This window comes from Chiloscyllium punctatum, chromosome 2 (genome assembly GCF_047496795.1).
Source record: "Chiloscyllium punctatum isolate Juve2018m chromosome 2, sChiPun1.3, whole genome shotgun sequence".
Lineage (NCBI taxonomy): Eukaryota > Metazoa > Chordata > Chondrichthyes > Orectolobiformes > Hemiscylliidae > Chiloscyllium > Chiloscyllium punctatum.
In genome coordinates, this window is record NC_092740.1 from 90,364,138 (window position 1) to 90,652,495 (window position 288,358).

At 40.9% G+C, this 288,358-nt stretch overlaps 1 protein-coding gene across 3 annotated transcripts; it reads right to left on the reverse strand.

The window, feature by feature from the left end:
• Nucleotides 1-6,119: 6,119 nt before the first annotated feature.
• On the reverse strand, nucleotides 6,120-124,044 carry LOC140486385 (transducin-like enhancer protein 1). 3 transcript variants are annotated; one of them, XM_072585447.1, is made up of 21 exons: nucleotides 123,557-124,044; nucleotides 122,986-123,086; nucleotides 122,310-122,373; nucleotides 122,116-122,160; nucleotides 97,226-97,288; nucleotides 96,179-96,253; nucleotides 80,615-80,647; nucleotides 79,920-80,124; nucleotides 76,048-76,064; nucleotides 44,799-44,918; nucleotides 39,233-39,286; nucleotides 36,294-36,446; nucleotides 29,293-29,425; nucleotides 28,442-28,626; nucleotides 18,731-18,807; nucleotides 17,820-18,069; nucleotides 15,498-15,745; nucleotides 14,507-14,654; nucleotides 9,281-9,431; nucleotides 8,410-8,486; nucleotides 6,120-6,758 (listed from the first exon to the last, which is right to left on the reverse strand). In XM_072585447.1, exons 1-21 carry the CDS (start codon nucleotides 123,578-123,580, stop codon nucleotides 6,651-6,653), a joined length of 2,331 nt encoding a protein of 776 aa, XP_072441548.1. In that variant the 5' UTR covers nucleotides 123,581-124,044; the 3' UTR covers nucleotides 6,120-6,650. The 3 variants fall into 3 exon arrangements, with proteins under 3 accessions (XP_072441548.1, XP_072441558.1, XP_072441567.1); XM_072585457.1 differs by lacking the exon at nucleotides 80,615-80,647 and having other exon boundaries at nucleotides 6,127-6,758; nucleotides 96,149-96,253; XM_072585466.1 differs by lacking the exon at nucleotides 80,615-80,647 and having other exon boundaries at nucleotides 6,128-6,758.
• Nucleotides 124,045-288,358: the final 164,314 nt, after the last annotated feature.

Consider the following 288,358-nt stretch of genomic DNA (forward strand, 5'->3'; position numbering starts at 1 on the left):
CTCCTTATCACATGATTTTCTGCTACTGAATGTTGCTCTCAAAGGAATGTTGTCCAAATTTGGAAACTGTGTTGTTTCAATTTATGTATTGAGACAATCGTTGATTGAGAAATGCCAGGATGCAGTACAGAGATAAATCTGGTAGATTTCTTGAGACTTCAAGGTGAAGTACGACTGAAGCTATTTTACTGTTTATATCAGAGTGGTGCTGGAAAACCACAGCAGGTCAGGCAGCATCCGAGGAGCAGGAAAATCAATGTTTCGGGCAAAAGCCCTTCATCAGGAATGGAGGCAGGGTGCCTGCAGAGTGGAGAGATAAATAAAAAATTGCCTGAAGCTATTTTACTGTCAGCTGAAAACCTGGAAAAAAGCTGATAATATTATAAATATATTTTAAGTCCTCAACAGTATAAAAGGACATATTGGGTGTCAGAAGTAAATTGCATTAACACAAGTACATTACTGAGGAAGGAACAACAGATATTTCAATCACACAGTGTTATAGGATTAAGCTGAAAATGTGTTGCTGGAAAAGCACAGCAGGTCAGGCAGCATCCAAGGAACAGGAGAACCGACGTTTCGGGCATAAACCCTTCTTCAGGAATCATGTTATAGGATTAAACCTGTTTAAAACATTCAGACTTAGCTAAGTGGTAGCAGCTTCACCGAGTTAGGTTTAGCAATTAATCCAGGCGAACATGTTATTGCAGGTCGGAGGACATACAGCATTTACTGGTGTAATTTATTTTGAACAGACATTGAACAATTTAGTCATAGTCATGATCAACATTTATTGATAAAACTGGTTACCTGCTCGATATTTCATTGATGTCTTTGGGATCTTGCTGAGGCATAAGTTTGCTGTCATATTTCAAAAACAACTGCATTTCAAATGAGTTTCCTCACTTAGAAATTGCTTTCAACTGTTCAATATTGGGATCCCTCAAAGACTGAACTTTCCTCGTATTTACCACATAACATAAGATTTCATTTTACAGCAATTATAAGAGTAATTAACCTTTCAAAATTCTAAGCATATGAAAACAAAGGGAAGAATTATGAAAAAGGTCACAATGCCCTTTGAACTAACATCAACAACTTACCTGATGCCAAACAGATTTTTGTTGTGTTGTTTTTGAAAATAAGAAATGTTTTCTTTCAAAAGAAAGGTAAACTAACCCTCAGAAGAAGGCAGGCAATGGACAAGGATTATCCAACATCATGAGTGGCTGTCTCATGACGATTGGCCCAAAATGTTCAGACAATTGGTTGATACAGAGAGTAAAACCTGCCCCTAGAAATACGATATAACAATAAGTGGTTGGGGCTGAGGGGAATTCTGTTCTTGGGGAGTTCTTACTAAGCAGACCTTGCAGGTTACAGTTCTCACTGCTCTCTAGACACTGTCCAATCATCATCAAGCAGTCTTCTCAATGTCAGCAAAATTAAAGAACTGACCATTGATGTCAGAAAGAAAGGAGGAGAACATCTATGTCAACTGTGCTAGGGTTGAGAGTGTCAAGTTCCTATGAGTGACAATAACCGATAACCTGTCCTGGACTTCCCACGTAGATGCAACAATGCCCCTTCTTCCACAGGTGGAAATTTGGCAAGTCCATAAGGACCCTCACCATAAAAAACATACTGTCTGGGTGCATATAGCCTGGTATAGCAACTGCTGTGCCCAGGACCGCAAGAAACTACAGATGTTTGTGTACACAGCTGAAACCATCACGGAAGCTGATTTTCTCTCACTGAACTCCACTTATATCTCTCGTTGTTGCAGAACGGCTGTCAACATCTTCAAAGACCCATCCCACCCTGGTAATGCTCTCCTACAACCTCTTCCATCAGGCAGAAGATACAGAAGCTTAAACACAAGCATCTACAAGTTCAACAACACCTTCTTCTCATTCGTTATTAGAGTGATGAGTGGACTCTCTAACCTCAAATAATACTGAGCTTGTTAATGTGATCTTGCCTAGTCCGAAGTGTAACCTGTATGCCTTACTCTGTCCAAATGCTTTTTTCACCCTATGATATTATGACCTTGCTTACTATGATCTACCTGTAGTGCTCACAAAAAAGCTTTTCACTGTACTTTGGTACATGTAACAATAAATCAAATCAAATCAAATCAAATAAATCATAAGGCAGATCGAAACTGGACCAGAAGGAGAAGAGGAAGACATGGGGAAGAGTTCTGTAATATCCCGGCTAGAGAGCAGGATGTTGTCCCCAACACTTTAACAAGACCAAAACTTTCCTTGCCAAGTCTATTTGTCCTCTGGTATCCTCACTATCCTCAATTGCCTCAGTTGTATACTACCTTTACCTAATTAACTAGTGTGACAGATCTACACTGTTGCTTCTTAACAAACTATCAAAATAATTGCTTACAAGTTGTAAACTGCCTGCATTAGGTAGCTGATCATGAACCCCAAATATCAACAAAGGAATCCTGAAGTCATGAATAGCATTATGTTGCTATGGGCTCTTACTTTCTCATTTGAAAAACAGCAATCACCATATGTGTGACAAGCCCATCTCAGTGAGGCAATGAAAGATATTTGAAAAGTAAGAGTGTGATAATACCCAAGCTGATGAAGCAGCTTTAGAAATTAAAATAAAAGGCAAACAAAATTAGAAATGAAAATCCACAAGTGCATTCAGGCACAAATCAAGCCACCTTTTACCTCATTGGGGTGATCACTTATATTGGTTAATTCTATTCTGCTTTTCTATCAAGCAGTTCACACTGCTTCAGCCCATTGATCATTAGAGTGCATGTTGATTCTTTTCTCATTACTCCCACATACATTTTTGCATTTGGACAATGAATATTAAATTTTATCTATACAGAGAAAAGTTTTGTTTGGACATGTGATTGAGATTGGATTGCCTTAGTGTCATTAACAAACAACAGAACAAATATTCAGTGCCTCATGTTTAGGAACCTAACAAATTTGGTTTATAATAAAAGCAACTCGGTAATATTGGCTAACAAACACACTATACCTTGGTGCTGCCGACAATTACAAATGCCCTGATGCTCACCAGGGTATGGAACATGCATTTCCCAAAACCATCCAATTCAGACTACAGAAGAAATAGGCTGCCAAAGGGACCGTTCTCACTGGTCATGCTAATTCTGCAGGAATTCCTGATGTCAAAGACTGGCGGATGCTCGATCAAGAAGTATATTCAAAGGAGCTTTTGAACTTTTTTTGGGCACAAAGTGAATAAATGAGGGCCAGTAAAGTAGGAGAGGGTGGGGTCAGATAGGAAATGGGTTCTGGTATTTCTCCATGTTGGAGCAGCCGGAATAGTCTATCCTAATAGCCTACTCCAGCTCCTCTTCCTTATGTTCTTCAAGTTAAACTTAACAGGGACTACAATCTTTAACAATTCATTTAGGCAGGAAACATAGTTTCAACAAGGCTGATAAAGCAGTAAACTGTTGAGTAGCTTTAAAAAAAATCTCTTGCATCTATATATTTACAATATTCTCTCGTTTCGGAAATCTCAAATATTACTGCGATGGATTTAGACAACATGAGAATATTTCAATCACAAAAGGGAGTGTGGGAACTCCATGACTTGCAAGTTTTTGTCGAAGCTACACACCATCCCAGCTTGGAACTCTTCCTCATTGGCATTCCCTCAGGATTGAAGACGATGGAGGCAACGAAACAATCCAAAGCTGGAGCTGTACTCCCAGACTCAGATAGTTTTTGATGTGGTGGGACAGTGGGATGTTTGGGTTTCCACTTGCTCCTTTCTCTGTTTTCACTTGGGCCTGTTGGAAATACTCAAAGTGAATTGTACTACTGTAGATACTTCATCTCCAATTCTGACAGTCTTGTACTACACATACCTTGTCAGTGAGAATACTGCAGTTTTTTGCAGGGAGACAGTAATGATATTCCTAAAGTGTTTCCTCTGCCCTCGTGTTCACTGCTTGCTGAGATGAAGCTCAGAGTAAAGTTGGTTTTGGAAGTCTTGTGACTGCGTGCAAATGTTGTGCACTGCCAACACAATTGATTGACTGTGACCAGTGCCATAATACTGGAGATATTGGCCTCAGAGAGCACATTAACATTGAAGTTCCTATCTTGCCAGTTAATTTGTAGGATTTTGTGGGGGCATAGCTTGTGATCTTTCTCCAGGATTTGAAGATTGGTAACACTGCTTCCCTTTAGACCATTAACTTTGTGTCAGGCTCATGGTCTTGGTCATCAACCATTATCTTTCTCAGATTAGCCAAATTTTGCAGACTTGAGGCAATGATGAATTTTACCATCGACCTCTGCCCTCATTGAGAGGAGGCTCCTAAACTATGAGAATTAATGCACATTGTCCAGTGGCTCATTGTGGATGTTGACAGTCAGTGTTGCATGACAAGAGCAAGACTGCAGAAGAACGTGGTCTTCCACTTGTCTAGCTTAAGCCCTATTCTTTTATATTCCTCTGTAAATATAATGGAAGAGGTTTGGAGCTCGGAGTATGAATATACGCAGGCACCATCTACATATTGCAGCTTGATGACAGAGGCTGGGGTGGTCTTGTTTCTAGACATTTCTCTCATATTGCACAGAAGGTTGACACCACTGTGAAGCTTCGTGGAGGTGGGGTGGACAGTTGTGGCAAGGAAGATGGAGAAGAGCATTGGTGGAATGACACAACCTTGCTTGATCCCAGTTTGCACATGTGCTGGGTCGGTGGCGTATTTGCTGCTGATGATCATGGTTTGTATGTCGTACTCGCAGGAGGCGGATGAGGATGATACATGTTTTTGGGTAACCAAATCTAAGAAGGAAGCTCCATAATTCCGCTCGTTTGACAGTCTTAGTCCTGTCTGTGGTTAAAAGTGGCCATGAATGTAGCCTGTCTGCCATAGGGAAGGCCATTGCAAAAACTCCCCCAGAACGATTTCACTATTCCTTCACATTGCTGTGTCAAAAAAACCTGGGAATCCGTCCCTGGCAGCAATGTGGGTATAGCTATACAACTCCCTCAATACTTTGAACTAACCATAGATGAATTATTGATAAACAAGGGATCAATGCCTGTCAGGTCAAGGCAGAAGACTGGAATAATGTTATTGAATGTCTAAGAAGGTTCAAGGAGTTGTTCATATGTTTGGATGTAAATATGAGAATGGTAGCAGTTCAACAATGCAGTTCTTTATCAAATTCTCAAGGACAGTTAGGGTTGGGTAATAAATGCTGGCAAGTGATGACTACTTCCCATGAACAAAATAAAAAACATCACTGATTAGGATATTTATACAGAATATTAAAAAGCTGGAAAATAACATTGCTGAAGAACAACACTGTACTTTGCACAAAACTAGTCAGCTATAATTTGTCAATGATTTTTATTTTCAAAATGTTGTCTCTTCTGTCTCTGATAAGAACCTCAAACTTACTGCACAGTTTTCAGTCTGCCAATGTTTCAAAACAATCGAGAATCTTATGAAAATAAATGAGTTGAATTTGCTTAAAATCCTAACTAAGTATGCTAAGTTGCAGTAAGAGCCAAATCAGTTTTGAAGGCTTCTAGGGCACTGTGTTGAGTACAGATGGTTCTTAGCAAACCCATTTTCAAAAGGAGCTCAGGGGAGGATGTTAAGAAGCCACTCACTGATTTTGGTAAAAATCCAAGAAAGCATTACAAAAAAGTTACAAAACGGTAACTAATCAGTGTTGAAGGAAATGAAGTTCATGGGAATGCCATCAAGCGCAGATGGCTCTCAGCACGTCTACTTTCAAAGGGAACTCAAAAACAGAAGATAGGATGACAGGAAGATAGGAAGTCAATTCTAAAATTTGGTCAAAATCCAGTATGTACTTTAAACAAATGATGTGCAAAGTTCTACTGGTGTGTAATAGTTAGACAAAAAAAAAATGCATTAAAGGAAGTGAATTCCAAAATTGAGTGACACAGTGATTACAGTACATTTTAAATTTTGCAAATTTAACATATAATTTCTTTTATAAAATTACTTCTGCTTGCAAATTGTTCTGAACTAATTTTATTCCACTTGCTTGAAATGCTGATACATAACTGAATGATGACGTTGTTCTTACTAGTTTGGATCCTTGTTTGAACCCTCTTTAGCTTGCAGCAAATTTTTAAAAAAGTTACAAAACCACTTTTTTCAATACTTTCTTTACTGTATTAAACTGAATATTTACAATTTGTACAAACATCTGAGCTCCATCGAGATACAAAATACAGTTCACAAGATGCAATAACCCAGGGTCCAATTTCACCTGGAATACCATTGCACTACAAAGGACAGAAAGTCTTTCAAAGAACAAATGAACATCTGGTTAGGCAACTCCACAAACGCAGCAATTCAGGCAATAACAAAAATACAACGTGAGGTCAGAGAGGATTCAAATGCTCTTCTAATAATCCAGGGTTCTACAAAGCAGGGTCCTGGAATTTTTTGGGGACTACCAAAAACAGCTAATTGCGCCTAGGTCGATGGAGTTTTCTTTGATCCAGTCAATCATTGGTGCACTGACGATCAGTCCTTAAGTATAGGCATTCAGAAAAGCATCTTTTAATTCTGAAGCCCAGGAGGGTGTATTTGTTTATGAAGAAAAACTGTTCTAGACATATTTTCTCAGTTGCAGATGTTAGTAAATAACTTCATAGACCGATGCTTTCTTATCTCCTGAGCCAGTGACTATATATTTATCATCCACTGAGATATCACAGCTCAACACTGATGATGACTCTTTAGACTGTAAAAGGAGGGGAAAAGAAAATCAGTAAATCTGAACTAACCAGAATTAATTCACAGACCTATCTCTACATGGAGGAAAATTTCATAACAAAGTTTACATCATCTACTCCTACATGCTTTCAAATTCTTCTTTTAAGTTTCCCTATTCCAGCTTCTCCAGTATCTTCACACATCTAAAACCACCCTGCTATTATGCTGGTAAATTTCCTTGGCAGCTTCTCCAAAACCTTGACATCCTCATGCATGCAGAAATGTCAGTGAAGATAATGAAGTGTTGAAAATCACTTAAATCATGTCAACTTTTTAAGGCAAACTTCCTCTGGTGTATTGACTTCTTAAAAGTCCTTTCAAGCTTCATGATTGCTTGATATTACTAAAACATTCTTGGGATCAGTAGATCAGTCGTGACCTGTCCAGAATTACTTTTCAGAGTGGGGTAGCTCAGAGGTTAGTACTGCTGCCTCACAGCACCAGGGATCTGGGTTCAATTCCAGCCTTGGGTAACTTGTGTGGAGTTTGCATATTCTCCCTGTGCCTGTGGGGATTTCCTCCAGGTGCTCCGGTTTCCTCCCACAGTCTAAAGATGTGCAGGTTAGGTGGACTGGCTATTTTAAATCACCCATAGCATCCAGAGATGTGCTGGCTAGGTGGATTAGCCATGGAAAATGCAGGGTTACAGGGATACTTTAGAGGATGGGTCTGGGTGCGATCATCTTTGGAGGGTCGGTGTGGACTCGATAGACCGAATGGTCGGCTTCCACACTGTAGGGATTCTATGATTCAGAAGGTGTTGAAACCTTTTACTGAAATGCTAAAGTTAATTTAATGTAGCTCCTAGGTTATTTCAGAGGGTACTTCTAGGGTCACTATGTTGGTCACAGAGTCATACAGCACGGAAACAGACCCTTAGGTCCAGCCAGTCCATGTCGAACATAATCCCAAACTAAGCTATTCACACCTGCCTGCTCCAGGCCCATATCCCTCCAAGCCTTTCCTATCACATATCTATCTAAATATCTTTCAAACAATGTAATTGTACCCATAACCACCACTTTCTCAGGAAGTTCATTCCATATACGCGAACCACTGTCTGTGTAAAACGTTTGCCTCAAGTCTTTTTAAAATTTCTCTCAAAAATGTGCCCCTCATCTTGAAATCCCCTATCTTAGGGAAAAGATAACTACTACTAACTCTTATCCATACATCTCATTATTTTATTAACTTCTATCAGATTTCCTCTCACCCTCCTATGCTCCAGTGAGAAAGGTCTCAGCCTATCCAGCCCTTCTTTATAACTCAAACCTTCTACACCTAGCAACATCTTGGTAAATCTCTTCTAAACCCTCTCTGGCTTGACAATATCCTGCCTATCATAAAATGGCTAAGTTAGATATGGATGGCACTTATCCCCACCCCGCTCTTTGGGCATCGGTGAACTGAGACTTCATGAAAATCCAACAGTTTCATAGTCTATTAAACCTGCCCCAGTACAAACTTTTCAAAGTTATAACATTTACAGTTAACAGCGAACTATACTTAGTATATTTAACAGTTGCCACAGTATTCTTGATCTGGTTGAGTTTGCTTAACATGTTTCTCAGTAAATTATAGAAATGAAGGTTTGGCTGGATATTTTGCCTTAAAATTACCTGGAATATGCTGGCTCCATAAGGCGTCCTCCATGCATTTAGAAGATTATCTTTTCCAGTGCTTACAAACCATTTACCTGTGTCAACATACCAAAAAATCAGTTAAGTTCACTGTCCACTGTCTGGTCAAAATTTAGTGCTAATCAACAGCCTAAAACCAATGGCCTCCTTCCTTTATCTTATCCTTTACTTCATCTTTTGGTCAATAAACTCAAATAACTTAGGTCCTTGCATACTCGCATTACAGATTCCTTTAACTGGGTCAACAGGTTCATACCAAACCATGGTATATATACCCAGTTATGACATGCTTAAGAGTGTGTTGTGATTTTCTTTGGCAAATCTCTTTCAGAAACTGCACCATAGGCTTCAAAACATCCTAAACTTGGGAAACTAAGATTACTTCCACTAAAATTTTGGAAAAAAAAAAGAGAGGGATCTGTCAGCTGCAGCATGACAGCTGTAGTACAGATATCCTTTAACCACAACCACAACCACGCTATTGTTTACATTGATTGAACTAATCCAGTAATGATTCACTAAAATTAAGGTATAAACAGCAAATTTCATTTACCAAATTTTAAATTTTGTTTTCTTCAACCAGCAACTGTTGCTTACAACATGTTTATATCTGCTGGAATCAAAGAGGAATGATGTGAAACCCAAAAAAAAAGACAGGTTTCTTATTCCTAATCAAAATCCAACAGCAATTACAGATGAAAGGTAGGGCAGACAAACATCTGGGTGAATAATCTGCTAAATGTAAGGGTATTTGGGAAAGTTATCACAGGATTAGAGATGTCCCAAGAACTGTATCACATCATAGAGTCAGTAACTTTAGGATAATGGAATCAAAGCTGACAATCCTTACCACAATAAGCAAATTTAAGGGACAGAACACAACTTTCATGGAGGTGCAGTTGATATTTGTCTGGTTTTGTTACATGCAGCACTTCGACATTACTGCTCTCCATCCCCACAGCCAGCCATTCGCCAGTAGGACAGTAACCAAGAGAGAAAATCTTTTTTCAAAAGAAATGAGATTTAGTTAGAAATTATGCTTTAAAATTCTAGATTTTACAAAAGTCTATTTTGACTCCAAGCCTTTTCTCCCCATGTCAACCATGTCTTGTTTGTGCCTTATTGGCTTTGTTATCAGCAGAGGATCCATTTTCTCTTCTTCATACCTAACATGTAATAACACCTACTTTACCAATCTATCTCCCCTTTAACCACATTAGCATTCTTTTTTTTTGCTCATCACCCTCACCATCTGTTCCACTACCCCCCGTCAACAGTAGTCATATTAGATTCAAAACATTAACTCTGTTTCTCTCATCACAGATGTGGCCAGACCTGCAACTTTCTCTATAATTTTCTCTATTTATTCCACATATCCATTACTTGTGACCAAAGAAACCTGTTTGAGGTGGGTGGTGAGGTGGGTTACAGGGGCAGGAAATGTGCTTCCAGATTTGCATCAACACTCTAAACCAGTACCAAAATATGCGTTAATCATCAGTCTAGGGAGAACTTTACAAATTAATTTCCAGCTCTCGTTAGGAGTTGCGCAGCCCCACTGCTTGGTGCTTTCTTGCACCAGAGATTGGGATTTGGTCCTGAGAACCTTAACAGAAGCTGAAAAAGAAAGCAAACTACCTGCTGCAAATAAATTAGCTACTCTTGAACTGGTTTAGAACAAGCTGTCATTCTAATTGCATCTTCCTTACACACTTTCTCACTTTTGCGATGTTGCACAGTAGACATTATAGTATGTCATTTTCAAATGTTACTTTGAATCACCACCAGCTATAGCAACTACCACTTGGGCTAGAATAAACATATTTTTTATAGTTCAGACTAATCTACTGATGGATTGTTCCAAAAATGTATTCCGTTTGGATTGCTGTAAAATCTGGGGAAGTGGTGATGTAGTGGTAATGTCACTGGACTAGCAATCTGCAGGGCAGGGTTTTGGGTACATTGGGTTTAAATCCAATTGGGAAATCTGAAATCTGAAGCTTGTCTGATGGTGACCAAGAGACCATTGTTTTGTTACAAACCATCCGATTCACTAATGTCTGTTAGGGAAGAAAATCTATTGTCTTTATCTGGCATGGTCTACATTCAGTTCAGACCCACAGCAATGTGGCTAGCTCTTAAAATGCCCTCTGAAACAGCCTGGCATAACACTCATTTATATGTAACCGCTACAATATCTTTAAAAACAAAAGCCAAAAAGTTACCGATCATTGACATAAGCAGCAGAATGTATACTGATAAAACTAGCCCAGTTGAGTCTGAAAAGTTGCCCTTACTGAAATCTGGATGCTCCTGCCAAAATTTGGAAAGTTTCTCATGGACCGGTCAAGCAGGAGACAATGTCCCAAACACTATCTTTACCTTCCCTGATTGTATCCTGCCCAGCTGGTAGGACAGGCACAGTAGAGTTAGCAGCAGAGTGGTACACGTTGAGAGGGAGTTGTCCTGGAAGCCCTCCAGACTGGCTCATGCCTTCAGTATAAGGAAGTCCCCAACCCTCCCACCCACACATGAATTGCTACAGCTCCCTGTTGAACACCAATCAGAGGAAATAATGAGGCATGCAAATGCACCCTGGGCCAGGAACTTCAATGCCTATCACCAAGAGGACCACTATTGAGCAGGCTGCCAGGTCCTGAAGGATATAGGTGCTAGACTGGGTACATGGCAATGGAAGAGAGAACAAAGCGCCAGGGACCCGGGTTCAATTCCTGCCTCAGGCAACTGTCTGTGTGGAGTTTGCACGTTCTCCCAATGTCTGCGCGAGTTTCCTCCCACATTCCAAAAATGTGCAGGTTAGGTGAATTGGCCATGCTAAATTGCCTGTAGTGTTAGGTGAAGGGGTAAATGTAGGGGAAGGAGTCTGGGTGGGCTGCTCTTCAGAGGGTTGGTGTGGACTTGTTGGGCCGAAGGGCCTGTTTCCACACTGTAGGGAATCTAATCTAAACAAGAGGGGAAAAATGTATTTGATCTTGTCCTGACTAATCTACTTGTTGCAGATGCATCTGTGCATCACAATTTTGGCGGATAGGGCTACTACAGAGTCGCACACAGCGACTCACACGTATGGCAGCGGTGGGATTCAAACCCATGCCTCCCTAGAGACTGGAGCCTTAATCCAGCACCTTAGACCACTCGGCCACACCACCAGACTTCAACCCCAGGGCATCAATGTGGACTTCAACAGTTTCTTCATTTCCCCTTCCCCCACCTCACCCCAGTTCCAAACTTCCAGCTCAGCACTGTCCCCATGACTTGTTCTACCTGCCTATTTTCTTTTCCACCTATCCACCCCACCCCCTCCCTCTCCTGACCTATCATCTTCATCCCCTCCCCCACTCACCTATTGTACTCCATGCTACTTTCTCCCCACACCCCCTCCCCCCCTCATTTATCTCTCCACCCTTCAGGCTCTCTGCCTGTATTCCTGATGAAAGATTTTACTGCTTCTCGGATGCTGCCTGAACTGCTGTGCTTTTCCAGCACCACTCTAATCTAGACTCTGGTTTCCAGCATCTGCAGTCATTGTTTTTACCTACTAGAGTCTACATGGATATGGTTAACTGATGAAGGAGCAGCACTCCGAAAGCTAGTGTGCTTCCAATTAAACCTGTTGGATTATTACCTGGTGTGTTTGGTCTTTAACTTTGTACACCCCAGTCCAACACCGGCATCTCCAAATACATGGATATGAAGTCTCAACTTCACATGAAGGATAGTTTCCAAGACTCCCACTGTGCTAAAGTAAATAGGTTTCAAACAAATCTAGCAAATCAAGACTGGGCTTCCACAAAGCACTGTGGGTCATCAGCAACAACAGAATTGCATTCAACCACAAGTCTGTAACCTCATGGTATGACAGTGTTGAAGTGTGGTTGGATGCAGCCATTGTGAGCTGTGTTCCCTAGCATCACTTGCCAGTTTCAAAAAGCAAGTTGTAACTAGAAGATGCCTGTGATGTGGAGCCAGTATCAGTTTAATAAGCAAGAGTGCAGGCTCCACTCCTTCTGGACAGGAGAACATTTAGGGACAAAAGATTCAATCATGCCTGATTGAATAGTGCACATAAACATCATACAGAATCACGTCATCAAACATGTGCAATGCATTCAATCTGGAAATATTGGGATTGAGATGTTTGCTACAGATGATGTACATCGTGCTACTGGCCCTTGCAAATTGCATGTAGAGAAGTAGATGTCATTACCACTGACTCTTAAACAGGTATATACAGGCTACAATCAACACTGTACCTGTGAGAATTTCAACAGAATTGAGAATAGAATGACAGATGTTACTGCTTGCAAGAAGAACTTCCATGATCGATTTGGAGTTGAAATGAGAATGGTTCAAAGCACATGGAACAATCCCATGTGTTTGTCAATCTGTTGGTGCATCAGTTCTACCAAATTCTGTGCTTCAGGAGGAAACCATTAACTAAATGATTACAAAAATGATCAAGAACCTCAGCAGTGTGCTTTCCTTAACAGATCAATCTGAAGATTTATACTCTTGAAACTGTTTTTTGTAACGATTAAGAACTATGGGCAGAATCTTCCCAGCCACTGAACGATGTGGGCAAGTGAGTCAGTTAGAAAACATAGTGAGATCGGTAGAATGAAATTCTCTATGTTGAGAAAAAAAGTCTAACTTTCCATCCAATGTTTTAACAGTGACACGAGAATCTTGCTAATGAGCATCAAGGAGCCTATTTGTTTATTAACATCTCAATATCCGTTAATCTTCCTCATTTATATGCAGCTTGCAATTTTATCAGGCAGTGGAGGATAATGCATTCGCAACAAATCTCGATTTGAAGGTCTAAGTGGGCACCTGACAGCTTCAGCCTCATTGCTTGCTTCTTCAGGCTCCATCTTGTTCAGCATTCTTCAACAACACAGGGCTTGCTCTATGGGCATTAACCTCCTGCAACCTTTGTCGATATAGTTTGGCATCAACAAAACACCAACATTACATCTTCAGGGCACAATTGGGACTCACTTCAAGACTGCACTTTGGAGTTCACTGACTCCTTTCAATACAATGCTGCTACCAGACACCCTTGTGCGTAAGGACAAGCAGCTATCTCATGCATCGGAGTAGGACATATCTCAGGGCTCTTACCCTGCTTTTTTCATGCTTACTCATTTTGTGACCATGTGAATGCTCACAGCATTTCTGCTTGTCTTGCCTTTTAGCACAGGCATGTAGCCAGGCACCTTGTCATGATTGGCAACAAGGAATAATCAAGGGGAACTATGGTCAGTGATGGGTCTGGTCCTTCATCAGTTAAGAAAGGTAGTGAGGTGTCACAACTGATCAAATGGGAAGCACAGAGAGCAGGTAAGGTTAATAATTCAAGTGGATGGGTGGATTTAGGCAAGATACTGCATGCAATTTTGAGAATGCTAGGCCAAGCACTTTGGTGGGACATGGATGCAATGGTACAGTTGTAGCAAGTGCGAAGTAGCAGATAGAATTGAGTGCTGCAGACCTGTGAAGATCGTCAAGCTTCTTGCAGCACTGCCGTGCATTCCTCCAGACAATCCACAGCACACTGACCTGGGTGGCTAATACAGGCCAGGTAACAGCATTTGAAATGGTGTACAGCTGTGGTTTAAATATGGCACTTGCAGCATGAGACCATAAGGTTTACCAGGAGTTAGGACATGTTGCTGCTGAGTGCAAGGAAGTACGAGAATGATGCCATGGAGTCGTGGTGCATACTTTAATGATGTACGCAATGAAAAATTGTGCAGGGTAACTCCCTCTAGAGTGTTTAGACAAAAACATACAATGAAACTTCCCAAAAGTGACATATGGCCAATTATAGGTAAAAATCAACCCATCACATTATTTTGTTCATGCTTTAAAAAGTCAGTAAAGTTAATTTGAGTGTGTAATTATCTGCTGTCAAATGCTAATGATTCTTAGCTGCTGACAGTTATGAAGGAGAAACTCCAGTTTTCTCACAGTTGATTTTTTTAAAAATTGTAATTGTAGTGCAGCTCCAGGCATACAAAGAAATTAGTATTAGTGTTAGATCTCCAAATACCTGAGATGTGAAGTCATGCTGTTGCAGTTGCCTTCCTTCCCGGAGATCCCAGGATCTTACAGTGTTGTCTAAACCTCCCGTCCAAAGTTTGGTACCATCATTTGAAATGTCAATACAGCTGGCTCCATCTGTGTGACCCTGGAACTGCCTGATTAAACAAACAAAATAGAATAAAGACTTCCTCTGCAAGCCTTAGGCAAACACAATTGCGTTGTTAGTTTTGGACCTCAGATCAACATGTTTCTTCACTGTCTGGTATTGCATTTGGTTAAACAAACCACAGCAGGACATAACATTAGTTCATGATCTACGAATTGCAAATATTACCCAGGTGCAACAAGCCCAAAGCAAAATTTCTCTTCTTTGTAAAATAACATCAGCAAATCTGCAGCTGTGAAGAAAATACATTGTTTCCCCTTTAATCAAAGTTAATGCCAAACTCATTTATTATTAAACTCCGACTATGCTTAGAGTACTTAAAGAAAGTATCCACATAATTACATACAAGGACTAACTCCTCCTCATTGAATTGAGATGACTAGCATCTAATGCCACTTTTAGATTACAAAAGTGGTCACTGGGGAGCAGTGCTCAAACAAAACATATGCCCTTTACCTACTCCTTTTCATTATTACTTATCCCAGTCAAAACCTTTAATTTTGATAGTTAAAAAGATAGGGGTGCAACTTGATTATACTGTACTTTTGATGAGATATCTAATAGCAGTTCAAGGTCTATAAAAAGGCACATCCTTGAAGAAAGAGGTGCTATATGCCTGATATTCATTTAACTAACAATATAAAATAGGCAAAACATAGCGTGCAGCAATCTGATTAAATTTAACTTTTAAAACTTGACTTGATTACTATTAAGAAATGAAAGGACTTTCCTTTTGCAAAATATTAATTTCTAAGCAGATATCTATCATATTTTCACCAACCTTAAAATGTAGCTAACTGCAGAACAACAATTTCTGCAATTAAACACATACCTGACTAATGTCTGATTGTGCAGATCCCAGACAGCAATATTACCATCGCTACAGCAGGAGAAACAGACTTTGGAGTCAGGACTGATCGCCAGAGCATAGCAGGCAGGAGCAGAGGATGTCAACTCTGCCTTTATACGAGGAGTTGGAGCTGCCAGGTCCCAGATAGATAACGTGCTGGCTTCCCCACCAACAATCAGGGTACAACCATCAGGTAATAACTTGCATGATCGAATGTAGTTGTCTCTGTTCTGTGGATTAAGAAATAGAGCTTTTGTATTAACTGTTAATAAATATATTTCAGATTTTCATTTAGCAAAATGTAGTAAAAAATTCAGCAACCTGGAAAACAACTCAAAGTCAGCTGTAAAACTGAATGTTTAGATAGAGATGAACGTTCAAAATTGGCATGCTCCAGGCACCAGTGTGTTTTGCATATATGCTGTATAACATTTATGTTTAAGGGAAATTGGGAGCTTTCTGCTGCGTATGGATTTACATTGTTCCCCATATGGTAAAGAGCCAAATACCTCTTATCATCAGCTTGGGTTAAGGAAGGTTTTCTTTAAACAACATCCTCTTTTATCCATTCATTCACCCATAAATTTACCTCAAATTTCAAAAGATCCATAAAAATGCCTTCAGACCAGTTCAGCCATCCACTCACAAATAGGAAACATTTTTAAAAGTGTAAAAATTATTTGACTTCTTAAGCCAAGTGTGGTGGACTCTTTGGATTTTCTTTACATACTTTGTGGTCAGCCACACACAATTATAATAAATTCTTTCTCTGTACAAATGGTTTCAATGACCACTGCTGAAATCTGATTGACTAAACATGCAAGCAGTCTGTGTTCATATCATTTTTGTACCATTACCATCAGTGCTACAGTTCTGAGAAACTCCTTCAAACAAAGCAGATACTGAGATTTATCAGCTAGCAATTTGGTTAACTTTTTCCTCAAAACTTCTAAAGCTAAATACAAAGGATCAGATTTGTTTATAAACTGCTTTTGAGCATGTAAAAACAAAAACATTTTTAATATCAAAGCTTCTAAACAATTCTTTACCCACTGTTAGTTTAAAATGCCAGAGGATGCTGAAATGTGTAGAAATCCACCATTACACAATAACATTTCACATCATCATCAATAAGATGACAGCACATCATCAGCAGAACTGCAAAATGATTGAATATCCTTTGCTAACTAATAAAACAACCTGAATGTAAAATACTTTGCTATTTGTATATTTCCACACAAATCCATTTGTATTCATCAGTTTATCACTAAGTCTTTCAGGCGTTTCTTTAGGTTTCCTCAAGTCCGGTATTTTCAGCTCGGCTTTTGAGAAAGCCCAGTTTTTCAGCAAATGATTTGAAACTTAAAACAAGAAAGTAGAATCAAAAAGCCACTTCGTTATTTGTCTTGCAATTTGGAGACATTACTCAGATCAACGTTTTGAGAGTTTTCACCCTCTGCAAATAATGGAGTTAAAGCCAGATCCCATCATGAGCCTATTATTAGATTAGATTAGATTAGATTCCCTACAGGATGGAAACAGGCCCTTTGGCCCAACAAGTCCACACTGATCCTCCAAAGAGTAAGCCACCTAGACCCATTTCCCCTACCCTATACTTACCACTGGCTAATGCACCTAACACAATGGGCAATTTAGCATGGCCAATTCACCTAACCTGCAAATCTTTAGATTGTGGGAGGAAACCCATGCAAACACGGGGAGAATGTGCAAACTTCACACAATCACTCGAGGCAAGAATCGAGCCCAGGTCCCTGGTGCTGTGAAGCAGCAGTGCTAACCACTGAGCCACCATGCCGCCCCAACACAACAGTGTTTAACACAGAACTTTAACAAGCTGCAGTATAACAGGCATCGCGCACAAATGGCAGCAGTGGGATTATGAACCTATTGCTAATGCTGTTTTGAATTTGAGATCAAGTGGAAACTGTAAAATTATATGGAAATACAATTTGAAATTTTCTCACCAGGTCCACCTCCTCATCAGTGAACTTGTAAAACTAACAATTCTTTATTATGAGACCCAGTTTCTAAAGGAATTACAGATGTACACTAATATTAGTGTCCAACTGAACTTTTCAATTTCCCAGGTGAATCTGGTTCAGTTAGGTCTGATGGAAATAAGAATATTTCAAAATTGGCATTAAATATGCACATCAGGGAAAAAAACCTCACTGTTATTTCCTTATCTGTGAACAAACAGCTACCTAGAATTGTTACAATTGTTTCAGATTTTCCTGATTAAATACCAAAAAAAAAGGAACTGAATTGCAGTAATTCACTTACCAAGCAGTCCAGCTGTGAAACTGGGCTTTTGCTGCCAGACTGGCTGATATCCCAGACCTTGACACAACCCTTCCCACCAGTGTACACATGCCTTGTGGGATTGCTGATGGTCACTGCGCACACAACTTCACCATGGCTCAGTGTGTTGATTTGCCGAGCATGTCTTGGGATTCCTGGTCCAATCAGGGCATCAGGTGGAAAAGGCACAGGCTGCATTTGTCCATCCGCGGTGACATGAAATGAATAGGCTCTATTTAGCAAAAGTTGAAAATAAACAAAACTGAAGGATTTGGGCTAACGTCTACTGAATACCAACCATGCTTTAATTTTGCTTGTAATTGCAAGTGACCACATCCAGCTTACATGTCTTAAGTTAACATTTCACAAACTAGTATATTAAACAGAACTCTCGAAATACTGTTGCTTTGCTTTACATTACAGTGGTGCACATGCAAAGGTTTGATTAACTCAAAAGTTAGCGTACCTGAAAACGCAAGGTCATTGCAAATCGCAGAAATGACAGATTTTGAAATCGGATTAAAATTTAATGTGTACTTAAACCTGTTCATTTAACAACTCTTTAGTTCTATAAGCCTTTACTAATTCAATAATGTTAATTAAGCAATTTTCATATCACAGCAACATGGGAAAACAAAACTAAAATGAATTGCCAGCATACTGTACATCCTTCATCTGTAGACAATGCAAGTACTGCATCAACTTACTCATTTGAATAAAAATCATTATAAATGTTTGAAACAGTTAACATTCATGATTTTAAGGTCATGAAGATGGAATCAGAACTGACTTCCTTTGTTAATGCTCAGAAAAAAAAACACAGGGCCAGATGAAGTTCTAATATAAACTATACAGATATATATGAAGCAGAAGAATTTTCTTTGGTCACTTACGGTTTTCCACCAGGGATCCCAGTCAAATTTGGAGGCATTCCAGGTACACGCATATGAGGATGAGGGTCAAACCCAACCTGTAATTAAAATGCAGTGGATAACCCAAATTGGTTGGCATTGATCCATAAATTCTAAATAAAACTGTTCCAACCGTGTGATTTCCTACTTGATGAGTTGTATCTTGCTGCTCATTTGATCTTTGGCTTTAGAGGTGAACAAAAAAGACCTAGGCCTAGTGATGCAAATGTGTGGATTCAGAACATCAACACTGCTCTCCAACAATCCAAACTGCAGAACAGAGGTATATAAAAGTTTTTTTTTGAAAGGAATAATGAAAGTAATATTGCAACTTTTCTATTTACAACCATAACACACTTTCAAAATGACTCCATTTGCAGCAAAATAATCTGGAGTGTTTGGAGTTCATGACAGATGTTATTTGAGTTCAAGAGCATTCTTTAACATGAATAGAAAGCATTTAGATGGTATTTTTAGCAAAAAAATAAATCCCCATGTACTCCTCGATGAAAACCAATGCTGAGGAAATGACAGCCTTGAATGCTGGTCAAGGACATTAGTTGTAAGGGTTCTGAAAGGAGAAGAGAGGGGTGGGGGTTTCAGTCTCAATTTCCAGAGATTGGGATGAACTAGTTGAAAACACAGCCTCAAATGATAAGGTAGATGCATAACAGACAATTCACAATTAGGTTTGGACAAGGCAACTCAAGTATTTAATAGCAATGGTGTGAACTGGATGTAACTATCAGAGTTTCAGGTAATCTGATGCCTAAAGTAAATGCAGGATGGTAGGAATACCTGTAAGGAGGCAGACAGGTTGGGGTTAAAAGACAAGAGTTGACATAAGCGAAAAAGGTATGGAAGAAGATGAGGGGATCAGTATAACAAAGTTAATCAGAGAAAGGAAAATAATTTTATGCATTTGACATGACTCCAAAAGTATAATTTTTTCATAATTATTAAACTACTTAATCTAATTAATAACATTTTACCTGTTAATTTCTATGTTTTTTAATATATTTAACATAACTTATTCTAAAGGGGTTAGACAGGGTAAATACTGAAAGGATGTTTCCACTCATGGGAGAGTCTAGGACCAGAGGGCAGAGTTTCAGAATTAAGGGGCACTAATTTAAGACCAAGTAATGTCTTCTCTCAGATGGTTCAGTGTTTTTGAAACTCCTTGTCACAGAGAGCATTGGGGGCAGATTCCTTGCACATATTTAAGGCGGAGATAGTTAGATTCTTAATCATTGGGGGAAATCAAGGTTTATGGAGAAAGCGCAGCAGAGTGGATATGAGGAGTATCAGATCAGCAATGATTCTACTGAATGGCAAAGCAGGTTCAAAGGGACAAATAGCCTACTCCCGTTCCTATTTCTTATGGTCTAACTTGGTTGCATTCAACAGGTCCAATACATCTGTTTCCCTTCCAACTGTTTCCTGAATGGCAGCTTTTGCTCAGGCATGCCTTCATTATAATAGCTTCCTGGCATCTTCCCAAAATGGTTATGTTTCATGCCTGAGCACATCACAAAGTCTTTACACCTCAAAATAGGATGTGCAATAAATGATCTCCCAATTACTGACACCTACATTCCCCTGTGATGATGCTGCTCCTTTAACAAGGTTAGGTTGCCCTTGGTTTTTTTTTCAGGAGGTCGGAAAGACACAGGCTCTGAAATGTCTGGGGTTGATCTATTTGAGGAAGCTTTTAAGTTTTAAAAACAACACTTGTTCAATGAAAAGGGAGTGGCCAATTCTCCCAAATCAGCTTTTCTCTGGTTTGGTTGGGTTTGGGTTTTGGTTTTAGCAGTCTAACTGTTGAGAGCCACTAGCTTTTTATTTGAGGCTGATAGTCAAAGGAACAGTTATATGGAAGAAGGTGTTCCATGCTGAATGTCTCTGCCATTTCTCTCTCTCTCTTCCCCTGTAAAACCTTGGTTTGATTTTTCCTTTTTTGTCAAGGGGTGTTTATGGGGATTGTTGCAAGTATTTGGAACAGCATCATTAAGTTGCGTTTTTGCATAGGTGAAGTTATTCTATATTCTGTTCCCTTTTGTTTGTGATTCATTTGCTAATCTTGCAAATAAATTCACTTTTGTTTAAAGCTAAGTGGTTGGACCAGCTGCATCACCCCTGGAACACCTGCTTAAAACAACCAGCAGCATTAGGGTCTGGGCTACTTCCTTGAAATGTTTGAAGGGGTCTGGCCTGGTCCCTAACACCCCAAAGAACAAAAAAAACCAACAAAGTTCATTCTTAGTTGCGTTCTGCATCCATAAGCAAGGTTCTTTCCATCAAATGTAAAAAAACAATGTTTCCGTCAACAGTAGCAAGAATTGAAACACACTTGTCTCCCCTCACCCAATCCAATCTGGGAAACAATAACAAAAATGACTCTTACGTTTTTGTTACCTGCCTTATCATCATGTCAGTCTCAGCATCTTTACTTTCAGGGATAGAAGCGGTAAGGTTTGCTACTATTAATGATTAGCCACTACATCCCGTTCGAAAATAAGGACACATGAAAATTCAGGTGAACTTTGATTAACCTCAGCGGTAGTGCCTGTTGTGAGAGGATTAGATTACTTTACAGTGTGGAAACAGGCCCTTCGGCCCAACAAGTCCACACCACCCCGCCGAAGCGCAAACCACCCATACCCCTACATTTACCCCTTACCTAACACTATGGACAATTTAGCATGGCCAATTCACCTGACTTGCACATCTTTGGACTGTGGGAGGAAACCGGAGCACCCAGAGGAAACCCACGCAGACACGGGGAGAAAGTGCAAACTCCACACAGTCAGTCACCTGAGGCAGGAAATGAACCCGGGTCTCTGGCACTGTGAGGCAGCAATGCTAACCACTGTGCCACCATGCCGCCCACTACCAATTATGCCAATTTATGTTACATAGGGTCCTGAAGAGCAGCCATTTGAGAAGGCACCAGTTTGTTATGAGAAACTATGGAACGGTGTTGCAGCATTTGCCACCATGTTTGAAGAGGAGAGAGAAGTTTTGCAAGAAATGTAAATTCATCTCAAAAGAATTTATGGCATTACCAAAAAACTGAAGCACTAGTCTAATACAATTTCAAATATCAAGACCAAAGTTTATTTAAGACCACATGATATATAACTTCAATTTGATGTTACACAGCAAGTTATTTCTTGTGAAATAATTGCATGATTTAAAAACTGTGAAAACAATTATCACCTCAAGAGAAAATAAGATTAGATTACAAACACTGTCACCTCTAGCTTTATTTTCAAATTGGTGTACTAATTATACCCACAAAGAGAAATCATAAAGATACGTTTAAATCTAGCTCGTCACAAAAAATCAGAAATTTTTAAAAGTCTTATTGAAGGAAACCAATAAGGGGCGCATAAAGTGGACAAAGGTTGTTGCTTATTGTCTTTGCATAATGTACTGAGAATACAAGTGGAGAATATTATTAAAGCCAAACATTGTTCCTATTGGACGTCTGAATTAAAAACTGGAAATGACCAGACAGCATGTATAGGGAGAGAAATAAAAAGTTAATACTTTGGGGTCAATCGTCTTCTTCCTGTTCTAATGAACCGAGACAGTTCAAATTATTGATTTTCTCCGAAATGATTCTCTCTTAAGTACATAAGGAGGAGTCAGATAAACCCTGAGGAAGTTCATTCCCTGCTTTTTATTGATTGAAGAGTTAATCTTTGCAAGCAATATTTCATTTGCGTTGAGCCTGTCACCTTGAATAGTCTAGCCTCAAGTGAAAATATTTCATTATTTTTAAATTGCTCTGTAATTTATTTCATGATTACTGTTACAAAAAAAAACCACAGCAAATTGTTAAAGATGCTTAATACTGTGCTGCATTATCACCAACATATTTGATGTTTTTTTAAGAACTTGTGTGTCTGGTACTTTGTTACTCAGTTTACCAACTAGCAAGTTTTCTGTTTATTACAATCAAAACCTCGAGCCAAAAAGTCTTAGAACTAGAACATTAAACTTGTCAGGTAGTCATGGGGGATTCGGAGATTTTGCTTTATAGATATTTTCAAAAACAGTCAAAACAATACATTAAACCTTAAACATTAACTGATTATGCAATTTTCAAAGGAATCTGCAGTCCCTTTTCCTCCTCTCATCTTTCTCACTCATCTCAAATCCTTTCATTTATAGTGTATTACAGGTTACGACGCCTGTCTGGAATTCTAATGTTTCTTCCTAAGCAAGGATTGAATGTAAACATGTAAACATATGCGCTCCTCTCACCACAATGTTAAGCTGATTTACTTAGCTAATGCAATGTCCATGCTGTCAACTTTTAAATCATCTGTAGACAAATTTACAAAAGTGGCATTTTCTATAACTGTTCAGACATTAAACTAGAGTTAACTCCAACAGTGAAACAGGTACAAGAGTATGCCTTCAAGACTCTTTTACTCTTTGTACTGCACATGGTTGTGATTTCAATTATAGTGCAACTTTGGTACGCCACCTCTTCATAGCGATGTTAAAATTTGTGTGTGTTCTAGTAAGAAATTTACAATTTCATTATGAATTATGACCAAAACAAATCATCCATTATTCATATTGGAACTACTTAGCTCATTTATGTAGAAATGATTCTTAAATTTAGACTTTAACAAGCGGGAATGCATGAAATCAAATCTAATCATGGCAGCTGGGGACTTTGCACTCAGCTGATTGAATAAATCTGGGTTAAAAGCTAGTGTGGTTAGTAGTGGTTACTTTGAAATAATCAGATTGTTGTAAAGCCCACTTGGTTGGCAAGTATCCTTCAGAGATGAAAGTCTGCTGACCTTGCACAGTTTAGCATAAACAACTCCAGATCTAGAGTAATGTGAATATGGCCTAGTAAGACACTTAGTTGTAGTTAGCCATTAGGAAAACACCTAAGAATGAATTTGGATGGACCAGTGGCATCAACCTGGCACTGGACATGACAAAAGCACAACCAACCCAATCAACTCTGAAAAGTTCTCACTAACTTGTTGGGGCCTGTGCCTAAATATTGATACTCTCAGAATTAAGCCTTTGAACCAATGTCCCAGACATCTCCATCAGCATACCTGGATCTATTCCGGTCCACTGGGAGAATAGTCCCATCAGAGATTATGTTTCAATGATAATCAGCTTAGGAGCTCAAAAACCCAAGAAGTCTCAAAGCATTAAGAGTCATAGAGATATACAGCATAGAAACAGACCCTTCGGTCCAACTCATCCATGCTGACCAGATATCCCAACCCAATCTAGTCTCAACTGCCAGAACCTGGCTCATATCCCTCCAAACCATATACCCATCCAGATGCCTTTTAAATATTGCAATTGTACTAGCCCCTACCACTACCAGCCCATTCCATACACACACCACCCTCTCCGTGAAGAAGTTGCCCCTTAGGTCTCTTTTATATCTTTCCCCTGTCACCCTAAGACTATGCTCTGTAGTTCTGGACTCCCCCACCCCAGGGAAAACCCCTTGAATATTTACCCTATCCATGCCTCTCATGATTTTATAAACCTCTATAAGGTCACCCCTCAGCCTCCGATGCTCCAAGGAAAACAGTCCTAACATATTCAACCACTCCCTATAGCTCAAATCCTTGTAAATCTTTTCTGAACCCTTTCAGGTTTCACAACATCTTTCAGATAGGAAGGAGACTAGAATTAGATGCAAAATATTCCAAAAGTGGCCTAACCAATGTCCTGTACAGCTGCAACATGACTTCCCGACTCCTGTACTCAATACTCTGACCAATAAAGGAAAGCATACCAAACACCTTCTTCACTATCCTATCTACCTGCAACTCTATTTTCAGAGAGCTATGAACCTGTACTCCAAGGTCTTTTGATCAGCAACACTCCCTAGGACCATACCATTAAGGGCATAAGTCCTGCTAAGATTTGCTTTCCCAAAATGCAGCACCTTACATTTATCTAAACTAAACTCCATCTGCTACTCTTCAGCCCATTGGTCCATCTGACCAAGATCCCGTTGTTATCCAGGGTAACCTTTTTTGCTGTCCACTATACCTCCAATTTTGATGTCATCTGCAAATTTACTAACTATACCTCTTATGCTTACATCCAAATCATTTATATAAATGATGAAAAGTAGTGGACCCAGCAATGATCCTTGTGGCACTCCACTGGTCACTGACCTCCAATCTGAAAAATGACCCTCCACCACCTCCCTCTGGCTTCTACTTTTGAGCTAGTTCTGTATCCACATGGCTAGTTCTCCCTGAATGTCATGAGATCTAACCTTGCTAATCAGTCTCCCATGGGGAACCTTGTTGAATGCCTTACTGAAGTCCATATAGATCACATCTACCGCTCTGCCCTCATCAATCCTCGATGTTACTTTTTCAAAAACTCAATCAAGTTTGTGAGACATGACTGCCCAAGCACAAAGCCATGTTGACTATCCTTAATCAGTTCTTGCTGTTCCAAATACAAGTACATCCTGTCCCTCAGGATTCCCTCCAACAACTTGCTCACCACCAAAGATGTTAAGCTCACTGGTCTATAGTGCCCTGAATCGTCCTTACCACCCTTCTTAAACAATGGCACCACGTTAGCCAACCTCCAATCTTCTGGCATCTCACTTGTGACTATCGGTGATACAAATATCTCAGCAAGGGACCCAGCAATCACTTCTCTGGCTTCCCACAGAGTTCTAGGGTACACCTGATCAGGTCCTGGGGATTTATCCACTTTTATGCATTTCAAGACATCCAGCACTTTCTCCTTTGTAACATGGACCTTTTTCAAGATGTCACCATCTAATTCCCTACATTCTATGTCTTCCCTGGAAAGTTTGCATATAGACAGGAAACTTGCTTATTATCACCGACACTGTATGGCAGCTTGTAAATCAAATACCACACCAGTTAAGAAACATTAAGCGTAGCAAGAAGCAGAATGCAGTTGGGACTATTGATGCTCTCCACTTAAAAGTGACACAGTAGCTCTGTTGTTGACTGAGCTGGCCAGGTTTTGACTGCTGTGGCTGCTGGATAGGGCTTGTACAGAGAACCAACAGAAAAAAAAGCTATTTGATTTAATTCCCACCAAATTACCGGTCACTCAGGCTTTTTTCTTGACAGTATTGGTAGGAATGATCACAACATATTTGCAAGAGTACTGTGCCTTTAAAAGAGGTTTATTCTGTGTTATTTCTCTTGCAGAGATGTACTGCCACAGTGGTGCCATAATGTCGGTGTCAAAAGCAGTGGATAAACAGCTTTGAGCTCCTTGAGTCTCTCTTTAAAATTAGACAAAAGAGACATGGGTGGATAGAGTCAGGCTGTCACAGAGCCAGGGTTAGTTTAAGTTTTGCTTCCAGTTGGGGCTTTTAGAGCTGATACAGTGCTCTCTCCATTGTAGTAAAAAGCTTGAGTTCTCTCTCTTTTGCTGGATTATTTTTCTTTTGGTGTTCCTTTGTCCTGGACTGTACAGGAGATGGCACCTGAGAAAATCTGTTTTGCTGAATTAGCTTTTGCTAATGGTGCGTTTATGTGATGCTGCTATATTGGAACAGTTAATGATTAATAGTTAAATAAGATATTATTTTATTAATTATTTCAATAAAGGTAGGCCAATTCTTGTTTGTTTACTTGTATTTAACTGTGCTGTAAGAATCGAATCACATCTGGAATACAGCACTTTACATTTGTCTTAAATTAGATATAAAATTAGGATCTGGGAACCTCCTTGTTAGATTTTTAGAACACAGGACAATACAGCACAGAACAGGCCCTTTGGCCCTCTATGTTGCGCCGATCTGTGAACTAACATAAGCCCACCCCTCCTACACTATCCCATCATCATCCATGTGCTTATTCAAGGATTGTTTAAATGCCCCTGATATGGCTGACTTAACTACATCGGCAGGCAGGGCACTCCATGCCCTTATCACTCTGAGTAAAAGAACTTGCCTCTGACATCTGCCATAAATCTATCACCCCTCAATTTGTAGCTATGCCCCCTCATACAAGCTGATGTCATCATCCTAGGAAAAAGACTTCCACTGTCTATCCTATCTAATCTTCTGATCATCTTGTATGTCTCTATCAAATCCCCTCTTAGCCTTCTTCTTTCCAACGAGAACATACCCAAGTCTCTCAGCCTTTCCTCACAAGACCTTCTCTCCAGATGGGAATTAAGGGGATTTGGTCTGGTCCTCAACATAGCCCTTTAGAAACAAAATCATGCCTTCATACCATGAACTCCTGTCATTTTCTGGGATACTAACATGGTGTTAAGTGGCAAAGATTCAGAACAGATATAGCAAAATAAAACTGAGCACCCATGAGTTGGAGTGGCCCATCAACAGACAAAATAAATTGGTAACAATCTACAGTCTCTGGCAAATCTCTCACTTTGCCATTACCATTAAGCTAGAGATCAACAAGAAATGTAGAATAGTTTGCCAAAGCAGCACCACACATACCTAAAGAAAAGAAATACCAATCTGGTAAAGCTACAACACAAGCCTCAATGCATGTTAAACAGTGAAACCACAAGCAATAGATTAATTCAAACTTTTCCTCCCATATCCAATCATAATTTATTTGTCTATTTATTCATTCATGCATTCCTTAATTCATTTCATTCATGGGATGTATGCATCGTTTTTGCCCTAATCCAACTGGCTTCGAGAAGGCGATGGAAACTTATTACCCAGTGGAGACATAACTTACCAGGGGACACAGATTTAAGTGTTTGGCAAAAGGATGGGAGTGGACATGAGGAAAGATTCTTTTACCCAGAGGTGTCTGGAAATCACTTCCAGTTTGCTAGTTGAGGAAGAAACTCAATTCATTTAAAAGGAATCTGAATCTGCACTTGAAGTGCTGAAACCTGTAAGGCTAGGGAAACAAGTGTTGTTAAGTGGGATTAAAATGGGCTTCCAGTTTATTCAGCTAGTGCAGACACAATGGGCTAAATGTGTTCTCTGTGTTGCAAGTGTTTTGCGCTTCTATGGTTTCTATGTGATTCGTGAACTGCTGTGATCTATGTAACGTAGGTATGTCTAAAGTTAGATTAGAAATAGGAGAGAATTAAACAACATGCTGGAGCAGAAAGAGTCATGAAAATTCCCATCCTAAATGATGGGCAGCCTGGCACTTCATTGAAAAAAAAAACAAGGCGGAAGTGTTTACAGAAATCCTCAGCCATAATTGCTGAATGGATGATTCATCTTGGTCTCTTCCGAAAGTCTCCAAGCATTAGCCTTCTGCCAACTTAGCTCTTCTTAAAATAAACCTTAGCTCCACGTCTTTGGGTTATTCTTATTTAATATCTTTCATTGGTTTAGCAACATTTTTGTCTCTTTATACTTCCAAATTGCTTCTTTTCTTGTTAATGATGCCATTAAATTTAAAATCTCGTTTAGTGAGTTTTAAGTGTGTGTTCATTTTGTAAAAGAAATGATTGCTAATATCCTCAACATTTCCTCATAATTAAAGTTCATGTCACACAAAACCACCTTGAAAATGAAATAATTTATTTAATCAAAACTGTAGTTTTTAAAGGGATCTGATAAACATCTTATATAGCAAGAACACAACCTACAGATTTGCAGTCAATCTTCTACTATTGCTATCTTTTCATTTACTTAATGAAGTCAACTAACTTTATGATTGTGTGTGATCCATGACTTACCATAGGGGGTCGTGCATAAGCGACAACTGCTGCTGCTGCTGCAGCACTCATCTGAGGTGAGATATTGTGCAAGCCTGGATATCCTCCTGGGCTATTCAGATCTCCATTGATACCGGAATGAGGCACTATCCCAAAAGGTGAAGGATAAGGTCCTGGTACTGCCAAGGGCGGCCTTAATGCTGAGGCTATAAAGTAATTGTGAAAAAGGGTTACTTTTTTAAAAAAAATTTTCCCAATGTGGATTATGGTTAAGATTCAAAGATAAACCTACACCTTACATTGCTAAAATTTTTATTCTTGCAGGACAGTTTACAACTAATCATAAATACAGAAACACTTTCAAAATATAGATCTGCTAAATTGGCTCAAAGTGTTGGCAATTTAAATTAATGTGATATGCTGCTTTACAGCATTCCCTTCTTAAATTAGACTTTGAATATGAACAAGACTACTCTAAAGATGAAAAAAGGAACATTTTAGATTAGATTAGATTAGATTACTTACAGTGTGGAAACAGGCCCTTCGGCCCAACAAGTCCACACCGCCCCGCCGAAGCGCAACCCACCCATACCCCTACATTTACTCCTTACCTAACACTACGGGCAATTTAGCATGGCCAATTCACCTGACCTGCACATCTTTGTGACTGTGGGAGGAAACCGGAGCACCCGGAGGAAACCCACGCAGACACGGGGAGAACGTGCAAACTCCATACAGTCAGTCGCCTGAGGTGGGAATTGAACCCGGGTCTCTGGCGCTGTGAGGCAGCTGTGCTAACCACTGTGCCACCATGCCACCCACAAACACTTCACCATTTGTAAACAAAGATAGATAGATTATAGACAATTTACGTAATGAGTCCATTCCTGGAGGTTTGCAGAGGCCCGGACGTGGTCCTGAAGATGCACTTGTGCCCGGAGTTGGCACATCACCTCGCGGAGTTGGGGTACTGGATTTCATCACTGGGGTGCTGGTCTTTTCATGCTACAAAGTCAGGTTTCAAAGTGTATAAGTTATTCCAAATGATTATAATATTAATTCAATTTTAAAACATACATTGGCCGCATGCTTCGTAAAAAAGAACAAAGTTTTTCTTTGAAAAGTTGAGTAGGACAGCTATTGCCCTCAACATTCCTTGACTCGAGTGGATACAGCAAGTCAGGAAAGCTCTGAGCTTAGAAATGCTACAAAGATCTTTTTTCAAAAGGGTGAACTGGACACAATTAATGATTTCTAGTTTTACCTAAAACTACTACCAATGTAATACCCTTATTTAAAAAGGTAGGAGACAAAAAAACAGATAAATGAAAGGCCAATTAGTTTAACATTAAGAATCTATTGTAAGAGATATAATAGTGGAGCGTTTTGAAAACATAAAACGATCAAGCTCAATCAGCAAGATTCATAAAGGAGAAATCAAGTCTGACAAATTGATTAGAGTTCTTTGAGGAGGTAACAAGTGAGGTAGATAAAGATGAAGCAATGGATGCAAAATATTTGATTTCCAGAAGACATTTGATAAACATGCTAGGCTACTTAAAAAGATGTTGGGTTTTGGAGGTACTACGTTGACAAGGATAGACGATTAGCTACAAATAGAAGACAGAGAGTTGGGATAAAAGGGCTTCTTTAGGATGGCAATCCATAACGAGTGGAGTGTCACAGGAATCAGTGCTGAAACAACAGCTATTAACAATATATAAATGACTTGGATGAGGAAAGTCAACGTAGAGCAATTGAATCAGAGATGTACAGTACAGAAACAGACCTTTCGGTCTAACTCATCCATGCCAACATGATATCCCAACCCAATCTAGTTCAACCTGCCAGCACTTGGCCCAGATCCCTCCAAACCCTTCCTATTCATAGACCCATCCAGATGTCTTTTAAATGTTGCAATTGTACTAGCCTCCACCACTTTCTCTGGCAGCTCATTCCATGCATGTATCACCCTCTGAGTGAAAAAGTTGCCCCTTAGGTCTCTTTTATATCTTTCCCCTCTCACTAAACCTATGCCTTCTAGTTCTGGACTTAGCCCTCCCAGGGAAAAGACTTTGTCTATTTATCATATCCCTCATGCCCCTCAGGATTTTATAAATCTCTATAAGGTCACCACTCAATCTCAGATGCTCCAGGGAAAACAGCCCCAGCCTGTTCAACTTCTCCCTTTGGATCAAATCTTCCAACTCTTGAAACATCCTTGTAAATCTTTTCTGAACACTATCAAGTTTCACAACATCCTTCCAATAGGAAGGAGACCAGAATTGCACGCAATATTCCAAAAGTGGCCTAACCAATGTCCTGTACCGCCGCAACATAACTTCCCAACTCATGTACTCAATACTCTGACCTGTAAAGGAAAACGTACCAAATGCCTTCTTCACTATCCTACCTACTTGCGACCCTACTTCAAGAAGCTATGAACCTGCACTCCAAGGTCTCTTTGTTCAGCAACACACCCTAGGACTTAAGTGCATAAGTCCTGCTAAGATTTGCTTTCCCAAAATGGAGAACCTTGCATTGATCTAAATTAAACACCATCTGCCTCTCCTCAGCCCATTAACACATCTGATCTGCTGTACTCTGTGGTAACTTTTTTCTCTGTCCGCTACACCTCCAATTTTGGTGTCATCTGCAAACTTACTAACTATACCTCTTATGCTCACATTCAAATCATTTATATAAATAACGAAAAATATTAGAACCAACACTGGTCCTTGTGGCGTACTTCTGTCAAATTTGCAGAGAACAGAAAAATAGGTGGGAAGGCATGAGGTAAAGATAGTACAGAGTCTGCAGAGTGATAAAGAAAGGCTGAATGAGTGAACAAGAATTTGGCAGATGAAACTAATGTTCAAAAATATAAAGGGATGCACTTTGGCAGGTAAAAGAATGGTTTATTATTTAAAAGGAGTTACTACAGAACTGAAGGATTTGAGAGTCTTCATGCATAAATCACAAAATGCTAGCACACAAGTTCAGCAGGTAATAGGGAGAGCAAATGAAATGTTGACATTTATTTCAAAGGGAAGTACGTCTGAAAATTGGGAAATCTTGCCAACACTAAAGGCAATGGTCAGACCACAGCTGGGAATACTGTGAACAGTTTCAAGCCCCTTATCTAAGGAAAGATATACTGACATTAGAGACAGTCCAGAGAATATTCACCAGGCTGATCTCAGCTATGAGGGACTGTCTTGTGAGGAGATGTTAAGTAGTTTGGGCCTGTACTCATTCATGTTTAGAAGAATGAGAAGTGATGTTACTGACATGTATGAGCTTCTTAGGTGACTTGACAGGGTGGATGCTGAAAGGTTATTTCTCCTTGTGGAAGAGTCTGAGACCAGATGCCTAATCTCCCAGAATAAGGGAGAGTAAAAGAATGTCCATTTATGTTAGAGATGAGAAGGAAATTATTCTTTCAGACAGAAGTGTATTTGGAAATTTCTTTATTGCAGAGGATTACAGAGGCTGAGATAGGCATACATCACTAAGAGGAATTAAGTGTTGTGGGGCAAAGGTAGGAAAATGGAGTTGTGGATTATCAGAGCAACCATGATCTCATTGAATGGTAGAGCAGACTTCATGGTCTGAATCGCCTTTGTCTGTTCATTTGTCTTATGGCCTTGTGTTCTAGGAACAGAACAAGACTTTTTGAGAGTGGAAATTCATGATCTCTGTACTGAGCGATCAGAAAACCCAGCTTGGATTGTCACTTTCCCATAACAGCACCAGGTAAGAGCCAAAGTGGCTAACTGGTTTTGATCTCTCAAGGGGGTTAGTGAAGGGAAAGACCAATGCCTAGAAAAAGTGTTGGGGGAGGCAATAGTGACCCCATGAACTGAGGGGAAAGGGCAAATGAATCAACACCAATTTTTAAGATAAATTTGATTCAACAAACATGTTTGTATGCAATCACAGTAGCCTGTCAGGAATAAAAAAAGTCTCTAAAATAGTCATGCCAAATTGGAAGACAAATTAGGGCATGTGTAGTCACATTGGGGGCAAAGTGGTATTTTTGGGTTTCATGGTGGAGGTTACAAGGACATAGGAACATAAGAAACAGGAGCAGGCATAGGCCATTCAGCTCCTCAAACCTGCCCTATAATTCTGATCAGATCAATCCTGATTCCTCCAGGTCTCAACTCCTCTTTCAGGCCAGCTCCTTAAAGTCCTTAACAACATGATACTTTGAAAACCGATCTACTGCTTCTTGAAATACTTTCAGTGATCTAGTGTCCACACTATCTGGGGTACAGAATTCCAGACTTTCACTAGCTTCTACTTTTCTTTCACATCTTAATTTTAAATGAGTGCTTTCTTATTTTGTAACTGCATCTCATAGTTAAAGATTCCCCACTAGTGTAAACACTAGATCACTGAAAGTATTTCAAGAAGCGGCAGATCGGTTTTCAAAGTATCATGTTGTTAAGGATTTTAAGGAGCTGGCCTGACAAAGGAGTTGAGACCTGGAGGAATCAGGATTGATCTGGGTGAATTACAGGGGAGGTTCCAGGAGCCGAATGGCCTATGCCTGCTCCTGTTTCTTATGTTCATATGTCCTTGTAACCTCCACCATGAAACCCGAAAATACCACTTTGCCCCCAATGTGACGACACATGCCCTAATTTGTCTTCCAATTTGGCATGACTATTTTAAGAGACTTTTTTTTTCCCTGTGAGGTACCCTCAGAGTCTTATGCTTCAATACGATCACCTTTCAGTCATCTAACCTCTCAAGGCTAAAGGCTCAAATTGTTTAGCCAGTATTGATACTTCAGACCTTTCATCCTAGAACCAGTCTCACAAATCTGTTTTGAATTTCCTCCGATGCTAGTATATCCTCTTTTAAATATGGTAACCAAAACTATACACAGCACTCCAGGTGCAGCCTCAGAAACAGCCTGCTGTGGTGTTAGAAAAGTTGTCACAAGGGTTTTCTGTTTTTAATCTCCAACCCCTTCGCAATAAGGGGCAAAATTCTATTATACTTCTAAATTACTTGCACGCTATCTCATCACATTTCATGCACAAAGACCCAAATTCCTCTGTGCTGTATCTTCTTGGATTGTCTCTCCGTTTAAATAACATTCTGCCTTTCGATTCTGCCTACTGAAGTGCATAACCTCACATTTTCTTAAATAAATTTCATCTGTCAGGCTTTGCCTATTTGTTCAACCTATCTATATCCGATTGCAAATTCTTTACAACCTCATCGAAACATGTCCTCCGATCACTTTTTGTATCATCAGCAAATCTGGATACATTGCATTCGGTCTCCTCCACTAAGTACAATGCACAAGTCAGGAGTGTAATGGAATATTCCCACTTGCCTGGATGCAGCTCCTTCTAGACTTAAGAAACTTGGAACCATCTAGGACCAAGAAGCCTGTTTGATTGGCACCACATTCACAATGTCCACACCCTCCACCATTGATGTTCAGTAGCAGCAGTGTGCACTACAAGATGCACTGCAGAAATTCACCAAAGATCCTTAAGCAGCGCCTTTCAAATTGACAATCTTCCAACTAAAAAAAACACAAGGGAAGCAAATATATGGGAACACCACCACCAGCAAGTTCCCCTCCAAGCTATTCATCATTCTGACTTGGAAAATACCACTGTTCCTTCAATGTCATTGGATTGAATGGAATGAAACTTGTCTCTAACAGCAGGTGAACTGCTGTGGTTTGAAAGGCAACTCATAACTACCTGCTCAAGTGCAAGGTGAGACAGACAATAAATGCAAGCCCAGACAGCAATGCCCATGTCTCAAAGATGAATGCAAAAAAAATTTACTAAAGCTGGTAGTTCCAATTAAGTGCAAAGTGAATTAATGCTACAAAATGTAGCTATGAACTCTAAGATGAATCACATGTAGTTGCAGGAGATGGTTATGTATCCTTGTTCACAAAGCAATTCACCACAAACATGCATGTCAAAGGTTCCCTGAGCTCCAAAACGAAAATCTTAAATTACTTCTAAGTTGACTGAAAATCGGCCATGATAATGTGGTGAGACTGGTGGTTTGTCACTGTTGACTTAGGTAGATGAGGATACTGTCTATGGAGCATTCATAGACATGTTAGGGAGGTGATTTTAAAATGAAGGCCAAGATAAGAAGCAGAGTGCTGCATCTGCCAGCTAACTTTGACCTTCAATTCAGAATTATCACTGTCTAACTACTCAGGAAAGGAGGAGGGACCTGCAAGCTGTACATACATGGAACAGTTTGTTATTAATGAGATGCATATACATGAAAATGAGGCAGTTACCATTTATCTGCAAGATTCTAATCTCACCATGGAAACCTCAAAGAAAAAATGGGAAATTTGTTTTTTTGATGGCACGAATCAGATTGTTTCATTCTTGCCTATGTTCCCACATTTCTCACCAATGCCCACATCAGTCTGGGCATGGGAAAATTCCACTCCAGGAATTGAATGTAAACATTCAGCCTATTACTACATGACTGATCTATGTACATCTCTGAATGAATACTTTCCAGCTATTTTGAGATTTCAGATTAAATTGCAAATGGAAACTATAAGGTTAGCTTCTTTTGAAATATATAAAATGACATTACTTGGGTAAAACTTCTGGTTGCAAAATAAAATAGTAATTATTGCACTGCTGCATGTTGCACTTACATGCTTTTAGGCCACACAAACAATAATGATTCAGATCACAGCTGCCTTCTTTCAGTCAAGCTTATACGTCATAAAATCCTGCATTTATATACAGTGTGTAAATCATACTTTACAATGCACACTGTCAATAGCATAAAAGATCAATTTTGCACTGGCAACTCAGGTAACAGACACTAACAAACACTTAAAAACCCAAACCTAACCTAAACTAATTAAGAGACAACATCAGCATGTGGAGTTATATCTGAATTTGATGCTGTGTCATGATAATAATCAATCACTTATCAGGGATTAATTAACTTGATAGGTTAGCTTACTCAAAACACTTAACAAATTAACCCCTGAAAACCCATCAAAAAGACCTAACACCTCACTCTGTACTGGTAAACTTTACATACCAAAATTGGTTGTTTTGTTGCTCTAATGTCTGCTCTGTAACACATTAAACACATTATAAGTTATAAGGTAGACAATAGAGACCAAAAAAACTGATTATCTGTATGTCTAGCTTGGAGACACAAAGCAGCAAGAAATGAGAGGTTAAATCACTTTACAGGATTTTAAGGACTCCAATCACTACATGTAGATAATATTATGACTCTGTCTGCAAGTTTTTTCTCTCACCAGTATGCTGTTTTTCAAAAATGTCAACCATGTAAATTTCACCTGTAAATTATCTGCTTGTTAACTGTTCAAGAGCAGGAGGTGTCATCAGCACAATGTTATCTTATTATATGCCACCATAAAAGGCATCTGGATGGGTAAATGAATAGGAAGGGTTTAGAGGGATATGGGTCAAGTGCTGGCAAATGGGACTAGATTAGTTTAGGATATCTGGTTGGCATGGACGGGTTGGAACAAAGGGTCTGTTTCCGTGCGGTACATCTCTATAACTCTATATGCATACAATTTAACATGCATAGTTTTAATAGTCTTCTGCAAGACTCGTTCTTAAATCTTTATAGGACTTAGTTCAAATATTTCCTGAGCCAAATATCAAGACAGCATTTACATAATGCTTTACTCGCTATTCTAAACAAAACATGTGCAAACTTATTGCATAGCCACAATTATGGATGCGTCTAATCTTATTATACAAAAGTCATGTAGTTTCTGCTCTAAAGCATTTTAAGGTAATAACCAAATTTGATTTCTGTAATTTCTGGCATAATTTAAATGAAAATACTTCCACCTGATACTCACATGGCCTAGCTCTTTGGATTTGAGAGATGAGGAGCTGCCAGAAGACGCTGTGGAAGCTGGGCTACTGGAAGCATCCTTCTTGAGTAAGCGTGATTTATCCAAACCATTTTCACGAGGCGAGTGTGCAGGACTGCCTCGTGGTGATGACGGATCCTACACATATAGATAGAACATATTCCTGTCATTCTTACATTCACAAATTAACAACTTTGCAGATAAAAGGCAGGTTAACAAAATTCAGACTCATGAAATAATACCATCAGAGGGCTTTGATAAAAAGTTGGCTGTAAGATCGAAACAGCATGCTATGGTGAATAGCTGTTGTTCAGATAGGTAGGTGATAGACAGTGGTATTCTGCAAGTTTCAATACTTGGATAACTGCTTTCTTTGATAGATATTAACTAATACAACTTTGGAATACAAAATAAAATTTCAAAATTTGTCAAAGAGGAGATGTGACTAACATTAAGGATGATTTCAATTGACTGCAACGTTTGATACCTAATTTAGTAGAATCGGTAGATAAACGATAGAAATTAATCAGTGAAGCTTGAGGCAGTACATTTTAACGGAAAGAATAGTGAAAGGTAATATTGATTAAATAGCACAGTTCTAAAGAGTAAACAAAGACATGGGGACTTGGTGACTCGTGAGCATAGATCCTTGAAGGTAATAGGACACATTGGAGAGCAATTAGCAAAGTACGTGGGCCTCACAATTAGTAAGGGATAAACAGAAGTCTTACTGAAAGTTTATCGAGCTCTGGTTAGGCCACAATTGGAGTATTGCATCAAGTCCTGGTCATTACAATTTAGGAAGGTCCTTGAGAGGTTGCAGAGGAAATGTACAAAAATGGCTCCAGAGCTGAGGGAATTTAGCTACAACTGTAGGTGGGGTAGGTGGGCTGTCCTCCTTGGCAAGAGATTGAGAGGAAATTTTATCGCAGTATTCAATGTAATAATCTGGAACTTGCTGGATAGGAAGGTAGCGAAAGCAGAGATGGTAAATGATTTTGGAAGGAAATTGGAGAAGCAATTGAGGGAAGTGAACTTACAGAGCTGTGGGATTGAATTGTGTAATGTGTCTGATTGGTGAGGTCCAGAAAATGAGCATGGGTTTGAAGGGTTGATTGGCCTCCTTCGGTGATCATGATTCTATGTTACAATAGGAGCCTGAGATGTTGTAGTCAAAAATGGTATGTTCCTTATTTTAAAAGCTTGGAGGGAAACTTTAGTAATGGCCCAAACTCAGATCGACCTGCATCAACAATCACTCTTGGCACAAAGTAAATGTCAGGACCTGGATGAAAAGTCAATATTCCACAAAGGAATTTGAGAATTGAATCCTAACTTCCAAAGATTGATGGTTGAAATCTAAGCTATCTGAACCTGCTACAAATGGAAGTTGGATAAGGGGTGATAAGCAGGCAGCTTCCCTTCATTTCAACTATTATTCTATTTCCTCTCACAGATAGCAGGTCTCCCAGACCTCGGGAAACCTGGCAACTTAAAGATCGGGTGAACAGGTGAATCTGCAAGGTAAGCACCTTTATAGCATTGTTCCCACCTCATCACCTGTGATTGGAACCTGCCAAACCAGCATCTGAGAAAACCAAACTTATGGACCACCACACGATTCCCCAATCACTTCGTGTATGCAATCCCCTTTATCTGCCTCTGGTAAACTTTATCTTGTGGCTTGGAGGCTGTTCAGGCAAGAAGTTTGCTTTACAAGATTAGTTAAATTCTATAGGACATACGGGAAAACTATTTCTTTGACCTTATGTCATCACCTCCAGAATAAAATTCAGATCTAACTTTCCTTTCTAACAGACATAAAGGGGCCATTTGGATTTAAGTGCAATGCTTTCATCTATTCAATGAAAACCTAGCTGCAATGTGGGCACTAATTAGGAATCCATCTCAATGATGTTAAGTAATACCTGACAGCAGAAAAGGGAAATAAATCAACGGTGCAGTTGAAAGGAAGAACGAAAGGGGTGTCCTGTGTTGGGGTTAAAAGAGGTGAAAGAAAGGACTAGACTTTGACACCAATATCTAAAATTGGAAAATATTCCAACTGTTAGCATAGATATCCTCAACACCAGAGAGCATAAAGGAGGATGAAACAAGACTTTAAAATAAATCAAATCACAGCATGATATTTTCTCTTCCCATCCTTCAGCAAAATGAATCCTCCAAAAATCAGACTTGCAATGAAAGGTACAGATGAAGGAAGTCTGAGGAAACTATTTAACTATTCATCCTTCTAAAGAAGGCTATGATTCTTTGTCCACGCCTAATGCTCTATCCAAAATAGCAAAAATAGAGATAAGACATTGAAATGATTTACAGAGGACACCAAGATTTATAAACTGGCACATGGAATGAGAACAATGCACCTTTTCATCAAATAATATTTTTATGTCAGCAAGAGAATCAAAACCACTATAAATAAGCTGATAAAGGCTTGACCAGAGTTTCTCAGCGTTCGGTGATGGTGGTAAATTTCAATCGGGGTTCCTGCTCATGTTGCTATTTTAAGTGCGGTTATGTCCTTGTGGGTTGACAGCAACTAAGAGGAGGATCAAATCATCTGTAAAGCCTATTATAACAAAATGCCCTTTGAACTTGTAAGTGGCCTTGGTACTTGGGTTTCCAGCCCCATTGAACCATTGCTCAATATAAACAAACATCTTTAAAAGATTGGAATGGGAAGACAGAAAAAAAAACACGTTGAAATTACACTGTGTGAAGATAACGTAAAATGCTTACCACATTGAATTAAGCTTCATTTTCCATTATTTCAAGGGAAATGTTAAATAACATTTAATTTTGTGTCGAGCATCCATTCAAAACACAAAAATGTTAAACATTGCTGCAAAGTCATTAATAAAGTATGAGACAGCATGACACACAAAATGAAAAAAAGTACAAACCTCATTAGAAACATCCACTACTAAATTGTCATCACTTTTATCTCCGTCGCTGTCCTTTAAAACAAGATAAATATTTTCAGATGAACTGAAATATTAAAATTTGTTAGGACTAATGGCTTGATCAGCTAGCTACTACACTATGAATATAACATGCTTTCAGCAGGTACAAAGTCTACTGTAGTAGACTATCAGCAGTCACTGGACATAAGGAGGAAATAGCTGGCAAGTTTTAATATGAATAAATATAAACGATTGGGGTAGAGTCAGGCAAAATTCTGAGCATTTTATGAAGTCACCTCCAAACTGGAACTAACCCATTTACAGCAGGCATGTAACAATTATAATACTTAATAAAATTGGTAACTTCCAATTCAGTCTGCTCTGCAGGTTTTGCAAGTGTGTTCCCGAGATTCACAAATCCTGGTAAATCTAGCATTTGATGTGAAACAACTTTAGCTTAAGGGAGAAGAGAAGCACCAAAACAGGATTTATGGAGCTATAAGCAGCAGATTTTCCTGTAGAGAAAGGGATTAACAACAGAAGTATACCTGATAACAATGTCATTGCATCATCAGCATCAAAGTCACAAAATCAACTGCAGAGTGTTGGAAAGGAGAAGTTCTAAGTTTTGTGAAAATAATGTAAGTCTCAATCATGCTGCAATTAACAAGTTTTTGCAGGAAATTGCATGGACTTTAGCAGCATTTCTTTGGGAGACTAGACAGAGCTGGACCTCAAACACAAGATAGCAGGAAAGGCAGAAAATGCATCAAACTGAATGCTTCAGCAACTGAAGGGTGTCTCACGGTCAAGAAAAACATAAAAAGTGCTTTCAAAGGCTCATCAGGACATTGGAGGACTGGTGGGAAAGTTGAAGGCTGGAAAATAATATGCAATACCCCAATTAATAAACTGCAAGACATTGTAGCAACTGCAGGAACAGCAGTTGTGAAATCCAGCCTACCACTCACCAAAACATTCAAGAGACCATGCCCAGCTCCAGGAATGGGAAGTGGAAGAAAAGATGGACCAGGCAGCAAACTGTTTCAGGATTAGTTAAGGCAAACCAGAAGGGTCAGTGCATTATCCTGTGGGAACCATTGCTACCAACATATTAGCAATACAAGGCATTGACTGTGCAGCTTCACATGAAAGCATATTATTGGTATTCAATGCAATTTTAGTGTTGGATTAAATTTAATTCCTGAACAGACAAAATTCAATAGAAAGAACAGAGGCCAGAAGAAGGCATGGATTAATTCATTCATTAATAATCTTGATGGTTGACAGAGAATTGCCTATGAAGAATCTAAGATAGAAGGACCAAACAACAGAAGGTACAAATTCAAGGATATCGAATGGAATAGAACAAGATGACGTAGAATTCATGAAGTTGAAGCCTACAAATCAGAAACTTCTAAATAACTTACCAGCTACTTAAAGGAATTTAGAACAAGTCCAAAAACAAGTTGAAGAATACATCCAAGCCCAGAAATACTGTCTGAAGGATGGGGAGACTATATATAGAACAAGTAAATACTGGCCCAGTATTGTGGGCAGTACAAACACCTCATCATCATTGGTTAATATTTTGAGTTGTAGTCTTTCAGATTTAGTAGAACAAAACTGAAGCAGTTCTTAGGAAGGGTCACAGGAGTCAAAATGTTAACCCTACTTTCTCTCTACAGATGCTATCTGATCTGCAGAGTTTCTGCAGCAATTTTGGTTTATGCATGTTACAGATCTTCAGCATCTACAGTTCTTTGTTTTATTACATCACTAACCTTCTACCATAGCTTAGTAAATAATAAGAAATTTTCAGTTTGAGATTCTTCAAAAAATCCATCAAAGACACTTAGGAATTACAAAGTATCATTCAAGACAAAGAAGGACACCACTTTGACTGGGACAACACACACATCCTATGACAGGCAAAACAAAGACATGCACAAGAATTCTTAGGGGCATGGCATTCTAATCAGAATTCCATCAATAAACACAGAGGATTTTAATCAATCTACCTCCCCTTGAAAAAAAGCAGAAATGACATAACCCACCTTAAGAAACCAAGACCTGTAATTAGAGAGGTGGGACATACTACCAGCACTTCACTGAACACTCTCTCTGATGATGAAATGTCTGAAAACAAACTTTCAAGCTCAGCGAGCTCACTTACATACTTACCCTGATATATCCCTCAACCTTCACTGTAACACACGGATTTGATGGAAGCACAGGTATGTGAAAGTTATACTGCAGTTATACAAAGCCCTGATTAGACCCTACATGCAGATTGTGAGCAGATCTGGGCACCAGAATTTAGGAAGGAGACTGGCCTTGGAGCGAGTACAATATAGATCTACAAGAATGATACTGGACATCACGAATTTTGTTATGAAGGGAGTTTATACAAATAAGGCCTAATTTCTCTAGAATCTAGAATGTTAAGGTGTGAATTCTCTGAAATATTAACAGGAAAATCCAGGGTAGATAAAGATAAATGGTTTCCACTGGTTGGGGATTCTACAACCAAAGGGCACAGTCTGAGAATTAGGGGCATAATCTGAGAATTACGGCCAGACCATTCAGGAGAGATGTTAGGAAACACTTTGACAGGTTCACAGTTTCTTGAAAGTGGAGTTGCAGGTAGATAGGATAGTGAAGGCAGCGCTTGGTACACTTGCCTTTATTGGTCAGTGCACTGAGTGCATGAGTGGGAGGTCAGTTTTCGGCTGTACAGAACGTTGGTTAGGGCCACTTTTGGAATTTTGTGTGCAAATCTGGTCTTCCTGTTATAGAAAAGGATGTTGTGAAACTTTTAAGGGTTCAGATAAATTTACTAGAGTGTTGCCAGGGTTGGAGGGTTTGAGCTATAGGGAGAGGCTGAAAGGCTGGGGCTGGGGCTATTTTCCCTGGAGTATAGGAACCTGAGGGGCAACCTTACAGAGGTTTATAAAATCATGAGGGATATGGATAGGGTGAAAATCCAAGGTCTTTTCTGCGGGATGGGGGTGTCCAAAACCAGAGAGCATAGGCTTAAGGTGAGAGGGAAATATTTGAAAGGGACCTAAGGGACAACTTTGTAATGCAGAGGGTGGAGTGTGTTTAGAATGAGCTGCCAGAAGATTTGGTGGAGGCTGCTACAACATTTAAAAGGCACCTTGATGGATATATGAATAGGAAGGGTTTAGAGTGATACAGGCCAAATGTTGGTAAATGGGACTCGATTAATTTAGAATATCTGGTCGGCATGGACAAGTTACACAGAAGGGTCTGTTTCCGTGCTGAACATATCTATGACTCTATGATTGTTAACGAAAAACAAAGATTTCAATCTTGCTCTAAGTTACCAATCTAAACTACTACAAAATTAGTTATTACTATCAAGAATTACTGATGAACAAGAGATTGAGAGTACAACTTGCTGCCAGAGGAAGTGCCAGAGATTGCAATAATTACAACATTCAAAAGGCATCTGGATGGGTTTATAAATAAGAAAGGAATAGGTTAATTTAGGATATCTGGTCAACATTGGCAAGTTGGACCAAAGGGTCTGTTTCCATGCTGTAGATGTTGAGAATGATCATAAAGTGAACAATTGTGAGGAAAAGCATAGAAACCGTTACCAGAGCTGTAACCCAGAGAGACAGCATGTGTAAGAGATCAGCAGAGAAGGGATGATCATAATAAAAACACCACAACTGAGATCACGTAAACTTGAAACAGATCACAAGATTATACAGAGAAGTCAAAAGCATTGATATAATTAAACAAGAAATTAATTCAAATTTCGAAATATTTCTCGGAAGAAGAGAATGCAGGAAAGTCTACAACTACCTTGGGAGAGACACGCACATAACTGACAGAAGGGCAAGTGCAGAACATCCTCAACCTCAGAATGATATCAGAATTAGACCAGGGAGATTGGTCAAAGCATCAGAAACTAACTCTGTGAATTAGAGACTTTAGACGAGATGTTTAGAAAGAAAGTTTAATGGGGATAAAGACTTGGTAGGAGATCTAAAGAAACAGATTTAAAGCATGATAATGATGATGATGATGCAAATTACATAATCAGAGTTAATGATTAAGTAAAGCTAGCTGGAAGTGAACAGATTCTTTAAGATAATTTGTGAGCAGATCAAACTGAAAATAAAGAGTTCTTGCAGAAAGTTTCATGAACATTATTTTGCATATATTTATATCCAAACCACACAACAAACACTTCCTGCTGGCACCTGTACATGCCCTAGATAATATTTGGCCAGTGTTTCTTCTGCTCACAATTTTTTTTAAACACTTGAGCTATAGGCAGAGATTGAACAGGCTGGGGCTGTTTTCCCTGAAGCATCAGAGGCTGAGGGGTGACCTTATAGAGGTTTATATAATCATGAGAGGTTTATATAATCATAGACAAAGTCTTTTCCCTGGGGTGGGGGAGTCCAAAACTAGAATGCGTAGGTTTAGGGTGAGAGGGGAAAGATATAAAAGAGACCTAAGGGGCAACTTTTTCACGCAGAAGGTGGTACGTGTATGGAATGAGCTGCCAGAGGAAGTGGTGGAGGCTGGTACAATTGCAACATATAAAAGGCATTTGAATGAGTATATGACTAGGAAGGGTTCAGAGTGATATGGGCCGGGTGCTGGCAAATGGGATTAGATTATGATTTGGAGATGCCAGTGTTGGACTGGGGTGTACAAAGTTAAAAATCACACAACACCAGGTTATAGTCCAACAGGTTTAATTGGAAGCACACTAGCTTTTGGGGCGCCGCTCCTTCATCAAGTGGATTAGCTTAGATTAGATTAGGATATCTGGTTGGCATGGACAAATTGGACCTAAGCGTCCGTTTCTGTGCTGGACATCTCTATGATTCAGTGACTCTTCTTGCTTGCTCCCACTTGCTCAGCTGAAGTTGTGCAATGGCATCAGATTTTCTCCCTCAAGCAGGCCTGAAGATGTGGTTGCGCTTTTACTTAAATCTTAAGATTTTCTAAAACTTATCCTGTACACAGATTTCATTCAAGTGTGCAAACATTGTTTGCAAATACAAAGAATCTGTTATCACTGGCACGAAAGTTGGAAATTCAAGTATCAAAGATAATAGGCAACAGACCTAGCAGGGAGGTGGGAAGATTATTTTCTTGAATGCAGCAAATTGCTATGATCTAGAATATCCAATCTGAAAGGCTGGTTGAAGCCAATTCAATGGTAACTTTTGAAACAGAATAATATATATGTTTGAAAGGAAGATACTTGTAGGGCTTTTGAGAAGAGCTGGGGAGTGGAACTTACTCCTTAGCCATTTCTACCATCCAATGCAGACACATTGGCGAAATGGCCTCCTTCATTGTTGAACAGCTATACAATTCTAGAAAATTCACAAGTAACTAAGCAAGTATCTCACTTTTAACACTTAAATCATGCTTGTTTTAATTTTTTTATTTCATTCATAGACATTATGTTAAATAGTAGCAAGGTTTCATATTTTGTACCAAAAATGGCAAGATTCTACATTTGAAGGTAAGTTTGCATTCTTCTGAAGCCTTCACTGCTTGCACTTACATAGTGGCTTATGGAGTCCTTATCATCAACCTTCCTCTTTTTCACATCATTAGAATAATCAGGTCCGTTCCTGCGCTTATCAGTGCCTCGCAGACTGTCGGGTACCAACAGGGAATTGCTCTGTGAAGACATAATAGCTGCTTTCAAACTAAAATTCCTTTCAATTTCCCTGTACAATTCTATGAATGTTTATGATACTAAACACAAATATATAGTATTTACAAAGTATCCAGTGACCTTAGCAATTTACCAATTGAATGTATTAAAGAAGGATGTTTGTTTAAAAATGGAGATATTTCCTCCTCCTATTGAACCACCAAGACCACATTTTAAAATGTTTAAACTGCAACGCATACTGCTCATGACAAAATACTCATGGGTAACAAGCATTTAACATTACTCATTAATTAAGATTTTACTACCTAAGCCCATAAAGTCTGACAGCTTATTTGCAGTAGCTTCTTGCCAAACACCAACTATTTAGGGGATTTTTCCATTTAAGTCTGTAGTTATATTGCCACTTTCCACTTCATAATAATGCAAACGTGGCGGTACAAGTCGGGAACCAGATGACTAATTAAAGTAGAAGTGATAGTCCCAGCGGTGGGATTTCAAATTAGACTTTCAATTTGCAGGTGTACAGCAAGGCATCAAATTGATGTACATAATGATGCAATGCCAACAGGACTGGAAGAACCAAATCTAAGTGGAAACATAACTTCAATCTGTTCACTTGGTGAGCATAAAAAAAATATACTGAATCTCTGAACAGTGCATGTAATAATAACTGTAGCCAAAATGTCTTCCCTACAATAACTAAACACAATGTAAAAACTGCTTTATTAATGATCTGGTATTAATTCAAAGTCCTGCTGTCTTCCAAGTGTGAGAAACTCCAAGTTTACAGAATGAAATCTAGCCCCTTTGCCCTGGCAGCATACTCAAACTTAAAACAAAACTGGGTTTATTAGTCAGCTCTAGAATAAGTAAGCCAAGTTTAGCTATATAAGCATCCCATGCTGCAGTCAGTCAGTCATTCAGCTTGAATTGAAGCATATCTAAAAACTAGTTTGGAGAATATAAAGATAGTGAAGAGAACTGTTTATATTAAAAACATCAAATTTTAATTTCATTTTGTCTATATTGGTCAAAGACATTTTACATCTCTCCGTTGACATGGCAATTTGAATGGTTACATGCTTCAATTTAACACACCCAGTTCCCATCTGCACTCCATGCAACAATGAGCCATTTGAAGTAGTTGGTTGGATTAGCACATTCAAGGGGCAATTTACTCAGTGATGTGTTAAAGGGTGTGACCAATGTAGAATAAAACATGTGAAAACCACCCTAAATGCTCAGATAGCTGTTATTTCAGGAAATGAAAACAAAAGCATAATGTGGAGTCACGTGACATTTACTCTATTTGAAATGCACGGAGTTCTTATTTCCCCTTTTGTTCCTTGACTTTACTGAGTCAGTAAATGTAATAGAAATTCATTAGTTGAAAAGAACAAGGTTCTCACGAACATGTGTGATACAAATTTTTAACTGCCAGACTCATGAAAGGCAATTAAAGCTTTCCCTTAACATATAAAGCTACCAGTACAATTTTCCAGCATAGCTAAAGATGATATAGAGTTACAAGCACAAGAAACAAGATTGCCCAACACCTCAAGCCCCATTTTGTCAACTTCAAAAACCTTCCGCTTGCTTCAGCAAATCCTTCTCCGAGGCTAATGCTAAGCTGTCTATTATTGCTGGTCAGTCAAGCTAAAGAACAGTCAGAGGTCTCGCGTAAATTGTACAAAACCCCAATGAAATTTAATCCAGTGTAACCTCCCGTGTAACCTTTACTACTGGTTTCCAGCCAAAAGGCACAGTCTTCTGGAATCTTGACAACATTTCATTTCCACTGCTCAGTCTTCATATTGTGCCTTTAAAACTTAACTAGGCAATCAGTATGATATTGGTCATGAATTTCAACAGCCCAGAAAAATGTCTGTCCACCCTCCACACATAAACAAAAGGACAACTCATTTGAATTTAAACAATGCAAGTACTGGCCTTTGTAGATTTCATGGAATTTATAGAGAATAATTGATGACTGGGAGCAATTACGTTGTACTAATCTAATTGAGGGGTTATAACTCTGCCCTTAACCACAAGGTTGAAGCTTTAATGGTTTTGAACTGTCATCTGAATCAAATGATTACATTTCTGCTTTGAAATCATTCCAGGGCTTTTATTAAAAAAAAATACAGGGAGGTTTTGTTCAGTTTTTATTGTGTTGACAGCATCTGACTTGGTTGGCAGATATTGATTGCCAAAACATTCACCCTCACTGAAGCCTGATGATGCTTACTGAAAGATTAATATTTGTGACAATACGCTAGTGTGGAATAATATGCTGTTAAGAAGTGGCAAGTTCTATGGCCAGTATTTATAGTTTACCAACTGGAGCTAAAAGAACCCTTTGGTAATAAACCCCGATGATAAAATTCTATAGACCATCTCAAGGGGCAATGGAAGAGGAAGTGTTGTGCCTAAATGCACACTACAATTATCCTAACCCCCAAAGACCGCCCCTCCATTCCCAACATATTATAGGTTTTGAGCCTCAAAAAGTAGCAAAATAATTCATCTAGGGCAAACCTAAAGTGTGCTTTTGATGCAGCCCACAGATGCACCTTTTAACCATTTTTGTATATAGTTTATTAAGTGCTCTGGCATTTTATAGCACATTATGGCTCAGTATTTTATGAAGGATGCTTTAGGCCTATTTTGTTAATGTAACAACTTTGACCTTAGGATTAACAAGATTTAAAGACCAGTTTGTAAAATTCCCTCCAGTCTATCAAAATCATGCAGCTGTGACAGGTTTTGACTGCAACATCAACTTAATCTCCACGACCAGACATCTTCTCATTTCATGCTAGGTCAGAGTATTTTGGGGTAGGTCGAGCAATAATCCGATGGCATTAATTCCATTCATGATGTTAAATAGGCATAACTTCAAAATAATCACATAGCTCAGTGTCATTGAGCAAAGTACCACATAAAAGCCAGGCCATTATATTATATCACTAATAACCTGACCAAAGTACTTAACTTGTTTGATTACTGAAAAGTGAGAAATGTTGCAGAAACTTTGCTTTGCACTCATCCGAACGAATACAACAAAGTCCAATTTCAAATGTTTCTTCAACGTATCAAAAACATACATTGGGCAGGAAGTTAAGGCTCATTCCATGAAAACAAGTTTCTTGTTGAAACCTCTGAAAATATTAATGCAGTAAATGCTATCCTCTGGCTTATTTTTTTAATGGCAATGTGCAAGAACCCATTTGCTGCAAACAGAAGGAACACATTTGAACCTTTTTTAAAAAAATCAGAAGCATGACAGACCTATAGTTCCCCATTGCTTTCTCTACTCTCCATTCAGAGTCAATTTACCTAAGAATCAACATTTTTCTCCTGTGCTGTAATTTGCTGTGATTGCTAGAAACTTGGTATTTGTCCTGACAAATCAGTATGAAAAGATTCACCAACATGTCTCTTTTCAAAAATATTCATATTTTTAACGTATAATTAAAATCTTGCGCTGTTATGAAAGACAATGAATATGTAAATTGTCTCCCTTTTTTCAGCATGTTATGGAAAGAAACTTCAGAGTGGTTTGGTGCAAAGGGATCCGGGGGTTCTTGTGCGTTTATCACAAAAAACCAATACGCAGGTACAGCAATTAATATGGAAGGCAAATGGAATTTTGGCATTTATACTCTATTCCTTTAGCAATAAAAATAGGGAAGTGTTGCTGCAACTATACAAAGCATTCGTGAGGTCACATACAGGTTTGGTCCCCTTACTTGAGAAAGGATGTAGTTGTATTGCAGGCAGTTCAAAGGAGATTCACTAGATTGATTCCAGAGATATGGGACTTGTCTTATGAAGAGAGATTCAGCAGCTTAGGCCTATACTCTCTGGAGTTTACAGGAAGGAGAATAAATTCAGTTGAAGTATATAAGATGCTAAAGGGGATTGACAAAATAGATGTGGAAAGGATGTTTCCTCATGTGGGACAATGTAAACGGAGAAGTCAAAGTTTTAGAATAACGGGCAGCAGATTTAAAACAGATGAGAAAAATAATTTATTTCAAAGGGTTGTGAACCTGTGGAATTCACTTCCCAAGAGTGCGGTAGATGCTGGAACACTGAATAAATTTGAGGAGATAGACAATTTTAAATTAGTATTGGGTTGAGAAACAAGGACAGTGGGCAGTAGAATTGAGGATGAGAAGTGATCAGCCATAATCATATTGAATGGCAGAACAGATTTAAAGGGCTGAATTTCCTACTCCTGCTCCTAGTTCTTATGCTCTAATGCTGTATTCTCTAATGGCATCATTACTGCTCAGTCTCTACATGGCCTCTAATTTGTCATGATGCACGTTAATATTGGATGAGCAGAAATTTTCTTCAGTTAGAATAGGAGGAAAATAAAGGCTGTAATTTTCAGTCCCCAGCACAAACACAAACCCAGTCTCTTCTTGATTATTGTCAGAGACCAAAACTGAAGTGGGAGCCCCAATCCAAACCCATTTCCCTTCTTCATGAAGACAGCCTCCTTTCACTTCTAAGATTGCCCATTTCTGGTCCTGTGTCAGCTCATCTCAAGCTAATACTCTACTCCATGTCACTGTTACCTTCAAACTCAACTATTAAATGCTGTCATGGCCAGTCTTCCACTGTTCACTCTTCAATGAGGTTGAGCTCATCCAAGATAATGCTGTCCACAGTCTAACCTGCATCAAGTCACGTTCAACTATCAGTCTTGTTGCTTGCTAACCTACATTGGCTCCTACAATTTTCATCCTCAAGTTCCCATCAGCGCCTCTCCCTTCTCTCAACAATTCCCACAACTCTCCTAGATCCATATACCCTTCCAGATCACGTATGTGTACCCCAGTGTTCACTCTCCACCTTTGCTGACTAAACCTCCACTGTTTATGCATCTAACCTTGGGATTGTCTTATTACACCTCTCCACTTTGAAGTTGTTCACAAAAAAATCCCTCTGTCTTTGACCTGGCCTTTGGCACTTGTCTTAATATTTCTTTGTGGTTCACTGTAAAATTTCAATCACATTCCTGCAAACAGCTTGGAATGTCTTCTTTTGCTAAATTTGCTACTTAAATGCAGATTGTTTTTGATAATCTAGATTTCCAACCTGGGTTTTAAATTAAATTTTTTTCTCTCAGCAGTACAAGATGCTTTTACTGTTCAAAAGATTTACTATGTCAATAGTTTGCACCAGAACAAACATATAGGACAATGAAGCTGATCTGGTTTATCACAATATATGGGGGGAACAAAATGTACATTCTTCTGAATAGCTCACATAATTGACTGGAACACCTATCCTGCTGCTCAAATACAAAACACAAGCATGTTTTTATAGCTCTGCATAACTCCAATGCAAAAACTAACTGTACCCACCTCATCCACAGTGTTTGCTCATATTTTCTTGAAGGCACAGATTCACACTAGGACTAGGACTATACAGGCACCAGCTATCATTGAGGGCTTGCCCTCAAGTAAGGCAGTGGAGTATCAATAAGCTTTCCCATGGGAAGTATCACACTGAATCTGATGTTTCTGTCAAATAAGCTACAAATGCACCTTGTCATCACATGCCTTATCAGATAGCCAACTATTAATTTAGTACTTCTGTAATTTGAGAAATTCCCGAGACTATATTCCAGCTTCCATTGTTTACACTGTTAAGACAGGTCTCCCAATCTCAATGTACAACTCTGGTACATAAATATGGGAAGTCAGTGCAGAAGTATCAGTCCCTGAAACCCAGCCACAAAAACCCTAAACGCAGACACCATAAATGAACTAGCCTGTGATTTTTGTCCTGTTTTCCCACCTCTCCTATTGGCCAAAGGCCAGTAGTGAATGCTTCTATATTTCTACCAACTGACATAAGCTCACATGGAACTGACCAAGGATCAAACTGTCAACCATTCCCATGCACACCCAAGTAAGTCAGTTTTGTCAGCTCGACCCAATGGATAATATTATTTCCCCAAACGCAAGTGAGAAGGTGGAGGTTCAGCATTATAACCCAAGTAGACATTTCAATGTTGTAGATTCAGAACGGTACTTTGTAAAGAGTGAATCAACTGAAGCTTCATCTGCAGATCCATGGCACCAAGTTTAGCCAATTCTCCTAGTACTCTGATCAACAATTCCCACTCAACCAGTTATTACTACTACTCCAGTGTTAACTGTTCCAAATGTGCTAAGGGCTCTCCTCTTTCTCCCTCTTTAGCCAAACCAATGTCGGGATCAATATTCTTGCAAAGCTGCTGGCTTTGCAGCGCTGTCTAGGTTCTACACAATGATTGTACAAAAAAAATCTTGTGCTTGTTCACCTTTCCAGCATCTCAGTGAGGAGAACATAAAACTTTGCTGCACTGAGATCTCAGTAGCAGATGTACATAAGCAACAACAGCTAAATTTCACAATTTGTAGTTAAACCCATGTAACTGTCCTTTGGTCTCTATGAAGAATGAGGTATTACATTTGTATTAGTTAATAACTTTTATTTTGTACACCTTGGTCAGTGTATGCCTCTCTCAAGTAAGATCCTAGAAAACAGAACCTAAATTTCTACACAACATTTGATTGCCGAAAATAAGAGGTTAGGGGTAGAGTGTAATAGATGGATGATGAAAGAAGATTCGCCAGTTAACATGAGACAGAGAGTAGGATCATTTTCTGGTTGACATGATGTAATGTAGCATACCACAGGGATCAATGCTAGAGCCTCAATGTTTTACAATTTATACGAATGAATTTGGTAAAGAGACCGAACGTTTGGTAGCTACATTTGCTCAGAACACAAAGAGAGGTAGGGAAATAAGTTGTAAAGAGGACATAAGGGGCCAACAAATGGATATAGCTAAGTTTAATAAGTGGATAAATATCTAGCAACTGTAATATGTGGGAGAATTTGTTAGTTTGACTGGGAAGAATAAAATTAAAGGATATTATCTAAATGAAGAGAGATTGCAGAGCTCTAAAATATAGAGGGATCTGTACATCCAAGTGCATGAATTGTAAAAGCTTAGTATGCAGATAAAGCAAGTAATTAGGAAAAGTAATAGAATATGATTGATTATGGAAAGGGAAACTGAACATAAAATTAATACGGTAAAAACAATGACTGCAGATGCTGGAAACCAGATTTTGGATTAGTGGTGCTGGAAGAGCACAGCAGTTCAGGCAGCATCCGAGGAGCAGCAAAAGTGACGTTTCAGGCAAAAGCCCTTCATCAGGAATAAAGGCAGAGAGCCTGAAGCGTGGAGAGATAAGCTAGAGAAGGGTGGGGGTGGGGAGAAAGTAGCATGGAGTACAATAGGTGAGTGGGGGAGGGGATGAAGGTGATAGGTCAGGGAGGAGGGTGGAGTGGATAGGTGGAAAAGAAGATAGGCAGGTAGGACAAGACAGTGCTGAGCTGGAAGTTTGGAACTAGGGTGAGGTGGGGGGAGGGAAATGAGGAAACTGTTGAAATCCACATTGATGCCCTGGGATTGAAGTATTCCGAGGCAGAAGATGAGGCATTCTTCCTCCAGGCGTCTGGTGGTGAGGGAGCAGCGGTGAAGGAGGCCCAGGACCTCCGTGTCCTCGGCAGAGTGGGAGGGGGAGTTGAAATGTTGGGCCGATTTTGCTGCTCCTCAGATGCTGCCTGAACTGCTGTGCTCTTCCAGCACCACTAATCCAAAAATAAAATTAATAAGTTTGTGTTTCAGCTGGACAGGATACTGGTTAGATGGGATCTTAAATACTTTGAACTGGATTATTCTCCTTAAAATAATAGATGTAAATCTTATGAAAGCAGTTCAGAGAAGGTGTAGTAGACTAATATCTGGAATGGAGGAAGTGAGGACTGCAGATGCTAGAGATCAGAGCTGAAAATGTGTTGCTGGAAAAGCGCAGCAGGTCAGGCAGCATCCAAGGAACAGAAGAATCGATGTTTCAGGCATAAGCCCTTCTTCCTGAAGAAGGGCTTATGCCCAAAATGTCGATTCTCCTGTTCCTTGGATGTTGCCTGACCTGCTGCGCTTTTTCAGCAACACATTTTCAGCTCTAATACCTGGAATGGACAGGTTGCTTTAAGAGAAAAGGGTTTGACAGCTTGGCTTGTATCCACTGGAGTTTAGAAGTGCAAAAGGTGACTCACCTGAATCATGTAAGGTTCTGTGGCATCTTCACAGGGTTGATGCGGAAAAGATATTTCCTTTTGTGGAAGATTCGAAAACTAGAAGCTACTGTTTAAAAATAAGGGGTCACCCTTAACCTACTGCAATTAGAGATTGGGTTAAACGCTTCTCTCAGAGGATCATGAGTCTTTAGAACCCTCTTCCTGATAAGGCAATGGAAGAAGTCTTTTAATCTTTTTAAAATAGTTGGAGGTCGATTTTTATAAACGATGGGGTGAATGGCAATTGTGGGTAAGTGGAAATTGGAGTCATCAGATCACCCACACTTTATTGAATAACAGAACTGACTGGAATGGCCAAGTAGCCTACTCCTGCTCTGTACGTTCAAAGATAGGTGGCCTGCTTTATCAGCAGATCGGCTTATGAAATTATGATCAATAGTGCACAACAGTGCCATGTGAGATGACCGACACGGATCAATTTAGTTTAATTTTTGAGCTTGACACCAACTCCCAATTATATTCACGAGATATCTTAGAGACAGCAGAAAAGAATTTTTTTTCACAGCATCAGTTGGATTGGTTTCAAACACAGGCCTCAAGTGAACTATTCAAATTATCACTGTTCTACACAATTCCAATGGTGAAAGATTGACTTGAAACTGAAGTGAAACCAGTTACTTAGTTACAGCTAAAGCAAACTTCTGAACCAAATCCCCAAAATACACGCATCCTTCGTCACTCCATGCAGTGAGTATTCACAATATGCACATTTTAAAATAACATCTAGTTTCCAGTAAGTCAATGCATTGACACTGAACAATAACTTTGCTGGGGCATGATATCTAATGGTAATTATATGAACTGGATCTGCTGTTACAAGTTACTGAAAGCAACTTGTAACTGAAAGCAACTGAGTGGCCTAGGAACCCTCCAACCACATGGGATGAATGTAGATTTCTCCAGTTTCCTCATTTCCCCTCTCCCCACCTTATCTCAGTCCCAACCCCGGATTCAGCACCGCCCTCTTGACCTGCAATCTTCTTCATGACCTCTCCGGCCTATCACCCTCACCTCCTTGCACCTATCATATTCCCAGCGCCCCTTCCCCAAATTCCCTCCCCCCTACCTTTTATCTCAGCCCGCTTGGCACACCAGCCTCATTCCTGAAGAAAGGCTTATGCCCGAAACGTCGATTCTCCTGCTCCTCGGATGCTGCCTGACCTGCTGTGTTTTTCCAGCATCATATTTTTACAACTCTGGTCTCCAGCATCTGCAGTCCTCACTTTCTCCTAATCTGGTCCCATATCCCTCTAAACCCTTCCTATTCATATACCCATCCAGATGCCTTTTAAAACCAGTCTCCACCATTTCTTCTGGCAGCTCATTCCACACACGCACCATTTTCTCCATGAAAATGTTGGGTCCCTTTTATACCTTTCCCCTCTCACTGTAAACCTATGCTCTCTAGTTCTGGATTCACCCACCCCAGGAAAAGACTTTGTCTATTTATCCTATCCATGCCCCTCATGATTTTACAAACCTCTATGAAGGTCACCCCTCAAGTTCAGTCGCTCCAGGGAAAACAGCCCCAGCCTATTCAACCTCTCCTTATAGCTCAAACCCTCCAATCCTGGCCACATCCTTGTAAATCTTTTCCGAACCCTTTCAAGTTTCACAACATTCTTCCAATAGAAGGGACACCAGAATTGCACACAATATTCCAAAAGTGGCTAGAATGAGAGAAAACCATGAAAAGAACAAATTGATAAATGACATGTTAAACATAAAATAAACATAAATATTTGATTTTAAAAATCTCTGATGCTTAAACTTGAAGGAACGAGTCTCTACATTTGCAAATGGCTAACTCTTAGTGCCAGAGGAGTTTTAATTACTTCCAGTTAAGCTGCCATTTATTTGCAAGTGTACTTGGACTGGAATAAATGAAGCTTAATAATATTCTGTGGTGAATAGTTCATATGCAACTTCAAAAAACAGTAACCTCAAATTATTCAGTATGTTTCAAAAGTGAGACAGAGAACATAACACTACTTCCAAAAAGCTAATGCAGCTCAGTACATCTGGGACATCACCTTTTGAATCTAACTGTACATCTGAGTGGCTATACCATTTGTACATAAATGAAGCCTCACAATCAGTTTGACAGCAAATTATGCTTCAATAAATAGCATACTGGTTTTGATAAATAAATTAATTTGCTAAATACTCCAACATAAAACCATCACTGCATCAGCCATAACCTAACGGAATAATCTAATTGAATACCAAACACTAACCAAGAGAAGATTGAATAGAGCATATCTTACATTCCCCTGACTGGACCTAGATAAGCACACTCCTCTAATTTAGATAGTCTGAAAAAAAAATACGAGAATTGACCTTCTAAATCCTTCATTTTTTCTCATAAATTGCATGCTGCTTCAAGAAGCAACTGACTCCAAAAAAACCTGGTTTTTGGCTTATTCTACTCTTTTTTAAAAAAATGGTAGTTCTACCATTTACGAGGAGAAAGTGAGGACTGCAGATGCTGGAGATCAGAGCTGAAAATGTGTTGCTGGAAAAGTGCAGCAGGTCAGGTAGCATCCAAGGAACAGGAGAATCGACGTTTCGGGCATAAGCCCTTCCTCCTGAAGAAGGGCTTATGCCCGAAACGTCGATTGTCCTGTTCCTTGGATGCTACCTGACCTGCTGCGCTTTTCCAGCAACACATTTTCAGTTCTACCATTTACGCTGAGCTTTCTCAATGGATGGCCCTTTGAGGCAAATACATCAAAATTGTAATCTATCTTTCTTTTTACATTTTACTTGTGCATTATTTATGATCATATAAAGTTTGAAAGAAATAAATGTCAAAAATTATTCCAAAAATTGATTCTGTTATGATGTGCCATCTGAAATGCCAAATGAATTAAATTAGGAACAAAATTTGAAGATTTTTCAATTTTCTCCTGTTTGGTTTCTATTACTTTTTTAAAAAAATGAATGCTTATGGCTGCAAAATTTCTCCCTTCAAAGCTTAAAACCTCTACTGTATTACAAAATGCATAATCCTTATCCACACAATTGCAGAATCTAAAAGGCATTGCATATTGAAGTTCCAATCTTAGCCTTGCCTCAAAATGGTTAATGTACCATTTAGTTATTTCAAAAGCTCAACTTTTCTCAAACTGAGGGAACTGAGGAAGGGAGCCTTTTGCTGGATGCCTCAAAATGCAGCAAGTTACACTGGTTCTATAATGTTGGGTCTTGCTATACCATGCATACAACTCTGCACCATACAAGGAATTGCTGTTTTGTAGCACATACCCACAATAAAAATAACAGAATACAACAAGGACAATGTTATCAGATCAGGAGCACCAGCATTTGCACGTTTCCTCCAAGTCATACACCATCCTGATACGGAATCATATTATCATTGCTTCGCTGTCATTAGTTCAAAATGCTGGAACTCCCTCCCTAACAGCACTGTGGGTCGACACACACTGCAAGGATTGCAGTGATTCATGTGCACCTTCTCAAGAACAATACATCTTGCCTGGTCAGTAATGCCCACATCCCATAAATGATATGAAAAAAATGCCACGTGCCTCCAGGAATGGTGCAGGAGGGAGGATTTTGGTCACCTGGATAATTGGGCCTTATTCTGTGGTAAATGGGACCTCTCCAAACAGGATGGTCTACACCTGAACCAGAGGAGTACCAATATCCTTTGGGGGGGGGGGGGGGGAATATTTACTAATGATCTTCGGGAGGGTTTAAACTAATTCAGCAGGGGGATGGGAACCTAAATTGTAGTTCCAGTGTCCAGGAGGTTGAGAGTAGGGAGGTCAGAAAGTCACAACAGTTCATCAGCAGGCAGGAAGGTGGTTTGAAGTGTCAACTTCAACACTAGGAGCATCCAAAATAAGGTGGGTGAACTTGCAGTATGGGTTGGTAGCTGGAACTTAGATGCTGTTGCCATTTCAGAGACATGGATAGAGCAAGGACTAGAATGGTTGTTGCAAGTTCTGGGATTTAGATGTTTCAGTAAGAACAGAGAAAATGGTAAAAGAGGGGGTGGTGTGGCATTGTTAATCAAGCACAGTATTACAGTAGCAGAAAGCACATTTGATGACTCACCCACTGAGGTAGTACGGGTTGAGGTTAGAAACAGGAAAGGAGGGGTCACCCTGTTGGGAGTTTTCTCTAGGCCTCCAAATAGTTCCAGAGATGTAGGGGAAAAGATAGCAAAGATATTTCTGGAAAGGAGCAAGGTTAACAGGGTAGTTGTTATGGTGGACTTTAACTTTCCAAATATTGACTGGAAATACTATAGTTTGAGTACTTTAGATGAGTCAGTTTTTGTCCTGTGTGTGGGGGGAGGGTTTCCTGACATAGTATTTAGATAGGTCAACAAGGGGGAAAGCCACATTGGATTTGGTATTGGGTAATGAACCTGGCCAGGTGTTAGATTTGGAGGTAGGTAAGCACTTTGGTCATAGTGACCACAATTCGATTATGTTTACTTTAGTGATGGAATGGGATAGTATATAACACAGGGCAAGAGTTATTGCTGGGCAAGAGGCAATTATGATGCAAACAGGCAAGATTTTGGATGCATAGGATAAGGAAGGAAACTGCAATGGATGGGCACAATTGAAATATGGAGCTTATTCAAGGAACAGCTAGTGCGTGGCCTTGATAAATATGTACCTGTCAAGCAAGAAGGAAGTAGTCAAGTGAAGGAGCTGTGGTTTATAAAGAGGTCGAATCTCTTCTCAAGAGGACGACGAAGGCTTCTGTTAGGATGACACGTGAAGGCTCAGTTAAGGCACTTGAGTTACAAGTTAGCCAAGAAAGACCCGAAGGGAGAGCTAAGAGGAGTCAGGAGGGGACGTGAGAAATCATTGGTAGGTAGGATCAAGGAAAACCCTAAAGCTTACTATAGATATATCAGGGATAAAAGAACAACTAGAGAAAGATTAGGTCCAATCAAGGATAATGGTGGGAAGCTGTGCGTGGAGTCCAAGGAGTTAGAGGAAGCGCTAGAATTTTTTTTGTCAGTATTCACACTAGAAAAAGATAACATTGTCGAGGAGAATACAGAGTTACAGACTACTAGAATAGATGGGACTGAGGTTTACAAAGAGGTGATGTTAGCAATTCTGAAAAGTATGAAAATAGTTAAGTCCCCTGGGATGGATGGAATTTATCCTAGGATTCTCTGGAAACCCAGGGAGAAGATTGTAGAGTCTTTGGCTTTGATCTTTATATTGTCATTGTCTACAGGAATAGTGCCAGAAGACTGGAGGATAGCAAATGTTGTCCGTTTGTTCAAGAAGGGTAATTATAGACCAGTGAGCCTTACTTCAGTTATGGGTAAAGAGTTGGAAAAGGTTACAAGAGCTAGGATTTACAATCATCTAGAGAGGAATAAGTTGATCGGGGATAGGCAATACGGTTGTGAGAAGGGTAGGTCGTGCCTCACAAACCTTATGAGTTCTTTGAAATGGTGACCAAACAAGAGGATGAGGGTAAAGCGGTTGATGTGGTGTATATGGATTTCAGTAAGGTGTTTGATAAGGTTCCCCATGGTAGACTATTGCACAAAATACAAAGGCATGGGATTGAGGGTGATTTAGCTAGGATCAGAAATTGGCTAGTTGAAAGAAGACAGAGGATAGTGGGTGATAGGAAATGTTCATCCTGGAGTTGTTACTAGTGGTATATCGCAAGGATCTGTTTTGGGTGCACTGTTGTTTGTCATTGTAATAAATGACCTAGATGAGGCTGTAGAAGGATGTGTTAGTAAGTATGTGGATGACACTAAGGTCAGTGGAGTTGTAGATAGTGCTGAAGGATATTGCAGATTACAGAGGGATGTACATAAGGTGCACAGCTGAGCTGAGAGGTGGCAAAATGGAATTTTAAAGCAGAACATTCACTTTGGAAGGAGCAACAGTACTGGGCTAATAGTAAGATTCTTGGTAGTGTAGATGAGCAGAGAGATCTCGATGTCCATGTACAAAGATCCCTGAAAGTTGCCACCCACATTGATAAGAGTTGTTAAGAAGGCACACAGTAGGTTAGTTTTTATTGGTAGAGGGATTGGGTTTCAGAGCCACAAGATCATGCTGCAGTTGTACAAAACTCTAGTGCTGCTGCACTCAAGAGTATTGTGTACAGTTCTGCACACTGCATTATAGGAAGGATGTGGAAGCTTTAGAAAGGGTTCAGAGATTTACTAGGATGTTGCCTGGTATGGGGGGGGGGGGGGGGGGGGGAGAAGGTCTTATGAGGAAAGGCCGAGCGGCTTGAGGCTGTTTTCTTTGGAGAGAAGGTTGAGAGGTGAATTAATTGAGACATGCAAGATAATCAGAGGGTTGGATAGGGTGGACAGCAAGAGCCTTTTTCCACAGATGGTGATGGCGAGCAGGAGGGAACATAGCTTTAAATTGAGGGGTGATAGATATAGGACAGATGTCAGAAGTAGTTTCTTTACTCAGGAGAGTAGTAAGGGTGGGGAATGCACTGCCTGCAACAGTAGTAGACTCACCAACTTTAAGGGCATTTAAATGGTTATTGGATAAACATATAGATGAAAATGGAAGAGTATAGGATAGATGGGCTTCTGATTGTTGCATTGACCTGTGGAACCATTGAGGGCCGAATGGCCTGAACTGAGCTGTAATGTTCTATGTTTGATGTTCTGTGTCATATCACCGAAATACTTCTGCATATACACATGCCTTATTTAAAAGATTATTGCAAGCAAGTATATAATTTTTTTTGGACAGTACCTTCTGATCTTAAGGTAAAAGAAGAAAGAAAAGTCAAGGTAAGCCTTAGCTAATATGGAAACACCTCTACAGAGGATTTGAAATGTCTAGTAACCTGAGCCATTTGATCCAACTGGCTGGATAGAGGCAAAAAGAGGAGAAAAGAAAGAGAACATGCATTCTGGGGACAATGTCTCAAAATATTCAGTCCAAAGAACAAGAGATGTCAAGCAATTGTAAGATCATTAAGTTCATTTACAGATAAGAGTCAATGAATATAACTTCATTATTTAGCAATGACAAGATATTTTGCTGTGTAATGCAGACAGCAGACTTTTGCCAAACACCGCTACATGTTGCATTAACAGAATCAAAGCAATATTTAAAGTTTCCATAATGCAATTCTTCAAAAGTAACTCAATGCTTCTATTATTAAATTACTCAAGCAAACTAAGCTTATTTTTTCATAACTATTACTTAAAAAGGATTTTAATGCTTAACATGGCATTACTTCCTGTCATTGTGAATTGTGTGATGTGAAGCCTACATAATGGCTAATCTGGACCCTCAAGCTGACTCTCCTGCCAACAGAATTCAAAAGAAAAACCTCAAGTGGCAAACGCAAATCATCTTTTGAAAAGAAAACCCAATCGTGCATCACAATCAAGATGGCAGGCTCCCTAATGTGAATATAATGCCTATTATTCAGATATGTTTCCTCAGCTGCCACACCGATTCTCCTGGGACCAATACTTTCCAGGCTGTAAGAAATAAAGGAAGCATGTCTGAAAAACAGACCTGAAGCCCATGACAACTCATTTATCCTCACTAGCCTAACCCAAGCATAATGTGGGTAATGCACGAATAAGCTCATAGTGTTGATAAATAACTTGGTGTGCTGCACATTTAAACAATTAGATAGTCATTAAGCTCCAAATAATATTATGTGATAATTCTATGCTGCACCTGGTGCAAATTATGACATTTTAATTCACCTACACACTCATTATGACACGCTTTATGCATGTGTGGCTAACTGCATCTTAATGAAAGAAACATAATATGGGAAAGAACAAAATATGTTCAAGCGTTAAAAGCATGTCATTTTCAAAGATGATCTTGATACACATGAGAGTAATTAGGACAGTACAAAGCAAGCTAAGGCTTTTCAGTGGCGGATCATGCCCATATTACAGTATGAAGCTGTGAAAATTTGCCAGAGATTTTTTTTAAGAGTAGCTTCTGTGAAATGCCATGGATAATTTGTTATACTGGCACAAAACAATAGAGCGTAAAAACCAGTGTAAAATAAATTTATTTTAGTACACAGCACGTCAAAGCCATTTTCTATTATTTTCTGAAATACAATGGACTATCCATTGGGCAGAAAAGTGATTCACACCATCAAGACACACTAGGGTAAAATTGCCTCAGGCACTTGTTCAGGCACAAATGATTTACGTGCTTGAAGTGTGAAACTTATTATTTATGGTATAATTAAGGCCCCAAATTGGTCCCGGTGTCATATTTGACTTGAATAGGTGAGCAGTGAACACAGTACATGCTAAAAAGTGGGATCTGGCTTAATTGGATTGGGGCAGAATGGATGTTCCTGTCACCATCAAAACAGAGGCTCCTGATTACAGGCATCTAGAACTCAAGACCTGAGAAAACAGCAGAAAAAGGAGAAGCTCTCCAGTTTCTCTCACTTTTGGATGCTTCCTTGAAGTTATATTTGGAGGAGCTTGGCAGTAATAAGGAAGACCTCATTCAAATCAGCATTAGAGCAATCTGTAGTCACAACCTTAAGGATAGCATCCTTAGCCTAACGCTATCAATAGGAGTGGCACGGTGGCTCAGTGGTTAGCACTGCAGCCTCAGTGCAAGGAACCCAGATGCGGTTCCACCCTTAGTCAATTGCTTGTGCGGAGTTTGCACGTTCTGAGGGTTTCCTTTGGGTGCTCCAGTTTCTTTCCATAAACCAAGAATGTGGACTGGCCATGCCAAATTGTCCATAGTGTCCAGGAGTGTGATGGGGTATGTGGGTTAGCCATGGGAAATGCAGGGTTACAGAGTGGGGAGTGGGTTTAGATGAGATACTCTGTGCAGGGTCGATGAGGACTTGATTGGTCAAATGACCTGCTTTCATACCATAGGAATTCCTTGATTCTATGACCTTCCCTATGTTAGATGGGCAAAATTGGGCTCTTTTACCGATTGAGAAAGTGAGGACTGCAGTTGCTGGAGAGTCAGAGTCAAAACATGTGGCACCGGGAAAACACAACAGGTCAGGCAACATCTGAGGAGCAGGGTAGTCGATGTTTCAGGCATACGCTCTTTATCAGGAAGGGGGGGTGGATAAAGAGGGTGGAGTGAGGTAGCTGGGAAGGTGAAAGGTAGATGCAGCTGGGCGGTGATGGCGATAGGTCAGAGGGGGAAGGTGGAGTGGATAGGTGGGAAGGAAGGTGGTTAGGTAGGATAGCTCAAGTGGACAGTGCTAAGTTGGACGGTTGAATCTGGGAGGAGATGGGGGAAGGGGAGATGAGGAACCCGGTGAAGTCAATGTTGATGCCGTGTGGTTGGAGTGTCCGAAGGACTTGCATGTCTTTGGTGGAGTGGGAGGGGGAGTTGAAGTGATTGGCCACAGGGCAGTGGGGTTGTTTGGTGCAGATGTCCCAGAGGTGTTCCCTGAAATGTTCCAACACCCCAACCCTCCTATTTATCTCTGAGCTCCCTTCCACCCCTCCTTTTCAAAGTTGTTGTTGATTCTGCTTTAAATATATTGAACTCTAGATACTATCAACAGCCTGCATAAAACACTTCACTGAACTGCATTCCACTAATCATAATGATCTTAATGTTATGTGGTGGCACGGTGGCTCAGTAGTTAGCACTGCTGCTTCAATTCCAGCCTCGGGCAATTGTCTATGTGGAGTTTGCACATTCTCCCCGTGCCTATATGGGTTTCTTCCGGGTGCTCCGGTTTCCTCCCACAGTCCAAAGATGTGCAGGTGAGGTGAATTGGCTATTCTAAATTGCCCATAGTATTAGATGCATTAGTCAGAGGGAAATGGGTCTGGGTGGGTTACTCTTCGGAGGGTTGGTGTGGACTGATTGGGCCAAAGGGCCTGTTCCCACACTGTAGGGAATCTAATCTTAATATTACTGAGCAAGCTCTGACTGTGGACTGCAGAAATCTAGGAAGTCAACTCGCCATCACTTTCTCAAGGGCAATAAGGTATGGACAAAGTATTGACCTTGCTATCTAACCGCAAATCCTACGAACAAATAAAACTGGGAACAGAGGAAACACAGGAGGACTGTGTGTGTTAATCCATATCATAATTTTGAAGACAGTTTAATGGACATCTGAGGCATTGGTCACCTTAAGGAAAACATGAAAGGTTATGTCTCACAAGGATTTTGGTCAGCCAATCATATTTCTTACTTCACTCAAATGTCATTCTCCATCACTATGCAGGCTCCATCAGTTACAATGGCATCCCAGAACCCCAAGCTAATGCTGTGTGACATTGATTTGAAACCTACCAAAGCAGATGGTAAAGTTCAAATTCAATTAAATCTAGTATTAAAAGCTAGCCTCATGTAACCATCGTTGATCATAAGCAGAACGTATCTGGTGCACTAGCCCCTTTAGAGGAGGGGATCTGTTGTCATTATCCTGTTTAAGCTAGTACTGCTAATCCTGTAAAGTCCTCTTTACCAACATCTATGGGACTATGCCAAAATTGGGAGAGCTGCCTCACCAACTAGTCAAGTTCATGGAATCATACATCGTAGGCAATGTCCCAGATACAACCATCTCTGGGCTGCCCACCCACATTATAATCAAGCTGGGAGATCAGCCCCAATTCAATGGAGAGTGCAGGAGGGCATGCCAGAAGAAGCACCAGACATTCTTTAAAGTGAAGTGTCAATCTTGCGAGGCTACAATATAAGAGAACCAGGATGCCAAGTGGGGGAAAGAAAATGTGATAAGCAATCCCCCAACCAACAGATCAATCTAAACTGTGCAATCTGGCCACAGCCAGCTGCGAATAGTGTGGGCATTTAAACAGTTAGAAAGAGGAGGCTCCACAGCATTCCATCCTCAATGTTCTGAGAGGCGAGGTTGTGTCGGTGTGGATGGGGTGAGGGGTAGGTGAAGAAGAAAAGCCCACACATCAGTGAAAAAGGCAAGGCTGAAGTATTTACATCCACCTTCAGCCATCACCCCCATCTCGACTTCCTCTCAGTTTTCAGCATCACAGATGTCAATCTCCAGCCAATTCAATTCACTCCACATGATATTAAGAGACAGCTGAAGCAACTGCACAGACTATTAGTCCTGACAGCTTTCCTGCAAATCTGTCAAATACTTGAGCTCCCGAATTAGCCCTGTTCTAAGCCAAGCTGTTTCAGTATATTTACAATACTGGCATCTAACCAACAAAATGAAAAAATGTCCAGCTAAGTCCTATCCACAAAAAAAAAGGATAAATTCAACACAAACTCTCAATCATCAGCAAAGTGAGGTGAGGACTTGTGGACAATGTTATCAGACAGCACTCCCAAAAGGAATAACCGCTTACGAATACACTGTTTGGGTTCAACAGGGAGGATTCAGCTCCTGACCATATCACAAATTAGTCTAAAACCAGACAAAGGAGCTGAACTACAGAGATGAGGTGAGAGTGACTGCTGTCTACATTAAGGTAGCACCTAACTGATGATGACATCAGGGGGTCCTAGTGAAATTGAAAATCAGTGGGAATGTAGGGGAAGGGTCTCCATTGGTTGAAGGCATACCTGGTACAAATAAATGGTTGTAATTGCTGCAGGGCAACTTTTTCAGCTCCAGGGTCCAAATGAGTTAAACTACTTGATTAGCATCCCAACCACAACTCAACATTTACCTCCTATAGGACAGACTTACAATAGCAGCTTTACTTGCTATACAAAATGCACTGCACCTTCTTATTCTCCTTCAATTGCAGTTTGTTAACCCATGGCATTTGGAAGAACAAGAGCAACCGACGCACAGGAACACCACCTGCAAGTTCCCGTCCAAGTCACTTATCATCCAAACTTACAACTATGTCACCATTACTTCACTGCCACTGGGGCAAAATCCTGGAACTCCCTTCCTAACAGCAGTGTGTGCGCTTCTACACACCAAGACAGCAGCAATTCATCAAGGCACCTCACCATGCATGAGCGATAAATACTAGCCTAGCCCGTAACAATCATAGCCCATGAATGAATAAAAAAAAATTTTTGGAGTACCCTTGATCTTAAGACATTTCTTTAACCTTGGGATGTCAGCATTACTGGTAAGATAGATATATATTTATCAAATTTCCCTTGTGCAGATAGCGTGGATTACTTTCTTGAACTACTAGCATTCATATGAAGTAGGTACACTCATAGCGCAGAGGTAGGGAGTTCAGAACTTTAGTCGAGGAACAATGAAGAAACAATAAAATTGCTCCAAGTCAGAGTGGTTTGTGGCTCGGAATAGAACTTGCAGGTGATGCTGTCCCAAGCGCCTGCTGCTTTTGTTCTTCAAGGTGGTGTATGTGACAGATTTGAAGGGAACTGTTAAAACAGTCTTGGTGAATTGCTGCATTATATTTTGTAGATGGCACTCAATGCTGCTACTTTGCACTAGTCATGGAGACAGTGAATGCATAAGAAACAAAGAGTACGTGGCCTTGGGTGTTGCCAAATTTTGATTGTTTTTGGATCTGCAGTCATCCACCCAAATGGAGAGTATTATCCCACATTCTTGACTTATTGCAAGTCAGATGGCAAGTCAGGTCTTGCGTAATTCCTGGTCTCCAACCTGGATATTTTCTAATCAACCAGTTCAGAGATGGTATTACATACCTCTGGAGCAGATAGGGCTTAAACTAGGTCACCTGGTCCAGAGATAGGCACACCTCCACTGCATAATAACAACTCTTCCAGTCTCTGATCGGATTTTCCTCTTGTTATTGATATTTCGTGTCAAGTTTCTGAACAATGATCAATAGGGGGCTTATGATAATCCCTTGATTTTCAGGTCAACCACCTGAAAACATTCTAGGGAGGACAGGGTACAGAATTTGTGATGAGCGACGAAGACTATCTTGAGCAGATTGAAGACAGGACCATGGAAGAATTGCAGATTTGGGCCAGTTTAAAATCAGCCCAATCTCTAGGTCCAAATGAGTTGTATCTCAGCCTGCTGTGGAAGACGGGAGGAACTTACAGGGGTGTGGAGCTAAATATTTAATTTCCCCTTCGGCCACGGAGAGGTGCTGGAAGACTGGAGGGCAGCTCACGTGGGTCCACCTTTCAAGAAGGCTGGTAGAGGTAAACCAGAGAATTATAGATCACTAAGTCTTGCATCAGTGGTGGTGAAACAATTGGAGAAAATTCTGAAGGTGGTGAGAATTATTCTTCACTTGTAGGGGTAAGGTTTGATCAGGGATAGTTAACATGTCTTTGTCAAGAGGGAGGTCATCCCCAATAAATCTGACTGAATTTCTCAAGAACGTGACCAGGTGTGTAGATTAGGGTGGTGCAGTAGCTATAGTTTTTATGGATTTCAGCAAAACCTTTGACAAGATCCCACATGGGAGACTAATAAAAATATAAGGGATCCAGGGTAACTTGGTGAGTTGGATTCAAAACTAGCAGCAGTAGGAGACAGAGGGTGGAAGCAGAAAGCTTTTTGTGTCATTGAAAAGTCACTAGAAATGGCTTCCAAAGTGATCAGTATCAGATTCTTTATTGTTTGCGATATAGTTAAACAATATAGGAGAGAAAGTGGGAGGGATCATAGCAAGTTTTGTGGATGACACAAAGATTGGCAAGGTAGCTGACAACGAGGAAAAAGTTCTTTGGTTACAGGAGGATGTAGTCAAAAAGTCAGGTCAGGCAGCGTCCAAGGACTGGGAGAGTCGACTCTCCTATTCTTCAGATGCTGCATGATCTGCAGAGCTTTTCCAGTGCCAGCCTTTTTGATTCTTATCTCTAGCTTCTGCAGTCCTCACTTTCTCTAATGGAGTATGTAGACAGGTTGGTCAGATGGATATGTCAACTGGAATTTAACTCCAATAACTGAGATTATCTTTGGAAGAAGTAACAAGACAAGGGAAAACTCATTGAATGCCAGGACACACAAAAGCTCAAAGGAATTAAAGGATCTTGGGCTGCTTATCCACAAATCTCTGAAGATGGAAGGATAGGTTAATATAGTAGTTAAGGAAGCATACAGATGCGTGCCATTATTAGTCATGGCAGAGAATAGAAGACCAGGGAGGTCAAGTTGGAGCTGTGCAGAACTTTGATTAGGCCTTAGCTGGAATACTGAATGTATTTATGGTCACCACTATAAAATGGATGTGATTGCATTGGAGAGGGGGCAGAGAAGATTCACCCAGGAGGTTATCTGGACTGAAGCACTTTTGCTATGAAAGGAGGTTGGATAAGCTTGGATTGTTTTTTTGGAGCAGAGAAGGCTAAGAGGTAACTGGATTAACGTGTATAAGATTATGAGGGGCATGGACAGGGTGGAAAGGGAGCAGTTCTTCCCCTCAGTTGAAGGATTGATAACAAATCGGCACAATTTGAAGATGAAAAATAGGAGGCTTTGAGGAAAAATATTTTCTCCCAAAGAGTGATGAGAATTTGGAATGGACTACCTGATAGGGTAGTTCAGGAGGTAAGCCTCAACCTTTAAGAACATACTTGGATGAGCACTTGAAATGTCATAACATTAATGGTTATTAATCAGTGGGAATAGTGTAGAGTCATAGCTTTGTCAGTGCAGATTTGATGAGCCAAAGTGCCTCTGCTGTTTGGTAAGATTTATGAAGTCTCATTCAACACAAGTTGCTCACCAATGGTTACCTGTGTATTTTTAGAGAGTTACTTAAAGGAGTCTGCACTTGGAGTTGCATCAGGCACCAAGGAGCAATATCAGAGGAAAGGATGGTGTAAGAAGTTATTGACTGGAGGAAGAGTGCATACCCTAAACCTGCCCATTAAAGTACAAATCCAGATTTCCAGGGTCCAGCCAATAAAGGCTGATAGTTAGATGCAATGAACCTTTTAAGTACACCACATATCCAGCTAGCCAGCTTATTAGGAGTCCAGCTCCAATTTACATATCACGTTTTCCATAACATCAAGGTAAATTTAGTCAATCATGGAACAAATAATAAGACTTGACTCTCAGTAGCATTCCTCCCTTATCTTTATTATCTGAAAAAAAAAGCTTGAAGAACATTCCAAACAATCTATTTCAATGTTCCTATGATTTTTCTCCATGGGTGCACACAGCAGTACCCTGAGGATTGATGTTCAATTCATGGAGACTTTAGGCCAATCCCAAGAGAACTATCATCCCCAGCAGGGCCATACGGCCACAACTCACACCAAGAAACTGTAGTCATCAGCCAGATCCACAGACAGAATGGCCTGTAATTGTGAATCTCGAATATCTACAATGGAAGCAGTCTTCCAACGCCAATCAGATTGCTTGAATTTTATATGTTTAAAAAACCAGTTAGGTAATTTGAGAAAGATGCTTCTTGGAGGAGTAAACTTCTTTTGGATTGCTGTCAGTCTTTCTGGGATTAGCAAAATAATAGCACCACCCATTAAGTTGCATGGCATAACAGCATTTAGATGGACTGAGTGAGGACAGGATGCGATCTGAAAAGGGACTATTAGTGCAAGGCAGGCATGGATTTCTTTACTAATTTGCTCTGGAGGTCACAGTACTGCTGAACATTATATGTCCACTATACCCACCATTTGCTCATCCTCTTCTTGGTGCCAAGTAAATGATCCTGCTCGGCATCATCCTGGAAGGTCCCAGCATCACAAGTGCCAGTTTTCAGCCATTTGATTCACTACACAGAGTCAGAGATGTACAGCATGGAAACAGATCCTTCGGTCCAACCTGTCCATGCCGACCAAATATCCCAACCCAATCTAGTCCCACCTGCCAGTACCCTGCCCATATCCCTCCAAACCCTTCCTATTCATGTACCCATCCAAATACCTCTTAAATGTTCCAATTGTACCAGCCTCCACCACTTCCTGTGGCAGCTCATTCCATACACGTACCACCCTCTGAAAACATTGCCCCTTAGGCCTCTTTTATATCTTTCCCCTCTCATCCTAAACCTATGCCCTCTAGTTCTGGACTTCCCGATCCCAGCGAAAAGACTGTCTTTTTATCCTATCTGTGCCCCTCATGATTTCATAAACCTCTATAAAGGTCACGCCTCAACCTCCACGCTCCAGAGAAAACAGCCCCAAGCCTGTTCAGCCTCTCCCAATAGCTCAAATCCTCCAACCCTTCCAACATCCTTGTAAACCTTTTCTGAATCCTTTCAAGTTTCACAACATCTTTCCAATAGGAAGGAGACCAGAATTGCACACAATATTCCAACAGTGGGCTAATCAATGTTCTGTACAGCCGCAACCTGACCTCCCAACCCCTGTACTCAACACTCTGACCAATAAAGGAAAGCATACAAAACGCTTTCTTCACTACTCTATCTACCTGCGACTCCACTTTCAAGGAGCTATGAATCTGCACTCCAAGGTCTCTCTGTTCAGCAACACTCCCCAGGACCTTACCATTAAGTGTATACGTCCTGCTAAGATTTGCTTTCACAAAATGCAGCACCTTGCATTTATCGGAATTAAACTCCATCTACCACTCCTCAGCCCATTGGCCCATCTGGTCAAGATTCTGTTGTAACCAGAGGTAACCCTCTTCACTGTCCACTATATCTCCTATTTTGGCGTCATCTGCAAACTTACCAATTGTACCACTTATGCTCACATCCAATGACAAAACTCCGTGGACCCAGCACCAGTCTTTGTGGCACTCCATTGGTCACAGGCCTCCAGTCTGAAAAACAACACACCACCACCACCCTCTGCTACCACCTCTGAGCTAGTTCTGCATCCACATGGCTAATTCTCCCTGTATTCAGTGAGATCTAACCTTGCTAACCAGTCTCCCATGGGTAACCTCGTCGAACACCTTACTGAAGTCCATATAGATCACATCTACCACTCTGCCCTCAATCCTCTTTATTACTTCTTCAAAAAACTCAGTCAAGTTTGAGAGACATGATTTCCCACGCACAAAGCCATGTTGACTATTCCTAATCAGTCCTTGCCTTTCCAAATACATATACATCCTGTCCCTCAGGATTCCCTCCAACAACTTGCCCACCACCGACGTCAGGCTCACTGGTCTATAGTTTCCTGGCTTATCCTTAAAAGCCTTCTTAAAACAGTAGCACCATGTTAGCCAACCTCCAGTCTTCCAGCACCTCACCTGTGACTATCGATGATACAAATATCTCAGCAAGGGGCCCCAGCAATAACTTCTCTAGCTTCCCACAGAGTTCTAGGGTACACCTGATCAGGCCCTGGGGATTTATCCAACTTTTTGTTTCAAGACATCCAGCAATTCCCCCTCTGTAATATGGATATTTTACAAGGTGTCACCATCTATTTCCCTACATTCTATACCTTCCATATCATTTTCCGCAGTAAATACCGATGCAAAATATCTCATTTAGTATCTCCCCAATTTTCTGCGGTTCCACACAAAGACCGCCTTGCGGATCTTTGAGGGGCACTATTTTCTCCCTAGTTACCCTTTTATCCTTAATATATTTGTAAAAACCCTTTGGATTCTCCTTAACCCTTTTTGCCAAAGCTATCTCATGTCCCCATTTTGCCCTCCTGATTTCTCTCTTAAGTATACTCCTACTGCCTTTATAATCTAAGGATTCACTCGATCCATCTTGTCTATGCCTTACATATGCTTCCTTCTTTTACTTAACCAAACCCTCAATTTCTTTCGTCATCCAGCACTCCCTAAACCTACCAGCCTTCCCTTTCACCCTGACAGGAATATACTTCCTCTGGATTCTCGTTATCTCATTCCTGAAGTCTTCCCATTTTCCAGCCGTCCCTTTACCTGCAAACATCTGCCCCCAGTCAGCTTTTGAAAGTTCTGTCTAATGCCGTCAAAATTAGCCTTTCTCTAGTTTAGAAATTCAACTTTTGGATCTGGTCTATCCTTTTCCATCACTATTTTAAATCTAATGGAATTATGGTCGCTGGCCCCAAAGTGCTCCCCCACTGATACCTCAGTCACCTGCCCTGCCTTATTTCCCAAACGTAGGTCAAGTTTTGCACCTTCTCTAGCAGGTACATCCACATACTGAATCAGAAAATTTTCTTGTACACACAAATTCCTCTCCATCTACACCCTTGACACTATGGCAGTGCCAGTTTATGTTTAGAAAGTTAAAATCCCCTTTTCATAACCATTCCATTATTCTTACAGAAAGCTGAAATCTCCTTACAAGTTTGTTTCTCAATTTCCTCTGACTATAATACAATCCCAAAAAGGTGATCATCCCTTTCTTATTTCTCAGTTCCACCCAAATAACTTCCCTTGATGTATTTCCAGGAATATCTTCCCTCAGCACAGCTGTAATGCTATCCCTTATCAAAAACGCCACTCCCCCTCCTCTTTTGCCTCCCTTTCTATCCTTGGATAAAGAAATTGTACAAGACATTGAATCTCATGAGAGCAACAACATCCTGGCAGTAATACTGAAGTCATGTACTCCAGAACTAGCTGTGCCATTTCATTTTGGCTACAACATATAAAATTGTGCAGTTATGCTATGCACAAGGAGGACAACAAATTCAATCCAGCCAATTATCCACTCACCCATCCTCAATTATCAGCAAAGTGATACAAGTGTTAGTGACAACATTATCAAGCTGCACATTCACAGTACTAACCTGCTAAGTGAGGATCGCCAGGGCTGCTGGGTCCTGATCTTACTCCAACCTTGGTCCAAACATGGTCAAAGAGGTGAATGCAAGAGGTGAGGTGAGATGAGATTATGATTGCCCTTGACTTTAAGACTGTATTTGACAGAATGTGACATCAAGCAGTCCCAGTAACACTGAAGTCAATGCAAATCAGGAGATGATTTGGAGATGCCGACATTGGACTGGGGTGAACAAAAAGTTAAAAATCACACAACACCAGGTTATAGTCCAACAGGTTTAATTGGAAGCATTAGCTTTCAGCGCAGCACTCCAAAAGCTAGTGCTTCCAATTAAACCTGTTGTACTATAACCTGGTGTTGTGTGATTTTTAACCAAATCAGGAGAGACTGTCTACTGGTTGGAGGCGTACCTGGCAGAGAGGAAGATGCTTGTGGTGGTTGAGGTCAAGCATTTCAGCTGCCAAACATTTACGCATGAATTCCTGTGGAATTAGTCCTCAGTCCAACTACTGCCAACTAGTTCATTAATGACTTCCCACAGCATAAAAATATAGAAATATAGAAACATAGAAAAGAGTAGGAGTAGGCCATTTGGTCCTTCTAGCCTGCTGACCATTCAATATAAAGACGGCTGATTATTTAACTTAATGCCCAGCTCCTGCTTTCGCCCCCAGACCTTTTGACCCCTTTCACCCCAAGAACTAGGCAGATTGCACTGATGACTGCACTGTTCAAATACCATTCACAGCTCTTTAGATAATGAAGCAGGCAGCAACATTCAGACTTGGGTGAAATTCCGAGTAACATCCACACCGCATAAATGCCCGGCAATGGTCACTTCCAACCAGTGAGTCTAACCATCTCTGCTTGACATTACCAATATGAAAACCTCAACTGTGAGCGTGCTAGGGGTTATAATTCACAGCCTATTAAATGCTGTAGTCACAAGATTATATCAGAGACAAGGAAATGATTATGGGTAACTTATGTCCATATCCCCCAAACACTGTCCATGAGCCACAAGGTAAAGTCAGGATGTCATGCAATACTTCCACATTCCTGTATGTGTGACTCAACCAACAATCAAGAAATTTGACACAATCGACAACTTAAAAGATGAACTGACAGCAACTTTCAAACCTGCAAGCTTGACCACGGAGAAGGGCTGCAGGCCCATGGGATCAGCATCTCTTCCAAGTTTCTCTCTAAGCCACAAGCTATCTTAAAGTAGAAATATAAACACTGCCCTTCACTGCCGCTAGGTCAAAATCTTGGACCTCCTATGTGACCACACTGTACATGTAGCTATACCAGATGGAATGCAGTGGTCAGGAAGGTGCTTTCCCCTGCACCTCAACATTCTCAAGGGCAATTAGAGAAAGCTACAAACATCAGCCTTGTAATTGGCACCTTCATCACATCGGAGGATAAAAATGTAGCCGCCAAGAAAATGAGAAGTATGATGATGGAAGTGGGGTTAGACTAGGTTGTTCATATACAGGCCAACAGGACAAAAATACATTTGGATTTATAATCTTACAACGAGCAATATTATGTCACTTTGCCAATTTCTCAATTCTATAAAGTTCTTTCATAATATTGTCATTTATTACACCATACTTCAAACAAAATGCTTTCCAAGTTCTCTTCATAACTCTACAAAATGCAATCATACAAAATAGGAGAAGTCAACCATTTGGTCCTCAGCCTGTACTGCCATTTAAATTAGATTAGATTCCCTACAGCATGGAAACGGGCCCTTCGGCGCAACAAGTCCACACCGAACCTCCGAAGGAGTATCCCACCCAGACCCATTCCCCTCCCTATATTTACACCCCCGACTAATGCACCTAATACTATGGCAATTTAGCATGACCAATTCACCTGACTTGCACATCTTTGGATTGTGGGAGGAAACCGAAGCACCCGGAGGAAATCCACCCAGACACGGGGAGAATGTGCAAACTCCACGCAGACAGTTGCCAGAGGTTGGAATCGAACCCGGGTCCCTGGCGCTGTGAGGCAGCAGTGCTAACCACTGGGCCACCATGCCATGATTTAATAAGATCTTGGCTGATCAGTTTGTGTTTCTACATTCCTAGTATATTTGTAAACTTAATTCTTATTTGTCTCCTGAATCAAAGGTTAAGAGGAACTTTAATAATTTAACTTCTTGATCTTCCTAAAGTTGTCATTGAAGCACAGTTTAATTTAAAGCCCGGTAATGTCATTTTTATTTGACGTTAATTTGGACTAAGTGATGCTTGGGTGATTTTCTTCACTTGTTATACGCTAAACAGCATTACCACAATTGCATATCCTTTGCAAAAAAAATATATGTTTGCAAAGGATATAAAATTAGCTGCTGGAGAAATAAACACACACAGCTAGCATTACTTCAAAGTAAAGTAAATATTTTACTGATCCATGACAGGATATTTTCCTACAGGTTTTGCAGAGTACCAATGCTGCTGAAATTTCTCTTGCATATAATTTGACGTGGGGTCAGGCACTGCAGACAGTGTTACATTGCTTTCACAACATGATCTCTAAACAGTAGGAAAGCAAATGATAAATGAATACCTGAGGTATGACAAATGCACTAGTTCATTCATTAATCTCGCTAGAGGTAAACATAGACATCAAGTGCTTTGTTAAATGTAGCCACCCAAACCTGTGCCAGGTTCAAGCAACTCAAGCTTCATGCATCATTTTAAATTTAATTAAATTCACTAGGCAGTTATACCCATAATAATAGACAGCTAATCAAATTCCAAGCTCAAGGGAGATTTGGTCACAAAAGGAAATCAGATGGTCATGGACTTGTGTGAATTCCATAAAAACCACAGTTGTTACTCGATTTCATATATCAGGCTGAGCAGTCAATATTTCGCCTGTTAGAAAACTAATGAGAAGTGGCAGGACTGGAGCAATACTTAGAAAGTTTTGGTCAGTTTATAATAAAACACATTCAAATTCAGGATTGTCAAAAGGAAATGCCTGGCATATAATTTCATGATGATAAGAAGCACTTCAGGAAGACATCTGAATGCAAAGGTATATTTCTTTTAAAAACAATTGTCTGGTGTAATTTTTTCACTGTTACAACATTTGCCACTTTTAACTCTACCAATCTGTTAAACTATTTAAACAGTAATAATCAAACACACATAGTTCTGCATTCAGGTGACAATGTATAGCTCCTCTACACCATTGCTAGCCATAGGAGGTGAATGAGACTGTGCTGCCACTACTGGACTACATTTAAAGGATCCATTTTTCTAATCATTTTAGTTTGGATTATAGATGTATGCTGTCAGTCAATGCAGTGAGACAAACAACATAATTTCCCCATGAATAGTATGTGTAGATCTTTGCCAATCTCAGAGAAAAAGTGAAGAAAGCTCACAAAAATATACAATATTAACTTCATAATGGTTATTTGCTTAGTGTTGTGGATTCTTGTTCATAATGCAAATGGCACAAGCTGTCTTAAATAGTACAATTTCAACTAAGTATTAACGGAACATCAAACAAAAATCATTCGGCATAAAAACAAGACGAAGCACAAATTGCATCACAATTAATCTCACATATGTGACAAGGAGAACACCTCCTAAATTGTGCTCACAACTATAAGTTGTTGATTGGAATATTAGGATACTTAAGTATAACTGATTTGTCTTATTCACGTAATTCAATTTAATTAACCATACCCTGAAAGGCCAGCAATAGCAGACTGACAAGAAAACTAAACCGTATTTGGATTCACAAACTGTGGAATGTTCATCATCTTATTTTTGCCAGTTACATTAAGCTTCAGAAACTGGCACTTACAGTAAAACGTTCTTGAAACGTTCCAGTACTGGAAAACAGGAACTGAAATCTCAATTCGCTCTTGTAGTTCTGACCTTACTTGCTTACAAAAGTTGAACAGATTTGTAATTAACCTGCCAATGAACACTGACGTTTTAAACCAACTACAAGTTTATAAATTTCAAAAGCTCAATATAATAATTATGGGAAACATACCAAGTGAATTTTTCTTCCAAATAGCTTTTAACCGTTACAAGAAGTGATGGTATATATTGCTCACATAACTTTTTTGATGCATTGCAGTAATCTGGTATAACTAAGAGAGGAAAGGATATAAAATGAAGATAGGGACATCAAACCTTTACCCAGTTTGTGCCACTTAATATCCAAAGTAAATTCGATTCCAGTAATTTAAAGAGCTTTTGAAGATAGCTTTAGTTATTTGATAGGAGGAGAGAAATTGGCAGATAGTATAGTGAGATAGTTTTTGTTTTAAAATCTGCTTTGAGATTTGCCTTACTGCCTGGTCACTGAAAAAAAGTTAATGAGAGTGGAAGTGGGATATTCAGAAGTACTTACAGTGCCTGGGTCCCTCTCTGTTTCCACAGTAACCACAAAATGCATAGACATGGTGGGTCAGATACAAAGGCAAAAAAAGAAACAAAGAAAAAAGAAAATTAGAACGCAAGCCGACAGATGCTTTCACAACAGCTTTATTCATTCAATTCATTGCACATTTCTAATACATTTCTCTTAGAAGTTCCACATGTACTTTAACATTATAGGTACATCAGTTCTTTGCATACAACCCCTGGCCTTGGAACCAATGACAGAATAAATTACTGCTGGGTTATTAAATTAAAATGGCAACGAAAGTTATTCAGCAAGTGCAAGTCTTATTCATTAAATTAAATTGATTCACAGCACATCGATCTTAATACAAGACTTTTTTTTAAATATGAAAAGCGAAAACTGTTCAATTTAACTGAGCAGGATGATTTAACATGACTACAGCTAAAACCTAGCAACATCAAATTTATTTTCCCTCTCCTGATACACATTTCAGAAAGATAAAACAGTATGGATGGTTTTCTGGTGATGTCATTGTCCATCAAACACTCCTGTTATCAGTAGTTGTAAAAATGCTGAGAGTACTAAAAAGATGAATAAACTGTAGCAGAATTACAGCATCTCCCATTTGTCTCTGGCTAGTGCAACCATCTCCTGTGCATGGTTAGTGAAGCTAGAACTATTGTAATATGATCCAATTCGGTTCAAGCCAAGTCTGTTTAGATTCAGAAGTTTTTCTTTGACAAAAACGCCTACCAATATCATTCCAAACTTAGCATCATTGTGTGATTAGGTCTTATAGTTGTTGAATTTTTAATTAAAAAGGTGGAGAGATAAAAATGAGCAATGGAAAACAAAGAGACGTAAAATCAAAGCTGGCCTTTGTGTTTGTTTTAGTTTACATTAGAGGAGGTGACTAATATTATATTTGGTCCAATGCACATGTTGTGCTTTTTCTCAACCTTTCCAAAATTTCTTCAATACACAATGCAGAAATGTCAGTTTCATGCTTTAAAAAAAACACCATTTACATCATTCCATTCATCATCAAGACAGCATAACTTTAGATTACAAAATTTGAAAGCCTAAGCCAACAATTCACAACAGTATTAACTGAGGAAAAAGATTTCAGAGAGGTGTGTCTTCTAATTTCTTACTGGGGAGCAGTGGAGCTAGAAGATAAAGGATCAGGTTAAGACCATAGGGTTTCAGGCAGCTACACTGAATATTCATGACAAAGAGGACCAAACATGCTGCAAGGAAGGCCATGTGGCAAACAGTGACAAAACCACAAGACATGTTGTACAACGAGTATCTCTTTATAATAACCATCTTGATCATCTTAAAAGTGATTGACCTATTTAGTTTATTTTCGTCACTACTTTTGATCTCGTCAGAACAGGAAAAATGTCTCTGTTTGCATGTGGCTATATTGTTCAAGAAATCTAAAGCTTTGTGTTTATCCTCCAGATCGACACATCTGGCATCAAATGGAGGACAGATAAACAATTTATCGCTGTTTGCCTTTATTTGCATTAAAATCACAGAATCTATCTTGTAAATCAAAATTTTGATGGGAATAACTTTCTATTAAATTTCAAGTATTAAGACTATTCCCAATTAATGAATAAATTCTATTCGTAAACACTTGCACATTGACATTATTTTAATTAGATTTTCAAAAAAATATTTGTTAGGTAATTATCACCACTGTTTGCGAAAATTCTCTTAAAAAGACAGAATCATATTGCACAGCAAATTGCAAAGTTCACTTTTTGGAACAGTTTATTGGTTCTGGAAAGTTTGCATAGATATATGGTAAAAAAAGCTGCACTGCATTTTACTGTACTCACAGGAGCATGCATTTATGCATCATGTTGAGTATGTAGATATATAGAAACTACATCAAGAGGAGAAAGGCAGTCTGGTAGCAGATGGCTTTTTTGAAACAAGAAACCAATACGCAAACAACTTGGTTTGTATTTGTTTGAACAAATAATTATCCTTGAAGCGGTTTGGAATATCATCACTATTCTGTCCCTCTACTGTTCCACTAGTTTTACCCTCCTGGTGGGGTGGATGGGAGAGTGGTGGGAGTACAAAATAAAAAGCAAGGAGAGAAGATGTAATATTCCTCAGCCTGCGGTGAGAATGCACATAACTCAGGCTTCCAAAACACCCTACACAGTTGTTTTCTTCACCATTATATCACATTGTTCTGCTGCTGTCCAGAAGAATCATGCTTGCTTACAATGTTAGAGAGGCTTGCTAATCTTGTATGAGGCTTAGCAGGGAGTTGGATCCAAAAGATCACAAGATTCTTCTTTAGCGATTATTTCCAAGGCATGTGAACATGGGGTTGAGGGCATTGTGGTGGGCAAATAAGGGAAACTGAACATTTGCAATGCATGATGCCAATTAGAAATCATAAACATATTACTTAAGGCAAAATGTTCTAAATATTACCTGACAAAGCATTTAGATTAAGACACTTGAAGTAAATTCAACATTTGTAAATATTTCTTTTAAGACAAAGGTTCCTCTGCCTCACCCGTTTTAACTTGCAAATTTAACATTTAAAAGGTAGAGTGTTGGAGAATGGAAATGAAGAAGTAGAAGAAAAAGGTATGCTAACAGTGAAAACGGAGTAGCTGCTAATACTAACATGCATGCATGCAACATGAGAATGGACTTTTTATCCCAATCAAACTGGTCAAAGCAATTAAAAAATGAAGGTGACACAACAACTAGCTTCCATCACATCAATACATCCATTACAGAAAGTAAATCAGAGCTAATTTTAAGAATTAAGATCTACTTATTCCAAAAGGAATTATCAGTTAAACAAAAATAGGCAGCGAATAATATGGCAGAGGAATAAGCAACACTGTATTACTTCTATCTAATTACTTGTTGTTGCCTTGATTCTCAAAGACTACAAACAAAAAGCCTTCCCCCATCTCTCCACCAGTGAATCGATTTAAATGGAGCTATAAGCACTGTAATGATGTGATAAAAAGGAATTAATCTCTTTCAGGTATTACCACTTTATGTGCTATGTCTGCTTATTTACTTGTGGACTTGGACCTTTATTCATTTGCTGAGCATTTGCTATCATTAACAAGCACTCAGGAGTAATCAGCAAAGAAACCGAAGATCAGTCTACAGATAGTAAAGATTATAATTGCCATGAATGTTGTGGAATATAATACCTTTACTTCATGTAATTATAAAACATTTGTGACATGAAACTGGGATGGCAGAAATGAGATTAAGAAGCAAGTTTGGAGAAAAGCCCAAAAAATGTCGTAACTGTGCCTTCATCTCCCACGAAAGGAGGAAGTCTTCTTCCATTTTCTTTAAACGTGGATAATGCTCCACAAGGTAATGCTTCAATACTGTTCATTTTAATGTAGACTGCCAACAAAATAGTCACATTTGTATCAGTGCTGGATAAAACTGAGTAGGTCTGGCCCCATCTGTGGAGAAAGAAATAAGCAGTTAACATTTCAAATCCAATATGATTCTTCTTCAACAGTGATTTGAAGAGTCATTGGACTCAAAAAGTTAACAGTTTCGCCACAGATGCTGCCAGACCTCCTGAGGTTTTCCAGCCCTCTGCTTCTATTTCAGATCACTAGCATCTGCAGTGTCTTGTTATAATAGCTTTTTCACCATAACATATCACAGAAAACCATAAAATTCAGAAGATGACAAAATTAAGTTTAAATCTTGGATATAAACAAAAACTGATTGTTTCAGCAATTGGTTAACTATACATTTTTTTGCATCTGTGTCGATTTTGAAACCAAAAAGAAAATGTAGCGGTGATGGACTGAAATTCACAAAAAGTTTCTAATCAGGCCTGCCTTGCTTCTCACCTCTGTGATGGTCCGATTCATGGTGCTTCTTATCATCTTTCATAGAAAGGTGGGGCTGTCCACCCAAAACACTTGATAGAGTCAAAAGGCCTGCACTGCTACCAAGTGAGGGGATTGATGGAGGCTGAAGTCCTGAAGGGTGAGGAGTGAGAGGCACAGGAGGTCCATGACCATGAGAAAGATGTTGAGCTTGAAGTTGCTGTTGCTGTCCATATTAAGACCACCACGGATTTGCCAGGAAATCAAGATGGAGGGAAGAAATGAAACAAAGCATGGTTAATTTCAGCGAGGAGCTCTTTACACAAAGTTCAGCAACAAAAGACAAGTAACATTTGCAGTAAAAAAATACTATAGCAACTAATAGTTAACAGAAACGGTACCATTCTATGTGCTTAGCCATGATAGCTTAACATTTACATATAACCATTGTCCATTTTGATTGTATCTGTGCAAGATTACAACTCAAACACACACAAGCGATAAACAACCACACAGATTAGATGCAAAGATTGCACCAGGCCTTTTAAGTCTATATTAGATATACTTTACTCTTGAAGTGGCCAAACATTTACTCTCACTAATTCTATTCTGATTACAAACTTCAAACTCTGAATTAAACATTACACTTGAAATGGTATCTATAAATCATCCTCATCTCAAATTCCATATTAATATAACAAATAAAATTTACTAACATAAATGTTTGTATGTGGCTTGCTGATGATAGTCTGCAAAATAAGAGATGCAACAGAAGTAGTTTTAGAGTGCAATTTTTAAAAAGTGAATCTCCAATGCAATGTAAAGTGTCTGGTTAGGTAATGTGGAAAGTGTAAAACTGTAGTCAGTGCAGTAACATGAGACAAATGATCTTTTGATACATGTATCTGATCTAATAATCAATTTTTAACTTGCAAATGAAAACCTATGTTTCAAAAATGCCTGGCTAGGTGGTAATGGTTGAGTAGGGAATATGCCAGTCCATGAGGTTGCAGATTGCGAAGTACAATTCTGCTGCAGATGGCCCACAGTGCCGAATGGTTGCTAGATCTATTAAAAGCCTCCCCAACTAGCATGGTAATAGTGCCACATAACACATCAATGTATATTCTCAATATGAAGGCAGATCTTTGTCTGTATAAGAACTGTATGGTGGTCATTCTTACTGATATTATCATGGACAAATGCATTTGCAGCCAGCACACTGGTAAGGAAGAGATCAAGTATGTATTGCCCTCTTCCCTCACCACCTGCTGCAGACCCAGTCTCGCAGCTACATCCTTTAGGACCCGACTAACTTGATCAGTAGTGCTGTCGCTGAGCCACACTCGATGGTGGACATGGAGATCCCCTACCCAGAGTACATTTTATGCCCTTGCCACCCTCAGTGCTTCCTCCAACTGTTGTTCAACATGGAGGTGTACTAACTTATCTGACAAGGGAATACAGTATATGGTAATCAGCAGAAGGTTTCCTTGCAGCAGAAGGTTTCCTTGCCCATGTTTACCTTGATGCTATAAAACATCATGAAGTCCACAGTCAATGTTGAGGACTCTAAGGGCAACTCCCTCCTAACTGTAAGGGCAACTCCCACTTTGCTGAGTCTGTCCTGCCATTGGTACAGGACATATCCAAGAATGGTGATTGCGCTGTCTGAGATATAGTCATACCCACAGACTCTCAGACAATTGTCAGGCCGCTGTTTGACTAGTCTGTGAGACAGCTCTCCCAATTTTGGCACAGCCCCGAGATATTAAGGAGGCGGCTTTTCAGGAATAACATGTCGTTTCCATGTTGTATCAATGCCAGTTCACTTATTAGGATTAGGATTCCCAAAGCTTCTCAAAGGTTTTCCAGCACTCTGCTGACCATACCACCATTGCTTGTTTCCATATCAAATCTGTTAAGATCCAGCTATTGTGCTAAAGTTAGACACAAATTTCTGATACGACCTACACATTCCCAGAAATATCATGATTTTCTATTTAAATTTTAGGAATGGGGAATTCCATCAAAGCTTTCAATACTTATCTCAGGCACAGGCATGTTTAGGAAAATTAACCTCAATTTTGTGAATTCACTTGGTGCGATTTATTACACAGCCAGCTAAGTTTAATTACATATAAGTTTTCTAGTTGCTTTGCTTCTTGCCCCAGGTGTTAAGTGTTTTTTTTTAAATTGTTATTTATTCATCAGGCATGGATGTTGCTTGCTGGGTCAGCTTTTATTGCCCATCCCTAGTTGCCCTTTAGAATGTGCTGCAGTTAATTCAGTGCAAGTGTACCCACAGTGCCGTTAGTGAGAAAGTTCTGATTACAATATCATCTAAATAAACTATATAGCTAGGTACTTTAGCTACAACCTAATTCACAAGTCTTTGAAACATAGCTGGAGATTGTTAGACCCAAACACATCACTCAAAATTGGTTAAACAAATGGATTATATCAAAGTTTGAAATCTTTTTAGCATTTGAAGTTATTGATACCTGTCAGTACCCTTTACATCGATTAATCTTAGAAAGGAATGAAGCAGTGCCAACCTTATCAATATAACCTTCTCACTGAGGAATTGGGAATTAATTTGATTTGGTTACTGCATTTACTTTTCTCCAATCTCTAGTACTTAATATCTAGTGAACACATCCAGTTTAGGAACCAATAACAGTGATCTTCAACAAAGGATTTTCCAGCACATATTGAATCTCTATTTTCATTCAAAAATAATAGAGAAATTTTATCAGTACTGCTTTGTCAACATTCACATCACATCTGGCCAATACAGTATATCCAGCATAACTACACAGGTTTTCTTGAATTTCATAAGTAACCTTACTGAGTCTTCCTGTTGTCTTTTCTCCATATATATTATCTAATTGTCCCACTATTTCAACATTAAGTAGTCAAATTTTTGGAAGTTTGTATTGTGAATGGTTTACCTCTCCTCCAACCTTATTCTTTGTGAATCTGCCGTAGTCCTGTACTCTTACCACCTGGCATACTTGCTCTCTCATCTTTCTCCCTGTAAGGAGATCATTTTAACATGTTCACCATGACATAAGTTTTTTCTTCCTGCTATCATGAATATTTACTAGGTAAGTCATTGGTGTAATTCTCCTAATCAACTTGCATGTAGCACTGAATTTCATCTTCAGAGACTAACCTTATTAAAAGGTAACAATACTAACACTTTTTCTCCTATTTGAAATTCTATATATGCAGGTTTGTCTGCCCATTCTTGCAGTCTGTTTGTGACTTTTCCAAATGCTCTTGTGCCATTTTCGATGCTCCTGCCAATCTCTCTAGAAACACAGACATGTAATCCAACAGTCAGAATTTCTCTTATTGCCTTAAAAAGTCTTCTTAAACAGCTTTAATGGATACAGATCAATTCAAATGGGCCAAACCCAGAAAATTCATTTGGGTATCTCTGGTAACAATGAGTAAGAAATCTAGCCCTTTGTCCTAATCCTGTCGGCATTCATGACAATATACTTTAATCATGATTTTTGAGAGCGGATGGTATCTTTCCAAAGCACATGTTTGTAAATGATAGACAGTAGACTTCAACAGTTTTATAACCAAACTTGCTCATTCATTACTGAAAGAATTGAAGGCATAAACTCAGAACCTTGGTATGAGATTACACTGTTAATTGGAAGTTTAAGTTGGCCAGGTAAAATGCCCGTTTATCAATGCTTGGGTTTTCCATATTCTAATATACTCTGTATAGGATTTTCATGCACTACTTGCGGTAACTCTTACAGTATTTGGGTGGTATCTCTCTGATGGGTAAGTGTTGTTTCCTCAAACAGGTACTTGAGGGTGTGTCCATTTCCTCAGAGTATTAACTTATTTAACTCTGGATCCATTTTCTATGCTATTAAGCACTTCCTTTGAATTATCCACATTCTTTAAGAAAGTTTTAGCTCCTCTATTTTTGGTATAACTTTAATCTCTATAAATGAATGATGGTTAGGGTTGGTTTGGTCACCATGTGATCAAGTAGTACCAAGAACCTATTCCTGTAATTGTTCTGTCACTTTAACCCCATTTGGGCTTTCATGATTACAGTTGAACTATCACCAAATCATTACAGAGATTAACTCAACTCCATCCCTAAGTTATTTGATTAGATTAGATTCCCTACACAGTGTGGAAACAGGCCCTTCAGCCCAACAAGTCTGCACCGACCCTCCGAAAAGTAAGCTGCCCCCCCTCCGACTAATGCACCTACACTATGGACAATTTAGTATGGCCAATTCACCCAAGCTGCACATCTTTGGATTGTGGGAGGAAACCGGAGCACCCGGAGGAAACCCACGCAGACAAAGGGAGAACGTGCAAACGCCACACAGACAGTTGCCGGAGGCTGGAACCGAACCTGGGACCCTGTGAGGCAGCAGTGCTAACCATTAAGCCACTGCGCCGCCCATAACAACTCCTCCTTTCATTGTTCTGGACAACAAGCTACACTTCAATTGTTTTTTATTTTACAATGGAACAGGGCATCTCTCCACTTACCCAGTTTATTAAATCTCCGCCAATGAATGCCATTCTCTGGAAGGAAAATATATCCCTCTCCAGCAAGAGAGCTTGAGAATCTCTAAATAGAGTTATGGTTTGACTGTATCATTTAAAGAAAAAAGGCCTCTCTCTCCTTCTTTAACTCTTTCATCTAACTTATTAACCTCTCCTGCACTCATGGCAATACTTACCTCTAATTTTCTGTCTGTAATTAAAGCTACAATTTGATTGATGGTATTTCCTCGAGTTTATTATTAGGACTAAGGGAAGTGACAACCTCATCTTATTGCTGGACAGTTAACCCAGACTGAGGTAACATTCTGGGGACCTGGGTTCAAATCCTGCCTCAGCAGATGGTGAAATTTGAATTCAATAAAAATCTGAATAAAAAGAGTCTAATGATGATCATGAATCCATTGTCGATTGTTGGGGAAAACAAAACAGTTCACTAATGCCCTTGAGGAAAGGGAACTGTTATTCTTACCCAGTCTATACTACATGTGACTCCAGAGCCACAGCAATGTAGTTAACTCTTAACTGTTGTCTGGGGTGGACAATAAATGCTGGCTTAGCCAGTGATGCCCTCATCCCCTGAATGAGTTAAAAAAAGCTCACTAACAACTGCAAAACAACCCACAGAATTCCCACTCAACACCTAGCATTCTATGTGAAGGTGCCTGACAATATCACAACAGAAATCTTTAGGCATTCACCTCCACTCTCAGCACCTATTTTCACCTCCACTCTCAGCACCTATTTTCACCTCCACTCTCAGCACCTATTCTTCTGAGCTGAGGGGATTTTGGGCATTCAGACTAGTCTTTCTTATCCTGGCCACTAGTCTTCATTTCATTCTCGCATCCTTTATCCTTCAAATTTATGAGGACAACTGAAAAGCAGTTTAGTTTTATGTCAGCCATTTATTTAGTTGCTGCTTATTTAGCAGTTGCAACCCTTAGTCCTCAATGTGTTCTAACTGCAAAAATAGGTGAGATTTTAATGTCTGAGAGCTTCAAAATTACTTTGGTTTGCTGTTTTAAATTTGATATATGTTCATTCAGCTTTCTTCCTCAGACTTCTAACCTTTTACTTGTGCACTTCAGGAACCAACTCATACAAACCGAGTTGCCTTTCTACAGTGTCATCGTCCATAGCAATCTTTTCGGACAGTGATGCATAGACTTCATGTGCTTTACCTGAAAAATAGCTTTGCACTGGGCACCATCCAGCTTTCCTTTAGCCACTTCATTTCTTTTGCTATTTTCACAAATGACAGGCAGAATGCTTCGACATCCTGTCCCTCTATTGGACTTTGTATTATGACTAAAAAGTCTTCATCATTACAGCCTTTGTAAGAATCTAGCATCTTTTTCGTTAGAATTGAAAGATGATATTCATCATTTGCCTCTTATTCCTTTTCTCTCTGAAACTCAGTTTTACATTTTCTCATATCTTGCTTTTATAGTTTCCTTTTCCGTTATTTTATTCAAAAGCTTGTTCCTTTTCTATTTTGAACTGCTTTCTCTTTTTCTCTGCTTTAATTTAATTGAATCATTTCCATCACGAGTGAATCTAGTCCCTCCTGGTTTTCCAACAATCCCATAAAATTTGCCAATACTTCAATTCTCTTTCCCTTCTGAACTTTGGCAGACAATTCTATTTTGAATTCATTTGCCAATTCCAGCAGTCTAGCTTTTGTTACTTCCTCTAAATCCATCAGGGATGTCTATTCCAACAGCAGGATGGTTTTAGCGGTTTCCATCTTATTTTCTGATGTGGAGGTGCCAGTGACGAACTGGGGTGGACAAAGTCAGAAGTCGCAATACACCAGATTATAGTCCAACAGGTTTATTTGAATGCAAGCTTTCATAGCACTGCTCCTTCACTCGACGAATAAGACTTGAGAATTCAAATAAACGTGCTGGACTATAAACTAGTGTTGTGGAATTTCTGACTTCATCTTATCTTAGATAGAGGAACCTGGTATCTAACCTTGTTCAAGCTTTACCATATGCAGTGACTGCACATCCATTCATACATTATCCCCTTGCAAAAGATCCCAGCAGCAAAACGTTTATTATGACTTTCCGTAAACTGATCATTGTATCCCACTGTCCCATAAGTCAGCACAAAATATATAAATGTATAGAATCCCAATGAGACCAATGACCAAATTTCCTGACTGACTACTATTCAGGACAGAAATAATTCACACCAGGTTTTGACATTAACACTACACACTCATTTGCAAGCTTTCACTAAAGCTCCAAAACGAAAATGGACACAACTGCACCAACAGGTCAGGTTTGGAAGTTTTTTTGTTTGATTTGTTAAAGAACTCCCCAACATATCACAGTCCAACCAGAAAACACTTTTTACTTTTTTGTTTTCAATTATTTCAAATAAGATTACCCAGGCAATGCTTAGATACAGCTTAAAATGTTTATTTTGTTCATTTTAAATCCATTGCCAGCCATTATCAAATTTTTCCAAGTTACCATTTTAAAAAAAGAATATTTTATGTCTGGTTTTTGCAGGGTCATGGCAGATATTATGATTGCTCATTTGCAAATGTGAGAGTGGAAGGCAGGTACACTTTTCGAAACAGGTACAATTTGGTCCCAAGTCACTGACTGTGCCTGCAACAGAAACTATATCCTATTACATGCAGGGCTCAGTACAAGAACAGGCCACAACAGGTAATTAAATGTGAAGTTGAGAGATTTCCTCAGATAAACAATTTAGCTATACAAAGTAATGCATAGTACATGATAGTAACACAGTCCATTAATGCAGACTGGTGAAAGATTGAGAAGCATCCTAACTAAGTCTTTAAATTTTATTGCAATGTTTATGACTTCCAAAATACAGCTGAATTTAAGGCAATATCTAAATGAGTTAATTAACAAAAAAGCTATACTAGAACATCAAACACCACTCCACAGTAACAGGTTTCCTTAAACAAGTTAATATAAATTTGCTTCGTGCCCAAAATAATTGAGAACTTTAACGCTAGGCTGCAAGCCAGGAAAGAAAATAAACAAAGCAAGTCGATGTATGCACTATGGTCCACCAAGCATGCTTATTAGCACTTAATTAAAAACTGGACATATGCCATTTAGAACTATGTTCACTACAACCCAAGTAACAACTTTGTCCTCTTACCAATTACTACTACTGCTCACTACTCAAGTGTTGTGTCCAATTTCTTTGAAAGAAGCAGTGATGCATGTACAGCAAGCTGAACTGACAGCAATTAACAACAGGCTTTATAAAAATAGCTAGAACGTGGACATATAACTCCTCAGTACTAGAACTCAGGAAAGAAAATAGAACTTTACATTGCAAACAGCAAGTGCATCAGGCTGATCTGTCTCCCCAATAGAATTGTGGATAATAGGATTAATTCTGTCCAACCAGCATTCAAGTTTTGAGGGATGCAGAATTAAATATCGGTTCACACTAATTAGATTTCAAATATTCAAGAGAGCTAGCAAGTTTCTGTTTACATTTCCAAATAGCACAAGATTAGGATGCATTGAATTTCCTATCACAGTCTGCCGTAAACAACTGGTTGGAGGTTAATAATAAAAAAAAGACTATTGTTGTTTGTCCTGGGGAAGCATTTAGGAAGTGATTTTGCAACACCAACTCAAAATGACAGTTTATTCTCAGTTTTATTTCACACTCAAGGCATTAGAGTTGTTAGATGCCAAGATGGAAATATCTCATAGCTGATGGCAACTCGAGAGTAAGTTGAATGAAATTTATTTTGTCGAGAGTGGTTCAAAGGTACAATTTTTGGAGAAGAAATTCAAATATTAAATTTTGAATTAAATGGGCTTTCAATTCTTTGAGGAAACTTTTTTTCTCCACCTAATGCACTACAGATTTGGCAATAAAATGACTAGGTTGCTCAATAACAATCCAGATTGTCTGAATCCAATTTCTGTGTTATCAATTGTAAAACTCAATTATATCTGGTAAATTGTAGCCTGTTTACAGAAAATTGCTATGAAACTACCGAATTGTAGAAGCCATTTTTAAATAAATTAATAGGTCAGCAATTATTGCATGGCTAAAATTGTACCTAAGAAGGTGGAGGTGAGCTGCCTTCTTGAACCAATGCATTTTGTGCAGGGAGACCCACAGTGCTATTAGGGAGGGAGATCTAGGATATTGACCCAGCAACGCTGAAGGAACAGACTACAGTTCCTAGCTAGGATCATGTGTGACTTGAAGGAGAATTTGCAAATGGAGATGTTCCCATGTATCAGCTGGTCTTGTCCTTCTAGGTCATGCAGGTTGCACGTTTGGAAGGATCTGTCTAAGAAGCTTAATTGACTCCTAAAGGAGTCACTGGAAAAAAGAAAATCTGCTTTGCTGACTGCAGTACTTGATTTTAGGTTACTAAATCAACACTGGCAACTTGTGTTTGGGTAGTTTGCTGCCACCAACTTATTTTTAACAAGACACACTGACCTTAAATAAAGATAGAGCTTATGTAGTTTATTGCATCATACAGTCCTCTACAAGTCGCATTAGTGAAGTAAAGATTGCTGCTAACGATACGGAGAAACAGGTGGTTATAGGTCTTTACTCAATGAGATACCAAGATGACGACTTTATCTTTAATTAAGCCGGAATGACTAGATTGATTGGAGCTTAATAACACTTTCAGAACCATGATCTTTTATAAAAACTACACTCCACCTCCACCCTTCGCCCAAGCTTTGTCTCCCTGCAATCCACCATAGTCAACATTTATAATTCATTTATATAAATTAAACTCACAAATATCTAAAACATCTGACTACACAATGTCAGGCAGTCTGGAAATGTTGCAATTCTTTCAGAATGCCCTCTTTGGACTGAAAACTTGATGGGTCTTTGACTTGAGGAGAGTTGACCTTAGATGTGTTCTTGGTCCTACATTTAAATAGGTAGCCAATTACCTTACATGGAAAGCCCTTAATGTCCAGAATTAATTTTTCTGCAGAACTCTTCCCTGAATGATCAGGCCATTTCCCCATTACATCATCTGGGGGAACATTAAAACTCATTATTTCCTTATGGAAACTGGCAGTTCCGTTGAAGTAAGTATTTTCTTTTATACAGAATCCCATATTTGAGTCAAGCAAATCCTCTATCACTGTGGTAGGTAGTTTTTTTTCTTGACCATGTCCTAAACCTGTGAATGTTGATCATCCCAACACAGTGTTGACATCCAGGGAGTAGCATGCAGCCTGTCTTCCATCTGTGTAAGTAAATCTTTCATCCCAAACTGCAGAAATCCCTGTATTGTAATGTGTAAACTCTTCACTTCAACTTGTAAATCAGTTAAACATCTTAATTTGCCCTTTGGTTGTCTTACTGTTGAACCTAACATGTTCACTTCCTCAGTCATGCACTTTGAACATAGCTGCTTACCTGGCTCTTGTACTGATAATTCTTCCTTAGAAGGAAAAGAATTGAAATATTCTTCTTGAATCAGTGTAGCTTGATCATCTTGCATCAAATTCAAGTTTGCTATTACTTATTGTTCACCAGCTGTGTTGGTTTGTGAAGAATTTCAGTTAAAGATTGATCAAGTGAATTGTACTGCTCATTCTGATTTGCAAACTATGCTGTTTTCCTCAGTGATGACATGACTGTTTTCCAATGTTCAATCTCTATTGAGATCTCTGGGCACCATACCACTAACTGAACTGGACATGCAACTGCCGATCCCTAAAATGTCCTTGGTGCATCCTTTGCAAGATATTTTCCCAAAGCAAAACAAGGATAACCAGCCATCTAGAATAGCAAATTACCCAGAATTGTGAAATGCTATCAGTGCTTAAAGTCCTCACCCAACTCACTGGATATTTGGTCTGGCCATCCTTCAACACAATACAAAAATAGCAGAGAATTCTCAGATTTTGTTCTCAAATTTACTTGAGCCTATTTTGGCTTACTGGCCATTAGTTCTTCTCACCCATATGAAGCATGTTTCTTATGCCTTCCAGCTAATCTCAATAGATTGTCTCTTCTCCTTGGACTTGCCATCAGTCAAAGCAACCCAATGAAACCTTCTAACCATTGTTCACCAGCTTGCTTTTGGATCTAGTTAGTGCATCTTTGAACAAATTGACACAAGTTACTTTCTTTTGACCTGTTCACTGTCTATTGTAACCAGTCAGTCAATCTCTTGTAGCAACATGCAAATGCTGAAGTCAATAAATGTGTAAAATTTCTTATCTCTTACATATACATTCCCTCCTTATCTATCTATTACATTCATATCTTATGCCTTTTGTATTGCAGTGTCGCTTGTAGAATATATTTAATCTCAAGAGCAATTTAATCTCTGTAGGCTCTAACTTCTATTTCTTCCAACGGTATTACATCTAATAAGATAGTGATACTTAAACATAAAATTAATGAGCTGTCCATTCTCATACAGTTCCATCAAACTCAAGTCGGCTAGATAATTAATTTCCTAGAGTAGTGCATTGGGTATCTTCTTGGCACGGTACGAGTCATATACATTGGACAGAACATAAAAACAATGGATTTAGGGTAGCACGGTGGCTCAGTGATTAGCACTGCTGCCTCAGAGCACCAGGGACTCGGTTCAATTCCCGCTTCGGGCAACTGTCTGTGTGAGGTTTGCACATTCGCCCAGCGTCTGCTTGGGTTTCCTCCGGGTGCTCTTGCTTCTTCCCACAATCCAAAAGATGTACAGCAAGTCAGGTGAATTGGCCATACTAAATTGCCCATAGTGTTAGGTGCATTAGTCAGGGCTAGATATAGGGTAGGAAAATGGGTTTGGGTGGGCTATTCTTTGGAGGGTTGGTGTGACTTGTTGGGCCGAAGGACCTTTTTCCATACTGTAGGGAATCTAATCTAATCCCTAATGCTGGTGGCTCCACCACTTTAATATTGAAGACTAGCTATTCTGAACCACAACCAAAAATATTTCTTTGCCCAACAGGAATTTTTCATCTTTACTCATCTTCAATATGTAGTCACTGAACCTCTGATCTAGACTCCACTTCCTAATTCTCACCACCTAACAGATCTGTAACTAGCAACTGTGACTAGTTTCTTGCTCACACTTGCTTCTACCCTCCTTACCAGGATGAGAAGTAAAAGGCTTTTAATCATTAAGTGCTGTTGTTCCCTTACTAATATTTTCAGGATTTTCTCTGAAGCTGTTCAACAGTTTCTTTGATTGGCTGAGTGAGTAGTTCTTTAAATTTACAGCTTTAAGTCCTTCTGAGTTGGTCATAATTCATTCTCTACACCCAAATCAAATTCCTAACCTCACTGCTGGTAATTATGTCATATTAAATCAATGATGCATACCGCTGATCATTGTGTCATATTTTAGTTTGCAATACCAACCACTGGTAACATGTGGTTGGGATAGTTCACTGCCATCAACTGAATGTTAACAAGAAGAGGGTCTTGTATTAACAAATATGTAATTTATTATGTAATAACAGTCAGGTACAATTTACAATTTTCAGATAAATATTGTCACCAAGATCATGAGACGACCTGTGAATATAGGTCTTTACTCCACGAGATCCTAACATGTTCTACCTTTCCCCACCCCAGACAATGTGGCATAAGATTGATTAAGGCTTAATGTGGTCTCCACTGTTAACCGTTCCTAAATCATTACCTTATACAATAATGTCCTTGTGAGGATTTGATGCTTTCATCGCAACCAGAAAATCATATGTCTTTTCAGTATTACCCATGGGCCCCCAAAAATTAATTTTAAAACTTTGTCAATCTCAATACAAAGAATCTGAAAACCAACATTTCTATTTTAGTGCTGAATGCCTTTGGAGCAAAATCTTAGAAGGTCATGTTTGCAGGTTCCTGATAAGCAGAGATGCATTAACTGAACCTGACCATCACATTTAATCAAATTCTTCTGTTTTATTGTATATTTTCATATGATTGAGGCTGCATCACCAAACAAGTACAGAGACCGGAAAGGAAGCAAAGGAGGGAAAAAAATAAAGAAATTGATTCAACTAGGCACCAGCAGAATGGATAGAATTTACAGCTTAGTATTCAGAGTGCAACTCAAAAACTTACTAATCATTCTAAAAGGAGTCAAACAAACTATTTGTGTTTCTTTGAATTAGTGTGTGAACCAACAGCCAAAAAGTAATTCATGCTAAGTTCCAAAGTATATTGCTTGAAGTGAAGTGATTTTAGAACTTTAGTTACAGTGAACAGGAGAGAAATCATTGCATGTTGGATTTGAACAAGACCACAATTACTTCAAAGTTTGCTACTTTGGAAGGTTTCAAATGCAATCAAGACAGTGTTTACACCAAAGGCATGATTTCACATGTGCAGACAGATCACCTTGGCCCTAATTTCTGGTGGTTCCTATCACCTGTCTTGGAAACACACTCAGTTTAAGAATATGCTTTCTTGATCAGCAAACTATTCATTAAGAGTAAAGCACAATAAATCCTTTATTTAAGTAGCATTCTATCAATTCTAATTTTGGAAACGGGAATAATTATTTTCACTTTTAAGTCAAGAATTACAATTTGAAATATGATTAGAATAGAACATACAAAATCTTGACTTCCGAGGTTATGGCTGTCAAACTTTTACAGGTCGTGAACCTCTTCACGGCGGTTACAATGACTCACCATTAAACATCATCTATCCTCTTAAAACACTATCCTCAAATGCATTTCAAGCAGTCTAGTTGGTAACCCTATTAAACAATTCAAATTTATTCCATCTTGCGTTGAAACCGGAGTAAGTCAAAAACTACAATCAATTGAACTTCAATTTACCTTTGTCCTTCTTTTTGCTTCATCCCTTCCCATAGACCATGCCCCTACATCATTAAGCATTGTTGGGAGGATACTTAAAGCCATTTTTCATTATTTTTATATATAAACATGTAAATGTCACGACAGCCACTTAGCTTTGGCTTTATCTTACACCCTCAGTCTGATTATTAATAGATCATGAGATTGACCAATTACTACAGAATGCACCTTCAAGAAGTTAACTCTGTTCACTGAATCTCATCATAATACAGACAGTGGATGCTAATACAAGTGAGGGAAATAGGTCAATGGGTTGGGTGGAAGGCAGATAAAAATGATCCAACACCTCTTGATTCTCTAGTCAAATCTAATTGTATGAAATCTTTTCTTCATGAAGTACCAGATACCTAATTGTACATATCAATGCTAGCTAAATTCTATTAACATTTTTATAGATTTGTCTGCACAATGCGAGGAAGAAAATGGACACATCATGAGCATTGCTAATCAAGGTGATTACCATTAATAGCAACCAACAAAATGCACAAGAGGGATAAATGAAATCAGTCTAAAACGAAACATAATGCAGGAACTTAGATTTTTTGCTAATCTACAAAACACTTAGGTCTTTCCTAGAAATGAACTTCACTAGGACTTTTCTTTTTCAGTTATTCTTAATATAATTAAGAGTGGTTTATAGTGGATAATCCTCATTGTCCTTTACACTAGGTCATGTCCCTTTGTGATGCAGGCAGCTGCCATAAAATGGATCAGCATTTATTTGCACTGCAGCTGCTGCTATTACAAATAGATAGACTTCTGCTGTCTGTTTCCCCTTAGGAGACAGGTTGACACATTGCATGTTCAGTGACAGAGCAAAAAGGTCCTGAGATTTGTCAACCCAATTTTATGCTGTTCTGGTTTGTCAGGATGCACCAGTTCCTCTTTAAGCAAAAATGATGCACATGTTAGGGCACAAATTGAATTGCAGCACACAGAACAATTATAAAAATAGCCATTTAATTTTTGACAGAACACAAACGACAGAATGGAACAGATTAAGCTATATTGCTTAGTTAGGGGACAATATCAGAAATTGTTTGGAAATTATTGATTGAGTTTAGCAAGCAATATCACCTTTCTAACTTAAGACCAAACCCAGAGAGGTCCGCATGAATTGGCTTTTTCAAAATTTGGCACAACACTAAAATGATTAACTTACTAAGTACATTATGAGTGAGCACAAGCAACAATTTTTTAAAAAATACTCTTGCCAATTTATACAATTTTGAAGTTACACTGTGTCCATTTTTAATTTTTAAAATACGATGAGGTAAAGTGATTCATAGAACATCAGTTTCTTTAATGATTTGTATACCATGAAAACAGGAAAGAAACATTAGCGAGATTTTCCCACTTCTGTACCAGTGCACATTAACAGTAAAATCCAGCAGAATGGTGCATATGCTTTCAACTTGATTGTCAGACATGAAAGTTATGAATAAACAGTGACCTCCAATGGCAAAGTATTAGGAAAATCAAAGCCAGCATCTCTGGTCCCCATTAGAAACTCCATGAGCTGGTTACCAACTACTTCCTCTCCATGGTTACCTCAAGCATAACCACACAGTTTGCAAACAAAATCCTGTTAGATCCAAACAGAGCTGCCGAGCTCATAAGCTTTCCATACGAAGAATGTTATTCCACCTCTAAACCTCAGCTCATCCAAAACTCCCCTGTCCATTTCTTTAAAAGCATGATATTGCTTAGAAATCACAGGACACAAATATAAATTATTTCTTTTTGTGGAGTTTATGTCTTCAGTGGGGATAAAAGAGAGCTTGGAGCAATTGTTGTACAGCACAAACAAATGTTTTGAAGTTCCAATATGATAAGACTAAAATAAATTGAGAGATGCAGGAAAGTGGGGATTAGAGATGGTGATGAAGATAAAAGGGAAGAGAGCATGGGAGAGGCAGAAGGATTAGAAGTTAGAAGGAATGTGTGTGAAGGTTATAACTTACTGAAAACCTCAATAGTCATGTACAGCTAAAACAGCATGAAAAATGTACTCCTAAATGTCATTGACATTGTTTTAGAACAAAATCACTAAAAATAAAATGAAGGTCACCCGTCAGTTTATCTCATCTAATTGACTGCCAATACTTTACCAGAGGCAATCTAACTGTAGATCTATAATTGAGAAATGATGAAAGAAAACTTTTCAAGCAATACACAATTCATTTATCAGCACTAATCCACCGCTTTTATTTTTCAATCTTCAGTTGGAATGTAATTTTGAGTCCAGATGGATTAACTAGTCTCTTTGTCTAAAGATGTCATTGGTCTTTGCCAGTGTTAATCCTTACAATGGCATGTCTAATTATCATTACAAAGTGCCTCAGAGAACTATAAAAACCAGCAGGGCATCTTCACACAGGCAATTAGCATAAATTGATAAATGAGTAACTTGAATTTGCCAAATCCTCTCATGCATGAAGCAAATTAAAATAGAAGTGGGTTGTTTCAGCAACTTCGAAAGTATCAAAATTTACAAAATCCATTCTCATGGCTAATGTGATAGAGGGAAGGAGAATAAAATCAGAAGCACCAATACTTACAGAACTCATTTCATAAAAATTGTGCAAAATTGACCATTGCATCAGAATGTTTCAGTTACAAAGACACAGTTTGAGACACAAGAAATGCCTTGATCAACAAGCAAATTGACTGGCTAAATTTTACTATCCATTAGAAACTATAATTACCAAAGATTAATTACAGATTTTCACTTAGCATCAAAGACAACATTATTTTATGGAATAGAAAATAAAATATATTAAGTATATTACCCTAAAGCACCAGCATACAATATATAAATAAAAGTAAGTGAAAAGATAGTATACACACTGTAAGAGGCAGACTGGGAAGCCCACGTACCCCGATGATGCTGTTCAACTCTGCCATGGTCACTTGTTTTGCACGCTCTACAGCCTGTGCCACCTGTTGTTGATGCTTGTTCACAGAAAGAAAATTCGTGTTAAATTATTATTCTTCATAAATAAATTCATAAATAATTTGCATTGAGAAAACTGAAATATAGATGGAATTCGTTTCATTTATTATGTTGGTATTGTACAAAAGAGGAACTGTATATATCAAAACATAAGAGACCAAATTCAAAGTCAAGCAGCATCCCACATTAATACTGTACTCTGGGTGTATCACAGATGCAGCAAAAGAAGCCTCAATTAAATGCCCAATCGGTCTGTGTTAGCCTCAACAATAAGTGTCAATGAAGTTTTTAACTGAACTAGGCTGTACCATCGTTCAATAACAACAAATACCCAGCAGGAGTCAGTGGACAGACAACAAGAAAAGCACTGGGTTGTCTCTTTTCATCACCTCTTCCACCAAACAGCACAGACTGAAGGGTTATTGTAGCATGGATTAAAATCCTGGTTGAGATCAATTAATTCTACAGGACCATGAATCAAAGTTGAATTGGTCAGTATACACATGACACCACATAAATGCAATTATGTGCATGTGTGCATATGTGTGACAGGTGTGCAGGTACTTGCATATGCATTTACACATGTGTAGGGATAGTTTTGGCATAATCTAATTTGTTTAGGGAACTCAGTTCTTATCAGTTCCTTTGGGACTATTGATGAGGATGTAAAAAGTGAAAAAACCTATAATTCTTTTTCCTTGTGAATAGTTTCGAAACCAAAAAATGTGAAATGAGGAAAATACAGTTAAAACAAAGGCATGTATTCATAATGGCAAGTTCTAATATTTGGCAAATTAGTTTCCCCTTGCAATTTAGCACATGAACTACAGTACTCATCATCATGTTATATTAGAACTTACACTTAAAAACACTCCTCCCAAAACAGTAACAGAGATATTCACAATAATCATTACCAAAACACCGAACAGAAATGCAAATAAACAACTGAACAATTCAAGGAGTTTACTTACTTCCTGAGACAGAAAGGGAATTACTTGTGCACAAATCGTATTCAGACGTTTCGCTATTTCTGTCTGGATTAAAAGACGACAATTGATTATTTTTTTAAAAACTTGTCAAACATCCAGCAAATGGGAAAACAAACATTAAATTATGTGACAAATATTTCTCATGTTGTAGCTTAAAGTATCCCTAATTAAAAACTACTAATAAGAAACAACTTTCTGATCAGCATGAGCACAGTGAAAGGTCAACTGAACAGAAGTTTTTTTTTAATTTTAAAGCAAAATAAAAGTGTTATCGAGTCAGAGTCACACAGCACGGAACCAGTCCATACAGTTTAACTAGTCCATACCAAACATAATCCTAAACTAAACTAGTCCCACCTGTCTGCTTCTGACTCATATACCTCCAAACCTTTCCTATTCATGTAATTAATTACTGCCTCTTAAACATTGTTAAGTGTGTCCACATCCATCACTTCCGCAGGAAGGTCATTCTACACGCGAACCACTCTCTTCTTTGAAAATGCTGAGTTGCCAAACAAAACATGATGTTACTTTCAATATTTTCCATGGATTTTGTTATGTCTGGATGATATACAGAGATGACACCGTTTCCAAACCTAAGCAATGCTTGTTAAAACAATCTGCTTTCTCATACTTACAGCTTATTATTTTCAGTTTAGTTTTTGTTCTTGGTAACAATACCCAGACTTGACTGTCCAGTCAACAGAAACGTTCATTGTTTCATTCACTGGTCAGATTATACACCTTTCTATCAACTTCATCATTCTTAAAATAGCATGTTGAACTTTATAGAAAGGTGTAACCTGACCAGTCTCTGCAGTTTAACCACAACTTCCTGACTAAAATGCTACTGTTTTGCTTATGTATCAAATGCTATTGGCCTGGTTGGTTGTACGTGCTTAGCATCAAGACTAACAAGACTCCAAGGTTTCTTACAACTACTTATTTTGCAATTCAACACCATTTATGGAATATTCGAGTTGCTCTTTATGTTTTTACTTTCTTACATTGTTCTGCCCATTTACAAATTTTGTCCATGTGTCCTGTAAATTCAGCTGCCTCCTTATGACTCCACCATTTCCCCATAATTTATCTACAAAACTAACAAGTTAAGTTTCTGAATCTGATTTACTTACATAAATCCAAGCAAAAACAGTAATATCCAGGACATCCCATTCAGAAATGCAAGATCCTTCACTACCGCACCCAATTTGGTTCCTTTAAGCTCATAACACTGAATGTATGTATTCTTATGAGACTGTCAGGTTTCCAAATTAGAAAAAGTTTCTGCACTTTTTATGTCTTTTTTAAATTCTGTGACCATCGCCACAGTTTCATGGGGTGGATATGGGGATTGAAAGATATGAGGGAGGGAGGGTGGGAGGGAGAGGGAGGAGGATGCAATGAAGTGATCCTTACAAGTGGAAAAAATTTGAAGACACAACACACCCAGAGACTCTAGCCACCCTGCCATACATTAAAGACATCTCAGAGATGACGACCAGACTACTACTGCCCCAAATCATCATGGTAGCCCACAAACCTATGACCACGCTGAAACAGCTCCCAACAACCAGCAGAACAAACATCATATACAAATTACCCTGCAAGGACTGCAACAACCATTACATTGGACAAAACAGGCAGGAAACTAGCCACCAGGATACATGAGCACCAACTACCCACCAAAAGACCTGACCAATTGTCGCTAGTATCCATGCACAAAGACAGAGAGGGACACCAGTTCAACAGGGACAATACATCAATCTTGGGACAGGCTAAACAAAGACACGCATGGGAATTCCTCGAGGTCTGGAATTCAGACCAGAAATCCATTAACAAACATATCAATTTGGACCCCATTTACCAACCTCTCAGAAGAACTGGAACAGACTACAACAGACCAAGACACATAAATAGAAAACAGGACACAGAACCCCAGGGCTTCATCTGAGGCTCACTGATAATGTTACCTAGCATGGGGACAGAAGGCAGAGAACAAACCTACCAGCTCAGCGAGCAAACTTAAAACCAAAGCCCCATTTTCATTGATGTCCAACATATGAGTTCTGAACTTTTAAAATACTATTGAAGAGCAGATAAGGTATGCACAATTGCCAAGCTGTCAAGTTATTCAAACAGCCAGACATTTAACTGCCAGAGTTGAAAATTATGTTTGCTAGCAATTTCAACTGCTGTTTAATTACAAAACACAAACTTTATAGTGTTAGTCACCTGATCTTTCAATTTGCATAATGAGTCTCCACCCTTAACACTCCATTTGGACAGGGACATATCCATGAACAATAAAACATCTGTATTTATGATCCCACAAAGTTACCTAATCTTTTTAATAACCTCTTCGAATTGATGTAAGTTGTATTTGAAAACATATGTTTGATTCCTTTAAATTTTCATGGCTGGGTCACTGCCTAGGCTATTGTCCTGAAGGTAGTTCAAAGTCAACAGTTGTGTGGTCTGGAGTCACAAGTCGGTCAGACCAGGCAAGGAGAGCAGATTTCCTCCTTAAAAGAATATTGGTGATCTAGTTTATTTGTATGACAAATCGACAGTAGTTACAAAGTTGCAATTCAACCAGCAATTTAACCCCAGATTTTGTACCACCATGAATTTCAAACCATAATAGCAGAAGGTTAGCTTACGGTTTTGGATTGTAAACCCAGTAATATTGACACAACACCATCAGCTGCCCACTAGTATTGAATCGAGTTAAATGTATTGGATGGGCTTTCATGACCAAAGGGTTTTTTTTTTAAAATCCCAATTTTGTAATAGAAATGTAGAAGTTTATTTAATTCCAACATGATTCTTTAGTCCTCCTACTCATGAGATATTCGGCATAGACCATACGAGATCAAAGGGTGAAGGGTGTGAGCAGAGGTAGCTCTAAGTTGGTATAGTGGGTATTATAGGACCATGGGGTGGTGTGGTATGAGTTGGCATGCATGTGCAAAAGTGGTAAATGGGGACAAAAGGGAGAAGGGCTCGAGGGCACACTGTTTAAGAACAAACCTGAGTTTAAGTCCAATAGAACAGATGCCTGATTTGACATTCATAACAATATGCTATCGGAGCCAAACTTATAGCCAGGGCCTACTGTTTCAGCACTAACGTTTTCAAATTTAAACACAATATAGCCCCTTTTTTTACAGATCTGCATTTGGACACTACCTTGTAGAAAGGAAAAAAAACACGGAAGACTTAGGAATCAGACAAAACCATAACATATACAGAAACAACTATGCGCTCTGGATAAACTCCCCAGAATTCCACTGAAGTATTACAGCCATTTGCATATACACAGAAGTTTAATGAGCACTTTCTACCTTTAATTACATGGAAACACATACACTGAAAATCAACCTCACTCCCATTCTTCATTATAAGATAATCACTTACAGTAGAATAAACATTTATGCAATAACCACAAGTGGTCATATCAAATCCCGATTCATACCCCGAGAACAGTGACAGGAGTACTGAATTCCAGGCATGAGAAGAAAGTGTTAGTGTCATAAGGCAGCATTCACTACTAATCTTACAGTAAAAAGAACAATTAAGTCATCATAATGTAAATAAATCCTATATCAAATTTGAAAGTCATTTGGTCGAGTCTAGAACAAAAAAAAATTGTACCTAACTGAAGTCAATGCACTTAGAAAATCATTGCATGGTAACAAAGAAATAACCAAGGTTTCGTGAAAAGTAAATCAATCAATCAATCAATCAATCAATCTCACTTGTGAGATTTACTAGATTTTTAGGCTAGCAATATTAGCCAGCATTAACCATGAACACAAAACTTCCCCATTTCTGACTTCATTATAGAGGGAAGGTCAGTGATGAAGCATTTGAAAATGGTTGGTCCTAGGACACTATCCTGAGGAACTGGTTCTTGTCTCTCAGTGGAAGAGTCCCTATCTCTCTGCCAGGAAGCCCAGGTTTAAGTTCCACCTGCTTCAGGGGTGTGAAATAACATCTCTGAACAGGTTGATAAAACAAAACTTATCTACCCAGAGGAACTCCTGCAACAATTTATCAGGGAGCAAATGACAGAACTCCAACAACCACAAGCACTGAAACAGTGTTCCATCCAAATTTTGTCAGCATGTAACAGCTCCGAAGATCCAATGCAGGTGAAGTAAAAGTCAGCTTTGCAAGTTATGATGGAGTTTTCATTGTCATGCAACAAAATTCAAAAGGAGCCTTACATGTCAAATCACACACACATTCCAAAGAAAATCATTAGAGGCACATTGCTGCAGTTACTGATGAGTTGGCAATCCACTGCTTTCATGGCCATTTTTCGTCTTGCTAGGGCACAGTTGTAAGGAGCAAAAAAGTTATTCTGCTCTATAATGTGAGAAATTGCCCTGCTATTTGATTTACAAACATCAGAACAAATTTAATCCAGCCAACAAGCGACCTGTCAGCCTACTCTTAATTATTGACAAAGTGATGAATAGAATCATCAACAATGTTATCAAGCATTTTTTCTACTCACCAATAAACTGTTCACTAAAGACAGTTGAATTTCATCAGGACAACTTAGTTCCAGAGCTTATTACAGCCTTGCTTCAAAACAAAAATGACAGAGGTACTGATTTCCAGACATAAGAGAGCATTGGTGTCATAAGTCAGCATTAAATACTAATCGTACAGTAAAAGGAACAATTAAGTTATCATAATGTAATTAAATTCTATATCAAATTTGAAAGTTATATAGCCAAGTTTAGCAAAAAAAATTATACCTAACTAAAGTCAATGCACTTAGAAAATCATTGTACGGCAAAAATGAACCAACCAAGGCTTTGTGAAAAGTAAATCAATCTCACTTGCAAAATTTACTAAATTATAGAAGCTATAATGAGCACTGTTTATAAAGAGAAGCTAGTTGATGTAATGTGTTTAGATTTCCAAAAGCATTTGAAAAGGTGCATATAAAAGATTATTAAACAACAACTCATGGAAGTAGGAGTAATGGTTTAACATACGGATTGAGGAATGGTTAATGAACAGATATATTGCAGGGAAAAACAGTACTTTCAAACTGGCAGGTTGTGCAAAGTGAAATGGTGCAAGGATTACGTTAAAGACACATAGTAAATTTGCCAATGAAACAAAACAAATTAGAATGTAAACTGTGAGGGGGACAACCAAGAGCTTACCAAAGAGGTACGGACAGGTTGAGTGATTAAGAAACAAAGTGGGAAATGAAGCATAATGCAAAGTGATAGGTTATTCGCTTTGGTCATAAAAATAGAAATGCATTTTTTTTTCTAAAAAGGTATGAAACTTCTAAACATTGATGTTCGGAGAGTGTGTACGTATGAAGACAAAATTACAGAAAGCAATTAGAAAGGCACATGAATGCTGACCTATTATTGGAAGGATGGGGTTGGGGGAGTGGCTGGCGGAATGGTTTAGAAGGTAAAAAAGAAATTTGTTACAATTGTATATAGCTTTGAGACTACACTTGCGAGTAGAGTGTACACAATTGGCCTCCATATTGGAAGTAGTACAGAAAGATTCACCACTTTCTGGGATCAGAGTATTCTCCAACAATGAGAGACTGATGCTTTATATCATTGACTCTAGACAATCACATAGATCGGAAATAAAACAAATACCTTCAAGCAAGGACAGTGAACCTATAGAATTCTCAACCACTGAGGGTTATGGTTGCTCCATCACTTCATAAAAATTAATTCAGAGGGTGGTAATTATTGGCTGGCCAGCCTTTATTGCTCAACTTGAAATGATTGCAGTGAGTGGCCTTCCTGAACCGCTACAACCCATTTCGATTAGCTAAACCCATGTGCCGTTAGGGAGGATTTTTGACTCAGCAATAATGAACATAAATATATATTTGCAGCTAAGGATGGTAAATGGTTTGGAGGAGGACTTGCAGATGGCTCCCATGTATCTGCTGCCCTTGTCTTTTTCAATGATAGCAGCTGTGGGTTTGGAAGGTACTAGCAAAGGAGTCTTGGTGAATATTTGCAGTGCATCTTGTCAATGTTACATGCTACTGCTAGTAAGAGTCAGTGGTGGGGAGCGGGTGTTTGCTGATGTGGTGCCAATCAAATAGATCACCTTGTCCTGAATGGTGTCAAGCTTCCTAACTGTTGTTGGAGCTGCACTCATTTAAGCAAGTGGGGAGTGTTCCATCAAACTCCTCTCTTATGCCTTGGGAAGCAGTGAATAGACTTTGGAAAGTCAACGAGCAGCGAAATCAACGTTTCGGGCAAAAGCCCTTCATCAGAGGGCTTTTGCCCGAAACGTTGATTTCGCTGCTCGTTGGATGCTGCCTGAACTGCTGTGCTCTTCCAGCACCACTAATCCAGTATTTGATTTTCAGCATCTGTAGTCATGGTTTTTACCTTTGGAAAGTCAAGTCAAGTGGCGAGTTACTCACTGCAGGATTCCTCACCTCTGACCAGTCCTTGTAGCTACACATTCATACGGTTAGTCCAGTTCAGTTTCTGGTCAATGGTGATTTCCAGGATCTTGATAGTAGAGGATTCAGCAATGGTGATGGTTAGATTCTCTCTTGTTAGAGATGATCACTGCCTGGCATTAGTATGGTGTGAAAATACTTGCTACTGCCATCCCAAATCTGGATATTTTTCACATCTTGATGCACTTAAACATGGTCTGCTGCAGTATCTGATGAGTTACAAATGGTGATGAACATTTTGTATGCACATGGCGCTCCAAGAGGGAAGGTCACTGATGAAGTAGCTGAATATGTTTGGGAGCAGGACACTATCCCAAGAAAGCCATACACAGATCCCCTGAAGCGGAGATGACTGACCTCGAACATCCATAACCTTTGTGTCAGATATGACACCAAACAGTGGAATTTTCCAGCTTCCTATTGACTCCTTGATCCCACACTCAGTTAAGAGTAATCTCTCACCTCATCCCTGGCAATCAGCTCTTTTGTCTATGTTTGAACCAAGACTATATTGAAGTCAGGACTCATGTGATCCTGCTAGAACACAAACTGATCATCACTCGACAAGTTATCACGAACCAAGTACTGCTTGATAACCGTGTTGATGATACTTTCCATTATGTTACCAAAGATTGAGAATAAGCTGATGGGACAGTAGTTGGCAGAGTTGGATTTGTCCCGTTTTTAGTTTATTGGAGATCTGGATTTATTTGGCCAGATAAGTACTAAATAAAAGTTTTTATAAACATTGTCTCTGTTTCAACACTATTCAAGCTCTGTATGACCAAACAATTGTTTACCAGAGACATCAATTAGTATCGGTTATAGCTGATATGAGGGGTAAGGTGACATATTAGCAGTGACCTCATTGATGGATGAAAAAGACTGAAGGAGCTAACTGACCTACTATGAGCAAAGATATAGAGAGCAATATATTAAGCATGAAGTATTTCATTCAAAATAAAATTAAACATGGTCTCAAAAGATTCACAACTTCAAGTGATCTTAAACAGTAAATTATACAGGTTTGATTTGTTTGGATTTAAATTAAAAAAAGAGATCAGTAACAACAGTTTTAACAAAATAATGCAGTGGCTTATCTACCTGTTCCAAGATTTGATAAAACCATTAAAGGATTGTGCCCCCCTGTTCCTGATGAATGCAAGTATAATAATTAATACTTGTAAATTCAGCCTTCAGTGATGAGGAATAGAGTGTTGCAATTATGGGCATCTACATCACTTTTGGAGAAAGGAGGATTTAGAGCACTCAAAATGAAATCTCATCTTTCCTGAAACATGGAAAAGAACAATCAGACAAACTTGATTATTGTTATGCTGTGGTCACAATAAGGAATTCGGGGAGGGGGAGCAATACGCAGATTTTTTTTCTAAAAAGGAAAATCAACAGATTTCAGGCAGTCATGTATATATCTATCATGAGGTTATTGACCACACTTAGATGTTATTGCCGATTACACCCAAAGCAACTAGGTCCATTCACTCAAGTCTTTGCTCAGCTTCTGTTTCCCTTCAAAAACCATTACCATTGCCTCCTCTGCAAGTCTGACAATGATCCAATAGCTAATATACCACTGTAAAGCTGGAGGATTTCGTACGTAAAATGGATAGCTTTACAGTTTTATTCTATCTCCTCCTTTAAAGTTGACTTTGGTACTACCATCTATATATCTTATACAAACAAAAACAAAATCTGACCGAGTGGAAGGCATTTTTCAGGGTACACCGGCATAGGAAGTGTAGATACGGAGTTCATTCTGAAACTAATACAAAAAGCTGGTTCATGCATCTCATAGAGATTGGCTATAATCTGCTTGCTACTTGTTTGAAAAAGAGCAATATCAAAGTCCTTTGAAGGAATTGATGAGCACGACGAGTTGGTATTTTTCTAATTGAAGTGCAGTTACCAATGCTAGAATAATATGCATAAATGCTAAGTACTGCAACTTTGAATGAAACATACCCAAACAATTGAAAAGTGTGATAAATGAGCAGTCATAATCCCAAATACCTTAGAAACTACACTCTTCAATAGTATCCTCCATGGCTCAACGGTGGCACTTCTGTCACAGCTTCACTCAAGAGACTGGAGCTCAGAATCTAAACCAACACAAGTGCAATATCAAGAGATTGCTATACTGTGCTTCATATGGGATGTTAGGGCAAATGGTGTCTTTATTTCTTACGTAGACATAAAACAGCCTATTGCACTACTTCATGGCACTGTAGTATTTCCAGTATGCTGGCCAATATTTATCACTCAAATAACATCACAAAAGAGTGCCTGGTCATTATCTCAGAGCTACTTGTGGGACCTCACTGTGCAACCATGCTTCCTGCAATAGTGATTGTATTTAACAATTACCTCATTGGCTGTAAAACACTTTGCTCAATTTGGGACTTCCTGAAGTCACAAAAGACACTGTACACATGTACAAAATTCTTTATTTCCCAGTAAAATATATATTTAAGAACACAAAAAAGGATCTAGAACCAATTGTGACACTAGCTAAATTAAGCTTGAGTTTGACTTGCTTGATGATTCCACTAAAGAGACACAAAGCATGTTTCACAAGGTTTTCATCAGAATTTCATTTTTCCCCATAACTGCATTCACAGTCAAAATCATATATTGTATAAAATCACTTCACATCATAGAATCTTCCTTATAACTTCAAGCTGACCAACATGAAAATTAATTACCTATTTTATTGTTAGAGTGGTCAAGGGACCTGCCTGCTTATTGAAAAGAAACAGAGCCAAAAGTGCCCTTCAAGAGAATATGGAGCAGAAATCATGAAATTATTAAAAATAAATTTTAAAAGATACTTCATTTGAACAATGTAGTTCAAGTTTCCAACATATTTTGTAGAAATTACAGCTTCAGGTATGCATATTGATTAAAATGTATTTATTCTTTCTTTTACGTATTTGAATTTTGTTTTCAAAGCTGCATGACCAGAGCTTGGCAGCACTAAGTGCATTACGCTTATTCACTCTCAAGGCAGATTTTGAACCCATTGACAAGAGGAAGCTCTTGTATATGTCTGGCAGCTCTTAGCCCAGAATCTCAAGTACTCTTCATTGTTTGTGTTCCTAATGCAGAACTCTTGAAACATGCCAGAATGTTTGCATTCATTTTTAATAGCAAGCTTAAGAGCAAGGCCTATCAAAAGAATGACAAAGCAATTCCATTCATCAGTTCCTGCTACAGCAATGATGGCCTTTTGATTTATTCACAAATGACAAGCTCAGCAAGCCCCTTACTGAAGGACTTTCGTCTTTTTGAGAATCATTAGAATTAACATGAAGGAATTCTGCTATATTTTACATAATCAATGAGCATATGACACTTTCTATTGTTGGTTCAGTTCTCACTAATTACCAACTTACAGCACTGACCTACTTGCTTTCAGGCAAGCTTAAATTATTTGCTGCACACCCCATATTCATTACGTAACTGCAAAACGTAAAGGGACAACTAAGAATATCAAGATAGCTTACAAACTGATATTTGAACAGAAATAAGGAATACCTCAAGCATAATTGCATTCGTGCATGACAAACAATAAAGCCTCAGAATTTGCAGTCAGCGGCAAAGTAGTGATGTTGGCAGTCACCAGTGAATTCAAAGCACAGTCGATTCCACTATAACATGGTAGTTCCATTGTCATGCAATCCTTTATTATCAGAAAAAATCATGTAACAACAGCAGCACTGAAACTAATGGGACTGGAACTACCAATACATGCTTTCAAAGTTTACGGTGTAGAAATAGTGTCCCCAATTTGTCAATCGCTTTATAGAGAATTCACGTTAATGAAACACGCGGTATAGCTAAACAACCTGTAAGTTGTCCACAAAGTTCTCATGAGCTTTGCAGTATGGATGTCACCTTTGTCAACATTAATTTCATTCAGGTGCCAGGTATAGGAGGCTTCTGCTGTCAAGTCATAGAGGAGACCATCACAATGAAGAATTCTTTCAAATAGCAAATCATGAAGCAGTTTCATTTTTATGAATTTAAAGAAATGGAACGAAAGATTATAACATGAGATTAAAACACAAAACAGAAACATCTCACAAAAAGGAGGATAAAAATCATTTTGCAAATATAAAACATGTTCACCGAAGCCAGAGACGTTATTCAAAAGTAATTACAAATTGACACACTTAAAAACCCAGTTACATTTCATTCAAAGTGTACCTTTGTCAAGGGTTGCTATGGGTAGAGAATAGTATAAAAATGAAAGCTCACATCAATTCAGTACTATCTACCCTATTTCCATCTGCTTGAAATTAAACAGCACAATCTACAGAGCAGTAGGGAATCACTGACAGCAACTTCTGGATTTCTGCATTCAGCTCTCCATATATTTGTTCTCCAAAGGTTATAGTCAATTTTACAAAAAAAAAGAGCAATTGTAAATGACTTTTGCCATAATTCAAACTGCAAATTCAGGTCAATAATTAATTATACCTTCTTTTGACAGTAATCTGTTAGCTGAAATATATATACCATAAACTTACACTGAACTCAACTTGCACGTAGTCTGATATTTAAGGGTGTTAACTTCCTGAATGTTTTGCCACACAAGAATTGCAATACAGAAATATGGAAACTTGCAATACAAATTCAGACCTTTCAACTGGTTAAGCTTGTGTTGCCTCATTTAAAGAGCAGTTGAGCTTAGTCCCAATCTCCTCTACTAGAATTTAACCCTATAAGGTTCTTAATCTTCAAGGAATTGTCCAATTTCATTTAATTTTTTTCGAATCAATTTCCATCACCTTTCAAATAGGGATTTTCTGATTCTAATAGCTTCTTTCTTCTCTAGATTTTTGCCAGAGATTCTGAATTTATGACTCCTAATTAATATCCTACTTACCCAGAGAAGAATTATTCCCTCTACATCATCAAAATACCTCAGTATCATGAATACTTATATTCAGTCATTGCATAAATCTGTGTTTCAAGGAATACAGTCCTAACTTCTCCAACCTCCCCCAATCACAGGTAGCTCAGGGCATCTTGACAAATTCTGATCAACCTTTAGGCCTTTTCAACTTTCCTAATTGTGATGCCCAGAATTGGCCACAATACTGCAGTTGATGCTTGGTGATTAAATACTAAAATTCTATAATGACTTCTTTAGTAAAACTTTTTGTAAATTAACCAACTCTGAAATGTTCAAAACATTTCTTTTCTTATATTTTTATAGGCTCAAAAAGGTTGTCAATTTTATCCCCCATAACCATGAAAACTTGGGCTATTTTGCTGCACTGCTTTCTACAAAATGGTCAGTTAATTAATCAGCATTCATTGATTCATGTACTGATATTATCAAGTGAATGCAAGAATCAGGCTGCATTAATTTACATTTTCCAGATTACTCCTTCTTTGAAAAAGTTACTGATTGGAGATACCACTGGTACTAAATGGCTTTTGTCAACTTTTTCAAAGAACTGTCCTGCAAACCAACAATGCAGTTCCTGTGTGCCTAACAGAGTCAATGTTCTCTGCCCATTGATTAGATTAGATTGGAAACAAGCCCTTTGGCCCAACAAGTCCACACCGACCCGCCGAAGCGCAACCCACCCAGACCCATTCCCCTAACACGATGGGCAATTTAGCATGGCCAATTCACCTAACCTGCACATTTTTTTGGATTGTGGGAGGAAACCCATGCAGACACGGGGAGTATGTGCAAACTTCACACAGACAGTTGCCAGAGGCTGGAATTGAACCCGGGTCTCTGACACTGTGAGGCAGCAGTGCTAACCACTGTGCCAGCATGCCACCCATTGTTGTACACCCCTCAGCAACTTGTCTAACTTTTGTCAATTATCGTTTAGATTGAAATTGATAAACTCTGGCAATCAAAACGTAAGCAAGGATGAAGTTTAACCAAACTAAACGTGCATCAGAAATTTTTAAGATTTTCCAAGTTTTCTAGCCAAGGTACGCTTGATGGGTGATTTGAAGCAAATACAGTCTCAAACTCCTATGACACTACATGTTTCAATAACCAAGCTGCTGGATCAAGTCATCTTGCCCCAATAAACATACCTGCAGACTTCTCTGATAAAAATACTGCATTACCTGTCTGCTAATGGAGCACCAGCTGAGCACTAAAATGTTTCATTAGCAGACACCTCATTCAAACATCATCTGATAAATGACCCTGCCTTTTTATCCCCCCCTTTGTCCATAACTTCATGTCCACCTTGCTACTGAGAATAATCACATTTGATGCGAGAGTATGACATGGACAGCAGAGGATATTCCAAGTGTAAACATTACATCAAAATTCTGTGTCCAGGGTGGGTTAAGGAAGAACGAGAAAGAGAATAAAAACTGAAAGAGCTGTGGATGCTGTAAATCAGAAACAAACAGGAGGTTGCTAGAAAAGCCAAGCAGGTCTAGCAGCATCTGTGAAGAGAAATCAAAGCTAATGTTTCTGATCCAATGACCCTTCCTCAGTACCAGAAAGAGAACTGTATTAGCTGTGGCTACAAGAGCCGGTCACAAGTTGGGAATTCTGCAACAAGTAATCAACCTCCCAATTAATTAAAACCAATTCATTGGAATCCTGACTAGTAGCAGGAGACAATGAGATAATATCTACTTGCTTGAACAAGTGCAGTTGCAGCAACTCTCAAAAGCTCCATACCACCCAAGAAACAGCACCTCATCCACCACTTAAAAATGCACTCCCTATACCAGCAGCACATAGACCCAGTTATGCGGAATATTTACAAGGTTCAATCCAACAAGTAGGTAAATCTTCTTTGTCAGCAAAATTCCCGACAAGTTGCATAGCCACACAGATTCCTCCCAAGTCAGCATATGCAGATCGACATGCTGACGCACTAAGTTCTGGTTTTAGAAATTGCTGCCATGCACGGACATTGGAAATCCTTACATTAAAAGGGAAAAAAAGAAGAGGGTTTACACCTTCCAAACCTGTATCACCATGACCTCGAAGTACAACAGCGTCAGCTGCATGAGAACACCACCAAGTTTCCTGCCAAGTCATAACGTCTCACGCATCACATAAAGTCAGTGCTTCAAATGCCTGGAACCCACTGCCTAACAGCAAGTGGAGTCTCTCCACATACCACGGGCTACAGCTTTTCCAGTCAGGTCACCATCACTTTCTTAAAGTTTAATTAGGCAATACTCATCACTTGAATGGAGTTTTAAAACTAGATCACCTTTTTGATAATATGAGTGTAAGTTTTCTAAAAACCATTTACAACAGGAGTTATTGCCAAAAAATATGGAAATAATTTTATGCAGTTAAGTTATGGCAGGTACTTGGGTAGATGACACAAAGATTATATTGCTAACTGAAGCGTCTACATGTCATACTATGCTAAAATTTGCTTTCCTATTTACAAAGAAACTTGCCCATTTTCAGCAATTCAGCATCATTAGTGACTGATTGAATGAAGTGCAGCTTTAAGTGGTCTGTGGAATTCTTATTAAAATACTTATAAATTTAAGAACAACTACACATCTCAACAATTTGCTGTAGACCAAGAGCCACTTTTGAAAATGACAGTGATAGGAAACATTTATTTATACTTCTGATTACCAATTAACATTATGAGGGCATTTTAAACAGTTGCTGTCAGACATTAGAGTCACACAGGAATTCTATTGTATGCCAATTCATTCACAAGGAGGTCTGATGTTACGGTGTAAATATACAAATCATTAACAGCATTTATTGCTGAAAGTGGGAAATGGGTGCTGTGTGGATAGAAAAGTAAACTTACGTAGCACTTGCTAACATACAAAGCTCCAATTCATACTGAAGCCTTACATCTTTCATCACAAAAGAATACAGGAGCTTGGCTCTCAGAAGAAGGAAAGACTACTTCAAACTTATACACAACTCAAATATTGGTCACAACAGCAGCTGCATGGACAAGGTGAAGTATTGTAGGTTACCTTTATAACTTTGAAACACAGCACAAACACTCTATGCATTTAAAAAAAAGCAACATATGGTTCAATGCCAAAATACTTCTGTTATACAGGACACTGATGAGAGCACTGCTCCTTCTTTAAAGAAGAATGTAGATGCACTGGAGATAGTTCAGAGGAGTTTAATGGATTGATGAGGACAAGCTGGACAGTCAGGGCTTATTTCCCCTGGAATTTAGAAGAGTTAAGAATGACTTGACTAAAGTTTAAATGACCCAGAATGGCCTGGAATGAGAAGGTGGGCATGGAAAAGATATTTTGTTGTTGAGGGTACCCAAAAGAGGGGGCACTCTTTCAAAATTAGAGGGTCATCCTTCAAGGACAAAGATGAGAACTTATTTACTCCAGAGAGCTGTCTGACTTTCAGTAGAAGTAGGGTCATTAAATACTTTGAAAGCAGAGGTAGATTGATTCCTTTACCGAAGAAGAATTTAAAGGTTAATCAGGGAAAATATAAATGTGGAAGACAAAACACAAACTAAATCAGGCATAATCTTTCTTAAATGCTAGAGAAGGGTCAAAGTGCCGAATGGTCTACTTCTGCTCCTTTTCATAATATTTTAATGGTCCAGACCTGAAAATTATGAAAATCAAGTTAGAGAACATTAAATTTACTTTTTATAGTAAAATAGATTCATATGATGATTTGAAGGCGAACTTCTCAGTTTAAGAATCATGTGACACACACTAGACATACATTTGTTGCCCCATACTTTATCTTTAATTATAGTCATACTAAGCAGATATGTACTACTTGTGGTCATAAACATATACCTACGTAGCCATTTTAAAATGTTAAATTTCCACATATTCATTAATAATACAGTTTGACTCAAAAAGCCAGAAAATAAAATGTAACATCTAGTTTTGTGTTCTTGAATACAGAAAATATGTAAATTATGCTACAAAAAAAAAGGAAAATACAAGTTCACTGACATTCTTCAAACCTCTTTAACCTTAGCAATAAATCTTATAGCAAATAATTTCCCAGAATTGTTTGTACCTTTTTCTGAATCTTATGAACATATGATTTAAAAACAAATCACACTTGCAAGAATCGTCACATAGATACCCTTTCATTTGTAAATTGCAACACTATAATGCACAATGAGAAAATCCAATGTTGCACTTTTGCTCATTAATGCATAATTTAAGATGATCTGTGCCAAGCACGAAGAGAAGAAGAAATCGAAGGCTGTCAGACCACCACAAATGGCTTATTGACCTCAAGCCAATTCTCATTTCCATTTATTTTTTAAAGCAGACTCATGACAAAGGCATTCCTTCATGTCACTCAAATAAAACAGCATACTAATGTATTCTAGTGTTCCATTAATTGATTGTTTAATAAATGAGGAGCCGGAACCAAATTGTTAAGAGTGTAACAGCACATCAAATACCTTCCATCAACACTGTGGTTTGAGAAAGCATACTGCAAACAGAAAAAACAATTGTCAAGTTCAAGAATTTATAAGTGCTTTCAAGGTTTGAGTTTGAGTTTGAGAAGAAAAATTAAACTGTGGTTTACATCAGTTCTCATTTTTTATGATCTGTGGGGATGCAAAAGCTACAGAATGGCTTATCAAACCAAAATGTAAATCGGTGCAAGTGCCACTGCCAAAATTAGCACTCCCAAAAGCACTTAAAAGATTATTTAATTCCTTGAAATTTAATTTGTTCCAGATAGTCTCCATAGCAACACAGATGCAATCCCTAAATCATTGAGTAATTAGAGATCTTGTCTTTTCTATCACTCCAAAATTCAAATGATTTCTTCCATGTACAGGTCTCTGATGTGACACTTAGGAATCCACAGTCATTCCCAGTTTACAGAATCATTAATACGAAGAAAGTCAAAACTTGGTTTTTTTAATTCATTGGTAGACAATAGTTTTACTCATGCTTGTGTTGTGTTATTGCCAGATTCAACCATTTTAACGGTCCGCAAAGAGCCTCTCTTCCGCTACGCTCCATAAACATGTATACATGCAAAGTTCTGTTGGCTTATAATAGACTAATAGAATTTATTGCAAGATATCTACCACACTCACTGACTTCCATTTGCTCCCACACCAGCAATGCCTCTATTTTAAAATCCTCATCCTCATGTTCAATGCTTCCATGGTCTCAATCCTTCCCATTTCCGCAATTTGAACCTATTGTCTAACTCTCAGAAAAGTCAATGCTTTTGTGTATCCTTCACTTCTTTTGGTATGACAATAGCATTTCACTAGTGACAACATTTTCAAATGTTGACCAAGCTCGTCAGGAGACAGACACTGATTGCAACCAATAGGGTACCCTTCGGTGGCCAGTACTCCCCAGGAGCCGAAAAACCATGCCATGTTCTTCACAGCCTGTAACACATTGATGAGGAGGAGCATCTCACCAAGATCTTCCCTATGCCTCCACTTCTCCCCTTTAAATTAACTGCCAAGCGTTAAACAGACACTTGTTCCCAGCAAACTGCCCAGCCTTCAGGACAACATTGACCACAACACATACAAGATGTGTCAGAGTGTCGACAAGGATACCACCATTACACATATGGACACCATCCACCACGTATGTAGCAGATACTCATGTGACTTGGCCAACATAGTCTATCTCATATGCTGCAGCAAGGGTGGCCTGAAGCACGGTACATTGGCAAGACCAAGCAGACGCTACAACAGTGGATGAATGGACACCACATAACAAAATCAACAGACAGGGGTGTTTCCTCCGAGTCGGGAACACATCAGTGGTCAGGGACGTTCAGTCTCAGATCTTCGGGTGACCATCCTCCAAGGCAGACTTCGGGATAGGCAACAGCACAGAGCAGAAGCTGACTGTCATGTTCAGTAGCAACAAGGATGGCCTCAACCAAGGTTCATGTCACACTACAAGTGACCCCATTACACCAATCTCTCTCTCTCTCTCTCTCTCTCTCTCTCTCACACACACACACACACAAACAGGTTTATACTCTATCACACCCACACATGCAAACACATTCTCCCAGGTGCACTCACATGCACACATTCACTTTTTCTCTCTCTCATGCACGCGCACTCACATACGAGTCTATGGAATGAATTTATATTTCCAGAATTATATTTGCAGATACATTCTATTTTGCTAAAAAAATGCACAAGCTTCATTCAGTCAATACATGCAATGTTTTGTAAATTCCACTTTGGAAATAGAACGAGTCTGACTCAAGGTTGGGTTACAGCCAGACTCTAACCTCACACCTTTAATGCATTGTCTGAACTAAGATGTCACCTAAGTTATCTCGAGAAAGTGACTTAAAAGACATTCTGGGATTTACATACTAATGAACCGAAACCTGCAACCCATTCTAAGAGATGAACGACTTAACAACAGGTTTGTTCAATACAGAGGAACTTCGATTATCCAAATGACACGGGCATGGAGTATATTGTTCAGATAATCGAATGCTGGATAACAGTGTGGCCAAGCGTCGAGACCTTGCGATCTTGTTCGGATAATCCGAAATTCAGATAATCGAATGCTAGATAATTGAGGTTTGTTGTGTATCATTTCAGTTGCATGACACTAATATTTTGCTATAAATTCTGTGTCTTATAGTCTTATTCTCCACAACCACCTGACGAAGGAACAGTGCTCTGAAAGCTAGTGCTTCCAAATAAATCTGTTGGACTATAACTGGTGTTGTGTGATTTTTAACTTTGTCCACCCCAGTCAAACACCAGCTCTTCCACATTATTGTGACCAAGCTTTCGATCAACTTTGTTAGCTAATGTCATTGTTTTTTTTTTGTCCAATTACACTTCTGGGTAATTACACATTGGGATACCATACGATATTAAAAACCTCAAATAAATGCAAGTTGTTATACCACAACAAACCGAAAGGATACAATATTTTAGTAATGTCTTTAAGCAGCTACCACAAAACTAACCCAAACAAAATTTTTAATGGGGAAGTTTGTAAATCAATGGATTTCAAAGGGCACAACTCAGATAAAAGGCAATAAGATTTTACTACAGTCTAAACATTTTAAGATTTCAGACATTAGTTTTAGTCAAACTTACAAATGAAATGTGCAAGATTCAGAGAAATTTCTCACTAACAAAACTTTCTCTCAAAATAAATGGACAAACTCCATGCAAATTAGAAACTACCTCAAGTTGGCCATGAAAAGTTAGAAATTCATATATAATAGAGCAAAATGTGCTCGCCAATTAGTGTTTTGTTTATAAATCTGAATAGTTTATTTTAAGAAAAACATAGAAGAAAGCATTTTTCATCTTCCAAATTTCTGTTACTAGAAAATAGTCTTTCGTAGCTGCTGCTCACTTTAATGCAAATATTCACATTGCACAGCTGCAACTGTGGATATTGTTGAATCATAGCCAACCGACAGAAACTTAGCTGTCATCGAGATGCTGGGAGTCTCCTTCTCACATCTTTAGTATGTCATGACTCTCCTTGGCATAAATGCCTCACACTGTTACCCATGGTTGTAACTTGTTTTCAACACATCCCAACATATTTAATTTATTCAGCTTTATCACCATGCAGTAGCAATGAGGTGAACATTGCAACCTGGAATCACACGAATGCAAATAACTTGGCGCTCCACCCAAATTATATCGAGACGCCTTCCATTTGATGTTGGTCAGCAGGCTCCCCGAGTGCTCATTTGTAGAAATAGGTTTGCTTGCCATTAAAGTTATTCAGATTTCGTACTGAAGTATTTTAGTAAAGAAAGCCAAGCCTGTTCTACTCATACAGTAGTAGCCCATTGGGAACTTATGCAGTTACAGCACAAGATCCATGAGTCTATTAAAAGTTTCAAATTAAATGACAGGAGGTAAATGCAAATGGTTGAGCAAAACAAGTACTAATTTAAACCATGGAAGAAAATAATTACTTGGGTACAAACATTATATCTGAAAATAAAACTACTTTATTTTTTGAGACTAGACTTCCAAACTTAATTCTATACTCCTGCTTTTTCAGTTCATTGCATTATACAGCCAAGCTACAACACAGAATCTAATGAAGCAAAGATCCATGCCATCCTCTAAACCCATACAGCCAGCTCTTCTATAATTAACAGGAGCTTTTCATGATTCATCCAAAGACAGCAATTGGATCTCAGAGTCAATTTCTCCAGCCATCACCAATGCTTTCCAACAGCCTTGCCCTTCTAATGCAAAATCCATACTCCCATAGCCGTGCAAAATGCTAAACAAGCAGTATTGGCAATTCACTTGAGTGCTGTAATATATTTACTGCAAATCCTCATGGCAAGACTCCTAATATAGTTTTTATTGTGTCTGCACTTGTCAATACAGTGACTGGTCACTGTCTGGATAATCTGCCAAGAGCAACTGTTTACCCAAGACAGCAATAGGATACACAAGCCGTGTAAAGCTTTAACTGTCAAGATTCCCTGGCTCTTGTCAATGGCCTTTAATTAACAGTTCACTTTATAAACTTTAGACCTCATCAGTAATGCCTTACAAAAAAAGATGTGGGGAGAGAAGTGCCAGACAGGCCATGCAGTTATGAGGTGCTGATTTGTTTACATAAATAAAGTAAACATGGTTTAATTTAATTTCAGCCAACAATTAGTTCCAATTTATTGTTTAGAATTGTGCAATGAAATTAATTGATATAAAACTTTGGACTTAAAAAACCCTCAAATCAGTTTTCAAGGTAGTTACCTACATTAGTTCCCTTCAATTAAATGATAAACATGTATATGGAACATTCTTAAAAAAACCTTCCATGGCAGGCTCCTCATTTTGTTCCAGTCATCTAGATGCAAATAAACATAAACATGGTTTTGAATAACAATTCCCAAAATGGAAAACAAAGTAATAAGACTATTTTATCCCAATCTGATAATAACCAAATTTAAATGAGCATTCAAATCCTTAAAAGAGTTCTTGTAATGCAGTCCCTACCTCTAGGCCAGAAGATCCAGGTTCAAGCAATGCCTGCTGAATGGTGCATTATAACACATTTAAATAAGTTGATTAAAAATATTTTCAAATCCCTATTCAGCAGCCAACACAGACAGCAAATTATATTTAGAATTGACCAAAGGCTGAAATCCAACTTAATATCTCCCATTGAGAAAATTACAGAAAGATAAACTTGGTCACTTACAAAATAAGCTTTTTGCATTGTTATTATAATTCAGTATAAATAAACAATTAATTTGAAAGAGGTTCAGTTTCATTACAACAAAACAACACCTGAGAGAGACATGGTGATATCAATGACTCACCAAATGCAAGACTCAACTTGAACACAATGTCAGAAAAATTAATGACACAAGTCACCTACAGCACCCTCCAGCAACACAATTGAATCTAATGAGAAAAGGGAGATTAAAATTTCCAGTATCAGCACTTGCAATTACTCAGCCAGTTTGAAGAACCCAAGGGAACCCTACCAAGGGCCATAGAAATGAAAATCTAATAAAGTGAACAGACCCAAAGATACAAGACGTATGACCTACACTGTAATTAAATGGGCCTTACAGATACCTCCACACAAATTGAGAGATCAACGTGAGACTAACAAATTAAAGAAATGGTAAAACTTCATTATGACATCAGTTACAAATAGGGCAACAGATTTTCTTTTAACCACCATGCAGTTTGCAAAGAAACTGATACATCTTTGCGCAATGAGAAGAACAGGATCTTTCCTTTTAACAAATATTTGATTTAAATGAGACTGAAAATACATGTATTACTCAGTTTCAAATGAGTTTAGTTCCATGAATATACATATGAGTTCACTGAAGTGTTGCTAAGATACTTGAACCACTGGTCATCATAGTGTTACACACTAGTTGACAGGAGGAGTCATCATTTTCCTGTCATCAGCTAGCAACCCCCTGGTGCAATAATCTATGTCCATGACCTTCATGCCATGATTGTAAGCATCCTTGAAGTAGAGCTTTGGGGGTCCTACTTAAGTTGCCTGGTCCCGTTTACCTCAACATAATCGCTTGAGGATTGCTGTGTCTTCCATCCGCATGTGCCCAATCCATTAAACCAACTTTTGATGAGTGCTAACAAACGTGGGAGTTCTGCCAGAGTCTTGATTTTGTCCTGCCAGGCTATAAACATCATATGCTACAGATGGCAAAAGGTCAACAGTTGTATTACTTCACTCCACAGATGGAGTGTATCTCTGGTTTGTTCTTTTTTTATTCCCTTCTCTAATTTCAAGGATTGTTTTATTTACAGCTAAATTGAAACATTGCATATCCAGCATTGTGCAGTGCAAATATTTTATTCAGCCATCACTCAAGTCAACCAAACATTGCATACCGATAATGTGAACTAACAAGACTGCCCGCGTCTGCACAACCACCTAGTAGTAATCTCTAGGAAAGGCAAAATGAAACTCAACTCATACTAAATGGAGAGGCTAAGAATAGTATCCCATCTCAGATCAACGATAGGTCAAAGAACTTATGTCAGACCAAAATACTTGAGAAGGGGAAAAATTCTGTCACTGGGAGCACAGGTATCAGGGGACTGAAAGAGAGGAAAGAATGGAAAGGAACAACTAAACTGGAGACGTTTAGTTTCATCAATTGATTTAATAGCAGCAAATCTTCTTTGGTCATTTTCTATGAAAATGCATAACCATACATCTCAATAATACTTACTTCAAACATAGAAAATTGCATCCTTGCTGGCTTACTTTGGAAGAGACCAATCAGCCAATTAGCACTGCCAATAGCATCAAAACCTATGATATATAATCGAAGTCCATCCTAGCCTAACTTATAATTAGTTTAATCAAATGTTATATCTGTTAGAACATAATATACAGTATTTTGTGCATCATCTATACGTTATCTGAAATTTCCAAAGGACAAGAATTCCATGTGACAACAAACAGTTTAAAATGTTTCATATACTTAGGCACTATGTTCAGTACTACATTCAACTAATCAGGACAAAAGTTAAATTAGCATTAAAAGATAGACTATAATCTCAATATTCAAAGTCATATTCAGATTACTAGATCAATGTTAATCTGAAAGTTAAAAAGGATGGCCAAGACTAGCTGCAGGATCCTAGTTACTGAATAATGTCTCAATAGCCATAATATTTCTATTTTGGATGAAAAGGAATTTTGTGAACATGAAGTAGAAATAACGAGATTCTTTCTGCCAAATCAATTTTGAAATGCCACCAGCTAAACTGTGAGATCACAACACTCCACCTTTAATTATCTGTCTGTACATTATAGCAAGAAATCATTATACTCTGGAACATTATGTAGGTTGATGTGAAGAGCTGAAACATTAACAACTTGAGTTTAAATCTTTCCTTAAAATTTATCAGTGCACTGTTGACCAGTAAGAAACCACATCTTTTTACACATTACTACTACTACTACTACATCAAAAAAGAAAAAAAAACTTAATTCATTTTCTGAATGTCATCAAGTAACCAATAAAACAAAGACAGTTCAAACAATGAATATCCTCACTAGTCAAAATACAGAATTTTCTCAAGCCAGTGCAAACATGAAAAAAACAATACAATTTTAATCAGTTAAAACTGACAACTGTAATCAATATCCATTCATCATCTTACAACAAACGCTTCTAAATATGCTAAAGAAGTTATATTTAAGCAAAAACACAGATAGTTTTTTTTCATGTTTTCAGTATTACACCTTGAACAAAAAGCACTTATGTCTGAATAAAAACCATTTGCTTATGACTCTACAACTCTGCAGGTGGTATCCTCAAAGACCAAGCAAAGTAGCTACAGAAGACAAACCTCAAGAAGAACATTTTCTCTTACAATGTTCACTTGCTATCTAGAGTATAAACTATAAAAAGATAAGCCTGCTAGGAGCCTCACTAATGCCCAGTCATTTCCCAGAGAGAATTCTTGTCAAACGTAACCAGGCTGCATAAGCCTTTTCTACAGCATAATGAGCATTTAGGCCACACTGGTGATCAGTCAGCAAAATGCTTCAGTTTCAACCAAGTTATACATCTGGCCCCAAAAGTCATCTGTTTTGAAGAATTATGATCAGATACCTTTGGCAGACATATATATAGTAACAATAAATGTCTGAAATTTGTAGTATAAAAATTCAGCATGGTTGAAAACATATCTTAACAAAAAAAATGGAACTTAAATGTAATGTATAAATTCAAATCTCTAGAGAGAAGCAAATCAGGACTGAGAAGGAATCCATCATATAGCATTCTACAAAAAAAATTAACTTAACACCTTTCACTGCTGTACATAAGTAACATTGCTGCATTTGACAACCATCAAGGTGATTATGCAAACAACTCTGCATTTCCATTTCAATGCAACACAACCAAAGACAAAAGCACACTAGACCACTTGGGCAATTACTGCATTTAAATTAATACATCAAATAATCATTTCTTAGCAGTGGTGAATATTAAAGCATAGAATCAGTCAAATCAGACCCCAAGTTGAAACCCATTCCTATGTTTTTTGGCAAGGATGTCTCAGCAAAGAGATAATTTAATGGTGACATTTTCAAAAAAGTAAATCAATGTCTTAAGGACTTACTATCAATCGTATCTTCAGGATTAAAAATCACAAAGTCACCACTTCTCTTGGATTGCTTGCATCCTGCAATTAATGTTCTCCTGGCACACAACCAGAGTCAAAGCATCATTTAATACATCAATCGCTTGATTTGCCTTGCTCACATTATCCGCCTTCATTGTGCTTTGTTTTGTTATTTTAATATTCTCAAAAATAGCCTAGCCTTATCTCAGTATCATCAATTGTGTATCTATGCCTCATGTACAAGAGCAGTTTTAGTTATCACGAACATACAATGCAGTAACTTATGACCATCTCTTTAAACCTCAAAGAGCATTTATTTCCCTCAACCCCATAAACTCCACATGCATAGGACCAAGCAGAGGCATCTGTTCACCTTCAAATTTCTTTGCATACATAGGAGTGTTAGTCACTACACCATACTCTGTGGACATTACATAAATCCTTCTAGAATATTAAATTTTGTTTTTCAAGCCATGATGATCATGTCAACTTGCCAGGCATATAATAAAATTTGAATTTTAACATTATGTTGCAAATTTACATTTTCCAGTAATCCTGATCCACCATACGACATTAAAAAGTGAATTCTGAAATTAAATATTTACTATAATAGTTTAATAGAGCAGCTCTAACCAACATTTGAAAGAGAAAGGCTGCTCTTGGTAAAATTGAGAGTTCTAATGATGATTTTATACAAAATGGTTAAGGCTCTTCCTTCAGATGTTGATGGCAAATGTTTCGCTACATCTACTTCAATAAGTTTAAAGAAAGAATTTCTATAAAAATGAGCTTACCTGTTTGTGCATCTCAATATTCAATCCATAAGACATTTCATAATACTGTAAAAAGGAAAACATTATGATAAACCAAAATTTTAATGATGTTTTGACTAAACTGAAGCGCGAGTTTTCAGTAGTTTACTTCCCATTTCAGATTGGGAAACATGACAAACTACTTCTAATTTTAAAAGATAATTGTTTAAACTCACCATAACATAGTGTCGCTGCATTTCTGTCTTCTCACTTGCCAATTTCTCACATTCCAATTTTAGACTGTAAAATACCAAAAATTTTTAGAAATCTTTCACAAGATGCAATTGCCGCCACAAGGTCCAGTGTTTGTTACCGATCCTTAAACAGCCCCGAAAACGTCAACATAGGAACTTTTTAAAGCAACAAGAAAAGCATCTTAAAGAGTTCCTACGTAAAAGACTGCAGTAATAGCAAAAGCAGAAGTACTGGATAAATCAAAAGAAAGAACAACCCCTTGTAATGCACCGGATATTAAAATTTAACTGTAAACTTCACGAATACATAAAGCAAATAAACTCAACTGTTCTAAATGCTTTAGTCATTAAATTAAGCCGAGTTGTATACAATTGAAATCAACTCGTATAATTTACGATTTTCAACGATGTAATTCATAAGTGTCAAAAAAGTTCAGAGGGTTTAGACCACTAAGACTCCTGTTTCCCTCAATGTGTGGTTTGTTTGCAATCTTTTGAAAGGAACCAAAATCTGGCCGCAGCGAGAGCGCCGCTCTCTGGTGAGGGAAAGTAAGCATTGGCTACCTACCGCAGACAAACCAAATAACTCCGGAGACTGAACTAACCAGCAGCAAATAAACATACTTTTCCCCGGCAGAGAATGGAAGATTTATTTCACCTGTGATACTGAGCCTGCAAAAACTGGAACTCTTCTTTAATACGATCCAGCGATTCGGGAATGGTGAATTTGAAAGGCTGGGCTGCAGCCTGGTGCGGCGTCTGAGAAAACAGCGAGTAAGGAAACAAGAATTACAAGTACACAGAGACAAGAGACCGCGAACGATTCAACTCGCAGCCTAGGCAGCTTTATACCAGAAACTTTCCGACAGAAGAAAGCAACGAACACAAACACATGACACTGAAAGAGGGCAAGGTCGTTTGACAGAATTAAACACTGGACCTTTTGTCGGTCTACGTAAGCTCGGTAGAATCTGTGATCTTCCTGCCCAACTTTCAGGGGGGACAGTTATTGAGATGACATTGTTTCAAAACACAGCAAGGAACAGATGTGCACGCAGGTTATCTGGGAACTGATTAGAAGTAGCTTTCCACTCAAAATATCACACGACACTTTGCTGGTAGTGCAACTATACATCGCTCCGCTGAAGGTGTTTTCATTTCCTTGAATAAAGATCACACAATGAAGTGACAAAGCGGCCGACCAGGAGAGCTGCTTTCTCTTTACTTACAGGATGCCTGCTCTGAGGAAACATTGCTGGGTCCGCCAGACGCTAAGCTCCGTTGCTCAAACAATCGCTCGATCTCCTTTAAGAAACGCACATTAATAAGAATTCCCTCGGAAAGAAAAATAAAGTGTTTACTGCAAGCGCATCCTTGGTTTAGGTCCCCAAAAAAGGTGGTGTTTTAAGAGAGACTTTAAAGCCCTCAGGGAGGCTGGCAGATTTCGCTGTCCCGGCTCAACTCCTCTCGGTCTTTAAGACAACAAAACCTTTCGGAAAACAGCAATTGCCACTTCTGTAACAAGACCAAATTTCTAAGCCGCCCCAGGAAATCTTCTCGGCTTCTTTTTCTTTGATTGCAGAATATCCACCAGAATAAATATAGAATGTATACCGTGCGAAGTTTAAGCGGGTATAATTGCTACAGTGGAAAACAATGTAGCAGTTTTCCCCCCACACAGACTGGTTACATTAACACGCGGTTTCTATTCCACCCATCCTCCCCCAGCCCCCCCCCCATCGTGATCGTTCACCAAATTTAGACACGCGCAGTCTGAGGATACGTTCCATCCCATTCTTCGCCAATCAGGATGCGGAGAGGGGCCCCTGTCACACGTGGGGTTGTGTCATCATCACGGAGCGTTGTCCAATGGAAGACGGCTACCGTTGTCGGCCAGCTGTCAATCAGGCTGAGCGGCGACAGAGCCCAGCAATTGCGAGGCGGTCTGCCGTTCGACTCCTTTTCTATTGGTGACTATGGAATGTCAATCACGCTGACGACTTCGGCCTCAGACCAATAGAGCACATGATTGTGTCTGTTTGTCTCTTTCTGATTGGCCTCGACTTCCTTCCCTCCGCCCTAATGTTCCCACCCCCTTCGCTCGAGCGGGCTGCGCTGAAACGGTTCGAATCAAACGAGTGGCCGTCCGTCAGTCAGTCAGAGAGAGACAATAGGGCGGCGGCGGGCTCAGCTGTCACTCAAAGTAACGTGGGTTCCAAACACTGACAGGGGGAAAAAAAACATAGACAGACAAGCCTTTGTCCCACCCACAACGAAAAGAGCCAGAGCAGGAATGTTAACTAATTATAACAGTGTAGCAAAGCTTCACATCTTGCTTTTGTTGAAGGAGTGCATCATGTCGGGATGTTATGATTGTCGTAAGCAACTTTGAACAAAACGGTTTCCTTGAAGCTAATGTAATCATAATTTTAGGTCTTATTATACACGTCGCGTTAATTAAATAAATTGGAATTTATTTTGTTGGTGCGTAATTCATCCCCCCCAATTTTGACAATATCTACTTCACTTTAAGTCCTGGGTTTGGTAAAAGCGCGAACACATCAACAATGTGCTGAAATGCACATCAAAGCGGCCCGCGTATGTTTTCAGTTCGTTTTACTTAGAAAATTGCATCCAGATGTTTAACAGGTATTACATCGGCTTTTTCAGCCTTGATTACATCGGTTTATTCTGTTTGTTTACAGCTCTCCTGGCTTGTTAGGTAACACAAAGGAAATATTCACGGCGAACTTCTTATTGATTGTTTGAAACTGACTTGAGTTGAGAAACAGATTACACGTGTTACCCCTCCGTTCACTGCCCCCCCCACCCCACTCCCCCTCAAGACGACAAGTTGCTCGGAGTCCTGACTATATTTTTGTTGTTGGAGAAAACCCTCAGGGTGATATTCTCCAGACAATGCCTTCTTTGCACGCAGGACCCCTGTGAACTGAAACTCTGATAAGTGAAAAGACTCCAGACCACACGCGCGATACGTAAAAGACGTTTTTATTTGTTTCAACTACTTCGTTACAAGAATGTTAGTACGATACAATATTCTAAAATTCCACTCCGAAGTAATTCATGGTATCTCTCCTGTCAAGGCGTCATGCCATCACTGAACCAAGGTTTCGTATATATGCAAATAATTCCCCATATTAATGACAAATTAAGTTTTATTATGTGTTCATGGACATCTTACACAATAATAGACCATGGAAAGATTAACAATAAGTGTGACTCTGTTTCAACAAATGGTCTCCCGCCACACTGTTCACTGGAAATGAAGACTGAATATTTCAGATGAGAACCAAAAGAACTGCGGATGCGGAAGTCAGAAACAAAATCAGAACTGGCTGGAAAAGCTCAGCAGGTCTGAGGGAGGTCCATTAGACACTAAATGTTAACTCTGATTTCTCTCCAAGGATGCTGCCTGACCTGCTGAGCTTTTTTCCAGCAATTTCTTTGCTTATATTTCGGATGAGCCTGGTTAGGAGGGCAGTGTGTAATTCAGTTCCCATTTTAAAACTGTAAATCCAGTTCTTATTTACACATCATTATATCAGAATATTCTTCACACCACTTCAACTTTGCAATTCCAATCAGCGGGTATAAGAGAAAGTCATATATACCAATGATGTTCTGCCATCCAAGTTGCTGAAACATTTTATAATATCTCTGTTAATAACAACATGAAATCAAAGTATTATATGAAAATAAGGTTAGATTTTATGACATTCAAAATTACTCCCTGTCCTTAATTCCTGCTTCACCTTAAGGTACACTTGAATTTGATGACCTTTGGGACAATGTTCAACTGCCTGCCACAGGAAGAACAGATGGCAGCAGCTAACAACATTGAAGATAGTGGACTAGTGAGGCCTGGGGAAAGTGGAGTGGTGTGATTGACAGGTTGGAATGTGGGGATGATGTGTTTGCAATGGTTGGGGGGATGTATGAGGTTGTCAGAGGATTCATCTCAACCAGTGCATTAATGCCATAAACTTGCATGTTACAACTTCACGATGGATGTGTGAATGAGTAGGCTGTCAATATGCCTGGAACAGATACTGGGTTTCTAAATATGCAAATTAAAATTATAAACAATTTTTCAGATATAATTTAGGGAATCGGGCACCATACCTGGTAAATTAGCAGTCCTCAAACGACACACTGGTGGCTACTCACTAAACAGCTAAGATAACCATAAGACATAAGAGCAAATATTAGGTCATTCAGCCCATTTAATCAGCTTCACCATTCAATCATGGCTGATAAGTTGCTCGACCCCATTCTTCCATTTTCTCCCTGTAACCTGTGATCCCCTTGACAATCAAGAACCAATTTGGTTCAGTCTTAAATGTACTCAATCACCTGGCCTCCACAGCCTTCAGTGGCAATGAATTCCATAGATTCACCACTCACTGGCTGAAGAAGTTTCTCCTTATCTCCATTCTAAACAGTCTTCTGTTTACTTTAAGGCTGTGCTTTCAGGTCCTGGTCTGTCCTACCAATGGAGACAGCTTCCCAACATTCACCCTGTCCCGGCTATTCAGTATTCTGTAAGCTTGATTTTTTTTTTGGAAAAGTCCAAGAGAGTCAACAATATCCCTCTATTCTTGAAAGAAAATTCTCTCACTGCTGGCATCTTTGGTTCCTGCAAACTGTCACTACCTTTCCTTCTCCCCTATCCCCAACTATCCCAGTGAATTCCATCAGCTGTATTCCTACCTGATCTACCTGCGAGATCAATATTAGAGTTGAATAACTTCCCAACTCCCAGAAGAAACAAGTTGCAATAGGATCCCTCTTGATTTTGTAGCTGCCTAGCAGTTTACTAATAAATCTTTGGCATCTAAAGGCCTAACTTCAACCCATCACTAATGGCAGATGGAGCAGCTGCTCGTTTTGGATACTACAAGAATCCCACCCTCATCTCCACCTTCATCATGTGCTTAGAATTCTGGGTATTCACAGGTCGTTAGAATGCTAAGTTTGGGCAGCTTCAAATTCTAAACTAAATGCAGTCTGAATGCAATATTGTACTCATACATATAACTCTATTTTGTCTTTTTAGAATTTTTCAAGTTTCAGTATTCATTGACCTCATTTATTACTACTTCTTTTCCTAAGTTTTTTTTTCTAATGATCCAGATTTCCTATCAAGAAGTGTGAATTTTTTACAACATTGCAATGTTAGAATATTGTTACAATAGTACATGTATCAGCTAATAAGGCTCTAAAACCCCTTTTAAAATGCTGCTTGTTGATTTCAGCTAAGGTTCCATTAAACTCACAAAATACCATCATGACTGATCTGTGGCCTAACTTCATATACCCATCTTTGTCCTGTATCCCTTGAAAAACAAATATCTACCAATCTCGGATTTAAAGTATACAACTGATCCAGTATTAATTACAGTTTGCAATTCCAAACTTCTACCAATCTTTTACTTGTAGAAGTGTTTCCTAAATTCATTCCTTAAAGGTCTGGTTCTAATTTTTATTTCCTTTGGAACTAGACACCTAGCCAATGAAAATAATTTATCTTTATTTATCCTACATGTTCCCCTTAGTAGTTTGAAAACTTTCATTAAATCTCCCTTAAACCTTCTAAACTCAAAGGAATACAACCACAGTTTGTGGAATGCATCCTTGTAATTTTACCCTGGTTATAGCCATAGGCTCATAATTTCATTTAAAGGGGAGATAACCAAGACTGGCTCTTCAATGCTTTCTAGTGCTCTTGTTACACAGCAGTGTCAAGATTAAAATTTGCTCTTCAGTTTCAAGTAGAGTTGATGATGGTGGGAGAACATATAGATGGAGTGGAGAAGGCAAAAAGTGTCACCCAATTTGCATAATTTATGTTCTATTTGGAGGTACATTTGAGTAAAGTACGCATCTATCTGGAAATATGATGTTAATAGTTTCCAGCAATAACCAAAAACTTGCCCTTGATTTATATTTGCATCCACTGAGAAAATACTTCAAATCTGATAAGCATGCAATTGGAAGCATTATATAGGATAGGATATACTATTTACATGACCCTGTAACTATCTTATTTATCCATCATGCAGCCAATGTAAACACTTCAGCTGTATAATCAAGCAAGCTTCTGATTCAACCCCTCAGTGACATTGTATGCAACACAGCAACACAGAGTAAATTTACATGTTTACTATGTAATCAGAGAAAGCAGTCAAGGTGAAATCTAGTCATTGCTAAAGCAGGTCTTTTCAGTGGTTAGAAAGAAGCTGGCAAAAAGACTGTTGATCTTTGCATCTTTTTGCTGTCACAGGTGTGAAGATTTGTATATTTATGTGTGTTTGGTAGTACAATTAAGTCTAACCTGAGAATTGCAAGGAAACTGTTATACTATACTGTAAATTTTAAATCACTTTTAAATTGTGATTCTTGAATTAAAAATAAACATGCTTGGTTCATGATCATCTGCAGATATATAAATTTGATCTGCAATTAGAACTGATTTGCTTTGCACAATAGTGTAATAAACTGCTTTGCTCTAAACACAAGGAGCAGTGAAACCAGACACTTTTTAAAATAGATCTCCAGGATCCACAGCTCTTCATTTAACTTTTTAAAACAGATTGGATATCACCTCTTTGATAGTGCAGTGTTTAATATTTCACCCGAAATGGCCATTCAATAAACATTGCCTAGTTTTAGAGCTGCACTTAAAGAAAATTTAAGCAGCAACAAATGGACAGGGATCTGCAGAATGAATCAAGTCCACACATAGCAAGATTAAAACAAATGAATTAATTCAGAAAAAATCTTGTTTTATTAACTAATAATAAGAAAGTAACATAGAAATGTTTTAATCATCATCCATCTCAAATGGGATCCTTAACAATCATTGAGAAATGTGTAAAGAAATTGCATGTGAGTTTTGAAACCAATTTATTTCCACTAATATCCTACAAAAAATACTGTTTACTTGTGATACAACGTGTGAAACTTTGCTTGTCATTTTGTTTGCCAACAATTTTCCCATGTGATGCTGGTAGATGATTTGGAAAATTTTAGTCAATAGTCTGGCACAGATGGACATTTTATACGTTGAGTAATTAACAAGCCTCTGAAATTCAGTCTTATTTGGTTAGTAAATTAATCGCTCGAAAAGTGCTTTAAAGAAAACAATACAAATGTGTACCTATTTAGTTTCTTTTGAATTAGACATTTCAAACCTCTTTGTTTCTAAAATTTAACTGGAAGATCATAAATGACAAAGAAAACCAAATTCTTTTTTTCACTCATTCTCCAAACTGAGGGTAGTATTCTAAGTGGACTTCCTGATGTATTTACTAAATAAGCAATGTAATATCGGTGGAAATAAAAGCATAATCTAAAACTACCATTTTAGATTTGCAAGCATTAGATTTAAATGATCAAAACCTTTTCATCATTGACATATTTCATAACAGTTTTGAGTGCCATTGACAATCTCATTTTTCTACAAAGCAGTCAGTGTAATCAGGTGACACATTACAGAACACAACTATTTTCCCTTAGGGGTTGTCTATCATTAAAGCATTCACTTCTCATTTTAGTTTGCAGTTTACATAATTATTAGACATTTAAAAAATGGTGGGAAGTTGTGGGTGGATAATTCATAGCTGATTTGTTGTTATGTTCAGTGTGGGTTAAACATTTCATTAAGTGATAAAGAAGTAAGGCTGTACATACAGATTGCTCTGCTAAATAAAACATTCTATTCCTTCTGTTTGCAATAATTTTAAAGTTTAAGAAAATGTATAAAATGATATCTCATATGCTCTTTAATTGAAGAATTCCAAACAAGTTAGAGACTGGAAAAACAAGGAGCTGCTGCTATAGATGGTACTCAAAACTAAATCTAATATATGGAGAAAGTGAGGACTGCAAATGCTGGAAATCAGAGTCGAAAGTGTGGAGCTGGAAATGCGCAGCAGGTCAGGCAGTATCCGAGGAGCAGGACAATTAATAGAATTGATATTTTGGGCATAAGCCCTTCATCAGGAATTATACCCGCAACATTAATTCTCCCGCTCCTCAGATGCTGCCTGACCTCCTGTGCATTTCCAGCACCACACTCTTGACTCTACATCTAATACAACCCTTGCATCTAACTGCATTTAGTGTGTGATGGAAAATCTATTACATATTTGAAACTATCACTGTCAGAAGTGACACACATCAAATATGCAAAGTGTCTTCCTATCTACTTAATATGTTTTCAAAGAGTAAACAAAAAGCATATCATTTTTTATTGAATGATAGTGATTGCTTTAAATGTATCTTGTGAATCACCCACAAATGAGCAAGCAAGAAGCAGGGTTGGATTTCAAATTGGAGAGAGTAATCGGGCACTTGAAGCATTCAGGCATCATGTCAAATCCTAGCAATGTCAATTTGGTGAGACACCAGTTTCACATTGGATTTAATTGCACTTTGTTTAATAATATCTAAAATAATAAAACTTAAAAGCATAGAGTCACAGAGGCATAGAGATGTACAGCATGGAAACAGACCCTTTGATCCAACCAGTCCATGCCGACCAGATATCCCAACCCAATCTAGTCCCACCTGCCAGCACCCAGCCCATATCCCTCCAAACCCTTCCTATTCATATACCCATCCAAATGCCACTTAAATGTTGCAATTGTACAACCCTTCACCACATCCTCTGGCAGCTCATTCCATACACGTACCACCCTCTGCATGAAAAAGTTGCCCCTTAGGCCTCTTTTATATCTTTCCCCTCTCACCTTAAATCTATGCCTTCTAGTTCTGGACTCCCCGACCCAAGGGAAAAGACTTTGTCTATTTATCCTATCCATGCCCCTCATAATTTTGTAAACCTCTATAAGGTCACCCCTCAGCCTCCGACGCTGCAGGGCAAACAGCCCCAGCCTGTTCAGCCTCTCCCTGTAGCTCAGATCCTCCAACCCTGGCAACATCCTTGTAAATCTTTTCTGAACCCTTTCAAGTTTCACAACATCTTTCCGATAGGAAGGAGACCAGAATTGCACGCAATATTCCAACAGTGGTTTAATCAATGTCCTGTACAGCCACAACATGACCTGCTAACTCCTGTGCTCAATACTCTGACCAATAAAGGAAAGCATACCAAACACCTTCTTCACCTGCGACTCCACTTTCAAGGAGCTATGATCCTGCACTCCAAGGTCTCTTTGTTCAGCAACACTCCCTAGGACCTTACCATTAAGTGTATAAGTCCTGCTAAGATTTGCTTTCCCAAAATGCAGCACCTCGCATTTATCTGAATTAAACTCCATCTGGCACTTCTTAGCCCATTGGCCCAAATTTCCATCAAAAGAGTACAAGACACATTCCAGTAGCTCAGTGAGCGCATCCAGTGAGCAGTCAGAGACTAAGGCCAGGAAGACTAAGAGGAAAAGCAGGCAGGGAGAGGTTGCTGAACAGCTAAGAGAATGGGGTGGACACTTTGCAACTCTCTTCCCTTCATTTTCCTCCAGGTTGTGCAATGTTACATGGTTTCTGTCCTCTTTTTGCATCATTGTTAAAAAGGGAGGTTTTCTCGAGTGGAAATTCAAATGAAAAGTCGGACCAAGATCTGAAAGAGGCTGGACTGGTGGTCTGAGGTGTAGTCATTTTAATGAGAGGAGTATGACAGGTAAGGCAGATAAACTGAGAGTGTGGATTAATACATATAGCTCTGATCTGTAGCTGCTACAGTGGCTTAGTTGAGAGAGGAACAAGATTGGCAGGCTGACGTTCTGGAGTATCAACGTTTTAGGTGAGATAGAGAGGGATGTAAAACATAGAAGCATACAAAATAGGTGCAGGATTAAGCCATTCGGCCCTTCAAGCCTGTACCACCATTCAATATGATCATGGCTGACTATGCAATTTCAGTATCCCATTCTCCCCATACTCTTTGATCCTTTTAACTGCAAGGGCCACATCCAGCTCACTCTTCAACGTGTTGGAAGAACAGGCCCAAATAGCTTTTGTGGGAAAGGTTCACAACTCTCTGAGTGAAGAAGTTTGTCCTCATCTCAGTCCTGAATGGCTTACTCCTTATTCTTAGACTGTGACCCCAGTTCTGGACTTTCCCAACACTGGAAACATTCTTCCCACATGTCCAGTACCATCAGGATTTTATATATTTCTATGAGATCCCCACCTACTTCCTCTAAGATCCAGTCTTTCTTCCTATGTCAGTCCTGCCATCCCGGGAATCAGTCTGGTGAACTTTCACTGGACTCCCTCAATACAAGAATGCCCTCCCTCAGACTAGGAGAACAAAACTGCACACTGTACTCAAGGTATGGCCTCACCAAGGCCCTGTGTAACTCCTACTCCAATACTCAAATCCTTTCGCTCTGAAGGCCAGCATGCCATTAGCAGGCAAGGATTTCCAAAGGCATGGTGAGATGAAGCAGATGCTACAAAAACAGATGAATGGGCACAGCACAACAATTACCAGATAGGGACACTACCTTCCAGTTGGGGAACACTTCAGTGGTTAAGGACATTTGGCCTCAGATCTTCTGGTGACCATCCTCCAAGGCAGATTTTGGGACATGCAACAAAGCAGAGTCACCAAACAAAGGCTGATAGCCAAGTTCTGTACCCATGAGGATGGCCTCAATTGGGATCTCTGGTTCATGTCACACTGTAAGTGACCCCACTGCACTACACGCTCTCATACACAAGCACACACACACATACTCTTACACATGATCACACTCACACACTCACACAGACCCTCTCTCATACACACACACACATACTCACACGCTCTCACAGGCATATGCTCAGTCACACATGCGCACACTCTATCAAGCATGCACACACTCTCACACACAATCTCTCATTTCTCTCTCTCTCTCACAAACACACACGCAACACTCTCTCTCAGACACACACACATGCACACTCATAAATAAGTCTATGAGGTGAATTTGCATTTGCAGATTTTATTTGCAGATACATTCCATTTTGTTTAAAAAGTACACAATCTGTAGGCAATCAGTCCAGGTGACATTTTATAAGTTCCTACTTTGGAAATAGAACCAGTCTGACTAAAAGTTCAGATACAGACAGACTCAAATCTCACACCTTTAATGCATTGTCTGAGCTGAAGAGTCACCTTTTTTTTATCAAATCTTAAGTTACCTCAGGACTGTGACGTGAAAAAAAGTTGTGGGATTTACATATTAATGAATTGAAACCTGCATCGTCATTCTAAGTGATTAAAGACTTAACAGCAATCTGGGTTTGTTCAAAACTTTGCATCAGTTGTATGATATCATTCTGTGTCCTATAATCCTGCCCCACTAGCTACCTGATGAAGGAACAGCACTCTGAAAGCTAGTGCTTTCAACTAAACCTGGTTGACAATAACCTGGTGCTGTGTAATTTTTAACTTTGTCTACCCCAGTCCAACACTGGCATCTCCACAGCATTAGCTTTCCTCACCACTGGCATGCCAACCTTCAACGACTGTTCCACCATGACACCCAGGTTTTGTTGCACCTCACCTTTTCTTCAAATGCCACCATTCAGAACACAATCTGACCTCCTGTTTCTGTGACCAAAGTGGATAACCTCATATTTATTGTATTTGCCAAATATTTGCCCACTCAACCAGCCTGTTCAAGTCACCCTGCAGCCTCTTAGCATCCTCCTCACAGCACACACTATCACCCAGCTTGATGTCATCTGCAAATTTGGAGATATTGCATTCATTTCCTTCATCTAAATCGTTAATGTATATAGTGAACAACTGGAGTCCCAGCACTGAACCCTGGGTACCCTAATCATCACTGCCTGCCTCTCTGAAAAGGACAAGTTTATTACAAGACTCTGCTTCCTATCTGCCAACCAGTTCTCCACCCAAGTCAATACTTTGCCTCCAATACCATGTGCTTTAATTTTTTTTACTAATCTCTTGTGTGGAATCTTATCAAAAGCCTTTTGAAAGTCCAGATACCCAATATCGACTGATTCACCCTTATCCTCTCTGCTGCTCAAATCTTCAAAAAGTTCCCTTTAGTGAATCCATGCTGATTTGGAACAATTCTGTCACCACTTTCCAAATGCTCAGTTATTACACTCTTAATAATTGACTCCAGCGTTTTCCCCACAATCAATGTCAGGCTGACCAGCTTATAATTCCATGTTTTCTCTCTCCCTCCTTTTTAAAAAGTGGGATGACATTAGCTACCCTCCAGTCCATTGGAAGTCTTGTAGCCTCTATAGAATGCTAGAAAATGACCACCAATGGATCCATTATTTCATCAGAAGAGGTGGGGGACTTGCGTTACTGCTAATGGAGAATATCACAGCCTATTGAGGGGGACACCTTGGTTGGGGGGAGGGGGTGGGGGGGTGTGGCTGCTCATCCAGCGAAGCCATATGGGTAGACCTCAGGAATAGGAAGGGTGTAATCACTTCATTCGAATTTTACTCCAGCCCTCTCAACAGCCAGCGGATGACAGGTAAACAGATATGTTAGATTTCGAATTAGAATTGATATTAGCATTATTGTCACATACTCAAATGAGTACAGCGAAAAATTTACAGGTTGCTATCTATGGAGCACCTTTAGGTACAAAGGTACTTATGTCCAGATTCTTAAGTACAAATTCTGAAGAGACAAAAAAAAATAAATAAATAGTCCAGCATTAAAAATCATAGGAATAAATTAGGAAATAAAGAAGTAAAATGTTCAGAATAACTATCCTTCCAACCCAGTTCATGATAGCATCTAACCTTTAGTTCACAGTGGGCCTTGACTCCAGACTGTGCCGGTCTTCACCTCAAGGCTCTCTGGAATCATCTCAAGTCCGAAGGTCCTTTCTGAGGCCACGTGGGGCTGAAATAGCACCATACCACGCTGCCAAGAGACACTGGGCCGTCAAGAGACCACCACGCTGAGCTGAGCAATTGCCATGCTGGGCTGGATGACAGCCACATAACTGATGACCACCACGCTGGTCTGTTGAGAGACCGCCAGACTGGGTGTGGTGACTGCCATGCTGAGCTGAAGGATCGCCATGTTGGGTTTATACTGAAACCAAGAGTCCAAGTCCATGCTGAGGCCAGGAGTTCAGGACATCGCTGAGAAGAAAGAAAGTTACAAAAACACAAAAGAGAAAAACAAGAAAATAAAAGAAACAGATGGAGTGGATAAGCTCTGGCTGAGGAGTCCTACTCTGTGACCATCTTGGAAGAGAACAAGTATATGGATAGATTATGGAAAAATGTAAAAACAACAGGATCATTGTGGTGAGTAATTTTAACTTTAGATTAGATTACTAACAGAGTGGAAACAGGCCCTTCGGCCCAACAAGTCCACACCGACCCACCGAAGCGCAACCCACCCATTCCCCTACATTTACCCCTTTACCTAACACTACAGGCAATTTAGCATGGCCAAATCACCTAACCTGCACATCTTTGGACTGTGGGAGGAAACCGGAGCATCCGGAGGAAACCCACGCAGACACGGGGAGAACGTGCAAACTCCACATAGTCAGTCGCCTGAGTCGGGAATTGAACCCAGGTCCCTGGCGCTGTGAGGCAGCAGTGCTAACCACTGTGCCACCGTGCCGCCCTAAACTTAACTTCTCCTATTTTGACTGGGACTCCCTTAGTGCCAGGTACTTGGATTCAAGTAGTTTCTACTTTTGTCCAGGGTGGTTTTTTGAAACAGCACATAAGTAGTAAATAGGGAAGGGGCTATACTCGACCTGATATTGGGGAATGAGCCCAGATCAAAGTTTCATGGGCAAGTTTTTCGGGATTAGTGACCATAATTCTTAAGTTTTAAATTACTTATGGATAAAGATAAGAGTTCTCCTCAGGCAAAAGTATTAAATTGGGGAAATGTGGCACAGTGGTTAGCACTGCTGCCTCACAGCGCCAGAGACGCGGGTTCAATTCCCGCCTCAGGCGACTGACTGTGTGGAGTTTGCACGTTCTCCCCATGTCTGCGTGGGTTTCCTCCGGGTGCTCCGGTTTCCTCCCACAGTCCAAAGATGTGCAGGTCAGGTGAATTCGCCATGCTAAATTGCCCGTAGTGTTAGGTAAGGGGTAGATGTAGGGGTATGGGTGGGTTGCGCTTCGGCGGGGCGGTGTGGACTTGTTGGGCCGAAGGGCCTGTTTCCACACTGTAAGTAATCTAATCTAATCTAATATTAAGTAAGAACTATGAAATGTAGATTGGGGGAAGCACTTTGAGAATAAATCTACATCTGACAAGTGGGAATTTTAGAAAGGCCAGTCGATTTGAGTTCAGGACCAGTATGTTCCTGTGAAAATGAAAAATAAGGATGACAGGCTTTGGGAGTATTGGATGACACTCAAAAAGGCAAAAGGAGGCATACATAAGGTTTAGGAAACTGAAGACTGACAGAGTCCTCGAAGAATACAAAGATAGCAGGAAAGAACTCAAACAAGGATTTAGGAGAGCTAAAAGGGGCCATGAAATGTCTTTGGCAAACAGGGTAAAGGAAATTCCAAGGCATTTTATACATACATAAGAAGCAAAAGTGACAGGGTAGGTCCATTCAAGCACAAAGGAAGGAATTTATGCATGGAGCCAGAGGAAGAGGGTGAGGTCCCTAATTAATACTTTACATCAGTATTCACAAAGGAGGAGAACATGGTGGACAGTGAGTCTTGAGAGCGGTATGTTGATATTCTAGGACGTGCCAGTATTAAAAAGAAGGCAATATAGGGTGTTTTGGAAAGCATTAAGGTAGACAAGTCCTAGGACCTGATGGGATCGATCCCAGAACACAATGGAAGCCGGTAAGGAAACTGCTGGTGCCTGCATGAAATCTTTGTATCTTGTTTAATCACAGAAGAGGTCCCAGAGCCAATGTTGTTGCTTTGTTTAAAAAGGGCAAAAGGGATAATACAAGAAATTAAAGGCTGATGACCTTTAATTCAATAGGAGGGAAATTATTGGAGAAGATACTTAGATACAGCATTTGCTCACATTTGGAAAAATATGGACATATTACTGATAGGCAGCATGGTTTTGTGAGGGGAAGGTCATATCTCACAAACTTGATTAAGTATTTTGAGGAAGGGAAAAAGATGATTAATAAGGGAAGGGCAGTGGATGTTGTCAATTTGGACTTTAGCAAGGCCTTTGACAAGGCTTCTCATAGCAGGCTGATAGAAAAGGTGAAGCCACATGGGCTCCACACTGAGTTGGTAGGCTGAATACAGAACTGGCTTAGTCAGAGAAGACAGAGAATAGAGGTGCAAAGCTGATTTTATGACTGGAGATCAATGGCCTGTGTTGTTGTGCAGGGACCATTGCTGGGATCCCTGTTGTTTGTAATATATATATAGATGATTTGGAGGAGAATGTAGGGGATCAGATTGGTAAGTTTGCAGACGATGTAAAGATTGGGTGAGTTGCGAACAATGGGGGGGATTGCCAAAGGATACAGCAGGATTTAGATAGGCTGGAGACTTGGACAGAGAAATAGCAGATGTAGTTCAATCCAAACAAATGCAAGGTGATCTATTTTAGAGGATCTAATGCAAGAGGGAAGTATGTAGAAAATGCCAGAATCCTTTGTAGCATCAACATACAGAGGGATGTGGAAGTCCTCAGTTCCCTGAAATTGGCCATACAAATGGTTAATGTGGTCAAGAAGACATATGGCGTGCTTGCCTTTGTTGGTTGGAGCATAGAGGTAAAAATTGACAAGTCATGTTGCAGCTGAAGAAGTTTAGTTAGGCCACATTTGGAATATTGTGTACTTTTCTGGTCACCACACTATCAGAAGAACATGGAGGCTTTGGAGAGGGTTCAGAAAAAGTTTGCAAGGATTATTGCCTGGTTTAGAGGGTACTAGCTATGAGGAGAGATTGGACAATCTTGATTTGTTTTCATTTGAATATCGAACAGTAAGGGGCATCCTGATAGAAATTTACAAAATTTTGAGAGGCATGGTTGGAGTCTTTTTTCCTTAGGGCAGAAATGTTAATTACTGGGGACGTGGGTTTAAAGTAAAAGGGGATAAGTTTAAAGGAATGTGAGAGTCAGGTTTTTATACAGAGGTTGCTCAGGGCCTGGAATAGACACAGAAAGCTCTGCCAGAGGAGGTGGTGAGGTGGATGCCATAGCAACATTTAAGAGGCATGATTCGGAGATGCCTGTGTTGGACTGGAGTGTACAAAGTTAAAAATCACACAACACCAGGTTATAGTCCAACAGGTTTATTTGGAAGCACACTAGCTTTCGGAGCGACGCTCCTTCATCAGGTGATTGTGGAGGGCTCGATCGTAACACGGAATTTATAGCAAAAATTTGCAGTGTGATGTAACTGAAATTATACATTGAAGAATTGATTGTCTGTTAAGCCTTTCATCTGTTAGAATACAGTGATAGTTTCACTTCTTTCATGTGTAAATCACAAAACCCTTTTTTTTAAAAGTTGCATTCTTGGGTTAGCTGTTAACAATGGTGATAGCTAGACAATATGTTGAAGGTGTTAGCCCCCTGTGTTCACTGTCTATGACCTGATGTTTAGATTGATTCCAATCTAAAAAGTGAGATAACAGAGTTTTACATAAATTCATGCAGTTTTTAAGCTCAGAGTTCTACATGAATGTATGTAATTTTTGAGCAAAGTGCAATGTAACTCTGCAAGTACAAAAAGATTCACCACACAAAATATATGTGTGCATGTGGGTCTTGTCTGTCTGTGTGTGTGTCTGTCTGTCTGGGGTGGGGGTTGTGAGTGTGAGAAAGTGTGTGTTTGTGTATGTGTGTGTAGTGAGTGCAGAGTGTCTTAAGTCTGAGGGGGTGCATGTGTGGGAGTGTGTGTGTCTATAAGGGTGTGTGTGGGTGTCTGTGTGCGCGTCTGTGTGTACCTGTGTCCGTGTGTATGTGAGAGTGTGTGTGTGTAGGACTATCTGTGTCTGTGTGTGTGTAGTGCAATGGTGATCACCTGTAATGTGACATGAACCCAAGGGACCTCTGGGTCTGTTCCCATTGAGCTGATCACCAATGTGGTTGCTGCAAGTGTCTTCAATGTATATGAGATCGAGATGGAAATCAGAGCCAGCATATTTATTCCTAAATGACATTCAATGTGGAGGACTTGCATTTCAATAGACATTAGGTGAGGGGTAGCAAGTACTCACATATTATAGTCTCAATGCTTGATCACACTGTTGGTATTCTTTGTCAAGGCTCATTAGGAATGCTGGGTACTGAACTGAACCATAACCAAAAAGTCAAAGCCATCAGATGCATAGAGATTGAGAAAGAAATTGTTGAAGAAAATTGGCAAGGAATGAAAACATAGTTGAAAAGCAGTTAACAGTCTATTTTTTTGTGTCAGTGACATGTCAGATCTCTCATCCTGGAGCACATTATGTTACAACCAGATGAGGAGGAGTTGATAGGTTCCTCCCTTTTTCCTTTTTCCTTGTTTGAACTCAATGGCACTTTTGTTTTGTAAAAGAATGTCCTTGTCAATTTTATGTGTACTTAACTGTTTGGGTCTGATAAAGTAAAAAGTTAATTTTTAAAACCCTATTAAAAATGCAATGGAACACACACACACACACACACACACACACACACACACACACTTCCTCTGGCAGCTCATTCCATATGCACACCACCCTCTGCATGAACAATTTGTGCCTTAAGTCCCTTTAACGTCTTTCCCCTCTCACCCTAAACCTATGCCCTCTAGTCCTGGAATACACCACACCTGGGAAAAGACCTTGTCTATTTATCCTATCTATGCCCCTCAGGACTTTATAAATCTCTATAAGGTCAATCTTCAGCCTTTGATGCTCCAGGGAAATCAGCCCCACCTTATTCAGTCTTTCCCAACAGCTCAAACCCTTCAACCCTGTCAACATCCTTGTAAATCTTTCTGAACCACTTCAAGTTTCACAATATCCTTCCTGTAGGAGGGAGACCAGAATTGCATACAATATTCTAAAAGTGACCTAACCTATGTCCTGTACAGCCACAACATGATCTCCTAACTCCTGTACTGAATGCTCTGACTAATAAAGGAAAGCATACCAGACACCTTCTTCGCTATCTTATTTTATCTGCAGTATTTCAAAAGTCAGAACGTCCCTCCTCAGTTAACAAGACCCAGAATTGCAAATAGTGCTGTAGAGTGTGATCTTACTAAGGTGTATAATCGCAGCAAGACACCTAGCTCGTCTACTCAAATCCCCTCACAATGAAGGCCAACATACCATTTGCCTTCTTCACTGCATTCTGCACCAGCATGTTTACTTCTAGCGACTGGTGTAGAAGGATACTCAGGTCTCATTGCACCTCCTCCTTTCCTAATCTATTGCCATTCAGGTAATAATCTGCTTTCCTGTTTTTGTTATCAAAGTGGATACTGTCAGCTGGCTTGCTTTAGATTGAAATTGTAGTAGGCCGTTATAAAAAATGTAATTTAAAAGTCCAATCCTGTTTCCAGTTGATGAATAAATTACAAATTTAGTTTTGAAATTATGATGTTTAGCATTAGCAATTTTTAATTTCAATTAATGCTGATGAAAAGTCTTCAACCTGAATTTTAGTTCTCTTTGTCTCCTCACAGATACTGCTAGACTTGTTGAGTATTTCTGACATTCTTTTTAATTCCAGATTTCCAAATTTGGCTTTTGAATTTTAATGTTTCTGTTCTCTGTGGGTGTAGGTCTCAACTATTGGTTAAACTGTGAATTATCACTGTGTGAATTGAATGGTTTTTACTCCCTAGACTAACATCAATAATTCTGTTAATAAGGATTGTGTTAAGATTAATTTTCACATGCCTTTAAAGCTCACTTAGATATATTCTGGAAGGATCACAAATTTGGCTAAAATTCAGATATATCAGAACTCATATCAAGGTTTTTGCAATAATCTTTATTTCCTTCTTTATTTGTTTATGGGATATGAGAATCACCACATTTGTTACCCATTCCGAATTGTATTTAGAACGTTGTTAGTGAGCAGCCTTTTTTGAACATCCTTCTGGCATAGGTCCTCCAACTGTGCAGTTGAGTAGGAAGTTCTTGGTGTGAGTATCGGATTACTTGAATGTCCAAGACAAACGTCTAAAGCTTGCTTTGACACATCTTTACAAAATTCAATTTTAATAAGCAGTAAGGTTGAGTCCTATGATTGTCCATGTATAAAGTCAGGTTTGTGATAACTCTTAATTGGGGCAGTCCAGGAAAACATGTCTGACTTCTGGAATGCACCATGTGTCAACTTGGAATGTACATTTGATTCGAAAGTTGAGGACAGTGATTCCGTTCATTGCCTTTATTCCAGCAACGATGGTTGCTTATTTCTGAAAGGTTTTGTGAGCCACTTTAATTACAGGACAGCCTAAACCTCATTATGCATTGTTCCTTTGCCATGACTGATAGATAACACCCAATGCCAAGGGCAATATCTGCGCAACCTGTATTCTTTGTATTTTTTCCTCCCAATCCTGTTTAATTGCAATATTACTACCATCTGTAGGAGCCACACCCATGCACTTGGGAAAGAAACTCCTTCAAACTGTTTATGTCTCGTTTTACTGCATTGATTCTTTGGAATCATCTCTTTTATATTGTAATATTACAGTGCAGCAGTGAAAAGTTGTACAAGTTCATAATTAATTATTATTGCATTCAATGTGCTTTTACGTGAGTAATTTTTGATCACTTCTTGGTAGCTTTTATTAAAAGTTTTGTATGGTTGGAGCAGCAGACTAGACATTTACACACATGTTGGCACACTGCCCCTGAAACCGTAATGGATTAGCATTCTACATTGCTAAGTCTCAACTTATGGTGATCTTTCAGAGGTAGCCTGGTGGTACATAAGCCTCTGTCTTCCTCTTTAAAGGCTATTGTTTGAGGAGCGACTGAGCTCAATGAAGGAGCATCTTACAGTCGATTTTCTGGGACCAGAAAATAATATGTTTTGCAGTATCTCTGAGCATTTTGATGCATTTTATTCATGCCACAGAGGGAATGCAAGCAATTTTCCATTTTGTTGATTTTAGTTGCCTTTTTATTAAATTCACAATGCTGCATATGTTTGCTGAGCAATAAATTATAATCTGCTAATATGGATTATGATCTTCTAATTCCAGTTACAGTGGCAACAGGCAAATGTGGGTGAGAAATCCTAGAGCTAGTTATCTTTGTAGGTGCTCTGCCGATTCAAGGGTGATGTCTACTCGGGGTTGTAAGTTTCCGTTTTGGATTATCATGCAACTGAACTGGACAATTCTCAGCCACAGGTCTTTGTGCAAATGGGGTGGATGTCCACCAGGTAAGACAATCCAGCATTCAGCTTCCTCCTCATGTTGGTATTTGGAAAATGGACAGCTTGTTCACTCATGTCTTTCTTTAAATTTTAGAGCTGTACCACCTTATTGTTTCACTGGATGCTCAATTCTCAAATAAGACAATTTACAATGTGGATTGCTGACCATTACAAGTATAAGCAATAAAAATAATTGTGGAATAAATTGCAATTATTTTAATATGGCCATAATAATTCTGACATATTTGACTCGCATTCCAAATCTTGCTCATCCAAAGAAACTTGTTCACTTATATCCCAAACTTCAAATAGATTACTTGCCATCATTTGTGGATATTTTTGATGTATTATTATCTTCTGTAAATTTTTCCCACTTCCTTTTCCCTCCTCATCCTGCTGGTGCCTGAAACTATTTTCTGTCTTCTTGACAACCATTTCCCATGAGACTCAGCAGAAGATTCAATATGTAGGGGCCTCCTCCCTCACCCTTTTCTGGGACATATGCACATCCGGCAGAGTTTATTGGATAATAACCAATCGGAGTACAAAGGTGATATGCCAATGTCTAATCCAGGGTTGTTATGGTGTATTGTGTCACCTCTCTGATTGCCTTAGCTGAGGTTAATTACTCAGTATGGAATATAGATTGAAGCTGGAACTTCCTGATGTGACTGGTCCAGTTATACTTTACCATTGCTTTTGCTTCTGCCTCTCAAAACTGAGCCATGAATGGATTTTTTCTACTTCCTTATTATCTTTGGTGTTATTGTTATTTTATCCTGTTACCTATGCAGCATCACTGGTTAAGAAAGGAGTTTTGCTACCATGCAGTATTGCTCAATGAAGTAAATCATTGTCCCAGAGATTCTTGCTAGTGTTTTCATGTTATTCGTATATCCATTAATGTGTGACGCTTTGTCACAAAAATCTTTGTCAGCAAAAATCTAGGATGTAACTCATAGAGGACATTTGCTGTGAACATCTAACTGTTAGTTATGGAGCTAAATGTTGGTATCCACGCTTGGCTTTTTATCACCATTGCAAATGACCAAGCACCCTAGCATATCCTTCCCTAACTTAAAATCTTCAACTTTCAGAATTTATTTTGGACAAGTCCTTCAGAAGGTCCTGAAACTGTTCTACCTAACCAATGGACATCTCTTCAAATTCATACAGAAACATATGACTAAAGGTTGAGCACATTTCTAATCCACCTCTGAATTCAACATTCTAACATCTATGGCTTAACAGTGGGGAACACAGAGTGTTCTGCAGGACAAGTCTTCAGTACTGTTGCAGCAATGTTGTCTGAGCCATAGCCTTTACATTTACCAGTGCCTTCAACCATTTCTTGATATCACATTCAGTGACTCAAATTTGCTGAAGATTGGTATCTGTGATGCTTTCATCCGATGAAGGCACTTCAGATTGAAGCTTATTGCGAATGCTTCAGTCTTAACTTTTGCACTGATGTGTTGTGCTCCCTCATAATTCAGATTGGGGTGAGTTGTTTAGTGTTTGCCATCATTCATGGCTGGATGTGGAAGGTCTGGAAAGTTTAGATCTGATTTGTTGGTTGTGGAGTGAGATCATTTGTTGCTTCTGGTTTGGTACACAAATAGCAAGTACATAAGGGGTTTTATAGCTTCACCAGGTTGATACCTTACACTTGAGTATGTCTGATGTTGCTTCTGGTATACATTCCTGCACTTTTCATTGAAACAGGGTTGATCCTCTGACTTGTTGATAATGGCTGAAAGGATTATTATGCCTCGCTATGAGGTTACAGATTTTGTTGGAGTACAATTCTGCTACTGCAAACGACCCACCACACCTTATGGCTGCACAGACTTGAACTGTTATATCTGTTTGAGGTCTATATTATTAAACACAGTAATAGTGCCATACAACATCAACATGAAGATGGGACTTTGTCTCCACTAAGACTTTGAGGTGATCACTTTTATCATAACTGTGATAGTAAGGTGCATCTGTGACAGATTGGTAATGATGAGGTGAAGTATATTTTTTTCCCTCTTGTTGGTTCCCTCTCCACCTGCTGCAGACCTAATGTAGCCTAGCAGCAAAGCCCTTTGGTTTTGTCCAGCTTGGTCAGTAGTGAAGCTGCCGAGCCACATTTGGTGATGGACATTGAAATCACCCACCTAGAGTACATTCTGTGCCTTGCCATTCTCAGCATTCCTACAAATGGTTTTCAACATGGAGAAGTACTGATTCATCAGTGAGGATTGGGGGTTTGGTGGGTGTGGGCATGCGGTGTCAATATGTGATAACTAGCTGGAGGTTTTCTTGCTTAGGTTTGACCTGATGCCGGGAGACTTCAGAGGATCTGGAGTCAGTGTTGAGATCTCTCTCCTGACTGTATACGTATATACCACTGTCTCTGCTGAGTCTGCCATGCCAGTGAGACAGGACATATCCAAGGATAGTGATGGTGTGGGGACATTGTGTGTAGGATATGATTCCGTAAGTATGACTATGCAGACAGTTGCTTGATTCGTCTGCAAGAGAGCTCTCCCAATTTCGGCACTAGCCGCCAGATGATAGTAAGGAGGACTTTACAGGCTTGGGTTTGTCATTATTAATTCCGATGTCTTAATTAAGGCCAGGTAGTCCATCTGGTTTCATTCTTTTTTGAGACATTTTAGCAGTTGTTACAAATTGAAAGACTTGTGGGCCATTTCAGAGGGCAGTTAAGAGTCAATGACATCACTTTGAGTTTGCTGTCAAGACCAAGGAATGATGGTAGTTTTCCTTCCCTAAAGGATATTAGTGAATTTGGTGTTATTACAACAATCTGTAATGATTTAATGATTATCATTAGGCTGTTTATTCCAGATTTTATTGAATTCAATAGTGGAATTTTAACATGGGTCCCCAGAGCGTTACCTGGATCTCTGGTTTACTTACTCAGTCACATACCACTACATCATCCCCTCCTCTAAAGGAAACCGGAAATGGGAAACAAATTCTGGCCTTGCTATCAATGTTCACATGCTATTAACAAATTAGAACAGAATATCTTTATGGAGTCTGATGGGGAAGATTGGGGTTCAGTGATAGTAAGAACAAAAACATTGAACTGCAATACCAACACATGATGGGAAAGAGAGGGTGGAGAGAAACCTGGGCCTAAGAAAGATCAGATCAACGCATATATTCATTGAAAAAAAAGACAGTAAAATCATGATAGCTTTCAAAAGATTAATAAATCGCCCTTTGATCTTTTTGACCTTAAAGTGTTTGAACAAATATTTGTGAAATCTTAAAGATTTGAATAAGTAGGAGCAAAAACAATTGGTCGAGTTAAAATTGTTGGGGTTTAAGATACCTAATTAAGAGAATTATCTCAACTCAACAAATTCCGCTTTAAACACTGTGTCTAGGAATATCACAGATTAGAAAATTAAAGCAGCAAACAGAACTTTCAAACAGCTGCAAAAGTGCAGGCATGCACATGCACAGCTGTTTTTGTATTGCTGCCAGCACATCGAAATCTGCTCCGTAATTTAAGTGGGACCAACTCCAGAACACTGGGAATTAATGTATTCAGAATACAGGCCATTTCCATTTTAACTGCTCTATGTAATATATAAACAGAGCAGAGAGAATGTACTTCTTACATCAGTGTAACAGGGGCCATTAAAAACTTCGATTGACAATGAGGCATTGATAATTCTAGGGCAGATGAGCTTACTCGAGGGGATTAAATTAAACACAGGCTCTCTGTTAACAGTTGCTTCAGCCAATCCATTTAAATATGATTGTGCTGACTCTCAGTAAGTAGGTCAAATTAATTATATCTCAGTTACATTGAAAAGAGCTTATGAAAAATGCCCATATAGCATCCACAATAATACCTTGTTATGCACATTCAAAGTTAAAATTTTAGTAATGTGTTATCACTGTCAGAAGAGTTGTATTGAATAGGTTGGAAACTTTCTTTAAAAATTCAAAATAAGTTTAATACGTTGGCCTTGATCTTCTGGTCAGTGGTTGCTAATGTCCTGGATGTTTTTACTGGCCTGACAATCCTGTCAATTGTTTGTAATGCTGAACCCTGAAGTGGAAATGGTCTGTGCCCACATTTCCTGGGTGCGTGCAGTACAATGAAGAAAGAGTTGTCCTGTTCCTGATTTACCATATTCAGTTAAGATTTTAAAGATTGAAGTCACTTAATTAATGTGTGGAATAGTGAACAACTAAATGGATGAGCAAAGGAATGGTAGGTAAATAGGTGCCTGAGTACTGGGGTGGGGGGAGAGGGGGGTTGATGTAGTAATCAAGACAAGTCAGGGTGGTAATCAGGTGGTAGAGGATTAGTGCAATGGTCAGAGAGTAGCTAGAAGTCCAAAAGGTGATTGGGGGAGATAATTGTAGATTTAACTCACTGTTAGTCAATTTGTTAATATTTCCTGAGAAAATATTGAGATAAGTACTGCATTTCTAACCCAAGTCTATGCCTAAGGCCTCAGACATTCATAGAGGGCTCAGAACAGCAGAGAATCAGCCTATTGGAAGCTTAGTTTTCAGACAATTCTGCATGCCTTCATGTCAGGCCCTCTGCACAGTTCTGACACATATCTCCTGACATTCGTCCCATCTCCAACGATCTGGAGACAGGAAGGATTAGGCCATTGTTTCATTCCCGCTCAAAATCAAATGACATTCCCCATCTGATGTGTTGCACTGTTTGATAACTGGGATTCAGGAAATGTACACAGTCAGTAGGATAGGAATTACTCTGATTTCCCTTCTGGCCTCCCACATTTTATGTTCACAGCTTAAGACAAGAGTATTGGGGAAGTTATACATTCCTTATAGTATTGATCAGACTTAGAAGAAGACTTCAATTATATCTTAATCACATTTTTTATTTCTTTCTTTCCCTTGAATTTTTTCACTCTTTCTCTTCTGAAGGCCCTGGGTTATAGCTTGATAGATATTTAGCTGATACTTTATCCAAGAGGGGCATTCTTCATGTAAACAATGTGTAACTGTAAGTTATATGTCTGATGGTGGGAGGTACAATGCAGTCCTTCACTGATATCTGCCAGTGGGTCTGTACTAGTAATAGGCAGCTGGAATGTGACCTATTGTTTCTCCTCTTCTATCTGTGCAAATTGAGCTCAACTTTCATGTCATCGTGACCATAGCAATTCAAATCAGCTCACTCAGCACTTCACCAAGTTGCTGCCAAGGAAATGTTAAGATTTCCAGCATATTATCTTATTAGCACTTGGTTTATTTTAAAATCATTGTATTGACTGTGTTTACAAAACAAATTGCTTTTAAAAAAAATAATAGGTCAGCAATGAAAATTCATGGCTTTTGAATAAATCCAGATAATAAAACGTTTTGAAACGGAAATTGCTTGGCAATTCTGGCAAAGTTCCTGCTCTAACTCAATGGAGGGGCTGATATTAAGAGGTTTCGATTGATCTTGTTGGTCAGATTCAACCTCCACCTTTCCCAAAGAAGACATGGCGAGGAAAAAAATCCCTGAGACTCCCTACTCAAGGTAAACAGTCTGAATCTGAAGTTCAGGTGAGTGGAAATTTATGTTTAAAAATTCTCAGGCCAGATTTTCAAATTTGAAATAGGAATCAGAGTTTGGAGGATTTCCTGCTGTTTCGATCCTGCCTTTTTACCTGTCCATGCCCAATTGCATTAGTTCCATTGTGAGGTAATGGGGATGGCCAGGCAACCAACCTTAAGCAAAGCAGTGACAGAACTAGGTAATGCTAAGGCACCCAGGTTAAAAAAAGGTCTGCCTCTGCTGACTCAGACATTGGCCCAGTTCATGTTATGAAAGTGAACCCAACCCCCACCCCCAACTCCCAGCCCTCATTTCTCTGCCCCATTGCCTTCTGGACTCCATATCCCTCCAGAATCCCATATCACATCAAACCTTAATATTGGGGATACGTACAGAAATGCCAGATTTCAGTTCACCATTTTGAAAGCCAACCAAATGTAATTCAGCTCTGCATTGGGATTGGAAAATCTTGACCCTCATCTATGATAAGTTTTGATCCTTATATCCCAGTGGACAAACTGGTGCAATTGTAACATTTTTATTGATATTGTTCTACATTTCTTGTATCAGTCAGATTCCACAGAAACCTTTTCTCGTTTATTCACATAATCACAAAAAAGTGTAGCAGAAGTGATACTATGTTCATTCAGCTCATGTGAAGAAACAAAAATAAAATTAGTCACATAACTAGCTGTTCAAAATAATTTATTCATGATTCAAAAAACAAATGACAAATATAACTTTGCCACTCCACTTTCTGTTGCTCCAATGTCTCCTCAATCATGCAAAAACTAAGACCTTCAATCCAGATGCACTCTCAGTCACTGATAGACAATAGCATCCCTACATATCTCCCCACAGTATAGTATTCAGGCCAACTTAGGCCTGACCTTCTTTGACTTAATGCAAGAAACAGATGCTGAGCAAATCAAAGGCATTTAGACAACGCTATCCCTCCCTGGGATTATGGAACTGTCTACAGATCTCCTGCTCACTACCTCCCATATCCATTTACTCACTGCTTAATGTCTTCCCGTTATGCCTCTGTTTAGGTCATGGTGTTATTGTTTTAGATCTTTGCAAGAGAAAAGCAGCAGTCAGATGCTATTGAAAGAAAAGAGCATGTGGAATGATAAAGAAAATCCTAAAGTCATTGAGAAAGTAGATGAAAAAGGATGACAAAAACAGACAGTAAAAAGTGAAACATGAAGAAAAAAGATTATAACAGTTAATTCTGAAAAACAGAATATTGTTACACTTAATCAGATGTAGTCTTGCATTCCTGATATGTGTTCACAATGAATGAAACTCTCTGCTAGAATCATTAATAATGATAATATAACTCAGAAAAAAAAGGGAACAGAGATCAAAAGAGTGAGAAATATTGATAAAAAGAAGGCAGCACATATGCAAAAGAAAATGTAGGACTATTCAAAATATCTTGATGCAATCATTCATACCAGGTGGACAACCATTTGGAGATGTTTTATTTCCCAAACGCAAAAAGTTCACAATCAGTAAGAACAATGCATTCAAAAATGATCAACATAATCAGCAAGTTTACAAGGTCCTATCTCGGCTCTTAGTCACCATAGTATTCAATGGACAAGCAAAATCTCAGAAGAGACAATTGCAAGACCTTGATGAAAAATAAATTGGCTTAATATAGGCAATATATATGGAGCACAGAATTCCACATGCCAGACTACTTACATGTAAAACCCTGGGGATTGACTAATCATATAAAAGATCCATTTTACTGTACTATGAATGTTATTCAGACTTAAGTGAAAGGAACTGATTTTGGTTTCAGAGGGATTAGGTATTTCAGAGCCACAGGACTGATTACATATCTATTTGGAAGAATAATGAGAAAGATAAATCATCACCGTTTTTCTTACTCACCAAAAATTCTCACATAAAAATAAAATAGCTCTGCAAATCTTGTCATTCACTATAATATTATAAATTCTAAGTTGTACTGAAAAAGAAATACAGAAAATACCAACAACAAAAGAAGTACCATTAGTGACTGGCTAAATTAAAAATCTAAAGCTAAAAATAATTTCATCAATTTAATGTAATTTAAATGCAAAATATCACACAGAAGTACTTTTGGTTTGTACCATCTTCCTTGGGCAAAAAAAGCACTTTAAAAGGATTTGCTCAAAGCAGTCAGCAAAGTTTTATTTAGGATACATAATGCAGAGCCTGAGATATGAGGTGAAAGCAGATTTAATCATAGCTTTCAAATGGAATTTGAAAAATATCTAATGAAAAAAAGTAGAGGGCTAGAGGAAAAAGGCAAGGCTAAGGGACTAACTAATTTGATCGTCCACTCAGCAGGTGAAATGGCCACCCTCTGCACTGTAATCTTTCTACGATTCTAAGGTTTGCAAGGAGGGCAAAGAAATATTGGCTAAGTGGTTAACACTGTTGCCTCACAGTGGCCTACTTCCACCCTGTAGGGATTCTATGACAAAAGAAGATGTGCAATTAACCTTTCAAGTCTGCTTCAGCATTAAAACCATAACAGATCTGCTGTGCTCCTAGTGCCACTTTAACATTTGCGCCCATAACCCTTGGATCCCTTGACTATGAAAAATCTAACTCAAACTTGAATAAATTTAAAGGCCCAGGTTGTACTGCTTACTGAGGAAGAGAATTCTACACTGTAATGATCCTCAGAGAAATAAAAATCTGCATCACATTTTGGCTCAATAATATATATGAGCCTTTCAACTCAAAACATATCACTACTTTTTACATTATAAACAAATAAAAGATCGACAGAAATTAGAGCAGCAGACCTTTTGTAAGACAACGCAAGTCTAACTGTGAATTATCATTTTCTATCCTTTTGGCTGATCCAAAACAGAAAAAAATGTTGATTAACCCTATGTCCTATATTTCAGAGACCAGGCCTTTTATGTCCTGCAGATTTCCGTTCACCATTATTTCCTTTGCATCATGTTGAGTGGAAGCCAACCTGGCTGCTTTATCTGAACCATGTTGTTTTCATTGTATTTCCAAAGAAGGTCAGCATAGGTCTGGAGGGTTCATTAAGGTTGAATCTGCTTAATTTATTTCATGCTTGTAGTAAGTTAAGTAGATGAGAGAATTCATAAATAAGATGATAGAATTTAGATTATAGTTTTCCAAGACCTTTTTATCTCAGTGGATGAAAGTTTTTTTTTTCTTTCATTTGTTAGATGATGAAATCCGCTCAGTGTGATTTATGAAGGAACTTGAAGTGATTAGTTTCACAGCACAGAAAATTCCTTGGGTTCAGAAGGATGTCCAATCTGTTACACCACAAACTGTTGACTGTATGAGAACATGAGCAGCTCTGCACTAAGGAGATTGTGTTGAGTTATTAAACACTTGTGCTAAAGCTGCTTATTGTTAATTCCCCGATGTCCTGCTGAACCGATCAGATCAAATCAGATCAGATTAGATCAAAGAGCCTGGGAACCAGAGCTTTGAGCAGATTCATTTAATCAGTAAAAAGAACCTCAGAGGAGAGAGCAGTACCAGGATCACAGAAGATTAGAACAGAAAATATGAAACAACAATCAGATGAGCAACGTCAGTAAACCAAGAATGTTAAGCATGGGAAAAGCATATTAGCACACTGTTAAGTAACCTTTTAAGTGCTGCATTTCCAATGTAGCTCATCTAACAAATTACATAATTTCCATTGCATTGCTTTCTCCATGCTATTTTTCAGTTATTAGAAGTAATAAATAAAAAGCAAATTGCCTTAAAACACTGGTCTCTGAAATATAGAAAATCTCTCGACCAAGTGTGCATTCACCAATAATTGTTAATGTCAAATACAGTATGCAATGGGTATTAATATAGCTAGAATATGCAGCAGGCTTTTAAACAAAAGTTTTTGATCATTTTGCTCCTGTTTTAACTTCCTCGGTCTTGAAAGTGCTAAGTCATGGCAGGATATAGTTTGACAGACTGTGGCAGACTTATTACCCCTCATTTAGTAATAGTGGGCTCTGCAACTATATAAGGCATTGCACTCAAGCCCAATATTCTACCTTTATCATGCACAGCGTATATTCTTCCCTACGGGATCTACTGGATGGTGAATAGGAACAAAATGCCTGGCTGATTTTATGAAACAATTTTCTCATTATTGAAAATTTTGGAATTTTAAAATAGTATTGATAAATTAATAACAATGTAAAGTCATATTGTTTCTGTAAACTACTTTGAAACTCTATCTAAATTTAACATGATAGATGCAACAATTGAAGACCAATCAATGCATAGAATTTTCTTGCTCTCTGAACAACATGAGCAATGATAAGTCAGTTGGGAAAATATGAATATACTGAAAAAATTACGTTCTCAATATTGGGGCGAAGCTTCCCAGTTTCCAACTTTAGTATTACCAGGGAGGTGAGAGTCTCACAAGAAAAAGACGAGAGACCAATTTGTATGCATTAACTTGACATCACTACTGAATTTTACATCATTTAAATGCAGTTTGCTTTTTTTCCAGACAGTAGAAGAAGACTACATGGCAGCAATTCCCAAAAGGTCATACAGTCATAGAGATGTACAGCATGGAAACAGGCCCTTCTGTCTAACCCGTCCATGCCGACCAGATATCCCAACCCAATCTAGTCCTATTTGCCTGCACTTGGCCCATATCCCTCCAAGCCCTTTCTAGTCCCATACCCATCCAGATGCCTTTTAAATACTGCAATTGTACCAGCCTCCAACACTTTCTCTGGAAGCCCATTCCATATACCTCTGTGAAAATGTTGCCTATTAGGTCCCTTTTAAATATTTTCCCTCACCCTAAACCTACGTTCTCTAGTTCTGGACTCCCCCCAAACCCAGGGAAAAGACCTGGTCTATTTACCCTATCCATGCCCCTCATGATTTTATAAACCTCTATAAGGTCACCCCTCAGCCTTCAACACTCCAGGGAAAACAGCCCTAGCCTATTCAGTCCTTCCCTATTCCTCAAATCCTCCAACCCTGGCAACATTCTTGTAAATCTTTTCTGAACCCTTTCAAGTTTCACAACATCCTTCTGCAATATTCCTAAAGTGGCCTAACTAACGTCCTCTATAGCCGCAACATGAACTTCCCACTGCTATACTCAATACTCTGACGAATAAAGGAAAGCATACCAAAATGCCTTCTTCACTATCCTATCTATGTGCGACTCTACTTTCAAGGAGCTATGAACCTGCACTCCAAGGTTTCTTTGTTCAACAACACTCCCTAGGACCTTACTGTTAACTGTATAAGTCCTGCTCTGATTTGCTTTTCCAAAATGCAACTCCTCGCACTTATCTAAATTAAACTCCATCTGCCACTCTTCAGCCCATTTGCCCATCTAGTCAAGATCCTATTGGAATCTGAGGTAACCTTCTTCATTGTCCACTGCACATCCAATTTTGGTGTCATCAGCAAACTTACGAACTATACCTCCTATGTTCATATTGAAATAATTTATATAAATGACGAAATGTAGTGGACCCAGCACCAATCCTTGTGCATACCACTGGTCATAGGCCTCCAGTATGAAAAGCAACCCTCCACCACCACCCTCTGTTTTCTACCTTCAAACCAGTTCTGTACCCATATAGTTAGTTCTCCCTGTATTTGATGAGACCTAACCTTGTAAAACAGTCTTGGAATCTTGTTCAATGCATTACTGAAGTCCATATATATCACACCAATCCCTCTGCCCTCATCAATCCTCTTCGTTATTTCTTCAAAAAGCTCAATCATGTTCATGAGGCATGATTTCCCACCAACTCCATGCTGACTATCCCTAATCAGTCCTTGGCTTTACAAATACAAGTAAATTTGTTCCTCAGGATTCCCTCCAACAACTTGCCCACCACCGATGTCAAACTCACCAGTCTATAGTTCCCTGGCTTTTCCTTATCACCTTTCCTAAATAGTGGCATCACGTTTGCCAACCTCCAGTCTTCTGGTACCTCACACATGACTATTGATGATACAAATATCTCATCAGGAGTCCCAGTAATCAATTCTCTAGCTTCCCAGAGAGTTCTAAGGTACACCTGATCAGGTCCTGGGGATCTATCCACTTTTATGTGTTTCAAGACATCCAGCACCACCTCCTCTCTAGTATGGATATTTTTCAAGATGTCACCATCTATTTCCCCACATTTTATATCTTCCATGTCCTTCTCCACAGTAAACACTGATGCAAAATATGCATTTAGTAGTTTCCCCATCTTCTGTTGATCCACACATCCTTGCTGATCTTTGAGGTGCCTGATGAAGGGCTTTTGCCCAAACTGTCAATTTTCCTGCTCCTTGGATGCTGCCTGACCTGCTGTGCTTTTCCAGCACCACATAACCTTGAGTCTGAGCTCCAGTATCTGCAGTACTCACTTCCACCTAGTTGATCTTGAGGGGCCCTATTCTCTCACTAGTTACCCATTTATTCTTAATGTATTTGTAAAAAACCTTTTGGATTCTCCTTAACCCTATTAGCCAAAGCTATTTCCTGTCCCCTCTTTGCCCTCCTGGTTTCCCTCTTAAGTATACTTCTACAGCCTTTATACTCTTCTCAGGATTCACTCAATCTATCCTGTCCATACCTAACATATGCTTCCTTCTTTTTCTTTACCAAACCCTCAATTTCTCTAGTCATCCAGCATTCCCTACATCTACCAACTCTGCCTTTCACCCTAACAGGACAAAAACTGTCTCTGGACTCTCGCTATCTCATTTCTGAAGGTTACCCATTTTCCAGCCATCCCTTTACTTGCGACCATCTGCCCCCAACCAGCTTTTGAAAGTTCTTGCCTACTACCATCAAAATTAACCTTCCTTCAATTTAGTACTTCAACTTTTGGATCCGATCTATCCTTTTCCATCCCTATTTTAAAACTAATAGAATTAGAGTGGATACCTAGTAGCTCACTGCTTGCTCCTGTTGGCCTCAGACATGACCAGCATTGCCTGAAATCTCAGTGTGTGCTCCAGAGGCAGCAACCACCTGTATCCTTTGTGCAAGGTGGTTGGCATTGGACACACACCAGCCTCATCATATCATCATGGCACGTCAACTCACTTATAGAACAGTTCACCACTTTAAAATTGCACTTTCGGATCACTGGCACCTTTCATTGTAATACTGCTGTTGCTGAGACATTCCAGGTTTGGTAATGCTCAGATGTGGTCCAGGCCAAACACTGCCAGCCAGGAAAAACCCTTTGCAGTACATGAAATGGGAGGGCAAAAAAGAAAAAGAAAAGCTTCTGAGGGCACATAGGTGGCACGTTTCTTGTAAGTGCTGTTCCAACTGATAAAACAGTTCTGTGATGGTGTCCTGGAACATTCTCAGTCTGAGGCAATGTCATACCTAATTCATCTGTAGGATGTGCTTCAACGATGATGGATTCTTGGCATGCAGTACTTACTGCCCATCCTAAGGGGACCTTCAGCTGCAATATAGAGGCTGTTTAACAGCCTCTGGAGTTTACCGTTAGTCCTGGGCTTGCTGGCACATTTGTTCCTCTTCAATTTCTCTTTGATATTTTGTCGCCACAGTGACGATAATCCATGCTGTGGTCAGATCCATTAGTCACCTTCTTAATGAAGGTATATGGGGAGCATCAAACTTTAAAAAAGCACATCCGTAGCAATGTGAGCAGTCAGCATTCACATCACACACAAATGACACTTTAACATAGTTCTTGATACAGGTGGACACACAAGATTCCAACATGGAAAACCATCGAAGGGATCTTTGACATAGTGGACCTTATTCTAACGTCTGCAGCACAAGTCACATCATGCAAACAGCGTAGGATATTGTAAGTATGGTAGGATTACTGAAGCCTTGTCATCACTGTCAAATACTTACAGTTCAAAGTGAGTGGAAAACAGCTTCATGCACTTGTGCAGCCTATTTGACCTTGTCACATGTGTCTTTATGAATTGTGGACCATAGACAGCACTTTTAAGGTCATGTGTAGTTACTTCTGCTTAAAGAGATGATTAGGATCATTTTTTAATGACCAATGACATGGTCAAGATGGCTTCTGACTAAGATTTGTATCTGATACAGTTAATTCTGTGAATAGTTATTTTTACCTCATACGTCAAGTTAAGATTGCAATAGTCCCACTCTCTCATTAGAGAAAGATGTCTGATAGTGGGTTTAACTTGAGGCTCACCAGGTAAGTGGTGGCATTGAGAAAGCAGGACCTTCATGGTGACCTCAGTTGGACTGAGAATCGAACCTATGTTGTTGGTGACACTCTGTATCACAAACCAGCCAAAAAGCCAACTGAGCTACCCAATTCCCCCACCTATACTATAAAAGTACTTGATTAATATAAATTCCCCTTGAAGGGATTCCTATCACTCACAAGTAGACTCCACATGCTTATACAGAAAACGAATTAAACTTACTCTGCCCAATCCATCTATGGTTGCAACCATTTTTCATTTCTATTGCACTTTTGCAATTCTGATAATGATTGAAGATGACACAAGTTTCACTTCATAGACCCAGTTTCAGGCTCAACCTGTCAATCTATGTGAACCCTATGTTCCTTTCTTTTATTTAAATTTTCATGTCCTAATTTTACCCCTTGAGGTAAAAAGGCCTATAACTTGGTTATACTATCCAATGTGATGCACTGTCCCACCTGTCGAAGCCAAGATAGTCAGTGAGCCCCAATACTGCAGTAACCTTCACTGCTGTCCAATGCACTATTGTCTCCCAAACTTATATTTCAAGTTGCCACACTTCACAATTATTGTCCTTTCTCCATCACAGCTTGTTGCCCTATCCCCATAATTGACTTCTTCAACCTGACCACCACAGCAGTGACCTCTGACCACCCTCCTTGATTTTAAATGAGTAGACCCTTGGACTGATCACTGCCCACCTCCTGACTGACTCGGGAGGACGGCCCCAATGATGGGTGTCAAAACCCCTGACTGAAATCTGCACAGCTCCACAATTGGACGACCGTTCTGCCCTAGACTGGCCACACTGGACCTGCAGGACTGACAATGGTCCACACTCCCTGGATTGTAATGATACGGAATGCCTGTCCCACGACACCCAAAGCAGCCGACAGACTGTATCCAACTCCCTGCACCATGATCAGAAGATGCCCTTGATTGATTTGGTGGGATCCCTGATTGAACATAGACTTCTCTCCGTCTTGAAAAGTGGATTATTCCTCTTAGACTTTGGTTAAAGCACAGACAATATGTGTGACCTAGGCTGCTGGCACATGTTGCAGGTGTGAGATTGTATGGTCCCACACTGCAACATGTTGACTCCTTTGACTGATCACTGCTGGTACACGTGACCTTGGCCTTGTGTTTTAAGGGTGTAAGTTTCAAATAAGGCAACAAAGCACAAAAAGCCAAAGCAGAGCAATGCAGAGATGCTATGAGCATCCAAGTAGGTGCAAAGTGAGTGAGCTCTGGGAGAGCAAAGCTAAAACCCCTAAAATGCACAGTTGTCTGATGTATGAGATGGATGCTTGTCCACTCCTGACACCGGCCAACCTACTCTGTTCTTTGGAATCCCACTTCAAATGCTTCTGAGCCCCATGATCTCTTTTGTGCATCAACATCCAAAATGCAGGTCAGTTGGAGCCCTTAAAAAGACCCGATCCTTTGTTGTAAAGAAAACACTTAAACAGAGTATCACATCGAACCTCCACAAGAAAAGCAAGATTTCTTCACAATATTTGTCATTAAATATCCAAGATAAGAAGTTTATGGTATACAATAGCACAATGTCCAAAGCAATCAAAGAAATAGCAAAGTTAGATCTTAAGCATAATTTGTACTCTGTAAACAAAAATCCTTTCATGTGATTAGATTCATGGTGAAACTTCGTTTACAGAAATGGAAAGTGTATTTAATTAAAGCCTAAAGGTTTACATTAGTTTATGAAAGAAGGAAATGTTAATGAATAAATACATTTAAATAGTGCCTTTCACAAATTCAGAATGTCCCAATATGCTTTATAGTTGATTTGCACCTTTTCAAGTGTAGTCACTCTTGTAATGTTGAAAAGTTTGGTTCTAATTTATGTGGTCAGAAGTCCCACAAGCATCAATGAAATCATGACTAGATAAGCTTTTTGTAGTAATGTTGATCAATATACAAATATTAAACAAGGCACCAAGAAGAACTCATCTCATCTTTAAATGGTCTGGTGGGATTGTTTGTCAAGAGGTGAGAAATGGCCTTCGCTTTTAACTTGATTCAACAATGCTTATGATAACATAAGAAATTAGGTGCAGATATCATGGTATGGAATAACTTAACAGGCATTTATTGGAAGTAACTATTATATATAAGCATTGCATTCTTCACACACCTAAGTAGCTGGGCTAACACGAAACTATCAGGTTATAACAGAGCAGCATGCTTCCAGTACAGAGTCATGCTTCAAGTGATCTAAGGTAAGATGGAGCATGAGGTCTTTATACATTCAGGTCACATTCTATGATACAGTGATGATATCATGAGTATGAGTCTTAAAGATACACTGATATACTAATGATAAGGTATAACAAAACAGTTTATGAGCTCACCAAAATCATTACTTTCTCAGCACAGCAGCACAGAAGTACCAGAATGATTATGTACTCAAATTTCTAATTCTTGGGGCTTGAATCCACAAATTTCTAGCTCATGGACAGGAGAATAATATCTTTTAACTTAGAAGGAAGTCTAAAAAAAACCTGAAGATCATAACAAAACAATATATGAAATTAGAGCAGGGTATAAGCCATCTGGCTCCTCAGAGATCATTTATCATTCATTATCGTGTCTAATCATTGATCTCAACTCCATATTTACTCCCAATCTCTGCACCCTTCCTCGGAATCAAAAAGTCCCTTTATCTTGGTCTTGATTATACTCGATAACTGACTGGACACAGTTTTCTGAGGCAAGAATTCAAAGGAATCACAATCCTCGTAGGGAAGGCACTTCTTATTTCAGTCCAAAATGACAATTTCCTTACCCTAAGACTGTGCTTCCTAGTTCAATACTCCCCAGCAAGAGAAAACCTCCTTTTAGCATCCATCCCATCAGGTATTCATAAACCTTGTATGTTTCAATGTGCTCACTGCCTATTCCCCCAAAGGCCAGATAGTATGCACTCATCCCTCAATGTCTGTCCTTGAGATAACCCATTCATCTCAATAATTAGTTTAGCAAGCTTGCATTGTGACTCCTCTGAGTCAAATATACCTTTTAATTTGTCATGGAAACCAAATATAGTCTAGGAACAGGAACAGAAATAATAGGCATTGAATATGCTTCTAACCCAAGCCCCTGATCCCCCCCCAAAACTCCTCCTCTCCCAACCTGACCATAATAGCCCTGTCCCTGACCTGAGGGTGGTAGCCTCACTCCTGACATGAGCATGGCAGTCTTGCCCCATTTGAGCTTGGCAGCCTACCCCTGGTCTGAATACAGCAGTTTGGCCCTGGATCCTATCACAACTATCTCATTGCCTACCAAAGCATTGGCCCAATCACAATGGCCCATCCCTGCCCCTAACACAGAAAATCAACCCGTGAATTGGGGCAGTGGGCTTGTCCCTTACCCAAGTCTGACCCTGCTCCGCACCTGATCTGAGCAAAGCAGCAATATCCTTGGCACCAGCATGACAGCTCCACATTGCTCCAAGCACAGTGGATCCATACCAGGTCTTAGCTCAGGCACCCCTTCAGAGCCCCAGGTCCTTGCTGTTGGGCTGTGACATAAGCCCTGTCTTGGGTCCTATATGGTATGTACCAAAGGAACTTGAATTAATGATAATCGTTAAAGCTGAGATAACTTGGAATGCTTGAGTCCATCAGGAGGTTCAGTGGTCACAGAGTCATAGAGTCATAGAGATGTACATCATGGAAACAGACCCTTCAGTCCAACCCATCCATGCCGACCAGATATTCCAACCCAATCTAGTCCCCACCTGCCAGCACCCGGCCCATATCCCTCCAAACCCTTGCTATTCATATACTCATCCAAATGCCTCTTAAATGTTGCAATTGTACCAGCCTCTACCACTTCCTCTGGCAGTTCATTTCAAACCTGTACCACCCTCTGCATGAAAAAGTTGCCCCTTAGGTCTCTTTTATATATTTCCCCTCTCACCCTTAACATGTGCACTCTAGTTCTGAACTCCCCGATCCGAGGGAAAAGACTTGCCTATTTACCCTATCCATGCCCCTCATAATTTTGTCAACCTCTATATGGTCACCCCTCAGCCTCCGACGCTCCAGGGAAAACATCCCCAGCCTGTTCAGCCTCTCTCTAGAGCTCAACTCCTCCAACCCTGGCAACATCCTTGTAAATCATTTCTGAATCCTTTCAAGTTTCACAACATCTTTCCAACAGGAAGGAGACCAGAATTGCATGCAATATTCCAACAGTGGCCTAACCAATGTCCTGTACAGCCACAACATGACTTCCGAACTCCTGTACTCAATACTCTGACCAATAAAGGAAAGCATACCAAACGCCTTCTTCACTATCCTATCTACCTGCAAATCCACTTTCAAGGAGCAATGAACTTGCACTCCAAGGTCTCTTTGTTCAGCAACACTCCCTAGGATCTTACCATTAAGTGTATAAGTCCTGCTAAGATTTGCTTTCCCAAAATGCAGCACCTCGCATTTATCTGAATTAAACTCTATCTGCCACTTCTCAGCCCATTGGCCCATCTGGTCCAGATCCTCTTGTAATCCAAGGTAACCCTCTTCACTGTCCACTACACCTCCAATTTTGGTGTCATCTGCAAACTTACTAACTGTACCTCTTATGCTCGCATCCAAATCATTTATGTAAATGACAAAAAGAGGACCCAGCACCGATCCTTGTGGCACTCCACTAGTCACAGACCGTCTTTGCCTTAGTCAACTTGTTTCACTGCATTGTTAAGGACTCAATAATGAAGTTGCTTGCCAGACAGCTAGGGAATCACAGCTTGATAAAAGCAGAAAAAAGAAACCAAGCAGGATAGAAAGGAGAAACTGGTAGATGTGCTCTACTTTCAGTTCTAAAAAATTACTCAGAAGGTGACTTAATAAGAATCGAGCTCATGGTGTTGGAGATAGTAAATTAAGATCGATAGAGGGCTGGCTAATTAATAGAGGATAGAGTTTTGGCATAAGAGAGGCATGTTCAGGATGGAAACCTGTAACTTGCAGAGCGCCACGGGGATCAGACGCAATTGTGGGGCTACCATTATTTGTAATTTCTATGAGAGTCTTGGCTGAGAAGAGTGAATGTTTGATTGCCAAGTTTATAGATTACATGACAATAAGTGAAAGGTCAAGTAGTGAGGATGAGACAACTATTCTGTCAATGGATATAGATAGATTAAACAAGTGGGTAAAAATGTGGCAGATGGAATATAATGTGTAAAAATGTGAAGTTAGGCACTTTGGCAAGATGAATAGAGGAGCTGAATATTATTTAAATTTGAAAAGAATAGATTAAGCTGGAGCATTTTAGGGTCCTCATGCATGAATCACAAAAAGCTACTATCCATTTTCAGCAGGTAATAGGGAAGGTAAGTGGAATTTTGGCCTTTGTTTCAATGGGAATGTAATATAAAAGAAGAGAAGGTTTTCTAGATCTATGGAAGTTAATAGTTCAACTATATGTAGAGTACATTTTAATTTGATCCATTTTAACAAGAGAAACTTTGTAAAAATGTTTTACTGATTCTCGCTTAGTTCTTCCAAATGTGATGACTCATTGTAGATTACAATGGGCCGCCAGTATACCAGTCAAGAATGTAGTGCAGGAAAAGCACAGCAGGTCAGGTAACATCCGAGGAGCAGGAGAGTCAATGTTTTGGGCAAAAGCCTTCATCTTTGGATGCTGCCTGACCTGCTGTGCTTTTCCAGCACCACACTCTCAACCCTCAGATGCTGCCTGACCTGCTGTGCTTTTCCAGCACTATATTCTTGAATCTAATCTCCAGCATCTGCAGTCCTCACTTTCACCAGCATACCAGTATTAGGAGGGCTTATTGACTCCTTCTCCAAAACCAATGACAAAGTGGATCTTCCTCCAAATACTCAAACTTATACAGCAAGTGTGTGATAATAAATAAACTTGTTTATTTTAAAATGTCCATAAGCTTGTTGATGACATAATGACTGAAAATGCAAACTGTGGATTTTCAGCTCTATTTACCATACAAAATGATTCATGTGTTAATACTGCAAAACCATTCTACATGTTTCAGCAACAAAAATGAACAGAACTAAGGTTGTTTTGAGGTTGTGTAAAATGATGGACAACAATAATAAGATTTTAGGTCAATTCCAGGATTAAAACTGTTCTTGTATTAAAGGACTCATAGTGTAACATACTGCTAAAATCTGTCACAATGATACAAAGCAGTTATCAGTCTATAATTTTTCCATCCATTTTCTTCATTTGAGCCAGCTACAAATATCAATTCTAATTACTCCCCCAGTGAAAAATAAAAACCAATGAATTATATACCCCTTTCATAACAAGTCCGATTCATTTTGAGCTGCCAGCTGACCCTTTACGTTAAAATTTTCATCTGGCAGTATCACCAAAAATTGTCACCACACTGGGTGGGGGTGTCGAATCTGAGTAAAGACTGGGTGTATGGGCAGATAAAAGAGTATCCAGACTGAGTTGTTTAAACACAGTTGCAGTATGACTCAAATGGCATAATGAAAATTTGTGTTAGGTGTCTGCCTACCCTTTCAGCCCAGAAACTGAACACAGCTTTGAGAGATATTGGCATATGTTCTCCATTTATTGTGGCCTTCCTTCCATCTTACGACTTGTCCTGAAATTAGTAAGAACTTCCCGAACACCAAAATTTTAAGTGTGATGATGCCTCTGTGGGCTAATCTACAAAGGGAATGCAACTTAAAATGAGAAAGAATGAAAATAGGGTATGAAAGTGCCTTTTGCTGGAGGTCTTTTTTCCAAGCTCAAACAATGTAGAAGTGCCAATTAATAAAAATATTTTACACAGAAACATCTGCAAAACAGTAAATAGTATTTTTTGGCTTGACTTTTTGTCCTGCGTCATTTCTTTTTGATCTCTCAACCAGTATTACCGTTAATTTCTTCCAAATATTGCCCCACCTATGTTTTTTTTCTCTTTTGTACTCTTCTATAAAAGTATTTCATTAAACTAAATGGGGCATCCACTCAGATTAAGTAACTGATTGTGTACATTGGGTTAGAACTGCTTTTGCAAGATAATAACATTTCACCAACAGCTTCTTCTATTTCATTTTAAATGTCCAAATCCATTGCATCTAATCCTATAAGCTTTATAACAGCATAGTTCATCTCATGAGGGAAATTTGCTGTGCAGTACAATGTAATGCAACAAATCTAGTTTTGATCAGTGAAACTATATTAACATTTTGTGCTTTTGCTTCAAGTAAATACTGTTTTTAACTTTAGATGAAAAATAAAGCATGTCAAGGTCTAGAACAGTTGTGAAGAGTGCACCAGAAATTGAGAAACATTGTAAACAATAATTGTAATAAAGATTCAGTGGTGCAATGAATAAAGAGGTGTGATCTTGTATAATAAACTAAATCTTAAAACTTTCCTAGTTAATTATCAGAAAGTCAGATTGACCAGTTAAATAGTTCCTCATTTTTACTTCAGTTAGAATAATCATCTGTAGAGCATTTGCACAGGGAGTAACATTGATTAGCACAAAAACGAACATAAATGTTGACGAGAACTGTTACGTGAACACGCTGGACAGACACAGCCTTCTGCTGAGAGCACATTTTCTGCCTCTCTTTGCTCTAGCAGTATTATGTCCTGCTTCGCATTCTTCCTGTTCATTCTCATACAGCATTGCAGAGACAAAAACAGAAATTGTTGGAAAAGCTCAGCAGATCAGGCATCATCTGTGCAGAAAATCAGAGTTAACATTTTGGGTCCAGTGACTCATCCTCAGACCTGCATACTCAGAACTTCCCGCAATTTCTGGTTTTTTTCTGATTTCCAGCATCTGCAGTTCCTTGTTTTTTATTTAGGTTTTTATTTAGTATTGCAAAGGGGTTGCCTATGGGTGACCACATAAGTTGGTGTAACTTGTTTGTGCAGAGGCTTTAAATTTAGGGGCAGTTCCTTTAGCACCTATTACATCATCCCATGTGGATTTTGTCACTTTGAATAAACAATGGAAAGCATCAGACACTTACACAGTCTAAATGATAGCCAAGGTAAAACAAGTGATAATAAACCTATAAATAGTTGATGATGGTGACATGTAAATAGGTGGTTGATGATTGGGTTCTCTTGTGGTGGTGTCCCTACCTCAGAACTTCAGAACCTCAGACTTGGATTCAAGTCTCATCTGATGCAGAGGCATGTAATAACATTACTGAAGAGGCTGATTAGAAAATATCTAAGTAATTGATGATCCATTTAAGTAGCGTTGGGAGAGGGAAAAGGTGCAGTGGGGTCCTTCCTGCTGTATTAACATGTTCAAATAGAGTCATAGAGTCATACAACTTGGAAATAGACCTTTCGGTTCAATTAGTCCACACTGACCAGGTTTCCTAAGCTGAACTAGTCCCATTTGCCTGTGTTTAGCTCATATCTGTCTAAACTTGTCCGCTTCATCTACTTGTCCAAATATCTATTTTTTATACATATTTTTATTGAAAATTTAACATTTTTACAGGTTTACAAATAAAACAACCCAAGTATAAACATGGATATACATTTAATCTTAAATAAATAATAACGAAAATTTATCAAACAAAAAAAAGATACCGAGAAAATAAAACAAAACTCAACTAACTACTAATCTAACCTACAACTGTATATTTAAGTCTCTTACATTATTCAAAGAAAGAAAAAAAAACTGACGGATAACACAGAAATTGAGTAGTGAAATACATGCTCGGAATGTATTAACATCAAATCATAATAAAACCCGTATTCATGCGGGATTCCTCTCCCAAGGGGCCCTGGACCGGCGAGGATCGTCATCTCAATTAAATAAAAGCCCTTGTTAGGATGGCTGAAATATCTGTATTTATATAATTCAAGAAGAGCTGCCATATTTTTGTGGAATAATGTGGTCTTTTGGTGCACCATATTTGTAAGGAAGTCAAGGGGAATACATTCCATAATTAATCTGTGCCAATTTGAAAGTCCAGGAGGGCCCTCAGCCACCCAGTTTACCAAAATATTTTTCCTTGCACAGAAAGAGAGAATAGAAAATAATCTCTTCCCGTGCATATCCAGAGAGGGAAAGTTCGAAAAGCCCAAAAGGAGAGATACAGGGTCCACTTTAATTTCCGTTCCTAAAATTTCTGTCAGGGCACTTGCTACTTTAGTCCAATATCTACGGATCTTATGACAGGTCCATAAGCAATGTACAAGAGTGCCCACCTCTATTTTACACTTGGGACACATTGGAGATACTCCTGCCTTAAGTTTTGCCAATCGGTCCGGTGCTATATGGGCCCTATGAAGTATCTTCAGCTGTATGGCCTGAGTTCTGTTGCAGATGGTGATTCTTCTGGCATTTTCCCAAATGTCATTCCACGTTTCTATAGAGATTTCCAGTCCCAAATCCTGATCCCATGTTTTAAGCCGATTGTCCATATCTCTCGATACTTCATCATGTAATAAATGATAAATAGTACTGACGGAAGATACCCCCATTGGCCGTAGCACTCGACATTCTCTATCTGATTTATAAAGACTATCTAATAACGTAGTCTTCTGTATACAATCTCGAATTTGGAAGTATCGAAAGAGGTCTCCATTAGGTAATCCAAATTTCTGACACAGCTGTTCAAAAGACATCAGGACCCCTTCTTTAAACAGATCCCCTAGACATGAGATTCCCCTGGATCTCCAGAGTTTAAAACTGGCATCTGTAACCTCCGGTTGAAATCCCCATGCTCCCACTATTGGAGTATAGGGGGATGTTTTATGTGAGTTGCCCTCATTTTGCCGCATTATATTCCAAGTTTTAATTGTATTTAGTATTATAGGGTTTTTACAGTGATCCATAATGATTTTCCTTTAGTCTGTTAATAAATGGGCATTTTACTTGAGAAGCCTCGATGTCCAGCCAGATTGATTGTGGATCAAACAAGACCCAATCAGCTATGTAACTTAATAGGGAACTTAACTGATATTTCCTAAAATCTGGGAAATCCAATCCTCCCCTTGTCTGTGGAAGCTGCAACTTCTTCAGCTTCATGAGGGGCCCTTTATGATTCCAGATAAAGGAACCCAACCAGCCATATAATTTACGTAGTGCCAGCCTCGGCAGCATCACCGGAAGCATTCTCATAGGGTATAGGAGACGGGGCAGGACATTCATTTTGATTAGTGCTATTCTACCCAGCCAGGAAATTGGAAGGTCTCCCCATCGCTGGAGGTCCTGCCTTATCCTTTCCAGTAAATGCACAAAGTTAGCCTTATATAACTGACCAAATACTGGGGCAATAAAAATACCTAAGTATAAGAAACCCTCCAGGGACCACCAAAAGGGAAAGTGGGATCCATCCAATAAGTGGGATATACTAGCAAGGACACCCATTGGCATAGCCTCCGATTTTGAGAAGGTAATTTTATAGCCTGAAAATACACTAAATGTATTAATAACTTAGATTAAGCGAGGCACGGACATCAGGGGATTACTGAGAAATAGAAGAACATCATCTGCATAAAGAGTAATTTTATGTTTACCTATACCAATCCTCAGGGCCGTTATATTAGGGTCAGCCCATATAGCTTCTGTTAGTGGCTCAATTATTAGCGTAAATAGCAATGGCGAGAGAGGACATCCCTGACGGCAGCCCCTACCCACACTAAAGCTACCCGAGCCTAATCCATTGGTAATCGCAACTGCTTTGGGATCATTATACAGTGTTGAGACCCATTTGGTAAACACCTTTCCAACGCCAAACCTTTCTAATGTGTGAAACAAATATGACCATTCAACCCTATCAAATGCCTTTTCCGCGTCTAATGAGACTACATTACCGGTATCTTTCCCTGATGTCAGGCTTGAATCACATTCAAAATCCTCCTAACATTATTGGATGATCTACGCCCTTAATAAACTCTGTCTGATCCTCCTTTATGATATATTGCAATACCCCTTCTAGCCTCATTGCTAATATATTAGAGAGGATTTAAAAATCTACAGTTAGCAAGGATATTGGTCGGTATGACGCACAATCTTCTGGGTTCTTTCCTTTTTTGAGGATAAGAGAGATATTTGCCTTTTTCAGCGAAGGCGGGAGACAACCCTGACTGTATGAATAGTTATACATGTCCATAAGTGGACCAACCAATATTCCTTTACAGAATTCAGCTTGAAATCCATCTGGGCCGGGTGCCTTACCGCTCTGAAGTTGCCTGATTGCGTCAAGTATTTCTTGGCTTGTTAGGGGAACATTCAAGACGGATACCTATTCCGGAGTTAGGTCGGGAAACGTCAGGTTTTTAAAAAATAACTGCATCCTCCTAGTTCTGTCTTCACAATCCTGCGATTTATATAAATCAGAATAAAATTTTCTAAAGATTGCGTAAATCCTTTTATGATCATGAGTCAGAATACCCGTACTTTTGAGTTTCAGGGGCCTTCTTTTTCTTTGCGAGAAATGCTAAATATCTACCAGGTTTATCGCCAAATTCATATAACCTTTGTTTTGCAAATAATATTTCCCTCTTAGCCGTTTGGGTAAATGTGGTATTTAGAGCTGTCCTAAGGGCTGTAACCCTTTGTAATTTGATAATAGAAGGTCTGTCAGTGTATGCTGTTTCAGCCGCTTTTAAGCGAGCTTCGAGCAGACGCTGTTGTTCTCCCTTTAATTTTTTTCTGGGTCGCTAAGTATGAGATGATCAAACTTCGCGCATAAGCTTTGATGATCTCCCACATCAATGATGGATTGCTAGCCGTACCTGAATTAATTTCGATAACAAGTTTTAAATTCTTGAGAGAAGTACTTTACAAATTTACTATCTTTCATCAGAAAGGGGTCCATACGCCAATGCCAAGGGGATGTCTCATTGTTCCTCGCCTTGATTTCCATATATACAGCAGCATGATCGGAAATTGATATACTGCCTATTTTACAGGATGATATGGAATTTTTAAAAATTGAAGGGGCAAAAAACATATTGATTCTGTTATGACATTTATGTGGATTGGAGTAAAAAGAAAAATCTCTGCCCTGTGGATAAAGGCATCTCCATAAATCTAGTAATCCTAATTCTTTGTTCAGATCCACCAATTGTCTAGATCTGAGAGATATTCCTGCAGTACTCTGGGGAATCCTATCTATTTCTGGGTCCATATTACTATTAAAATCTCCCCCTATAATTATATGATGAGCACCGATAGCCATCAATTTTTAGAAGGCTTCCATTATAAATTTAAAAGGATGTGCCGGGGGGCAATACAAATTTAAGATCCCACATTCCTCTCCATTTATAAGGGCTTTAAACAGAATGTATCGTCCATATTAGTCTTTTATCTGATTTAGGATTTTGAAAGGGAAATTCTTCCGAATAAGAATAACAATTCCCCTGCTTTTTGAGCTGAAAGAAGAAAAAAAGGCCTGATCAAATCCACCCTGTCATAATTTCAAGTGTTCTTTATCCAATAAGTGTGTCTCCTGTTGGAGAGCTATATCGACCCTTTCTTTCTTGAGATTTGATAATATTTTCTTCCTCTTGATTGGTGAATTACTCCCCTTGACATTCCAGGTGCACCACTTAACTGACTGATCAACCATAATCGTCTGGGCAAGTCTGAGACCCCTCGGGAGGGGAAACCCTATCCAGAACATCCCGAGCATAGCGCATATAACATTTACAAAAATAAAGGCTCTTTAGTACACGCACATCAATATAATAAAAAACTATTTCTAAATAAAAAAAATATAAAACGTATTTAAATGGAGATTTTCCCCCTTGTTCCCAGGGGGTATCACTTCCTTACCCACAGTCCATCATATCCTCGCCCAACCAGTGCCCCACCCTTGACCCAGGCGCTCCTTGATGGAATGAAAAAAATTCACATATACTACAGAGCTAGAGTTAACAGTGAGCACCCTACCTCCCCCCCCACCCACACCAACACCTGGATATATTTGGTAATGTTAATACCATGTATAAACATATATAACCATAAAATTACAATCTCAACAAGTAATAATTAAATATAATAATACTAAATAACAAGGGAAAACAGCCCCACTCCTAAAGACAGAAATAAAACAGGATAAGGTAACCACCTCCCCCCACCAACATTAACTAGACAACCCCCCCGCCACCCCCCGGCCTATATACATATAAAAAAGGGGGGAGAAAATCGCCAAGTAGAGAACAAATAAATAAATCCCTCTCCCCACCCCCCGAAGATAATATTAAACAATAAGGTAAAAAAAGGGATTAATATTAAAAAAAAGGGGATGTAAACCAGACTGGGGGGAGAACAAAACAACATCAATTATCTCTTACAATTTATTTAAGAAAGTCCAAAAATTCCTTGGCCTTTTCCGGCGATCTGAAGTTATACACAGACCCTTCGTGGTTAAAGTGTAGTGTCGCTGGGTAGCGCAAGGAGTACTGAATATTTAAGTCCCTTAAACACTTCTTTGCTTCATCAAATGCCTTCCTCTTTCGGACGTGAGCTGGCGAAAAGTCCTGGAATAACATAATCTTGGATCCTTTATAAATCATGATTTGCGGATCTTTCCCAAGATTTCTGGAAGCTTCTAAGAGCATCTGCCTCTCCTTATAGCTCTGCAGCCGGAACAGGACCGGGCGGGGGTGTTGGTTCGAGCCAGGCCCGTGTATTGCAACCCGGTAGGCCCATTCCACCCTTACCTGGCCTGATCCAGCCTCCAGATTTAAAAGCTGTGGAAGCCACTGTTCGAGAAATGCTGTAAGCTGGCCTTCGTTTTCCCGTTCGGGAAGGCCCAGCAAACGAATATTTTTTTGACGACCTTGATTCTCGAGGTCATCAATGTGATTTTCTAAGGTCTGGACTCGCTGTTTGAGAGTCCGGACCCGATCCACAGCCGATTCTGCTGTAGTTTCGGAGGTCGCGGCCTTTAGCTCCGCCCCTCTGACTCGGCGCTCAATTTCCTTGATGTCTCGGTCGTGCTTTTGTAGCACGGCCGAGAGTGAGTCCCATCTGCTCTGGGACTCTTTGATGAAAGCATGGATATTCGCATCAAGTTTAGAGATTATTTCCGCAAGGCTCGCCACCGTAGGTAAGTCCCTCGGGGGTGGCTGCGGATGCCTCTGCTGCAGCTGGAGAGGGTGGGGGAGGGGTTCCTGCCCGCTGAGAACTGCAGGCTCCCTTCCCTTTAGTCATTTTTACTGGAGGTTAAATTATTTAAATGCAGTACCAAGCAACTAATTCCATTAAGTAAAAACTATTTTAAATGATTTGGTGAGTGTGGTGGGGTGGGTGACCCAGTTTGACCAAGTCTTGGGAGGAGCACTGTAGACTCAGACTTGCTGGGTCGCTGCCATCTTGGATCCCCGTCCAAATATCTTTTAATTGCTGTAATTGTACTCACCTCTACCACTTCCACTGGCAATTCATTCCATACACACACTGCCCTCTGCGTGAAAAATTTGCCCCTCAGGTCACTTTTAAATATTCCCCTCTCATCTTAAACTTAAGCCTTTAGTCTAGGACAACCATATCCTGGAGAAAAGATCTTAGCTATTTACCTTATCTATGCCTCTTATGATTTTATAAACATCTGTATGATCAGCATTAAATCTCCACAGCTCCAAAGAAAAAACATCCAGTCTATCCAGCCTCTCTCTATAATTCAAATCCCCCAGTCTTGATAACATCTTTGTAAATCTTTTTTTTGCATCCTTTCCAGTTTAATAACATCCTTCCTTTAACACCGTGACCAGAATTGTACACAGTACTCCAAAAGTGGCCTCACTAATGTCTTGTACAATAGCAACATGATGTCCCAACTCCTATACTCAATGCTCTGACTGATGAAGGCAAGCATGCCAAACACCTTCTTGTCTGCCTGTGATGCCACGTTCAAGGAACCTATGTCCCTGAACCCCTAGGTCTCTCATGAAAAACACTCCCCAAGGCCCTACCAATAACTGTGTAAGTCCTCCCCGGTTCGTCTTACCAAAATGCAACACCTCACATAAGACAGAGGAGCATTCAGTCCATTGTAATCGTGGTTCACTCGATGCTCCTCAATTCCACGTCCTGCCTTTATGCCCATAACCTTAATCCCCTGGCAAATAAAAAAATTGTCTATCACAGTCTTGAATATACTTAATGATCCAGCCTTTACAACCCTCCATGGTTCACTACCCTCAAAGAGAAGAAATTCCTCCTCAATTCTGCTTTAGAAGAATAACCCCTTATTGTGAGATCCTGCCCTGTGCTTCTGGACTCTCCCACAAAGGGGAACAACCTTCCTGCATCCAATCTTTCAAGCTCCCGATGAAACATATGTTTCAATCAGGTCACGTCTCATTCTTCTAAACTCCAAAGAGTTCAGGCCCAATGTAGTCCAGCTGTCCTGATAAGCCAGTCCCTCCAAACCTGGGATCAGCCAAGTGAACCTTGTCTGCACTGCCCACAATTTGCCCAGTTGAAAATAATCCATTTATCCCAATGCTCGATTTCCTATTATTTAGCCAACCTTCTTTTTGTGGTAATTTTCTTATCTTATGGAGTATTCTTTTCATGGCACTTTATCAAATGTCTCACGTTATGTAGAAATATTGTGTGACTGTAATAATTAACTAATTTTATATCTGGGCGATAAACTTGAGTTTGAACACACTCAAACCTGAACAAGTGGAATCGATTAGCTCATTAAAGCAGATCTTCTTAAAAATGGGCAGCATTTCAATGAGAAACAGGACTCCAGGGTAAAGGTACCAGGGTCTGGATTCTCACGAAGGCTGTTTTTCATTTATTCTGTCACCACATGTGGGCACCATTGGCAAAGTCAGCATTTATTGTCAATCACTAATTGCCATTTAGATTAAAGGAAACAGGAAGCAAGTCTGTTTTAGTGACAGAAAACTGTCTCTTGTCAGAAAGAAGTAAAGATCAAGTTTTCCTGGAGTTGAACCCTTAATGAATATAGAAATAGGTTTCCCATCAAACTGAAACTAATGGGGTAAGAGTGAGTCAAAGAAAAACATATTGGATGAAGGAAATCTCACATAAAGTCAGAAAGGCTGGAGAAACTCAGCAGGTCTGAAGAAGAGTCATATTGGGCTCAAAACTCAATCTCTCTTTGCCTCACCACAGATATTACTAGGTCTGCTGAACTTCTCCAGTACAGTCTGGGGTTAGAATAGACGGGGATTTCAGGCCCCAAGACAGCCAGTACTGAGGCTGCTGCTTATGCTGAGAAGGAGAGAATTTGTGGGAAACCTGTCACTATACCAAAGAGAAGTGAGATGACATTGGAGAGCTGGAGGTCTGGCATGGATGACAGAGAAGAGGGAAGTCTTTATTCCAGAAGGTGTCAGGAAGTGGCCACCTTATCATGCATGAGGACATTTAGCATCTCTGTTATTAGCATCATCTCCCCTAGCCTTCAATTCCCCAACTTTCTCACCTATTGCTTACGCTGCCAAATAGCTGCTCCTTTCCAGGACCTCAACATCCTCAAGATTCACACTCCTCTGGAAAGCTACTTTATGGAGAGTACAGCAGACCACCACAATGGCCAAGACCCTTTCAGGATGCAATTGCACAGCAATACCCAACTGACCCTGACACTTGACTCTATGCCCTCTGCCACTGTAATTTCCATCCTTTGTGATTTCAGTGTACTTAGCAACCTTGGTGACAAGGATATCCATTGACTGGGTGGTGCAATGGGCATTGGAGAAACAATGCAGAAGTGTGTGCAGATGTCTGCAGCCAGCTGACTCAAGTGTCACAATTTTCTTTGGCTGTTTAGGTGATCAGCTTTGTCCAAGACTATTTACATCTGACTGTAGACATATCAATTTCTTTATTTTTTTTGAGGATGCAGCATCCATTTCCAGTTGCACCCTTCCTGATCATCAGATGTTAGTCTTGCCCACTGCCTTGATTACACACAATGACAAGAGGGTACTGAACTGGCAGAATTCTAAATTCACTCTCCTCTCTTCACCTGCGATGGGTTACTACTACGTTAACTTCAAAAGGCTAAGCATTTCCACTTGAGAAAAGCAGGAACACCTACCTTTGAAATGTCTCTGGTCTCTAAACTTTCCTTTGAAATAGTTCTCACCTGCTGTCAACAGGACTGGGAAAGATCTTTTCCGTATCTAATGTCTAAGGCTTCCTGAGAATCTTATACTTGTCAACATGATCACCTCTCATTCTTGTGAACACAATGAATATAGGCCTGACCTCAAGCCATTGAGAGACTTTGCAAGAATGCATACAGCTGAAGTTGAGGAGCCAGAGAGAGTACATAGACCTCCAAACAGCCATCCAACTATCCTTGTATGTGGCGGAGTCTCCACATAGCACATTGGACTTTTCTTCAATTTCAGAACATATCGAACCACCTCAGGATCCTCAGCAAGACATCCTCAATCCCAAGCCCCTGGCACAGAAAAAGACCAAGCCCTGAATAGCCATATACCTGAAACATTGAGACATGAAGGTGAATGCTATCAGCTTGTATCAATGGTTAGCACTGCTGCTGTACAACACCAGGGACTCCAGTTTGATTCCAACCTTGCGCAACTCTCTGTGTGGAGTTTGCACATCCCCCCTGTGTCAATGTGGATTTTGTCCCACAGACCAAAGATGTACAGATTAGATGCATTGCCTATGCTAAAAAATGCCCTTTAGTTCTGGATGTAGGTTTGCTCGCTGAGCTGGAAGATATGATTTCAGACATTTCATCACCATACTAGGTAACATCATCAGTGAGCCTCTGCATGAAGCACTGGCAGTATGGTTTGCTTTTTATTCACGTGTTTAGGTTTCCTTGGGTTGGTGACGCAGTTTCCTGTGGTGATGCCATTTCCTATTGTGATGTCATTTCCAGTTCTTTTTCTCAGGGAGTGGTAAATGGGATCCAAGTCAATGTGTTTGATGATAGAGTTCCGGTTGGAATGCCATGCTTCGAGGAATTCTCGCACATGTCTCTGTTTGGCTTGTCCTAGGTTCAATGTGTTGTCTCACAATTCTGGTGTCCTTCCTATTGAAGGATGGTGTGAAATCTGAAAAGGTTCGGAAGTGATTTACAAGAACGCTGCTAGGGTTAGGGGATTTGAACTATAAGGAGAGGTTGAATAGGCTGGGGCTGTTTTCCCTGGAGCACTGGAGGCTGAGGTTTATAAAATCATGAAGGGCATGGATAGGGTAAATAGATGAGGTTGTTTCCCTCGGTTGGGGAAGTCCAGAATGAGAGGGCGTAGGTTTAGGGTGAGAGGGGAAAGATGTAAAAGAGACCTAAAGACCAACAGAGGGTGGTGCGTGTATGGAATGAGCTGCCAGAGGAAGTGGTGAAGGCTGGTACAATTGCAACATTTAGAGTCATAGAGTCATAGAGATGTACATCATGGAAACAGACCCTTCGGTCCAACCCGTCCTTGTCATCCAGATATCCCAACCCAATCTAGTCCCACCTGCCAGCACACAGCCCATATCCCTCCAAACCCTTGCTACTCATATACCCATCCAAATGCCTCTTAAATGTTGCAATTGTACCAGCCTCCACCACATCCTCTGGCAGCTCATTCCATACACGTACCACACTCTACGTGAAAAAGTTGCCCCTTAGGTCTCTTTTATATCTTTCCCCTCTCACCCTAAACCTATGACCTCTAGTTCTGGACTCGCGGACCCCAGGGAAAAGTCTTTGTCTATTTATCCTATCCATGCCCCTCATAATTTTGTAAACCTCTGTAAGGTCACCCCTCAGCCTCCGACGCTCCAGGGAAAACAGCCCCAGGTTGTTCAGCCTTTCCCTGTAGCTCAGATCCTCCAACCCTGGCAACATCCTTGTAAATCTTTTCTGAACCTTTTCAAGTTTCACAACATCTTTCCGATAGGAAGGAGACCAGAATTGCACGCAATATTCCAACAGTGGCCTAACCAATGTCCTGTACAGCCACAACATGACCTCCCAACTCCTGTACTCAATACTCTGACCAATAAAGGAAAGCATACCAAACACCTTCTTCACTATCCTATCTACCTGTGACTCCACTTTCAAGGAGCTATGAACTTGCACTCCAAGTTCTCTTTGTTTAGCAACACTTCCTAGGATCTTACCATTAAGTGTATAAGTCCTGTTGAGATTTGCTTTCCCAAAATACAGCACCTCGCATTTATCTGAATTAAACTCCATCTGCCACTTCTCAGCCCATTGGCCCATCTGGTCCTGATCCTGTTGTAATCTGAGGTAACCCTCTTCACTGTTCACTACACCTCCAGTTTTGGTGTCATCTGCAAACTTACTAACTGTACCTCTTATGCTCGCATCCAAATCATTTATGTAAATGAGGGCCCAGCACCGATCCTTGTGGCACTCCACTGGTCACACGCCTCCAGTCTGAAAAGCAACCCTCCACCAAATGGATACAGAATGTGTTCCAGGCACCCAACGCCTTCGATCCAACTCGTCTTTGCCGACCAGATATCCTAATCCAGTCTCATCCTATTTACCAGCATTTGATCTATATCCCTCTAAACCCTTCCAATTCATGTACCCATCCAGATGCCTTTTAAATGTTGCAATTGTACCAACCTCCACCACTTCCACTGGCAGTTCATTCCATACGTACCCACTCTCTATGTGAAAAAGTTTCCCTTTTGGTCCCATTTAAATATTTCCCCTCTCATTTTAAGCCTATGTCCTCTAGTTTTGGACTTCTTTACTTTGGGAAAAAGACCTTAGCTATTCACCCTAACCATGTCCAGATTTTGTAAAGATACCACTGGGACAATTCCTCAAGGAAATAGAGGTGTTTTTTGTACATTGTCCCTCCCTTCTCTACATGCAAGATAAAGACTAGTTTGGATTGCAGTAGTCGTGGAGTGATGGGATGGGGAGAGGTTATTATTATTCAGCAGTGACCTTTGTTGATGAACATTTCGAATCTCATCACTTCCATATGTGTTATAAGTGTACCTTTGTTGGTTACACATCACCAGGGATCCTATAAAGAACTGTTTGACAAGCCAAAAATAGTTTGATTTGCTTCAGGATAAATAAATATTGCAATGGGGCATCAAAGAAGGTCACGACTCCTTGTTTGCCAATGAAATGTGCCTAATATCAGTTTCATGTCTGATCACAGCTTTGTAATGAACACTGAGGTGCACTATGCACTTGCGACTCATAACATTTATGAATGTACTGCTGACATTTTGAAAGATTAGGCAACCATTGAGTCCTACAGGTTGAGATATTTCAGTTGTTATATTCAATAAGGCTAGAGCTAGTCCCTCTAAATGTAGATTTTACAGCAGCTTTTTTTTTTCAAGTGAGAAATTCAGAATCTTATTTGCCATATCATTAAAGAATTCCACATTTGAAAAGATGAATTGACAAGAGTCTATTAAAAACACTTAAGGGGCTGATGCACGTCTCACCGCTCCACCTGTCATTTGCATCATCTTACTCATATGACTGGAGCCTCGAAAGGGGTGGGGACACGTAAAACCCGAAAGGTGGCCTTGCTGCTGCCAAATCACCTAAACCCAATTATTTTGAAATTTTACCAGGGCTAGCGCAGGCATCAGACAGACCACTGATTCATGGGCCTAGTGAGGTCCTTTAGGTCCTTAAAGTTAGTTCAGAGCTTCCTCCTGTCCACATAGTATTTCATCAACATTAGGTGGTAGGTGGACAGTAGTTTTAGCTGTTATGGGCTAGCGTCAGATAAGAAATGTTGACCTTTTTTGCAGGTCCCCTGGGCCTAGTGGAGAAAGCCCAAGCTCACTCCCTTTATTCTTCTTGGCCTCCTGAGCTACTCCCACTTCTTCTGTCACTCAACGAGCTCCTTACTGAAACCTCCTACCTTCGCTACCCATCTTAAAATCACCTTATGTGCATTAACGTCAAATTTAATTGAGACAGCGCCTGTGAAGCATCTTGGAATGTGAAGAATGGTCCATAAACATAAGTTATCATTGTTATAATGCACAATGCCAGTTTACAGAATGAAGCTCCATCTATCTTGAACAAAACAATTCCCTCTTATAAGGATCTGACATTTTAGCATTTCTGACATTATCCACCTGTATCAGTTTGCACTAATTTAAGAGATGTTTCAGTCAATATTTTCAACCAATTTTAGGTTAGGTGGTTACAGTCAACAGAGTGAGGCAAGTTTCATCACTTTAAATGATTTGGATGTGAATATAAGAGGCATGGTTAGAAGGTTACCTCAGAGTATAACAGGACCTTAATCAGATGGGCCTATGGGTTGAGGAATGGCAGATGGAGTTTAATTTGGATAGATGTGATGTACTACATTTTGATAGGGAAAATCAGCACATGACATATACACTTAATGGTAAAGTTCTGGGGAGTGTTGCCGAACAGAGACCTCACAGTACAGGTTCATTGTTCAGATTAGATTAGATGATTAGATTCCTTACAGTGTGGAAACAGGCCTTTCAGCCTAACCAGTCCACACCAACCCTCCGAACAATAACCCACCCAGACCCATTTCTCTCTGACAAATACACCCAACACTATGGGCAATTTAGCATGGCCAATTCACCTGACCTGCACATCTTTGGACTGTGGGAGGAAACTGGAGCATCTGGAGGAAACCCTTCCTTGAAAGTGAAGTCGCAGGTAGATAGATTGGAAAGTAGGCAGTTGTATGCTTGCCTTTATTGGTTAGTGCATTGAATATAGAATTGGGAGGTCATGTTGCGGCTGCACAGAACATTAGTTAGGCCAATATTGGAATACTGTGTGCTATTCTGGTCTCCCTGCTGTAGGAAAGATGTTGTTAAACTTGAAATGGTTCAGCAAACGTTTACAAGCATGTTGCCAAGGTTTGAGGGTTTGAGTTACAGGGAGTGGCTGGGGTTATCTTCTCTGGAACATCAGAGGCTGAGGGGTGACTTCATAGAAATTTATAAAATTCTGAGGGAATCAGGGTAGCTGAGTCTAAAACTAGAAGGTATAGGTTTAAGGTGAGAGGGGAAAGATTTAAAAGGCGCCTAAGGGGCAACTTTTTCACACAGAGGGTGGTGTGTGTAGGGATTGAGCTGCCAGAGGAAGTGGTGGAGGCTGGTACAATTTCAACATTTAAGAGGCATCTGCATGGCTTTATGAATAAGAATGGTTAAGGGGGATATGGGCCAATTTATGGCAAATGGGACTAGATTAATTTAGGATATCTGGTTGACATGGATGGGTTAGACTGAAAGGACTATTTCCATGCTGTAGATCTCTATGACTCTATCACTCTAATTCAAACTCAGATGCCGTAAATCGAAGGTAATATCTGATCGGCTGTACCAGCCAGTCACAATAACAATATGTATTAAAGTAGAGCATAGGTATTCAGACTTAAACCAATTCTTTGACTTCAACTCCCAGCAGCTAAAGTAAACTTCAGCAAAGTCATACATGTAAGTCCTGAAGCAAATTATTTTAATTTGATGCAGAGATCTAAAGTAATTATCTTTTAAAATAATAATTCATGAGTAATGCAGTCCTAAAGGAATTTAGATCAGCTCCAGCTCCATTATAGCACTCCAGTTATTACAAATATAAAATTGCTTTTTTAATTTAAAGTAGTTGGTGATTATATTTATCACAGTAGGTAAAAATGGGCTATTGATTTTCAAATTCTGTCATCTGATTTTAATACAGGAGACTCTGATGAATAAAAATGATTTCAAAAAGGAATCAACAACTAATTCAATGGCCACATCAGTCAGCTGACCACACAGATTAGCCAAGCTTTATGGAACCAACTTTGAGCAAACAAGGTCATCTGAACTGAAATTAACATCATCAACTGAAATCTAGTCAGGCCTGAAGAAGTCCTGTCTCCTATTTTTATTTACAGCTGTAAGAGAAGCTCCATACTTGAAGATGAAAGACATCGCCTACATTTATCAAGCGTGAAAACAAGCAAATCGGACAAACCAGACAAACACACAAAACAGCTATTTTTCAGAGAGCTGCTTTTCGAAGAGCAGGAAAGACTTGTGAGTGGAACAAACTGAAGAAAGCTTCCTTTCTCAATCTCTCTCGAAGGACAAATCAGTCAGTGACACCATAAACCAGAAAAGAGCATCAAAACACCAAGAACTCAAAGGACAACTGAAATATTTGTTGCTGCTGAGGCTACAAGACATCAATTAAACAACTGTGGACTCAGGTTAAAGCATTTGCACCTCAAGGGCACCTTAATGTCTTTAAACTCCTTTCATCTTCTTTTTGAAGTGGACACTATGGATTTTCAACTTTGTTTATGTAAACATATATGTTTGATGTTGTGTCTTTAATAATTTTTGGGGGTTAGCAGATTTTAAGATTGCTCACTATTTCACTCAAGGAGACATTGTAATACACTTCTTTTAGTTTCTGCTGAACCAGTTAACTGAGCAAGTTATAGCCTGTGTAAAAAGAACAATAAATTTTTCTCGCAGCCAACTGAGGAGATGGGAAAGAGGGGAGCAAATTAATGTTTCCTCTTTTTGTTGCAGCATTAAATTATTGCTTTTTGTCTTTCATCCTGTACCTTTTCCTGTTATTAATTTCCTCTCCTTCTCATCAGAGAGTCCTTACAGTTTGGGAAAGTGCCATTTAATGGGCAGATTCATCTTCTGCTGTTTCACCCAACAAGCTATGACAGTGAATGCTTACCAGATGCTCCAGCACATGAAGCATCACAGACAAGACTGATCTTGATTATAGACACAATGACAGGAAAGGTTACCAGAGGCTGGAACTCAGACCAATGTTTTACTCACAATCCTCTGGGCATTAATGCTAATTTTAGGGTTCTGACTGCTACCCTGACTGAAATAATTCAAATCTGACAAAGGAACAAATAATCTTCCTAGCTCAGCTGCTCATAGAGTCATCACCTGGACCTGGCTGTCCTTCATTGATCTAATTGAGCATTGGAAATACAATACTATACTTGCAGTAATCTCTCCAAAAATAATTCTAACTTCAATTCCCCTGATATTGATACAAATACTTGTTCACTAGTACAGAGCTTTGATATTGCTGAAAAAAGGCACACTTTAGGGTCACCGAGTCAGAAATCTACAGAACAGAAAAAGGCCATTCAGCCCATCACATCCACTCCTATTGAAAGCAAACACCTAACTATCCCAAGCTCCGTCTCCAGCACCTGGTCCATAGTCCTGATTACCTTGCTATCATGGGTGCACATTTAAATACTTCTTCAATGTTGTGACAGTTTCTGCCTCTACCACCCTCACAGGCAGTGAGTTCCAGATTCAAAACTGAACATTGTCCTCTAAACCTTCTCCCCTTCCCTTAAATCTATCCCCCCGGTCATTGATCCCTCCTAAGGGGAAATGTTCCTTCCTATCTGCCCTAAATATTCCCTCATAATTTTATAGATCACAATCGTGTCTCCCTCTCAAACTTCCCTGCTACAATGAAGACAAACCCAGTCTGACCAATTTCTCTCCTGACCGAAACTGTCCAATCCAGACACCACGCTGATTAATCTTCTCTGCAGCCTTTCCAATGCAATCATATCCCTCTTATAATGTGGATTCTGGAACTGCACACAATACCTTGGCTGTGGCCCAGCTAACATCTTATACAATGCCAGCACACCCTCCCTACTCTTAAACCCTATGCTTCAACCAGTAAAGGCAAGTATACCATATGCTTTCTTAACCTTAATAAACTGTGTACAAGCACAAAAAGATCCTTCTGATTCTCAGGGCTCCCCCAAGATCCTACCATTCATCATGTATTCTCTTGCCTTGTTTGCCCTGTTCAAGTGCATCAGCTCACATTTATCTGGATTGAATTCCATTTGCCACTGATCAGCTCATCTGACCAGGTTGTCTATATCCCTCTGTAGTCTAAGGGAATCCTCCTCATATTTACCACCCCTTCAATTCTTGTATCATTTCAAGCTTACAGATCAACACTCCGACATTCAAGTCTAAATAATTTATGTAAATCATAAACATCAGAGCCTCAATACTGATCCCTGTGGAACCTCACTGGATATAGACCTACAGTCAGAAAAACACCCCTCATCCATCATGCACTGCTTCCTGCCACTCAGCCAATTGTGGGTCCAATTTGCCAAAATTTCCTTTGCTATCAGTCTCCCATGTCGGGCCTTATCAAAGGTTTTACTGAAGTACACATAGATCACATCAAATTGCCCTCATCTACACACCTGGTTTCTTCTTAGGAAGATTCAATCAAATTAGTCAGACCTGACCACCCTTAACAAAACCATGCTGACTGTTCTTGATTAATCCCTGCCTCTCCAAATGCAGAATAATTCTAACCTTCGAAATTGCTTCCAATGGTTTCCCCAGCCCTGAGGTTAGACTGACTGGCCTGCAGTTTCCTAGTTTATCCCTTTCTCCCTGCTTGAATAATAATATGACCTTAGCTGTCCTCCATTATTATAGCACCTCTTCTGTGGCAAGAGATGAATTGAAACCTTTTGCAAGCGCTCCTGCTATTTCCTCCCCAGCCACATAACTTTGTCAAAGGCTTTCATCTTGCATTCAGGACATTCACAACAAATAACAAAGTAAAAGTAAAACAATATTTCTACTATTTGACAAGAGAATGCTGATTGGTTGGGACGCAGGCTCTAAATGGTTGAGGCAATGTCATGAAAAATAGAATCTCACACACATGCACCCTCTCTCATATATACTCTCTCTCACACACCATGCACGCACAGTTGCACACACACTCTCACACATAAACTTCCTTTCTCTGACATGCACACTCACTCTCACATTAACCTCTTTCTATCATACACAGACTCTCGCATGCAGACCCTCACACATAAACACCCTGTCTCCCACACATAAACACTTTCTCTCACACGCATACACAATTCCTCGCACATAAACACCTTTTCTCGTATGCACTCTCTCTCAAACACACACACACACTGTCCCATGGATATTCACATGGTCTTTTTCTGTCTCTCTCTTTGGCACACACACTATCTCACAGACACATTCTCTCTTACACACATTCTCTCTTACACACATACACACACACTCTCCCACACACACTCTCTCTGACACACACACACCCTCTCTCTCACACACACTCGCTTCACACACATACCCCCTCTCTCACACACACCCTCTCTCACACACACACACACAATCTCTCTGACACACACATACCCTCTCTCTCTCTCACACACACACAGTCTCTCTCACACACATACACCCTCTCTCTTACACACATTCTCTCTCTGACACACACCCTCTCTCACACACGCATTCTCTCTCACACACGCATTCTCTCTCACACACTCTCTCTCTGACACACACACCCTCTCTCTCAAACACACACACACTCTTTCTCTCACAGGCAAGCACAGTCTCTCACATGCACACTTTCACACACACACACACTCTCTTTCACACATTCTCTCTGACACATACACACTCTCTCACACACACGCGCTCTCTCACATGCACACTCTCACCCACACACTGTCTCTCACATGCACACACACTCTCATACGCACACTCTCACACACACACACTCTCTTACACACACTCTCTCTCTGACACACACTCTTTCACACACACATACCCTCTCTCTGACACACACACTCTCTCTGACACACATATTCAGGCTGGTGACTAAGCCCCAAACCATCAGAGGACACATGCCAACACCATATGAGGCAGGCTAACCAAGCAGTCAGCAACCATCTTTAAGTTGCCAAGTTGGAACAAAGATGAAGTGTTAGGAAAAGAAAAACTAAACAAAACAGGTCATTCTGGGTGATTGGGTGAAAGCTTTTTATACAGTTTGACACAAATATAGCATTTCATACCGCAGTTCTGTCCTCTCTTTCAATCTGTAAAGGCTGCTGACTACAGGTATTTATATTTTCCTTATAGATCACCTTGAGGGTGCTGACCACTGTACGCTCATGTTTAGTAGGTAGAGCACTGCAAAGAGTATGGACTGATCATTCTCTGCTGCTCTCTGCAAAGCTGAAACCAAAGTTTGATAGTCAAGAGTCATAGATATGTACAGGATGGAAACAGACCCTTTTGTCCAACTTGTCCATGCCGACCAGATATCCTAATTAGGTTTTGAAGAGAGATGGCAGAGAGAAAGTTCAATGCCTTCAAGAATCCCTTATGTTGCACGTATTCAGTTCTTCTACTCTTTCAAAAGGGCAGCATGATGGCTCGGGGCTACCACTGCTGCCTCACAGCGCCAGCTACGCAGTTTCGATTCCAGCCTCGGGCGACTGCCTGTGTGGAGTTGTACGTCATCTCTGTGTCTACGTGGGCTTCCTCTGGATGTTCCAGTTTCCTCCCACAGTCTAAAGATGTGGAGGTTAGGTGGATTAGCCATGGGAAATTCAAGATGATTGGGGTGGGGTGCTCTTTTGTGGGTCACTGTGGACTTGATGAGCTGAATGACCTGCTTCCATGCTGTAGGGATTCTATGATTCCCTCTTCCCAGTGTTCCCAATGACAATAATGCAATGTTGGCTCTTAATTATTCCCTTGCCCTGCCATATTGATTTTCCCTTCTGCATCCAATTTCCTCCCTCCATTTCGTAGAATTCTTCTGGTGTCCTGGCAACCAAGCCTTTCACATTCTGTTCCTTATAGTTCCATTCTATCCAAAACGCCTTAGTCTGAACCTGTTGAATTGAGCCTCACTGACCTACCCTGTCAGGTTTGCTGGTGTTGTCAAGAGTGGCTGCCTCACTTGGAGAGTGAGAGTTGCTTAGGAACACAGAGCCTTGTATTTTCACCCAGGAACATAAAGCCTCAAGCTTGTAGCCTCTCTCCCCCACAGAGCCAATGTTCAGATCTCAGACTAACATGAAGACACTCGCCTTGGTACCATTCATTGCTCCTTCAAATACAGACCCCTTCACAGTGATGTACAGCACAGAAACAGACCCTTTGGTCAAACTTGCTCATGGCAAACAAATATCTTAAACTGATCTAGTTCCATTTGCCAGCACTTGGCCCATATGTCTTTAAACTCTTCCTCTTCACATACCCATCCAGATATTTTGTAAATGTTGTAATTGTCCCAGCCTCCACCACTTCCTCTGGCAGCTCATTCCGTACATGCACCACCCTTTGTGTGAAAATGTTGCCCCTTGGATCCGTTTTAAATTTGTCCCCCCTCACCCTAAACCTATATCCTCTAGTTCTGCACTCCCCCACCTCAGGGAAAAGACCTTGTCTATTTACCCTATCCACACCCCTCGCGATTTTACAAACCTCTATAAGGTCACCCCTCAGCCTCCAACACTCCAGAAAAAACAGCCCTTGCCTATTTAGCTTCTTCCTACAGCTCAAACCCTCCAATCCTGGCAACATCCTTGCAAATCTTTTCTGAGCCCTTTAACTTCATAGCCAGTCAGCTGTTTACTATTTTTTTGTGCTGCACTCTTTGGAAACCAGCAGGTCTTGGAAGCAACCTCCCACCTGGTCTGCTACATTCTCTCTTTTTTCCCATTTTAAAGTAACATTTTGATCTGTTTCTTTCAAAGTTCCAAAACAAAGCAAGAGCTTATAAACAGTAATCCCTGCTCCAGGAATTCGAGGAAATCAACTCCAACACTGAAAATAAATCCTCAAAAAACAGGCAGCTCTTACTAGAGGCTAGAATCCCTACAGTGTGGAAACAGGCCCTTTGGTGCAACAAGTTCACATCGACCCTCTGAAGAGTAACCCGCCCAGACCCATTCCCCAACTACTCTATATTAACCCCTGACTAATGCACCTAACCTACACATCCCTGAACACTATTGGCAATTTAGCATTGCCAATTCAGCTAACCTGCACATCTTTGGATTGTGAGAGGAAACCCTTGCAGACATGGGGAGAATGTGCAAACTCCACACAAACAGATGCCCAAGGGAGGAATTGAAGCCGGGTCCATGGCACTGTAAGGCAGCAGTGCTAACTACTGAGCCACTGAACTACTACCAGCTGCCAATATGTGAAAGAAACAGCCTACAATTGGAAAAACAGTAGCGTGTGGATTACCGACTTACCAATAGTTTGAATATGGAGTTTGCAGGCAGCAATGACATGTAATGGCGGGCTGCATTTATGCTCTGGGCTTCAGATAGAGAAAACTACTGTTGTATTTCTTGATAGCAGCTTGTAAAATCATGGTTAATGCGTGCTAATCTTAGAAAAATTGGGCATTCTTTTTGCAGAAAGGTGAAGATATTTAACAAACTAAGTTAAAAGATCGGTTTGAAAACATACTTCCATGCAATATCAAACAGAAAAAGAATGGAAAAACATAAAATGGGAAATAAGGAGAATGCCATGAGAGGAATTGATCATTATGACATGGGAGTTCAAGACACTGAAGTAAAATGAGGGATTTCATGTTAGGGATTACTGTAAATAAATGCAATTATTGATAGTAGGAGAAGAATCACAAATAAGTTACTGGAGCTTGAAGGTTATTTGTAGAAAGAATTAAATGCTAAACATAGGGCCACAGACTGGGAATGGGCATGGTTTCATCTCATTCATTTTAAGTTTTGTTTTAAAACAGCTGAGGGATTAGTGGTGGCACTGTTAAAAAGAGAGGATCTGTGAGTAATCCAAGTATTTTATTTAATCTGAGATAAATAAATCTAATCCTTAGACTTGGACAAGAAATGAATATTACAGTGATGATAAACTGGAGCAAGATATAAACAAGAAATCTCTCCTAGAAAGAGGCCAACAAGACAAAGGACAAAGGAAAATATTCTGTCTGCCGCCTGTATGTGATTTGGTGCAATCAGAGTTTAAAAGTTCAAAATGGAACTGCAAATCTTCAGATATCTGCTAACAAGTTAAAATCCAAACCATTTGCAAATGCAGGTCCGTGTATCCAAATCTTTTGTGTGAGCTGGAGAAGAGGGGTGGGCCTTAAAAGCTATATTAAAAACTAGAAACATGGAAATTCCATTGTACATCTGTCGCAGTGCATGAAACCACCAGCAAAAAGTGGAGTTCTGGTTTTCTGAGGGTCCTCAAAGCGAATGAACTTCCATCCATTGTATTTGATTTTAGGGGACTGGGATTTGAGGATGATTTGCAGGTGCCGGTGTTGGACTGGGATGGACAAAGTTAAAAATCACACAACACCAAGTTATAGTCCAACAGGTTTATTTGGAATCACTAACTTTCAAAGCACTGCTTCTGTGTGATTTGAGGAAGGAGTACATGTCACTGTGTGGTCAACAGCCTTATTTTTTGTCAGCTTATTATTCATAACAATTAGTTCCTACCTCATCCTGTGAACATGTATCCTGTGATGCCCAATTCTGCTTCTCTGAAGTCATGTCTAAAGCAACAATGTATCAGTCCATCAACCTACCAGTCACCTGGAGAGCTGAAAGAAATGTACATGATGAACATCAAGTATTTTCAATCTAAAATATGATGAAATAATGCAACCAAAAGGCATAACACAGTGGGTGCCTGTCAGTAAAAATCAAAACACATTAAATAAAATAAATGCTGGAATAGTATGAAAAAAAATCAATCCAAATTAGGGTCAACATGAGTAAAAGAGAAACTGAGTAATCTGCGGGAAAATGAAATGTACACCCAGTGGAACAGAAAGGAAGGTCATAAAGAGTTTTGAATTTTAGAATTGTTACAGTGCAGGAGACAGTGAGGTCTGCAGATGCTGGAGATCAGAGTTCAGAGGGTGGCTGCTGGAAAAGCACAGCAGGTCAGGCAGCATTTGGCCCGAAATGTTGATTTTCCTGTTCCTCTGATGCTGCCTGACCTGCTGTGCTTTTCCAGCAACACACTTTCAACAGTACAGAAGGAGGCTGTTCTGCCCATCCTATCTGCACTAGCTCAAGGAGTATTTTAACTTTCTGTCATTCTTTTGACTTCTCTCCTTGAGACAATATTATTGCTATGTAAATAATCATCTAATGCCCTCATGAATGTTTCAGTGGAACTTGCCTACAGCTGAGAGCTGTGCATTCCAGGCCCCTATTTCACTGTGTAATTTTTTTTCCCTCAGGTCATATTTGCTTGTTTTACCAGTGACCTTATTAGCTTATACCTATGTACTCACATTCACCATAATTTTACAAGTGGGAACAGTTTCTCCCTATAATCTCTGTCTAGCCAATTTGTGATTTTGCAAATATCTATCAGTGCCCCTCTTAGCTTTCTCCTCTTCAAAGAAAACAGTCCCAACTTCTCTTTCATGATAATTGAAGTGAGTCACCCCTGGAACCACATACATGAACCCATTCTGCACTCTCCAATGCATCCACATCTTTCCTGAAGTGTCATGCCTAAAATTATACACAGCCCTCCAACTGAGGTCTATTATCTTATAAGCTCAGCATATCCTCCATCCAGCTGTACTCTGCATTTCTATTAATAGCACAGAATATTATATGTTTTATTAAATATGCTTTCTATCTGTCTTGCCACCTTTTATAATTTGTGCACATATACATCCCAGTTGCTGTGTTCCAGTACACCCTTTAGATTAGTACCCTTTGTCTTGAACAGTACCTCCATGCTCTATCTACCACAATGTATCACCTTACACTTCTCTGCATGGAACTTCATCTGCCCCCTATTCGTCCACTCCACTAATTTGTCAATATCCCTTTGTAGTTTTACACTGATCTCCATTAAGTTTACAAAGCTTCCCAGTCTTGTATCATCAGCAAGCTTGGAAATTGCCCCCTGCCTCTGAAGATATAGATCACTAATATATATCAGGAGAAGCCAGGATCCTAAAGTTAACCTCTGGGGGACACCAGTATAAATCTTCTTCCAACCCCCTAAAAAATCCAGTGACCATTACACATTATTTCCTCTCAATCAGCCAGTCCTGCATCCATATTGCTCTGTGCCATTTACTCCATGAGCTTCGGCTTCATTCACAAGTCTGTTGTTTGGCCCAGTATTGAATGGATATTGGAAATCCATATGGTGTATACCACATCAATCTTCATCAACTTTCTCTGTTGCATCTGGAAGAAAACACCACAAAGTTTATTAAACATAATTTTCCCTGAAGAAATCTATGCTGGCTCTTCCTAATAATTTCACATTTTCCATATTACTATCTGTTTAACTTTGAATAATTCTTTCAAAAAATTTCTCCAGCACTGAAGTTAACCTGAGTGGTCATTAATCGCTGTGTTTATCCGGGCAAACATATTTGAACAAGGGTGTTATTTTTGCAGTTCACCAGTCCTTTGGGACTACCACTGAGTTTAGAGAAGACTGAAAGATTGTGGTCAATGACCCTGAAATTTCCACTCTTCGTTTTTTGCATGCATCTTATTGGGTTCCAGAACCCTATCAACTCTAACTATCAACAGCCTATTCAGTGCATCTTCCTTATCAATTTTAAACACTTCTGGTGACAAAGCTTCCTCCTCTGTCACGATATCTTGGGAAGCATCTCATTCCTTAGTAAAGACTGATGCAAAGTAATCAATCAAGACCTCAGCCTATCCCCTGCCTCCAGACAATATTCTAATGATGACCACAGAATAGGATGCTTCAGAAAGAGCTCATCTGCTCTGACCATTTCCTTTCCTTTCTTTCTCTCTTTTTTTAATTCTCTTTTTGTGTTTTCTTTTCCTGCTTCTCTTTTCTTCCTTTTCCTGGCCACAGACTCCCAGGCATGGACTCAGTAAGGACTTGGCATGGCAGCCTCCCGACCTGATGTGGCGGTCTTTTGGCCCAGCGTGGCAGTCTCTCGACCGAGCATGGTAGTCCTTCGGCCCAGCGTGGCAGTCTCTCAGCCCAGCATGGCAGTCTCTCAGCCCAGCATTCCTATCTGTCAACCCAGAGTGGCAGTCTCTCGGCCTGGTGTTGCAGTGTCTCACCCTAGTATGGCAGTCTCTGAACTGAGTGTGATGATCTCTCGACCTAGCGTAACAGTCTCTCAACCCAGCGTGACCATTTTGCAACCCAGCGTGATGGTCACTCCACCCAGCGTGGCAGTCTCTTGACCCAGCGTGGTGGCCTGTCGGCCCAGCATGACAGTCACATAACCCAGCGTGGCGGTCACATAACCCAGCGTGGCAGCCTCTCGGCCCAGCGTGGCAGTCTCTCAATCCAATGTGGCAGTCTCTTGTCTCAGTGTGGCAGTGTCTCAGTGACCCAGCATGGTGGTGTCTCAACCCAGCTTGACAGTCACATGGCCCAGCGTGACAGTCACATAGCTCAGCGTGATGGAGTCTCTCCCCAGCTTGGCGGTCTCTCAGTGACCCAGCATGGCAGTGTCTCGACCCAGATTGGCAGTCACATGGCCCAGCGTGGTGGTCACATGGCCCAACGTGACTGTCACTCGACCCAGAGTGGCTCAGCATGACTACTGATCTTGAGGTGATTCCTTGAAGTGCAGTCCCATTGTGGCTAAGCACTTAAAGCTATAAAGTTTGAAATTCTAGCTTTATTTCTTTATTGTCTATTTAAAACAAAGAAGGTCTGCAATGTGTAACTTTTAAAGGGCAAGTGTTCTATTCCCTTTGATTGCATGGGCAGGTCCTGGTGATAGTAGCTAGCATTCAGCTAGTACTTTTAATGTCAGGCAAGTTGAAGATACATTAAGAGTAAAGGAAACCACAGAGGAAAAGCCTCAGAATAAAGGAACGTCACTCCACTATCCAGTCATAAGAACATAAGAACTAGGAACAGGAGTAGGCCATCTGGCCCTTCGAGCCTGTTCCACCATTCAATAAGCTCACGGCTGATCTTTTCATGGACTCACACCACTTACTCGCCCTCTCATCATAACCCTTAATACATTTACTGTTCAAAACTCTATCTATCTTTGCATGAAAAACATTCAACAAGGTGGCCTTAACTGCTTCACTAGGCATGGAATTCCACAACCCTTTGCATAAAGAAATTCCTCCTCAACTCAGTCTTAAATCTGCTCCCCTTTGTTCTGAAGCTATGTCCCCTTGTTCTAGTTTTACCCGTCAGCTTGTAACTTATCTATTCAATTTATAATTTTATATGCTTCTGTAAATTCAAATGAGTATAGTCCCAGTTTATTCAGTCTCTCCTCGCAAAACATACCTCTGAACTCCAGAATCAATCTAAGGAACCTCCTCTGTACCCCTTCCAGTGCCAGTACATCCTTTCTCAAGTACGGAGACCAAAACTCTCCACAGTATTGCAGGTATAACCTCACTAGCACCCTGCACAGCTGCGGCCTAACTTTGAATTGAATTGAATTGAATTAGTTTTAAAATCCATCTCTCTAGCAGTTAAGGGCAATATTCTATTTGCCTTCTTAATTATCTGCTGCACATACAAACCAAAGTTTTGTGATTCATGCACACGGTCAACAGGTCCTCAAGCCTGACTGGCGGTGCTATTGCAAGCAGTCAGAGGAAGAAGAGAGCTCCTGTTTCCAACATATAGGGAGGAGTCCAACAAATCTTGGCAAGAAGACATGGCTTAAGAGGGAAAATATTGTAAATGGATTAGGGGTCATTGTAAAAACTTGGATTCAGAGCAGGAAGAGAATTGATGACCTTTTGAATGTGGAAGGGTAAGTGGCATTTAGTTTTCAAAATGAATTAAAAGGCAAAGATGAAATACAAGCCTAAGGGATAAACCTATGCATGAAACTATACCAGGCACCAATGTCTACATGTTTACAAACACTCTGTTTCCATGCTACGTGATAGGGAATGTCATATCGAATTGAATTGAATTAGCTTTATTGTCCTGTGCATTCAAATGAGTGCAGTGAAAAGTTTGTCATGCTGCCAATTATGGCACCATCTTAGGTATAAGATACCTTGGTACAGATACTTAACTATTTGATACAATTAGAGTCATTGAATCATACAACAAGGAAACAGACTCTTCGGCACAACCAGTCCACACTGACCATAATCCCAAAGTAAACTAGTCCCACCTGCCTGCGCTTGGCCCATATCCCTTCAAACATTCATTAAACATGTGCTTATTTATATGTCTTTTAAACATTATAACTGTATCCACATCCTCCACTTCTTCTGGAAGTTCATTCCACATACAAACCACTCTTTGTGTAAAAATAACCGCCTCTCATGTCTTTTTTAAATCTTTCTCCTCTCACCTTAAAAATAGGTCCCGTTGTCTTGCAATCCCCAAACTTAGGGAAAAGACACCTGACATTCACCTCATCTATACCTCTCATTATTTTATAAACCTCAATAAGGTCATCTCTCAACCTCCTACGCTCGAGTGAAAAAAGTCCCTCTCCCTATCAACCCTCTCCTCATAACTCAAACCATCCATTCCCAGCAATATCCTTGTAAATCTCTTCTGAACCCTCTCCAGCTTAATAATATCCTTCTGATAACAGAGTGACCTGAACTGGACACAGTACTCCAGAGGAGGCCTCACTAATGTCCTGTACATTCTCAACGTAATGTCCCAACTCCTACATTCAAAGATTTGAGCAATGAAGGCAACATGCTAAATGCCTTGTTAACCACCTTATCAATATGTGATGCAAACTAATGAATTGTGTACTCAAACCCTCAGGATCTCTTTAAATAATTTACGTACTTGGTTAAGATTTACTTGTGTAAGGAGGAGTAGGTAAAGAAATTAAGATTTTAAGAGATATGGGAGCAAGTCAATCTTTGATGCTGAGGGATTGAAGGAATAATAAATAAAAGTCCAACACAAGAATAAAGAAAAAACAAAATTCTCGATTTTTTTGTTCTTCATCCCCATTCCGTGCCAGCACCTAGCCTCCGCACTGCACCGGGCCAAATCTCCAGACCACGTTGAGCTTCAAAACTCAAGGCCTCACCTTCAATCCATGAAGGCCTTGCCTCCCTGCCAAGGCTTCCATTTTGGGACTCACCTCCCGCATGGCATCTGGTCAGGGAGTCACCTCCTCCTTTCCCCTCCGAGTAGGTTTGAGTAAGTTAAAAAGTTAAGTTTAAAACAAATACTCAAAGAAAGAGAAAAAAAGATGAGGAAAAGAAAAACGAAAGCGAGGAACAGAGTAGCTCCGGCTGAAGCATCTGACTCTGCTTCCATCTTGGACAAACTTCTGACTCAGATGACTAAATGATAACATCACCTGGTAGTATGGTGGTACACATTTGAAATGTCACAGAGAGATTTTGCCATAGGATTGGCACTGCAAATTGTAGGGCACAGTTTCATAATGCCAAGGACATGCTGGAGGTGAAATGCCTTTCATTAACCTGGTGAGAAGACAACCAAGATTCAGGGTCTCAACATAGCAGCTAATTACAGATAGTGAGGTGGGTATGGAACCTATAATGAATGAACAAAGGATGAATGAGTTGAACATTCCTGCACCAAGTGCAGGCCTTTAATGCCACTGGAAGCTCCTGAACAAGAGGAGTCCTCAAGGCTGAGTTGAAGAAGTAGCAGTTTTATGTAACTCACGTCTTGCTAGCAGGTTTTTCAGTAAATGTGGAACAACGAGCATTTCCTGTACAACTGAAAAGCTCAGAGATGTAGGTTGACACTTTGCCAGTTTGTTCCAGCACAGGCTCCACCTCTCTTGTACATCAGCAGACTTTCATTGCTTGTGGAGGATAGATGTCGTCAGGGATAAGAACTGCCCAAGTGTGATGGAGGAGGTAATGGAGGCACTCAGCTGTAGTTTTATCCCCTTGGAGGAGTAAGGATAGGCCCACCGATGCTCAGCTCTATGTAAGTGCTGAGCCTTGGATGTGATCAACAATTTGGCAGGTGCTCCAGCCGCAGCATTGAATGAGTTTCCAGAGTCGCTGTACTCACAGAGACAAACAATGGCAAAACATCTCCATCCCTCTTAGAAAAACTATTTCTCTGGCATGTGAACACATGACATCCACCAGTTGGAGAGTTGCAACATCACGGATTGCCACATGGAGCATTGCATCAGGGTGAATGCTGTGGGGATGCCAGGACTTCTGAAGAATTGACCTCATCCTTGGAGTTTACAGAGAATTTCTGATGAATCTTCTGTGCCCATTCTGGCCCATTAGTGCTGGTCATGGGATGTACAACTGATTACTGTTGTGGCAGACTGAATAACCACCGTGTGATCTTGAACAATGAATAAAAGCGTATTGTTCAAAGTATCCATTACATTAAGCTCATTGTCTTTCCAGAATTGCCTTAGAAGCTGATATTCCTGGTGTCACGATGCTCCAGTTTAATAATCTCCAGTTTACTCTGCACATTTGTCTCTTTTCTCATTATTATCACATAGTTAGAAACAAAGAAAATAGAAGCAGGAGTATACCATTCGGTCCTCAGGCCTGCTGTCATTCAATATGATCTTGGTTGACCATCTAATCCTATTCTCACTTTCTCCCCACACCCTTTGATCCCATTAGCCCTAAGAACTATATCTGTCTACTTCTTAAAAACATTCAATGTTTTGGCTACAACCACTTTCTGAGGCAGAGAATTGCACAGGCTCTCTACTCTCCAGGTGAAAATATTTCTCCTCATCTTAATCCTAAGTGGCTTATCCTCTTTCTTTAGATTGTGACCCCTGGTTCTGGTCTCCCGAGTCATTGGAAATGCTGTTTTTACCCTGTTTAGTCCTGCTAGGATTTCATAGGTTTCTAAACTCTAGTGAATACAGTCCTAACCGATTCAAACATCAGTTCAGCTATCCCAGGAATCAGTCAGATGAACTGTCCTTGTAGTCCCTCCAATTTCTGGGGAGCAGTGCAGACGAGTGGAAAGGATCATGGGGTGACAGACTGCCACTTGAATGGTCCTTCCTTTACCATAACCATCTTTTTAGCAGCTGATGTGTGGTAGAAGTGTTTTCTGGTAACCACAACTCATATGCAAGGGCAAGGGTTACTGGCAACTATCAGATATTAGCTTCCTGCTTGACAGTGACCCACAATACTGAGCCAGAGCTGTACTCTCCACTTATTAGAACTGTCTGGAGTAGAGTTTATAAACTACAGCACATACACTGAGATGAAAATCTACCACTGTACCAGGGGGCTTGTTTTGTTCTGCAGCTTATGGGAAAGTTACAATATGTTGCAGGTGTGAGTTGTAGAGTCCTCAGAAATTTTATTTTTATTGGTTCTATTATTTTAGTGGATATGTTAGTAAATCAGGAGGTACATCTCTCTAACGCTCAAGTGACTATGATCAAGACATTCTTGAAGACACAATTGTGCAGGTTCATTGCTCTTAGCTTTGTATAGATATGCCAGTGGTTAATTGCTTTGGGCTGGCTCAGCACTGCACTCCAAATCAGCAAGCATGCATGCAAAACTGGCTACGATTCAATTTGACACATTATTAGTAATGATTATTGTCACAGATAAATTAGATTGAACAGAAAATAACCTTCATCCTCAGTGAATTTTAGCTCTCAGAATTAATGTGATTTGGTGAACACATATAAATAAAAAATTGATGAGTCCCCAGTGACTGCTAGCCATGTTGGTTCTGAAGTATATTAATTTTATGCAGATGATGAATTCCTTAAGCATTCCATGATAATCATGCTTGATTTGACGAGACTTTCTCATGCTATTTTAAGGCTTTAATTTTCTGTGAAGTTCTGTCAAGTGCTCATCAAGCACCCACTTATCTGCCTATATTACCTTGGCAGTCAAATGCGGGGTTGCATAACAGCAGTGGAACAAAGTGTGAGCTGATTAATATTCAAATCATGTGACCTTAAGACGAAAAGCCAATCATTGACTGATTAGCATTGGGTCACATGATGCCCAAGGAGAGTAAATGAGTTACACAGTAAGACATCAAAATAATTTCCATCTTGAAAGAGTGATTGCCTTTTCTGCTGCTGTGATGTTTGTCAAATTCACTCTAGTCATGTCCAATTAAGCCACATGAGCTGAATTAATAATTAAAGGATGTATTTCTTGCCAATATGCATGCAATAAATTGCATTACCGAATATGAATAGTGCTGAAATGATTGAAAAATCACATCTGGAACGTAACCATAACTGTATTTAACAATCAGTTTTCTTTTATTTCTCTGAGAACAAAGTGTGAATTACAGCTTGCAATGAAGCAACACATTTCCTTGCACATAAAAAGTGAAAATTATTCTTTGTGGAAACACATTTTAATTGCTACAAGTATGAAGAATAAACAGACATTCCCTTGTTACACGAACATATATTAATTTGAATGGTGTCAATTTACTGTAAATTATCAACCCTTCTATTTTTTGCACAGTAGTTGAATAAATTAAAAATAAGACAGTAGACTGATTCTCTGAAATGAACGCACTGTCAGTCTTCAAGTTTGCAAATTTTACTAATAAGCCGTTGCTTGTCTTTCACAGCCACTTACACATTAACTTCAGCCTCAATCAATCATACACTGGTACCACCACTTTAAGATCATGAACTAACTGGAATAAGCTGGAGACTTATCACTGAAAACAGTAGTAAATGAAACATAATTATAGTGTCATAGAGTCATAGAGATGTACAGCATGGAAACAGACCCTTCAGTCCAACCCGTCCATGCCGACCAAATAGCCCAACCCAATCTAGTCCCACCTGCCAGCACCCGGCCCATATCCCTCCAAACCCTTCCTATACAAATACCCATCCAAATGCATCTTAAATGTTGCAATTGTACCAGCCTCCACCACATCTTCTGGCAGCTCATTCCATATACGTACCACACTCTGCGTGAAAAAGTTGCCCCTTAGGTCTCTTTTATATCTTTCCCCTCTCAGCCTAAACCTATGCCCTCTCATTCTGGACTCCCCAACCCCAGGGAAAAGGCTTTGCCTATTTATCCTATCCATGCCCCTCATAATTTTGTAAACCTCTATAAGTTCACCCCTCATCCTTCAATGCTCTAGGGAAAACAGCCCCAGCCTGTTCAGCCTCTCCCTGTAGCTCAGATCCTCCAACCCTGGCAACGTCCTTGTAAATCTTTTCTGAACCCTTTCAAGTTTCACAACATCTTTCCGATAGGAAGGAGACCAGAATTGCACGCAATATTCCAACAGTGGCCTAACCAATGTCCTGTACAGCCACAACATGACCTCCCAACTCCTGTACTCAATACTCTGACCAATAAAGGAAAGCATACCAAATGCCTTCTTCACTATCCAATCGACCTGCAACTCCACTTTCAAGGAGCTATGAACCTGCACTCCAAGGTCTCTTTGTTCAGCAACACTCCCTAGGACCTTACCATTAAGTGTATAAGTCCTGCTAAGGTTTGCTTTCCCAAAATGCAGCACCTCGCATTTATCTGAATTAAACTCCATCTGCCACTTCTCAACCCATTGGCCCATCTGGTCAAGATCCTGTTGTAATCTGAGTTAACCCTCTTCGCTGTCCACTACACCTCCAATTTTGGTGTCATCTGCAAACTTACTAACTGTACCTCTTATGCTCACATCCAATTCATTTATGTAAATGACAAAAAGTAGAGGGCCCAGCACCGATCCTTGTGGCACTCCACTGGTCACAGGCCTCCAGTCTGAAAAACAACTCTCCACCACCACCCTCTGTCTTCTGCCTTTGAGCCAGTTCTGTATCCAAATGGCTAATTGATTAAATGGAACAGGAACAGGAATGTGTGAGATACAAGTTGAATGGAGGACAGATTTCTTTTATTTCCAGCCATCAACAGTTGAATTATTTTGAACATCCACTGCTTTTTATTGGTAATTTAGTTTGAATTGCAATTTTCTGTGCTGCAATTATAAAGTGACTGTACTTTATAATAAAATTTTGATGATAGACAAAACTCTATGTGACCCATTGTTATATGGCATTATTAATACTATATCCAATTTACAGAGTAACTCATAGAGATATGGAGCAGGTTAAATCCAGACTCAGAAATGGTATATATAAATGATATAGAAATGTGGTACATTCATGGTAATCTATCTAAGTGAGAAGAGACAGTATAATTTGCACATTCATTGAGAAAGTGATAGATAAAGCCTGGAAATTCAAAGAGATGATTTTATACTCTGTACAACTCCAAAGTCATTCATTATGTACCACTGTAGGAGTAAAGAGGCAACGTTATTAATAAAATATTTTTAATTATGAAATATAGGAAGCTTAGAAGTTCAATTGTGTCTTCTGGTCATATATTAATTGTGCTTTTATATGACAGCATTGCTGATGTTCGAAATACATTCTATTATGAAAATTACAATCATTACTAACCAACACACACAAAGATAGCAATGTCCATTGCCTGAAGGACAGTTAATTAAGTGTCAGCTCACTCCTCCCCATTTCAAAGCTTTTAAACCTGTAACTGCTGATCAAAAAAGACAGCACAAAATGCTAAAAATAAGCAAATATTGTGCAGGTGTTAACATATTAGCATAGAAAGAAGATTGACTGGATTACAGGGAGCAGAGATTAGACACAAATTAATAATTTTCTGGTTGGCAAAATATATGCAGTGGGAGACACAGATTAATATTGGGGTCACAACTTTTAATAATTTATATAAGTGATTCGGATGAAGGGATCGAAGATATGTCTGGCAATTGTTTTTGGTAAGCAACATGAACTTATGAGCTATAATCAGAATCATTGATTTGCAAACAATTGGTCACAAAAGATACATTTTTCAATGTCCTGCAGTTGAAAATGCAGGGCTAACTTTCAGCTGATAGAAACAGGTGAATTTGGGTTTGATGAGTGCATGTGTTCTGAAATCGGTTTTCTAATACGATCCCATATCCAACTCATTTATTTCTGGTTTTTACTGATGTTACAAGGTGGCCCATTACAGCTGTAAAACTGAGAATGAGGCCATGGCATGCCTTAATTTTCCACCAGCAGAATCCATCTGCTCCTGGCCATATTTCCTGAATCTCAAGAAACCCAAGAGCTACCATAAAATGAGGTGAGAGCGACCTCAAGGCAACATTCAACTGAGAGTGGCCTCGAGTTGCTTTATCCATTTTCGTGTTGTATGCTTTTATGTACCTGCATGGAGCTCTCGCAATACAGGAGAGAATGGGAATCAACAAAAAAGCTCTTTGCTGGTTGGAATGATACCAGATGGAAAGGAAGATGGTCATGGTTATTGGAAATCAGTTCATATCAGTTCCAGGACCTCTCCGCAGGATTACCTCAAGGTAGTGTCCTAGGCCAAACCATCTTCAACTGCTTTATCAATAACCTACCCTCCATCATAAGGTCAGCAGTCAGGATATTTGCTGATGATTGCATAATGTTCAGCACTATTTGTGACTGATATTGAGACAGCCCATGTTCAAATGCAACAACAACAAGATCCAGGCTCAGGCTGAACAGTAGGAACTAACATTTCTTCTTTCTAACATCTTTTGCAAGCCATACAATGACCATCTCCAATAAGGAACAATTCAACCATTGCTCCTTGACATTCATTGGCATGACTATCATTGAATCCCCTTCAATCAGTATCTTGAGGGTCACCATTGACCAGAAACTGAACTGCACTAGTTACCTTAATACAGGAGCTACAAGAGCAGGTCAAAGGCTAGAAATACTGCGGTAGGTAATCCCTCCTGATTCCCCAAGTCCTGTCCACCATGTACAAGGCATAAGTTAATATTTTGATGGAATACCCACCATTTGTCTGCATGAGTGTAGCTCCAACAAAACTCAAGAAGCTTGAGACAAAGCTGCCTGTTTGAATGGCACTACATTCATGACCATTCATTCACTACCAACGTTCTGTAGTAGCAGTTAGTACTGTCTATAAAATACACTGCAGAAATTCACCTAGACTCCTAGGACTGCACCTTTCATACTAAAGAACACTACCATCTAGAAGGATAAGGGCAGCAGATACATGCAACACCACTACCTGCAAGTTTTCCTCCAAGCCACTCACTATCCTGAATTGAAAATATTTTGTTATTCCTATCGTGTTGCTGGGTAAAAAGCCCGGAACTCCCTCCTGTAATGGCATTGAGGGTCGAGCTACAGTGCATGATTGCTGCTACTCAGGATGGCAAGGATAGGATAAGTAATGACATAAATGTATTCAAATTTTTTAAGAATGTAAATGTAATGGACAAAGTAAACAAGCCCAAAAGGGGCAATTTCCCTGGTGCTGATTGGTTAATCTATACCTTTGAAATGCAGTATTTTTGTTTCTATTCATTTATGAAATGTGGACATTGCTGGCCTAGACAGTGTGCGTTCTCCATCCTAACTAACCTTGAGAAGGTGATGGTGAGCTCCTGTCGCGAATTGCTGCAGTCTTTAGTGTATAGATACACCCAGAATGCTGTTAGGAAGAGCATTCCAAGATTTATGACTTTGCAACAGTGAAAGAATGGCAAAATTTTCCAAGTGAAGATGGTGGGTGACCTGGAGGATACATTCCAGGTGTTTGTGCTTCCATATATCTGGTGCCTTAGCCCTTATAGGTAGTAGAAGTCAGAAGTTTGTTAGAGGTCAGAAGGTGCTGTTAAGTGCATCATGTACATGGTATATACTGCTGTCACTGTGCATTTGTGTTGCAAGGAATGAATGTTTAAAGAGGTAGACAGGGTGCCAATGAAGTGGGCTGCTGTGCCCTGGATGGGATCAAGCTGCTTGACTGTTGTTGGAACTGTAGCCTCTAGGCAAGTGGAGAGAATTTCTTGGCCAATTCACTTAACCTGCACATCTTTGAACCGTGGGAGGAAACTGGAGCAAACCCATGCAGACACGGGGAGAATGTGCAAACTCCACACAGACAATCGCCCAAGGCTGGGATTGAACCCGGGTCCCTTGCACTGTGAGGCAACAGTGCTGACCATTAAGCCACCGCGCCACCCAAAAGCTGTCTTTTTTTTCACACTTCACATTTACATTAATAATTTGGACAAATTAGACAAAGGGTCTGTTTCTGTGCTGTACATCTCTATGATTTTATTCCCCGTGGCTGTGAGCTCCTCATCAGTCTCCAGTTAATGTAATTTCTGAATTAATAGATTACACCAAATTGATGGGGCAGTCAATGCTGAGGAGGACTGCGAAAAATTACAGGATAACATTGATGAATTTCTAGAATGGGTAAACAAATTTCTAATAACTTTCCAGAAAGATGAATGTGAGTTAGAATGTTTTTGTAGGGAAACTCGGGAAGTACTTACTCTTTGAAAGGTGCTGGTCTAGATCAGATAGAGGAACAAAAGGATCTTCGAGAGCAATGACGAAATGTCGAAACCCATGTTAGCAAGTCCAGTAAAAATAAAGCACACCAAGCACGAGGTTTTATTTCCAGAAGGATGGAATTGAAAAGAAGAGAAGTTATGATAAATCTGGAAAGAACTTTGGTGAGAATATACTTAAATTATTGTGTGCAGTTCTGATCGGCAGATGAGCAAGGGATGCTGAGGCCTTGAGAGACTATTGAGATGAATTACAAGGCTGATACCAGAAATATGCGGCTGAATGCGTCAGGAATGGATTGACAAGCTGGTCTCTTCCCTCTTGGGAAAAGGTGAGGAATGACTAGTAGAGGTCTTCAAAATTATGAAAGCTTTCTCTTGTAAGGAAGAGAAAATCAATGGTCATGAATACAAGATTGTCATAAAAAGTCCAGCTGGGAATTCAAACTAAACCTCTTTAACTGGAGACTAGTGTGGATGAGGAGCTTGCAGCCACGGGGAATAGAGCTATAGAGATGTACAGCATGAAAACAGACCCTTTGTCCAACTTGTCTATGCTGACCAGATATCCCAACCTAATCTAGTCCCACCTGCTAGCACCCGGCCCATATCCCTCTAAACCCTTCCTATTCATATACCCATCCAGATGCCTTTTAAATGTTGTAATTATACTAGCCTCCACCACTTCCTCTGGCACCTCATTCCATACATGCACCACCCTCTGCATGAAAGAGTTGCCTCTTAAGTCCCTTTTATGTCTTTCCCCTCTCACCCTAAACCTATGCCCTCTAGTTCTGGACTCCCCCGCCCCAGGGAAAAGACTTTGTCTATTTATCTTATCCATGCCCTTCATGATTTTATAAACTTCTATAACGCCATCCATCAGCCTCCAATGTTCCAGGGAAAACAGCCCCAGCCTATTCAACCTCTACTTGTGCTCAAATCCTCCAACCCTGGCAACATCCTTGTAAATCTTTTCTGAACCCTTTCAAGTTTCACAACATGTTTCCGATAGGAAGGAGCCCAGAATTGCATGCAAAATTCCAAAAGTGACCTAACTAACATCCTGTACAGCCTCAACATGACTCCTAACTCCTATACTCAATACATTGACCAATAAAGGAAAGCATACCAAACGCCTTCTTCACTATCCTATCGATCTGCCACTCTACTTTCAAGGAGCTATGAACCTGCACTCCAAGGTCTCTTTGTTCAGCAACACTCCCGCGGACCTTACCTCACTCTGATTTGCTTTCCCAAAATGTAACACCTCATATTTATCTAAATTAAACTCCATCTGCCACTTCTCAGGCCATTGGCCCATCTGATCGAGATCCCATTGTAATCCGAGGTAACCTTTTTTGCTGTCCACTACACCTCCAAATTTGGTGTCATCTGCAAACTTACTCACTATACTTCCTATGTTCACATCCAAATCATTTATATAAATGACAAAAAGTAGTGGACCCAGCACCAATCCTTGTGACACTCCACTGGTCACAGGCCTCCAATCTGAAAAGCAACCCTCGACCACCACCCTCTGTCTTCTACATTTGACTCAGTTCTGTATCCAAATGGCTAGATCTCTCTGTATTCCGTGAGATCTAACCTTGTTAACCAGTCTCCCATGGGGAACCTTGTCGAACTAAAGTCCATATAGATCATGTCCACCGCTCTGCCCTCATCAATCCTCTTTGTTACTTCTTCAAAAAACTCAATCAAGTTCATGACACATGATTTCCCACACACAAAGCCATGTTGACTATCCCTAATCCGACCTTGCCTTTCCAAATACATGTAAATCCTGTTCCTCAGGTTTCCCTCCAACAACTTGCCCACCACTGACATCAGCTCACCGGTCTATAGTTCCTTATCACCTTTCTGAAATAGTGGCACCACGTTAGCCAACCTCCAGTCTTCTGGCACCTCACCTGTAAGTGTTGATGATACAAATATCTCAGCAAGGGGCCCAGCAATCACTTCCCTAGCTTCCCACAGAGTTCTAGGGTACACTTGATCGGGTCCTGGGGATTTATCCACTTTTTTGCATTTCAAGCTGTCCAGCACATCCTCCTCTGTAATATTGATATTTTTCAAGATGTCACCATCTATTTCTTTACATTCTATATCTTCCATGTCCTTCTCCACAGAAACACTGATGCAAAAGGGGGAGGTCGTGCCTGACTAACCTGTCAGAATTCTTTGAAGAGGTGATAAGTAAGTTAGACCAGGGAAACCCAGTGGATGTGGTCTATCTAGATTTCCAAAAGACCTTTGATAAGGTGCCACATGGGAAGCTGCTGAGTAAGGTGAGGGCCCATGGTGTTCGAGGTGAGCTACTGGCATGGATTGAGGATTGGCTGTCTGACAGAAGGCAAAGAGTTGGGATAAAAGGTTCTTTTTCGGAATGGCAGCCAGTAACAAGTGTTGGGGTCGCAGCTGTTCACGTTATATATTAATGGTCTGGATGAAGGGACTGGGGAATTCTAGCGAAGTTTGCCGATGATACGAAGTTAGGTGGACAGGCAGGTAGTACTGAGGAAGTGGGGAGGCTGCAGAAGGATCTAGACAGTTTGAGAGAGTGGTCCAGGAAATGGCTGATGAAATTCAACATGAGCAAATATGAGGTCTTGCACTTTGGAAAAAAGAATACAAGCATGGACTACTTTCTAAATGGTGAGAAAATTCATAAAGCCAAAGTACGATAGCATCTGGGAGTGCTAGTCGTGGATTCTCTAAAGGTAAACATGCAGATTGAATCCGTGATTAAGAAAGCGAATGCAATGTTGTCATTTATCTCAAGAGGGTTGGAATATAAAAGCAGCGATGTGCTACTGAGCCTTTATAAAGCTCTGGTTAGGCCCCATTTGGAGTACTGTGTCCAGTTTTAGGCCCCACACCTCAGGAGGGACATACTGGCACTGGAGCACATCCAGCGGAGATTCACACGGATGATCCCTGGAATGGCAGGTCTAACATACGAGGAACGGCTGAGGATCCTGGGATTGTATTCATTGGAGTTTAGAAGGTTAAGGGGAGATCTAATAGAAACTTACAAGATAATACATGGCTTGGAGAGGGTGGATGCTAAGAAATTGTTTCCGTTTGGCGAGGAGACTAGGACCCGTGGGCACAGCCTTAGAATTAGAGGGGGTAAATTCAGAACAGAAATGTGAAGAAATTTCTTCAGCCAGAGAGTGGTGGGCCTGTGGAATTCATTGCCATGGAGTCGTGGAGGCCGGGATGCTAAATGGCTTCAAGGCCGAGGTTGATAAATTCTTGATGCCACAAGGAATGAAGGGCTACGGAGAGAATGCTGGTAAGTGGAGTTGAAATGCCCATCAGCCATGATTAAATGGTGGAGTGGACTCGATGGGCTGAATGGCCTTACTTCCACTCCTATGTCTTATGGTCTTATGGCCTTAAAATACTCATTTAGTATCTCCCCCATCTCCTGTGGCTCTGATCTTTGAGGGGCCCTATTCTCTCCCTAGTTACCCTTTTGTCCTAAATGTATTTGTAAAACCCTTTTGATCCTCCTTAACTCTTTTTGCCAAAGCTAGCTCACGTCCCCTTTTCGCCCTCCTGATTTCCCTCTTAATTATACTCTTATTGCCTCTATAGTCTTCTAAGGATTGACTCAATCTATTCTGTCTATACCTGACATATGCTTCCCTCATTTTCTGAAGCAAACCCTCAATTTCTTTAGTCATCTAGCATTCTCTACATCTACCAGCCTTTCCTTTCACCCGAACAGGAATATATTGTCCCTTTATCTGTGAACATCTGTCCCCAGTCAGGTTTTGAAAGTTCTTGCCTAATATCATCAAAATTAACCTTCCTCTAATTTAGAACTTCAACTTTTAGATCTTGTCTTTCCTTTGCCATCAGTATTTTATTACTATTAGAATTATGGTCGCTGGTCCCAAAATGCTCCCCCACTAATACCTCAGTCACTTGCCCTGCCTTATTTCCCAAGATTAGGTCAAGTTTTGCGCCTTCTCTAGTAGGTACATCCACATACTGACTCCAAAAATATTCTTGTACACATTTAACAAATTCCTCTCCATCTAAATGCTTAAGTTGATGGCAGTCCCAGTCTATGTTTGGAAAGTTAAAATCCCCTACCATTACCACCCTATTATTCTTACAGATAACTGAAATCTCCTTACAAATTTCTCAATTTCCCGCTGACTACTGGGGGGGCTATAATACAATCCAATAAGGTGACCATCTCTTCCCTTATCAAAAATGCCACTCACCTCCTCCCTTGCTGCCCTTTCTATCCTCCCTGTAGCATTTTGTATCCTGGAACATTAAGCTGCCAGTCCTGTCCATCCCTGAGCCATGTTTCTGTAATTGCTATGATATCCCAGTCCCATGTTTCTAACCATGCCCTGTGTTCATTTGTCTTCCCTGTTTGGCCTCTTGCATTGAAATAAATGCAGTTTAATTTATCAGTCCTACTTTGTTCTCTGCTTTGTTCCTGCCTGCCCTGACTGTTTAACTCACTTCTTTTTTCAACTGTACCAGTCTCAGATTTATCTCTTTCCTCACCATCTCCCTGGGTCCCTGCTCCCCCCCCACCCCACCCCTCACCCAACCTTACTAGTTTAAATCCTCTCTAGCAGCTCTCACAAATCTCCCTGCCAGTATACTCGTCCCTTTCCAATTCAGGTGCAATCCATCCTTCTTGTACAGGTCACTTATAGCCCAGAAGAGATTCCAATTAACCAAAAATTCTCCCATACACCAACTCTTCAGCCAATATCGATGCTTTTTAGCGGGCACTGGAGAAATATTTGAGAGAGAATAGCCTCTCTTAAAAACGTATTAGCATTAATTTAGAAGGTAACAGGATGCATGTGTGAGTGTGAGTGTGTGTGTGTCTGTAGGAGTGCGTGTGAGTGTCTGTGTGCATGTTGGTCTATAGGAGTGTCTGTGTGTGTGTGTGTGTGTATAGGAGTGCTTGTGTGTGTGTGTGTGTTTGTGTGTGTGTATATATGGTGCAATGGTGATCACCTGTAATGTGACATGAGCCCAAGGTCCCAGTTGAGGCCCTCCCTATGGGTACCGAACTTAGCTATCAGCCTTGCTCAGCCACTTTTCGCTGCTGCCTGTCCCGAAGTCCACCTTGGAGGATTGTTACCCAAAGGTCCGAGGCCGAATGTCATGGACTGCTGAAGTGTTCTCCAGCTGGGAGGGAACACTCTTGTCTGTTGATTGTTGTAAAAGGTGGCCGAGCAGAGGCTGATAGCTAAGTTTGGTACCCATAAGGATGGCCTCAACTGGGACCTTGGGTTCATGTCACACTATAGGTGACCACCATAGCACTCCTATACACACACACACACACACACACACACACACACACACACACACACACACACAGACACATATACACACACACACACACACACACACGAACACAAACCCACATGCACACATACTGACATACGTTTCTGGGGTGACTTTGAGAGTTACACTGTACTTTACTCAAAAACTGCATGAATCCATGGAAGACTGTTAACTCATTTTTTAGATTAGAATCAGTCTAAACATTAAGGCACAGACAACAGCACACAGGGGGCTAACACCTTCAACACATTTTCTGAGCTGACACCAATTTTAAAGTTAACCTGAGAATGTAACTTTTCAAAAACGTTTTGTGATGTACATATGAAAGAAGTGAAACTATCATGGTCATTCTAATAGATGAGAGACTTAACAAACAATCAAGGTATTTTTCAATGTATAATTTCAGTTACATCACACTGTAAACTTTTGCTATAAATTCTGTGTCTTACAATTTTGTATTCCACAACCACCTGATGAAGGAGCAGTGCTCCGAAAGTTAGTGCTTCCAATTAAAACTGTTGGACTATCAAATGGTGTTGTGTGATTTTGAACTTTATACACCCCAGTCCAACACCAGCATTTCCCAATCCATTCTTATGAGCATTGTACTGCTTGGTTTGCCACTGCTTTCTGCAGGATGACTGACCAGAAAGTGTCCAGCTCTTACTGTTTGTCTTCAGGCATATCAGGAACTCACTTCTTAATGCATTATGGGCTTACCGAAATGAAAGTGATTGAATCGTTTAGGAAGACAACTCATCATATTTTCTCAAAGACAGCTGAGGATGGGCAATAAATGCTGGCCCAGTCAATGGTGTCATGTTCCACTTATGAATTATAAATAATTGGAAGGACCTACAGATCGGTGACCGTTTGGACATGTTATAGATGAACCTTCTTCTATGTTCAATAAGTCCTTGTTTGAGACTTGTACCTGGAGTTTCTGGCCCAGTTGGAGGAATGCTACCATTGTATCACCAGACCTTCTATAAAAGGGGTGTTCTAAAACTGAGTAGCAAAGTGCATGATCAGATTATTATAAAGTAAAGATATTTTCTTCCCAGGTCAAGCCAAAATTTTGCTGGCTAGTTTATTTCGAGTTCTGACCTTCTTTGTAACTTTCAGAAGTTGATTCTTGTATGTTCAGGTCTATTGAGGCTGATGCCAAGTAAACAAGGTAAGTGTGATTGACAATTTATATGAAATTGAGTTCACAACAGCTACAATCATTGTACAAGTGCAAGACAAAGGATACAATCTTTGTGAGACACGATTGGTTAAGCTACTAAGGTTGCACTTGATCCTAGGTTTTGTGTCACTTGCATGTGTAAAAGTCACTTTCTTGAGTAGCAAAATCACTGTCAACACCAAGTAGAATTTCCTGACCTGACCACAGGTAGGTTGCTTACGAAAAGATTAAAAAAGTATTGGTGCTAGAACAGATTTCTGAGGGCAGTGTTAATTTGGCATTTGAATGAAATTGGTGTAGGTATGTGTAGACTGAAATATTGACCATCAAAATCAGTCAAACTATAATATGCAGAAATCTTTATATTTGTATTAGGAGATTGTGACATAGACTGTTCTTAGATTAAGGATGACAACAGTGATTTTAAGATACGTCTTAAAATCACTTAAAGTGAAGGAGAAAATTATTGCAGATGCTTGCATGTGTCTGAAAACAATAATGCTGAAGATCACAATGGGTCAGACCGCATCCCTGAAGAGAAAGCAAGCTAACGCTTCGAGTCTAACTGACTCTTCATCAGACTGAAGTGAAATGTGGGGGGGTTGGGGGAATGGTGGGTGTAGGGTGCTTTGGAAAAAAGATGTTGATAGTTCAAGTTAAGTGGTCAGAATGTGAGAATGGCTGAATAATGGTATGTCTCCTGCCAGACTTGAAAGGACAGACAGTGGGACTCCACTGTGACCTCCAGTACTGGCTGTTTTCACTTTCAGTGAATATGGTCTGGACAAGTGTTAATCACAATGCGTTACAGCTATGACAAGACCCATGAAATGTTACGTCAGGTTGGAAACAGTTTGCTGATGGAGGAGTAGTCAGATTGAGTCTGGGGATAGTTGGGAATAGCTAAGGGTAGGGTAGCCAGACAAAGGGAGCCAAATGGATCCGGTCTGTCGTTTTGTTTGATACTGTAAAAAGATGCTCACGGGAGCAGTCGTTTATTTGGGTGTGGTGGTTGGTGATTGTATGTTTTGATTTTGTTGCTCAGTTGAGTTACTTGGTTATGGGAGCAGCTATCAACCTGCTTAACATTTCCAGGGAATGTACATTGGTAAGTGCCCTGCAACTAGCCCAAATCTCCACTCTGAGCTCAGCTTTGGAAACCTTCACAGATCTTCACAGGAAGCAGGAAATCATTGGAAGTTTAAATTTCCTGGGCAATTCTACAAATGTCTGTGTATCAGAATGTCTATGCACCTCCCAGTCCCCAGTGCATGTCTCATCTTTGATGATTTGGAGAGAGGAAGGTTTGGGCTACTATTTGACATTCATACATCAATGTTCAACTTCTGTTCTATGTTTGGGTTGCCTAAATACCTCATGTATATCAGGAGCAACTGCCAGTTGGCATATTTTAACTGCTATTTCCCTTGAAGATATATTGTATTGTAATTAACACTCCACCACATAAAATCACAACTTCAAGTGAAATGCAGCAAACCTGCGTACTTGCCAAAATGAAAAATGGTAAGAAGTATCCAGTTGTGTGCTTAATGCCTCTGTTTTTTTATAGCAGTGCTTGCTTGGCAGTCTTTATGAATAAATTATTGGAACAGTCAATCATCGCCATGCATTGTGTGCCATTATGCATAGCTTTGAGGAGTTGAAATGCAGTTCTTCTGATCTGTACCAAGCATCTTCCAGAGAGTGTGGCAGATACATAAGCCTCCATCAGCCCCAAAACGCTAATGACACAAACACTCAGACTTGTAGTGTGTTGGCTCAAGTTCAGTCACAGATTTGGAGGAGACAAAGAGGCTGTGTTGTGCCATGGAATTAATTTTCCTGTTTACTTCCTTTAGTAACAAGAGCACAATCGACACTCACACCATCAAATACGATTGCTGAGTTGTTGACAGAATAGGGCTGGCAGCGGCCAGCTTACCAAATGAAATACTGGTCCCTTCTAATATGTCCCTGATATTTTCAGCCAATTTTGGCTTGCTTGGAAAGACAGGGAGATAATTAGCATGAAGTCCCAAAACACAATTTGATGAAATGTAGTGTTTTATGTTAGTAATTGTGAGTCAACATCTGTTCAAATATAAACAGAAAAGAGCTGACAAAAATTGTCAATCAGAAAGCAGTTTTGAAGAGAAAGCAGATATACAACAACTGGCATTCATGTAAAGCTGGATTTTATATTGTCAAGTCAAATGCACTGCCCCCACTTTGATGCAAAAGTCATCATCCTGTCTTGTCTGCAATAATGTCGAATGTGGGCTGGCACCAAAATCAACAACATGTCAGCCATTTCAAAAATCTAATTATTGAGCAATTCAGCTTGTTAACAAAGCAATAGATTCACTTTACACTATAATAAAAGCAACACAGACTTTAAGCAGCATGCTCCATTTAAAATGAAAAAAATAGGTAGATTCATGTCCGATATGAAGAGCTTGTGCAAACGTGGATTAAAAAAGATAGTAGGCGCGACCTTAGCTAACATCACAGTAGGAAAAGCTACTGCAGCTTGAAGCATTTTCCTATGTTTGCACATTTCTCTGAGAATGCCATAACGACAGACACAGCTATAAAAACATCAGAGAACCACAGTAGAGCAGTAAGAGTCCTCTGTCCCTCATGGGGACAATGCAATCTGAAGACACTCATCCTTCAGTGAAGAAGATTGGAGAAGGGGACAGAGGAAGACAGCTATCCAGGAACAAGTGTAGTCCAGGTTGGTAAAGGACCTTCCACTGCACAAGGGTCTGCAGATGAGAGACAACAGGATCCAGATGGAAATACCAGTAAAAAGAAAGCAGTAATGCTCAGAAATGAACATGCTAAGGTATTTGGTCTTATAATTTGAAATGTACAAGATCACTCAGAGCAGTTTGTGTCATTTGCAGGTCTTAATGGCTTTTCCTCTGGGCAGACAGGCAGAGACAGCAGAAGATGCGATCCTGCCAACTGAGTCTACAGGCCAGGGATGTCATGGTGCCAAAGCTTTCACAGGCCGCATCTCTCCAGGAGATAGTGACATTCCCCTGTAACACATTGGCTGTGAGATTATTTCTAACTGTGTTGGTGGCCTCCTGAGGGCTGTTGCTTTGAAGGTAACTATGGCCTTGAGTTTTTTTTTATACCAGGGTCATTCCGGGCAACAACCATATATCAAAGTAAAGACAACTTCAATGTTCCAGCAAGGCAATGAGCTCATCACATTCAGTGCACAATATGCCAGTTAAGCCAAAAGTGATACAGGTTTTTCATGTCTTACTGGAAAATTCCAGAGGTCATGGATTGCATGCAATTGACCATTGAAGCTTTACTGGGGCAACAAGAGGCATTTGAGAACGGAACAACTTTACATTTCATTAACTTGCAACCCGTGTGTATGCAAAGTCACATTACCATTTAGGTGTGTGCCTGCTGCCCTGAGACTAGTCATTGCTCTGCCATAATTAGACATTCCCAGCTGCCAGCGACATCCATTGACCAGAGATGTCGCATCTCTTAAATTTACTCTATCATGTAATATGGGCACCATTGGCTCAGTTGGCATTTGTTGCCCATCCATAATTGCCCTGGACATGATTATCCTGATTCATGTAAATGAACTGTTGCAGTTCATGTGTTGTAGGTACATTAGGAAGGGAGTTCCAGGATTTTTACCCAGCAACAGTGAAGGAATGGCAATATAGTTCCAAATCAGATGGTGCGTGTCTTGGAGAGGAAACTGATAGGCATCTGCTGCTCTTATCTTTCTAGATGGTAAGAATTACAATGTGGAAGTTGCAGTTCAATGAGCCTTGTTGCGTTACTGCAGTGTATTTTGTAATTGGTATACACGGCTACCACTGTGTATCAATGAAGGGAGTGAATGTTGAAGGTGGTGAGGTGCCAAACAAGCAGGATGCTTTGCCCAAGATGTTGACAAGCTACGTCCATCCAGGAAAATGAAGAGTATTCCATTATAGAAGGACCATAGAAAGATAGAAGTCTTACGGTACAGAAGGTAACCATTTGGCCTATTTTACCCAGACCAGCTCTTCAACTTTGCATACTAGCTAATACCAATCTCCCACTTTTCCTCATACCCTTGTATATTATTTTAATTAAAATAATTTCCCAATGCCCTCCATATTTCCAGGCAGTGCATTCCATACCCCAATTGATCACAAAGTGAAGAAGAACAACAATGTCTTTCAAAGGCTCTATGGACATACAAGGTTGATTTCTAGGTTTCATAAGATATCTGCACTACAATTGGCTCATAAAACCTCTTAAAAGTCTTCTGACTGCAGCTGAGGATTGTGTTAGATTTTGGAGGTTCATGACAACTGTTATGAAGATGTTGGTGTACTGTAACTTTAAGAGAGTTAAAAGCAACAGAACTACCCAACAGAACCAAGTGTTTTGTAAAGAAATGTAATGTAACATTTGGTGGAATAACTTGATTAGCTGGTTGTCTGGAAATGACAAAACAGATTTGAATTAGGCCAATCAGTTTAAATTATACCCTGAAAAGTACCAAACACCAATCCAGTTTGAATTGAGTATGTTGACAATCTTAAAAGCCAATGACATAATCTGATGCTTTGAGAGTAGAAGGCTGAGGTAAATTGAACAGTTGAGAGGAGAACTGCCCCGGCATGTAAAAAGACTGCCAAAAAATAGTACTCTTAAAGGTACCTTTATCAATCAGTAACCTGTGAAGCAGAAATCCCTAAGAAGAAGAAAAGAAGACTGGAATTCAGAGAAAACAAACACTAACTGATTTTGAGATCAGAAGTCTTGTTTTGTAAGTCATAATCAAGAGTCATATTGGACTAGTATTATAGAAGGGAAGGTAACAGTTAGTTTAGAGTAAGGAATTATAAATAGTTGTTATACTTTAAGAAATAAAGTTGTTAATTTTTACTTTGACTCATTCTTGGCCTATCGAATTTTCAAATCCAGAATTTTCACAGATTACTGCACGGGATAGATCTTTTCTGTGTTGCTGGTTTTAAATTAAGCAAGAAAGTTTTGTAACACAACAGTCACCTAATATAAGCAGGTGACCATTTGAGAGGAATGTTTAGATAATATTTATGTTTGTTTAGAAGCAGTAGTTTAGCAATGATACATTAGTTAATTATAATCAAAAAAAGTATACAATCCATGAGATTTGAGGATGGATCACCAAAACCAGAGTACAAACAGACAGTGTTATGGAATGTGTCAAGCCCATTGAAATTGTGAAGGCAGAATCCTGGCGAAATGTTAGGAATCTCTTTCCAGTGCCTTTGCTCAATCTCCTCTGGTCCATCACAAAAGATGTAGGAGGGTCAGTAGCTCATTCAGCTCAGCCAGTCAGCTCCACTATTCAGTAAGATTATGGCTAATCTAATAACCTTCAATTTCATTTCATCTGAAGAAGACAACTCCCGTTTGAGGATTGACCCCTTTAAGAACTTCCTGACAAGGGCTGATCTCTGACCCTGGGCACTTGCTGGTGTACCATATTCTTAGAAGTTGACAAGTTTACAAGTTGTTTGAATTCTTCTAGCCAATGGGTACAGGGTAACTATTTATAATATCATATCATTTCCCACTTACCCACCTTCATCTGGAGGTTAATTCTCTTTCTTTTAGGGAACAATGTATTTATTTGCCTAAACACTGCATTAATATTAGGCTACATATGTCATGCACCAAAGTGATGGTGAGTTTTGAAATTACCTAATCTTTTGCTCGCTCGAAAGCATAGAAAAGGTTTCAGAACTTGCATTCACTTGCTGTCTTATTTAGAAATAGAGTCATAGAACTATAGAGATGTACAGCACCAAAACAAACCTTAGATCCAACTCATCCATGCCGACCTGATATCCTAAACTAATCTTGTCCCATTTCCCAGCACATGATCCATCCAGATGCCTGTTAAAGGCTGTAATTGTACCAGCCTCCACCACTTACTCTGGCAGCTCATTCCATACACGTACCACCCTTTGAGTGAAAAATTTTCCCCTTAGGTTCCTTGTACATCTTTCCCCTCTAACCCTAAACCTATGCCCTCTAGTTCTGGACTCCCCCATTTCTTATCTATCTATCCTATCCATGCCCCTCATGATTTATAAACCCACAAAACTGAGCATCATAATGATGGGAAACTCATAGATTAAACTTCAGACAAAAGTTTCATTTCAATGGACTGACATGTCTAATTTGTTTCAGGAAGCTTTTCTTAGCTTTGAGAAATCTTTGCCCAATGTTAATAAACAACTCATGTTATCCTTACTAGAATTTGAGCCCCTAGCATTGTTAACACAAAGAAAGTAATTAAACAGGTATTTTGAAGCAAAGGTTTCTTATATTATGTAATGCATTACCACAGGTATTTCTTGAATACGATCCAAATCAATCAGGAGACATAAAAAGAAATAGGTTAACATTTGATACAGAAAGGAATTTGAGAATTTGTGGAAAAAGGTATGGAATTGAGATTAGTGTTGAGCTGATGTGGGAGGTTTAACAACATTGCAGATAGAATGGATTGAATAACCTCCCTCTAGTTATGTAATAATATTTATTTGGAATATCATTTATCATAGTTTGAGATCATCACTACATAGCTTTAACATGCTGGTAACAACCTTTCCCCTCTAATAGAGCTTGATTACTAAAGAAAAAATTGTCTTTGTAAAGAGTCTTCCATGGCTTCAGGTCTTCAAAATACTTTGCAACTAATTAAATAGCTTTGAAGTGAAACCATTATTATTATTATAAGGTGGGAAAGCAGTAGCTTTCATGACAGTGGGTAAAATATGTACCATCAAGTTTTGACTTCTGTCAACTGGTTTTAATGTCTGGGTCTTTAATGGATTGCAATAATTTTAGAAGGAAAGACACTCACTTAAGAATGGCTGCAGTGATCCATCTGATCAAAGTTGAAACCATTGTGGAATAAATGAAATCATCAGAACTGAAATTAAATCATTTTTCTTTGATATAAAAAACAACCTGAAGTTAGTCAGGTGTGAAGAAACTTGTGTCTCCTATTTTTAATTTACACCTCTGGGTTACGTTTCACATATTGGAGATGAAAGATGAAAGCTTGCAATTATCCAGTTTGGAAAGACCCCAGTAACAGGAATACATAATGAGCTGTATTTCAAGCAACAGCTTTGCCAGATCATTGGAAATGAAATAGAGGACTGGAATATTCTCTCTCTTGTTCTCTCTTTCTGTTTTTCTTTCACTGTTTCTCCCTCATTTTCTCTCTTCTTTTATCACTTTCTCATTTTCTCTCTTTTTTTTATCGCTTTCTCATTTTGTCTCTTCCTTTCATAATTGTTCGCCTTTCTCTTTCTCCCTCTGAATCTCTCTCTTTCTGTCTGTCTCTTCAATTCTCTGTATTCATCTCTTTTTCTCCTTCATTTTCCTCCCTTGTTTTTTTCTCTCTCTTTCTTTTTCTCTCTTTTTCCCTCTCTTCCAGTATCTCTCTCTCTCTCTCACTCACTCACACACTTATTCAGGAAGGATAAAGTGACCATGACACAACGTGGAGAAACATCTGAACACTGAGAACTCCAAAAATTTGCAATATCCCTTCTGACCCATAATACTAAATATAACTATTGTCTCAGGATAACACAGCACACTTTCCGAAGACCTTCAAACTGTATTCCAATTATTTTTCTTTATGTATTATACATGATCTTTTTTAACATTGTACTTTACATTTGATCTCATTTTTAACTTTGTACTTTGCTACTTTGTACACAAAATCCTTCATTTGTGTGTGTGTGTTTGATGGTGCATTTTGATTATTTTTCTTGGGGTCAGTAAGTAATAAAATTCTAAACAAAAAACTGAAAGAACTGTGAATGTTACAAGTCGGAAACAAAAATAGAAATTGCTGGAAAATCTCATCAGGTCTGGCAGCAACTGTGGAGAGAAAGTACAGTTTGGGTCCAGTGACCCTTCTTCAGAAAACTAAAATTCCTCTTTCTTCAATGCCAACTATATTTTAATTGGAGTTGTTATAGCTGCATTCTCAAAAAGGACATTAAATCTTTGTTAAAGCAACCAAGGAGGCTGAAATGCAAAGTCAATTCAACCTTCCTCACCTGGGCTACATTCTTTCAACTTCTGCTGCTGCTGGACAGACCTCTGAGCAGACCCAGTGAACCTGATCATAATATAACTGACTTTGCAATATGAAAACGACCAGCTAATTCACTTCAGATGTTGAATGTGGGAAAATATTAGTGAGGACACCAAGGTCAACCCATCTGCTCTTCTTGAAAATTGTGCCAGGGGATCTTTTATTGCCATCTGAGAGGACAGATGGTTTCATTTCTCATCTGCAATATGGCACCTTTGACAGTAAAGCACTCCCTTGATATTGCAATGATGTATAGATTTTTGTGTTGCTGGCTCTGAAGTGAGCTTTCTCAAGTGAAAGTGTTACCAACTGAAAACTAGGACAATGTATTTATTTTGATATATCTAACATTAGGCACAAAGCCACATATGATGGAGACATTGAGTTACTAAACATTCCTACATGGACAATTCAATAAAGTATTTCTTATATTTTGCCAGATATTGAAATTCCTTTTATACTACAAACATCCTTGTCATCAGTTAATCCTGGATTCGAGGGTGACATAAACTCAGAGTCATATTTTTAATCTGGGCTTTCATGTTTAGATTACTTACAGTGTGGAAACAGGCCCATCGGCCCAACTAGTCCACACCGACCTGCTGAAGCGCAACCCACCCAGACCCATTCCCCTACATTTACCCCTTCACCTAACACTATTTAGCATGGCCAATTCACCTGACCTGCACATTTTTTGGACTGTGGGAGGAAACTGGAGCACCCGGAGGAAACACGGGGAGAATGTGCAAACTCCACACAGCCAGTCGCCTGAGGCGGGAATCAAACCCGGGTCTGCTGTGAAGCAGCAGTGCTAACCACTGTGCCACCGTGCTGTGACTGAAGAGATTTTGGGATTTCCATTTCCATCAGCATATTGAGCAGGATGTCACATGTGGAAGTGAGAGCAAGAGGGGAGAGTTTGCTCCTGTTTCTCTCCTTCACTGCCATCACTCTACCTTGTCATTCAGACATTATGATTCGTCATGATGCCACCATTTTGAACCATTGGCAGCAGTGGACTCCTTCCAGTCATTAATCTTTATGTGACTGCACATTTCAAGGAAAATTGCAGGGGTGTTCATGAAGTAGAGTCACAGAGTCAGAGAGTCATAGAGATGTACAGCATGGAAACAGACCCTTCAGTCCAACCCGTCCATGCCGACCAGATATCCCAACCCAATCTAGTCCCATCTGCCAGGATCCGGCCCATATCCCTCCAAACCCTTCCTATTCATATACCCATCCAAATGCATCTTAAAGGTTGCAATTGTACCATCCTTCACCACTTCCTCTGCAGCTCATTCCATACACGTACCACCCTCTGTGTGAAAAAGTTGCCCCTTAGGTCTCTTTTATATCTTTCCCCTCTCACCCTAAACCTATGTCCTCTAGTTCAGGATGCCCCCACCCCAGGGAAAAGACTTTGTCTATTTATCCTATCCATACCCCTTATAATTTTGCAAACCTCTGTAAGGTCACCCCTCAGCCTCAGAAGCTCCAGGGAAAACAGCCCGAGCCTGTTCAGCCGCTCCTTATAGCTCAAGTCCTCCAACCCTGGCAGCATCCTTGCAAATATTTCTGAAGCCTTTCAAGTTTCACAACATCTTTCCGATAGGAAGGAGACCAGAATTGGATGCAATATTCCAACAGTGGCCTAACCAATGTCCTGTACAGCCGCAACATGACCTCCCAATTCCTGTACTCAATACGCTGACCAATAAAAAAAGCATACCAAATGCCTTCTTCACTATCCTATCTACTTGCGACTCCACTTTCAAAGAGCTATGAACCTGCACTCCAAGGTCTCTTTGTTCAGCACCGCTCCCTAGGACCTTACCATTAAGTGTATAAGTCCTGCTAAGATTTGCTTTCCCAAAATGCAGCACCTCACATTTATCTGAATTAAACTCCATCTGCTACTTCTCAGCCCATTGGCCCATCTGGTCCTGGAGATGTATCCATCTTTGTGCATTTCAAGACATCCAACACTTCCTCCTCTGTAATATGGACATTTTGCAAGGTGTCACCATCTATTTCCCTACATTCTAAAACTTCCATATCCTTTTCCACAGTAAATACTGAAGCAAAATACTCGTTTAGTATCTCCACCATTTTTTGTGGCTCACATAAAGGCCGCCTTGCTTATCTTTGAGCAGCCCTAGTCTCTCTCTAGACACTCTTTTGTCCTTAATGTATTTGTAAAAATCCTTTGAATTCTCCTTAACCCTTTTTGCCAAGCTATCTCATGTCCCCTTTTTGCCCTCCTGATTTCCCTCTTAAGTATACTTCTACTGCCTTTATACTCTTCTAAGGATTCGCTCGATTTATCCTGTCTATACCTGACATATGTTTCCTTCTTTTTCTTAACCAAACCCTCAATTTCTGTCATTATCCAGCATTCCCTATACCTACCAGCCTTACCTTTCACCCTAACAGGAATATGCTTTCTCTGGGTTCTTTTTATCTCATTTTTGAAGACTTCCCATTTTCTAGCTGTCCCTTTACCTGCAAACTTCTGCCCCCAATCAGCTTTTGAAAGTTCTTGCCTAATACCGTCAAAATTGGCCTTTCTCCAATTTAGAACTTCAACTTTTAGATTTGGTCTATCCTTTTCCATCATTATTTTAAATCTAATACAATTATGGTTGCTGGCCCCAAAGTGCTCCCCCACTGATACTTCAGTCATCTGCCCTGCCTTATTTCCCAAGAGTAGGTCAAGTTTTGCACCTTCTCTAGTAGGTACATCCACATACTAAATCAGAAAATTTTCTTGTACACACTGAACAAATTCTTCTCCATCTAAATCCTTAACACTATGGCAATCCTAGTCTATGTTTGGAAAGTTAAAATCCCCTACCATAACCACTCTATTATTCTTACAGATAGCTGAGATCTCCTTACAAGCTTGTTTCTCAATTTCCCTCTGACTATTAGGGGGTCCATAATACAATCCCAATAAAGTGATCATCCCTTTCTTATTTCTCAGTTTCACCCAAATGACTTCCCTGGATGTATTTCCGGGAATATGCTCCCTCAGCACAGCTGTAATGTTATCCCTTATCAAAAATGCCACTCCCCCTCCTCTCTTGCCTCCCTTTCTATCCTTCCTGTAGCATTTGTATCCTGGAACATTAAGCTGCCCATCCCTGAGCCATGTTTCTGTAATTGCTATGATATCCCAGTCCCATGTTTCTCACCATGACCTGTGTTTATCTACCTTCCCTGATAGGGCCCTTGCATTGAAATAAATGCAGTTTAATTTATTAGTCCTACCTTGTCCCTGCCTACCCTGACTGTTTGACTCACTTCTGTTCTCAACTGTACCAGTCTCAGATTGATCTCTTTCCTCACTATCTCCCTGGGTCCCACCCCCCCACCTTACTAGTTTAAATCCTCCCAGGCAGCTCTAGCAAATCTCCCTGCCAGTATATTAGTCCCCTTCCAATTTTAGTGCAATCCATCCTTCTTGTACAGGTCACTTCTATCCCAAATAGATTCCAATGATCCAAAAATGTGAATCCTTCTCCCATACACCAGCTCCTTAGCCATGCATTCATCTGCTCTTTCCTCCTATTCCTGCCCTCACTAGCTCATAGCACTGGGAGTAATCCAGACATTACTACTCTCGAGGGCCTCCTTTTTAAAGTCCTGCCTAACTCTCTGTAATCTCCCTTCAAAATCTCAACCTTTTCCCTTCCTATATCATTGGTTCCAATGTGAACAATGACCTCTTGCTGACCCCTCTCCCCCTTGAGAACATTCTGCACCCTCTCTGAGACATCCTTGATCCTGGCACCAGGGAAGCAACACATCGTTCTGACTTTTCGCTTCTGGCCACAGAAACATCTGTCTGTACCTTTGACTGGAGAATCCCCTAACACAATTGATCTCTTGGAACCTGATGTACCCCTCGTTGCATTAGAGCCAGTCTCAATACCAGAAACTTGGCTGTTCATGCTATGTTTCTCTGAAAATCCATCGCCCCCTATATTTTCCAAAACACCATACTTTTTTGAAATGACTATAGCCACAGAAGACTTCTGCACTAGCTGCCTACCTCTCTTACCTTTCCTGGAGGTAACTCATCTATGTGACTGTATCTGAGACTTCCCCCTTCCTATAACTGCCATCCATTACATACTGTTGCTGTTGCAAATTCCTCATTGCTTTTAACTGTCTCTCCATTCGATCTGATAAGATTCACAACCAACAGCATTTATTGCAGATATAATCTGTATTAACCCTTAAAGTCTCTTTAAACTCTCACATCTGATAAGAAGCACATATCACTCTACTACAGGCCATTTTTGCTCATTCACAATCTACAGACCCAGAAAATAACACCATCTTATTTCTCTACAAAACACTGCCCCAGAATAGGTTAATAGTCATGGCTTATATTTTAAGTTTAATCAAGAACCATATCTCAAAAAACATATAATCAAGAAATAACCCACTCCGCTCACTACTGCAGCCTTTCTGTAGGCCGCTTAAAACAACTAACTTATCTGATTCTGTGTTGTGAACTTCACCCAAACAGTTCCTCCAAGATTAGTTGTGAATTTCACTGTTTGTTAATTTTCCCAGATGCACTCCAATATCCAACGATACATGAATTCAAACAGCAAAGGCAGTAAATGTGCAAGTTCACTGTGGTTCTGGGTAATCCAAGATGGAGGACGGGAAAAATTTCTGGCTGCAACAGCTGCTCCTTTTTTGAGGTATTTTACGTGTTGGAGGTGATTTCCTTGAATTCCAGGAGCAGCAATTACTGTTTCATATGTTGTTGCATTGTTTTGGAACTTTGGGGAAAAATAGTCAAAACAGCAGCAGTTTTAAAAGGGAGAAGAGCAGACAAAGGAAACACATGGTAAGGTCAGTGCAGGAGAGAGACTGACACCACAGTGAACCTACACAGTTTTAGATTAGATTACTTACAGTGTGGAAACAGGTCCTTTGGCCCAACACGTCCACACCGACCCTCCGAAGAGCAAACCACCCAGACCCATTCCCCTACACCTAACACAATAGGCAATTTAGCATGGTCAATTCTCCTAGTCTGCACATTTTTGGACTATGGGAGGAAACCCACACAGACACAGGGAGAATGTGCAAACTCCGCACAGACAGTTGCCTGAGGTAGGAATTGAACCCGGGTTTCTGGCACTGCTAGCCACTGTGCCACCATGCCTTTGCTGTCTGAATTCATGTGTCGCTGGACAAGTACTTTCTTATTCTTTTCCAGCTTGGTTAAGCCCTCACAGCCTTGATTTAGATTTTTGCCACAGAGACACAATCTCTGCTTCCCTGTCATATTGATGCCACCTTATGAAACTCTCATCCCTTATATTACTTAACTATGACGGACATTACTCCTGGGAGTCCATGATAATCCTGCAGTAACTATGTGGTACTGCTGAACACAAGACTCACTGCTGGCCTTGTCTCGGTCTGATTGCTCTGTGGTTCACTGTGTCTTCCTGAAAATAGGCAGTTTAGTTCTCCAGAGGCAAATGGAAATCCCCACTCAACTCCCAAACTGCTGGGCAGGCCACCCTAGTTTCCCTTTCAGGAAAGCATCCATTTTTCCAATCTGCTGTGAATTCGGATGATTGAACCAGTGGCAGTTTGAAGCCCTTAAGTGGTAATTCAGTGTTCACTTAAGCAACTTAATTATTGGCAGATCAGGAAGATTTTCCCAAAGTGCTTCCTGCACAGATTTTGGTTGCTGAGGAAGCAATGGTACCAGCCCATTATTTACCGTTCCCAATACCTGCACTGCCATTTCTGAGGAGGAAGAAATCCTACCTGTGCTTAGAACTCTACATAGCATGTACTTCTGAAACAATCATACCAATCTCCATAAGACATTAGAATTAATTTTACTTAGCTGGGTTACATTTCTGATCATAGGAACAATCCTGTCTGTTCACTGCTTGAATGTGATGCAATCATCAAAAATAAGGAAGAAGTCAGGAAAGGTCTAGATCTCTCTCTAACAGCATTGCAGGTGTGTCTACACCACATACCTTGCAATGGTTCAGGAAGGTTGGATTTCCTATTTTCCAATGAGAATCTGAGTCTGGTGGTAGATTCAGGTACGATTATATTTTGGTGCAACTTCATTATCGCTTCCGACGTTTTTGCAGTAAGGCACACTAAAACTTCAGATTGTATATAGCTCAAACTTAGATTCTCTACCCCCCCCAAGCTCCCCCCCCCCCCCACCCCCCGATTCTATTGGTCAACGGCACGCAGATGTCCCTCTGTAAATGGCTGTCTATTTCCAGTTAAGATTACTGAATGGCAAAGAGATGGACAGCCTGGTGGTCCACCTACCATCATGATATTTTCACAGATTTAATGATAAGGGGGGGTGGTGGTGGCACTACTACTGCCTGAAACTGGTTTAAATTTTTCTTTTGGTGACTTTTTGTGTATATGTGGATCTACATCTACTATGGAATCTACATCTATGATTATCTGAAGAATCTTAACCAAACCGTACACTTAATATTATAAAATATTGATAAATAATTCAAGAGAAATAGCTACTTAATATAAAATATTCTTGTCTATGTAAGCAACAGCAGCTGTACATTATATCCCAGAATGACTTTGATGAAACAGTCCTGCTATTGTTCAACTTAGTGAGACCACATTAAGAAATTACTTTGCCAAGGCTCTTTATCTACTGTCAGCCATCTTCTGCTGCACTCCGTCAGCCATTTTTTGTTCCGTTATGGGCAGCCATTGGTCATTTTTGCTGCTTAATTATGGACAGCCCTAAGAATCCCCTTTTTGATTTCCTCCTTACGCAAATCACAAAGCACACAAGTGTATAGTTACACATACGAAACAGGCTTTCTATGCAAGAATGATGACTTCATGGGTTGATTGTCTTTCAGGAGCCTAACCTGCGGGGCTGCAACAGATGCAACAGCATTTGATTAACAAAAACAAACAATACCAAATGGGAATTACTACAGTGAATAACATTATATCCTGCACCAGGGAGGTTCCCAAGGTTCGCAACTAGCCCATTGCCCAACTCCACAGAGTGGAGAATGGAGGTTGTTTTAGTTTATTAATTTCTTTCCTAGCGTGCACTGCCAGGTCAGTGATTCCCTTAGCATTGCCAGGGATGTAAGTATAACAGTCTGCTCAGATCAGAGCGCAAATACCTCCTTTCTCTGTTAATGTCAAATCAAGGGCTATCCTGTTCTGCAAAGCTGTTTTCCCAATGGGTACCATTTCAGTGTTAATCTTATGTAAAGCTTGGGTTGTATCATTGACTACCTGTTCTAGGATAGCTGCCAAGCTGATGGATTGCCTTGCCAGCTTTGCATTTCCATACCAGGGAAGTAAGATGGCAAAGAATCTTTCAGTTTGCATGATGGCTCTCTGAAACCTTTGTCTGTGGTGAATTTTGGATATGGAGAATGTCTGACAGATCAAGGGGAGGACAGAACTCAAGTCACATGATCTGGTCCATGATGGGGGTAACGGGATGCTGGCCTTATGGATGCACACAAAGTAAGTGCCGTGGTAATGAATCACCCTCGCTCTTATCTCGTGAGATCACCTTTGCTGGAAAGTATGTTTGCTGGCAAGGTTTTGGAATGTTAGGAGGGTGCAATCAGCACCTGGGTTACACCCCATATTGGGAAAACTTGCTGTATCCCATCTCCTGCCTTCCTGTCCAGGTTCCTGCTGGTTTCCCAATTCCAGAAGTGTTAGCCAGGGTTATGAATGGGGGTTGTTGAGAGGTGTTGGAATTCGGCTGAAACCACCTCTGAGAGGCAGCCAGGTTGTAACGTGCTGACACCCAGTGCTCTCAGGGATCTGCCTCGTGCACCTGACACACCCCTGTCCATGCTGAGGACTGCCTTGCCAATTGTGCTGGATTCTCTGAGGAGATGTTCTGGTGAATTACCCATTCTGTCATTTTGGATGCATTAAAAGGATGGGTCTTAAGGGGATACCCTCTTTCAAGTGAGTGTGAATGTGGTAGCACACCCAGCAGCTGAAAACATTAGCTCATTTGTTTGAAATTTGGTGTAAAACTTGATCTACTTTTGGGAAATAAGGCAGGGCAAGTGACTGAGGTGTCAGCTGGGGAGCACTTTGGGGCCAGCGACCGTAATTCGATTAGTTTTAAAATAATGATGGTAAAGGATAGACCAGATCGAACAGTTGAACAAGAGTCCAGAGACAGTATATTTTTGTTAGGGTGAAAGGAAAGGCTGGTAGGTGTAGGGAATGCTGGATGACTGGAGAAATTGAGGTTTTGAAGTATATGTCAGGTTTAAACAGGATAGATTGAGTGAATCCTTAGAAGAGTATAAAGGCAGTAGGAATATACTTAAGAGAGCAATCAGGAGGGCAAAAAGGGGACCTGAGATAGTTTTGGCAATTAGGGTTAAGGAGAATCCAAATGGTTTTTACAAATACATTAAGGACAAAAGGGTAACTAGGGAGCAAATAGGGCCCCTCAAAGATCAGCAAGGCAGCCTTTGTGTGGAGCTGCGAGAGATGGGGGTGATACTAAACAAGTATTTTGCATCAGTCTTGACTGTGGAAAATGGCATTGAAGATATAGAATGTAGGGAAATAGATGGTGACATCTTGAAAAATGTCCATATTACACAGCAGGAAGTGCTGCATGTCTCAAAACTCATAAAGGTGGATAAATGCCCAGGACCTGATCAGGTGAACCCTAGAACTCTGTGGGAAGCTAGGGAAGTGATTACTGGCCCCTTGCTGAGATATTTGTATCATTTATAGTCACAGGTGAGATGCCAGAAGACTGGAGGTTGGCTCATATGGTGCCATTATGTCAGAAAGGTGGTAAAGTCAAGCCAGGGAACTATAGATCAGTGAGCATGACGTTGGTGATGGGCAAGCTGTTGGAGGGAAGCCTGAGGGACAGGATTTACACATATTTAGAAAGGTAAGGATTGATTAGGGATAGTCAACATGGTTTTGTGCATGGGAAATCATGTCTCATGAGCTTGATTGAGTTTTTTGAAAAAAGTAACAAAGAAGATTGATGAGGGCAGAGCGGTGGACATGATCTATATGGACTTCAGTAAGGTGTTTGACAAGGTTCCCGATGGGAGACTGATTAGTAAGGCTAGATCTCATGGAATACAGAGAGAACTAGCCATTTGGATACAAAACTGACTTGAAGGTAGAAGACAGTGGGTGGTGATGGAACATTGTTTTCCACCCTGGATGCCTGTGACCAGTGTAGTGCCACAAGGATTGGTGTTGGTCCACTACTTTTCGTCCTTTATATAAATGAGTTGAATATGAACATAGGAGGTATAGTTAGTAAGTTTGCAGATGACACCCCAATTGGAGGTGTAGTGGACAGCATAGAAGATTACCTTAGATTAACAATGGGATCTTCATCAGATGGGCCAATGGGCTGAGGAGTGGCAGATGGAGTTTGATTTAGCTAAATGTGAGGTGCTGCATTTGGGAAAGCAAATCAGAGCAGGACTTATACACTTAATGATAAGATCCTATAGAGTGTTGCTGAACAAAGAGACCTTGGAGACCAGGTTCATAGCTGCTTGAAAGTAGGGTCGCAGGTAGATAGGATAGTGAGGAAGGCGTTTGGTATGCTTTCCTTTATTGGTCAGTGTATTGAGTACAGGAGTTGGGAGGTCATGTTGCGGCTGCTTAGGACCTTAGTTCAACCGCTTTTCGAATATTGCGTTCAATTCTATCTCCTTCCTATCAGAAGGAGGGTGTGAAAGTTGAAAGGGTTCAGAAAAAATTCATAAGAATATTGCCAAGGTTGGAGGGTTTGAGCTATAGGGAGAGGTTGAATAGGCTGGGGTTGTTTTCCTTGGAGTGTCGAAGGCTGAGGGGTGACCTTTGAGACGTTTATAAAATCATGAGGGGCATGGATAGGATAAATAGATAAAGTCTTTTCCCTGGGGTGGGAGAGTCTAGAACTAGAGGGCATAGGTTTAGGGTGAGAGGGGAAAGATTTAAAAGGGACCTAAGGGGCAACATTTTCATGCAGACGGTGGTTTGTGTATGGAATGAGGTGCCAGAGGAAGTGGTGGAGGCTGATACAATTTCAACATTTAAAAGGCATCTGGATGGGTCTATGAATAGGAAGGGTTGAGAGGGAAATGGGCCAAGTGCTGGCAAATGGGACTAGATTAGGTTGGGATATCTGGTTGGCATGGATGGGTTGAACGGAATGGTCTGTTTTCAGTCCCTGGAGCTCGAGATCTGGGAATGCTTTGAGTTTAGTTTGCATTTTGGGAATCTTTGGTGATTTAAAACTGTGGTGTGCATCTGTCTCAGTGTGTAACATGTATGGTTAACGTTGTGCCCTTTTAAGGAACTATCAGTGGTTGTGTAAAGCAAAAATTTGCGACAAAATGTTAATTGAAAAATTTGGTTCGTAAAGCTTGGTAAAAATTTACCTCAATGGAATTGGCTCCGTGCTGTGTTGGACTGAGGAAAGATTCCTGGGTAAATTTTAATTTCAAAAAATGATGATGTTTGGAATTTCATTTTCTGGACAGAGTGAACTTCCAAATATTGTTTAACACTTGAGTGAATCTTTATTTCCGGATGATAAGATTTGCTCATTATTAATGTGTTTTGGTGTGAAAATATCCAAGTAATAGGAAAACTGGAATTTTGGAAATGTAATTTTCTTTGAGCAAAGAGATTTTTTAAAAAAGGAGAATCTAACAAAGGAGGTAGGCTTTTCTTTTGTTAATTATAATACGCTTATTTCATTACAGAAAGGAAGAGATGGTTGACGTAATTACATCCAGGAATTTTCACCCTGCCCTTTAAACCAGCAGTAATTCTCATTTTATTAATTAACCCATTCTGTCTGAAGTGTAATGGATGGATGCTTTTTTTTCCCCAGACACTAAAAGTTTGACTACAAACTCCTGAACCTGTCTGCAGACTTTCAAATATTGCGACACAGTGATGGATGAGGCATCCTCAATCCAGCAAGCCATTCGATCACGACACATCTCAGCATCAGGGAAGTACAGTGAACATATTCAATGTATTGGGTATCAGGAATTTCAATGCATAAAGCATTGTTAGTGACTTTGATGGAGTAAACAAAATTTTGAGTTTAGGAAAGTTTACATAAAGATACATCAACTATCTAAAACGAGTTATCAAGTAACTTTTTAAAAAATGTGGATCATCCTGATCAGGTGTACCCTAGAACTCTGTGGGAAGCTAGAGAAGTGATTGCTGGGCCTCTTGCTGAGATATTTGTATCATCGATAGTCAGAGATGAGGTGCTGGAAGACTGGAGGTTGGCTAACATGGCGCCACTCTTTATGTAAGGACAAGTCAGGGAACTATAGACCAGTGAGCCTTACGTTGGTGGTGGGCAAGTTGTTGGAGGGAATCCTGAGTGACAAGATGTACATGTATTTGGAAAGGTAAGGATTGATTAGGGATAGTCAACATAGCTCTGTGCATGGGACATCATGTCTCATTTTGTCTGAGATGTAACCCTTTATTTCTCCAGCAATCCTGCTCACAGTGCCAAATTGTTAGATCTCCTATTTTCCAATAAGAGTCTGAGTCCGGTGGTAGATTCAGGTACAATTTCATTTAGGTGCAACTTCTTATAGCTTCAGATTTTTTTCACAGTAGTGCACACAAAAACTTAGAATGTTCATGCCACAGCGCCGCCCCCCCCCCCCCAACCCACTTTGATGCCATTGGTCAGGAGTGTTAAGATGTCCCTCAAAAATTGATTCTTTCGTGCAGCATCTTACACAGTTTACAGCAATTTCAGTGTATTTCCAGTTAAGATTACTGAATGACAAAGAGATGGACAGCTTAGTGGTCCACCCACTGTCATGATCTTCACTGTCTGTGGGGGGGGAGGGTGGTGGTGTGTGGTTATGTGGTGGTTGGCACTTCTACTGCCTGAAACTGGTTTCAATCTTTTCTTTTGGTGACTTTTGTGTATATGTGGATCTATAGTTACTATAGAGTCTATATCTATGATTATCTGAAGAATCTTAACCAAAACATACACTTATTATTGTAAAGTATTGATTAAATAATTCAGGAGAAACAATCACTTAGTGTAAAATTCTCCTGTCTATGTAAGCAATTGCAGCTGCACATTCTATCATAGCCAGTGACCTTGAATAAACATTCCTGCTTTTGTTCGACTTGCTGAGACCACATTAAGAAAATATTTTCTCAAAGCGCTCTATCTACCATTAGCTATGTTCTGCTGCATTCCATCGGCCATTTTCTGTTAAGTCATGGACAGCCATTGGTCATTTTGTACTACTTAATGATGGGTATCCCTAACACTCACTATCAGCTTCTGAAGACCAATTAAGGATAGCCAATATATGCTAGCCGAGCCTTTCATGACTACATCCTACAAATGAATTGAAGATAAAGGGATGACATTAACAGGTCTGCAGTCAACATAGATTATGGTAAACTTGTCCCACTTCTTATACTGTCTGAATTCCAGTGGAAAACCACAAACAATGCATTCACTGATACTCTGCCAATCAATAGCCTTGATGTTCTTTCACTCTGTATGACTGTCCCTAAACCTGGACATTCATTATCAGCCATCCACCATGATTTTGAACTGTCCACAAATCAATCTCAATTAGGAGCAGAAGTAGACTATTGGTCCCTTGAAACAGTTTTGCCACTTACTAAAATTATAGATGGCTTGATTGTGGCCTCACCTCCACTTTCCTTCCTGCCCCGGTAACCTTTGACTCCCTTACTAGTCAAGAATCTTTCTAATTTTGCCTAAAAAAGTTCAAAGACTGCTTCCAGCACTCTATGGGAAAAGGAATTCCAGACTTGTGATACTCTGAAATAAAATATTTCTCTACATCACTATCTTAAGTGGGAGAAACTTTTTTAAAATTAAGCCTTAGTTCTAATCTCTTACACAAGGAGAAACGTTTCAGTATATCCTCCCAGGTTCTTTAAGAATTGAACAAGTTTCAAATACATGTATCAACTTTCATTTCTAAACTTCAATGTTTACAGGTCTAACCTTTCCTCACAAGATATGTCCCTTTTCACAAGAATTAGTCCAGTGAACCTTCTCTGGGCTTCTTGCAATACAATTATTTCATTTTAAAAATAAGATGAACAGAATTGCATTCAGTACTCATCAATACCTGCACAACTGTATCAAAACCTCCCTACTTATTTATGTATTCTATCTCCTTTCAATAAACAACAAGATTCCAATTCCCTTTTAATTTCTTGATGTACCCAGAAACTTTTGTGAACTAGATTCAGACTCTTCCACAGTTCTAAAATCTCTCTCCATTTAAATAATACAGTTTATTTTTTTCTATTCCATTTTCTTCCTGCCTAACTGGACAAGTTCGAATTTTCCCACATTATGCTCCATCTGCCAACTTCATGCCCATTCATTAACCTATCTATATCCCTTTGTAGACTCCTATATCCTCTTCAAAAGTTGCTTCCTTCTTAGCTTTGTGTCAACTAAAAGATTTAGCTACAATGACTTTGGTCCTTTCATTCAAGTCATTGACATACATCATAAATAATTAACGTTCCAGTCTCATCCCGTGGCACTTTATATCATGCACAATTCTCCTCTCTCAAAACTATTTTGACTCAGCTTGATTGCGTTGCAATTTTTTTAAGTGGCCTGGGTGCAACCTCCTTAATAATTGGTCTCTTCCCATATGACAAGCTAACTGGCCTGTAGTTTCCTGCTTTCAGTCTCCTTCCTTTATTGCATAGAGGAGTCACATTCACTATTTTCCAATCCGATGGAACCATTCCAAAATCGAGGCAATTTTGGAAAATTATAACTGTCCATTCACTTTAACTTTTGGTTGTTGGTGCAGACTTGAGTGCATCACTTTTAAATCCCAGAATACTGAATAGAGTTCTGTTCATCTTATTTAAGTATTGAGATAATTGCATCGGAAGAGTTTGTGCATGTATGGAATAAGCTGTGAGAGGAAGTGTTGGAGGCTGGTACAATTACAGCATTTAAAAGGCATCTTGATGTATAGGAAGGATTTAGAAGAAAATGGGTCAAATGCTGGCAAATGGGACTAGATCAGATTGGTTGGACTGAAGGCTCCATTTCCATGCTGTATGACGCTAAGTTGAGAAAAGTTTCACTCAAGTAATTCCTGGGAGAAGGGACATATCTTGGGAGGAAAGGTTAGACCTGTATCCACCGGAGTTTAGAAAATGAAAATGCATATATATATATATATGTGTGTGTGTGTTTGTATATAAATATATATAAAGTATAAAAGTACTTGAAAGATAGTTTTCATTTTTTTGGCTTTTTTTTTTCCTTTTTCTTTTGTCTCTTCACCTTCCAGGATACCACAGCCATTTAGAAAATACAGAAGGGGGCAATTAGGATGTTTGAGTAATGAGAAAGTTCAGTCTATGCTGAGCTTTCACTTACATTGTATATGTTTGCATTGGAACAGAGATGGCTAAGAGGTATATGCCTACTGTTCTTTAGGGTTCCAAAGATATTCAAGAATATGACCATGCCTAGCTTGTCCACCTCATCCAGATCAATAGAACTAAAAAAAAGTCTGTACTTGAAAGAGGGTAAATCCAAACCTAACTTGACTAAGGGTTCTTTACTCAGAGAGTGGTAAGGGTGTGGAATGCCCTGTCTGCCAATGTAGTTAACTCAGCCACATAAGGGAGATTTAAACAATCCTTGGATAAGCACATCGATGATGATGGGATAATTTAGGGGGATGAGCTTAGTTCATAGGTCAGCGCAGCATCGAGGGCCGAAGGGCCTGTTCTGGGCTGTATTGTTCTATGTTCTATGAAACATTTTCACTCATCTATCAATATGGTCCAGGTGCTGGGCTTGCCTCATAGTCGGTATATCTTTTTCAAAAAGAATATCACATTCCGTGATATATGGCTCTTTGACTCTGTAATGACAAAGTAAAACAGATGACTAAATGCAAGCCTGATGGATTTGGATCTTTGGGTCAATAAGGAGATTGCTGAATGTAGGCTGCTGTATGTAGGTCCTTCCACCAGGCTATAGACCACTATGGCAAGACCCTGCTATCTGGGAACATGTGTGTTCAGAGTTGTAGTCCTTCTCCACAAGAAGAACGCTTATCTGAAATGGTCATATGTTTATGCTTAATTGAAATTGTCTTGAGATATTTAAGAAAATTATATTCAAAATTTGTTTTAGTTTTCCAAAGTCAAATACATAATGTACTCTATTAGAAGGCAAACTAGCTGGTTACTCAGCAAAATCAGCTTTGCAGTCTTTTTTTTTCTGTTAGCTGTTGGTTCCAGATTGACTGCTTCAAAATAGATCCCATCACATTGCTGGCTTTCGGCTGAGTGGATGGTGTTTGATTAAAATACATTGAAAGATGTTGTTATTGTTCTATCATGCAACATGTGGCATATGTAATCAGGTAAATTCATAGGTGCCATGTTCTCAGCAGGGAACGTCAGACTTGAATGCATTGATGTAGTTATCATCTATATTTAATGTTTTATTGTTTAAGTAGATGGATTATGATTCAGTCGAAACAGTTCTGAAGAAGGGTCACTGGACCCAAAACGTTAACTCTGATTTCTCTCCCCAGGTGCTGCCAGACATACTGAGCTTTTCCAGCAATTTCTGTTTTTGTTTCTGATTTCCAGCATCCACAGTGCTTTTGATTTTTTTTAAGATTTAAATCAATGTGTTAGATATATAATTTATGTGCCGGTCTTTCTTCTTTCACAACAATTCTACATTTTCCAAAGTAGTATTTAATCAAACCTGTGTTTAAATTTAACAGGAAATAAAATAGACATTTTCAGGAATGCTGATCTGATTCATTCAGATGTGAGTTGTTTAAGCCAATCATCTAAGACTTTGATTGAAGACCTTCAACATTTGGTTGGCTGAAGTGTAGTCGGAGGAAACAGATCATTACCATATGCAAAAACACGATCTATATAACTTACCCTTTTCTATTTAAGATAAATATTAATTTATAGACAAAATAAGTTAGGTTGGAAATTATAATGGAAGCAATTTAAAGCATCACAAACATATAGAACTAGTTAATCGCATACTATAATTTATTCAAACCAGCATGTTCAGTCACTGAAGGTGTATTATTGTTGAATAATGTTTTCTTATCAGCATAGCCTCCATTATTTATATGTATAGGTATCATTTCTGAAATAAAACTCCACTAAGGAATCATTATTTGGAACATATCCTGACGCCATGACCTGTAGAGTCCTAATTGTTATGATACGCCATTGACACAGGGATTTGTTCCACTGGAGATCAATTCTTCCATATTAATGATTATTTATTCCTATTTAGCCAGTTTCTCAACCATACAGTTATGGGCAGATGTTGACAGACCTGCTGAATGTTTTCAGAATGTTTTTTTTCAGTGCCTGAAGTGCTTTGGAAGAACCCAGAGGGACTCGGTAGAATGCATCCTGGTGGTCTAGTGAATGCTGCACAGATCTGGTGTAATGATGGTGTAGCTCTTTCTGCCAGTCAACCAGCTGAAGAGTAAGAGGAGACAGATGGTTAGAAAAGAAGCAGGCAGAGGAAACATCATGTAAGTAATATTGTAGAACATAGAATTCAAACAGTGCAACTGAGACTATTCAGCCCATCAAGTCTGTACCAAACCATCCAAGTCAGACACAGCTCTCCATCCTATAGTGCCACATTTTACCACGATCTAATCTACCATGCCAACACATCCTGTACACTCCAGAGCAATTTAACATCGCCAATCCACTTAACCTCCACATCTTTGGAGCATGGGAGGAAACCAGACCACCCTGCAGAAATCCACACAGACATGGGGAGAAAATGCAAATTCCACACAGACAATTGCCCAAAGCTGGAATTGAACCTGGGCCCCTTGCACTGTGAGTCAGCAGTGTTAACCATTGTGCTACTCCATCAAGGAGGCAACAAATGCAGTACCTTTTTTGCTTGACTGTCTATGATTGATTCATCTGGCAGCAATCCCAGGGAAGGCAGTCCTATTTTCTCATTGGTCCCATTTCTAACATCTGTCTTTCAAAGACCCTTACTGTCTCCTTTTAGCCACAATGCCATTGTACCTGTCTTCCATGTGCCTTTGTTGTCCCAGTACTCCTAAACAAGCTCTCTTGATGGTTGCAGCACAGCTGTTGAATGCTCTTGATTGCACTAACTTGCCATGAATGGCAACAGCTTGATGTGGCTGGCTGAGTGGCGAAAGAGGATGACTGGTTAACACTCCTAATAATCCGTTGGATAGTAGATTGCTGAAAACTGCAAGTTCCTTTGAGCATGACCATCCTCGGCTATAAACACAGCATTCTGAGCTATGTGACAACAAGATGAGCTTGCATCATTATGAGTTTCCACCAAGGCTCTCAGATTTCGATTCCTTCTGTAAAAAATTTCTTTCTCATTTCTCTCCAAAATGATTTCTCATGAACTTTAAAGATTATATATTCTTTCATTCATGATCCTTACAGCTGGAAAACAAATTGCTCAGTCTTTATCGTTTTAAATGCCTTGATATAATTGCCTTTCAATCTTCCTATTGAAGGGAATCAAAGCCGAATTTAAGCAATAACTGCTAACATTTTATGACATGAACAATTTTATGATGAAGGATAGAAGTGAATGGGTGTTCATTAAGAGAAACATAGCAAATATTTGCCTGTTAGTGCTTATCAGCAAGTGGAAATTTTACACCATAGTATGCAATTTTGTGAGTCAAACTAATGATGCAGTAACTGTTAGATGCCATAAAACTTTTGTAAAATTTATTTTTATGCACAGCAATGTAATGCAAGATTACTCAAATGTCTAAATAATTGTAATGAGTCACAGCTAACCTTGATAATGTCTGTATTTTATTCTTAAGAAGGAAAAAAAATTAGGTTATTTGAATTCACTTGTTTTCAGTTTTCCTCTGAACTCAGCATCTGACATTTTATTGAAAAGTCAGGAGGAAACTGAACAGCTTTTGGAGTGCCATAGTGTGTGAGAACACTCTTCCCTCCTTGTGTGGGCAGGGTCCCCCTTCCCAATATCTCCCCCAAAGGCTTATTTCAAACTTAAAGCTCACAGTATGTGGTATCACAAAGCCACAAGCACTATTTACAGCATTAAATCCGATTGAGTGCCCTCTCCAGAGAAATCAAAACAGATTTCATTGGCATGACAAAATGTATTAAATAAGAAAAATTACAGGCCCAGCATTGAACAATTAAATTCATGCACATTAACTGTGAGCAAAAGAAGCATTATCATTGCAAATGTGTCCGTTTCTGAATATGAATATCATTATAACATGAATTAGAATGCACAGCTAGCAGTGAAATGCCCATTGAGTTTAAACTCAGTTTAGCTTTGTTTATTTAAGCTAAGCACCCAGACGACATCATAAAATATGTTTCATCGTATACCCTAGTGTCAAAAATATCCTACACCTGTTGACCAATACCATTTAAAGGGTACAGATGAACAGAGCTGACAACAGTGTAGAAACATGTTCCTGTGACAAGATCTCAAGGAAAAAAGAACTTCATATCAAGCACTGGGCCACCAAGATGAGAAGAGATATGTCACACAGAAGGAACTCATGGAGGCCAGAGTTGATAAAGCATGGCATTGGAAAAAGCACAGAAGGTCAGGCAGCATCTGAGGAGCAAGATTGCAGTCCTGAAGGGTTATGCCTGAAATGTCAACTGTCTTGATGCTGCTTGACCTGCTGTTCTTTTTCCAGCGTCGTACTTCATCAACTCTGACTCTCCAGAATCTGCAGTCCTCACTTTCTCCTATTTCTGCTCTTGATGAAGGCCAGGTGAACATTTTGTTTGAAGACTCCAAAGAGTAGATTTAGACTATATTGGATTGAGTAGATGTGAAAATGAGATAATAACTCAAACAAACTATGTATAAGTACAAGAAGACAAATTTATATTATGCACATGTTTTACCTTAGTTCATAGAAATAAGGCTAATTTTGGGAGCAAATTTAATGAGAGAATAGGTTTTATAGATTTGTGTAGTTGTTACATGCTATTTAATGCATAAGGCATTATCAATAAAGATGACACAAGGAAATGTACTTTATATGATGCTTCAGATTAAGACTGTTAGATTCTATTTTTGTGGACTAAACACATTTGAACTTTCTCAATATTAATTCTGGGTTTTATTAAATGAAACCCATGTTATTATGTGGAACCAAATATTTAAGAGGATAATTGCCTCTCGTCATATTCAGCAGCTCCTGCTATCTGTGTCACTGTTCTGTCACAGTGCTTATTAACTCTCACTTTAAGAAATAATTTCAAAAGTAAACATATTCTGACAACTCTGCCGTTGCAGTATTATTAAGCAAATCCATTTGATTTTTAATATTCCAAAACTCTCCTATTACATTTCTGTCAATCATTGCAATGGAATTCTTAGCTGCTGAAAACTTTCCCAAATCCAACTGAACAGAAGTCAATGGCCAAGTAATTGATTTGCACCTAGAACACTAGCTCAGCACTGTATGTAGGGAATGGTCACTGCACTGTAGTGGGTAATCTCTAGTCGCAACTGAAATCAGATCTAACATTGAATTTAAAGAGGCCAGAAAATTTTAGTACATGATGGATGGTCCCAGGCAGCTTTCAAACTGGCGTCAATGGGAGAGGGGAGTGTGCAGTGGACCAGTGCGCTGAAGGTAACTGTGCAGATGCAGCAGGCGATAAAGAAAGTAAATGGGATGTTGGCCTTTATGCAAGAAGTTTTGAGTACAGGAGCAATGATGTGTTATTGCAGTTATACAGGGGTTTGGTGAGGCCACACTAGATTACTGTGTGAAGTTTTGGTCTCCTTTTCTGAGGAAGGATGCTCTTGCTCTTAAGGGAGTTTACCAGGCTGATTCTGGGGACGGCGAGACTGAAATATGAAGAGAGGTTGACTAGGTTAGGTTTGTTTTCGCTGGAGTTCAGATGAATGAGGGGGGTGGGATCTCATAGATACTAGTAAAACTCTAATAGGACTAGACAGGGTGGACACTAGGAGGATGTTCCTGATGGTGGGTGTGTCCAGAACGAGGGGTCACAGTTTGTGGATTTAGAGTGGACCATTTAGGGTGGAGATGAGGAGACATTTCTTCACCCAAAGAATGGTGAGCCTGTGAATTCATCACCACAGGAAATAGTTGATGCCAAAACATTGAATCTTTCAAGAGGCAGCAAGATATAGCTCTTGGGGTGAATGGGATCAAGGATTATGGGGAGAAAGCAGGATTAGGCTACTGAGTTGGACGATCAGCCATGGTCGTGATGAATGGCTGAGGAGGCAAATGGTCTCCTCCGGCTCCTATCACAATGGCTCTAGGTTTTTAAATCAACATTGGATTTTGAGCTGATGGCTCACAGTAGATTGGGATGAAGAAGGTGAGCAATCAGGACTGGCTGAGGTTACCATGAAGGACACTCCTTCTCAGCATCTCCCTTCACCTGAGGTGTGGTGACCCTCAGTTTAAAAAACATCCAGTTATCTCTCTCCAATAAGTGATCAGTCTGATGGTCTGGTAAAACTATGGCAACCGTGAACACCCTCTCTCCCACTTCACTGGGAGGAACCCAGTTCTTAGTTTCTGACTGCCTAATAAATATGCGTAGAATCTCTACAGTGTGGAAAGAGGCCATTCAGCCCATTGGGTGTACAATGACCCTCCAAACAGCATCCTAACCAGACAGAGTCCATCTCCATAAACTCACATTTACCATGGCTAACCCATCTAGCCTACACGTCCCTGGGCACTATGGAGAATTTAGCATGGCCAATCCACCTAATCTGCACACTTTGTGGGGGGAGAACCAGAGCACCCTTAGGAAACCTGCACAGACAATCAACCCAGGCTGGAGTCAAAACTGGGTCCCTGGCACTGTGAGGCAGCAGTGCTAACCACTGAGCCAACATGCCACTTAATTCATCAGAGTTGAATTTACAATAAGTTTTTTTTTCTCTAAGTGTCAGATGAACTTGCCCAGAAATTCCCACAAAGGAAACACGTTCAAGAAAACTAGTTCAAGTTATTTGACATCAATTGGATGGATGCCTAGCTCCTTATCAGTCTATTTGGAAGGATCATTGTAAGAAAAATTACAACAAGCTGCATTAGATTTCTGCAACAAGTGCCAGGAAATCCAAAACTATATGAAATCATTGAGAACCCAACCTCCAATATTTAGCTCTGAGTCAGTTATTACTTTGCTAGTGTTCTGGGAACAGAGGTTCAAATCTTGCCATGGCATTTGTTGGAATTTGAATTCAATGAAAATAACTGGAATTAAGAATCTACTGATGACCATGAAACCATTGTCAGATTGTCGTCATTGTTGATTGTCAGATTGACACTTGTTTCACTAATGTCCTTCAGGGAAGGAAGTCTTCCACCCTCATATGGTCTGGCCTACATTTGACTACAGACCCACAGTAATGTGATTGACTTTGAATTGCCCTCTGAAGTGGCCTAACAAGCCACTCAGTTGTATCAAACACAATGAAGTTTCAACAAAAAAAACCCGGTTGGACCACCTGGCATTGGCCTAGGCAGCGGAAAAAGCAATGGCAGAAACAGCCCTGATGATCCTGCAAAATCCTCTTTACTGACATCTGGGGGTGAGTGGCAAATTTGGGAGAGCTGACCCAATGACTAGTCAAACGAAGCCTGACAAGGTCATACTCATGGAATCCGACCTTACTTACAGGCAACATCCCAGACACCTCTGTCACCCTCTCTGGATATGTCCTGTCCCACTGGCAGGCCAGGTGCAGGAGAGGTGACAGTGTTGTACAGTTGGGAAGAAGTGGTCCTGGAAGTCCTCAAAATTGACCCTGAATCCCATGAAGTCTCATGGCATCAGTTCAAACATGTGCAAGAGGATCGCTTGCTGATCACGACGTACCGTCTTCCCTTGGCTGACGAATCAAGTTTTTCTGTTGAACAGCACTTAGAGGAAGCACCAAGGATGACAAGGGTGCAAAATGTACTCTGGATATGAGAATGCAAGGTCCATCACCAAGAGTGGCTCGGCAGCATCACTAGTGATCAAGCTGGTGAGGTCTAAAGGACATAGCTGCTAGACTGAGTCTGCAGCAGGTGGTGAAGGAACCAACAAGACGGATAAACATAGTTGATCTCATCCTTACCAAACTGCCAGCTACAGATGCATCTGTCCTTTAAAGTATCGGTATTGGTAAGAGTGACCACCACACAGCCCTTGTGGAGATGAAGTTGAGTCTTCACATTGAGAATAACCTCCATCGTGTTGTGTGGCACTATCACCGTACTAAATGGGACAGACTTCAAACAGATCTAACTACTCAAGACTGGGCATCCATGAAACACTGTGGCTATCAACAGCAGCAGAATTGATTTCCAGCAAAATCTGTAAACTCATGGCCTGGTACACCTCTGACTCAACCATTACCAGGGGATCATCCCTGGTTCAGTGGAGAGTGCAAGAGGGCATGCCTGGAGCAGCACCAGTCATACCTCAAAATGAGTTGTCAACCTGGTGAAACTACCAAAGAGGACTACGTGCATACTGAACAACATAAGCAGCAACTGATAGACGGAGCTAAGTGATCCCACAACCAACGAACCAAATCTAAGCTTTGCAGTCCTACCACATCCAGTCATGCATAATGGTTATATAGTGGAATTGTGGGAATAGTGGAATTAAACAATTCAACTGCAGGTGGAGGCTCCACAAATATCCACATCCTCAGTGATAGAAGAGCCCAGCACACCAGTATAAAAGATAAAGCTGAAGCATTCACAACAATCTTCAGTGTAGTGCTAGAAAAGCACAGTAGGTCAGACAGCATCCGAGGAGCAGGAGAATCAACGTTTTGGGCATAAGCCCTTCATCAGGAATGAGGCTTGTGGATTGCAGCTGAGAGATAAATGGGAGGAGAGTGGAGTTGGGGGTAAGGTATCTGGGAAAGCGATAGTTGGATGAAGGTGATAGGTCACAGGGGGCAGTGATGGATGGGTCCGGAGGGTGGTGCCGAGTTGGAGGCTTGGGACTGGGATAATGTGGGAGGAGGAGAAATTAGGAAGCTGTTGAAATCCACATTTATCCCTTGTGGTTGCAAGGTGCCAGGCAGAATATAAGATTTTCTTCCTCCAGGCGTCAGGTGGTTTGGCAGTGGAGGAGGCCCAGGACCTTCATGTCCTTGACGGAGTGGGAGGAGGAGTTGAAGTGTTCAGCCATGGGGCAGTGGGTTGGTGGGTGCGGGTGTCCCAGAGATATACTCTGAAACGATCCGCAAGAAGGCGTCCTGTATCCCCAGTGTAGAGGAGACCACACCGGGTGCAACAGATGCTGTAGATGACATTGGTAGAGGTACAGATAAATTTCTGATGTGGAAGGATTCCTTGCAACCTTGGACGGTGATGAGGGGAGTGGTGTGGGCGCAGGTTTTGCACTTCCTGCAGTGACAGGGAAAGGTGCAAGGAGTGGGGTGCGGGCTATTAGGGGGTATGGACCTCATGAGGGAGTCGCAAAGGGAATGGTCTCTCTGGAATGCTGACAGGGGTGGGGAGGGAAATATATCTCTGGTGGGAGGGTCCATTTGGAGGTGGCAGAAGTGGTGGAGGATGATGTGTTGTATGCAGAGGTTCGTGGGGTGGAAGGTGAGGACAGGGGTGTTCTGTCCTTGTTGCATTGGGAGGCATGTGCTTTAAGGACAGTGGTGCATGAAGTGGAGGAGATGTGCTGGAGGGCATCGTCAACCACGTGGGAAGGGAAATTGTGATCTTGGAAGAAGGAGGCCATCTTGGACTTTCTGAGGTGGAATTGGTCATCCTGAGAACAGATGCGGCAGAAGTGGAGGAATTGGGAATAAGGAATGCCGTTTTTTGCAGGAGGTAGATTGGCAGGAGATGTAGTCTAGATAGCTATGGGAGTCAGTGGGCTTGCAATATATGTCTGTGGCTAGTCAGTTGCCAAAGACGGTAATCGGGAGGTCCAGGAAGGCGAGGGAGGTTTCCGAGATGGTCCAGGTGAATTTGAGGTCGTGGTGGAAGATATTGGTAAAGTTGATGAACTGTTCAACCTCCTCGTGATACAGTCACTGATCTAGCAGAGGAACACATGCAGGGTGGTGCAGTGTAACTGCAGAAGATGGACTGTTCCACATATCCGCCAAAAAGGCAGGCTTGGCTGTGTCCCATGTGGGTGTCTATATCTACCCCTTTGGTTTAGAGGAAGTGGGAGGATTGGAAGGAAAATTGTTGAGCCAGGCGGATGAGGGTGTTGGTGGAAGGGTACTGCTTAGGACAGCGTGAGTGGAAGAAACAGAGGGCTTGGAGTCCTTCATCATGGTGGATGGATGTGTACAGGGACTGGATGTCTATAGTGAAGATGAGGTGTTGGGGGCTGGCGAAACGAAAATCTTTAGGAGGTGAAGGACATGAGTGGCATCATGAACATAGGTTGGGAATTCCTGGACTAAGAGGGACAGGATGGTGTCAAGGTAGGAAGTGATGAGTTCAGTGGGACAGGTGCAGGCTGAGACAATGGGTCAACCAGGGCAGTCAGGTTTGTGAATCTTAGGAAGGAGGTAGGATCGGGCAGTGCAGGGTTCATGGACAATGAGGTTAGAGGCTATGGGTGGGAGATCCTGAGAGGTGATGAGGTTATGGATAGTCTGGGAGATGATATTTTGGTGATAGGGGGTGAGGTCATGATCAAGGGAGGCAGTAGGAGGAGGCGTCTGCAAGTTGGCACCTGGCTTCAGCAGTGTAGAGGCCACACTACTATTGTGCCCCCTGCCTTGTCTTTGGGTTTGATGGTGAGGTTGGGGTTGGAGCGGAGGGAGTGGAGGGCTGCGCATTGCGAGGGTAAGAGGTTGGAGTGGGTGAGGCAGTTGGACAGGATGAGGCTGGCAGTTTGAAATGAAGAGGTGGGCGGAGGGGGTAACAGGCCAGCATAGGAGGTCCAGGTGAATGGGGTGTGTTGGAGACGGGAGAAGGTGTCCTCGGTAGCTCAGAGTCAAGCGTGTAGTGCTGGAAAAACACAGCAGGTCAGTCAGCATCCGAGGAGCAGGAGAATCGATGTTTTGGGCATAAGTCCTTCATCAGGAATGCGGCTTATGGATCAGGGCTGAGAAATAAATGGGAGAGGGTTGGGGTTGGGGGGAGGTAGCCTGGAAAGTGATAGATGGGTGAAGGTGTGGGAGAAGGTGATAGGTCAGAGGCTCAGAGTCGAGTGTAGTGCTCTGACCTATCACCTTCTCCCTCACCTTCATCCACCTATCACTTTACCAGGAAACTTACCCCGAAACTCTCCCCCCTCCAATTTATCTCTCAGCCCCAACCCACAAGCCTCATTCCTGATGCCTGAAGTATTGATTCACCGACTCCTCGGATGCTGACTGGCCTGCTGTGGTTTTCCAGCACCACCCTCTTGACTCTGAGCTCCAGCATCTGCAGTCCTCACTTTCTCCACAGCAATCTTCAGTCAAAGTGAATGATCCATCTCAGCTTCCTCCAGTTGTCTTCAGCCAATTCAATTCACTCCATGTGGAGGCATTAGAAAATGCAAAGTGGTTCACAGCGGCTGCAGGAGCAGGTCAGAGGCAAGGAATACTACGGCGATTAGCTCACTTCCTGGCTTCCCAAACCCTATCCACTACCTTCAAGGCACAAGTCAGGAGTGTAATAAAATTCTCCCCACTTTCCTGGATAGGTACAGCTCCACTAACTCTCAAGATGCTTGATACTATCCAGGGCAAAGCATCCTATTTGATTGGTATCATATTCACAAGCATCTACTCCCTCCATCACCATTGCTCAGGAGCAGCAGTGTGCACTATCTACAAAATACACAATAGAAATTTGCCAAACATCCTCAGACAGCATCTTCCAAACTTGCAACCATTTCTACTTTGAAGGATAAGGGCCTTAGGTACATGGAAACACCACCATCTTCAAGTTCCTCTCCAAGCCACTGACTATTCTGACTTGGAAATATATCTCCGCTACTTTACTGTCACTGGGTCAAAATCATGGAATTCCCTCCCTAAGGGCATTGTGGGTCAACCTACAACACATGTACTACAACAGTTCAAGAAGTCAACTCACCAGCAACTTCTCAAGGGCAATTAGGAACAATCAATAAATATTAGCCAATCAGCAAAGCCCACATTCCACAAATGAATTTTAAAAGAATTGTCAATATTGCAGTTTGTTATGGAGCTCATCAATAGCTCTTCTGACTGGAGGTGTCCCTAAACTCTGGCCCTGCAGCAGCTGTGAGCTACTCTGTAGCACTGCCTTGAATGGCCTCAGTGAGATCATGGTGTCTGCTGTCTTGAATTAAAGATAATGTGAATGTTATTCCTGGTGAGATGAACTTGAATCTGGACTGTCTAGTCCTGAGGTAGGCACACTACCATCACACCACAAGAAGCTTCTTGAAATTTCGAATATTTAAATAATTGTTGATTATTTGGCATGAAAAAAATCGAAACCAGGCACAGGAGTACACAAACAAACCATATTTCAGGCAGCAGTTTTTGATCAGAGAAAAGAAAAGAATAATGGACTTATCATAGTGAAACTGGATGGCTTGCTTCCTTCCTCTTTGATCTTTCTCTTAACTTTTTACAATGTCTGGTGAAAAGTGAAAATGGAGAAACATCCATTGACAAACTTATCTACAAATTTCACTACTACAGAGGATGCCAGTCATCAATTAAACAACCATGGTCTCAGGTTAAGCCAAACACCTCTAAGGACTTTTCCAACAACATATTCTTGAGTTTTTTTTAATTCTAGATGCTCTCCCTTTTTAAAAAATTATACCGATGTTGGGAATCATGTTTCACTACTTTTCTTAAGGCTCGAAAGAGACTAAGTTCCTCTTTCGTTCACTCGAGAAAAGCTTATTATCAGCTCCTTCATTTTGAATTAACAAACTGAATTTTTATGGATGTGCAATATAACAGTGTGCCAAAAGCAATTAAAATTGTTACAGCCAATGGAGGGAGTTAAAAAGAGAGGAACTGACTCCCCGCCTCCTCGCCTGATCTTAACAAGGCTAACTTGTTATGTTTTATTGATGCCATCACTTTCTCAATAGCAATTTGAAAAATCAGGAAACCTGTGATTACAGCTATTTAAAAAGGCAGCATCTCGATTAAGCACTAACACAAAAAGTAGTAACACTAGTCCACTGTCTTAAAAATGGAAATCTAATTGATTTAGTACGAAAGGCTTGATTATCATGATTCCGTGTAAAGAATACACATGAATATACAACTGCAGCTGACCATAACAGAACTTGAATAATTTCATTTTTCTAGAACCACTGACTAGTACTCCACCAAGTTCCAAGGAATGGTAATTACTGCTCAAAATGTTAATGTCCTGCCTGTTCCAAGACATCAATACAGAGCAATATTAAATTTCAATACATCTTAGATATTTCAGTCATGGTCAGAAACCCTCTTCTCAAACCTGATTAGATCAAAAAGTACCCATGTATCTTTGGCTGTCTTTTGTTTAAAATATACTTTTATTGAAAAAAAGGGAAATAAGTTATTTTTTTCAAATATTACAACAAATACAAAACCAAACAATTTAAACCGATGTTAAAAATCAAACCCACTAATTACATAGACAAATAAATAGTAACTAATAGCTAAGCAAAAAAAGGGAAATCTTATTAGTAATAATAATAATAGCAATAACACAGCTCAACAAAACAAAGCAATAGCCCTCGATCGTCGAGTGCCTAAGTTTATACATATTCATATGTTTGTAGTTCCTCCTCTCTGGATACCAGATTCATTACATAGAATTGCCATGGCAATATAAAGGCTCTTATTAGTATGGTGGACAAATCTGTACCGAGGTAGTCCTAAAAGGGCCACTTCGCCTTATAAAAATTCCCAGTTTTATGGTGCACCATACTCGTCAAAAAGTCCAAAGGGATGTGCTCCATGACTAGCTTACACCAGCCCACCACCCCTCCTAATAGAATGTGCTTTCTTGAACAAAAAGTGTGGATACTTAAAAGCCTTTTTTGTGTGCATCTAATGAAAGAGAATTAACAAAGCCAAGAAGAAGAAATACCGGGTGCATCTCCACCTCCGATCCCCAAGGCCTTCTCTATTTTGCCTACCACAGCACGCCAGTATGTCTGCAGTCTGTGGCAGGACCAAAGACAATGAGTAAGCGTGCCCATGCTCACTCTACATTTAGGACACATTGGAGATGCTCCTGCTTTAAATTTCGTGAGGTGGTCAGGGGCCAAATGGACCCTGTGGAGAATCTTCAATTGCAAGGTGTGGATCCTGTTGCAAATCAAGATCCTTCTTGCATTTTCCCAGATATCCTCCCATATTTCAGAAGATATCTCAATGTCCAACTCCCTCTCCCATACCTTACGGAGCCATTCGGTCTTGTCCAAGGGACCCTGTCCCAATAGGTGATAAGGGTTATTCACAAATAATGTATCCTCAGCGCTCAAAACTCTCTTCTCCATATCAGACCTATAAGAATCACTTAGAAGTATGGTCTCTTTTTGTATATTTCTTATTTGAAAAAAATGAAAGCTGTCCCTACTGGGCAACTCATATTTCCGAGCCAGCTGGTGATAGGACATCAATATGTCCCCTTCGAATAAATCACCCAGGCAAAACACACCCCTAGCTGCCCACAATTCAAACCCTGAGTCCATCATCCCTGGCTGAAAACCTGACGTACCAACTATGGGTGTCAAAAAAGATGTCTTGGCAATATTGCCCTTACCCTGACGCATTGCACTCCACACCTTGACAGTATTGATGACTATTGGGCTATGGCAACATTCTTTAACTGTTCTCATTTTGTCTAAGAACAGCAGGCTAATAAGGGGGCATCTTGCCTGAGATGCTTCGATATCCAACCAAAGTGAGTGAGGGTCCCCCCGGGCCCAATCATTCACGTATGATAGCAATGAGCGGAACTGATAGTTTTGGATATCTGAGAGGCCCACTCCTCCCAGTCTGTAAGGGAACCGCAATTTAGTCAATTTAATTCGGAGCTGCTTGCGATACCAGATAAAAGAACTGAACCAGCCATTCAGTCTTCTAAATATTTGCTTAGTAAAAGGCTGAGGAAGCATTTGCATAGGATACAACAGGTGGGGCTGTTTATTTTAATGAGGGCTATCTAACCCTACCAAGAGATTGGAAGTACCTCCCATCTATGTAAGTCCTGCTTGATTCTGAGCAAAATTGGTTTTAATTAGCTGATCAAAAATGGGAGTAATAAATATACCTAAGTAGAGAAAGCCCTCCTGTGACCATCTAAAGGGGAACTGAGATCTGTCCCCAGGATCAGGCACTCTCTGGAGACCACCTATGGGCATGGCGTTTGATTGCACAAAGTCGATCTTATAACCCAAGAAGCCACCAAATAAGTTGATGCATTATATCAGGTGTGGTACTGAGACTATTGAGTTTGCTAAGAAGACAAGAACGTCATCCATATACAATGCGATCTTATGTGACTTCGTCCCTACTTCTGGAGTTGTTATATTAGGATTATATTGCCTCCACCAGTGGCTCGATCACCAATGTGAAAAGTAACGGTGACAAGTGACAACCCCATCGACTGCCCCTAACAAATATTGAAATTGCTTGACCGTATACTAATGGTGACGACCGTGGTAAGAGGATCACAAAACCTGCACCCACCTGATGAAGGCCTCACCATGACCAAATCACTTTAAAGTATAAAAAAGATATTCAACCTGTCAAATTACTTTTCCGCAACTAAGGCGATCACCTGTAACCTCCTGACATTATCTGACGATCTGCGACCTTTTACGAACCCCCGTCTGGTGCTCCTTAATGATGGAGGCCAGTACAGTTTCTAGCCTTAATGCCAGAGTCTTAGATAGGAGTTTGAAGTTGACATTCAGGAGTGAAATGGGCCTACAGGAGGCACAGCCCTCTGGGGCCTTCCCTTTTTTAAGAATGAGAGAGATGTCTGCCTCCTTTAGAGATGGCGGGAGGAGGCCACGATTATGTGAGTCATTAAACATACTAAGCATTGGCCTTGACAATATACTTATAAATTCTTATGGAACTCACCGGGGAGCCCGTCAGGACCTGGTGCCTTTCCATTCTGGAGCTGCCTCCTGCATGTCTTGTTCTGACAATGGGACATTGAGGAGAGACTCTTGCTCGGTGGTCATTCCCAGAAGGTCGAAATTCTTTTACAAAAGACTCCATCCTAACCCACCCACCCTCTCAGCTTTCAGCTTGGTACAGTTCAGAGTAAAATTTCCAAAATGCTGTACTAATCCTTTTAGAATCAAGGGTTAAACTTCCAGTGTCCTCCCTGATTGAGGGAATGGCTTGGGGGGTGGGGAGGAGGTGGGGGAGCTGGGGCACTCCTTTACCTCTCAAGATACACTACGTACTTGCCTGGCCTATCCCCATGCTCAAACAACCTTTGACTTGCAAATGTAAACTCCCTCTTGGCTGTCTGTGAAGGCATGGTGTTCAGTGTCGACCGAAGAGCTGTCATCCTCTGCAGTTTAGCCAGCGAGGACTTTTCAAAGTATGCCTTTTCAGCTACTTTCAGTCGAGCAAGTGTTGCTGCTCACCCGTCTGTCACTTCTTATTGGCTGAATTGGAGATAACCAACCCCCTAACATAAGCTTTAGCAGTTTCCTAGAGAAAGAATGGGCTATTGGCTGAGACTGAATTAATGTCTAAAAAAGCCCTGAACTCAGCAGAAAAGAATTCAATAAACTTGTTATCCTTGAGAATGAAGGGGTCCAGTCGCCAGTACCTTGAGCCTACCACAGTATCCTTACTCTTAACCAGGTTCTTTCTTCTGCCCCTGTTTTCGAGATCATCTACCAGATCTAAGAGACCATGGAGCTGTGTTTCCAGAGCTTCAAGCTCTTGGAGGGGTCAGTTTCTATCTCCAGCCCTGCAGCCTGGCGCTCAAGCTCATTGGTCCTTTTTCTGAGGTCTTGCAGCCTAGCAGATACAGGAGTCAGCTTCTGTTTGATTTTTTTTCCCTGGATCTGCTCCCCCAGGACCTTGTGAGATTTGGCCAGCTCCTCTACCAGGGTCTGGTGAGTAAGCAAGCTTGCTGTTTCAGTGGGCTGGGCCATGGCCCTGGCCCTGGATGAGGCCCCTCCTTTTTTTGGCATTCTCCAGCTGCAAGAATAAAGGTAAGTCACTTTTTTCAGGTTTCTAGTTCCTTCGTTGTGTTTTTACTCACAGTAAAGTGAATGGGATGGGTCTAGCTCTGTCAGGTCAGTGTTTTGTGGCACAGAGCCCAGCAAACATGATCCTAACAGGATGCTGCCATCTTGGATTCCCTCTTGGTTGTCTTTTTAACAAGAAATTCCTGCTCAGGGGCTTCCTGCTCTGAACCTATCCACATGTTCAACAGCAAGGAAATACTTCAGAAAAACCATGCTCCCTTTTGCAGCACTTTTTAGTATGCCATAAACAAAAACAGGAATGGCTGGGAATGCTCAACTGATTCAGCAGCATCTATGGATAGAAAATAGTGTTAATGTTTCGGGAGCATTGACCCATCTTCAGAGCCAGACCCAAAAAATTAATTCTGCATTTCTTCATGGATGCTGCCAGACCTCCAGAGTTATTTCAGCAACTGCCCTTTATGTTTCTGATTTTCAGCCTTTTATTTAGTCAGTGCACTAAGTTATGTGGTTTAAATGTCCAATTTAACACCTCCTGTGAAAGTGGAAGTTTGTAAGCTAAGTATCGGGATAGTGTGGCAGATGGGGAGGGGTTGGGGTGTGAGTGGATAAGGGTTTAGGGTGGCAGATGGGTTTTACCCAGGAGTTGGGTGGAAGATGTGCTGGTTCGGAAAGTCACGCCAGCAAATTTCTGAGAGGGTGTCTAGCCAAGCAGAGGACCAGTGCCAGGTCCAGTGGGGTCAGGTTGGATCAGTAGTTAGCTTGGATCCATGATCTAAGTAACTCCTACAAGTAGCAAAAAATGATTACAACTGAGTTTTTAACCATTATTTGGGGGGTTTTGCAGGTATGCTGTGGTGGCACATTTACATCAGGGCTAGTTCAAATCATCACTATTTAGCTACATCCTACTGATTATTTGTTACCATTATTTTGTACCTAATCTGCACCACTTCTCATAGTTTCCCTGTTAACATTGCCACACTCTATTACCATATCCTTACAATACTCTCACCCATTGTCATCTGGGGCTTCCTGATCCTGAACGCGGCCTTGCACTGAAACTATATCTGGGAACCGAGACTATTTTCAACCTGCATTGCAATGTTTAAATGTTTATTTTTGATGAAGTGAGTCTGTTTAAAATTAATGCTCATTACTTTTTATTGGACTCAGAATGGATTCAAATAAAAGTAAACAAAACAATCAAAAGAGTTGAAAGTCTGACTAGAGCATGGAAGAGATATTTTAAGCACTGTGAAAAACACATGGATATTGGTGCCACTCTGCATAGATCTGAGATGTAAAATGTACAACACAGATCTCGTCTGTCTTCTCAGGGCACCTTGTTCACCTAAGGGTTGTCCATCTGTATCTACTTCTCATCGCTTCTAGGTCCCTCAATATGAATTTCTCAGCTCTTTTCCATTCTCCCAATACCCACCTGTGCCTGCAGTGCTTTAAACCGTACTTAAAGCGACTCCATGCAACTAATTTTTCATGGATAGGCTCCTGCCTGAACCTATCATTCATCTACTTGAGTGCTTGACATGTTTAAGAAGTCAGAAAAAATCTCAGTCCCTCAAATGCAACACCTCATCCCTAATATTACTTCCAAGTACAACTTCTGGCCTCCTAGGTGGATTCGTCCTCTTCAGCCTGCTGTAAATTCCAATACTGAGTTGACACCACATGGTTACAACCTTTCAGTCCCTTCTGTCTGAAGGTCAGTAACTCCAACCTCCATTTTCTCTTTCATACATGATGCTACAAGGCATATCTATCCTTCTGTTCCTTCAACAGTGGGACATGCTGCCTCCCACATACTGGACAGCTTAAACCATAATGAAGTTTAAAGTGTGTTATAGCTAAAAAAAAACAAGAAAGAAGGATAAAAAACACAAATAGAAAAAAACAATTGAATAAATAAAGAAAGAAGAAATAGAAAATCATTTGAGTAAAATCTAGGCCTGAATACTCAAAATCATTCCTTGCTATTGTAAAAATTCTAAACTTGCCGCACAATAACAGTTCTGCGCTTCTGTGATGCTCTCGTAATAATTTTGGCCCTTACACTTTCTGGCATTAGAAAATTTATGTGGCAGAGCAAGACTTCCTGTATAAGTTGCTTCAAGGTCCCAACCTAAGTTCTTGCCCTTGCAGTTGACTCCTGTCAAAGTTACACCAGGATTACTGTGGGTGTTTGGAGCTGAAATGCATTCTACTGAATTGTCAAAGATCCTCATCAGATTAACACTGCACTCGCCGTGAAGAACAGCAACCATGCAGGAAATTGTTAGTGCACAACTCATAATACCGGAAAATTTGCACATTCACCATTTCCCATGATGCACTTTTTGCAAATGTCACTGTCTGCTGATAGTGCAGGTGAACAGAATAAATCAAAACAGAAAAGTCAGAACACTTGTGGGTATCTTTCCCAGGTCCTTTATTTAGTCGTATTCTGAGAGTAAAAATCTGTTTGAAACTCTTCCCTTCTGCCATTTTGTGAAAGTCTACCCAAAACATTAGGAAGAATTTGTCCATGTCGCGATCCAATCATGCTATTCATCAAGAGAGTTATACTCAAATTGTTTGAGCGTCTAGCATTTCTAAAAAATAAAACAGCATAACAAGGAGCAACTTAGACAAATCACCAGTAGGCATTTCCCTCAATAAAGTTATGTTGATGGGGAAACTTGTCAGATCACAATGCTGTTTAAAAGGATAAAAGTTTCTTGGACTTCTGTCATGTCAGAACTAAGCATTTGTTCAAGTCATGCAATCACCCTCAACTTTTCTAAATCACTTTGCCTGAAAACATAATTTTTTGGCTGACATTTTTTACATCAGGCCCACCAAAAAGCAACTTCACCAGAGGGGAAATCTGGGCTTCCAGTGATTAATCTGGTCTACTCCTAACAGGTCCACACACCGATACAAAGCCACAAGATTGCTGCCTTAACATTATGGATAACCCAGGGAAGACTGCTGGCTGAGTTAAAGAAAAACAACAATGCCCAACTGAAGTATTTATTTATGCTGTTGCATGAATTCTATTTAACGTGTAAAGTTGTCCCAAAGGACCAAAATATCTTACAAGAAAGGATACATTAAAAATCATGCTCATTTACTTTACAGCAACATTCATACACAAAAACCTCGATTTATTTCTTGTTGATTTGTTCATGTGGGCATTGCTGGCTAAGCCAGCATTTTATAAGCCATTCTGAATTGCCCTTGAAATAGGTGGCTTGCTGGTTCATTTCAGTGGCTCGTTAAAAGTCGACCATATTGTTGTAGGTCTGGAGTCAAGGATAGACCAGGCCAATTGAGGATGGCAGATTTCCATCCCAAAAGGACATTAGTGAACCAGATTGATTTTTAACAACAATCATCAGTGCTCAAACGGTCATTTCTAGGCTAGCATTTAATATGAGAGTTTTTTCAAATTGAATTCAAATTGCACAATCTTCCATGGTACGATTCAGACTCCGAACATTAGCCTGGAATTCTGGATTACTAGCCTAGTGGCATTACCACTATGTCACCATCTTCTCTTAATCATTCAAGATATGATATTCACACCTGTGTTTGCTAAGAGTGAATGTTTGCTTTTCCTTTGTTTTGGTTTCATAAAAGTTTGGGTGTACATGATACAAAAGCCTGATTCCAATTACCAAAAGCTGGCACATGAATATCTCTAGATTGCCAGGGAAATAGAAGCCACTTTCCCTCTCCAATGGCACTAGATTACCAAAGAAAGAAAGAGAGACTTGTGCCTTTTATGTCTTCAAAATACCTCATAATGATTTATAGTTAAATATTTCTGAGGTGGAGTCACTATTGTAATAAAAGAAACAAAGTTATGCATAGCAAGTTCCCACAACCTCAAAGTAATAATGCCAAGATAATCTGTTTTAATGATAATATTTGCAAAATATCTATTGAACAGGAAAATTCCTACATCTGCTCAAAAGGTTCATTGGGGTATTTTACATTAATCTGAAAGAGCATCCAGGCCTCAGTTTAATGTCCCATTTCAAAAGTACATCCAACTTTCAGTATTGCCCTGAAAAGTCAGACTAGTCTATGTTCCCAACTTCTTGGAGTGGGGCATGATGCTAATTCTTTAATCAGAGTTAAGAGTGTCATCACTTAGTTACAGCTGACTCTAAGTAACATGGCAGAATAATAATACTCATACCATCAGGGACTGGTCACATAGTTAACAGCGAGCAATTAAATACACTTCTTCACTTCAACTTTCAGTTGAGGCCAGCTTGAAGATTCCTCCAAAACTAAATGAATACTGACGTGAGAAAAACTGAAATATCCAGTTAACCTGGATGTATCATATTCAGTTTGATATGCATCAACAATTTTGTCATGTTTTCTCCTTCGATGCTTTCTATTAATATTTTATTTTTGAGATACCTTGATGGAATTTCTTGTGAGCTGTTGTTTAATGATATAAATAAGCCCTTTGATCGATTGGGCGCCATCACACCATCATAGAATTCAGTTCTGAACTGTAGTTGTTTTTCTTCTCCTATGTTGAGAGTTGCTGCAAATTAGACCAATGATTTCAGTAGTGCCATAGCTGAGCCTCCCTAGACCAACGATTCAATCTTGTATCTTCTGAATGTGAAAGATTTTTTTACCACAATATACAGTTTTGTGCTCATTGAGCAATGTCTGTATTTAATGTAATGATACTTTTTTGGAATTGCAAAATCGGACACATTTTTAAGAGTACTGAAACTTAAAGTACTTCACAAAATATGTAGTAAAATAGGCAAATTAGAATATTTTCATGGATTTAACTGTGGAGAAAGAGCAAAAGCACTTTCAGTCTATACATTAGTTATTCAACTTATTTCTAGCTTGATTCCCTTTGTGCTAAAATATTTACCCTGATTTTAACCAAATGGCAGCAATACTGCAAGAGAATTTAAAGTGACAGCAGGTTGCTATCCATTAAGTTCCCCAATTGTTTCCGCTGTCCAGCCATTTCAACTCCAAGTTATTTTGGAACTTCGAGTGTATCAGGAAGGCAGTGGGACAAATCGGTTATAAAATGATGACATATTTGGACCTAATGTCAAATTAACTTTGAGATGCATAAATCATGCATAATACTCTGAAGCAGGATTGGGCAACAGAGACACAATTAGATCCGATTACTATTAATAACATCTTAAAGGAAATATTAGAGTTTAATAGTGTCATCACATTAAAATAAAAATGATCATTCTCACAAATGTAAGGCAAACATGCTTTTGGAAGGTTATTTGCAAGGCTGCATACCTAACTACTTGACCACTTCCTTGGCATTTCTTGTGTGTGTATATAGATCTATGTATATCGTAACAGCTAGACCAAATTTATTGTGAATCTGTCTGTGGTAAAATTTAGCTACAGACTTTGTTCAATATCAAATTATTACAAATGTTTAATATTTGCCAAAGCTTTTCGAACATGCTGCTTCTTATGTTATTTACTTCTGTGTTTGTTTCCTGTTTCTGTGCCTGTACATTTGATTATACATAGTATAAAAATATAATTCCACATGGAATTAAACTTTAATATATCCAACAGCTATTGCTAGCCTTCAAAAGTAATCAGACTTTATATAAACCATAAACAGGGGCTACGGTAACATGAGTAAATCAAACCAAATGTGTGGAGATGCATATCCAAATTAGATTTACCAAGCCTGGACCTCATTAGTCTAACTTTTCAATTAATAGAGAGGGCCTGTTCTATTGCAAAAGTGATGTGGCTCACATGTTAAGGTTTATATTAATAATACTTAAATCTTAGAAATGTTTACCACATACTGACATTACATAGCAGATCATGAGATTAGGTTAAAATGCTGCCTATGATCTGCAATTGTCCAAAAGTGAGGTTTTGCTTTTCCCATTACAACCACCTAACTTTCCTTAATACTCCCCATTATTTTAATGTACTGGCTTCTGTTTCTCTCTAAATGCAACAGCTATCATTTTGAAAATCATTGACAAGAATGTTCTCAATATATATTTCAACTAATTCTTTCCTGAGAGTCACAAAACTGATATAAGTACTGAAAAATGTGATAATAAGCTAAATAATTATAAATGTATTGTGTAATATATTATCAACCTTGTATAGAAAAATTGGCAACAGTTCTGTAGTGTAATCTGAAGCAGTAGATAGGCTGTATTACAGGGAAGAATTATCCAATTTGTCAGTGAAAATGTCTCGTCCAAGTGAAATTCATGGTGCCTACTTCGTCATGGCTCAGACCACCTTTTTCACATAATCTTTCACTCTTCCCTTCATTAGTTATGTAACTGAGGCCTCAGGCACCTTTCTCAGAGAATTGTGTGGCTTGGACATGCTGAGGAGCTTGCTGCTGCCAAGACCTTCAAACATTCATTCCTCTTACACAATGTTTAAACCCCAATTATGCTTCATGTGCAGCGTGGCCCTCACACTTTGGTGCTCGAGGCTCAACATGCTCAGAATCATGAATTGTTATAGAACCTCAGGTGGTCATTTGGCCTATCATGACTGTACCAGCTTGTCAACAAACATTATTATTTCATGCCCTTCCCCAGTCTTTTCCCCAAAGCCTTGTATGTTACTTTGATGTAACTAATCAACTAATGCCCTCTTAAATGTCTTAATTGACTTTGTCTCCACCAAACTTCCTGGAAGTGCATTCAAGTACCAAACAACTAATTATGTGACACGTACTTTTTCTTCCATCACATTTGCAAAGTTTGCAAATCATTTTAAATCTATGCCCTCTCATTTTCAACACTCATATGAACAGAAACAATTTCTCTCCATCTTTTCTTTCAGATCCTTCGCAAGTTTGAAAATCTCTGTCACATCTCCTCTTAGCCCTCACCTCTCCAGGACAACAGTTCTGAGCTCTCCAAACTATGATTTGTCTCATCCTTGAAACCATTTTTGTAAATGTCTTCTGTGCTCATTCCAATGTCATCACATCCATCTTATAATGCGATGCCCAGAACTGTACACAATATGCCAGCTGAGGTCTAACAAGTGCCTTGTATAAGTTCAATATAATTTCCTTGTTCTTGCAATCTATACAGCTATGGCCGACATCTCAAGACAGCCATCCTGGACTGGAATAAGACCAGCCCCTGACTGAATGCCTCTGACTGGCTGTTGTCCCTCTTTAACAGATAAGAACTATTCTCTTTGATATTCCTACAGTGCTATTTACTTGAAGTGCTTGCAACATAGTTGCTGCATAAACTCTGGCACAGGCTACAAATGTGACATTGATGTAGATAGTGCCACATTCTGACATGGTCACCCTCTATCCGACAGACAGATTGACTGTTCAATGCTTCCCATTGTGATACGCTGCCTCTGCACTAAAAGCAATATAAGTCATAGACGTAAATAGGCTGTAAATGAGCACTGAAGACCCAGTGTGCTAAGAAAGTAATGTTTCCCATACAGAGACTGACAGGTCCTAAGACATTGCTAAAGTAAATAATTCTGCATGAAAGAAAGAAATGTAAAGCATAAAGAGCCTGGTAACCTCCAAAATTAATGGTTAAGTAAGTGAGCAGTACTAAACCAAATTAGAACAAATCAAATGTGCAAGGGTAAGAGGAAAAAGCAGGAAAATAGCACTGGGTAATGTTGCTCGCTTAATGAGCCGGTGCAGGTATGATGGACCGAATGACTTCTGTCTGTGCTGCTCCAATCCTGTGATTCGATGAACAGCCAGAAGATAAAGTTGGTCCAACTCCAGGGCATGGTGATATAGTGAGGCTGGTGGTTTGCCAATGTTGACTTGCATGAGTGGTAGGTTGAGAAAGAAAGTGCCTATTTAGCATGCAGGATGACAAGATCAAGCATTTGTAGTTGCAGGATGACAAGGTCAAGCATTTGTAGTTGCAGGATGACAAGGTCAAGCATTTGACAAGCTATAGCCATCAGGTACCTGATCTGATTTAGATATCAGGAATTTGCACATTTAGTTTGTCAGTGAAGGGAAGGTGCATAAAAATAAGCTGAGTTGAAGTTTTAATGCATGGAAATGAGGTAGTCACCACTCACCGGCTTGAGAAGAAATTTGGAGAACTTTTTCTCATCACCAAGACTCTTACTTCTTTCAGTTTCACCGTAATTCTCATCATTTTACTCACACAACACTAGGAAGGGGAAACTCTGGCAACACAGAGAGATTCTTACCATTCCAATCATAATACACTGGGGTATGATCCAAACTCTTTACTGAACAGGAAAACAAACTGTGTAAATAAATTAAATGGTTCAAAAGTCAAGCTTAGTTTCATTTCTTGATTTAAAACTAAGGAAGTGGAGGGAGAGCAGGGGGGTGGTTGATTGAATTTGGGAATGTAACAATGAATAATGAGAAGTATTGGAGAGAGGTGGTCAGTTGCATCAGACTGAATCCAAGCTCTTTCTAGGAAAATAAACAGCTTTGTGAAAACCTAGACAGTGTGGCACTTTGTAGTGTGCTTTAGGAGAATTCTCAATATTCTTTCAATATTTCCAAGCAATCATTCCAAATGATTACTTATTTGTAGGAAAATGGATAATTGAGGATTTATTACAGATGAATCTTTTGTTTTTGTTCCCATTCCCTTTTCCTTCCTACAAGTGCTGATTCCTTTCTTGGATCTGAATTGAATAGGCACCTCTGGTATCCTGCCAAAGTGACCTATCACAACATTTTGATTTTTCTCAACATATGTATAAGTGCCATTATTTCTTTAATAAAAGTAACAGAAAGTAAGTTGCTTCTTTCTAACGTCTTGGTCAATATTAGTTCTACAACCAGTATCATGAAAATAGATGATCTGTTGTATATAATAGTTCTGTTTGTGGGATCTTGCTTTACACAAAGCAACTGTTGTAGACCTTACATTACAACATTGACTACCTTTTGAAAGTACTTCATTCAAAATCATTTGGGGACATCCACTGGTCATATACATGTTAATTGTTTCTTAGATTCACTCCATTGTGGAAGTCGAATATTCAGCCTATCAAGTCCTGACCTTCTGAAGAGCATCCCATCCAGATCCCCCCCCAACCCTGTATTTCTCATGGCCAATCCACCAAGCTTGCACATCCCTGAACACTATGGGCAATTTAGCATGGCCAATCCACCAGACCTGCACATCTTTGGATTGTGGGAGAAAACCAGAGCACCCGAAGGAATCCCACACAATCACAGGGACAATGTGCAAACTCCACGCAGTCACCAAGGCTGGAATTGAATCTGGTGCCTGGCGCTGTGAGGCAGCAATGCTAACCATTGAGCCACCTTCTTTAGACATCATCACTGGTTTTTTTCAGAAAGGTTCTGAGTGTTGGCTTCCATGAAGACACTCTTTTTGTTTAGTGGCTGACTCCATAAAGAGTTCTCTAATGACAGGCAGGAGTAAATCTTTTACGAATAATTGTGCAGTGGTTTTTCTTCTATGTGACAAATGTGCATTTAGCACAAAGTAATGGAAAAGAAAAGCAGGTGAGATTGCAATTAATACTTTACCCATGTGGCTGGCGACAATTCAGATGTCAAATATAACAAATCTTATTTTTAAAATCTTCAAAGATTCTTGATTAACTGGGGTTAATTGAGATACAACTTTCATTTGGTTCCTTCTCATTTTTGATCCATGGGAGAAATGAAAGGAATTTTTCCATCAATTTTGTGGTTTTTGGCATACTCATGTTATTTGTGTGAAAGAGAGCTGTTTGGGTGTGTTTAATCATTTGCCAGGGCAGCAGCTGGTGCAGTAGCGATCTGCAACAAATTACAGGGCAGTTAAACCTAGATTTTCCACAGTCAAGAACAAAGCAGAACCAGTTAGCAACAGAACAGCTTGTTCTGGTTGCTAATGTGCTTAAAAAGTTGCTGTATATAATCTAAAACAGCTTTGGAGCGAGGATATTGAGCCTGGCTTCTGAGGTCTTTAGACTAAATTGTAACCACATGTGAGGATTAAACAAGAGAATGACAAATTGCACATCAGTGTGCTCATGCTCTGGCTGCACAAGTGGGGAGGTTTTTGAATTTCTCCCATTATTAAATATAAATAAATATTAATTGGCCACGACAGTGGTTTGTAAAACTGCCATTAATCAGTATAATGAAAACAATGGTTATTATAATAGAACTGTACCTTTACATACCAATGCTCATGAATAGGTCACTCAATCCATTCTTGAAGATCTATATGGAAAGGTTTTTAAAGTGGTAATGGGGACACAGGATTACAGTGGGCTATAATTGAGGACAGGCAACTTAAAGGAGAAGACCACAGTTGTAGTGCCTTAGACATATGACTGCTGTCCTCAATTACAGACCACTGATATCCTCAAAATGCACCATTTTAATCCAATTTGAAAATGGATAATGATTTCCTGCCCTTATTCTTTTATGTTTCCTTCATGGCTGTGGGCACTGGAGGAATCTGAGTCTACTCAGTGGGGGCTGTAGCAATTGTAATGGAGTTAGCCAGGAGGATCACATAGAATATGAGTTCTCTGATTGGAGATGTTAATCTGGTCCAATCAGGGAGGTCTGGCCAATAGATATAAACAGGAGTGTTCCGACACCTTAAAACAGCGGTGCTCGGACCCGACGTAGTGCACCAGTTGGAGGACGCTCAGGTGTGCGGTGGGATCCCGTCCGCGCTCACCCCGGCCCGGACGGAATTTCACATTGGCCCCAGGGTCCCGTACTTCCCGCGGGAGCCTGTGCCCCACAACCTGAGCCGCCTCCGGAATTTTAATTTTGTTTCTTTCAGGGACATAAAAAGGAGGGCCCTGTATCGACTGCTGCTGCACACCGTCCACCTCTTCTCCCTCATCCACCGTCCGGACACGCCTTGGCGTGCCCATTTGCCACCGGGCGGCGGGGATCCCCAGTGGAGGGCTCTCTACGCGGGAGTCCTCCCCCTTTCTCTCGGGGATCTGGGGTGGAGGGTGCTGCACGCAGCAGTCCCCTGCAACCGCAGATTGCGGTGGTTCACGGACTCCCAGCCCAACTGCTTGTTCTGTGGCGCTGTGGAGTCCGTGGACCATGTATATATTGGGTGTGGGCGTTTGCACTCCCTTTTTGATTTTCTGAAAAACCTTCTCCTCTGTTTCTGGCTGCACTTCAGTCCCACGCTCCTGATCTTCGGGCACCCGGTACGGAGGAGGGAGGGCAGGTCCGAGGACCTCCTCGTGGGTCTGCTCCTGGGCCTGGCCAAACTGGCCATCAACAGGTCCAGGCAGCGGGCCGTGGAGGGGGTCGTTAGGGCCGACTGCCTGCCCCTCTTCCGGGGTTACGTTAGAGCCCGGGTGTCCTTGGAGAAGGAGCACGCGGTGTCCACCGACACCCTGGAGTCGTTCAGGGAGAGGTGGGCGCCGCAGGGAGTGGAGTGCATCATTTCTCCCTCCAACTCTATTTTGATTTAGTCCCTACCCTCCCCTTCACTGTTTTGCTCACACAACATTGCCCTGTGGTTTGAAGGGCAGTGCTTGTCACTGGCCACTTGGGTGTTTTCATATCTTCCTGGTGGTGGAAATTGAATAAAGATTTGTGCACTTTGTGTCTTTCACTGTGTCTCACACCTGCACACACACACCATGGGTGCTGGGGGAAAAAATAAGCACTACCGCACTTAGGCGGTAGTGTGGGGGTTAATAAAAAAAAAAAAAAAAAAATATAAAAAAAAAAAAAAAATATAACCAGGAGATTCAGAGTCTCTTCAGTTTAGGGGACTGACTCTGTGCTGGTTGGTGCTACAGTCAGAAAAAAAAAAAAAAAAAAAAAAAAAAAAAAAAAAAAAAAACAGGAGTGTTCCGACACCTTAAAACAGCGGTGCTCGGACCCGACGTAGTGCACCAGTTGGAGGACGCTCAGGTGTGCGGTGGGATCCCGTCCGCGCTCACCCCGGCCCGGACGGAATTTCACATTGGCCCCAGGGTCCCGTACTTCCCGCGGGAGCCTGTGCCCCACAACCTGAGCCGCCTCCGGAATTTTAATTTTGTTGCTTTCAGGGACATAAAAAGGAGGGCCCTGTATCGACTGCTGCTGCACACCGTCCACCTCTTCTCCCTCATCCACCGTCCGGACACGCCTTGGCGTGCCCATTTGCCACCGGGCGGTGGGGATCCCCAGTGGAGGGCTCTCTACGCGGGAGTCCTCCCCCTTTCTCTCGGGGATCTGGGGTGGAGGGTGCTGCACGCAGCAGTCCCCTGCAACCGCAGATTGCGGTGGTTCACGGACTCCCAGCCCAACTGCTTGTTCTGTGGCGCTGTGGAGTCCGTGGACCATGTATATATTGGGTGTGGGCGTTTGCACTCCCTTTTTGATTTTCTGAAAAACCTTCTCCTCTGCTTTTGGTTGCACTTCAGTCCCACGCTCCTGATCTTCGGGCACCCGGTACGGAGGAGGGAGGGCAGGTCCGAGGACCTCCTCGTGGGTCTGCTCCTGGGCCTGGCCAAACTGGCCATCAACAGGTCCAGGCAGCGGGCCGTGGAGGGGGTCGTTAGGGCCGACTGCCTGCCCCTCTTCCGGGGTTACGTTAGAGCCCGGGTGTCCTTGGAGAAGGAGCACGCGGTGTCCACCGACACCCTGGAGTCGTTCAGGGAGAGGTGGGCGCCGCAGGGAGTGGAGTGCATCATTTCTCCCTCCAACTCTATTTTGATTTAGTCCCTACCCTCCCCTTCACTGTTTTGCTCACACAACATTGCCCTGTGGTTTGAAGGGCAGTGCTTGTCACTGGCCACTTGGGTGTTTTCATATCTTCCTGGTGGTGGAAATTGAATAAAGATTTGTGCACTTTGTGTCTTTCACTGTGTCTCACACCTGCACACACACACCATGGGTGCTGGGGAAAAAAATAAGCACTACCGCACTTAGGCGGTAGTGTGGGGGTTAATAAAAAAAAAAAAAAAAAAAAGAAAAAATAAACAGGAGTGTTCCGACACCTTAAAACAGCGGTGCTCGGACCCGACGTAGTGCACCAGTTGGAGGACGCTCAGGTGTGCGGTGGGATCCCGTCCGCGCTCACCCCGGCCCGGACGGAATTTCACATTGGCCCCAAGGTCCCGTACTTCCCGCGGGAGCCTGTGCCCCACAACCTGAGCCGCCTCCGGAATTTTTGTTTTGTTCCTTTCAAAGATATAAAAAGGAAGGCCCTGTATCGACTGCTGCTGCACACCGTCCACCTCTTCTCCCTCATCCACCGTCCGGACACGCCTTGGCGTGCCCATTTGCCACCGGGCGGTGGAGATCCCCAGTGGAGGGCTCTCTACGCGGGAGTCCTCCCCCTTTCTCTCGGGGATCTGGGGTGGAGGGTGCTGCACGCAGCAGTCCCCTGCAACCGCAGATTGCGGTGGTTCACGGACTCCCAGCCCAACTGCTTGTTCTGTGGCGCTGTGGAGTCCGTGGACCATGTATATATTGGGTGTGGGCGTTTGCACTCCCTTTTTGATTTTCTTAAGAACCTTCTCCTCTGTTTCTGGCTGCACTTCAGTCCCACGCTCCTGATTTTCGGGCACCCGGTACGGAGGAGGGAGGGCAGGTCCGAAGACCTCCTCGTGGGTCTGCTCCTGGGCCTGGCCAAACTGGCCATCAACAGGTCCAGGCAGCGGGCCGTGGAGGGGGTCGTTAGGGCCGACTGCCTGCCCCTCTTCCGGGGTTACGTTAGAGCCCGGGTGTCCTTGGAGAAGGAGCACGCGGTGTCCACCGACACCCTGGAGTCGTTCAGAGAGAGGTGGGCGCCGCAGGGAGTGGAGTGCATCATTTCTCCCTCCAACTCTATTTTGATTTAGTCCCTACCCTCCCCTTCACTGTTTTGATCACACAGCATTGCCCTGTGGTTTGAAGGGCAGTGCTTGTCACTGGCCACTCGGGTGTTTTTCATATCTTCCTGGTGGTGGTAATTGAATAAAGATTTGTGCACTTTGTGTCTTTCACTGTGTCTCACACCTGCACACACACACCATGGGTGCTGGGGAAAAAAAAAAAATAAGCACTACCGCACTTGGGCGGTAGTGTGGGGGAAAAAAAAAATAAATAAATAAATAAACCAGGAGATTCAGAGTCTCTTCAGTTTAGGGGACTGACTCTGTGCTGGCTGGTGCTACAGTCAGTATGTTACTGTTGGTGTGGGGGAAACCTGATTCCTGAACTGGCTGAATTATTTAGTCAGTTTTGGCCATTGTGTGGAGATATCAGATCAGTGTAGGACTGTGACTCTCTCTGTGTAGAAAAAAAAAAAAAAAAAAAAAAAAATAAACAGGAGTGTTCCGACACCTTAAAACAGCGGTGCTCGGACCCGACGTAGTGCACCAGTTGGAGGACGCTCAGGTATGCGGTGGGATCCCATCCGCGCTCACCCCGGCCCGGACGGAATTTCACATTGGCCCCAAGGTCCCGTACTTCCCGCGGGAGCCTGTGCCCCACAACCTGAGCCGCCTCCGGAATTTTAATTTTGTTGCTTTTAGGGACATAAAAAGGAGGGCCCTGTATCGACTGCTGCTGCACACCGTCCACCTCTTCTCCCTCATCCACCGTCCGGACACGCCTTGGCGTGCCCATTTGCCACCGGGCGGCGGAGATCCCCAGTGGAGGGCTCTCTACGCGGGAGTCCTCCCCCTTTCTCTCGGGGATCTGGGGTGGAGGGTGCTGCACGCAGCAGTCCCCTGCAACCGCAGATTGCGGTGGTTCACGGACTCCCAGCCCAACTGCTTGTTCGGTGGCGCTGTGGAGTCCGTGGACCATGTATATATTGGGTGTGGGCGTTTGCACTCCCTTTTTGATTTCCTCAAAAACCTTCTCCTCTGTTTCTGGCTGCACTTCAGTCCCACGCTCCTGATTTTCGGGCACCCGGTACGGAGGAGGGAGGGCAGGTCCGAAGACCTCCTCGTGGGTCTGCTCCTGGGCCTGGCCAAACTGGCCATCAACAGGTCCAGGCAGCGGGCCGTGGAGGGGGTCGTTAGGGCCGACTGCCTGCCCCTCTTCCGGGGTTACGTTAGAGCCCGGGTGTCCTTGGAGAAGGAGCACGCGGTGTCCACCGACACCCTGGAGTTGTGACTGGCCACTTGAGTGTTTCCTTCCCTGCTGGAGAGATTGGACCGGTTTTGTGACTGTGCGAGGACTGTTCCTGTTGCTGCTTGGGGCCTGCCTCCCTGCTGCTGCCTGGGACTTGCCTTGGGGGCCCCTCCTCAGGACCTTCACCACTGCTGCTGCCTGAGGAGAGGCCTGCCTCCACTGCTGCTGCTGCCTGAGGCCTACCTCCACCATCACTGCCTGGGTCTTGCCTTGGGGGCCCCTCCCCAGGACCTCCACCACTGCTGCTGCCTGAGGAGAGGCCTGCCTCCACTGCTGCTGCTGCCTGAGGCCTACCTCCACCATCACTGCCTGGGACTTGCCTTGGAGCCCCTCCCCAGGACCTCCACCGCTGCTGCTGCTGTTGCCAGAGGCCTGCCTTCCACCACTGCTGCCTGGGACTCTATTTTGGGGGCTGCCTGGGACTTGCCTTGGGGTTCCTCCCCAACAGGCCTGCCCCCCCCCCACCACTGCTGTGACTGGAGGGACTGCCCAGGACCTGCCGGAGGCCCGCCTTCCACCGCTGCTGCTGCCCGAGGCCTGCCTCCACATCCGCTGCCTGGGACTCAATTTTGGGGGCTGCCTGGGACTTGCCTTTGGGGCCTTCCCCAACAGGTCTGCCCCCCCACCACTACGACCGAAGGCCCACCTGGGACTCGCCTGAGGCCTGCCTCCACCGCTGTTGCCACCTGAGGCAGGTCTCCACAGTCGTTGCCTGGGACCCCCCCAGCAACCTCCACCACCCGGCAGCAGAGGATGGCGAGCCCGAAGGTCGCGGGGCCCAGCCGCACCTACGCCGGGGTAGCCGCTGCCTTAGGGTCGGCTGTCTCAGCCCCGGCTGCGAACCAGACCCCCTTCAGGCACCTGACTAAACGCCTGGGGGTCAAGGCCTATCCCCACCCTAACATGAGCATCGAGGCCTGTAGCAAGGCCATGGCTAGTGTGGTCGGCCCACTGGCCATCGTCGCTGCGGCCCGGATGTACGGGAAGGCCATCTTTTTCCTGAAGACCGAGCAGGCGGTCCACCTGGCCGTGGAGAGGGGGCTCGCTGTGGGCGGGACACATTTGCCCGTCGACCCTCTGGAGGTTACAGCCCAGAGGGTCGTGATCTCCAACGTCCCGCCCTTCATTGCCAGCGAGCTCCTTCTCCCCCACCTCACCACCTTGGGGGAAATCCGGTCAGGGATCCAACCGCTCCTGCTCGGTCTAAAGGACCCCGCCCTCCGGCACATTTACTCCTTCCGACGCCAGGTTTTTATTTGCCTGGCCCGGGAGGAGGTCACCGAGGGCTCCTTTACCCTCGCCCACGAGGGCGTGGCCTACCGCGCCTTCTGGACGGCGGACGGCGTGCGGTGCCACCTGTGCCGCGAGGTGGGGCACATTCGAAAAAACTGCCCTACCCAGAAGGCCGCCCAGCCCTCGCCAACGGCTGACGGTGGTGCCGCCGCACCCACTCCCCCTCCCCCAGAGTCAACACCGCAGGCCCCGGCACCGGAGCCTGAGCCGGAGGCTTCCGATCATCCAGCCTCTGGCAGGGAGGGGGGTGAGCGTCCAGCCGGCCGGAAGGCGCTCAGGAAGGCGCGTCGCGTCAGGCCCGCCCACGGGGAGACCACCCTATCCCCTTCCCCGACACCCAGCCCACGACCTGCCCCGACCCGGCACGACGATGCCCCTGCGGCCGTGCCAGCGTCGCCCCGGCGCGGGAACCCTGACCCCCAATCCCCCGAACCCGTACCCGACCCTGACCCCACTGACCCCATGTCTACCCCCGACCCCCACCGAGAAACCCCTGGGGCTTCGACGCCCGCCCCAGGCACTGCGACACCTGGCCCGGGGGACCGTGAGCCCGAGCCCGAGCCCGAGCCCGAGCCCGAGCCCGAGCCCCGCCCCACCCAGCCACGTCCTAGCACTGACCTCGGGGGGACCACCGCTGCCCGACCTCCCGCAGCGACCGTGTCTCCGGGCCCCGGAGAGGGAACTGGGCCCCTGCCCCGCCCGCCATCACCTGATAAACCAGGGGCGGGGCAGGAAGTGACACGGCTGACCCTCCCCACCCTGGCCACGCCCCCTGCTTTCCCCCAGCCAATCGTATTCCGGGAGAGGCTGGGGGGAGGGGCCTCAGGCCCCATGACCACCACGACGGGTGGGGAGGGGAAGGCCCATAAATCCCCCCCTGTCTCTCTGGGGAAGAGGTGCTGGCCTTTGGAGGGGGGAGAGAGTCCTGCAGCGCGCCGGAGGCGTTGCCCCTCTCCGGGGGACGGGCCCACGGTACCCCCCAACGATCCCGCACCGTGGCCCGACCTGCCCGACAACAGCCACGAGGGCCGCGGTGCGGGCGTCGACAACGGACCCTTTATTGGGTCGCCGAGCGGCGGAGGGGAGGTGGGTGTTATCCCCGCTCCTCCCTCCCAGACTGTTTTTCCGGGTGCCTTGGCCCTGGGGGATGACCTTTTCCTGGGGGATGACCTTTTCCCCGAGGAGCCAGGCATCCCGGTGTCGGGAGGAGAGCGGGGCCCCGAGCCTCCGCCGCCCGACGACCCGAACTCGGGGCGTTCCGGGACGGGGTGCGCCGAGGAAGGTACCGCCGGTGACCCTGGGGGTGGGGTCGCCGGGGGTTCGAGGCCGGTTGGCGGCGCCGGACCAGCCCCCATCCTCTCGGTGGGGGAGGGGTCGGCGACCGAGGGCGACCTCCCGGAGGAGGGTTCGGGGTCGGTGGCGGACACCGGGGACGACGCGGACTCCGTCTGCAGTGACGTTTTTGAGTCCCAGGTGCCCCCCGCCGATCTCCCCCTCATCCCCCTCGAGGAACTCCGGGAATTTGTCGAGGAAACTCGAGGTCGCCGGGATAGAGCCCAACTGGCGCTCGACCGCTGGAGCTCTTTTGAGAAAGTTTATTGGTCGGCCCACGCTGCACACCAGGCGCCTGGGCTCGACGTCAACGAGCGAAAGCGAGTCAGGAACTTCCTGGGGGCACTCCTGGTGAGGGCGAGGGACTCCTGTGCCCCTCCCTCGTCCTCCCAGTAATTGTACTTGCTTTTTAACTGTACTGGTGGTGGTAGCACAACGCTTCCGACATGGAGACTACTATAGCCAGCCTCAACATCAACGGCAGCAGGGAGTCACAGCGCAGATTCCAGACCCTCTCGGTCCTTCGGGACGGGAGGTATGCGGTGTGCTTCCTGCAAGAAACCCACACTACCCCGGGAGACGAAGCCACCTGGCTCCTGGAGTGGCGAGGGGGGGTCTACATGAGTCACCTCACCCGCAGATCTGGCGGGGTGGCTATCCTGTTGGCCCCGCATTTTCAGCCCGAGATCTTGGGGGTCAGGGAGCCGGTGCCAGGCCGTTTGCTTCACCTGACGGTTCGGCTGGGGGGCGCGGTGCTTCACTTGGTGAACGTATACGCTCCCCTGGCCGGGCCGAGGCAAGCGAGCTTCTTTCAGGAACTGTCCGCTCATCTGGCTTCCATCGACGAGAACCAGTGCGTCGTCCTCGGGGGAGATTTTAACTGCGTCCTCGAGGGCAGGGACCACGGCGGTACCCGCACTGGCTGCGCGTCGGGGAAGAGGTTGGGGGACTTGGTCAAGTCCTTCGACCTGGTGGACGTCTGGCGGAATCTCCATCCCGACTCCATCGCCTTCACCTTCGTGAGGCCTGGGGTCGGAGCGTCCAGAATCGACCGCCTGTACGTTTCGCGGGCGTACGCCTCCTGTTTTCCGAAGGCCTCCACGCGGCAGGTGTCGTGCACGGACCATCACCTGGTGTGGGCGGAACTCCTTCCGTTCGGCGCCAGGCTCGGCTCCGCGTACTGGCACTTTAACAACCTGCTGCTGGAGGACGAGCGGTTCCGGGACTCGTTTCGTCGTTTCTGGGCCGGCTGGAGAAGGAAGCGGGGAAGCTTCCCCTCCCTGAGGCTATGGTGGGACGTGGGCAAGGCTCACGTCCGCGTCTTCTGTCAGGAGTACGCGAGGGGGTCGACCAAGAGGCGGAAATCCAGGATCGCGGAGTTGGAGAGGGAGATGCTCGACCTGGAGTCACGCCTCGGTCAGCCCGACGCGGACCCGGCCCTGTGCGGGGTGTACGAAGAGAAGAAGGCCGCGCTCCGGGACCTGCAGCTCGTCGGGGCTCGGGGCGCGTACGTGAGGTCGCGGATCCAGCTCCTGCAGGACCTGGACCGCGGCTCCCCCTTCTTCTACTCGCTGGAAAAAAGGCGTGGCACCCGTCAGCAGCTCCTTGTGCTGCTGGCCGACGACGGGTCCCTCGTCTCGGATCCGGAGGGGATCAGGGCCCACGTTCGAAACTATTACACGGCTCTGTTCTCTCCGGATCCGTCCAGCGAGGACGCTCGCAGAGTTCTGTGGGAGGACCTGCCGCAGCTCGGCCCGGAGGACGCCGGAAGGCTCGACGCTCCCGTCACTTTAGAGGAGCTGACCGGCGCCCTCGACCGGCTCTCGAGGGGCAAAACCCCGGGGCTGGACGGGCTGACTGTGGAGTTCTTCAGGGCGTTCTGGGACGTCCTGGGGAACGACTACGCACAGGTCCTGGGGGAGTGTCTAAATGCCGGACAGCTGCCCCTTTCTTGGCGCAGGGCGGTCATCGTCCTGCTGCCGAAGAAGGGGGACCTTCGTTCTTTGAAGAACTGGCGTCCGGTCTCCCTCCTCAGCACGGACTACAAAATCTTCGCCAGGGTGTTGTCTTCTCACCTGGCTTCCGTGCTGGCCCACTTGATTCACCCGGACCAGTCCTACACGGTCCCGGGCCGGAGGATACACGACAACGTCCACCTGGTCCGGGACCTGATCCATTTCTGTCGACGGGCTGGTCTGCCGAGCGCCTTCCTGTCTCTCGACCAGGAGAAGGCGTTCGACAGGGTCGATCACGAGTACCTGCTCGGGACTCTGCGGGCGTTCGGGTTCGGGACGCGGTTCGTCGCCCGGATCCGACTTTTGTACGCCGCCGCAGAGTGTCTGGTTAAAGTTAACGGGTCCCTGACGGCGCCCCTTCGCTTCGGGAGAGGAGTGCGTCAAGGCTGCCCCCTGTCCGGCCAGCTGTATTCCCTGTGCGCGGAGCCTTTCCTGCGCCTCTTGCGGAGGAGGTTGTCGGGGCTGGTTCTGCGCGGCGCGGGCACGGGGGTGGTCCTCTCGGCCTACGCCGACGACGTGCTCCTCACTTTCACCGACCCGGCTGACCTGGGGAGGATGCGCGAGTGCCAGGCCGTGTACTCTGCGGCGTCTTCCGCCAGGATCAACTGGGCCAAGTGTTCCGGACTACTGGTCGGCCCGTGGCGGGTGGACTCTCTGCCGGAGGAGTTACAGGGGTTCAGCTGGAGTACCACCCATCTCCTCTACCTGGGGGTCTACCTCAGCCCGGCTGAGGAATCCTGGCCGGCCAACTGGCAGGAGCTGGAGGCCAAAGTCTCGGCTCGCCTGGGCCGCTGGACAGGACTGCTCCGAGTGCTATCTTACAGGAGTCGAGTGCTGGTCATAAACCAGCTGGTGGCCGCCATGCTGTGGTACCGGCTGGTCACTTTGGTCCCTCCTCCTGGCTTTGTCGCTGACATCCAGAGAACGTTGGTCGACTTCTTCTGGGACAAAAAGATGCACTGGGTCGCCGCGCAGGTTCTGAGTCTCCCTATCGAGGAGGGCGGTCAGTCGCTGGTGTGCGTCCGCACCCAGGTCGCGACGTTCCGCCTTCAGACCTTGCGGCGATACCTTTACGTCGAGCCTCCTCCTAGGTGGTGCGCCCTGGCGACGTATTTTTTCCGCCAGGTGCGTAACCTCAACTACGACACGCAGCTCCTGTTCGTCGAATGTGACGGCTTGGAGGTCTCCCTCAAGGTGCTGCCTGTCTTTTACCAGGACCTGATCACTGTCTGGAACATGGTCGAATCGCGTCGCGCCTACCCTCCGGCTGGAGTAGCGGCTGTCGTCAGGGAGCCGTTGCTCAGGAATCCGCACCTCTGTACTCGCGGGTTCGAGTGGCTGTCGGAGGGGAGGGCCGTGGCGGCGAGGGCGACCAGGGTCGGGGACGTGCTGGGTGCCGGGGGCCTGGGCTGGACGCTGCCGCAGGACATAGCTAGCAGGGCAGCAGTAGACGTCCGGTACGTGGCCACCGCCATCCGACGCCTTAAAACGGCGGTGCTCGGACCCGACGTAGTGCACCGGTTGGAGGACGCTCAGGTGTGCGGTGGGATCCCGTCCGCGCTCACCCCGGCCCGGACGGAATTTCACATTGGCCCCAAGGTCCCGTACTTCCCGCGGGAGCCTGTGCCCCACAACCTGAGCCGCCTCCGGAATTTTAATTTTGTTGCTTTTAGGGACATAAAAAGGAGGGCCCTGTATCGACTGCTGCTGCACACCGTCCACCTCTTCTCCCTCATCCACCGTCCGGACACGCCTTGGCGTGCCCATTTGCCACCGGGCGGCGGAGATCCCCAGTGGAGGGCTCTCTACGCGGGAGTCCTCCCCCTTTCTCTCGGGGATCTGGGGTGGAGGGTGCTGCACGCAGCAGTCCCCTGCAACCGCAGGTTGCGGTGGTTCACGGACTCCCAGCCCAACTGCTTGTTCTGTGGCGCTGTGGAGTCCGTGGACCATGTATATATTGGGTGTGGGCGTTTGCACTCCCTTTTTGATTTCCTCAAAAACCTTCTCCTCTGTTTCTGGCTGCACTTCAGTCCCACGCTCCTGATCTTCGGGCACCCGGTACGGAGGAGGGAGGGCAGGTCCGAGGACCTCCTCGTGGGTCTGCTCCTGGGCCTGGCCAAACTGGCCATCAACAGGTCCAGGCAGCGGGCCGTGGAGGGGGTCGTTAGGGCCGACTGCCTGCCCCTCTTCCGGGGTTACGTTAGAGCCCGGGTGTCCTTGGAGAAGGAGCACACGGTGTCCACCAACACCCTGGAGTCGTTCAGGGAGAGGTGGGCGCCGCAGGGAGTGGAGTGCATCATTTCTCCCTCCAACTCTATTTTGATTTAGTCCCTACCCTCCCCTTCACTGTTTTGATCACACAGCATTGCCCTGTGGTTTGAAGGGCAGTGCTCGTCACTGGCCACTCGGGTGTTTTTCATATCTTCCTGGTGGTGGAAATTGAATAAAGATTTGTGCACTTTGTGTCTTTCACTGTGTCTCACACCTGCACACACACACCATGGGTGCTGGGGAAAAAAAAAGAAAAAAAATAAATAAATAAACAGGAGTGTTCCGACACCTTAAAACAGCGGTGCTCGGACCCGGCGTAGTGCACCAGTTGGAGGACGCTCACGTGTGCGGTGGGATCCCGTCCGCGCTCACCCCGGCCCGGACGGAATTTCACATTGGCCCCAGGGTCCCGTACTTCCCGCGGGAGCCTGTGCCCCACAACCTGAGCCGCCTCCGGAATTTTAATTTTGTTTCTTTTAAGGATATTAAAAGGAAGGCCCTGTATCGACTGCTGCTGCACACCGTCCACCTCTTCTCCCTCATCCACCGTCCGGACACGCCTTGGCGTGCCCATTTGCCACCGGGCGGCGGAGATCCCCAGTGGAGGGCTCTCTACGCGGGAGTCCTCCCCCTTTCTCTCGGGGATCTGGGGTGGAGGGTGCTGCACGCAGCAGTCCCCTGCAACCGCAGATTGCGGTGGTTCACGGACTCCCAGCCCAACTGCTTGTTCTGTGGCGCTGTGGAGTCCGTGGACCATGTATATATTGGGTGTTGGCGTTTGCACTCCCTTTTTGATTTTCTTAAGAACCTTCTCCTCTGTTTCTGGCTGCACTTCAGTCCCACGCTCCTGGTCTTCGGGCACCCGGTACGGAGGAGGGAGGGCAGGTCCGAGGACCTCCTCGTGGGTCTGCTCCTGGGCCTGGCCAAACTGGCCATCAACAGGTCCAGGCAGCGGGCCGTGGAGGGGGTCGTTAGGGCCGACTGCCTGCCCCTCTTCCGGGGTTACGTTAGAGCCCGGGTGTCCTTGGAGAAGGAGCACGCGGTGTCCACCGACACCCTGGAGTCGTTCAGGGAGAGGTGGGCGCCGCAGGGAGTGGAGTGCATCATTTCTCCCTCCAACTCTATTTTGATTTAGTCCCTACCCTCCCCTTCACTGTTTTGCTCACACAGCATTGCCCTGTGGTTTGATGGGCAGTGCTTGTCACTGGCCACTCGGGTGTCTTTCCTGTCTTCCTGGTGGTGGAAATTGAATAAAGATTCGTACACCTTGCAAAGTGGAAAATCAGAGTGATTAAAATGGGGCAGAATTTTAAGTCCTGCTGATGATAGGAATGAGATTGATGCTGCCAAAATGTTCTTTATTTCATACTAAACTCCCAATGGAAAAATGGGCTTATGCAATTTTTCCATGCTATAAAAGGATCAGATTGCAACCTTCAATATGCATCCTCTTGCGTTGGGGTTGCTGTTGATAGTCATAGGGGAAACTTAGATTTTCTTTTTCCCATTATCTGGGCAGACTGGTTTTTGAAAAGTTTCTGAAAATATGCCCTCCTTGGCGAATTCAGGAACCTAGCGGGAAGCCGACGGAGAAATCAGGAACATTCTGATTGTTAAGTGTTAAATATTTTGACAAATTCAGATTTTGTTACCAGTTGTTGGTCTTTCATGTAGGTGCATTTTAGTTGCAATAATTCATCATCAGGTTCTGACTAAAGTTAGAAAACCATTACATTGACCAGTATTGTTTAAAAGTTGAGATGTGTTAAATTATGGAGTGACTGAGATATTTTCTGATGAGGAGAGGTTGAATAGGTTGGGCCTGCATTCATTATAGTATGGAAGAGTGAGAGGAAACCTTATTAAAACATACAAGATTCTTACAGGGTTTGACAGGGTAGATGCCAAAAGTTTGTTTCCCCTTATGGGAGAGTCTAGGACTAAAGTACAGAATCTCAGAATAAGGGGGCAACCATATAAGTCATCAGAGGAATTTATTTTCTCAGAGGATAGTGAATTGCTGTAGAAAGCTGGGTCACTATATATATATATATATATATATATATTTATATATGCAAGGCTGAGACAAAGATTTTTTAATTCGTAAGGGAATCCAGGATTATGGAGCAAAGGCAGGAAAGTAGATTTGAGGACTAAAGAACAGCCAGAATCTCATTGAATAGCAGAAGAAACACAATAGTCTAAGTGGCCTACTTTTGTCCCTACATCTTATAGTCTTGTAACTTCATAAATGCAAAAGAAACGGCAAAAATAATGCCATAATGTTTCAAACCTCATGAAAAAAATCATTTGGGAAGGCTTTTGGATGTTTACTGTTTAAAGTCCTTTAAATTAGAAAAAATAAGATTATCTGCAGATAATAAAAGCCAGGCGAAAGTGAGGACTGCAGATGCTGGAGATTAGAGTCGAGGTAAGGCAGCATCCAAGGAGCAGGAGATTTGACATTTCGGGCAAAAGCCCTTTATAGAGAATGAGGCTGTGAGCCAAGGGGGTGGAGAGACAAATGAGAGGGGGTGGGGCTCAGGGAGTAAAGGTAGCGGAGAGTGCGATAGGTGAATGGAGGTGGAGATAATCGTAATAGGTCAGAGTGGAGGGAAAGAAGATGGACAGGTCATGAGGGCGGTGCTGATTTGGAAAGTTGGATCTGGGATAAGGTGAAGGGGGCGGGGGGGGCGAGCGGAAATGAGGTAACTAGTGAAATCCACTTTGATGCCATGGGGTTGGAAGGTCCCGAGATGGAAGATGAGGCATCTTCCTCCAGGTGTCGGGTGGTTAGAGAATGGTGATGGAGGAGGCCAGGACCTGCATGTCCTTGGCATAGTGGGAGGGGGAGTTAAAGCGCTTGGTCTGGGGCAGTGGGGTTAGTTGCTGTGGCTGTCCCGGAGATGTTCTCTGAAGTGTTCTGTGAGTAGGTGTCCTTTCCTCCAATGTAGAGGAGACCACATTGGGAGCAACAGAGACAGTAAATGACATGTGTGGAGGTGCAGGTGAAATGCTGATGGATGTGGATGGCTCCTTTGGGGCCTTGGACGGATGTCGGTACAGGTTTGCAATTCCTGTGGTGACAGGGAAAGTTCCAGGAGGGGAGGGTAGGTTGATGGGGCTCTTGGACCTGATGAAGGGGCTAGCGAGGGAATGGTCTTTACGGAAGGCAGGAGGGGTGGGGAGGAATGGGTGGGATCCCACCAGAGATCAATATATCTCTGGTGGGATCCTGTTTGCAGGTGGCAGAAATGGGGGAGGATGATGTGATGTATATGAAGATTGGTAGGGTGGAAGGTGAGGTCCAGGGCAGTTCTGTCTTTGTTGCAGTTGGAGGGATGGGGTTTGAGGGCAGAGGTGTGGAAAGTGGATGAGATGCACTGGAGGGCATCCTCAACCACGTGGGAGTGGAAATTGCAGTCTTTAAAGGAGGAGGCCATCTGGTGTGTTCTGTGGTGGAAGTGGTCTTCCTAGGACCAGATGTGGAGGAATTGGGAATAAGGGATAGCACTTTACAGGAGGCAGAGTAGGAGGAGGGGTAGTCCAGGTAGCTGTGGGAGTCTGGGTTTGTAGGAGATGTCAGTGTTGAGTCAGTCACCGTTGATGGACATGGAGAGGTCTGGGGAGGGAGGTGTCAGAGATGCTCCAGGTCAATTTAAGGTTGGGGTGGAATGTGTTGGTGAAGTTGATGAACTGTTCAACCTCCTCGTGGGAGCACAAGGAGCCACCAATGCAGTTATCAATGTAGAGGAGGGAAAGAAAAATAATGCCAGTGTAACTGTGGAAGATGGACTGTTCCATGTAGCTGACAAAAAGACAGGCATAGCTGGGCCCAAGGCTACCCCTATCATCTGGAGGAAATGGGAGGATTCAAAGGAGAAATTGTTGAGGGTGAGGACCAGTTCACCCAAACAAATGAGAGAGTGTCAGTGGAAGGGTACTGGTGGGGTTGTCAGGAGAGGAAGAAATGGAGGAACCCCTGGTCATGGTGGATAGAGGTGTACTTGCTGCGTTCTTTTGACTAAAAGGGCACCTACTTTGAAATGGAATAAAAAATCTTAGATTTTCTCAGATCAATAGGACAATTTTGCCCGCCAGTCATTGAAATGGTCGAGACAACCCATCAGTTCCATAATGGAGGCCTGATGGAATCTTTGGGCACTTAGGTGAACATTATGGAGCCTTCACTGTGTTTGAGGTCCCTAGTGGTGCATGTCCTGTCCACCAAGTGTGAATTATCAATCAGAAGATGGCAGGAACTCATGTTGCCAGTACCAGCAAGCATGGTGGCAGCTGTTGGCAATGTCCTCACAGAAGGCCTGAGATCATTGTGGGATACAACAACACAAATTACTTATGGAAGGATAGGGATCATGGGTTGGGCTCTGGGAGATGGAGCCAGGGGAGGTCAGATGCAAGTTCAGGGCTCAGTGCTTTTCATTGGCCATTCCACTGCACTTTGCCATGTCCTTTGGTCAGGCACAGAGTACCTAATAACAAGGAACTATTCCAGGAGCTGCTTGACAGAGTTTTCTGGGTGGACTTCTGAGGGAGTAGGAATTCCTTGTGATTTTCATTTAATTACTGAGCTGTCTTTAAGTTGCCATAGCTTCAGAGATAATGGATGTCAATTGGCACATTAGTCTAATTAGTACCTTGCTACCAGCGGCTGGGAATTTCACATCAAACCATTTGTTTCACTGACTTAATTGAAGAGGCTTTGCTATGACCTGGAGTTCTATATGAGGCCTCTCCATAATTAATTTTTTTGGCACCAACCATCTTATCTTTGCCATAGTCATGCATTCCCTCTACACATCCATCCCCCACCAGGATGGTCTGATCTTTTCCTTCCTCAACATCCCTGTTTCCAGTAATGGGATAGGCTGGCCACTGATATCCATTACAAACCCATGGACTTCCACAGTTACCATGCCTATACATCCTCACACATTCCTTCCTGTAGGGACTCTATTCCACTCTCCCAGTTCCTCCATCTCCATCATATCGATTCTGATGATACCATCTACCGCAGGCGGTCTCAGAATGTCCATCTTTTCTCTCAACTGTTGATTCCCCACCACCATGGTTGACAGGAACCTCAGCTGTATCTGACCCATGATAGGTTCCCCCCCATCCTCACTTTCCACCCAACCAACCTCAGCATCCAAAGGATTGTAAAGTGCCATTTTTGCCACCTCCAACAGGATGCCACCACCAGGCACATATTCCTCTCTCCTCTCTTGTCAGCATTCCACAGGAACCACTCCCTCCAGGACATCCTGATCCAGTCCTCCTCAATCTCTAACACTTCCTAGACCTCAACGGCACCTTCCCATGCAATCACAGAAGATGTAATACCTCCCTGTTTACTTGATCCCTCCTCACTATCCAAAGTCCTACCTTCCAGGAGAAGCAGTGATTTATCTGTCATATTAGCTGCTTACAATATGGATTCACCTACACTAGGGAGATGAAACACAGACTGGGTGATCACTTTGCTGAACACATACACTCTGTCTGTAAAAATGACCCGAAACTGCTAGTCACCTGCCTCTTCAACACACCACTGTGTTCCTTGGCCAACATTTCTGTCTTGGGTCTATTAAAGTGCTCCAGGGAGGTTCAGCATAAGCTGAAGGCACATCTCATCTTCCACCTAGGTACCTTTATGGCCTTCAGGACACAACACTGAGATGAACAATTTCAGAATGCCCTCCTCCATGTCAGTTACTGTCTCCCATACCCCTCGTTTCCGTCTGTGTGAGTTTCTGGCCATTCAGACTTCTTGTTAGCATCTTGCGTATTTATCACTCTCTCAGCTTATTATCAGCTATCTCTTTGTTTGCTTATTCCTTTTTTCTCTCTCTGTCTCTCCCTGGGCTTGTCTCCATGTGCTCTAATCACTCCCCATCCTTCCCACTTCATCAGCATAAATCCACCCCTTTCTCAGTTATTGTCAGTTCTGATGGGACATCGCTGGACTCAAAATGTTTTTCTCTCCACATTTACTGCCAAATCTACTGTGTTTTTCCAGAACTGCCTATTTTTGTTTCAGATTTCCAGCATTCTTTATATCCATTTTGTTACCATAATTAAATGGGCCTGACTGCTCTACTTCATGATCAAATCCAGCCCAATACCTTCGTTGTAAATTTAATAGGCTAGCTGCTCTGGAGTTACAAGGATTTATTTTAATACCTGGGCCTATTTTGAAACTCAGAAAAGCATTCATAATCAGAGGAACTGCGCAATTATCAATAACATGGAATGTTGGAGAAACTCAGCAGATCTAGATGCATCTGTAGAGAGAGAAACAGAGTTAATGTTTCAAATCCAGCATGACTTTTCTTCAAAACAGGACTTGCAGTATTTTGCTTTTATTACAGCTTATAATTGTGTACAAAATTTTATTGGCAGTTTTAAGAGTCCAACAAAAGATTACCTGTGTTTGATAAGTTACTGAATAGATATTTATCTGCTTTCCCAACTAAATGATCATTTAAGAGAATTTTAAAAATTTTGAATAAGGCTGAAGATTTATTTTCTCTGTGCAGTATGAATGGTTTGCATTTGATTGACACTTTAAAAAAAAAAATTAGATTAATTTTTAAAGGCCATTTGATAGACTTTCATTGCTGCTGCATGACTCCTGAAGACATTGTGTAAACTGTGTGTGGTAATGGAGGAGCAGTGGGAACATAAAAGGGGAATGAGGGGATATGATGGGGTCATGGGGAATATGAGAGGGTGCAATTGAGGAACAGGGAATATGAGTTGGTATGCCTCAGGAGTCAGGAAACCCACACATGACCGCCCACATCTCTAGGAAAGGAAAACAGTGAATGTGGGCAGAATGAATGGGTGGGGTTTCCAAAATGGCCCCATTCATGTTTACGACATCTGCCACAAAACTTCAGCTCATTATTCCTTAAAACCCAGAATCCAAATGACCAAAATCAAGAACATTTAATGTTTTTTATTCAGCACTAGACATATTGATATAAACTAAGTTGTTGATGATTACTTATATGCTTTAAATTAATTGATGCATTGTTATGTTTTCCACTTACATAAATTGAGGGAGTTTAGATCATGGGCATACTTCAGTTGGAATAATTTCAAAAACAGTAAATGATGTGTTTTCAAAATATAAATTGTTATGCCTCTAAACAGGAAAAAATGAACTGTATCTTCATTGCAGAGACTTGCTTGAGAGAGGGACAAGACTGACACTGGAGTCTCAAGAAGGGTATACTGATATTCAAGGGCATGCCAGGAGGTACTAGGTGTTTTGAAAGGGACTAAGGTGGACAAGTCTCCAGGACACCTGATAGGATCTATCCCAGAATACTGAGGGAGGTGAGGGGAGAAATTGCTGAGGCCCTCTATAAAAACCTTTGTATCCTCTTGAGTCACAGGAGAGGTCTCAGAAGACGAGAGAACAGCCAACATTGGTCCTTCATTTAAGAAGGACAAAAGTGATAATCTGGGAAATTACATCCTGGTTACTCTTAACTCAGTAGGTGGGAAATTATTGGAGAAGATTCTTAGTGATAAGATTTACTCACATTTGGAAAAAATATGGACATTAGTAATAGGCAGCATGGCTTTATGAGGAGAATGTCGAGCCTCTCAAAATTGATTGAGGTTTTTGAGGAAGGGATGATTGATGAGGACAGGCTGGTAGATGTTGTCTACATGGACTTTAGTGAGGCCTTTGACAAGGTCCCTCATGACAGGCTGATAGAGAAGGTGACGTCACATGGAATCCAGGGTGAGCTGGTAATATGGATATAGAACTGGCTTAGTCACAGAAGACAGAGGGGAGCAGTGAAAGGCCATTGGAGAGTTGCAAGCAGCATTGATACACAAGGATCACTGCTGGGCCCCTTGTTGTTTGCAGTTTATATAAATGATTTGGAGGACAATGTAAGTTTAGTAAGTTTGCAGAAGACTCCAAAATTGAGGGACTCATGAATAGTAAGGAGAATTGCCAGAGGATACAGTAGGATACAGATAGGCCAGAGACTTAAGCAGAGAAATGGCAGAAGGAATTCAATCAGGATAAATGTGCGGTGATGCATTTTTGGGTGATCTAATACAGGAGGGAATTTTACAGTAAATGGCAGAACCCTTTGAAATATTAACATACAGAGGGATCTTGGTGTATGGGACTAAAGTTCCCTGAAAGCAGCAACACATCTGGATAAGGATGGTCAAGGTAGCATATGGCATGCTTAACTTCATCAGTTGGGGCATAAAGTATAAAAATTGGCAAGTCATTTTGCAGCTGTATTGAACGTTACTTTGGACACATTTTGGGATATTGGAATTATGAGAGCGTGAATAGAATGGAGTCTCTTTCCAAAGATGAAAAGAAATGTGAATTATGTGGGGACATAGGCTTAAAGTAAAAAGGAATAAGTTTAAAGGAGACGTGAGAGGAAGGGTTTTTACAGAGGTTGGTAAGTTACTGGAATGTGCTGACAGAAGAGGTGGTGGAGGTGGATACAACAGTAACGTATAAGAGGCATCTTGAAATATATACTTGAGTGGACGGGGTATAGAACTGACAGGAGAAAAAGGACTTTATTTGAGAAAGGCATCACGTGTCAGCACAGTCTTGGTGGGCTGAAGGTCCTGTTCTTGTGCTATACTGTTCTTTGTTCTTATTTCTCAAGATATGCAACTGTGGAAAAAAAGAACCTTTTGAAGATTGAATTAGTGGCAGGACTATTTAACATTTGAAATAACTGTTCCAAATTTGTAGGAATACAAATTTATTTGAGATTTGGACATTATGATTAAACTGCAAAGGCTGATTGATACTATTTATACTTCATGTTTTATGTGTATACCGATATCCTTTGATAGACAAGGTGTATCTTTAAGGAAATGTGGCAATTTGCATAATTTTGCACATCAATTATAGAGCAAGATTCCAATCTGAGCTATTAAATAATTTTTTGACATTTACGTTTACAGTTCTATCAACTCATAAAAGGGATGGGTTTGAGTCAACTTCAAGTGAATGTATGATCAAAGTATGGCTCAGTGTGCATCATTCATGGGTTAGAGTATGTCTCTGAATGCACAGTCTCCTGTACTTGGCATTTTTTTTGTTTCACAGGTGTTAACAGATTTCTTTCTTATGCTGCTGTTGTTGTGGCATTTTGTCTTGTTTCCTGGTGATAATCGTGACAGTATATTTGCCTTTAAATATCGCTCTAACAAAATACCGAAGAATGCTTTACACAGATGCCTCCTGGTAACAGCCACAGAATGTTTTCTGCTGTGGTTTATTTTTCTCAGTTAGAAGCAGAACTCATTTTCCAGTGCTGGATTAAGGAATATGCAATGAATCTCCAGTTACTCCTGTGCGCCCATTTGTCAATGTCAGAATGAATGTTTGAACACATGAACATAAGATGCAAGAGTACACCACTTGGCCCTTCATGTCTACTCAGTTCGAGATGAAAAAAACTGCAGATGCTGGAATCCAAAGTAGACAAACAGGAGGCAGGAAGAACTCAGCAAGCCAGGCAGCAGCAGGAGGTGGAGAAGTGAATGTTTTGGGCATAATCTTTCTTCAGGACTGGATGTGGGGGTAGGGGGAGCTACACCTCAATTTCGGTCTGGTCAGCCTACAGTCCGGAGGATTTAACATTGGAGAACCCAATGTCAAATAACCTTCCCATCCATCCCAGCTCCCTTTCCAGCTCCACCTTCTTTCCCCCCCTTCATCCCTCCCATCTGCCAACCAAGTCATACCCACCACCTGTGTTCATGTATCACTACTTCACCATTCTGCTACTCTCCCTACCCAACCCCCCCTTCTTTATCTGTAGCTCCCCCTATCCCCACCCCAGTCCTGAAGAAGAGTTATACCTGAAACATTGACTTCTCCACCTCCTGATGCTACCAGGCTCACTGTATTCTTCCAGCCTCCTGTTTGTTTAATCAGCCAATTTGAAAGATCATGGTTGACTTCATGACTCCACAATCCTGCCTGTCTTGATAATCTCCCAAAAATTACCTATTCTGTCTTTCTATTTCTAAACCATGACCCATAGTTTGAGAATGCCCTACAAGAGAAGATATCCTTTCCATAACCACCCTGTCAAGACTCTCTCAAGACCTGATATGGTTCAATCAAATTACATCACATTTACTTTAACTACAGTGGATGTGAGACTGGCCTATCCAAACTTGCCTCATACAACAACCATTCCAAGTATTAGTCTAGTTTCCAATGTTTCCAATGCATTTACATCCTTCCTTTAATAAGGAGAACAATATATAGACCAATGCCCTGTTGCATGGAAGCATAGCCTTCCAACATTTGCAGTCAAGATTAGATTGGTGCTGAAAAAGAACAGCAGGTCAGGCAGCATCTGAGGAGCAGGAAAATCGATGTTTCAAGGCTTTTGCTCGAAACGTCAATCTTCCTGCTACTTGGATGCTGTTTGACCTGCTGTGCTTTTCCAGCACCACTCTAATCATGACTCTGATCTCCAGCATCTGCAGTCCACACTTCCGCCTAGTTGATTCCAACTTTTGCATTCAATTGCCCACATAATAGATGATATCTTTCTATTAGCTTTCCTGATTATTTTCTGTGCCTGTGATTCTTGGAGAACTGCAATCTTTCAGCATTTCAATAATATACTATGTTTTAACTCTTGCTGTTGAAATGGACAACTTCACACTTCCCCACATTTCTCTCCATTTGCAAGATTTTTCTCCATTTGTTTAACCTATTTATCCCTTTGTAGCATCTTTCTGTCTTCTTCATCACTTACTCTCTGAGCTAGCTTTCTGTCATTAGGAAATGTAGTGGCAATCCTTTTTGGTGTCTTCATTATAATCTTAAATACAAATAGAGAATAAGGCACCAGCTATAATTCCTGTAGCACACCATTTGTTACACCTTGCCAATTGGAACATTACCCATCTATGACTACTGTTTCTTGTTAGTTAATAAATCTTCTATTTTAATCAGTATGTTACCTTCTGCATCACGAACCTTTATTTTCCACAAGAGTCTTTGCGGCACTTTATAAAATACCTTCCATAAATCTAAATGAAGTACATCCAGTGGTTCCTCTTTGTTCACAGGACTTGCTACTTACTCGAAGAACTCCAATACATGAGTTGAACTTGATTTCTTTTTCACATTACTGTATTATTTCTGTCTAATAAACTTAAATTTTTCTAAGTCCCCTGCATACTTTTTAAAATAACAACATCCACCATCTTCCCTGTTACAGATGTTAGGTTAACTGGCTGCAGTTTCCTGCTTTCTGTCTCTTTTTGATTTTGAATAAAGGAGTTTTACTTGCCACTTTCCACTCTAATCGAACATCACCTGTGTGCAGGATAGTTTGAGAAAATAAAACCAATTCACCAACTATCTGAATAGCCATTTCTTTTAAATTGCTAACCCAACGCCCGGAGGAAGAACACCTCATTGATCCCGCGTGGTTGCAGGGTCCCAAGGTGCAATGTGGATTTCATCAGATTCCTCATTTCCCCTGCTCCCACCACATTATCCTAGTCCCAAGCCTCCAACTCAGCACCGCCCTCCTGACTTGTCCATCGCCTTTCCCATCTATCCGCTCCACCCTCCTCTCTGACCTATCACTTTCTCCTTCACCGTCATCTACCTGTCGCATTCCCCCTCAACTCCACCTCTGTCCCATTTATCTTTCAGCATCCCCCGGCCCACAAACCACATTCCTGATGAAGGGCTTATGCTCGAAACATCGATTCTCCTGCTCCTCCGATGCTGCCTGACCTGCTGCGCTTTTCCAGCACCACACTCTCGAAATCCATCAGGATCCAAGGACTTGTCAGCCTGCAGCTGCAACAACTTGCTTAGAATTATCCCCTGGCGATTGCAGTTGTCTTAAGCTCCTTTTTAGCTTTCATTTTTTGGTGTATATCTATTTCTGGGGCATTAATTATACTCTCTATACCTGAAAGCTGATGCAAAGTACATGTTCAATTCAAACCAAGAATGGAGAATGCTGAAGAAACTCAACAAGTGTGGTAGCATCAGTGGAGCGAGAAAGAGTTAATGTTTCAAACTCGGTATGTCTCTTCTTCAGAACTGAGCTTATTATTATTGTGATTCTTATTATTAATGGTATTATTATTCCTTATTCTCCACTATTAATTCCCCAGAGCCTCTTTGTACAGGAACAGCATTGGTCTCTTGTTTTTTTAACTTTCTAAATATCTACAGAAACTCTCACTATCTTTATGTTATATTTCTAACTAGAGTTCCTTCATATGCCAGCTTTCCCCTCTTTATTACTCTTTTAGTCATTCTTTGCTATCTCTTATACTCTGTCTAATCTTCTGCCCTGTCACTAATATTTGCACAATGATATGCATTTTTTAAAATTTAAGCTTGATATAACTTTGACATTTTTAGAAAATAATGGATGAAGATCCTCTCCTTTTTATATTTTCCTTTCTCATTGGAAAATAACTACTCTATATTTCCTGAATACCCCCTTTACATGCCTGCTACCATTTTTCTATTGACAAAAACCTTATTCTCATTTATTTGCCAGCTTACTCTAGCTGGCTCAACTTTTATACCCTCATTATTACCCTAATTTCAGTTTGAAATACTAGTCTTGGACCCACTTTTCTCTCCGCTTTTCCAGCAACACATTTTCACCACTTTTCTCTCCCTCCGGTTTAATTTAACCATATTATGATTGTGACTGGAAACTTCTTCACTGGATTGCTGAGAAACTCCAGTGTCTACAGAAGCTCTGACTCAACCTTCACCAGCAACTTCCTTGAGCTCCACCTCTGCTGTGGTCAGGATTCTTGTGTTTGGTATACCCCCTCCAGTTGTATTGTGGTCCCACCTATTCAAAACTCTTTTATCCTGCAGTCAGACCGAATGATTGAGGATCACCACAAGTGTGGAATACACATGCAATGAGCATGGATGCCCATTACATCTCCTGAACTCTCCTTAGTCAATGTTCCACACATACATTATCCTGCAGGTAGCACAAATCTCAGAACATGAGCAGTCTCTCATACATTTAATACTCAGGTTTCACCTCATCCTGAGGCCTTCAACCTTCTCCTCTATCATATCTCTTTGCATTTGTACATTTGTATTACTTGATAACTTTCTGAGTGTCACTTTACAGTGATTACATGATGTCACTTACCTTCATGGAATGAGGAAGATGGCTTATCCTTTCCTGCCCTGAGACGGTACTATGGACTCCATGGCTTCAAAACCTCAAGGTGACCTCTATTCAGGTCATGGTGATCAGACAGGAGGGCCCTCTGCAACTGTCCCTGTGGAGTAGGACCTACTGTTTTTCTAAAGTGGCTTGGAGAAGAACATGAAAAGTAGCATCCTCCAGACCATTGCATCAGGATTTCCCTTCTCTTAGACATCAGTAAGTCCAGAGGATTTGGCTGTTGAATAACACCCAGAGTAATGCTCTGGGCTTGCAGAAAATAAATACTTGTCATGGAGTCATAGAGCCATACAGCATGGGATCATACCCTTCAGTCCACGCCGATGATGTCCTCAAACTAAACCAGTCCCACCTACCTCATTTGGCCTATATCCTTCCAAAGCTTTCCTATTCATGAACTTATCCAGATATCTTTAAAATGTAACTGTACTCGCATCCACTAGTTCCTTGGGCAGTTCATTCTACACACTAACCATCCTCTGTGGAATAAAATTGCCCCTCGTGTCCTTTTTAAATCCTTCTCATCTCACTTTAAAAATATACCCTCTAGATTTGAACTTCTCCACCTTTTGGGGAAAGACATTTGTTATTCACCTTAGCTAAGACCCTCATGATTTTAATAAACCTCTACTAATTATCTCCAGTAAGAAAGGACCTCACTTGTCCAGCCAATTTCATTAACTCAAAACCTCCATTCATGGCAATATCCTGGTAAATCTTTTTGAACCCTCTCCATTTTAATAATATCCTTCATGAAGTCAGATCACAATAATAAGTAATGGGCAACATGTCCCTGCAGCAGTGAAGGAATGTTGATATATTTTCAAATCAGGATGGTGTGTGACTTGGACAGGAACTTGCCAGTCATAATATTTGAATTCCCTTCAAATAGGGGAATTCCCTTCAAATGTGGGGTAACAGCAGAGCTAGTGACTTTTTTGCACCTCTACCTCATGATTTGTTGCAGTTCTCAAGCATTCATAGTCAATTGCTTGGCCTATGAATATGCATAGCTGGCTGTCAAACCCTGATGAAGATACCATAAGTTTCTGCTTGTTGTACCTGTTCCTGAGCTTTGAAAACGGGTTCGCAGCCCTATTTCATAACCCTGTAAATTTTCCATTTCACATTAAATGCTACTGATGTACTCCCATCATCCTTTCAGAAGTTATTTTCTAATAGTTCAGTTATGGATTAAATAAAATATCTCTCCTCTCTAATCCTTTTGATTAAAAACTTAAATCTATGCTCTCTGCTTATTGTGGCTCTCTGCTTTCTACTGAATCTCCTACTAGTGAAAACAATTTATAGCTACATACTCTCTCAAAACCCTTCACAGCAGTCCCCTCATAACATTCTCTACCCTAAAGAGGGCTATTGCAGCTTCTCTAATTTCTCCATTTAAATGAAGACCCTGCTCCTTGGTACCATTCCAATGCACTTTCTCTAAGGACTCCAGTGTATTTCATAAAATTAATGGTGCCCAGGATTGGGCACAATTCTCTAGTTGAGGCCTAACTGTTGATTTATAAGTTGAGCATAAATTACTAATTTAAGATTTCCTTGCTTTTTCCTTAGCCTTGTTCTTAATGTCTTACCCAAAATAAATATTCTTTCTTTTGTAGTTTATGTTTCCTCTTGTGTTATTTATGGATGAAGGTAGATATGAGGAGTTAATAGCACTACTGGTGCTGTGGAGCTGTAACAGGAAACTTCATAACCAATCTGTGAATTATTGTTCAGGCCACCCTCCTGCAGAGTTTAAGATTTGTGAACATGTTCATCAGGTTTTTACACAGGCGTGATACTGAAATTTTATTGGGAAAAAGGGAATAAGGTTGAGTATGACTTGTAACTAAAAGAGTGGATTGTATGGGTATTAGTAAGTGTTGACCTAGGTGGGATTTCACCAATGTTTTGAATTTGTCCTGCCAAGAGGATGTCTGTTTGTTTGGGATTGAACAACGTTATATTGTTTAAGTTATTTCTGTTCAATTACAAAGGCTGGTGAAATCAGGGTTAATACATTTTGATAAGTCATCAGACTTGGTCCCATGTGCAGCTTATTCATGAGCAGTAAAACGATGGAAGATGCAACAAACCCTTTTGTAACGGGGACAGCACCAGGAGAGTATGAGGCTCTTCCTTACCTGACTGATGGTAAGATCATGTATTTCAATCTCTGCCCCATTTCCCCTGGCTCAGCCCATTTGCTGTTGATTCCCTGCATCTAAAATTTGACCTTGTTGAATTTTACACAGCAGACCAAATCTTTTAAAGATACATACTTTCAAACATTTGTAGAATCAGATTACCTGCTTGCTAGCCAGTAACTACGATGGATCAAAGATTGTGGAGGAATCCAAAATGAACTTCGATGCATTACCAACACATCAGAACTCTGCTGTTAAACATGGACTGTAGCCATCCTCATGGAAGTTAGAGAGTAGGCCCTCTTTCTCAAAGTCTCTGATGAATACAATCTTCACTCTGTTGAACCACAGATCAATCAGAGCCACAGTACCATTGTAAAGCTATTTGTGTGATACAAATGGAAAATGTCTCAGCATGGCAATGTGATTAGAACGTAACCAACCATCCACCAATATTCACCGTGCTGTCAGTAATCAACTGGGCATGGCTGGTGGTAATGAGAACATATAGTTTGCAACTGGGTCCTTTTAGGCTTGAGCTATTTGAAGTTGCCAAACATAACTGTCTCAAGGGCAGCTAATTAAGCTCCACCTCTCATACTGAAACCACTGGCAGAACATTCCAAATGAAAGCATACATGAGCAGCTTTTCTGGATGATAATTAGTGGCCAGACATGTTTGGAAGTCAGTGTAATGTAATTTTGTTTTTCAAATTTGGGTACAAAGAACTCTTTAGGAGATGGTGATCCTAAAATAATAACAGTTATGAAAATAAGTTGGCCTTTGTTTAGATGCAGATTACTCAAGGATGGAATGATTGGGACAGATGCCTGTCATGTTAATGGAAGAGGAGTTGAAAGGCTTGTCAATAAGCTGTTACTGCCAATGTCCGGGGTGCAGGTAAGTGTTGATGTCCTCCTACCTCTTTCATATTTACTATGCCATCAGTTTTGTTTGTCTACCAAAGTAAAAGTTCTCCTAGAATTATAGTTCCATGTGATAGTCCCCTTTGCGGTCCCAATTTATACAGCCAATCACAGTCGTATAGAATACTTCCTGTAGACTGTGTGCGTGAAGCTACCTGACATGACCAGGGACAAGAAGTATTCCTGAACATTGATAATAAAGAAATTTCATTGATCAAACAGCTGAAGATGGTTAGTCCCAAGACATGACTCTGAGGAACTCCACCAGTGATGTTCTGGGAATGAGAGGATTGACCACCAACAATCTCAGTTATCCTCTTTGGTGCTTAGGTGTGACTTTACAATTCCATTTGACTTCAATTTTGTTATGGCATCAAGGAGTCCTAGAATTGTGCTGGCCACTATTGGCTGGAACCTGAACAGGACTAAACATTTACACAATGTGACTGCAATAACAGGACAGAGGCTGCAAATTTTGTGGTGCCTAGCTGACCTTCTAACTTACCAAAGATGGTTCACAATCGAATCATGGGCGGCACGATGGCACAGTGGTTAGCACTGCTGCCTCACAGTGCCAGAGACCCGGGTTCAATTCCTGACTCAGGTGACTGACTGTGTGGAGTTTGCACATTCTCCCCGTGTCTGTGTGGGTTTCCTCCGGGTGCTCCGGTTTCCTCCCACAGTCCAAAGATGTGCACGTCAGGTAAATTGGCCATGCTAAATTGCCCGTAGTGTTAGGTAAAGGGGTAAATGTACAGGAATGGGTGGGTTACCCTTCGGTGGGTCGGTGTGGACTTGTTGGGCTGAAGGGCCTGTTTCCACACTGTAAGTAATGTAATCTAATCTAAATGGCACAAATTAGGAATGTGCATATTTACTTGGTTGAGTACAGCTCAACAGCATCCCAGACAGTTCAACTGAGGAACTAAGTAGCCCTTTTGACTTTCACTGCAACTATCATCTTAAGTAGTCACTCCCTTCGTTGCCAACACAATGGCAACAGTGTGTATCGTCTGCAACAGATCATCAAAGCTCTTTGACAGCATCTTCCAATCCTACAAACCCAACATCTTCAAAGGAGAAGGGCAACAGATGCATGGGAATACCATCTTCTGCAAATTCCCCTCCTGGCCGCACACCATTCTGACTTCAAATTCTATTACTATTTCTTTACTATCACCAATCAAAATCCCAGAACTCCCTTACATGCGGCACTGTGGATGTACCAATACCATGAGGGCTGCAGTGGTTAAGGAACATGGCTCACCAGCACCTCAAGGATAATTAGCTAGCAGCATTCAATCTCACATCTTTGTTAACAACTAAATCAAAACAGCTAGCATTGTTGCACTGACCCTAAAGACGTCATTGGAAAAATTAAGAACTCTTGCCATTTACAATTGCTTTCTCTAGCAGCTGCTTTGCTTTCTACTTCTTTCTGTTTGAAATCTAGCCAAATATAATTTCTAGGAAAAACACCACAAAGGAAAAATGGCATTGGCAGAAGCTCCTTAAGAGTTCAAATTTTTGTACAGCGATGTAAAGCATTTAAAATCTAAAATGGAAGAATCCCCACTGAAATAGAACAGAATGTTTTATAAAATTTCACCATGTTTTAACAAGAAGCAGGTGTAGATCTGTTCTGATAAAAGGCCACCAACCAGAAATGTCCATTCTATTTCTCTGCCCACCCATGCTTCCAGATCACCTAAGTATTTCCATTGTGTTCTTTTTATAATTCTGGATTCGTAAATACTGGGGGGAAATTAGCTGAAACGTTTTCAAGGTGTGGACCCACGGTTTGTGGGTGGGTTGTGGAACTGTTGGTAACAACACAGTTGGATGTCAAAATAACATTGGAATTGTGACTACTTCAGTTATATATTCACTTACATTAAATTAACCTCCGATTAGTTTGTAACTGGAATTTTGACTGCCGATGTTAAACTTAGCCAAAAATACCCAGAATGGTCAATCAGCGATAAACTATCAATTCTATCCTCCTTGCAACATTGCTCATGTTAACACCTTTTGCTAAGGTGTAAATGGGTCCACAGTGAGATGTCTTCCTTTATCTTGTGTCACATACTCATATCATACTTACTTACTATACTTAGAGAAACAAAAACAGAAATTACTGGAAAAGCTCAGCAGGTCTGGCAGCAGTCTGGTTGAATGAAACGTTTCGGGTTCAGTAACCTTTCCTCAGAACTGAGAGCTATACCTACAGCATTTGTAGTGAGAACAGTTCTTCTGAGTTAAATGAAGCTGCTATTTGTTGCCTGTGACTGATCAATTTCATTCTTAAAACACTATTTGGAACCATCCTGAGATTCTGATATAATTTGATTCACAATTTTATCTTTCAAAGTTGTCTCCAGTGTTTCTGAAATGTGTTTATTTATTAAAGCACTAATGCGTTGCTGACTTTGTCCTATTGCTGCTTTGAAGAATATACAGAAATTATATAGTCCTTCAGAATCATTACATTGTCACTAGCATCGATTCAGTAGTGTTTATCCTCAATGTAGTGAAATGTTAGATAGGGTGCAGTTCTATGTCACCTCAGATACATTCAAACAATGAAGTCTGATCAGTCATGAAGATACATTTTTTCCTGCACCATAAAAGCTGACAGAATTGACTCTCAGCAGAGAAATAAAGAATAGACTCGTCCCTCCCTTTGGGATACTATAAGTAGTTGGATTTCCTGGTGAGTCAAGCGTGTTATGAGCTCTTTCAATTGTCAGAAAATACTCAAATAATTTGTCAAAGACCTCATCTCAGTTTGACACTTATAGCTATATGAAATAATATTTAAATGTTTAGAATATGTTTCTGCATATCTTTAGATCGTAAATACACCACAGAATTACAAAAAAACTGTTTTGTTAGAATGTTAAAATCTGACATTAACTTAATCCTTGTGGACATGTATTTTTCAGCTAATGGGACCATTTCTGGTAGTGAAGGAATGCACAAAGCCCTTTCATAAAAACGTAACATTCTGCCAAGTCTTTTATCCCAAAAGGCTAATTGAATTTATGTTATGATGGATGAGTTAATGGATTCTGCAGAAACAAGTTAAAGACTCAACATTACTCTGGCCACAATTTGACTCATTTTACTTACGTGACTAATTAAAAGTGTATTTGGAAGAAAGGCTCAAGGAGGAGACAATTGCATTCAAAATCTGAACTATTTATAACATAGTGTTCTGTTTATAAAATATTCATCCATTAAGAGTCTTAGAACTTGGGAATAATATCACCAAATGTTAATAGCTTGTCAAAAGAAGAAGAAAGACAGAAACCAAAAATGACTTGTAAAGCGTATGCTTAAAAAACCTCTTTTGGACTGGAAGATTAATGGGTGCATTAATGTGAACATGCTAAAAAAACAATGTATGATATCTTTATAGACAATCAACCCTAACTATGGCCCTC

Excerpts from the sequence above, each read along its gene's own strand:
- LOC140486385 (XM_072585447.1), bottom strand. The coding sequence starts at position 123,580 with ATGTTTCCTCAGAGCAGGCATCCT. Across the intron at positions 15,746-17,819 it reads TTTCACAGCTGGACTGCTTG|AACAGAGACAACTACATTCG; the intron begins GTAAGTGAATTA and ends CTTAATCCACAG. Across the intron at positions 8,487-9,280 it reads CCTTAAATTTGCTTATTGTG|GTAAATGGTTTGTAAGCACT; the intron begins GTAAGGATTGTC and ends ATGTTGACACAG.